This window comes from Eulemur rufifrons, chromosome 2 (genome assembly GCF_041146395.1).
Source record: "Eulemur rufifrons isolate Redbay chromosome 2, OSU_ERuf_1, whole genome shotgun sequence".
Classification (NCBI taxonomy): domain Eukaryota; kingdom Metazoa; phylum Chordata; class Mammalia; order Primates; family Lemuridae; genus Eulemur; species Eulemur rufifrons.
In genome coordinates, this window is record NC_090984.1 from 29,111,293 (window position 1) to 29,369,700 (window position 258,408).

Sequence of the window (258,408 nt, forward strand, 5' to 3'; positions counted from 1 at the left end):
CAGTCCCATGTCTGGTGGTCATCTGGTTGCTGGCTGGGCGAAAGGAATGGACTAGGCCACATGTCACGCATCACCCAGCAGACTAGCCTAGAGGCGTAGTATTAATAGTTACCGATTGCTGCGTAACAACGTACACAACTATTAATAAAAACAACACACACTTATTTTCTCATAATTTCTGCGGATCAGGAATTCACGTGCTGCTTGGCTGGGTACCGTGGCTCGGGGTCTCCCACAAGGCTGCAATGAAGGTATGAACCAGGCCTTCGGTCAGTCCTCCCGAGGCTCAGATGGGGGAGGATCTGTTTCCAAGGTCACTCACATGGTTTTCGGTCGCTTTCAGGTCCTCACTGGCTGTTGGCCTGAGATGTCATTTCCTTGCGATGGGGGCTTCTCCACAGGGCAGCTCACAACATGGTAGCCGGGTTCCCTCAGAGCAAGCCAGCAGGGAAACAAGACAGGGAGAACAAGATGGATGTCACAGTCTTTTGTAACCTAATATCCGAAGTGCCAACCCATCGCTTTTGCAGTATTTTATTTGTCAGAAGCAAGTCACTAGGCCCAGCCCACACTCAGTGGGAGAGGATCGTGCAGGGTGCTAACACCCGGAGCATTCTAGAGGCTGCCTGTCACACGGGGCCAGGTCCTATGCGGTGGCAGCATTCCAAGAACAGCAGGAGCGAGTGCACAAGTGTGCAAAGTCTCTTGAGGCCCAGGCTTGGAACTTGCATGCGTTTGGCCAAAGCAAGTCACAGGGTTAAGCCCAGATTCAAGAAACAGGGAAACAGACTCCATCTCTTGATAGGCAAAGCTGCCCAGTGACATTGCAGAGGGACGTGGATACTGGCAGGCATGGAGACTCATGTCTGTTTTTGCAAAGAACCACACAGGCTTTCCCACTGTTCCCCCAAAATGCCTTGTGCTTTCTAGCCAAAGGGCCTTTGGGGGCACAGTTTCCTCCTCCTGTGCCGTCCTGCCCCATCTCTGCCTGGTACCATCCTCCCAGTCTTCAAGGACCAACTCACACCCTATGATACTTACTTTCCTTTTGCTGCCGTAACAAATTGCCACAGACTTAGCAACACATGCTTATTATCTTACAGTTCCGGAAGTCTGACATTGAAAATGGGCTAAAATGAGAGCATTGGTAGGACTGCGTACCTGTCAGGAGGCTAGAGGTGAGAGGTGGCCTGCATTCCTTTGCTCATGGCCCCTTCCTCCAATTCAAAGTCACGAATGGCTGGCAGAGTCTTTCTCACCCACATCACTCTGACACGGACTGTCATGCCTCTCTCTTCCACTTGTAAAGACCCTTGTGATTACACGGGGCCCAGTCGGATGGCCCAGGATAATCTCCCCCATCTCAGAGTCAGCTGATTAGCAGCCTTAATTCTCCTTTGCCATGTAACTCAACATAGTCACAGGTTCCAGGGATTCAGACACAGACATCTTTGGGGAGTCATTATTCTGCCTACTATACTGTCCCACTCCCTCCCACCCTCTCCAAGCCCCCCAAGAATGATCTTGGCCTTAGCATTTATTGAGCACTTACTATGTGCCTGCCTTTGTGCCCAGAGCTTCTTCCCAGGAGGTCTCTTTGACCTCCAAATGATCTTGTCCATTCTTCACAACCTTATAGGAAAGGTTCTATTACTGTTGTTATTTTATAAACTCAAAGAAGTTAAGTCAGTCCCCAAAGTCACACAGTGAGTAAGTGCTGGGAATTGAAATTTGAACTCAAGTCTGCCCAGCTCTGAGGCCAGAGTCCCAACCACTTGCTCATGCTGCCTCCTTTGGGGCCGCCCCAATCCCTTCGACTAGAAGTCACCCCTCCTCTGCGCTCCCATAACTGAATAACTCAGCCTCTCTTTTAGCGGACACGCTTCTGAAGTTTCCATGGCGGACAGGCCACTTCCCCAGTGCATGTGTCGGAGTAGTAATAGCAATTTTTTAATGGAGATCCTTCGCATACAAACATCTCTCACACCCACTGCTCAGGCAGGGGCTGTTTCTATTTTCCAGATGAGGAAACCAGATGAGGGCTTGACTCAGAGAGTTCAAACCCTGCCTTAGCGTTCGTTCATTAGTGTCCGTGTTTGGAGTAGAACACAGGCCTAATTCCAAAGCCAGCTCTTCCCCTGTGATAGCCCACCCACTGCAGCTGTAAATGCCCACGGCCTTTGTACACGAGGTAGAGATATAACCTACCATTACCTTACTTTAAGATGATAGGGTAGCACGGTGGTTGAATTGGGGATTCTGGAGCCATACTGCTGGGGTTCAAATCCCAGCCCTCCCGTTTTCTGTTTGTGTGACTTTAGGCAAGTTTCTTAACCTACGTCTGACTCAATTTCCTCATCTCTAAAGTGGATATAATGATAGCATCGACCTCTTTAGGGCTGTTGTGAAGATTAAATGAGTTACTATTCCCAAAGTGCTTTTGACAGCCATGGCCACACGGTGAGTATTCTGTCAGTGATGGCTATGAAAGTGAGTTGGCCTGGTCAGCTGAGGGTCCCTCGGGGTCCCTGCTCTGTCCCAGTCTTGCTGGGAATCTCCCTGCTGTGCAACTTTATTACCCCAGACTACCTAACAGGAAGGTTATCTGGAAGACTCACAAAGATAAATGCTGAGAAAATACTTTGTAAACTGTAGAGCGATGTCCCCACGTTGGCTAGGAATGACCTCTGTAAGGTGCTTGACAATCGGGCTGGGAAACCAGAATCCTCCCGAGGACCCAGGGCGCCTCCTGAGTGCTGCCCCTGGGAACAGAGGGCCCAGCTGTCAGGCTTCCTCCTCCCCACCCAGCTCCACCGCCCCTCCCCCCGCCATCCTGGGGTGGCCGAGGCTTCAGGAATGTGATGGTATCTCAGCAAACAGTCTGTTCCCAGAGGAGACAGGGCCGCTCCTGGGAGGCCCGGCTCTCCCCAGACTCGGCCACAGTAAACACAAGGGTCTGTCCTCTTTATCAGCTCCGCTCAGCAGCGGCGGAGACAGTCTGCCCGCTGGGGAGTCGCTGCACAGCGATAAGCCACTGGGCCCCTTGTTGGCTGCCCTCCTGGGGCTGCAGCCCAGCTGCCTGGGAATAGGAATCGTGGGGCTGCCTGGCTTGGGGCCTGTACAACCTCCAGGGGCTGGGGGACAGGGTGGGAGGCTGGCTTCCTGTGCTCTGACGATGTCAGCCACTATGCTGAAGGCAGCAGAGGCCCAGAGTTGTGCCAAGGGGCTGGAGACAGTCTGCAAAGCCCCTTATTGCTCCAAGACTCGCAGATCTGTTCATTACATTGCTTTGCAAGATACGTTTATCATCACCACATCATCATGTTTATATATTGATGATGCTTTTCAAGCTTTCAATATTTTCAAGCCCACACTTTATTAGATGGATTAATTCATGTAAAGCCCTTTCCACCGGGCCTGGCAAGGGCTCAGTGGAGCTTAGCTTGCAGTACGAGCAGTGTAGTAGTGTCCTTGTCATTATTCTAGTGGTGCAGGCAACCTCCAGTTCCTTATAAATAATATTATAATGGCTAACTTTTATGTGGGAGGGGCATGCCCATTATGTCTACAGTTTCTCAGCTCCCTGGAGGTGGGGAGTACTGGAGTGAGCAGTGTCTCTATTTGACAGAGGAAGAAACTGGAGGGCCCAGAGAAGTGAAGTGCTTTGCCCAAGGCTGCACAGCCAGGACCTGTAAGAGCTGGGACTAGCCCCAAGTCCTCCAACTCAACGTCTAGTGATTTTTTTTCCATTCTGGGCACTGCCCACCTATGGCCAACCAGCGAGGAGCCTGGAGTGGGTCACTGGGTCCTCTCTGGGGTCAGGGAGAGGGCAGATCAAGATCTTCAGTGCTGGGAATTAGCTGACAGCTCCTCCACAGCTGGAAGGCAGCAGTGAATGGAAATCCAAAATAACCAGCCACTTCTGTGAACCCAGAGGATGAGCACTTGGCCAGGAGCCCCGCAGCTCTGGATTGCAGTCCCGACTCTGTGGCTTTCAGGCTGGTGCCCTGAGGCTGAACACTAACTCTCTGTGGGCTGGTCCCAGGATCCTTGTTTCCTTACCTGTAAAGTGAGCTATGTCCTCTGCCTCGGCTCCCTCTAACAGCTGCTGGTGAATTCAGTGAAACAGCACACGATAAAACTCGCTGTGTGCGGCTCCTGAGTAGAACCATCCTTATTCCTGATCAACTGACTTTCAAGACCCTGGTCCCCACGGAGGGCCCAGCTCAGCCACCTTCTCTCCCAGGAAGCCTTCTCTGGTCTTCCAGCTGGGCACAACCACAGCCTCTTTAGAGCTGTCACACCTCTCCTGGGACATCCTCTCCCTTGCTTGGGGTCAAAATTCAGGACTGATGCCTGGTGGCATCCCGAGATCCCAGAATAGAGCCAGCACAACTATGTGCTTAATAAAGGGAATGAGTGAGGGAGTGAATGAATGAATCACCAATGTGAAATGACCTCTCCGTCCACCCTCTCTGTCTACAAGAAGGCTTAGAGAGCATGTCTCCTCCTCCGCTTTGGGCAGCTGGCACTGGCAAAGACCCCCGAGTGGCAATTCTTCCTGAGTACTTCTTCTTCCTTTGCCACATCCTACTCTTGGCTCTAGACTGTCATGTAGACCCTGGCACCCCTGGATTCTACGCTGACTCCTTGGCCTGGCCTTTGAAGCCCTTCCCAGCTGGGCTGCTTCTCTGGCCCCTGGTCCCGAGAGCACCTCTGGTCCCGCGCCTTGCTCTCTGTGCTCCAACGCCCGGAGAAACACCTCTGCTCTCACCACGTCTACAGTCCAGCCACCATGGCAGGGACTGTCTTTGTCTCCTCCCTTCCAAATGCCCCCCAACCCAGGTGCTTTCTCCTGGCCAAGTGACCTCCATCTGGCCTTTGGTTCTCACAGTGGATCCACCATCGCCTCCCCCAACCTCCAAATACGACCGAGGACACTAGCACTTCAGCAGTGGCCCTGAGTCTCCCCTCCCCCATGCCAACAGGCTCTGGAGTTCAGGAGGGCAGAGAGAGGGGATGGGAACCGAGCGAGAATGTGGGGCATTTAGAATGGCCCCCCAAATGTCTCAGGTTTCTCGGGCCACAGCTTCCTCCCTGTGCCTGCCGGACTGTTCCTGCCTCCACCACCCACATCCCCATCAGATCCCATATCTGATGTCCCTTCGGTCCACTGCTGTCACCACGGGCCTCCGGAACAGAGCAATATGTCCAGCCTTTCTGCCGTCCGTCCTGAACACTCACCTCATCACCACCATAGCCACGAACACCTCCCGAGCGCCTAATGTGTCACAGGTACCGTTCTAGGCACTGGGGACACAGCCATGAACAAAGCAGACATGGCCCCTTCCCTCAGGGAGCTTCCATTCTAATGTAGGAAGTGAGGAACACAGACACTAAACCAAAGTAAATGCATAAAACATGTAGCATTTTAAGTCAGTTTGAGTATAAGTAACTTTACTGTCATTGAAAGTAAAGACTTTCGCTAAAAATAAATCAGGGCTGGGTTTGGGGGGTGTGGGATGAAGTTGCTATTTAAGTCAAGTGGTCACGCAGGCCTCACTGAGAAGGTGCTATTTGCCCAAAGAGCTGGAGGAGGCAGGAGGGTAGGCCTTGAGGACCCTGGGGGAACGGCATTTCAAGCAAAGGGAACAGCCAGTGCAAAGGCCCCTGTTTGGATTCATGTTCCCTCCCCTGCTCACCCACATTTTCATCCCCTTCATTTGGCCCTTGAGAATTCGAGAGTGTTAAAGGAAGCCACTTAGCCACCTGTCCTGCTCCACCAGGAGCTCCTATAAATGGTCAACTTCGTAGTCACCCCACCCCGCTATGTCTAGACACACACAGACACAAGCACACACCCAGACTCACACACTCATGTCCAGACACACACAGACCCACGATGGCCACCAGTGAAGGCCTCAGCTGTCGTCTAGTGAGGTGGACTGCAGGAAGAGTAAATATTAATTTAGTGCACCCAGCCCCATCTAGTTTACAAAGGTCTCTCTTGTGCCTACTCTTTGAGCCTGGACGGTTATTAAAGTGAATCTCAGAGAGACCACGGCGAGCAGGCTGGTAATTGGTATGTGCAATACGGGAACCCAGCTCTTCTGATTGCTACCCAATATATGTGTTTATTTTTAACATAGCACAAATTTCAAAATGTCCTTAGAGGCGATTGTCTGTCCCTACCCCACCCCCAGCACCCAGCTCCTCCCCAGCGTCCGAGTGCACTTCCCAGTTTATTTTCCATTTTACTTAAATGGAGACTTAGGCTCTCCTCTCTCTTCAAAGCGAATCTGCTCCGCAAACACATCTGATGGAATGAGAAAGGGCAGGAGCCTCCGGTCTGGAAGCACATCCTCTTTGCTCCTGGTACCCAGGCTGCCTGGGGCCAGGCTTGGCATCCATTTGGTTTCTCCAAAACCACAAGCCTTTTGGATCCATGACATGGTCGCTGCATGTCCCATATAGAAGTCCCTGGGGAAGACCCACTGTTCATGAGGACCCCACTGTCCTCAGAGAGCAGAGACAGGGAGCAAGGCAGAAGGAGAAAGGGGAGGGAGCAGGAAGCGGCTTGGAGGGAAACTGGGCACCATAGAGGAAATCACACTTTGCTGCAGTTTCTTTACAATGAGGACCCCATTTAGTGACTTCCCTATTCTTCCTCAGCAGCTTCACAGTTGACAGACTGTGAGTTCCCCATGAAAAGAATGGGGTGTGAGTCACCAGATGACCACCCCTGCCACACCCCGGCACCGTGCCCCGGACTCACTCGGCTGCGATTGTGTCATGTTGGGCGTGCTTTCTCCTCCCCGGGAGCAGATGAAGAGTCCATGTGGGCCTGCTGCCAGGGGCTTACAGTCAGGGGAGGACACACACACACAATTAAGTCCCAGTGGGACAGTTCTCAGGGAGCCTGGGAGGCCCAAAGGATGGGTGCTTCTCCTGGAGTGAATGAAGGAGAGAGAAGAAGGGATACACAGGACCCCCGGCAGAGGGGCCAACGTATGCAAAGAGCAGGGGATGTTTAAGAAATGTTAAGGGGAACTTTGGTCTTGGGTGGCAGAGACCAAACAGAAGGGTCAGATATGAAGGGCCTGGATGTCAAGGAATATGTTTGGACTTTACCAAGGCGGAGATTTTCGAGCAGGGTTGTGGCAGGATCTGACGCGTGTTCTATCTGGATCTCTTGCAGCCTGTGAGCAGTGAGGAGGATGGGTTGGAGGCAGGAGATTCTGACGAAAGTCGAAGAGAGAATGCAGTTATAATGCTCTATTTCTTAAACTGGGTGAGGGAGACACAGTTTTTTTTTTTCTGGTTTTTTTTTTTCTGGTTTTTTTTTCAACCTCAGCATTATAAGGAGACACAGTTTTTATGTTCTTTTTTGTCTGAAATACATCATAATGAAAAAAATTTTTAATAAAGAAGATGAGGTCAGTGAATCAAACCTCTAAGAGAGCAAAGATAACAATAATAGCTAATAATGAAGCTTATTTTGCACTTAATAGTAGCAGGAGTTTACAAATATACATTCATTTAATCCTGTCAACAGAAAAGAAGCCAAACTCTGTAAAATAATTTTAAAGAGATTTATTCTGAGCCAAATTTGAGGACCATGACCCGGAGCCACGCCCAAGAGGCCTTGAGCAAGTGGATTTGCTGTGGTTGGGTTACAGTTTGGTTTTATACATTTCAGGGAGACAGAGGTTACAGGTAAAGTCATAAATCCATACGTGGAAGGTATACATTGTTTTGGCCCAAAAAGGTGGGCCATCTGGAAGCAGGGTCTTACTGGTTATAGGTGGCCTTAAAGGTTCTTTGGGGCCGGGCGCGGTGGCTCACGCCTGTAATCCTAGCACTCTGGGAGGCCGAGGTGGGCGGATCGTTTGAGCTCAGGAGTTCGAGACCAGCCTGAGCAAGAGCGAGACCCCATCTCTACTAAAAATAGAAAGAAATTATATGGACAGCTAAAAATATAGAAAAAATTAGCCGGGCATGGTGGTGCATGCCTGTAGTCCCAGCTACTCGGGAGGCTGAGACAGGAGGATCGCTTGAGCTCAGGAGTTTGAGGTTGCTGTGAGCTAGGCTGACGCCACGGCACTCACTCTAGCCTGGGCAACAGAGTGAGACTCTGTCTCAAAAAAAAAAAAAAAAAAAAAAAAAAAAAAAAAAGGTTCTTTGACTTGTAATTGGTTAAAGACATGAAGCTTTTGTCTAAAGGCTTGGAATGTTAAGATGAGTCTGTACATCAGACATCAGAGACAAGCCACTGGACATAGATTTGTTGTGTAAATTGAGGACCTGCAGGTTTGCCTTGCACAACCTTAGGTACAAAGGAGAGCCACAAGAAGGGAGGGGCCATGATGAGGCATGTCTATCTCCCTCCTCCTGGCAGGCAATTTAGTTTTAGGGTATCCCCTTGGCCAGGAGGGGTGTCCATTCAGTCAGCCGGTGCCAGGAAGCCTTAAGATTTTATTTCAGTTCGCAATTCTCATAACAACCCTATGAGGTTGGTGGTTTACTCCCAAAGTACAGGTGAGGATGATGAAGCACAGGAAAGTTGAGTACTGTATTTTGCCCAAGGTCACCCAGGGACCCAGCCCCCTACCCCTGTGGCACTGAGGGCGTGGCCATACTGGGCAGAGCTGGGTGGGGCTAGGGGCGGGGCCTTGCAGGCCAGAAAGCGGTGACCTCCTGCGGTGTCTGCTTGCCCTCCGCCTGGCTGCCTGTCCCATGCTCTGGGAGACCTAGCTACTTGGAGCCTGCTTTCCAACCAAAAACGCACTGCTCTCACAAGGACCTGGGCTGGATGGACCCCAGAGGAGGTGCCCAAGGAGTCTTCCTGCGAGGAAGGCCGGATGCCATGGCAACCCACACCCAAGCGACCCCTACTGTGACCATCGCCTTTGGAGCTTCAGTTCCCTGTCTGTGAAACATGGGAGTTGGGAGTCTTTCCACTGCTCGCGCCTCAGAGGCTTCCGGAAATGAGCCATACCTCTGTCCACCCTATCCCTGCTCTTGCCCTCTAATGAAGTTTCCAGTGGTTTTTAAATTACACAGACCAGCGGCAGCAGCATCCCCTGAGAACTCGACAGAAATGAAAATTCTCAGGCCCCCCTGCCCAGACCCACTGAATTAGGGGGTCTGGAAATGGGGTCCAGCAATCTGGTTTAACCAGGCCTGCAGGCGATTCCAATACACACTCCAACTTGAGAAGCATTGTTCCCATCTATAATGCCCCTGATTCTGGCCTAAAGCACAACTCCTGTCTTTCTTGTGCTCAGATACCATCAATGGCTCCCTGCTGCCATGGAATCAAGCCCAAGTCCTTCGCCTGACACCCAAGGTCTTTCACAACCAGACTCCCCTTTACACTCCACCCCCCTGAAGAACAATTAGCCCTGTGACTCATTTAGACAACTAAACAATTGTCTTCCCCAAAACACATCCTACCTGTGTTTCCAGACCCTTGCTAGTGCTGTTCCCTTTACCTGGAATGTCCTTCCTTCTAATTCCCTTTTGACCAAAACTTCAAGTTGCTGTCTTCCAGGAACTCTTCCCAGAATGCTCCAACCCACGAGGAAGCCTCCCTCCCGGGAGTCCTGAGTTTTTGCACTGCAGCCGAGGGACAAGCGCTGACTGGCGTTTGGTTTTGTTGGGGGCTGACTTGTGCGCCTCCCTCCCCAAATTCATGTGCCGAAGCCCCGACCCCAGTGCCTCACAATGTGACTGCATTTGGAGATAGGGCCTTGAAAGAGGTGACTCCTAAGCTAAAATGAGGCCATTAGGGTGGGCCCTCAGCCAACATGACTAGGGTCCTTACGAAAGAGGCAATTTGGACACAGGAAGTGCCCACAGAGGGAGGACTGTGCGAGGAGACAGCGTGAGGGTGGCCGTCTGTAAGCCACGGAGAGGGCCTCAGAAGAAACTCCCCCTGCTGGCACCTGGATCATGGACTTCCAGCCTCCATCACTGTGAGAAAACGACCTTCTGTAGTTTGAGCCCCCACTCTGTGGGATTTCGTAATGGCAGCCCTGGCGGACAAACACAGGTTTCCTAGGAGTTCCCTGTATTTTTCCTGAGGTCTCTGCCTCCCCTTTCTAAATCCCACTGCTCCTCAGGCCATCGAGGCAGGCTCTGCCGTTGCTCCCTAGCAAGACCTGAACGACCTCCATTTGTCCGATGGGGACCCCCAGCTCTCCCAGGGCAGGAACGAACGGACACAGCAAAGGCAAACAGACAGTGTCTGCTTCCTCCGTGTCCCAGCCTCACAGATGGTTTCTCTCTGGGGAACAGCGCTAAGCATTACAAAGGCTCAGACAAGGACGTCTTCTAGTTAGTGGACTGACCCCTCATGCCCTGTGTCTTCCCCCTTCCCCTAACTCAAGTCACATTTGTGACACAAGCAGTGACTGGCTTAGGAAGCTATAAGCCATGGTGCACAGAGGCTGGGAAACCTGGACTCTAGTCTTGGCCTCTAATCTGCTGTGTGTGCCTGGCTTAGCCATGTCCCTCTCTGGGCCCCAGGCTCCCCTGTGAAGGGAAGGGCCTGGATGAACAGATCCCAAGCAATCCTAGGGGAAGATGAGAGGCTCTGACTGACCAGAGCAGATGGTGAGGCAGGCCAGTTAGGTTGGAAGAGAGAGGAGAAGCTGCAAACCAGTGCTGGGGCACTGGGGAGCCATGGCAGGCTTCTGAGCAGAGGAGGGGCTGACAGACTTGAGTCTCAGAGATGACTGGCATGGAGGGGTAGCAGGAAGCTGCCTCAGCCTGTCTAGGCCCCTGCTTTCCTAACTTCATCCCTTGCCACACTCCCCTTGTTTAGTGCTGACCTCCTTCATCTTCTGGAACATGCCAAGCCCATTCCCACCTCAGGGCCTTGGCCTTTGCTACTCCCTCCCCTAAAAACATGGACTTAGAAGAGGCAAACGCTTCCATCCATTATTAACGTACCAGGCACCGTCTAAGCACTTCACATACATTAACTCATTTAATCGTCTCCACGACCCTGCGGGTAGACACCATCATTATCCCAACTGTGCAGATGAGCAAACTGAGGCAGAGAGAAGACAGGCCTTTGAAAGACCTCACAGTAGTGGCAGAGCTGGGATTTGAGACGCTAGGATTCCACTCTTACCCCATTTGAGTGGCTTACCCTTCACTCCTCCCCCTGGGATAAAATGCTCGCCCTGCACGCTCCCGCCACCCCTTACCCTCTGTAGTTTTCATCATAGCATCTGTGTCCACCTGACATTTGGCATCTCTTTGTTGGCCTCTGGTGTCTGAGTTGGCCTTCAAATTGTGAGCAGGACTTTGTGCTTCCAGCAGTATCTGGCGCAGAGTAGGGACTCAACCAAGGTTTGTTGAATGACTGACTAAAGGAACAGGAATGTGGGCATGAGATGGAGAGGCTGGCTGCATAGCCAGACACGGGGGCAGGGTGTGGGGCCGGAACCTGGGAGGCGGCTCAGGTCATCTCAGCCTTGAGAGGTTTTGACAGGACCAAATATTGCCTCCTTCTGCCAGGGCAAGGGGAGCCAGGCAGTCAGCCAGCCATGGGATGCTAGGACCCACTCAGAACCCTCCCTGCTCCTCCCCTCCCACATCCAGGCAGCCACCAAGGCTATGGCGACTCTCTCCTACATAGTCTTGGGTCTGTCCCGCTCTCCAGCCCAAATCCCCAGACCCAGGTCCCATCCTCCAACCCCAGGTCACAGCCTCAGCCTTCTCACTGGCCTTCTTGCCTCCGGTCTGGGCACCCACTCCATTCCACTGCCCACTCTGCATCCAGAGGGGACCTTCAGAGGGTCCCGTTACCTCCACGATAAACTCCATGCTCCTCAGTTGGCCCACTAGTGACTTTATGAGCTGGCTCCAGCCCTTCTCCTAACTCTTCCCCCGCAGACGTGCAAGGTACCACTCTGCCGGCAGGCCAGGTGGTCTCTCACCTGCTGACCTATGCCCAGGAGCATGTTCTGCCAGGGACACACTACACCCCACCTGTCTGGCAGAAACGTGCTCACCTCCCAAGACTCAGCTCTACATCCTTTCCTGAATCCCCAACTCAAGAGACAGGATCCCTCCCTCCTGCTTCGTGCCCCTGTCCCGCCCCGCACTTGTGTACCCACACCAGCGTGTGTCCTCCCAGATTGCCCACCGCTTACAGACAGCAACTTTGTCTCATTATCTCAATGCACATAATGCCAGTCACAGCTCACATGTGTAACCATCTGTTGTCAGGCCCTAGTCTAAGCATTGCACAGGTGTGAGCTCATTTAACCTAACAACTTTGTGGTGTGTGTACCACTATCTCCATTGTACAGCCAAGGAAACTGAGGCACAGAGAGGTTAAGTAACTTGTCCACAGTCACACACCTAGTAGAGGGCAAATCCAGGATTTGGATTCAGGCCTCGAGACTCCAAACCCAGTGCTCTTTCCCCCATGCAGAGCCGGCAGGCCTGCTCCCCGCTGAGGCCCTGGGTGAGGCTGAGGCCCAGGACAAACTCTGACCTCCTCATGGGCTGGCCGGCATGTCTTTCTGATCACACACGGGCCTGCAGGGCTCAGGGCCAGCGTCAGCGGACCTGGAGCCCACCAACTGGATGAGAGTCCATGAAACCCCTGGACCTGCTGGGGTTTCCAACACAGGGAGAGAGCTGACAGGGCAGGAGTTGCTGAGATATATTAGTTTTCTATCACCATTGTACCAAATTGCCGCCAACTTTAATGGCTTAAAATAGCACACATTTATTATCTTACAGTTCTGTAGGTCAGGAGTCTAACATGCCTCTCTAAAATCGAGGTGTCAGTAGGGTTGCATACCTTCTGGGCACTCTGTGGGAGAATCCATTTCCTTATCTTTCCTAGCTGCCAGAGACCACCTGCATCCCTTGGCTCATGGCCCCTTCCTCCCCGCCAGGTGGCATCACTCAGACCCCGCTGCCTGTATCACGCCTCTTTCTCTGGCTCTTCCACGGCCTCCCTCGTCCATTTCAAAAGATCCTTATGATTACACTGGGCCCACCCAGATAATTCAAAGTAATTTTCCCATCTTAAGGTCAACTGATTAGCAACCTTAATTCCATCTGCAACCTTAATTCCCTATTTCCACGTAACCTAGCAAATCCACAGGTTCCAGGGATTAGGATGTGGGCAGCTTGCGGGGTGTGTGGAAATTCTGAGCACCACACAGGTGTTTTCCAGACTGTTCCTCAGACTTCCCCATCCCTCCATGTCTGTGAAGTCACTGGGCAGCCTCAGACGTGCACAGTGGGACAGCCTGGGCCTCAGTTTCCCCAAAGTCTCCAGCGTTGGAGCAGGTGGGGGGAACATGCCTCTCTCAGAGGAGCCCTCTCAGCCCTCCAGGAGGAAAACCCCCGGGGGCCGGCCAAGGACTTGCAGCGGACCACTCGGCAAGAAGAAAGTGACCCCTCAAAGCATTTTCACCTGTCACCTGGACCCCACTCGTCCTGAGCAGGAGCCATGAAGATTCTCATCTCCATTTTAAAACGCAGGAAAGTGAGTTTTGGACAGGTGAGGCTGCTTGCCCAGCCTCTCACGCGTGGCCCACGCACACGTGCTCTAGTCATGGGCTCCCTCTCCTGCCACAGCGTCTCACGGTGAGGTATTCACACCACCCAGATGGCCAGGGGTCTGGGAGTCACAGGCGCACGACCCATCTTCCTCAGTGTAACTGTGCTTTGAGCATAAGTTACCTAAAGTAGCCCTTCTTTATTAAAATAGCACAAATAGTATGGAGTAAAATGCAAATGAATTTTTCAGGAAAAAGCCTGAGACCTAAGAGGAACTGGGGCGGGGGGGGGGCGCTGCAGGGGTCATGGCGGGCAACTCTCAGGGGCACGTTGCTGCCCCCCAGTCTTGAGGGGCTTTGCATTTCTTGAAATGATCACATGGTTGTTCATTTTTAATCTATTAATACAGTGAATTGCATTGGTGGATTGATTGATTATTGATTTTTTTTTTTTTTTTTTTGAGATAGAGTCTCACTCTGTTGCCCAGGCTAGAGTGCTGTGGTGTCAGCCTAGCTCACAGCAACCTCAAACTCCTGGGCTAAAGCAATCCTCCTGCCTCAGCCTCCCAAGTAGCTGGGACTACAGGCATGTGCCACCATGCCTGGCTAATTTTTTCTATATATATATTTTTTTAGTTGTCCAGCTAATTTCTTTCTATTTTTTTTTTTTTTTTTTCCCTAGTAGAGACGGGGCCTTGCTCTTGCTCAGGCTGGTCTCGAACTCCTGAGCTCAAACGATCCGCCCACCTCAGTCTTAATTGATTTTTTTATTACACCAACCTTGCATTCCTGGGATAAACACCACTTGATATAATGTATTATCCTTTTTCATACATTGCTGGATTCAATTTGCTAGAATTTTGTTATTAAGTTTCACATCTATGTTCATGAGAGATGCATATTGGTCTTTTGTTTGCTTTTTTGTAATGTCTTTGCCTGGTTTTGATATGAGAGTAATGCTGGCTTAATAGAATGGGTTAGGAAGTATTCCCTCCTCTTCAATTTTCTAGAAGATTTTGTATATAATTGATATACTTTCTTCCTTAAACATCTGGTATAATTCTTCAGTGAAGTTGTTTGAGCCTACATGTCTTCAGTAGATACTGGGTTATTCAAGTTATCTGTTTCTTTTTGAGTGAGTTTTGGAAGTTTGTGTCTTTCAAGGAATGTGTCCATTCCATCTAAGTTGTCAAATGGATTAGCACATAACAGTCCCTTATTATTTTAATACATGTAAAGTCTGTGGTGATGTCTCTCATTCCCAGTGTTATCTCTCAGCTTTTTATTTTATTGAGTTTTGCTCTGATCTTTATTATTTTCCTTTTTCTACTTACTATGTGTTGCATTTATTCTCCTCTTCTAATTCCTTAAGACAGACTCTGAGGCAATAGAATGGGGGCCTTTTTCTTTTTAATATAGGTATTTTAGTGCTGTAATTTTCTTCTAAGTACTGCTCTAGCTATTAATACAGTCCACAAATTTGGATATGTTGTGTTTTCTTTTACATTCATTTCAAAGTACTTTCTAATTTACCTCTGATTTCTTCTCTGACCCATGGTTTACTTAGCAGTATATTACTAGGCAGGCATGGTGTCTCATGCCTGTAATCCCAGCACTTTGGGAGGTCAAGGCAGGAGGATTGCTTGAGGTTAGGAGTGCAAGACCAGCCTGGACAATATAGTGAGACCCCTGTCTCTGCAAAACTTTTAAAAACAATTAGCCAGGCATGGTGATACATACCTGTAGTTCTAGCTGCTTTGGAGGCTAAGGTGAGAGGATCACTTGAACCCAGGAATTCAAGGCTGCAGTGAGCTATGATCATGCCACTGCACTCCTGCACTCCAGCCTAGGTGACAGAATGAGACCCTGTCTCAGACTGAAAAAAAAAAGTATGTTATTTAGTTTCCAAATATTTGGGAATTTTCCACAGATCTTTCTGTTGTTGATTAGTAATTACTTCCATTGTGACCAGAGAACATACTTGGCATGACTTGAATTATTTTAAATTTGGTGAGACTTGTTTAATGTCCTGAAGTGTGGTCTGTTTCGATAAATGTCCTGTATACACTTCAAAAGAATGTGTATTCTGCTGTTAATGAATATAGTGTTCTAGAAACGTCAATTAGGTCAAGTTATTAGGTCCACTTGTTCTATGAATTATGGAGAAAGGATTATTGAACCTTCCCATAACTGTGGATTTGTATGTTTCTTCTTGCAAGACTATTACTTTTTGCTTCATGTATTTTGAAGTGTGGTTATTAAGTGCATAAACATTTAAGATTGTTAGGTCACCTTGATGAATTGACTTCTTTATCATTATAAAATAACCTTTATCCCTGGTAATATGTTTTGCTCTGATATCTACTTTTTCTAATATTAACATAGCCACTTCAGCTTTCTTGATTAGTGTTAATATATTTTTTTACTATCCTTTCACTTTTAACCTATTTTTTCTTTATGTTTAAAGTAAATTTCTTGTAGGCAGCATACAATTGAGTCTTACTGTTTTATCCAATCTGAAAATCTCTGGTTTTTAATTGGGGTGTTCACATTTAATCACATTTAATGTGATTATTGACATGGTTAGGTTTAAATCTGTCATTCTGTCATTTTGCTATCTGCTTTCTATTTGTCCCATTTGTTATCTAGTCCATTTTTCCTCATTTTCTTCCTTTTGTTTTTAACCAAATAGTTCTTTTTTTATGATTCTATCTCCTTTGCTGGCTTATTAGCTATAACTCTTTTTTGTCTTGTTTTAGTTGTTTCTTTAGTATACCTCTTCAAGCTGTCACAGTCTACCTTCAATTACTAGAATACCACTTCACATAGAGTATAAAACTCTTATGATAGTGTTCTTACATTTGTCCCCTCCCAGCCTTTATACTATTGTCAGACAGTTTACTTTAAATTGGGTATAAACTCAACAACACTTTATTATTATTTTCTGCCTAATAATTATTTTAGAGATATTAAGCAATAATAAAAATAGTCTTACTATGTACCCATGTAGTTACCATTTCTAAATTTTTTTAATCCTGTGAGTAAATCTAGGTTTCTACCAGGTACCATATTCCTTTTGCTTGAAGGACTTCCTTTAACAATTTTTGTAGGCCAGATATGCTAGTGATGAATTTTTTATATATTAGAAAATGTCTTTACTTCACCATTGTCTTTGAAAGATGTTTTCACTGGATAGAGATCTCTAGTATTTTTCTTTTGATACTTTAAAGAAGTTGTTCCATTGTCTTCTATCTTGCATTGTTTATGATGAGAAATCTGTGGTTATCCTTAGCTTTGTTTCTCTTTATGGAATGTGTCTCTATCCCTCCCACCCCCACCACACTGCTTCTAAATTTTTCTCTTAATCACTGGTTTCAAGGAATTTGATTCTGATGTGCTTTGGTATAGTTTCATATTTCTTTTGCTAGAATTTGTTGAACTTCTTAGATCTGTAGATTTATAGTTTTCATCAAATTTGGAAAACTTTCAGTTATTATTTCTTTAAATCTTTAATTGGTCTCACCTTTTTTCTCCTTTCCTTCAAGGATTTCAATTTCACATACATTTGACTTCATGAAGTTGTCCTACAATTCATCAATTCTCTTCATTTTTCTTCTTTTCTCTTGTGTTTCCTTTTGGATAGTTTCCTTTACTATGTTTTCAGTTCACTGTTCTCTTCTTCTGTAATGTCAAATCTGTCATTAATCCTATCCAGTATATGAGGTCTGTCCAGAAAGTATCCAGCCGTGTAATATGAAAAATAGAGACATTTATTGAAAAAGATACAAGATATGAGAAACATTGTACATAGGACAATGACGCCTCAGTCCCCTTCAAAGTAGGCACCTTGGGACCTGACACAGTTCTCCCAGTGTCTCTTACGCAACTGTACATGATCAACATTCTCAGGTGTTCTGCTTGTTGCAGGCCTTCCAGAACATGGATCACTTTCAACAGATTCTCGACCATCTTTGAAGCGTTTGTGCCGCACTTTCATTTGCACTGCTCTCATTGCATCATCCCGGAAAGCCTTCTGAATCATCCGAATAGTTTCTGTAGAGGAATGTTCAAGCTTAACGCAGAATTTGATGCAGATTCGTTGCTCTACTCGCTCAGTCATTTTGAATATGATGACCACACAGTTCACATGCTCATTCAACAGCATCTAGCACCCCCTGACTAGTACAGTGACATCGTCATTGTTCACACATGCACATTCCAGTCCACTCTATTTGGCTGCCAGGTTACATCCATGTCCCACAAACTGTCCTCATTTTATTAACAATGGCTGGAATGGCTGGATACTTTCTGGACAGACCTTGTGTTTTTCATCTCAGATATTGTGGTTCTCATCTCTAGAAGTTTGATTGGATCTTTTTAATGTTTTATATGTCTCCATTTAACATGTTCAATCCTTCCTTTAACATCTTGAACATATGGGATCTAGTCACAGCAGCTGTTTTTAATGCCTGTTCTTCATTATGCATTAATGACCTCTTTTCATTGTGTGTTTTTTTCCCTTCTTCTTTGAATTTCAGGTAAGTTTTATTAAATGCTAGGTATTGTGAATCTATCTTGTTGGGTAAAATCCTTTTGTATTCCTAAAATTGGTTTTAAGATTAATTCTGGGATGTGGTTAAGTCATTCGGAAAGAGTTTCATCCTTTTAGGTCTTGATTTTAAGCTTTGTTATGCAGGACAAGAGTAGCATTTAGTGTACTACTACTACATTTAGTAGTAGTCTCTCCCTACCACTGAGATGAGACCTTTCATAGTACTCTAACTGATGTCCCATGAGTTATGATGTTTTACTTTCTGGCTGTTGGGAACAAACTATTCTTAGCCCTGTGAGAGCTCCAGGCGCTGTTCCCTCTAAATTTTTGGGGTCCTTTTCTGACCTCAGGTAGTTTTCTCATACATATGTGCTAAAAATTACTCAACTGAATACTGGAGGGGACTCTGACTTTCTCTCCCTGTGTAGTTCTCTCCTCTCCAGTACCCTACCCTGTGAATTCTAGTTACATTAGCTTCCTTAGACTCCCGGCTCTATCTCCTCAACTCAAGGCAACTGCTAGGCTCTGCCTGGGCTCACTGTCCCTTTACTGTGGCCTGGAAATACTCTCCAGGTAGTAAGCTGGGGCAATCATAGCTCATTTCATTTGTGTTCTGTCATTCAGGGATCACTGTCATCCACTGCCTGATATCCAATGTTTTGGAATCTTTGTTTCTTATATTTTTTTTTGTTTTAGATAGCAGGGTAAATCCAGGTCCTGTTGCCTGAAAGTGTCAATAATCAGAAATTTAAATTTAAAACAATAACAGTACTATTGACAATAGCATTAAAAATGTTAAATACAGATAAATCTGACAAAAGATGTGTAAGATCTGTACAGTGAAATCTACAAAACTTTGTTAAGGGGGAAATTAAAGCACACATAAAGAAATCAAAATAAATAAATAAATGGAGAGATATGCCATCTTCACGTATCAGAAGACTCAATGGCTGGGCGTGGTGTTTCATGCCTGTAATCCTAGCACCCTGGGAGGCCAAGGCAGGAGGATGGCTTGAGGTCAGGAGTTCAAGACCAGCCTGAGCAAGAGCAAGACCCTGTCTCTACTAAAAATAGAAAAAATTAGCCGGGTGTGGTGGTACACACCTGTAGTCCCAGCTACTCAGGAGGCTGAGGCAGGAAGATCGCTTGAGCCCAGGAGACGGAGGTTGCTGTGAGCTAGGCTGACGCCATGGCACTCTAGCCAGGGAACAGAGCAAGACTCTGTCTCAACAAAAATTAAAAAAAAAAGAAGAAGAAGACTCAGTATTGCTGAGATGTTAATTCTGTCCAAATTGCAATCCCAATCAAAATCCCAAGAGGCATTTTTCATTGAAATTGATAGGCTGAATCTAAAATTCATATGGAAATGCAAAGGATCTAAAATAGACAAACAATTTTGACTTATTATAAAGCTACTATATCAAAACAGTGTGGCATTGCTCTCAAGATGGACAAATAGATCAATGAAGCAGAATAGAGGGTCTAGAAATACATATACACATAAATGGTCAATTGACTTTTGGCAAAGTTTCCATGATAATTCAGTGGGGGAAAGGATAGTCTTTTCAACAAACTGTGCTACTGGATAATTGGATATCCATATGCAAAAAAGAAAAAGAAAAAGAACCTAAAAAATGAAATGCTTTAAACCATATATAAAATGTAACTCAAAAATACATCATAGACTAAATATAAAACCTAATATTATAAAATTTAAAAGAGGAGCAGATCTTTGTGACCTCAGATTAGGCAAAGATTTCACAGATACACACCAAAAGCACAATTAATACAAAAACCACTAAGTTGGGTTTCACCAACATAGGATCTTCTGCTCTTTGAAAGACACAGTTAAAAGAATAAAAAGATAAGCCACAGCGTAGGAGAAAATGCTGGCAGATCAGATATTTGATAAAGAACTGGTACCCAGAACATATAAAGAACTTTCACGTTATACCTCCAAGTGTGTGCAGTTTACTGTATGCCAACCACACCTCGACAGAGCTGTTTTTTTAAAATGAAAGAAAGAAACACAGAGATGAGTCTGATCTGGACTCTGCCTCCAGTACCCTCGTGGAGAGGGGAGGAGGGCCCGATAAGAAAATGAACACGGTTAGAAAAAGGGCAAAATATTTGATCAGATACTTCACCAAAGAAGATATACAAGGGGCAAATAAGCAAGTGCAAAGATGCCCAATATCATTAGTCATTAGGAAAATGTAAATTAAAACCACAATAAGGTATCACTTCACCCCTATTAGAATGTCTTAAAACAAAAGGACTAATCATACCAAGGGTTGACGAGGATGTGGAGCAGGTGGGATTCTATTACACTACTCGTTAGAATGAAAGTGGTACACCCATACTGGAAAACAGTCTAGTGGTTTCTTTAAAAAGTTAAACTACATCTACTATATATAATCCAGCCTCCCATTCCTAAGTATTTACTCAGGAGAAATAAGAGCTTACGTTCCTATAAAGACTTGTACACAAACGGTGATAGTAGCTTTATGTATAACAGTAAAACCTGAAATGTTACAAATGCCCATCAGTATGTGAGTGGATAAACACACTGTGGGATATCTACACAATGGAATTCTACTGAGCAGCAAAAAGGAAGGAATTATCCGTACATGCCCAACAGGGATGAATCTCAAAATAATGATGGTGAGTGAAAGAAGCTTCACATTACATACATTATATACAAGTGTACATGTTGTAAAAATGATATAAAATTCTTGCAAATGCAAACATAGTGATGTAAAGCAGATCACTGGTCACGTGGGGACTGGGTCGGGGCGGGGGTGAGTTGGCAGAGAGGGAGGAAGGGATTACAAAGTGACACGAGGAAACTGTTGGCAGTGATGGGCATGCTCATTTTCTTGATTTTGGTGATGGTTTCATGTGTGTAAACATATGTCAAAACGTATCACATTCTACACCGTAAGTATGTGCGGTTTACTGTCCATCAACCACACCTCCTTAGAGCAGTTTTTTAAAAGTGAAAGAAACACAGAGATAAGTCCGACCTGGACTGTGCTTCCAGCACCCCCCGGGGGAGGGGAGGAGGACAGTGCATTGTAACCTAATCAAGGCCTGAGGCTGGCGAGGTGAAGCTGGGGGGGGCAGAGTTTAGACACAGAGCGAGAGGGAGAGCGGGATAGAGCCGAAGGCACGGAGCGCCTGAGTTTCTGAAGTCACCCTCCCACGTGAAAGGCTGGCTCCACCTTATCTCTAATGGCCTTCTCTCTCCAACATTCTTTCATCCCAAGGAGTTTCCAGCCAAAAAGAACTTCCTGAAATTGGGCAGGGCAGCGTAAGGAGGCAAGAACAATAGCGGAGCCCTGACTATGGGGCCAGTCTCTCTGCACACAGTATTGTATTTAACCCTCCCGTCCACCCAGCCTGAGCTAGTTATCATGGTCCAATTTGACTAATAAAGAAACCAAGGCTCAGAAAAGTGAAATAATTCATCCAAGGTCACATGGATAATAATAGCTGATGGAGCTATTATCACATATTTCTGCCATACACAACAGCACACCGCGGCAAGTGCTTGTACGGGGCCAGTGCCAGCAGGCTGCTTTTTCTTTTCTTTTTTTTTTGGAAACGAAGTCTCCCTACGTTGCCCAGACTGGTCTCGAACTCCTGGGCTCAGGCCTGTGCCACCACACCCAGCTGCTGTTTAAAGCCTCTCTTGCACCCTGAGCACTCTTGTTTTGGAGATCCCACCCCACTCCATATCAGGCATACTAAATCCACAGATCCACAGTGAATATGATTTTTACTGTGATTACTAGTTTTATTTACAGTTTTCTTATTATATTTGGGAGCCAAGACATGTTCTTTTTCCCAGTTTCAAACTTTTTCTTAAGCTCTAAGTTCTAATGGCAAAATGGCCCCCAATTTGTTGGGGGTCTTTTGGGGAGTAGGATGGGGGCCTTGGCTTTGTGAGCAAGGATGTGAAGACCCAGTAAGAGGCCCTGGGCTTAAATCCAGGCTAGCCTGGTTTTGGGGGGAGCGGAGGTCTTGGTTCACATGCTCTGGAGTCAGATTGGCCTGGTGTAGGTCCTGGCTCCACTGCAGGACATTCCCGTGTGGCCTTGGCCATGTCATCTCCCACCTCTGAGCCTCAGTTTGTTCTTTGGTGAAGTCAGAATCCCATTGCCTACCTGAGAGGGTCACTGACTATAATGTGTTTAAGGTCCTTTGCTACAGGGAGACGTGAAGATTCAGGAACCAATGTCCGAGCAGGTGCCGGAAATCCTGTCCTGTGGGCCATGTCGGCGCCCCTCTGCACTCTGGCTGTTTTCCTTCAAAGTCATCTTACCTTATCAAGTCACAAGTCCCTGAGTCACCCCCAATCCCACAGCCAGCTCCCCGGCTGTCCCTGCCACGCTTCCTGTGGCCTCCTCCGCCCACCCCATATTGTTCCCGCCCCACCGCATTCAGGGACGTTTTGTCTCCCTGGGCCTGGCGACTGTGAGCCGCTGGGAACAGGAACTGCATAGAGGCCCTTGGTCATTCCCAGGAAGTTCACATGGAATGGAAGGGGACGTGTCATGCAGCAGGCCTGTCCGCCCAGCCTGGACTCCAGCTCCCAGCCACCGCCCCCCACCCCCATGCCAGAGGGTGATAACGAGATCAGAGCTGGCGACACCAGCTCCCAGTTTCCACGCTGTTACAGTCACAGTGTTCACCTGCCATTCTAGCAGGGTCCTGGATGCCACTGTTGTGCCTTTATGGTTTCTGCATGTGGGGAGGTCCAGGGGCCTGGGGAGGAGTCAGGCAGTCAGGGGACTGGAGGGGGCGTGGGGCACTGGCATCACATAGTCACAACAGGTATCTAAGTGCACCAGTGATTTTACCACTGCTATGGCCAGGCCCATGCATGCCAGCTGAAGGTCCCCCTCTGCTACTCAGGTGCCACCCCTTCCAGGAAGCCCTCCCTGACCCCACCAGTATTAGGAGCCCTTCCAAGTATTCATACTTACCCCTGTCACAGCACTTGTCACACCATGATCCCCAATGCCTATTCAACTTATCTGTCCCTTGAGATCTTCCTGGGAGAGGGGCTCAGGCTGTCTTTTCCATCTCTACCTCCACAGAAGAGGCTGCACCTGTTTGTTAAATGAATAAAAGACATACAGGTTAAAATCCCTGTCTCCCCTCTCATAGCTAGGTGTTCTTTGGTATGTCCTTGTGCCTCAGTTTTCTCCTCTGACACATGGGAATAAGAATGGTTGCCTAATACATCAGTTGGAAATTTTTGGGTAAAGTGTCTTCCCCTCCCTTTCCACTAACCCTTCGATGAAGCTAGACCCACCACCTGCCACAGGCCCATTCAGAGGGGTAGTTTGGCTTTCTGGCTGGGGGGAAGGTCTCCTGAGAGGACCTTAAATTAACTACCTCACCTGAACTTGGCAGACGCCCAGCCCTCCCTGCTCTGCTCAGTGCAAGGCCTATTCCCCGCTGGCAACTCCCAGGTCTTCAATTGTGCCATTAATGTCTGTGCCACACTTCAGAGACTCACCGTCATCACAATGGGAACAACCATATTTGCGGTGGGCGTTGGGAGCCACACACCTGATCTCAATTAATCCCCACGTCCTCCCTGTAACACAGAGAGCAGGAACCTCCCACTTTGCAGATGAGAAGGCGGCTCCCAGAGTCCCGCAGATGAACTATGCGTAAACCGCTATGGGGTGCTGAGGGATCCTGCCCACGTGCGTGCGTTGCCACCCGAAGGAAAGCCCAAAGTACACGGAATGACTCCTTCGTGGTGGGATTTCGGCAGCCGCCAGGGGTGAGGAAGAGGAAATTGAGGGATGGCCAGGGGGCCTTCCCCCGGCTTTGGAAACCTGATGCCACAGGCGATCATTGGCCCCTACCTATACCTGGAAAAGCAAACATGCATGACCTGCCCCAGGAGCATGGCGGGGCCAGGGTCTGCACTGGGCTGGCTCCCCACCCCTTTGCGTCTATAAGTTCAGGCAGGAGAGACACTGGGAGGAAAATCTACTAATAAGGAAATAAATTAGTTGGTGTGTGTATCACAAAATGCTTCAATAAGATCTTCCCTTTGAGAGTTTTCTCCTCCTCTTTAATGTTTTTTCCCCAAAGAGACCTGGCTAGGGCCTGAACACGTTTCCAGCGTCCTGCAGGCTCCCTGTCAGAAAGAGGTGACACTGCAGCGTCTGAAACTAATTACCAGGAGAAATATGCTCCTCCGCAGCCCTACTGGCTTCCCGGGCTCCTATAGGGTCCCCTTCTCTGCCCTGGCCCAGCCACACCCACAAGCAAGGTCAAGGAGGAGGGGTCGTGCCCACCCTGGGTCCTGAATCAACCTGAATGAACCCCGTTTCATTGCCCTCCAGCGCGCGCGCGCGCACACACACACACACACACACTCACCGCAAATCACCTGCATTGACTCACACACATACACTCATGCATATGCACACACAAAATTACACACAATAATATACTCTTAGCCCAAACTGCACACAGGCTCACCTATCACACTCACGCTCACCCCCAGCATTCTCATATAGATATTCACTACCACCCTTCCCCATGCACATATATAGTCACACTCAATCACACGTACACCCTCAATCACACACACCTACATATACAGTCCCTCACACATAATACACACACATATCCTCATACACGCAATTATACCCAAACGCTCACCATTCCCCAGATATAATCAGACACCTCTAATCACGCACAGTCACTCACAGAATCACACACACGCCCCAACCCCCTCAAGGGCACATACAATCACACATGTTCATACGAGCACGCACTTCTACTTGAGGTGAGAATCCAAGAATGTCTGAGCTAGGATGGATCTTGAAAGTCTTCTATTCCAACCCCCTTCATGTTACCAGTGGGGAAACTGAGGCCCAGAGAGACAGTGTGAACTGCACAAATGGCATCTCTCTACCCTTACCCATCTAGCTACAGGCATCTTGGGACGGGAAATATTGACCAGGGGGCCTAGGGCTGAGAGAAGGCGAGAGAGAGGAGCTCATCTGGAGCCCGGCCCCAAAAGAACTTCAGCCAAAACCTTCTAATGAGGAAATGTAAAAATAATAATCAGGAGGGAATCAGCAGACCCCATAATTCCCCCACCCCCTGACCAGCCAAGAGACCGGCAGGGTCTAGTGGAAAGACCATGTGGCCTTAGTAGGGGACAGCCCTGGCTTCCTGAAATTTGGCCCTGCCATTCACTTGCTGGGTGACCTAGGGCAAAGTACTTAACCCCTCTGAGCCTTGGTTTTCTCAACCATAAAATGGGAGTAACAACTGAGCTCACAGGCTTGTGGGCAGGGATAACAGGTTAATGTTTCCAGAGTATCCAGCACTGTGCCTGGCAGGTGGTAGGTTCTCAACCAATCCCACTTCCTTTTCCCTTCAGCCCCTTGGTCAGGCCACAGTTTTGCTGTGTGACTTGGGTGAGTCCTTTCCCTCTCTGGGCTCTAGCCTCGCCATCTAAAGGAATCTCTAAGGCTAACCAGCAACCAGCTTCTCTGCTGAGAGCCAGTGAGCAGAGTGGGCCTATGTGTAACCAGGGTGATGGCCTGGAACTTGCCCCGGAGACCCCAGGACTCTAGGTTGGAGGGGACAGGGCTGTGGCCCCTTAGAGAGAAGGGTTTGAGGGGCACTCAGCCTTTGTCCCTGGCTGACAGTGAGGCTGGTGAGGCTGGTATTTGAAATATTCTTCTGAATGGCAGAGAGAGGCTGGGAGGTCTGAGGGCAAGCTGGGAGGAGGGATGTGGTTGCCTAGGAAACCATGTGTTTTCACTTTTCTGAGAGAGGGGGCGCCTGCAGAGGAAGGGCCTGGGGTGTGCAAGCAAGCGGAGGGGAATGGGGGAATGTGTGCCCTTGGGGGGCGAGCCCAGGGGGAAGGGAGGAAGCCAGTGGAGAAGGGGCTCAGTGAGAGGCTTGAGGGAAAAGTTTATAGGCCCCAGATGCCTGAGGGCAAAAGGCAGACCCAGAGCTGCCAAGAAGCTTGCCAAAAACACAGATTCCCAGGCCCCACGCGGCACCCACTAAGTGGGAGGGCAGGAGGCTGCACAGTGCGGAGGGAAGTCTGTGTTACTAACCAGCTCCTGGCCTGGGGGCACTGGGAGGATGACAGGGTGTCACGTTAGAAAGAAGGATAGTGGGACCGCAGTGTCTTCACCCATAAAGATAGAGAGAATGAACCCGAAGGCCTCCCCTCAGCGCCCTTTCCTGGGGCCTGGGGCAGGGAGGCAGCAGCCTGGGCTTTCCTAACGGGACCATCCCGGCGGTCCAGATTCTGGTCCTCCCAGTTACTACATGGTCTTGGCCCAGTCATTTCCCTGAGCCACGGTTTGCTCGACTGTAAAACGAGCAGAACGTCTATTGTTTATCATTTCATATATGTGGTAAAGTCAGTCATGGAATACGAAATGTGTTCCACTGTCCTTGCCTTGGGTATAAGAGTCTCCTCAACCCCGCCTCAGCTTACCCTTTCGTCCCCCCTCCCCCACACCCCCCCCTCCTGGAGTCTTTCCTCTGCTCTGCTCCCACCTTCCTCCTCTTTATTCTTCCTTCGGCCACTCCAGCCCAGCTCCTGGGTGTGCCCTGGCCTCCCTCCTCCCCCAGGGCTCCACAGGGCCTGCTCCAGCCCTGCCATCTTAGCTCAGCATCCCCCCAGCTGGTACACCTCAACCAGGCACAGGTGCCGGGTTTGTTGAGTGGCTGTGTGAAATCTGGGCCCGGGCCCACCTTCAGGTACTGGCCCTGCGGGGCTGACCTCCCTTAGACCTCAGATGACAGGTTATACCACCTCCTCCCATCCCGGAGCAAAAGCCGGCCAGTGTGGCTGAGAACAGAGAGACACTGCCAGGAGTGGGGGCCCAGCTGTCTCCATCCCCAGCCCCTGAGGTCGTTTTGGCTGTGTCAGGGCCTGGGCCCCCACAGGCCTTGCTGGAAGTTGGCACACTCTGGGGATCAGCTGGCCCCAAATACTCTTCCATAAAATGGGGATGGGGCATTCTCCCCAAAAGGCCCTCCAGTTATTCCCACATCCAGGGCCAGGGAGTGTTAGGGACCCCCTGCCCCGTGGGGCACCTTCCTGGGCCCCTTCACCTGCAGCCAGTCACCAGGGCTCCCACCGGCTCCCCAGGCCCAAGGGGCTGGGGGCAGGCTCAGTCCCTGCTCTGCGGGACCCCACCACCCCGGCTTTGCCCTCCTGAAGTCCCGAGGGACCAGCCCGCCAGCGCGGAGCCGCAGCCGGAGCCCAGAGGCCGCCAGCCCGGGAGGGAGGCCGGCGGCGGAGACAGCGCAGAGGAGACAGGCCCGATAAGGCGGCGGCTCCGCGGGCGGCCCCTCCCTGCCTGGCTGGATCACAAAAACCAAACTCAAACATCCGGAGGCGGCGCGGGAGGCTGGGGGCGACCCTGCTGTGCCCCACTCAGACATGCCAGGACACGGGGATCCCCTCCTCCGTCTCACCCGGGGAGGGAGATGCTGGGGAAGCTGTGAACAGGGGCGGGCAGGGGTCCCTGGAACTTGGGAAGGCAGAGGCCTGAGGCCGACAGGTCTTCAGCCGCGGGAGAGCCCACCCCAGAGCTCGTGGGTCGTGTTGGGGGTCAGGAGGAGGCGCCCCCTGCCCTGGGGGAGTCACCATCCAGACACAGTGGATGGGACCCAACCCTTAGCCCAGCAGGGGCTGCACTTTAAGACTTCCGAGGTGGGTGCAGGGCCTGTTACCAGCATTTACTGACCACATACTCTGCGCCCAGTGGTTATTAGGTAGGAAGCCTGAGAGAGACTGGCTGGGTGGCCAAGTCCCTGCCCCCCCCCCCCAAGTATCACACTGTCCTTTTCCAAGAGTGTGATACGCACACTTCTGACTCAAACACCTCACTAGACAACACTTGCCCTATACACTTCCTTTAGTCCTTTTGTATCCCTGTTCTCATTCCTTAACACTCATCCGTTCAAGTTTACCAGGCACCTCCTCCGAGCCAGCACCCTGCCTGATTTATGAGGACACAGCAGCACTGGCCCCTGCCCCTCACAGCACTCCACATTCTAACGAGAAAGACAGATAAGGAGCACAATTGAAAGCTCATTTAGGGCTGTGAGGAGTGTTTTGTGTTGGGGTGCAGGGTATATAAAACAAGAGAACCTGAACTACTTGGGGGTGGGGAGGGGGTGTTCCGGGAAGCTCCCTTTGGAAGGCACTGTTTGCTCAGAGATCCAGGCTGGGTAGACCTGGGCGAAGGGGCGAGGCTGTGGGCCATGGGGGTCTCCTGGGTGGAGGTGCTGAAGCCAGAGGAGACCCCCACAGGTCCAAGAAGCTGGAAGCAGCCCCCTTGTTGAGAGCAGGAGCCCAAGACATGGAAGGGGAGGGGACAGAGGCCAGAGGCGTGGGCCACCCTGGTCCACATGAAGGCTGTTGGTGAGGGGGCAGAGAGGGCCAGATGTGGGGAGCGTGTGGCCTTGTTGTGTTTTTCAGAGCCCTCCGGCCACTGTGTGGTAAACATACTGGAGGGCTGAGCACAGAAGCAAGGAGACCAGAGGGGAAACTGTCTGGTGCCCACCAAGGACATGCCAGGGCCTTGGCCTTGGTTGGTCCATCTGGCTTCTGCTTCATCCCTCCACTGACCTGCCCTTGACAGGTTCGTTTGTGGCCAAACCCACCCTATGTGTTGTTGGGCCCTTGTCCGTGGTGTCCTGGGGCCCGTGGTCCCTGGTTCCCCTGCTGAAGAGGGTCCTGCCCTTCCACCCTGCCCCTGACACAGGAACACCCTGCTTCATGCTCCCACCTCCCACCGTCTCAGGACAGCCTTACCCTTGCTCAGAGAGTCAACTGCCACCTGGACACAACTGACTCGCAAACATCAAACGCCTTTGTCCAGCTGCACGCTGGACAGCCCACCTGGCTTTCCTTGGCCTCCCTGAAAGCAACCTGCCCCAAAAGGGCATGTTGAGATTCCCCTGCCCCCTCCCAGGCAGGATCTCAGGGATATCCCTGACCCTTTCCACTCACTGCCTCCCACGCCCCCACCCCACCAGTCCCCCTCCTGTCTCAAGCGCGTGAGCTCCTCTCCCCTACACAGCCACCGCTTTTCTAAAGCACAGATCTGTCTCCGGCTCTCCTCTCTGTGCTGGTTCTCTGGTTCCCCGTCAGCCTTAGAACCAAGTCCCACTTTCCAGTTTCTTCTGCCTGGTCATCTGCAGGCTCCGCTCAGAGACCACCTCCTCCGGGAAGCCTCCCCTGACTCCTGGCCCCACTTACTCCTGTATTTCTCCACCTTGGTCTTGGTGGCAGATGAGGGAGCCAGGATTTTGCCCTTCTTATAGGGTCAGGGTCACCGTGGGGAAGAGGTCCAGCCTAATAGACCCGGTTCCAGGGAGTCACAGCCGCAGAAACATGGGATGTCAGGAACAGAAAGGGAGTAGCCCAGCCCCAGGAGGGAACGGCAGGATGATTGCAGGGGAGCCTGTTTGCAGATGGAGACAGAACCCTCATGCCAACTGGACCAGCCCACAAGGAAGTGCTATGGGAGGCCTCAGGAAACATCCCTCTTTGCCCATCTTCTATCCCAGAAGTCCCCCCTCAGACCTCCACTCATTTCTTTTTTTTTTTTCTTTTGTTTTGTTTTGTTTTGTTTTGTAGAGACAGAGTCTCATGATGTTGTTGGTCTTGAACTCCTGGCCTCAAGCAATCCTCCCATCTTGGCCTCCCAAAGTGCTGGGATTCCAGGTGTGAGCCCCCGCGCCCGGCCTCCACTCCTTTCTGATAAACTACAAACTCTGCAAGAAGAAATGTACACACTGAGCAGCAGCTTCTTGCTAAAGCCACCTTAAAGGTCAGCCCTCAAGATGTAGCCTCCAAACCTGATAAAGCAGCGAGCAGTCCAGGGTGTAGCGAAGGAGGGTATGTACATGTCCACACTCTATCTGCACAAAACAGGACCGGGATGAACTCTGTGTTCACACACGTTGGAGGGGTCGCCTAGAGCGCTGTTCCCCAGAGCAGATGGCCTGTCTTGCTCTGCCAGTCGCTGGGCACGGGGAAAAGTGACTTGAACTTCTACCATCATAAAGGCATGGGATAACCCAAGGTGCCTTTATCTCTGCTTTGGCTGAGGTTGACAAAACACCCTGCAAACAGGACCATGAAGGCAGGGCAGGTCCTCAGAGCTCACCTGGTACAACCCCTCATTGACAGACGGAGAAATGGAAGCCCAGAGCGGCCGTGGCTTGCTCAGGGTTAGAGCAGGCAGCAGGCCAATCGCAGGACTCCGGATTCCCGGCCAGTGTCTACCTGTTGCCCCAGCACCCCGGCACGGAAACATTCTGCAGTAAGCGGGGTCTGAGTTTTCAAAAGGTGCCGGTGACTCTGCAGTCAGTTAAGTTGTGGGGAGGGAGGGCTGAGGGGTCTCTCTTTAATCATTTTTAAAGGGGGCTGCTGCTTAAACAATGACATAGCTTGGGGAAGGGCATAAAGAGATGTCTAAAAATACTTAGTGCTACATACATTTGCCGCTATTTAAAATCACTACAACACACACATACACACAAACTCACACCCAACTGATGTCTTCATTTAGTGGATTTTATTATACGAGTATTCTACAGTCATTGGAGAAAAATTAGAAAATGCAGACATTTTGATTAAAAATCATAGGATGTAATTAACCCACAAGTCCACCTCTGGCAACAAAGAGGTGGTGTCGGCAAGCAGGCAGGAGTGCAGGCACGAGCATCAGCCTGGAACTGAGTTCCCTGTGGGTGTCCTGCTTAGTGGCTGTGTGACCTTCAACACATCGCTTAACTTCTCTGAGCCACAGTTTCCTCACTTATAAAATGGACACTATTCTAGAAGTGGAGCATTAGCCTCGTGTCTGACATGCAACAACCACAGGACAAAAAAAGCTGTTATGGTGACACTTACTTGGTATGTGGCCTTCCAGACACCACCCCTCATTTTTCATGATAAACGTAGAGAAAAACAATTCACAGAATTGGACCGAAGTAACCTTTGAGTTCCCGCCCACTTAGCTCTGTGATGGCAGCACATTGATGATGGGTTCGGGGACAGGGGCCTCCATCCCCCCAGACCCCAGTTTCCCTGTCTGTATTCTAGGCCCAGGCTAGAACAGTTGCTTTCGGGAGTCATTTCTTTCTGCTGACCAGGCCTGGTGACCTCCAGCCCTGGCTGGACCATCTCTGTGCCCTGGCCCCTGGAGATGTGTCAGAGGCCAGGAGACTGGCCCAGATGGCTGGTGACCCAGGCAGCCGGAATCTTCAGACCATTGCGGGCCCTCCCTGTCCCACTTCCCCACGGGCCCCATGAGCTTCCCCAGACTGAGGCGGTATTGTGCACGGCGGCAGGCCAGCCAAGCCAAATAAACGGGTGCATGCACTTCACCCCGCCTTCCCAGCTGAGCTACATCAAATACCAGCTCCGGGCCAACAGGCAGTTGGGGGGCCTCCCAAGCCACTGGCCTTTAGAGTCATCCAGGCATGGACTCCACTGGCTCACTCGCTCGTTCATTCATTCCACGAATTCCCAGAGCATTCTCTAACTGTCAGACGTTGTGCTAGTGCTGGGGATTCAGTGCGGAGCAAAACAGCCCCTGCGTGCAGGCCGCTCCTGGGCTGCCCGGGACATAATTCCTGGGGTACTGTCACGATACAAGCACTGGGAGGTGAGACTCCAGAATAAGGCATGAGCTCTTCTAGTTTGCGAGATCAGGGAAGCTTTCCCAGCAGCAGTGGCTTTCGAAGCAGGCCTTGAAAGCGGGGCGGAGGGCAGACAGAAACCCCAGACAGGGCATCCCCGGCCGAGGGTACAGCAGGAGAGAAAGCAGGGAGGTACAATGAGTGATGAGTGGCCTGATCATTGAAGGCGCGGGGTGAGCCCTGGAAAAGCCAAAGAGATCAACTTGTCTAATCCCCTCGTGTTACAGAAGGGGAGACTGAGGCCTGGGCATTGCTCTTGCAGGAGGAAGGACCCGAAAGCTTTGCCACAGGTGATGCAAGTCATCAGGCTTATCCTGTCCAAAGCCTTGAGGTTCTGGGGAGACTGAAGACAGGGGTCCCAGGCAAAGCCTATTTCTTCCCAAGGGGCCTGAAAGAAGTTGTGTGTTTGTTTTTTATAGTCCCCCTTTATTTGGTGAGTTAATTATCTTTACTAATAGAATAAGCACCCAGGAACTCTTAGTTAGCACAGAAGGCAGGAAAGAAATATGCTGGAGCTTCAGCAAGAGAGCATTAGAGTAGATGTGAGGAAGAACTTCCTGAGAGTGGGCCAGGCAGGCACGGGGACTAAGGCTAGAGAAGCTCTCTCGCTCTGAGCTCCCTCACCTGTCCACAGCCGTGCCCCGCATGAGCTGTGTGTCTCCCGTGAGAAGAGCCGTAAGATCTGGGGGCTCTTCTGAGGCCCACAGTGGTCCCGGTTTGGGGCATGGACGCCTTTGGAAGTCTAATGAAGACTGTCAACCTTGTCCCAGGAAAACTCTCCACCGGACTAGATTTCCCCCGCAGTTTCAGAAGTTCCAGGCCCGCCCCCCCACCAGGCCTGTCTGTGCACCCCAGTGGTGGGGGGGTGGGCTCAGAAGCCCAAAAGGCCTGAGTTCCAGTGCGAGCCCCACTACTCACTGGCTGTGTGACCTTGAGCCACGGGACCACTCTGGGCCTCAATTTCCCCACAGTGAAAAGGAGGGAAAGACCATCTTCCCCCGAGGAAATAGAATAATGCATGGAAAGCACCCGGCGCAGGGCTGGGCACAGAAGGGCAGGGCCATCAGAGCTGGTGGGAGACACAAAGCGGAAAGACAGAAACCTCTGCAAAGAATTCCCTCAAAGTGGAAGACTGGGGCTTCTGTTTGCAACCTTGCTACATGGAACACACATTACTTGTATATAAAAAGGATATTACGGGGAGAAATAGGATCAAAGAGGAATTATGAACAAGGCTGCCCTGTGAAGCCACACTCTAGTTATGGTGGTCCCCTGCCCAGCCCCCTTCCCAGGGCTCCAGTCCCACTCACAGCACACAGGCATACTTTTGTATCTTTGCCCAGGTTGTTTCCCCTACCTGGCACTTCCTTTTGCCTCTTTCTACCTAAGAACTCCTACCCATCCATCAAAGCCCACCTCATATGTCCCCTTTTCTCTGATGAGATTGCCACCCTATCTAGCTTTGGTCCCACCTCTAGTACAGGCTTATCACATTGCCCAGTCATTTTTCCTGGCTATTCATCGAGAGCTGGGACCAGGGACATCATTGCCCAGCTTGCACCCTGCCTTAAGGGGTAGCTTTGTGACCTTGGGCAAAGGTCAAACGAATGAATGGACAGATGAGTGAGCTTTTCCAAGGCCAAAACTGGAGTGATCCCTCCACCCATTCTCGGGATTTTGGAGACCATAGGCATAACCTGATTCCTGACCTTCCTTACAGCCAGAGTGGGGTAGGACCTGCCAGAGAGGAAAGGAAAGAGGTGGGCAGAGGGGTGAACTGACGGAGCTCTAACCCTAGAGCAGTGATGTTTCTTAATCTGTTCTTCATGTCACTGCTGTCCCCCAAGGAGCCTTTATAGACAGTTTTCCTAATCACTCTTCACTACAAAATTCTAATAACACAAACATACTGCATATCTGTTGATGTGCGGTAGGTATAGTCATAATTTCAGATTTCTCCCTGCCCCCACCCAGAAACTATTTTTGTCCCCTAGGAGCAAGGTCGCTCCCACTGAGAATGCCTGCTCAAGGCTGGGTATCATCTGCATTGTGTCCTCGATCCAAATAGCCCGTGCAGTAGCCACCATCATCCTCCATGTACAGATTTGTAAACTGAGGAACAGTTTGCCCAACTAGTGAGTGACAGGGCAGGATGTGCAGCTGGAACTTCCAGACCACAGGGCCCTCCACGAGCCCGTTGTGCTGGGGGAGACGAGAGGAAGCTGTGTGCTGGTTGGGAAAGGGCCCTGGGCCGGAGTCAGGCTCCTCCAGGCACTTCCTGTCCCTGGGCCTCAGTTTCCTCCCTCCTAAAGTAAGGAGGGACCCCCTCAGGCTTCCAGCCTACGAAAGGGAGGCTTTGAGGTCCCGGGACACCGCGTGCACCCGCCCTCGTGCTAGGAGCCGCCCGGCTTCCTGGGCCCTGGCTGCCAGGCTGGGGCTGCCGGAGTCAGATAGAGGGAGGGGATGGTTGAGCCGCCAGCCCGGAGACTGAGACAGGGACGTCTGCTCCCGGCTGGCGGCCTCCCAGGGGTGCTCGGCTGGGAGCCTGGCTGGCCCCAGCTTTCCCCAGGGCCTGATAAACCAGAAAAAAGAAAGCACTCTGTGAAGGGAAGGAAGCACCCGCAGACAAAGGAGGGAAGGGCACGCTGATTCCATCGGCTCCAGGCCCTCAGCCACCCTGGCGGGCTGGGCAGGGCGTGCAGACGGGCAGCCTGGGGAGCTGGCGGCAGGATGCTGGGAGCCCAGCTCCTGGTGATCAATGTGCCCGCCTGTCCTCGTGCCCAGGCTAGCTGGGCTGGGGACTGGGGCCAGGCCAGCAGGGACAGGCCCCAGCACACTGGCCAGACCATCTCAATGGAGCCTTCTCACAACGTACCCCCGGGTGTACAGGTGATGTCTCAGGTGCTCTGAGGGCACCAAGGTTCCACATTCGGTCAGCAGCAAAGCCAGGCCGGGACCTGGGTCTCTGGCTCCAAACTCCAGGCTGTCTCCCATCCCACACCTCACCGAAGTCTGCCAGAACCCGAGAAGGCAGGGAACCGGTCAGGACATGGAAATAGAGCAGACCCAGTTCACGATGTACCGGGCGTTCTCTGTGTCATCAGAACCAATCTTTGCAAGGGCCCTGTGAGGTCAGCCTTACAGATGTGGAAACTAACGCTTAGAGAAGTTAAGTAACACTCCCAGGAAACTGGGATTGGAGTTCATGCTCCTGACAGCTGGGCCTCTCTGCAAGGCCCTCCAGGGCAGCCAGCTCTCACCTTGTCTGGGGGGCTTCAGGGCCCTGGGGTGGGGACAGGAAGCCTCTGAGGCCCCTGCCCCTGAGCTATGGGGCCTTCCCTGAGGGCTCAAAGGGGAAGGATTGAGAGATAAGGAAGAACAGCTAGACTTTTTTCTAAAATTAGGAATCAGGAAAGATATTCTAAAAGCTGCAAATGAAAGGAGAAAGGAGTAGAGCGGTGCTTGCTTTTGGCATTTCCTTGGGGACCCAGCAGAAGGAGTGAGGCCTGAGTGGATTAGGGGGTCTTCAGGGGGGCTTCCATGCCCAGCCCTGCCACTTACGTCCAACTGTCCCATCCACAGGACGAGACAATGAACCCCCACCTCCCCACTGCTGGGCAGAGCAGAGGGCATGGGGCAAAGGCTGTGCGCAGGCCCTGCCCAGCCGGGCTCAGCCTGGGGTTCCAGGCGTGCCGCTGCAACCCGCACACTGACCACCATCCCAGGGGACCCTCCTCAAAGACTCTGGCCTCTCCCAGATGCCCCCCACAGCCAGAAGTGGGAGCCTGGGATGTGAAACAGGGGAAGGATAAAAGCCAACCTAAGGGACAGTTACCAAGCCAGTCACCACCATGGGCTCCCGGGTCCCCTCCTGCTGGGGACCCACCAAGGAATGTGTCAGATGCTGCTCAGATTGGTCCCCTGCAGGTTGGAAGGGAAACAGTGCCCTCCGGTTCCCATCACCTGGGGCAGGAAGCAAGCACTAAGCTGGGCGGCAGGGCAGGGTGCTGTCAGTGTGCGCCTGCGCGGAGCCAGCCGCCCCAGCCAGGCTCGGGTAAGAGGTGAGCCCAGGGGATGTGAGGTGGGGCTCCAGGTGCTGACACCATGTCCCACGGGTACAACCCCTTTCCCAGCCAATGGTCCCTGGGCCAGGGGCACCCAAGGGTGGGTCAAGCTGGACGCCTGCTTTCTGGGAGCTCCAGCCAGAGGGAGCCCACACATACATTCTCCCACCGGGAGCCAATGCTAAGAGGCCCCGCCTTCGCTGGGCACCTCCTATGCGCCAGGCGCCATGCTGTATTTCATCTTGCCAGCCTTTGCCACCCTGCAAGACAGATATTACTGTTTCCATCTGAAGCAGGAGCACGCTGAGCCTCAGAGAGGTTAAGGAACTTCTCAGTCTTACTCCAAGCCCGAGGCCTTCCCAGTGTTCCTGTGAGGGCGGGAGTCCTGGAAGGCCACCCAGAACAGCCTGGGAGGCCAGAGAAGGCACCAGGGGGAGGCGGGGCTGGGTCTACACCACTAAGGCTGAGAGCACTTCACCCCTGCCTGTGCTCTGGCCCCTGTGTTTCCTCACAATCACCCCCACCTGGGATCCCCAAGGGCATCTCATGAAGACCTGAACTCAACTCCACAGCCACCCTCCTGTGACAAAACTGAGGCCCAGAGAGGGATGTGATATGCCCGAGCTCACACAGCACAGAGTGGACAGCCAAGATGGGAGCCCCGGTCTCCTGACTCCTGGGTCAGTGCTCTCTCGCCTGCGGGCAGCGTTCGCGAGGTATTTTAGGGCCCTGTCTCCACAACTGAGAATGGAGCCCAGCAGGGTGACTCACATCTGGACTTGTTTCTTGTTCTGTGGCTGGATCTCCTGCCTGGAGTGTGCTGGGCTCAAAGCAGCTGCAGAGGACCTGGAGACCCTCGGCTGGGGATGGGACTGGAGGAGGAGCCGTGGGGTGAACAGGGGGGCGCAGGACAGGGCTCGTGGACTCTGGCTGTCACAGCCAGAGAAAAAGCGGCAGGATCCCCGCCCCCCTGCTCCCCTGCCTCCCAAGGGCCCCCAGCAGGGCATTAGGCAGAGAGGACCCCCTACTCATTCGGGAACTGGAGTACTCAAAACGGGGCTGGTGCTGAGCCTGGGTGACCTAAAGTGCCAGAGATAGGGGCTGGGGGAGAATCCAAAACACAAAACAAACACACAACCGCCCCCAAAGGAAAAGTCCAGAGTCTGAATTTTAAACAGGAAGAACCAGGCGTCAGGCTCGGAGGAAGATAACAGGGCCCGGCTGAGCAAAGAAACAACAGAAAAAGAGCTGAGGAAAGCTGGGGGGGCAGAGGGGGGCATTCCTGCCTTGGAGCCGGGGCCCTTCCTGGCTCTCCCTCACCCCAGGGTGCAGGGTGCCGGAGTCCCCACTGCCGCAGTGACAGGGGCACAGGCCCACCGGGGCAGTGTGGGAGGCCTTCCTGGAGGGGCATCCGGGTAGGCAGGAAAGAGCATGGGTTTGGGGTCAGGCAGACCAGGGCTGGAGTCTGCCGAGCCTCTGTTTTCCCCTCTGGAAAAACGTGGCTGAGAACAGGTACGTGAGGTGGCGGGGAGGAGACGGAGGGAGATGGCCCACACGCTGCCTACTCGGCCCTGGTTTTATCATCCCAGAGACCCCAGGGGCCACAGGCCCAATGCTGGAGGACTCGCTCCCCTTTTGGAGCACCAGGGACACACGAGTCCTTGTCCTCAACAGACCCTGGCAACCTGGTGAATCAAAAACAGTCCTTATTGGACCAGACGAACCACCTCTGATCCACCTCATTAGTTTGCCCGGGCTGCCACAACAAAGTACCAGAGACTGGGGGACTGGGGGGCTTAAACAACAGAAAGTTGTACCGCACAGTTCCGGAGGCTGAAAGTCCAAGATCACGGTGTCAGCAGAGTTGGTGGCTTCTGAGGCCTCTCTCCTTGGCTTGTAGATGGCCGTCTTCTGCCTATGTTTTCACACGGTCTTCCCTCTGCAGAGTCCTCTCTCCGTATCGGGGGGAACTGGTTCCAGGACTCCCCTTGAATTCCAAAATCCCTGGATGTTCTAGTCAAGTCCCATACAGAAAATGTCACAGTATTTGCATATCAGCTATGCACATCCACCTGTATACTTTAAGTCATCTCTAGATTATTTTTATAATAATATGTAATACAATGTAAATGCCGTATAAGTAGTTGTTAGGCTGTATTGTTTAGGGAATAATGACAAAAAAATTCCATACATGTTCAGTACAGGTGCAACTATCCACTTATTTTTTCAAATATTTTCAGTCCACAGTTGGTTGAATCCGTGGACGTGGAGCCCACAGATATGGAGGGCCGACCGTCCATATCTTTGTGCAAATTCCTTTTCTCATAAGGACACTAGTAGGATTGGATTAAGGGCCACCCCAATGACCTCATTTTACCTTAAGCACCTCTTTAAAGGCCCTATTTCCAAATACAGTCACATTTGGAGGTACTGGGGGTTAGGACTTCAACGCAAGGATTTTGGAGGGACACAATTCAGCCCATGACACCTGCCAAGTCCCTATCTGCACCCTCCCTTTCCAGGCTGCACCCCTAATCTGCTTGAGCACCGAAGGAGCTCCACCATCCTGAAGTCCAGCCCTGTTCCCAAGAGAGGGGAAGTAACTTATCCCAGCAAAGAACAACAGCCATGAAGTCCAGAGTCTGATTAGCACGTCCAGGGAAAAGACAACCCAAGGAGGACAATCTCGAGTCCCTCAGCTGCAAATACCCAAAAGGTGATGTCCTCATGGCCTACCGTGTTCTGCCAGCTCGGCAAACTTCCGGATTGAAGACGTTGGGAATGGAAGGGAGGGGACATAAATTGGCCCACACATTTTCTGGAGGGCCAGAAAGAAAACTGCAACAACTACCATTTATGAGCTCCTAAAGTGCTGTGCAAAGTACCTTACGTGCATTAAACTGTGAAGCCTGAGATATATGTGATAATTCTTATAACCATTTAGAGGAAGAGGAAACTGAAACATAGAGAAGTTAAGTGACTTGCCTATTGTCACACATCTGACAATGAGCATGTGTGACAGCACCAGGATTTGAACGCAGGCAGTCTGGCTCCAGGGACTGTGTCCTCAGTGGCAACGCTTTCCTGCAGGGTGAGGTGTCATGGAACAAGCCCTAGGTTAGTCACCTGGCCTGACACTTCTGCCACTTGCTATGGGACCTTGAGCACAAGTCCTCCTGTCTCTGGGCCTCAGTGTTCCCACATGTCATATGACCGGTAAGATCAGATGACCCTTCAGTCTGAGGCAAGCCACCCCCTTCCCTCTTCCTTGTCTCTTCCAAGCCTTCCCCAGGTCCAGAAGAGCAGTCTTTGGCCTCACTGCCATGGAACAAAGTCCCCTCTCAGGGACACAGGGCCTGGAGGACTGAGCAGGGAACGAGATCACATTGCCTCTGTGTGTCCTCTGCCACTGGTTTGCCCATACCGGGTGGCCCTGGCTGGAAGGCAGCAGAGGAGGACAGCCCTGCCCAGCTTGGCAGGAGGCCCTGGGAGCAGCAGAGAAGGGCCTGGGTGCAACCAGGTCTGTGCCTGCCTGTGGGGAGCTGGCCCCTCTCTTCCTCCCAGGGACCCCCTTGAGTCCCACCCCGGCCTAAGTTGTCAGGGACGGGGAGGCCTCCTGAGCCTCACCCCCCAGGGCAGAGGCTGGAGATAGGAACCTTGTCATGGTGTTACCGGTGTCTGTGTCACTTAAACAGCTTGGATCTACAGTGGCTGGCACACCAAACCACACAATGCCCATCCACAGAATGCTCTCCAGCCATGAAAAATCAATGCTGTAGACAAATGTTTGTTGACAAAGCTAAATGTTATTGAAATACTGGTAAGTGAAAACTTCATAAAACAATAGATAAAATATTATTCTGTAGTCTTCAATACACATATACATATAGAGATTTTGATATACATGCATAGAAAAAGCCTGCAAGGAATGCCATCAAAATGTTCCCAGCAGCCCCTGGGCATTGGACTATTAATTTATTAATTTTATTTCTTTCTTTCTCTGTTTTTTTTTTTTTTTTTTTAGGGATAGGGTCTTGCTATGTTGCCCAGGCTGAACTCAAACTCCCAGGCTCAAGGGATCCTGCTGCATCAGCCTCCATACCCAGTAGCTGGGACTACAGGCACATACCACTGTGCCTAACTCTTTCTTTGCATTTCCTTCCATTTATAGTAAAGTCTATTTTGGGGACAATAAAAAGAAATTCATTATGTACGAAAATATGGAAAATAATGTTGAAAACACACATAGGGTATGGCTGTGCCTGCTATCTGAGCTTGCTTCATGAACCTCACACATGCCTTCGCTTCATAATTTTCAAAGAAAAGTCACATCCATTAAATCTATCCTCAGCGGAGGAGTAAGGCCAGGGATGGCTATTAACACATTATACAGATGAGGAAACTGAGGCCCAGAGAAGGGCTGTGACTTGTTCCAAAGTCATCTGGCAAGTGAGAGGCAGAGTGGGCTTCACCTCCTGCCTCTAGATCCTTCCAGTCTGGAGGCGCCCTCAGGGGGTTGGAGTATTATCAGGACCAGAGCTTTGGAAGTCAGAGGGCTGTGAGCAGACGGCATTGGCGTGGACTCTTCTGGCCCCAAATGAGTCGATGTCTTGCTCTGAAGCTCTCTGCCTCAGTTTCACCAACCGTAGGATGGGAGAACAAGCCTGTCCTTCTCCTTCCCCAATCCTCACGAATTGAAGGAACCCCCTTCTGGAAAAATGGTTTGGGGCTGAGCCACATCCTGTCTGTCCTACGCCTGAGGCCCGGCCCCCAGAGCCAGCTTCCCATCCCTCCCCCACCCCATCTTCATGGTGCCCCCAGCGCTTTGCACAGCAGCTCTGCTCCTTCACGGGTGCTCAGCAAGTGCACTGAGTGGGAAGGCCGGGAGCGGAGTGGGCACAGCACTGGCCCAGGCACCGGGAGCCCTGGGCTCTACCCTCTGTCCTGGCTCACTGTGTATCCCAGAGCAGACAGTCCTCCTCTTGGCCTCAGCTTCCTCCTCTGTATAACAAGAGAGGGAAAGACGTGGTTCCCTGGTCCTTCCAGAACAAGCATTAACTGAGCACAGAGCTATGCTAAAAGATTCAAGCTACGTCCCGGCAGCGCTGCGGCTCTCAGAGCCCGCAGGGGGGACACAGATAGGATGCTCACTGCCCAGGGTCTGGAACAGATGGCTTAGTTTGCACTTGGAGGCACAGCAGAGCCACTTAACAGTGGGCGATAACACGTCACTTCCCTGGGCCTTGGGTTTCCTCTACGTAAAATGGGAGGTCAATTGAGATGGCCCTGAAAGGCCAGTTTTTAAAAAACAACCGCCACAAGAACAACAGTTTCTCTGGCTCCGCTTCTGCGCTGGGGGACGGAAGGCCAGAGGTGGCCAAGAATAACAGTGGGCTTACAAGGGCCAGGCCTTTACAGGCTAGACCCTGCGTCCCCAAATATCCGACATGACTGCGCCTCCCCAAACCTTGATAAAAGGTGGGTGCTGTTGGTGAGCAAGATCCGGACAGGGAGATGTCCAGGGAGGGAGGGGCAGGGCCATCTGGGAGCCCCAAGCACCCAGCCCCAGACGAGTTTGGGCCCTGTGACCCTGGGGCTGCCCTGCTGCTTCCACGGCCTGAGCAATATGGCCATAGAATAACAATAGTTACAGTAATAACAACACCATTTAATGAACCACTCGCTTTGTGCCAGGAAGGGTAAGTGCTTTATTTGAATTAATTCATTTAAACTTCAGGCAACCCTATGAAGGAGGTTCTCTTATTATGCCCTGCATTTGCAAATGAGGGAACTGAGGCATGGGGAGATGAAGACACATGAATGACCCCAGCCAGGCAGCTAGCAAGTGGCAGAGCTGGGAGTGGAACCCAGGCAGCCTGGCACCCGTGTTCTCTGACTTAAACCACAGGGCCATGCTGGCTCCCTGAGGAATGGTCTAGGACGTAGGAGAGACCCTCAGGCCCCGTCCCAGTTGGCAAGCTTTCTCGTTGCTCCTTCTCTCTTCTCTCCCTGCACACACGTGGCACTTCCCAGAGCCTGACTGGGACACACCTTAGGTGTACGGGACCAGCATCCCAGGGTCCACCCCACCCCCGGGTGCCGCCAATGTCTGCGTTAGCGCTCTGCAGGGTTAGGCGAGCTGGGCTGAACCAGAGCTGAGTTGGGCGAGTGCTGAGACACACCGTGCACACGCCCTCTGCACAGCCTCTCGGTGGGAGGGTTCGTAGTTTCCTCATTATACTTTTTTACACTTTTTAAAAATAATCACATGCATCATTTTTACCAAAATAATAAAGTTGTTCTAGAAAGCATCTGAGGGTCCAAGCCAGGTTGGAACCTAGGTCTGTGGGGCTCCAAACCCTGAATCCTTTGCCCTTTTCTGTTGCCTCTCACGGAAACGGCTGCCGCCCTGGGAGGCGGTGGGGTAGGCCTCTGGGAGCAGCGCCAGCTTCCGACACCCCCACATCAAGGACCCCTCACCCTCCACGCTGCCCTCGCTTGGACGATGTGGCAGCTCAGACACTAGCAAAGTGAGAGTCGGCCTGAGCAGAGTAGCCTGAGGCACTCTGAGCACAGTTAGGCCATCGGCCATTTCTGATGCCTTAAATCCCACTATTAACCCCCCACTATTAAGTAATAAATGATGATCATAAATAATCGGTGAAGGGCCTATCAGTGGCTTTTAAAATCTCTGTATACTGGCTGGCCGTGGTGGCTCACACATGTAATCCCAGCATTCTGGGAGGCCGAGGCGGGAGGATGGCTTGAGGGCAGGAGTTCTAGGCCATCCTGAGCAAGAGTGAGACCCCATCTCTACTAGAAATGGAAAAATTAGCCGGGCAGGGTGATGCATGCCTGTAGTCCCAGCTACTCGGGAGGCTGAGGCAGGAGGATTGCTTGAGCCCAGGAGTTTGAGGTTGCTGTGAGCTGTGATGATACCACTGCACTCTAGCTGGGGCGATAGAGTGAGACTCTGTCTTAAAAAAAAAAAAAAAAAATCTCTGTATACTAATGTTTTGACAATGATCACGTATTGTTTTATAGTAAGAACAATAATTTTTTAAAATTATAAAATTCACAAAAATCCAAGCTTTGACTTTTACCCCAGGGCATAAGGGTTTTCTTTCCTTACACTTCCAGGGCAAGGCTCCATGCTGAGCGCCTTACACACACTATCTAGAATCGTCATAATATCCTTGCAAGAAAGGGACCATTGCGCCCATTTTGGAGCAGTGGATGCTGAGGCTCCAATTGGCTAAGAAGCTAAGTGACCTGCCCAAAGTCACCCAGCCAGGAAGTCCCCAGCCTGGATTCAACCTCAGGCTTGCCTCACTCCCAAGTCAGAGCATGCTGCCCTCCCTGAGGCCGCTCCCTGCGCCCTGCCCCTCCCCTCTGCGGCACATCACCGCCTGACTGCTCTGGGAGAAGGCCCTGTGGCCCCCGAGCCCCGCCACACACCCTGCTGTCCCTTCAAATCTGCCTGTCAGCATCCGGGAGTCTGTCCCCGGCCACCATGGGAGGAACTGGTTAATGTTCCCTCCACTCAGGTCCTATAAAACGCTGGGGTCCAGCCGGCCACATCCACACTGTAATTAGAAGCACATTTCCGTGGCTCGGTGGTGCCCGTGCCAGACTGAGGGCCAGCATCACGCTCCCCTGCGCCTGCCAGGAATATCCACCATGTAATTTCTGCCCTGTTGGCAGAAGGCTTTCTTTGTCCTTCCCAAACCACATAAAACCCCCTCCAGGGGACAGGGCCCAAGCCCCAGAGTTCAGGGCCAGCCTCCAAGACCTCCAAGTGGAAGGGATGGGCCCATGGGCAGGAGGCAGGGTGCAGAGTCCCGGGCTGGGCTCAGAACTTAGAATGGAGCAGATGGGAGCAGAGTTGGGACCCAAACAATCCTTTCCTGGAAGCCAGGGAGGGGATGAGAGGCTACAAACTCTCCAGGGTGCCAGGTGGGTGGCCCAGCTCCCCTGACTCCCAGGACGGCGCCCCCCAACCCCAGTCCTCAAACAGGTCCCTCAGCAAACAGAAGCTCCCTGGCTGTAGCAAGCCTGTTCTTCATGCAAAATTGTGTGCTGAGTGCTGTCGGGAGTTGGGGTTGCCTCACATTTGGGGAAAAAACTCTTCCATCAGCCCAACCCCACCCTTCCTCGCTGGTTCTCCAACAGGCCTGTGAAGCGGGCAGGGCAGATAGGGTGACCCTGTCCTGCAGAACAGGAAGTGGAGGCCCAGAGGGGTGCTGAGGCTCCCCAGGCTCCCACAGCGGGGCAGGGGCAGCAGAGTCCGAACTTGAAGCCTGATGAGTTGGACTCCAAGTCCAGTGCTCTTTCTGCTGTGCCCCAGCTGCCTGGACGGACCTGGAGGTTGAGACTTATCCCCCTGGGAAGAGGGAGCACCAAGAAGGGGCCAAGGGGAGGGGCTCTGGGCCCAGGCTTGGTCTGCCCCTGCCAACTCTTGCTTACCTTGGGCAAGTACTTCATGTTTCAAAGCCTCAGGCTCCTTATCTGTAAAATAAGGACAATAGGGTTATTCTGTGGTTTTTAGAATTGTGCCTCGCACACAGTAAGTGCTTAATATGTCAGTTATCATCACCAGTAAGCTGCAGGAGGGAGAGAAGTCCTCCTGTGTAGCAGCCAGGAAGGCTCCCCAGAGGAGGCGAGATGTTTGATGGATGAAGAGGAATCAGGGCAGGCAGGGGGCTACATACCATGATTACAGGGGAAGAGTAGTGCACTGGGAGTCAGCAGGTTTGAGCCCTTGTCCCAGCCATGCCACCACATTGCTGTGTCCCTCCTTCCCCCCAAATAGAGCAAGGAGGCCAGTTCAGACCTGTGCTCAACCTGGCAGCTGAGTATCTTGACTCTCAGCCTGAGCAAAGGTTTGGGGCTGGGCTAAGCCTGGCAGCTCCAGGGTGGGCGGAGGCAGGGTGGGGAGATACTCGGGGGACAGGGAGAGGACAGGCCAAAGGAGACATTTTGCTAGAATTAAACTTTCCCATCCCAGCGTAGAGAGTGTTTGTTATCGGAACAGAATTTCAGGTTGAGTCTTTGGGCTGTAAGGAAACTCCAACAAAATGTTCATGATGGCTTTGTCCCAGCCAGAGGAATGGCAGTGGCTTTTATTTTTCTCCTTGGCTTATCTCAATATGCTGACATTCTGACAATGACCCGACTATATATTGCTATATAGTAAAATAATAATAATAAGTTTTCAAAATTAGAAAATTAACAGCACTGGCTTCGATTCTTGCCCCGAGCATAACAGTTTTCTTTCCTTATAAACAGCCTCACTATGACATGCTTCTGTGTCCTGGGCAACCTGCTAACCCACCCACTTCCTAGGGGCTGTGTCACTTCATCCTCACAACTCCCCTCTGAGGTGTCCAGGCCTCCCTGGACGTTGGTAGGGCCCAGGGCCCACCTGCCATATGTCTGAATAGTAAAAAGTTGTCAGTGAAACCAACACACCGTTAAATGCGCCATCCTCCTGCATTGACACACGCAGCAAATGCACCTTCAGAATGACTGGGAGGAAATGTTCAAATTTAGGTTTCTGGAATCCTTCAGAGTTCCTCCCCAGGACGTTGATGGGGCAAAGCCAGCCCCAAGCCTCCCCTTCCCCCTTCTTCTACCTCCAGCTCTACCCACACCTCCTGCGAATAGATGGCCCTAGGCCACCCAGGGCCACAGGGAGGGAATTCAGGGGTCCCCGGGACTGGAGTGTGCTTGGGAGCCAAGAGGTGCAGGCTCTGGGTGGCACAGCCCCCCAGCCCCATGGGGTGCTCGCTCCGTGAGAGGGGCTGTCCGGAGGAAGCCCGCACCAGGTCCAAGGCGCCACGGTAGCGGACTCAATCATTATCTCCACTCTACAGAAGGGGAAACTGAGATTCAGAGAGGCTAAGTTGGTTGTTGAAGGCCTGGTGGCCAGGAGAGGGTGGGCCGGATTCGAAGTTGGAGCCGGCTGGCCCTGGGCCTGGGATTCCCTGCCCATAAGGGGATGGCAGGCCCCCAGGCAGCTGTGACTGGGCAGAGCAGGGCTGTCATCCCCGATCTACAGAAAAGCATCCCAAGTGACAGGGATGGAGGCTCAGACAGAAGCTCTGCTCCAGGCTGAAAAGGACATAAGCCCAGAAAAACTAACTTCATACAGGGCAGAGGAAGACAAGAGCTGTGCTCAACAGGGCGACCCCAGGAGGCTGCACTTCAGATGCACCTGGGGGAGGAGGAGGCTTTGCACCTGGGGAGAGAGGTGGGGAGAAACTTCAGGCAGAATTTACAGCACAAACAACGGCTCAGAGGTGAGAATAGTTGTTTTCGGTTTGTGGGTGTTGTTGTTGGGGCAGCCTGGGCGGTGGGACAGAGAGTGGGGACAGCCAAGGCTGGGAGGATAGGTGGGAGCAGCAGGGCGGCCAGGAGTGTAGACTCCCTGCTGAGGGGTATAAGCCAGGGAGGGACACCTGGGGATATTTGGGAACATCTTCAGAAAGATGAGGGCACTGCAGGGACAGGCTGTCTCAGGTGACCTCCCCCTGAGAGGGAGAACTCCCATGCTGGACACCCCCTGGGAAACCCGCTGGGCTGGAGTCTGCCCAGGCCACCCCAGGACTGGGTCTCTGCCACCAGAGTGGAATATCCCCAGACCCAGACCATGCAGGGAGCTCCCTGCCCTCAGCAGCTGGCTCTGTCCCTGCTCTTATCCACCCACTCCGCAGACACTTACTGAGCTCCCCGCCATTTCCCAAGAAGAAAGGCCCAGCCCTGTCCTTGAGGAATACCCAGTCCCAAGGAGACAGAAAGGCATAAATCAGAGCCCCGTCCACACTGCCTTGCCATTCCGCCCACATGTGTGCACCCAGAGCTGTGCAGGGGGTGCCTGGTCCTGGGGAAGGAGCCTGGAGCGGGTGGCAGGGAGGAATTCCTAGGCAGGAAAGAACGAGGGCAAAGGCATGGGGACATGAAGGACCTCGAGGTTGGACAGCATCAGTGAGATTTCTCCTGGGGCTAGAGCGGGGGATGCAGGAGCAAAGCCCACAAAGTAGACGACAACTCCAAGGCAGGTTAAGGAGCTTAGACAGTCCCCCTAGGCAGTGGGAAGTGCTTAAAGGGGTCATATTTGCATTCTGGAGCCGGACTTAGGGCGTTCTGGGGAGGAGAAGTGAGAGTGTGAATGTGAGTGGGGGGTGCCAGACTGGGGGCAGGGAGGCCTGCGGGGACAGGGGTGGGGTCCTGATAAGAGGAGAGAGGCCTGAGCCCCTCAGGGGATGGGGAGCTGGCCCAGGCTGGGGTGACACTTGGGAGGCTACGGTACCAGGATGTGGCGACAGACTGTCCCTGGGGAGTGAGGGACCAGCAGGATACACAGATTTCTAGCCTGGGCCAGGCAGATCGTGCCCCCCAAGAGCTGGGTCAGGTCTAGGGAAGTGGGGTGAGTCTCGTGTCAGAGAAGCTGAGTGGGGTGCCTGCGGGAGCCCTTATAGTGGCGGGGTTCAGCCCAGTCCCCACCTCCGCGTTGACTCCATCTGCCCCCATCCCCCGGCCTCCATCATCTCTGTCCAAACCCTCCCTCGGCTATCGGGAGCTTTGAGACTCCTGCCCCTGCGCCTCCCCGTGCCCCTCCAGCTCGGAGCTGCGGCCTGGCCCAGCCAGCACAGTCTGGTCTTCCTGGGCAAGAAGCCAGGGGGCGGCTGCAAGAGGCCAGGCCTGCTGTTTTGGGGGACCAAACCCACTGGGGGTTGACAGGCCTCATGTGACAAAGTCAGTGGTGGGGGCAAACTCCCACCCCCAGCTGGGACCCCTGGGATCCAGAGAAGAGAGTCAAACACAGGAGAAGCCCCCATCCCTCCTCTCCCCACACCCAGACGCAGAGCCCCCGGCCCATCCTCACAACCACCCCAAAGAGGGAGCAGGGCCAGAATGTCTGACCCCATTGCTCAGAGGAGCACACTGAGGCCCAGAGAGGCCAGATGATGCTTGCCCAATTGCATCCCCCCTCTGGCCTCAGTTTCCCCACCTCTCAATGAGGAGGTGCTGTGGGGACCTGCAAAAGGATGGGAAGAGGGCACAGAGCCTGCTCTGCTGCTCCAGGGGCCCAGGGCAAACCTTCACCAGGCTGGGCCTCAGTTTGCCCATCTGTAAAATGAGCATGGTGGTATCTGCCTCCCGGGTCCCTGAGGACTGAATGAAGGTGTGTACATCACACAGCCCAGACCCAACAGGTCTGTTTCCAGAGGGGAAGCACATAATTCACGTACGAAATAACAGACTGATTATTCTACAGGAGAATGCGTTCTTAGATCAGTAGTAGTATTTTAAACAACACCAAAAATTAATTCTTTACAAGCCACAGTGAGTCCGTGGCAGCTCCTGGGCCCCAGGCCCTCCTTCTACACACCCACAAGAAACCCCCACCCCAGGCTGACCCCTGGGAAAACGTCCCCACTGGTTCCCCACCCAGGGCCAGTGCTGTCCCTGGCAAAAGACTGGGGGCCACTTTCCCAGCAGCCGGAGCCCAGCTCAGCCGGGCGGGGGGTGGGACGCAGTGGCGACAGCTGATAAGCCAGCCTGTTTAGTTCTGTCTGCCGCAGGCAGGCTGGGGGCAGCCGGAGCTCTGCCCAGGCGGCAGACAGTGCGGCTGTGGCCTCTTCCTCTTCCTACGCCAGCTGGTGCCCCTGGGGCTGGAGCAGCCTCTGCCAGTGGCCCTCCAGCCACCGTCTCCAGGCCCCTTGCTGGGACCAGCGGGGTGTGGAGGTGAGCACAGGCACACAAGGTGTGGGGTTTCCATCCCTCACCTCCAGCACCCGCCCAGCACTGCTCCCGGGAGACAGCCACTGTTGTGAGAGGGATGTGGGGACATATAAGCATATAAATATACACGCACACATATGTCCCTGTCACACTGCCCTTCTCGTCCTCCTCTCAGGACTTGTGTGGGGTGTCACTGGGTGCTCATGCCCAGGTCTCTGGGTGCACCTTGGCCCACGTGTGCCTCTTTCCCACCAGCCCCTTCCTCCCCTGCCTGGGACACTCTCCTCCACTCCTCTTCCTCCACCGCGCTTGCCCTCTTTGCTCAACTCCTTTTTTATCTTTCAGGACTCAGCACAAATGCCTCTTGCTCTGGAAGCCCACCCTCGCCCAGGCTTTAGTCCTCCCCCGGTTGATGCTTCCATGACACCCCAAACCTCTTCACCATGCCCTCTGGGGATGGCCTGTTTAATTATCTGCACCCCACCAGATGCAGGGTGACCAACTTGTCCCCGTTTGCTATGGACTTTCCCACTTTGGACACTGGTAAGCCCATGTCCCAAGAAAGCTATCAGGCCAGGTAAACCAGGACAGTTGGTCCCCGTACTGGACACTGAGATCCAAGAGGGCAGGGAAGGGTCTGCCCTATCCATCCCAGTCTCCCCAGCACCTAGCAGAGCCTGCTACTTCATAAGGCTTTGCTGAACCATTGCAATCGCAGTCCTGCCTATGTAGCAATTACTCGCCAGGCACTGTCCTGACCACCCAAAAAACGTAGTCAACTCACTTGACCTTCACAACAACCCAATGAAGCAAACAAAGGCTCCAGGAAGTTAAGACACTTGCCCAAGGTCACACAGCTAGCAAGGGTTGCAGACTGGATTCCAGGGTCTTCACCCAGGGCCCTCTGGGTGCACAGCTGTCCTGGGTCCCCCGTGCTGCCTGCACGGGCTCCCACAGAGAGTGTGCTGGGCAGGAAGAAGCCTTGAGGCTCCCATGGCCCTCTGGGCTGGCCAGGGCCTGAGGAGACACCCAGCCTTAGCCCTGAGCAGGTGGAGTGGGGTCCCCCTGGGAACAGCACCTCCACCCCTGATGCCCTGATGCCTCAGTGCTTTGCTGCAAAGTTGGGAATACTCTCTGCTGTCAACAGAGGAGGCAGGCTCTGAAAGGGAAATTAGGGGGGCAATAATCATAGTCTTCATTTTACAGGCACAGCCTAGAAAGGATTAATGACCTGGCTCCTCGAAGATCTCGAGCTGTGGGTGGCTGTGCCTTCACCAAAGGACCCCCTTCCGCTTAAAAAAAAATTTTTTTTAAAAAGGCTCCGCTGCGCACACACAGTCTCCTCTCCACCTTGGAGTCCTGGGGCATCAGTCCTGACTCAGCCCCGTCTCCCTCTAGCTGTGTGTCCTTAGACAGGTTACTCAACCTCTCTGAGCCTCATTTTCCTCATCTGTAACGTGGAAATAATAATAGTATCTACCTCATAGACTTGGTGGTGGATTAAATGAATATATGTATATAGAGAGAGTGCTTAGAACAGTTCTGACACAGAGCAAGTGCTAATTATTAGCTGATGTTATTTTCATTTTTATGCCGTTCCACCTTTCTAGGATGCCCTTCCTCAAAACATGGTGAAATCCAACACTCCTCGAGGCTTTCCTGCCCCTCAGACCCACACAGGATTGTCACGCTCCTCGGTGTGTATCTGAGATCAGGGGACACTTGGCACCTTAGAAGCTGTAGCCTCATCTATCATGTGTAGCAGAAGAACCCGATCAGGCCTTAACCTAATCAGTTACAATAAAATGGCTCTGTCACTAACAATCCTAATGACTGACTGTGGTGACATGCCCGAGGGCTTCTGTGGGTGGTGAACAGGAGCACAGGCTTGCTTTATTAGCAAACCATGTGACCCGGTCTCACGGTGCTGCTAGGTAGATACGTGTAGATAATCCGAGTGGGGCACTTCCCCAGGACCACGAAGGCCTGTCGTGCACATGGGCTGTGGCTACTGCTCCAGAGAAGGACCTGGACAGACTCCTTCCCCTTCCACCTTAGGAACCGGGGAGCTGTGTATCCTCGGGCAGGTACCAGCCCGCTAAGCATCAGTTGCCTCCTGGCTCCCTCGGCGTTTAGAGCGAGTACCTAGCACGGAGCCTGGACGACCCTCGCTGCTGCAGACATGTCACTTCCCTGCCTCCCTTCCCCGAGGAGAGGGACAAGGGCCAGCAGGACAGAGCCTTTGTGTGGCTCCTAAGTTGCATTAGGCGGGTCGCCCAATTCAGCTGGACTGGAAGGAGGAAAGGAAGGAAAGAGGGGAAGAAACAAGGAAGGAAGAGGGGGAGCAGAGAGAGGGAGACATTGGCAGAGGGCCCGGTGGGCAGACGGAGTCACCCGCTCAGGCTATGCCAACTGGAGCTTCCAAGGTGGGAATCCCATCTCCGTCCCTGGGTCTGCTCACCCTGTCTCTCAGAGACACCATCTCAGAATTCCCTTAACCGAAATCCACCTCCTTAAAATACTAGGGAGGGGTCCCACCGTCCTAAGCCAGTTTCTGTTCTCGTCCACATTCCCTTGTAATCACAATACACAAACAGCACCTTAGACTTCAAGGAAAAACACTTCATTGTTTTGTCATTACAAAAGTAAAAATGCTCATTGTAAAAAATCCAAACAATAGAGACATGCATTAATAAAACTTAAAATCTGATTCAGCACACCCCACTGCTATAAGTGACCTCCAAGTGTCGGCCACGTCCTCTCCCAGCCCTTCTACATAGGTACAAACACAGGCTGTTGTTTTTCACAAAGACTGAAACACAGGTACACGTTGCCTGCCAACTTCTCTTCATTTGCTGTGTGTGATCAAGTTTATTTAATTGCATTTTTTTCTCCAAACTATTAAAACCGCCATAACGCATGCTGCTGCCATAAATGTCACAGAATGGTGGGGACCAAGAAAAGGCCACCCCTGTCTCCTCCCACCACCAGGAGATCCATGGAACCGTCTCCTCCCACCACCAGGAGATCCATGGAACCGTCTAGAACAGGCTGAAAGGAAACTTTCCTCAGGCAGGGAAGGAAGGATGTATAGCCCTCAGATGCAGAATTTTTACAAATTAAATAGAAAAAGTCAAACAATAAAAAAATGGGCAAAACCACCTGCTGCTTTCTTTCAATATATGCACCAAGCTTTCTTTAGGCCCATAGAAACCTAACCAACATACAGTCATGCATTGCTTAATGGCAGGGATACCTATTTGCACAGAGACGTGTCACTGTGCAAATATCATGGAGTGCACTTGCAGGAACCTACATGGTGTAGCCTATTGCTCCCGGGCTACAGACCTGCACAGCGTGTTACGTGTTGCCGTACTGAATACTGTAGGCCAGTGTAACACAATGGTAAGTATTTGTGTGTCTAAACATAGGAAAGGTACAGTAAAAATATGGTATAAAAGATAAAAAATGATACACCTGTATAGGGCACTTGCCATGAATGGAGCTTGCAGGACTACAAGTTGTTCTGGGTGAGTCAGTGAGTGGTGAGTGAATGTGAAGCCCTAGGACATTATTATACACTACTGTAGGTTTGATAAACACTATACACTTAGGCCATACTAAATTTATTAAAATTTTTTTTCAATAATAAATTAACCTTAGCTTCTGTATTACTGTAACTTTTTTATTAATACTTTATAAACTTTTAAATTTTTTAACATTTTGACTCTTGTAATAACACTTAGCTAAAAACCCAAACACATTGTACAGCTGTACAAAAATATTTTCTTTCTTTACATCTCTATTTTCTATAAGCTTGTTCTTTTTTTTTTTTTTTCCTTTGGAAATTTTGTTAAAAACTAAGACACACACACTCATTAGTCTAGGCCTACACAGGGTCAGGAACACCAGTATCTCTGTCTGCCACCTCCACATCTTGTCCCACTGGAAACTCTTCAGGGGCGGTAATACACATGGAGCTGTCATCTATAACAAGGCCTTCTGCAATACCTCCTGAAGGGCCTGCCCGAGGCTGTGTTACAGTTAACTTTTTTTAAGTAGAAGTACATTCTAAATATAGTATAGTCAATACATAAACCAGTAACATAGTCATTTATTATCAAGCATTATGTACTGTACAGAATTGTTATGTGATATACTTTTATATGACTGCCAAAACAGATTTGTATCTGCAGGTTTTTTTAAGGTTCATATCAGCATCACCACAAACATGTGAATAATGCATTGTGCTATGACATTACAATGGCTATGATATCACCAGGTGATAAGACTTATTCAGCTCCATTATGATCTTAAGGGACCACTGTTACACATGCAGTTTGTCATTGGCCAATGCACATGATTGTATTTACACTGGTGAAGGCTCAAAGGCTTGCTCTTCCATCTTGTGCACACACACACTTTTTTTAAGCACAAATTGTGATCATACTTTACACACTACTGCACAGCTGCCTTTTTTTTTAACCTACAACCCCACAAGTCACTGCACATAAATTCAATGAGCTCATTCTTAGTAGTCCCACCGTATTCCCCAGCATGGATGCAACCGAATTTATCCACCCATACTCTTAAAGGCAGACACTGAGATTGTCACTATGGACAACATTGCAGCAAAAAAAAAAAAATCTTTTTGTGGCTAGAATGTATGAATAGAGTCCTGAAAGTGAGATTAGTGGGGCAAAGGGCACGCTCATTTCTGTTTGCATAGTTAGAGCTTGCAGGAAAATGGCATTTTCCTTCTGTTTTTTATTCAAATTTCCCCAAGAACTGTGGAGCTTGAGTGCCTTTCTCATGTTTACATTTCTATTTGCATTTCCTCTTCTGTGAAGTGATTTTGCCCATTTTTCTATTGTTTGACTTTTGCCATTTATTTTGTAGGGACTCTGCATATGAAGGATACGAATGCTTAATCTGTCATATACATATTTCTTCTCATCTCCTATTGTCTCTGCACTTGTTCATGGAGCTTCTTAACATGTAGGGAGGCATTAAACATTGTGTATGGTCTGAGCTGTCCATCTTTTCCTATACGGTTCTGGGTTCCTGGCTTGTTTGAGGAGATCCTTCCTACCCCCAAGATTATACAATCATACAAGAATCCTACTAAAATATTCATCTTACACTGTCTTACACTGTCTTACACTTTTATTATCTAATTTTTCACATTTAGGTCATTTGTCCAGATGGAAGCAACTTGCTTTGTCGCTTATCACATACACCCTTCCTCATTAGCGTGTAGGGATTATCTCACTCTTTTCCAATGCCGCATCGCACGCCACTGAAATTTGGAGTATTTTTGGATAATGAAGTTGTTTGTAGCTTTAAACACTATTTAATAACAATAGCTACCTATCATTGAGTCTCTCTTACCTACCAGGCACAGACCTAAACACGTTGTGCATATTAGCGCATTTAACCCTCACAGCAATCCCCGAGTGTATGTTCTATCATGTCTTTTTGTAAGTGAGGAAATACGTCTTGTCGAGATCACACAGCTAGGAAGCAAGTGGTGAGTGAAGCTAGGATTTTGATCCAACACAGAGGACTCAAAACTCCCAAGCTTTTAACCACCACATACACTCCCTCCGGTATTCACAAAGGTGACTTGGAATGTCCCATTCTTTCATTTCCATAAGTATGGAGACCGGGCAAATAAATATTTCTCAGGCTCCTTCTCCCCCAGACCCTGTACTAGCTGCCTTCCCTGGCTGTCTCCTGGAATTCCTACCAAAGCCCCATGGGTGCTGGGGCCGGCCACTTTCCAGATAGGGGAACAGAAACTCATTGAGGTTAAGCCCCTCACCCGGGGTTTGTAGGTGACCGTGGTGGGTTCAAACCCAGTTCATGTGGCTCATGTATTCCAGTTTTTCGCTTAGAAAGATATGGTCGCTAGCTTTACAAATAACACATTGATGAACCCATAATCTTTTTTTCTCTTGCTGCTGCTGAACTATTTCCTGGGGATACATTCCCGGAGTGAGATTACTGAGTCAAAGGGTATGAATACTTCCACGGTTCCCTCCATATAGCCAAACCGTTATTACAAAGGGCTGCGCCCTGTGCTTTGCCACCAGCAGATGGGGAGTTTCAGGTCCTACAGATTCGAATGTTCAAGGTGGGGAAACCGAAGTACAAGGAGTGGCACAGTTAACAAGCCCCCAGCAGAAACGTTTTAGAGGGACCTAGTGAATAAGCACCCAGTTCCCCCTGACACACAGTGGGGTAGGGGTTGGTGCTTTTGTTTTTTGTTTTGCAGAACTTTGCTTCTCTTGCGAAGTTCTTTAAAATGTGTCTAGAATGGGATTAAGTATAGTTACGCTTGTCTTTTAAGGAAAGGACGGATGGGGGGGACCCTTTTCTGATGCGGCGCCCCTTGGGGAGAGGGCCCCGGCCGCTTGGCAGGCAGGGGGCCTTCCGGGCGGGGGCAGCCCGGAGGGTCGGGCCGGGGTGAGGGCTCGGCCCCCCGCTGGCCCGCGGGGGCTGCCGATAAGGCGGGAGCGGTCCGTCGCCACCGCGGCCCCGGCCTGGCGGGAAGGCGGGAAGGGGCCCGGCCGGGCGGGTGCAGATAACGCCCGGCGCTCGGCGGCCGAGACTCCTTGACGCCGCGGCCGCGGGAGATAGAGGCTCCCGGCCGGGTGCGGCTCCCGGGCGCTCGCAGCTGGCAGACCCGGGGACGGCGGGGCGGGGCCGGGCCCGCGGGGGGCCGTGCCGGCCCCCACCTTGGCCGCCAGTAGGCCCCCAGCCGGGGTGCCGGCCTGGGCCCAGGGCTGCTGCAGTGACCTCAGACAACAGCCTTCGCCTGGACCTCAGTCCCCTCCTCTGTGAGGCGAGGGCGCTGAGGACTCCTCAGTAACCCCCCAACACTTGTGGGGACACGGCACCGGGAATTTGACTCTCGGGTAGCTCTAGGGGTGGCGACGGCGAGGCCGCCCCTTTCCCCAGGTCGGGGTCGGAGCCCAGGGAGGGGGAAGGACATGCCCGGGCCACCTGGCCGCTGAGCATCTGCAGGGCCACACTCCACTCCTCTCCCCGCTGCCCCACAAAGAGGGGCTCTTCCCCTTCGGAGGCTGACAAGGAGTCTCTAAGAGTGGCATTTGCATTCTGCCTTTTCAAATTCCTCAAATTCCCCACATGAAACTCAGTTGGCGGCCAGACAGCGCGGGGAGGGGGGCTGGGGAGAGGCAGGCCCGCGGAGGCCTCGCAGGGGCAGCCCGCAGCACAAACCGGCGGCGCCCCCGCGCACAAACAGCTCCGGTGGGGCCTCCCTTTAGTCACCCCAGTGTCTGCAGCAGCCAGCCCAGCCGGCGACTCCTCCACCTGGCGTTCCTGGTCCTGTGCTGAGTCCCCAGTACCTGCCCGGCCCCTGCACCCCGACCCTGCAGCAGCTCGCCCGCCTCCATGCCTCACCCGCACTCTCTGCCCCTTGACAGTCCTAAGGATTTGCTCTTTCTCCCCAGGGGTGCCTTCCCCACCCACCTCAATGAGGACCTGACTCTTCATGGCTTCTTCCTAGAGGATTTCCAGGGAATTTTTTATTTTATTAAGTTCCCTTATGAACCATGCCCCAAGTAAGATTTGTCTCCTCTATATACAGCCACCCCTGGCTGTGTGCCTACTGTGTGCCGGGCCCTTCCGTATGCTGTGAAACCCTGCCAACCCCAGGAGATAGGCGCCATCACCCTCCCTGTACAGATGAGAAGAACTGAGCTCAGAGAGGTTTAGTAACTTGCTCGGGGTCACAAAGCCAGCAATCGGGTAGGCCTGGCTCCAGATTTAGGCAGAAAGTGAGTAAAAACAACTGACTAGGACGCCTGGGTTCTTCTAGGCACTCTGGCACTAGGGTGACTGCTCTTGGACAAGCCCCTCCATTTTTCTGGGTGGTGTCCACTGTGAGAGAAATGGGGATGATGACAGTGTCTCCTTCCCCAGGCAGTTGTGGGCTCCGCAGAGAGAGGGATGTGAGGCTGGGCCCAGAGGCCAGCCCCTCCTCCCGGGGGAAGTTCTGGGTTACAGGGATGCCCCTTCTCCCCCAGGTTCTAAGCACTGACTCGTGGACACTGAGTTATCTGTGCCCCCCACCACCCAGGCCTCCCCTAGAAATGACAGCAAGACCACAAGCCTCTCCTTTCCTTCTGTTGCGCGGGCGACACCATCAGTCTCTGGGGCCCTCGGCTTCCCCCCTCTGTGCACGGTCCCCATGTCCCCCAACCCTCTGCCCTGCTCCAGCCCACCCCCTGCTCTCAGGGCCCGGCTCCTTCTCTTCCCCCCGCTCCAACCTGCTCTAGGAAAAGCCACTCACTTCCAACTGAGTATGAATGAATTCAAGTTACCAGCATGGTCTTCTCAAAATATGCATGTCATCAATCTGGGGTTCTGGACAGTTACTAATTTGGGGTTATAGGCCCCTCCTTCTCCCCAGGAAAGAAGGCTGGTCATGCCCGGTGTATCTGGAATTCAAGATTTTTATATTTTTATTGGTTTTTTTCCCCACTGCCCCCCACATCCTGGCTGGGGGAGAGGGTTTATATGATCCCACTAATTAACAGAGAACAGAAGCCTTTTTATTTCATAAATAAAAGCATAGATACACTGTATGAATAGAAATGCAGCGTGTTCCCTGGAGAGTGTTTAAACTTTTAAAAATATTCCCCCCAGGGTCTGGGCAGGTAAGCCCTAAGGGCTTTTCCGTGGGAGAGCTTGTGTGAGGGGGACGGGGCTGCCTCTCAGGAGGAGGGCGGTTCCTCGGGCTCTGCGCTGGGCCTTCTTGCAGCACAGCAGTGCAGCTCACAGTGGCCACTCTGTGCCCAGTCCAGCCCCAGCTGCACCAGCCATTCCCCACATGGGCTTCCTTGCTGGGCGTCTGGGCAGAGGTGAGAAAAGTGTTATTGACAGCTGCCCCCGGGGTTAGTAGATCTGGGTTCTGGCTCGGGTCAGGTGGGACAGGGAGAGAGACCTTGGGCAAGTCACTGGCCCCATCTGAACCTCACCTTCCTCCGTCTGCAGAACCTAAGGTGCAGGTGGAATGAGCACTGAGGTCTCCCGCTCTGGGTCCTGTGCTGCTCCTCGGAGGCTGTTCTGGGAGCAGACGGCACTCGGGGTTTACTGTGCTAGGCAGACTTCAGCCTGCAGGCTTAATGCCTCAGATCACATTTGGATGTGGGCAGCTTTTCGTCCTCACACCACCAGACACCCTTCCCTTCATACCAGTTTCACAGATGGGGAAACTGAGGCTCAGTGTTTGACCTGCCACCCAGATGCCATGAAGAAAGCCAGGCATAAATGACTCGCGCCTTTCTACAACTGTGGAAACTAAGGTCCTGGGAAATCTGGTGACTCTGTCATTGTCCCAGGCAGAGGCAGAGCAAGAATCTCACCCAGGACCTTGCTCAACCAGGGTAACCACAAGCGCACAATGTGGGCCATGCAACCATGGCAGGTTGCTGCCTCTCCTGGGCTCAGATTCCCTGGCTGTGACCTGAGGGATGGCGGTGTGGACACGCTCACAGGACAGCTGTGGCTCTGAACAGACGTGGGACCAAGACCTGCGACTGTCTCCTGAGAGCGCAGCAGCCCGCGTGGGGCCATCTGGTGGCCAGGCCCCATCACTGCAGGAGCTTCACGGGCCTGGAGGCCCAGGGCCTTCTGGTCAGATTTCCTGGAGTTTCCAGAAACAATCTGTAAGAGTTTTGAGCCGAGATCCTGAGGCAGCGGAAGAATTCAGAGGAAGCTGGTTTGGCTGCTGGAGCAGCTTCCACTCCAGCCCTGACTCAGGAAGGGCTCCTTCCCACCTGGCCTCTGGGGGACCTCAAGTGCTGGGCTGCAATAGAAGCATCTTGCATCCCACCCCAGAGATCCCTATGCCCAGGCCATGACGGGGAGAGTGAGGCCCTAGGAAGGCCAGCCCAGCCGTTGAGTGAAATCACACAACAAACAGGGAAGAGGACAGGCCCTAGGATTAATTCGGTGCTTACTGTATGCTTTAAAGCCTAGCGTCCCAGCCTGCCTGCTGTGTGACCTTGTGCAAATTGCCCACCATCTCTGAGCCTCAATGTCTTTATTAGGGGGACCATCGTGAGGATCAAATGACATAATGTGTGCAAGTTGCTTTGCACAGGATAACGAGCTGTGCTTGTCATTACGATGACAGCAGAGGCTCTGCGCTGTTATCCCTCCTCATCCTCACCACGCTGAGGGGCTCGTGTAGCACCGTTTCACAGACAGGACACGCATGGGACTTAGAGCTTGGGCAGCTCGCCCTGGAACACGCTTAGTACGTGGTCAGCCAGGAATTCACACACTGGCTGTTTCAGGACACGCACAGGGAGGGGCACAGAGGTTTGCTCTGGAAGCCCACTTTCAGATCGCTCAGAACATTTAAATGAGAGAGAGAAAATGAAGCGTAACGGCACAAGATGTAAACAACTGATGATTCTGGCTACACGATAGACACGATTTCTTTGTTCTATTATTTGCAACTTTTCTATCAATTTGAAATTATATCAAAAAATGTTTTACAGCCCAGCTGTTTCAAAATTTTACCTAGTTTCCTCTACCACACTGCTGGGGAGGGGATAAAAACCCAGGCCTCGCACAGTTCTTTGCTCCAGACTGGTGGCCCAGGTCCTGAGTCCTCTGGCAAGAGCCCTGGACAAGCAGAGGTGCCCCTGCCCTGCAGCCAGCATCACCCAGGTCCCCGTGGCTGCTCAGGGCCCCGCCTCAGCCTCCCTCTTTCCCAGTCCCCACGACAACCCTGCTCAGGTCCCAGCCAGGCTGTGGCGCGAGGCTGAGGTGGGGTTTATTTATAAGTTCCCGCTGATTATGAATCACTGGAGGAACTGCTCACAAACTGGAGACAAAAGTCTGGGGCCGCCTGGCTGGGAGGAAACACTCTTTAGATTCGACTTTCCCCTTGGCACAGGCCTCCCCACGCCTGGCCTGGCCCGGCTCTGCCAGCCCTTTCTGTTCTCAGAGGCAGAAGCGCACTTGCCGCCAAGTTCTGTCGGCCTGTCCGCCTTGCTGTGTAAACGGGACCCGGGACTGGCGGCCCGGCCCCACACTGGAAATGAGCCTGCCTTCCGCAGCCCGGCCACTTCCTCTTCACATCCGGAGACTCCTCCGAGTTCGAATGAGGGCTGGGTGGGCAGGAGGGGAGGAGAAGCTGGAGCCTTTCCCTGCTGTGGTCTTCGTCAGCCTTGATGGAGGATAAATCGACAAATGGAAGGAGCAGAGGACTCCTAAGCAGCCATCAAAACCCAGTATAAATGACCCTTCCTCTGAGAAACCACCCGACTTCTCTGGGTCTGCCCACTATTATAGTTTGTAATTTTCTTACATTTAATCAAGATGTAATGAGCACCTGCTGTGTACCAGACTCCACACAAGGTGCCTGTGAGGCAGGGCGGCATAGAGATATCTCATTAATACATTATCATTAATTCTTTTTATTCAACTGTGAGCCTCTTAAGGACAAAGTTATTGTCTGATTCAGGATTTGCCTGATGATACAAAGTGCCTACTATGGTGCTGCACATAATAGAAGCTCAAAAAGTTTCTATTGCATCAACCTGGGTTAAACTTGGGCAGACAAACTAGGAAGAGCCCAGATCTTAGCCCCACTTCCCTTTCTGAGCCTCAGTTCCCAACCTGCCTTGTCATTCTTAGGCCTAAGGGTCATATCCCCCTGTTGGAACAAAGTGGTTGCCCTCTACGAATACCTGAAGCAGGGTTTCCATCTGGGTAACTAATAATATAGGTGATATGATTTTAGAACGTACTAGATCCCCTCCCCGCAACCTTACCCTGAAACGGCTTCCCCACTGCTCTAAGAAGTCACCAGCATTGGGACACCCTTTTAGGTTGAGCACTGCCTTCTCTACAGGGTGATCCATCTGACCATGAATCTCGTCTCTGGTGGGTGGCACCTCCCGATATATGAAGGGAGTTCATTCTGGGAGGTTGGCATTATCACCCCATTTTACAGATGAGAAAACTGTGGCTTAGAGAAGTGACTCACTTGATCAGGGCCACACAGCTGGTACAAGGGAGAGTCCAGTTTTGAGTTCAGCTCTCTGCAGCTCAAGCTCAGGATTTTCACACATAGTCAAATTGCCTCACCTTATCTGATGCCGTCTTCAAGCAGGAGGAAGAGAAGGAAAGCAATACACTCCCCAAAGGAAGAGTAGAGTGGAAGTCAAGCCCAAAGCTTGCGGGGCCAGCCACTCCAAGCTGTGCCCACTGCAATCTTCCCATCACTCCATTTATTAATATCTCCATTTAACAGAGGGCAAAAATGAGGCTTAGAGAGATTGCAATGGGCTCAAGGTCACCAAGCTAGCAATCTCGGCTAAGACCCTCAGCAGGCCCCCAGATCTATCTGGGAGCCTAGGGTTTGGGGTCCCTAGGTTTGGTGCAGGAGGCTCATGGAGAAGCCAGCCTGATGCCAGGGATGCCTGGGCAGAATGGTAGATGCCTCAACGTTATCAACCCAGAAAAGGCCTCGGCCTGGCGGAGCCAGGACGCCCGTGTGGACATACACACACACACACACACACACACACACCAGCATTACAATGGAGCTGCCCTTGGAGAATAAATGCATTGGTTTCAACAGAGTATCTTCAGAGAATTTTAAAAATTCCAATCCCCAGTGGAGAACCACTCCCTGGATAAATAATTACCTCTCATGCAGAAATGAGCAGAGCCCACAGGTCTGGAAGACTCTGGCCCCAACATCTGGGGGAAATGTGCGGCTGCTTTCAGGGGTGGCCGTGGAGGCCTTCAGGTGCCTGTCTATACAGGGGGTGTCGCCATGCTGACCACTGAAGGCTGGGAAGGGGAGACGTGTGGGAATTGCAGCTGGAAGGGCAAAGTTGCTGCAGGAGTCTCTGATAACAGAGGGCACCAAAGAGGGGCAAACATCTGAAGGGCTTTTTATTCCAGTGACTTCTATTTCACCTGCATCAAGACTTTTGCAAAAGTTCTGCACAGCTATAAAAAGCAAGGCGGTCTCCTCTTCTCTGACAGGAAGCCTCCCTCGAGGAGTTGGGGTTACCAGCAGAAGCTTAAATCCCACCCACTTACTAGCTTGGGGGCCTCAGGCAAGTCTGTCCAAGGGTCAGTTTCCTCATCTGCTGGTCAGCAAAAGGGGGATAATGTTAGCAATTGACAAAGCTGTTTGGGGGATGAAATGAGTCAAGACATGAGCTATCCTCATAAAGCAAAGTGTAAGCAAAGAGACTGTCATTATGGCGGCCTGCACTGGCCTGGTCATTTCACACGGGGTGGTCCTCCTCGTCCCCAAGATTCCAAAGTATCTGAGAGAAGAGAGCAAAGGCAAGAGGAGTGCTACTCAGCCGTAAAAAGAAATGAATGAATGTCTTTGCAGCAGTTTGGATGGAAGTGGAGACCATTATCCTAAGTGAAGTATCACAAGGATGCCATGCCTTGTTCTCCATCCTCGCTGTCCTCTCCCCTCACTCCTCCCATCTGCCCCTGCTCGCGGTGCCTGCCAAGTGGCGTGCACTCTGTCCATTCTTGCTGATGACCTAAAGTGATTGGGTCTGGGGACAGGGGAGTGGACAGAGTGACTTCCCCAGGTCCTGTCTGGCCAGAGAATTATGGGAGAAGAAAGCCACTGAAGGAGGCCTCCTGAAGGCTTCCTAAAGGCTTCCTGAAGCCTTGCGCATCTGCTGGTGGCCTGGACTTTTTGCATCCATTGTCCCACTTAACCTTCATAGCAACCCTTTAAACTAGACACCATGAGCCCCATTTTACAGATAAGAAAAATGAGGCTCAGAGGAGCTAGGTGACTTGCCCCAAACCTGCAGGCTAGTGAGTGCTTTCCAACCAAGGATTCAGACCGAGGTCAGGGGCTCGGTGTTGCTGGTTTTGGTATCCAAGGGCTTGGTGTCCGGGAAAGACTGGGACCTAAATCCTGGCCCAGACTCTTAGGAACCACGTGACCCGGAGCCAGCTCACTCACCTGAGACTCAGTGTCCATTTCTGCAAACGAGGATGACGCACCTTTAATCAGGGAGGAACTAAGGAGACACCAGACGCAGACCCTCAGTGCAGCACTTGGCAGGAGTGGCCTGAATCCACGCTCCTGGGCCGTCCCCAGCCCGGAGGTCCCCTCCCTCTGGGGATTCTGCATCAGTGGTGACCTTAGTGCCCCAACTAAAACAGCAGGCAAGGAGATTTGCACCCGCTCCCTGTGCAGGGGGCTGGCTGGAAAGCACAGCCACTAGCCGCTGAGCCCCAAAGTTCCTGAGTGCTGGTGGCTGGCATGGTGCCTGCACAAAGTGGGTGCTTGGTAAACACTGCTGAATGAGTGGATGTTGTTTGGATGCCGAAAGATCGGCACTGCTGCCGTTTGTCATTCCAGGGGACAATGGGATGGCCTATTTGGAATGGGGGGCTGTCCCAGAATGTCTGAGGGGTGAGGTCACTGGGCTTGTGTGCACTGCCTACAGGAAGCACGCTAGCTCAAGAACGCCTGATGCCAGCCAGCAGATATTTCCTGGCTGGCAACAGTTCCCTACCTCCTCCTTTTCCTCCTCCTCCTCCCCCCAGGCCCTACCCCTGGGCTGGCTTCTCGCCTTGCCTCAGGTCTCACCCTGGGATTGGAACACCTATGGGTTGGCCTGGGGATCCTCGTCTCCCAAGGACCCAGGACCACTGTGTCCACAGCAGAGTCAGGGGAGACGAAGCTGCTGTCCTCTCCAAAGTCCACCTCGTCCCTTAGGGGTCCCTGGAACCCCACTGGGAAGGGCTTCCCAATTTGACCCCTGGGGTCAGATCAACCCCACCTGGAAAGGGATGCAGTATCATTCCTCATAGGACCACACGCTGCCACTTCAAGAGCTGCCACACTACCTCGATGACCCTTGGGTCACCCCATGAGACGTGGGGACCATGGACAAATGATGCACACCTGCTCCAGAAGCAACGCACTCCCAGCAGCCCCCAGGAATAGACAGAGGGTGAAACTGAGGCCAGAGAGGTTAAGCAGTTTCCCAGGATTGCACAGAAGTCTGGACTGGGGCTCCTGCTCCAGCCACAGCCTTCAGTCTACTCTCCCCTGAGTCTCCGCAAAATGAGCAGAAAGGGCTGCCGAGCCCTCTGCCCTTGCAGCCTTCTGACTGGAAGCACATCTCCATCCCCCACACACCCACCCTGCATCCCTGCTGTGGACCCCCGAGCCCCTCAACCCTTCTCTCCTGTGCTTTTCCTGGCTCAGTGACAGAGATTTGGGTTTTAGCTTTGGAGTATTAATAATCCCTCATTTGCATATATCAGTGCAGCATTAAAAATCACTTTCACGCACAGTATTTTAATTCCCTACACCCCTTTTACAGATGAGGAAACTGAGGTCCAGGGGACTGCGTGACTTGCCCCTGTAGCTGACCAGTGGCAGAGCTGGGATTTGAACCCATGTCTGTGCAGGACCACGTCTGACTCATTTTCCCCGCCCCCTCAGCATGGGCACAGGGCCAGCACAGATCAGACACTCGGTAACCTGTGTGGGCGTGAGTTGGCCCTCTGAGGTCTGATGTGTCATTTAAATGGGGGTCTTCTGGAGACAAAGCCCTCCCCAGGGAAGGGGTTAGACCTTCAGACCCACAGCAGGACCAAGTCAGGAAGGACTTCTGCCTTCCCGTGCACCCTGCTGGCCACCAGAGGTGGGGACCTTCATTTTCCCAACTATAAAATGGGAATAACAGTCACACCATGTCTTAGGAATGGTGTGGCCTGGGGCCCGAGTAGAGCCGAGTTGCTCTCCCTCCACCGGCCCAAGGAAGCAGGGACCTGCCAGGCTCTGGGATTTAAGAGTAGAGCTGGCCCTGGGCCCCCGAGAGCCACCCGCCCGCCTAGCTTCAGCACACCTTGGGGACTGTCGCTCACATCAAAGGCGAGCCACTCACCCTGCCCCGCCAACCCAAACCTGGCTGCCTTGAGGGGCCGCAGCCAAGAAAAAGGCTGGGCCTGCCAGGGGTACGTGCCCTCCAGGGCTCAGTGGTGGCGGGGTAATGCCCACAGTGGCCAGCAGAGTCAAGCGGGACTCTGTTCCCTGAAGCCAGGGCTCCCAACGGCCTGAACTCAGGCCGACCGACAGAGCCATGGCTCTGGGCTTGGCCACCACGCCTCACGCTCTCAACCTCATTTCATCCTTACGACAACTCTGCCAAGGTGGTTCAACCACCTTGATGGAACAGACAAGCAAACCGAGGTGCAGGGAGATGAAATGACTCATCCAAGCTCTCACAACTAGCGAGGGGCAGAGCAGGGCTGTCGAACCCCACCAAGCACAACACACGACCCAGGCGCCAAGTTCTGGCCATAACCTACCTATGTCATGCTAAGCCCCCAACCGGGCTGCATCGGGTCGGTCTGAGCACCCGCTCTGTGCCAGGTCGGCCACTTTGCTAGAATGTTACGTCGATAGCCCAGAGGAGGAGGCAGCATTGGCTCCATCACCTAGACGGGGAAACTGAATCTCACCCAGGGACCCCCCCCAAACAGCCACAGGCCCAGGCACTCCTTGGTAGCTGAGAGGGACCTCTTTACCCCCTTCTCCTTCCATGTTAGAAAGAAAACAAAAGCGCTATCTTCTTTTTTTTTTTTTTTTTTTTTTTGAGACAGAGTCTCGCTCTGTTGCCCGGGCTAGAGTGCCGTGGCATCAGCCTAGCTCACAACAACCTCAAACTCCTGGGCTCAAGCAATCCTCCTGCCTCAGCCTCCCGAGTAGCTGGGACTACAGGCATGCGCCACCATGCCCGGCTAATTTTTTTCTATATATGTTTTTAGTTGGCCAGATAATTTCTTTTTTTTTTTTATTTTTAGTAGAGATGGGGTCTCGCTCTTGCTCAGGCTGGTCTCGAACTCCTGACCTCGAGCGATCCACCCGCCTCGGCCTCCCAGAGGGCTAGGATTACAGGCGTGAGCCACTGCGCCCGGCCTAAGCGCTATCTTCTTGACCCCCAAATGTCACCCGTGGTGCAGCCTGGACTTCGAAGGCAGCTGCATCAGAGCCACCAGCTATTGGGGTCTGAGATGGAATAAGCTGGTCCTGTCCCTTTTCCTTGGCAAGGTCATAAGGACACAGCTCAGTGAATGATCAAAAGGTGAGTGTAGCAGTGTAACCTCCACAGCCGGCTTCTGAGAATGAGTGTGTCCCCTGAGCAGCACAGAAGCGCTCGGGAAGGCCAGACTGGGCCGCTCGGCCGGGGAAGGATGTCCCCGAGCATCGTGGTCCTGCCACAGGTGGGCACCTGAGTGAGTCTTGTTGACAAGACTGACACATGGGAGTCACCGGGGATCTTGTTAAATGGCTGCTGTCAGTTTAGGAGGTCCGAGGTGGGGGCTGAGGGCCTGCACTTGTACAGCATTTCTGGTGACGCTGACGTGGCAAGCCTGCCTTCTCACAGGGAGGTCCCGACACGCAGCAGCCTCACCTGGAGCCTGCTGGACGTGCAGACTCCCAGCCTCCACCCCAGACACGTCAGCACCAGGGCCGGCGGGGAACATTAAAAACGACCCAGGCCCCATCCCCAGAGCTTCTAATTTAATTGTCCCAGAGCGGGGCTCAGGCAGCGGCATCTTGAGGGCTCCCCAGGGCACCTCTGCGGCACGGAGAAGGTTGGGAAGCTCAGCTGTGGCATCACAAGTCCCCAGTGCTGGCAAAGGCCTGACGCTTTGCCTTGTTTTATGTCCTCCTCTTACAGAGCAGAAGTAGGCCTGAGCATGGCACCCACCTGCCTGAGGTCACACCAGGTACGAATAGACCTATCACATGTTAAAACAGGAAGTGACTTTGGAGATAGTTCACTTGATTCAGTCTCATTTTGCATTTAGAGAAACTGAAGTCGAGGGAAGAGAGGGCAGCTGTCAGGGGCACTGGGTCTGGGACCTCCCTCCAGCGCACGCTGCTGTCTCCGGGCTGCATCTCTCCCTCCAGGTAGCAGATTCCAGAACTGAGGAAGGACAGGCCCTCTGCATCTCTCAGCTGCAAAGGCAGAAACCTCTCTCCCCTGAATCTCAACGTGTGGATTAGGGACCTTCACAGGCACTATAATTATAGTCCAGGAAGGGAATATGGGCAACTTACCACGTAGATTTTAGAAATAAAAAAATAAACAGCAAAGACAAATATTTCCAAATATAGGGGAAAGATTCATTTGATGTCCTTCAAGTGTAAAGTACTTTTGTAATCAATAATACACAACTCCAGAGTAGGCAACGAAGATCAGAAAACGTGCAGAGGTCCGTAAATACCAGAGGCGTTCGACTTCACTTACATGTGAAGAAATGCAAATTCAGACGCTGGGGTGCAAACCTCACTTACCAGATAATAAAGATTGAAAAGGTGGCCTGCTCAGGGTGTGGGGAAATAAGCAATTGCAGAGTTCGTGAACATGTAAGGGCACAGAATTCAGGGCCAGAGGCCAAAGGAACGGCAGTGGTGGTAGGTTTGGTATTTAATGGCTTGTGATGTCGCGGGGCTGGCTGACAGCCCCACTGGGCCAACTCCCTACCTCCCCAGGGCCCAGGGCTGGGAAGGGCAGTGTGGACCCAGGTCCACGGGGTGGGGCAGGGCCTCAGCTAGAGACGGAACATCTCTTCCTCAGAGCTTCAACCAGCGGTCCTGCTCAGGCCCAGACCGGGACAGGGAACATGGGAAGTCACGGCATCCGCCCGGCTTGCAGACCGAGGTACGTGTTCCTCCTCCGCAGGTGAAGGCCCGCGGTAGGAAGGGCTGCGGATAGGAGGGGGGACCCTTCCTTCCGAGGGTGGCCGCAGAACATTGCCCCAGTCCTCGGCCTCCAGGGTCTGTGTCTGGGTCCCACCTGCCATGCTCCCATGCCACGAGGCCCCTCTGGGTCCCTTTCAGACCTCCTGGGCTTCCCATGCCCGTCCCCCCTCCCCCATCAAATCCTGCTCTGGACAGCGTGGGGCATGCTTCCCAAGGACGCACCGGGCGTCAGAGCTGCCTGAACAGCTCCCGGGCCAATCCCTCATCTTATAGCTGAGAAAACAGGCCCAGAGAGGAGAAGGGACTTGCCCAAGGTCACCCGGCAAGTTGATGGCAGAATCAAAACTGGGCCTTTGCGTGAGAGGATGTCACAGCCCCTCCCCTCCCACTCCCAATCCTCTCCTGGGCGTGCCTGTGGGCCCCTTCCCCAAGGCCGCATTTGTTATTCAACAAATATGTATTGAGCACCTACTATGTGCGAGGCTCTGTTCTAGGCCCTGAGGAGACTGCAGTGAGCAAAACAGACACAACCCCTACCCTCCTGGAACCAGCAGCCTGGCTCGATTGCACCACAAACCTATCGCGTTGTAGGGGGAGGCAAGTGCTGTCCTGCCACAGCTGGGAAGGCGTGGTCAGTGTCTCTGCCCTGCAGGACAGAGGGTCCTGTCCCTGGAGAGGCCATTAGCCAGCAACGGCCACCAGGGGCTCACAGTGCCCAGCTCTGTATGAGAATCACCTCCTCTGAGCCACCCTGCACAGCAGGTCCCTGTACCCCCACTGGACATGCAAGAAAACAAGGCCCCGGGTCGGGTGGGGGAGACACCAGGAAGTAAGCAGCAGGGCGGGGCTGTCTCCTGTCCTCGGACAGGGGTCCTGGACACCATGCAGGCAGAACAGGGCGGTGCGGCAAGGGGAACAGGGTGCATTTTCTGAGAGGCTCCCACTTTTGGAGAGGAGAATGGGGGTCTCTGTCAGCTCAGAGAGGTCTGAGTTGCCCATCCTGCCTGGGGATGCCAAAGTGCCTGGCCAGCCACGGTGCAGGAGGTAGCCCCCCTGTCCTGGGGTCGTGGTACCCAGAGAAGGGTTCCAGGCTTTTTTGTGATAATAAAAACCATGGGCCCTCTCTCTAGAAATGTTCTATTTGTCCCCCTCGCACCATGTGCATACAAATTCCCCAAAACCCATCCTCGCACCACTCTGGGCAGGAGTAGAGCTTCTGGGAGACCCTCTCCTAACGGGGAAGGAGTCGTACTGTGGAGCTGAAAGTTCAGCACACCAACCCCACCCCGGCCCCTCCTGAGACCACAACTGAGGCGTCTGCAGGCTGTGTCCTGGCTACGCCGCTGCCCAGCTGACGGCGTCAGTTCCCCCCAGGGGCAGCTCACCCAAGTGTCCCGGGAAACACTAGATCAGCCCCACCCTGGAGTTTAACTCGATGCCAACAGTTGGATGAGAAAAGTTATTTAAAACACTGCTTGTAAGTTACAACTGTCCCAGATGGGTGTTACTCGGGGCAAACTCTGCCCCAAGTTTTAGGATAAAGCCTGGAGCGAGGAGGAGCAGGAAGGGCTGAAGCTGGTCTCACTGCGGAGGCTCGTCCTCCACAAACCAAGTCCCCGGTCTGCCCGACAGTCTGCCCCAAGCACAGAATACAGAGACAGAGGGCCCTCAACCCTGGCCTCCCGTCCCAGGCCAGCCAGACTCGGTTGACTAATGGTGTCAGAGCAGTACGTGAAAAAGACGGCCACCTGGACCCTCAGAGACCGTCAGAACACGGCCACCACCCACCAGCAGAGCAGCCAGGGTCCAGGGTGGGTGCTCTGCCCACACTGGGTCTGTCCCCAGGAGTCCTGAGGAACTCCCCATCTCCCGCACTGTCCCCTCCGTCCCCTGGGCGGCAGGGAAGGGAGGCAATGGAAATCATCCATGATAAATCAGACGTTCTGGAAGCTGCCGAGCCCGAGGGCACCGAGGGGAGCCGCACCGAGAACCCTGGAGGACGGCAGGGCCTGGAGGGCAGCTGGGGGCGTGTCTACACAGACCGGGCTGTGAGCACCACGGAAGTGTGTGGGTCCCAGCAAGGCCCTCGGAGGTGGCACTAGAGTCAGCACAGAGCCCCCAGGTCTGATTGAGACCACCCCTTGGGGCGAAGGGGAAGAACTCCAGACTGCTCGAGGCTGAGTTTGCACCACTTCTGCCTCCCGCCGCCCCTCCTCGAAGATGAAGACGGCTTGAAGCCGCCAGTGAGTGGAATGATAGAAAAATAAAGTTCTGTTTCGCGCTCGCCTGAGTCACTGGCCTGAGACTTACCGCTGCTACGTTGCCCGACTCATGCCCGGAAATCCTCCCTCCTTGTCCCCACCTTGTTCTGCTGAACAAGGTCCTGGAGGGAGGGGAGAGAAGCGAGGCAAGGATGAGCCGGCACCTCGCCATCGCAGGGCTGGAGTGCCGGCCCTGCCCCTCACCCGCCCCCAGCCTCTGCCACGCTCATGAAGCCTCTGAACCTTGTTGTTCCCATCTGCAAAATAGGGACAACAAGCCCCAGCTGAGAGAGTCGCGGCTGAGCTAGCTCAAAAATAGCCACCGGAGTTCGCTGGGTCAGTGTTCGTGTCCCCCTCCACCAGGCGCCTCAGTTTGCCCGTCTGTACCACGAGAGGCTGCACTGGCTGGTCACCCAGGCGACCTTCTGGCCACATGGTCAGTTGGCCAGGCTGGCCCTCTCTTCCCAACACAGGGTCCTAGCGTGAAACAGCGACTTCTGCCAGGAGCACAAGTCTGGCTTCCAAGAGGGAGGGCCCAGCTCGGCCCTGATTAAATCCTGCTGAAAGCTCTGGCCGGCCCAGGCCGGGCCCAGCACCCACCGCACACCTGCCAGGAATGAATGACCCTTTATGCCAGGCCCATCCTGGAGACCCCAGCCGTCAACTCTGTGCCCCAGACAGCCCCCTGCGCCACCCTCAGTCTGGGAGTCCCCGTCACACACCCACACACATTTTGTGAGTGACTCTGCCGGGAAGGGGCTAGTATTTGAAGCCACGGACAGGTGAGCCGGGCTGCCTGCCCCATCACATCGTGCAGGTGGCTGAGGGGCCGCCCGCAGGTGAGGTCAGGCCTCCAGGTGGATGCAATCCAGCCTCTGCAGCCCCGGCCCCAGGACTTCCCCCCGCAGCCATGCAGAGCCTGGGCGTTCCAGGGAGAAACAGGCCCTTTCCCGTGAGGTCCTGTCTCATTCGTCCTGGGGCAAGGAGAGGGAGGGGGCGCAGGAGAGAGAAGGATGGAAGGAGGTGCTGAAAGAAGACAGGACACGAAGGTCCCCCTTCTAGAAACCCTTCCTGCTTCCCACAGCAGGAAGGGGCTGCCCCCAATAGGGACTCCACAGGCTCCAGAGCCGTGGCTCACCTGTTCCAAGCTGACACTGCCAGGAGCCACCCCCTGCCCTCAGCGTGTGCGTGCATACACGTGCCGGGTGAGGCCACCTGGTCCCTCCTGGGGACCCATGCTGAAGCCTCTCATTTTTGACCCTTACATGCAAAGCACTGCCCATTCTCCACTTCCTGGACAAGACCTGGTTTTTTCCCTGTATGCCCAGGACTCGGAGGTATTCTAACAGGTGTAACCCCCCTGGCAAAGGCACCCCTCACCTCTTCCCTGAGAAATCAAAGCAGAAAGAAAAGAAAACCCACAAGCTGAATATCCAGCTGGGCCTTCTACTACACCTGCCTTGTAGCTAATTACACCGTTTTTAGGGTGAAGGGTCGGGGGTTAGGGTAGGTGAGACCTGAATTGTCCAACGCAGGGGCCACCTGCTGCGTGTGGCTGCAGAGAACCAGACCTGGCCAGTCTGAACAGGCATGTGCTGCAGTGTGACTCTCACACCAGATCTCAAAGACTTAGTAGAAAAAAAATGTAAAATGTCTCATTAATGATTTTTATATCGATTCTATGGTAAAATGATAGCATTTTGTGGGGATTACACAAAGAATATTATTAATAGGTTACGCAAAGCACATTATTAAAATTAATTCTACCTGTTTTACTTAAATGTGGCTACTAAAACAAAATTACTCGTGTGGTTCACAGTACATTTCTATTGGACAGGGTTGGGTTAGAGTTTTCCTTCCCCATCAGCTCGCTGAGGGCAGCAAGGGGCCGCGGGGTGGGAACAGCTGGAGCCAGCCAGGCAGGCCGGGGTGTCCAGGGCATGGGGAGCCACTGAATCTGGAGGTGGTTCTCACACGGCAGACACGTGTGCTCAGATACACTGCCATGCCCTCGCCCGCCTCACCGGAGAGAGGAGGAGGTGATGTCAGAAAGGCGAGGATTTCTCAGGTGGGAAGGGGGGACAGGAATTCCAGGTGGAGAAGCAAACTGAGCAAGGGTCAGAGGCAGCAGGTGGGCACGTTGGGGGACAGGAGTGGGAGGCAGTGAAGGGAAACAGAGAGGTTGAGAGAGTAGAGAAAGAGAAGAAGGTTGGGGCTAGGCACCGTGGCTCATGCCTGTAATCCTAGCACTCTGGGAAGCCAAGGCGGGAAGATCGCTCAAGGTCAGCAGTTCGAGACCAGCCTGAGCAAGAGCGAGACCTCGTCTCTACAAAAAATAGAAAAAATTAGCCAGACATGGTGGCACACGCCTGTAGTCCCAGTTACTCAGGAGCCTGAGGCAGGAGGAGCACTTGAGGCCAGGAGTTGGAAGCTGTAGTGAGCTATGATGATGCCACCACACTCTAGCCTGGGCGACAGAGCAAGACTCTGTCTCAAAAACAGCAACGACAAGAAAAGAAGGTTGGGAAGAGAAGATCAGCCAACACTACAGAGCAGAGAGGAGGTAAGAGTAGTTACCTGGCAAGGATGTAGTCAGTACAACTCTCATTTGAGCCGCCCACACTCAGGCTTTCAAGGAAGATCTCCCAACCCCCTTCCTCCCACAGGACGAAAGGGACCAGGTACACCTCTCCCACAGGGGCCCCGGCCAGGTCCACACCCCTCTCCCTGAGCCCAGCGCCAGCCCCACCTGAGCTGGCTGTGCAGGGACTGACCCCGAGGCAGGCTTGGAACGGGTAGAGAAGACGGGAAGAGGGGCAGCCTTGAGGGCCAACATGTGCCCTCCACTTCCTGCCCTGAGGCCACCCGAGTTCCTGCCCCAACTTGGGAGGTTCGGGCCATTGAGAAGGCCTGTTTCTCATTTAGAAGGAGCCAGATCTTCAAAGAGCTTGGACTTATCAGGGAATGGAGCCCAGGCACCCACCTTCTCCTCCTTTAATCTGGAGACAGGCGTGTGGATGGTGAGGGCAGGTGTTAGCATCCCAGCCACTGGCCTCCTGAGGCAAAAACCCAGACTGATAAAGGTGTTGGTGCCAGAGGTGCCTTTTCTGGTCATCAGAGGATTTGCAGGGGTCAGGGCCATCAACACACTATGGCTCAGGGGCCACACTGCCTGTTTTTGTACAGCCTGTGAGCTAAGAACAGTTTTACATGTTTTAATGGGAGGAAAAAAATAAAAAGATGGGCCGGGCGCGGTGGCTCACGCCTGTAATCCTAGCACTCTCGGAGGCCGAGGCGGGTGGATTGCTTGAGGTCAGAAGTTCGAGACCAGCCTGAGCAAGAGCGAGACCCCGTCTCTACTAAACATAGAAAGAAATTATCTGGACAACTAAAATATATATAGAAAAAATTAGCCGGGCATGGTGGTGCATGCCTGTAGTCCCAGCTACTCGGGAGGCTGAGGCAGGAGGATTGCTTAAGCCCAGGAGTTTGAGGTTGCTGTGAGCTAGGCTGACGCCACGGTACTCACTCTAGCCTGGGCAACAGAGTGAGACTCTGTCTCAAAAAATAAATAAATAAAATAAAAAGATGAGTAACATTTCATGACATGTGAAAATGACATCAAATTCAAATTTCAGCGTCCCCACATGAAGTTTTATTGGAACAACAGGCAGGCTCACTCGTTTACAGATTGTCCGTGGCTGCTTTCAAAATGCAACAGCACAGTTGAGTTATTATGACAGAGGCCATGTAGCCCACAGAGCCTAAACCAGTTACTATCTGGCCCTTTGTAGGAAACATTTGCCAATCTACAAGTTGCTGATTGTGAGGACCTACCTTAAATGTGGGTCCTGGGTTCTGATCAGACAGCCCCGGGTTGGAATCCAGCCCACCATCTCCCACCTGTGTAACTGCAGAGATAATCACAGGTTGTTGAGAGGCTGAAGTGAGATAATGCACATATGTGCTTAACAAATATTGGCAAGTGTGGTTATTACAATGACTGTTCCTGTGAAGTAGAGGAGTCTGAAGACCCTCAAATCCCCATCACCAGCCCACCCGATGAGCTCCAGCAGCTGTGCCACACTTGGCCTGGCCACGGCTGGCCCCACGCTCTGCACCCCTAGCTCTGCTTCTCCCCCTGAGTCCCCATCTTGGCTGGTGATGTCAGGGAATCGTGGTGACAATCGTCAAGTGCCCCTCACCCTCATCCCAAACACCAGCAAGTCCGGGGCAGGCAGGCAGGGCTGAGTGGCCGGTAGGAGGAGGGAAAGAATGACGTGGGGGATGTGTGTGTGGCATTGTCCTTCCGCCAGGCAACGCTGATCAGACATCCTCCCGAGGCTGGTGGTATCACCTGTTACAGAAGAGGAAATGAAGGCTCAGAGAAGTCAGCTCACTTGCCCAAAGTCACACAGCTACAAGATGGCAGGGCTAGGATGTACAGAATACATTCACATAATTTGAGATTCCAAATGCACAGTGAAAAGTCTGCCTCCCAGGCCTGTCTTCCAGCCACCCATCCTCCATCCCAAGAGCAACTAGGCTGTGTGTCCTTCCAAAGATATTCTATCATATATGAGCAAATATGAAAAAAATACATACATATATGTTTAGATAGATAAATAGATATCATTCCTTCCCTGCTATTTTCCCTTCACCCAAATGGTAGTAAACTATGCATAGTGATCTGTACCTTGCTTCTTCCATATATCCTGGAAATATTTTCATATTAACACATACAGAGTAACTTCATTCTTTTTCATTTAGCATTTCATTGCACAAATACAGTTGACCCTTGAACAATGTGGGGGTCAGGGGCGCCAATCCCCTGCACAGTCAAAAATCCGTGTATAACTTTTGATTCTCCCAAAACTTAAATACTGATAAACTCCTATTGACCAAACACCTTACCAATAACAAAACAATTAACACATATTTTATATTTGTATTTTAAATACTGTATTCTTACAACCAAGTAAGCTAGAGAAAAGAAAATGTCCCTAAGAAAATCCTTAGGAAGAGACGTTCCATCAATGGTACTGTATTGATACTGCACGCTTATGTCGTGGTTGACAAGATGAATCGTCTGTCTGGAATGGCGGGCAACCACGGCTGCAGAACTCAACCTCTGGTACAAATCAAGCAATTCGACTTTTCTTGTAATGTCATGACTTTTCTCTGCTTTGGGGGAGCACTTCCAGCATCACTAGTGGCACTTCATGTGGGTCCCGTGGTGTTATTTGAGGTTTACAGTATCGCACTAAATATGATGAAAAATATGCAAGAACGGAGAGAGACCATTTTCACTGTGATGTGCAATTTACTGGAGAGGTGCTGGAGCGGATGCTGATACTCAGACACTCGGACACAAACTCACTGCAGTAGCAGCAAGAGGTCGCTACAGAGTATCACAGTAGTACAGTATTACTACAGTTAGTTTTATACAGTTATGAGTTAATACTGCATGTTTATGTGTGTTTAAATTTCTCTCCACTGCATGGCACCACGTACAGTCTGTATGTGCATACGTTTTGATAACTTTTAACTTTATAATAGATTTGCATATATTTTGTGGTGGTAAATGATAAAGTAGACTAGTATCTACATGTATTTTATGTATTCATGATATAACGTTTTCTTAATTTTTTTTGATATTTCTAGGCTATGTGGTTTATCTTCAAGTTTTTTCAAATTGTCACAAATCACCAACAAATTTTTCAATATATTTATTGAAGTAATTCACATATAAGTGGGCCCACACAGATAAAATCTGGGTTGTTTAAGGGTCGACTGTATACCCTATTTACCCAATCCTATACTGACGGACATTTGGGTTGCTTCCAATCTTTTGTATTTACAAAAATCATGCTGCAATGAGTAGTCTTGTGTATTTGTCGCTTCACATGAGTGAGTATATCTGTAGGATAAATGCCTGGAAGTGAAATTGTTAAGTTTAGAGGTATGTGTGTTTGTAGTTTTGATAGATAATGCCAAATAATCTACCATGGAGGTTGACCAAATTTACAATTCCACCAGCAATGCATGAGAACAGAGCCAGGATTTGAATTCAAGTTCATCTGGTTTCAAAGTCAGGGCTCCTTCCACTGCACCGTGACAATCATTGCCAATACTAGAAAGTTTTTCCTGGTAACTTAGGCCACGTCCAAGCCCAAGTCTTGGGCTCTTCTGCTTACCTCCTCTACCAGTGCTGCGCCCTACTGAATGGCCCCATGCCTAACACTGAACTCTGCCTCCCCTGAATCCTGTCCACCTGGAGTCAGTTTTAACTGGTTTCCAAACATCTAGCTCTCCCCTTGTTTCCTGGGGGTTACCCTTCCTCCTCCAATGCCCTGGAGAGGACAGAGATGGTGCCACATGTCTTCAGTGGGACCAAAGCATGGTGCCTGCCATGTGGGAAATACTTCATAAATGTCTGCTAAATAAGTGTGCCGAATTCTCATGCCAGACACATAGATGTTGTCTCTGACTGTGCCTTCTCCTTCACCCTCAATATTCAACGAATACCAAATCCTGCGGATCCAACCTCCTCAATATCTCCAGACTCTTTCCACTGTTCTCCCGGCCGCCGCCTCGTAGTCTAGGCCATGGTAATTTCTTACCTAGAATATTTCAGTGGCCTTTTGCATGGTCTTCCTGCCTCCATGCTCACCCCTTCCAACCCACTTACCACATCCACTCCCTTTTGCTTTGTGGACAAACCTGCTAACTGTTTTCCAATACCCATTCTCTCCTTCTTCCCTTAATAATAGAACCCCTGCGTTTCGGCTGGGCCATGGCCACTAGCTAAAGATTACCTTTCCCAGCCTGCCTTGCAGCTAGGTGACACCATGTGACTAAGCTCTGGCTTCAGGGGCAGGAGCACCTGGGACAGCCACAACTTGCAGATTGTGCCCTTAAGGGAGAGGAGCTCACTTCCACTCCCCCTTCTGCCCTTCCAGGAGCCGGGACATGACGAATGGTCACCTTGGAGCTCAGGATGGAAGCTGGGCGTTGACAACAGCATAGCAATAAAGTAGAAGAGCCTCAGGAGGGCTCTGGGCAAAGGGCAGGGCACCTGACCGGAAAGCTCCAAACAGGACCCCTGGCTGCAAGCACAGCGCCATTGCCTCGGTACCTGAAACCCAGCCAGCCCTCAAGCCATTCTTGAGTGAGAGCACCAGGGATACAACAGGAAGCAAGACCAAGAGTGCCTTTTAATTTAAAAGTTTCTTGGGAGTTGACTTGGAGCTCAGCCATTGAAATGTCAATCTCTTAGGTTCCAGCTTCACACGCTCGTGCGCACACGCACACACAAGCACACGTGTGCACACTCACACTTGGCAACGCCGTGCTAGGAAGGAATGCAGCCTTTTCCCTTCCGTCCGTCATCACCGGGCTTTCAGGCGGCCCGAAATCCTCCCTCCTGATATCTGCGGCCTCCTGCTCTCGGCAGGCAGTCAGCAAGAACCCGCATGTACTCAGCCTTGCTCAGCTCTCCACTGTCTGGGCCGAAGGAACAGCAGCAGAGACGGTCCGCAGAGAGGTGACGTGCACACGTGTAGTATGCATGTGCGCATATCCCCTTTAAGCTGCAACCACCGCACCCACCATGTATGGACTAGGAGCCTGGTTGGACTTCACAGGACCCATGAACAGGCAGAAGCCGCAGCCCCTGCTCTCAGGAGAGAAAGAAGCCGACGTTAGTGGCATTGGTGACATCGTGTCATTCACAGTTCAGATCTGTGTATGACCCATCAAGTTTCATGGGCTGTGGTCCCATCTGCCAAGGCCACCAGTCCGTTCCCCTGCCAAGCTTCCCTAAGTATGTCTGGAGGTGCCCAAAGGGCATCTCTCACGAACTCACAGGAAAGAACAGCTAATAAACATGAGTTTATGCTATTTCTTTTAAAATGTTTCTTCCTGCATGGCTCCCTTGGCTGGAATCAAGAAGTCCCCTCTCCCCATGACAGCCCAAGGCCCCCTGCGGCGCCCAGGAGACCCTCCCCTCTGAGACCCAAGCTTTGTCCTCGGCCATGTTTGGGGCCTGACTCTTTCCAGAGCCTTCTCTGACCCGGGGGCAGATGGCCTCCGGGGGCTCCCTCCCCAGCTCCCTGTGCTCCAGGACAGCTGTGTCGCGGGGGAGCCTGCCCACACTAGCACCCCCAGGACAGTGAGCATGACCACCCCCACTGGGCTCAGAGCGACTAGGTGTCCCACCCTTGGTCACACGGCCAAGCAGTGCAAAAGCCGGGACCCAAGCCCACCCCGTGCCCTCCGTCATCAGCCAGCATCTCTGCTCACTCTGCAGACATCTGTGGGGTGGCGGCGGGCGCGCTGTCACGACTGGGGGAACAGAGAGGGTCTGCAAGTTGAGGGGCAGCAGGCAGTGGAATGGGCCCAGGACTGAGGACGTGAGAGAGGGGTCCTGAGCAGGGGAGGCAGGCGTGGACAAAGGAGTCATTCCCGTCGGGGTAGCCGGAAGAGGTCCCATGGGGTGGGACACAAAGTGCTGCAAGAGAGCGGCAGGCCAGACTGCGGTTACCCAGAGGGATCCTGCCCTGTGGCGAGCAATCCGGGAAGGCTGCCTGGAGGAAGTGGACCATAGCTGGCAGTCAATAGATATTTGTCCTGATTGCTTTCCATGTCCCAGAAGGCATTTGAAGATCAATACCCTGAATCCCTGAATGGAGCTGATGGTGGAAACGCTGGTGCTGCCATTACTTTTTGTGCCTGAGCAGCCACGTCCTCCCGGCGACACGGAGGTGTCTGCTCCTGGGTGTGGGAGAAGGCACGGGAGGCTGTGTGCCCCAGGCAGCTGGGCGCAGGCACGGAGACTAGGGAAACAGGGCGTCAGCATAGGGGCCTTAAATGTTAATCTAAAGCCCGTGACTCTGACCGCCCAAGCACAAGCAGTATGCCCATGTCTGCTGGGCCCCTTCCCGCACACGTCGTCTTTGCTGTTACATTTGGGGCTGTCTCCCCGGGGCCTAGAGCTATGCCTGGCACAAAATAACTGCTTGACACATGTTTGCTGAGTATGTGAATTCATAAATTTAATCTTCATAATATCCTTGTGTGATGTGATTATCCCCACTTTGCAAAAGAGGTTAGAAGCAAGAGGCCAATTCCTCTGACAGTGACGGGCAGAACCCAGCATGGGTCCTGGACCTAGGTGACCCGGCCCCAGCCAGGGCACCAGCCCGCTCAGAGAGCTCAGGGCAGCCGGGGAGGGACAGAGCCAGGACCACCAACGCCCAAGGGCTAGCGACAGACAGGACAAATCAGGACTCAAGTCCAGGTCTTTGGAGTCCCGATCCACTCTTGTCCTACCCCTTTGTCACTCAGTAACTGTTTCCTGAGTTCTCCGCCCCCTTGGGGAAAGGGGCTACCCAGATAGGCTGACCTCCTCGTCCTGGAGAGTGTCCATACTTCTGCTGCAGCCACCTTGGCGAAGGTTCCTAAGCCCCTGCCATGGCCACATCCTGTAATTCACTTGTCCATCCATCCCTTCCTTCCTTGGTCAAGAAGTATGTGTTGAATGCCTACATGGGTCAGGCACTCGTCTAGTTGCTGGGTACGGTGGTGAACAAAACACAAGATTCCTGCTCTCGTGGAGTTTGCATTCCAGTGACCAGAGACGGAGAACAAGTGAATCCACATGAATTTTAGGTACTGAGAACCAGGGATGTCAGAGAGACTCGAAGCACCAGAAGGACTCAATGTGCAGTTGATGGCTTCAAAGGTGGAGGGGCCACAAGATCCAGAGTGGCTGCTAGCGGCCGAGAGCACCCCCTGGCTCACTGCCAGCCAGGGAACAGGGACCTCAGTCCAAAGCCCGCAAGGAACTGAATTCTGCCAACAACGTAAAGGAGCCTGGAAGCAGGTGCTGCCCCAGAGCCCCCGGATAAGAGCCCGACCCAGCCAACACCTTGATTTCAGCCCTCTGGGACCCTAAGACAAGAGCCCGGTCATTCCCACCTGTGCTTCTGATACAGAATTGTGAGCGACTCAGTGGATGTCGTTTTAAGCTGCTAAATCCGTGATAATTTGTTATGCAGCAACAGCAAATGAATACAACCTTTGTGCGTAATGCAGAGCACGCAAGAATCACATCATGGCACATTGGTGGCTCACCTGCCACAAGCCACACCCCCTGTCTATTGTGGGCAGGTCCCACCCACAAGGCACCTCATGGTGGCCTCAGCACTTCCTGGTTTCCACCTGCTCCCAGAAGCCTGCTGGGGACTGGGGGCATTTCCTGCCAGGAGGCAGCGAGCAAAGAAGGTGGGCAGCAGCCGAGACAAGTGAGGCTGCTTGTCTGCCACTATGCTCTCTTCCTTGGCGCGGAGTTGTCACTGGGATGCGGCTACCTAACTAAGGACTTCATTTCCCCGCCCCCTTGCATCTGGGCATGGCCACATGGCTGGTTCTCACAAAGGGACTGTGAGCAGAAGTGACACGTGTCCCCTCCTGGTCAAGGCAGTTAAGAAGCGAGTGTTCTCCTATCTTTCCCCATCCTTCCATAGGATGCGCAGGACACTGTGGCCTTAGAGGCTCACAGAGCCACAGCTGGAAGGAGCCTGGGTCCCTGAGTCACCATGGAGAAGAGAGCCCCTTGCCAACCAGCGACACCTGCACTGGACTGTTGGGAGTGAAGATTAGACTGTTGTTGGGTTAAGTCACTGAAATGGCTGTGTGTGTTGGGGGCTCCGTCGTTCATCAGCCAGTCTCACCCTGATGTACCAGCCCTTGCTCTTCTGGCCCCTCCCTCAGGCAGACCACTGAGAACAGGTTGGAGTCCCCAGGCTTGGTGTGTCCCCAGGCCAACCCTGGACAAAGGTAAGCTGCCTCCTCCCCTGCAGGACCCCTGCAGCCATCCACAGCTGCCCAATGGACACCCTCAACATGCTTGGCTCTGGGCTGGGGGCCATCTCTGGCCCTTCCCTTTGTCCCGCCCCCACATTCAATCATCACCTGGCCCAGGGCCTTCCACTCCTGTGTCTCTCACATCCGCATCCCTGTGGCCACTGCTCTGGGCAGGACTCATAGTGTCTCACCCAGAAGTCAACAATGGCCTCAAACTTTTTGGACCGGTATTTTTTTTTTTACAGATAGGGTCTTGGTCTGTCCCCCAGGCTGGAGTGCAGTGGTGTGATCATAGCTCACTGCAACCTTGAACTCCTGGGGTCAAATGATCCTACTGAGTAGCTAGGGCTACAGGCACATGCCACCACACCTGGCTAATTAAAAACAATTTTTTTTGTAGAATTAGGGTCTCACTATGTTGCCAAGGCTAGTCTTGAACTCCTAGCCTCAATCAATCCTCCCATTCAAACTCTTAATACAGCATAGATTTATACAGAGACCTTTCAGAAAATGCCTGTGCAGTCGCATCTCTCCCCGCTCTACAGCCTTCAATGGCTCCCCATTGTCCTCTAAATAAAGCCGATTTTCTCTTCTAACCCAGCCTCCTCTTCCATCACAGCCCCTCACACTCCAGGACTTTGCCATTCCCCTGCCCATGTGCAATGTGTGAATCAAGTGCCTACCACAAAGGCACATCCTTACAACGATGATGACAGTGACCAGCTAAAATGACCTCCTCCTCCTCCAATCTCAGACTGTTAAGTCCTACCATGTCCTTCAAGACAGCCCAAATCCCAGCCTCTCCCGGGGACCCTCCCGAATGCCCCCAGCAGGAATGAGCCACCTCTCCCTGGGCTCCTTTTCCAAAATTTGGGTCACATGATTCACCAACACGGTCCAATGCCATGTGTGGGGTGGGGTGGGCAGGGCGACGCTCCTGCAACAAAGAATTGTCCCAAGTCCCAAATGGGTATAAAACCTACTTATATATCTCCAAGTCTAGAACCCAACTCTGTTTTACATATAAACACGAAGTATTTTGCTATGAGGTTTTAAAAACATACATTGAATTTTCCAGAAATGCAACTAGTGTATAAATGGAGTTTACATGTATGGATTTTGTTTAGTCTGGCATTTTAAGAAATATTCCTCTTTCAGAAAATCTTATCAGGTGTTTGACTCACCAGAACAACACCTTGTAGCCACCCGCATCTCACTTGTCACATTCTAGGTGCTTCCATTTGTAGCTAAAAGCTGGGAGTAATTAATCACTACAAAGTCTTCCTAATGCAGTGATGCTCAAACATTTATAGACTGAAATACATTTCATTTTATTATCCATTACTTTCTATTTCTTTTTATGTTACAATTATGAAAGCATATTTATTTTTAATTGTGCCTGTGTATTGGTTATAACATCTGTGAATTTCATTTCAGGGTGGGAAGGGGCACCTACAATATTCCATATAAGAGAAGAGGGCAGAGGGCAGGGGGTTTCCTTGAAGGTGAGTGGGTCCAGACCCTCGGTGGCTGCTCTGGCTGGAGCCCAGCTTACCCTCTGAGGTCAGTGGTCAGCCTCCTAGACATAGGCTGCCCTCTCTTGCTTCCTTGTGGAGAAGAAGGTTCTAGTATGAATGACATTGTTCCAATGAGGAAACTGAAGTCACAAGACATGGTTGGGCCTGGCCCCCCACCTGCCTGAGCCTGAGCTGATGGAAGGACCAGGCTCCAGTGTGATACCCCCCGCCCAGGCCCAGCCGGGGCCTCCTCACTGCCCCACCAAGGGCCCTCAGGCATGGCAACCATTCCTTCTGTGTTCTCCAGCCTGGCCAGGCCAAGCTTCACACAGTCCATTGTGCTGTCCCCACGAATATCCTAGGACTTGTCATCACGCATGTTCTGAGCCTTCCTGACCGTCCCCTCCACCCCACCGTCTCTCCCCAGTGCTGGCAGCATGTTCTGCCTAACGGGCTCTATCAGGATTATCATATCCCGTGAGCTCCATGAGGCTGGAGATCTGGCTTCACTCGCACTGTGGCCCTCAGCATAGTGTTGCAAGAGTGTTTAAAGAATGAGGGATGTAGGCCGGGCGCGGTGGCTCACGCCTGTAATCCTAGCACTCTGGGAGGCCGAGGTGGGTGGATCGCTCAAGGTCAGGAGTTGGAGACCAGCCTGAGCAAGAGCGAGACCCCCGTCTCTACTAAAAATAGAAAGAAATTATCTGGCTAACTAAAATATATATAGAAAAAATTAGCCGGGCATGGTGGCGCATGCCTGTAGTCCCAGCTACCCGGGAGGCTGAGGCAGTAGGATTGCTTAAACCCAGCAGTTTGAGGTTGCTGTGAGCGAGGCTGATGCCACGGCACTCTAGCCCGGGCAACAAACCGAGACTCTGTCTCAACAAAAAAAAAAAAAAAAAAAAGAATGAGGGATGGGACCTGCCTCATAAAGTGACAATAGGACTGACTTCTACAACTGTCCTCTGGTGCCTGAATATCATCAAGAAGCCCAGTAGCTGCTAACGCCACCTTCCGAGAACCTAGAACCGTCAGCTGTTGACTGTGAACATGGTCTAAGTGGAAACAATTGCTTTGGTAAACAACCATCCATCAGTAAGTGCTTCCACAGCAACCCAGTATTTTTAGTGGAGAGTGCTGGGTGAATACACCTTTGTGGACAGCCTCAGGCTGTGTTGATTCAGTGCTTCTCTTATTGCAGGCATTCAAAACTCCTTAAAGTTCAATGGAATGGATATTTACATACCTCAGGGTCCCGCTGAATTCAGAAGTCTTAGAGTTAAAAGAAAAATTACATCTATATAGTGTATTAGTTTCCTATTGCTGTTGTAGCAGATTATTACCAACTCAGTGGCTTCAAACAATACAGATGTATTATTTTACTGTTCTAGATAGCAGAAGGCACATAGGGGTGTCACTGGGCTAAAACCAATGTGTCAGCAGGGCTGTGTCCCTCTCCTTGCCTTTTCCAGCTTCTAGGGGCTGCCACGTTCCTCGGTCCAGGGCCGCTTCCGTCCAGCAACCAATCACTCCAACCTCTGCTTCTCTCGTCACTCTCTGACCCTCCTGTCTCCCACTTTCCCCTGTGAGGACCCTGTGATCACAGTGGGCCCACCTGGATAACCCAGGTTAACCTCCCCCAGTTTAAGATTCGTAATCGCATCCGCAAAGCTCCTTTTGTCTTGTAAGGCAACACATTCACAGGTTCTGAGGATAAGGATGAGAACGTTTGGCAGGGGCATTATTCTTCTTATTATTGAGAGTCAAAATGCAAAATCCAGCCAGGTTCTCAGCCTGGGAGGCAGCCGCACCAGAGCTGGGAAGTGTGTGTCTAAAGCTTTGCTCCAAAGACGTGGGCTGCTTGACTGTGACATTCAAATTTCTGTGTTAACAGGGCGTTAAGAGGTGATCCGTATTTATTTGGTACTCTGTAATACTTGTATAAGACAATGTGGTCTTTTAGAGTGATAACCTTATAACTAATAACTGAAAGAAAATTGAATAATTTAAGCTGAGGGTTTTAAAGTGAAATCTTACCAAGGTTATGTACAATCTTATTAATAAAAATATCTAAGAGAATTTTAAATTCACCTTATTTTCATTTTTATTATTAAAACTTTTATTATTTAGATTTTTTTAATAAGTTTAACTTATTAGTTTTGTAAAGATTATTCAGTACTCAGGAAGGAAGATTTTGTTGGTTAAGTGAGAAATTGGAGTACTGAAACAAGAAGTCTAAGTTTTTTGGTTTTTTTTGTTTTTTTGAGATAGAGTCTTGTTTTGTTGAGTGAGTGCCATGGCGTCAGCCTAGCTCACAGCAATCTCAAACTCCTGGGCTTCAGCGATCCTACTGCCTCAGCCTCCCGGGTAGCTGGGACTACAGGCATGCACCACCATGCTCGGCTAATTTTTTCTATATATATTTTAGTTGGCCAGATAATTTCTTTCTATTTTTAGTAGAGACGGGGTCTCGCTCTTGCTCAGGCTGGTCTCCAACTCCTGACCTTGAGTGATCCACCCACCTCGGCCTCCCAGAGTGCTAGGATTACAGGCGTGAGCCACCGCACCCAGCAAGAAGTCTAAGTTTTGCTGGATGTGGTAGCTCACACCTGTAATCCTGGCACTTTGGGAGGCTGAGGCGGGAGGATCGCTTGAGGCCAGGATTCAAGACCAACCTGGGCAACATAGCAAGACCTTGTCTCCACAAAAATTTTTTTAAAAATTAGCTGGGCCTGGTGGCACACCTCTGTAGTCCTAGCTACTTGGAAGGCTGAGCCGGGAGGATCCCTTGAGCCCAGGAGTTCAAGGCTGAAGTGAGCTATAATCTTGCCACTACATTCCAGCCTGGGTGACAGAGTGACACCTGTCTCTTAAAAATAGTAATAATCAAAAAAAAAAGAAATCTGACTTTTAAATAAAGTTTAAAATATTTTACAATGTTTGATTAGCTAAGTTTATAAACTGGATCAAATGTTATTCAAAGACCTCTCAAAGGGGATTGTTAAAATTTGCTGTACCTAAATAGAATAATAAGATTTGCAAGCTGAGTTTAAAAGTCTAGAATGGAACCTTTAGTTTTATTTCCCCTGGTAGCTTCAGCTTGGAGGGGAAGGGTGTTGCCTTGGCGTATCCACAGCAGCCTGAGGAAGGGCCACAGTGACATCCCAAAGAACTGCATAGACCTGGGACAAATATCATCAGGATTGCTGCTGGGTAGACACCTCTTGCTGTGTTTTTCGTTGTTCACATTGGTATTTGTCTTGGTGTGTTTTATGCTGCCACAACAGAATACCTGAGACTGGGTAATTTATAATGAACAGAAATCTATGTCTCACAGCTGTGGGTGCTGGGAAGTCCAAGACTGGGGGGCCGGCCTCTGGGGAGGGCCTTCTTGCTGCATCGTCCCATGGTGGAAGGGCAAGAGAGCACGCACGGAAGAGAGACAGAACGAGGAGGAGCTGAATTCACTTTTATAACAAACCCACTCCCAAGATAACCACATTATCCATTCATAAGGGGCAGAGTCTTCATGGCCTGATAATCCCCTCTTAAAGGTCCTACCTCACAACACTGCTGTATCGGGGATTAACTTTCTCATCCATGAACTTTGGGGGGGCGCATTCAAACCGCAGCAGTTTTGTTGTTTTGAACTTTTTCTTTTTTCTTTTTGTATTATGAGAAAAAGCAGGCCGGGTGTGGTAGCTCACACCTCTAATCCCAGCACTCTGGGAGGCTGAGGGTGGGGGGGGATTGCTTGAGCTCAGGAGTTCGAGACCAGCCTGAGCAAGAGCGAGACCCCAACTCTACTAAAAATAGAAAAAATTAGCCGAGCATGGTAGCGCACACCTGTAGTCCCAGCTACTCTGGAGGCTGAGGCAGGAGGATGGCCTGAGCCCAGGAGTTTGAGGTTGCTGTGAGCCATTGCACCCTAGCCAGGATGACAGGGCGAGACTCTGTCTTTAAAAACAAAGCCAATAAGTATTTATATTTTGTTATATATCAACATTTTCAGTTTAAAAGAAAAAGAGGTACAATTATAGGATCAAAAAATTAAGTAGAAACACTGTAATATTAAAACTAAATTTGAGAGGACCTCTACTCTTAGTAAAGTAGGTTTAGATTATTCAGACCAATCTTCCTACTGAAAGCAACTTGCCACGATATTTTAAATAACCTTTTTTTTTTTTTTTTTCTGAGATAGGGTCTCACTTTGTTGCCCAGGCTGGAGTGCAGCAGTGTCATCATAGCTCACTCAACCTCAAACTCCTGGGCTCAGGGGATCCTCCTGCCTCAGCCTCCTGAGTAGCTGGGACTACAGGCAGGCACTACCACACCGAGCTAATTCTTTTAGTTTTTGTAGAGATGGGTTCGCACTATGTTGCCCACACTGGTCTCAAACAGGCGTGAGCCACCATGCCCAGCTTAAAATAAACTTTAAGGCATCAAGGAGCTAATAAGATATGATGAAATGGCCTGTTCAGCGAGCCCAACATTGGGAGCCACTTTTGCCTTGGTAGAATTTGCCAACCCCAAGAAGCTGAGCAAAGCCTCTCAGAGCCTTGAGAGGAACAGAACTTAGCAGGGAGAATGGGGAAACTACCCCACACTTGGGCAGCTTGCACTCCAAGAGTAAGAGCAAAGCAGAAGCAAACCGGCCCTCACAAGGACTACACCCTGGCTGTGAATGATCTAGGCCAGAAATCCAAGCCTTGAACAGGGATCAGGTGATCTTGGCTTGCATGCCTGGCCGGAGCTAACTAAAGCCCTAATTGAAGGAAGATGACATCTTTTAGGCCTCAAGTAATTTCTAAAGGTAACGTCTCAAACAAATTTCCATCCTACCATCAACATAAGCAAGCACACAAGGTGACAGGACAACACAAGCAAGGGCCAGCTGAGACCACAGATACCAAGAACAGACCCACGGGAACTCCAGACATGGAATTTTCAGATTACGCTGTAAAACAAATGTGCTTGTTATTTCTCGTAAGTGGATTCAAGCGGTATGTGCTCTCGTGCTTACTCAAGGGAGAGGGGCTGGGAGGGAGTGCTGGCCTCTGCACATCGCCTGCCCCTCTCCGCCACTCACAGGTCCCCCCTCACCCCCGCACCTGCCTGTCTTTATGCGTCTGTTCCCGCAGCTCCCTCAGCCCACGGGGCGCTCCTCCCTGCAGCCAGAGCCCGTCTCTTTCTCCCGCTCTGTCGTCGTCCCTGGGAACCCTTTCAGCCCTCTGCCTTCCGTTCTGAGTCACAGGGCTTCGTTTCCCTGCCCGGGACCGAGAGCTCGGTGGGGCTGAGCCTGGACCGCCGCCTGCTGTTCTCGCCTTGAACTTCCTCTGCTCGCGCCGAGCGCGGGGAGGACGGCCACGCGGGGGCGCCACGCGGGCCCGGCGCCCCGCCGCTGGGTCGGACCCGGGTTCTAAGGGCCGAGGGAGCCCAGGGTGTCCCGCTCTGCCCAAGGCCTCCCACGGGCGAACCTATTCCTCTCGGGTTCACACGTTTCCGTGTGCCCGAACGCACCCAGCAAGCACCCCTTGCTCCTCAGCAGCTGTGGAAAGCGGCATCGTTAGCCCCCTGGGCAGGGGACAGACAGGCTCAGGGAGACGACGGAGCAGCCCCGCGGTTCTCAAGCCCGGCTGCACTTTGGAATCACAGGGGGAACTTTTAAAAATTACAGCTGAATTGCTGTGGGTGGGGCTCAGGTGTCAGTAGGATTTACAGCTCCCAGGTGATGCCGATGTACAACCAGGATGGCGAACCCTAGACAAGCCCCAGGCCCTGAGCCAGCAGGGCCAACTCCAGGATGCCACATCTTAAGGCAGGGCTCTCTCTCTCTCTCATCCCAAGAAGAATCGAGGGGAGGTTCCTGGACCACTGGCTGTCTGGGGTCCCGCGCTGGAAGAGAAAGACCCACAAGACAGTCTTGACCTCTGTGGAGCCAACCTCTTCCCTCCTGTCCTTCCCTGACTCCAGAACTTGGGCCCAGACAGCCAAAGCCCAGGGGGACAACCCGTGACTCAGATGCTTCCTGTTTTCTTGGCCACAGTGGCAGGGGGATGGAAATGGCCCAGGCTGGGGTTCGTGGCCCAAGAGAGGGCCTGGATCTGGGTTCGTGGCCCAAGAGAGGAGGAGGCGGAGGCTGGGGCTGCGAGGCCAGCCTGCCCTGAGGGATAGGGGAGCAAGTTGGGTAAAGCCCCACCGGGCAGTGGAGCCGGGGGTGCTTTGTTGGGGTGGCCAGGTCCACAAAGGGAGGCAGGTTTGGGGACCAGCTTGTCTTGACATGTAAGGGATTTTCTGAGTCCTCGGGGGTGGAAAAAGAGCCCTGAGGTTCTGCTTTGTTTCCAGCGAAGCAGACAAGCTGGGCAGCTGTGTGGGTCAAAGGCAAGAACTCTACACAAGGAATAAAAAGATCTGGGTCGTTTTGTGCCCGCCTGCCGGGAATTACTGTGTGACCCTGAGGGAGCCCCTGGCATCTCCCAGACACCGATGATCAGAGAGCCTAAGAAAGGTGCCGGCCAAGGGCGTGCAGAAATGGGCACCCAGACACTCCTGGAAGCCCAGTTTGGTCAAGTCCCTTTCCTTGAAGGACAGCAATTTGGGGATGTTCATGAAAAGTCATACATGTTAGAGTCTTGGTCTCAATCGTCTCCCTGCTGGGCTCACCCTTAGAAAATAATACTAAATTCAGAAAAGGCTTGTGGGACAGGAAGATGTTCACTAAAGTGAATTTTGTATTAATGGGAAGCTAAACACAGCCCCAGTGCTCAGCCATAGGAAAATGTAGGCCACAGAATGTGTATTAGCTACCTGTTGCTGAGTTTAACAAATTACCCTCAAACTTAGTGACATTTTTAAATAACAAGCATTTCTTACCTCACAGTTTCTGGGCGTGCCTTTGCTGGGTGCCTCTGGCTCAGGGTCTCTCACATGGCTGCGATCCAGGTGTGGGCTGGGGCTGCAGTCCTCTCAACACTTGACTGGGAGAGGATCCACTTCCAAGTTCATTCACAAGGCTGTTGGCAGGTCTCAGGTCCTTGTTGGCTCTGGGCTGGAGACATCCCTTCCTCAACATGTGGGCCATTCCACAGGGCAGCTCAGGACACAGCAGCCGGCTTCCCCCAGGGCGAGAGAGCAAGAGAGAGCAAGCAATGTGGAAGGCACACAAGCCTTGGCAACCTAATCTTGGAAGTGACAACCCTTCATTTTTGCTGTATTCTGTTCCTTGGAAGTGAGTCGCTAGGTCTAGCCCACATTCCAAGGGACGGGATTACACAGGGCATGAACGCCAGCAGGTGGGGGCCATTTTATGGCACATGGGAATATGATCTTAAGTTAAATTAAGACAACAAGATGCAAAGCTGCAAACACAGAATGATCATATCAAAGAATAAAATAGGGGGAAAGACAGAAAGAAATCTGTTCAAAACACCTCTACACATCTAAAAAGCAAATGGGGCCGGGCGCGGTGGCTCACGCCTGTAATCCTAGCACTCTGGGAGGCCGAGGCGGGTGGATCGCTCAAGGTCAGGAGTTCGAGACCAGCCTGAGCAAGAGCAAGACTCTGTCTCTACTAAAAATAGAAAGAAATTATCTGGCCAACTAAAATATATATAGAAAAAAATTAGCCGGGCATGGTGGTGCATGCCTGTAGTCCTAGCTACTTGGGAGGCAGAAGGATCACTTGAGCCCAGGAGTTTTAGGTTGCTGTGAGCTAGGCTGACGCCACGGCACTCACTCTAGCCCGGGCAACAAAGGGAGACTCTTTATCAAAAAAAAAAAAAGCAAATGGGGTCTGGATGATAAAGCACCTTTGTAAATTAGGTCTCTTGCTTTTCCTTACATGTATTATTTATGCATCCTTTTTTCCCCAATTATTTATTCTTCAGATATTTTCTAAAAGTGACCCCAGCAGGGAGATGATTGAGGCCAAGATCCTAACATGTATGATTTTTCATAAACATCCCCAGTTAGGTAACTAACCTTCCGGGGGCTGGGTAGGAGTCCAGCCCTTGCCTTCTGCCTTGGAACCGATCTGAGCAGTGAGAGGCTGTATCTTCTCACCCTGGGGCAGCCTAAGAGCATGTGTTGGGGGCAAATCCTAACCACCTCCGATCTTATTGCACAGGTGGGTTTATTGGAGCCCGAGTAGTGGCTCCAGTATTAGTTGGATCCTCAGGATCAGTAGTGACGCTGAGGGCGGCATTGTCTGGGAGGATTTGGTGTGAGTGACCCAGAAAAGGGAAAGCGGCTGGCTGGGTGGAAGAGCACCTGAAAGTTGGAGTCCCGGACGTTGGGCCTGCCAGTTACGTGCGTGGGTGCCTCACTCAGGCCTCGGTTTCCCCATTCATAGACTTGGGCAAGGAAAAGTAATATCCCCCTTCCTTATTCAATGGAGTTAAATGGGATTCATTGTGCACAGAAAGACACTCTTTAAACTGTAAAGCTCTGCACTGGTGATGTTTTTTCCCAGGGATTAACCACAGCAGATTTACCTCTATTTTGCCACTGAGCTCCCAGCAGGAATTGAGCCCTCCCCCAGTCAGCGGGCATCAGGCCTTGCCGCTGTCGCACGCGGAGCCACAGTTGCACCCTCATCCCTAACCAGCTATGCCGGGTAAATGTCAAAGTGGAGTATGCTTCAGTTCAAAGGGACAAGGTTACTTCCAATGAAGGAGAATTTGGAAACGTCCATCAAAATCGCAGTTCCACTTATATACATGTGTGTACAGGAATATAGGGGTGCAGGTGCATAGGGGATATTCAGCAAAGCATTGGCAAGGAAAAAAGTCTACCTGCAGGGGGCTGGTTAGATCCATTATGGAACCATCTGCACAATGGAACGCCATGAAGCTGGGAAAAAGAAAGAGGCAGTGCAGGATGCACAAATCCAGAAAGATCTCCAACATATGAGATTTCTGAACAGCAGGTTGCCACACAATATTACCATATCTGCCTCAACTAATGTAGAAAGTCAGACAAAACTACCTATATGTATGTGCACCCAGTCTGATACAGAGGAGATTCAGGAAGAGACACAGCCAGTTACCAGCAGTGGCCACATGGGGGACAGGCCAAGGAGAACGGGCTCACCCTTTTTCCTGCATCTATTTCAGGAATGAACCGTTGCCATTTCTTTGTGATGTGCATATATTCATGTATTTTCTGTATAATCTTTAAAACAAAATTATTTTTTAATACAGTTTTACTATTACTTTACCTTGAAGAATGGATTCTAGTCCCGACTGCCTGTGACCCTCACCCTTTCTGGGCCTCAGTTTCCCCATTTGGCGCAGAGACTGCACCAGCTTTCTTCTCCGACGTGGGCTGTAGTTTCCTCAGGCCTCGCCTTCCGCTCCTGCCCCAAACACAAGCACACAGGTCGCTCTGTTACAAGGTCTCACTGCTAACTGCCCCAGACAACCAGCTTCGAAGGCAAAATAACAAACACGAGGAAGCTATACAAGCCTTAGGATTATTCACTGTCCTTAACATTTTAGATCCCTGGTTATTCAGAAAGCTGTGACAGCCACTGGAGCCCCATGGGCACTTATCCCTTAGGATGGAGTCATCAACATCGTTCCCCGAGACCCTCTCTGAAGAAGGACCCAGGCTCCCTCCTTCCCAGAGGAGGCCAGCCCCCCAGGCCTGCCCCCCTGCCCAGGGACGGCCCTTTGTGCTTGTTCTCAAAGCTTCTGTGCCAGGATAAATAGGAAAACCATTTGTTCATTCCTTAAACAAATAACATTGCCCTGGGCAAAGCCATGGGATTCTAAGGTGAATAAAAACAGACTCTTAAACAGCTTTCTAAATAAAAGTGAAATGAGGTCTGTGATGGATGCTCTGGAAAACTCTGCCAGTGGATGTCCTGAGGGGAGAAGAGTGAGGGGCTCTCCCCATCCTCCACCCCACTGCCACCCCTGGTACCCATCAGGACCTAGAAACTGGAGGCTTGGCTGGGCTCCCCACAAGTGGAGATAGGGGGAGAAAGTGGGAGGCACGACCTGAGAACCTCTAGTAGATGAGCTCTGACCAGAGAGCCCTGGTGGGAAGTGCTGGCCAGGCCGGTTCCAGACCCATCACCATCGTTATCATCGCTTGTTCACAGGCGCCAGCCTTCAGCCCTCCAAGGCCAAGGCCAAGGCCGCTAGCCAAGCCTCCATCCCCTCCCCTCTCCTCCCCTCCTCTCCCCTCCACCCTGCAGGGGTCCTGGACAGCAAGGCCACTGCCGAGTGGGATCTTTGGGTTTGGAATTGCTGTATCACTGCCAATGCCAGTGTCTGGACCGACCAAGACAGAAACTCTCCATGTGTGCATATGTGTGTGTGTATGTGTGCGTGTGTACACATGCATACTATGCACACAGGTCCATACTCTGAGCAGAGAGTGTCAATTCATTCCAGATTTACTGGAACAGACTCAATTTCACATAGTTGGACACCACAAACCATGGAAATGGCCTGAAAATTCCAATATGATGATTTCTTTCTGCAGCACTCCTTCAGTCTTGTTCCAGAAAAAGGATCTGAGAACCAGCTTGTGGAGTTGTATGTACACTTCAGTAGGATTTTAAAATAACAAACAAGGAAACCAGGGAGAAGGTGAGTAAGATGACACACAGAAATGCGCAACTCGGGTCCCATGCGCGCTGGAGGCGGCCACGGCGCAGCTCAGAGTCTCCAAGTGTCCAGAGCTAGGAGGGAAACAGGACGACATGGATAGCTGTTCTCGAGACCTTCGGGAGTTTTCCCCAAAAGTCCTCAGAGAGGAGATGTGGCATGATGCAAGGTTAGAAGGGAACAGATTCATGTTCCATATCTTAACAGTGGTTTGGTTACACAGCTGACTGCATTTGTCAAAACTCACACAATTGGCCGGGCATGGTGGCCCACGCCTGTAATCCCAGCACTGTGGGAGGCCGAGGCGGGAGGATTGCTTGAGGGCAGGAGTTTGAGGCTTCAGTGAGCTATGATCATGCTGCTGCATTCTAGCCTGGGTGAAAGAGTAAGCCCTGTCTCAAAAACAAAAGAAAACAACACAAAAAAACTTACAGCATAGCACACTTACAGTGCATATCACTGTAAGCAAATGTTACATCAAAAAGAACAGAACCATAAGCAAATATAGCTAATGATACGCCTACTGAAGGGTTTGGGGTGAAGTGACCTGACGTGGGATGTGCGTGGCAGTGATAAAGCAAGTATAGTAACATGTGCAATCACAGTGGTGGGCATAGGGTGTGGCTGCACAGTTCTGTCAACTTTTCTGTATGTTTAAACTTTTTTTTTTGGCAGGGAGAGATCTTGCTCTGTCAATCTGGGCTGGAGTACAATGGAGTCATCATAGCTCACAGCGACCTCAAACTCCTGGGCTCAAGCGATCCTCCTGCCTCAGCTTCCCGAGTAGCCGGGACTACAGGCATGCGCCACAACACCCAGCTAATCTTTCTACTTTTTGTAGAGACGAGGTCTCCGCTCTTGCTCAGTCTGGTCTGGAACTCCTGACCTCAAGCAATCCTCCTGCCTCAGCCTCCCAAGGTGCTAGGATTATAGGCTTGGGCCACAGCACCCAGCCCGTTTGAACATTTTTATAATAAACAGGTAGGTCTCTGTGAAATGAAGTGGGCTCTGGGAGTTACCCTCCACACCCGGAAGATTCAAGGCCGTGAGTTTTGATCACAGAGCCAGAGCTAGCAGCAGCCCTCATGGTCCGAGAACCCTGCTCCTTCCCCCCGGCAGCTCCTGGGGCTCAGGGGTGCAGAGCGCTGGCTTCAGCAGGGCAGAAGCAGGGCGGCCTGGGTACCTGTGGGGCATGGCATCCTGGGGTTTGGCGGCTCCCAGACAAGGCTCTGGGTCAGACCATCAGACCCCAGCTCTGGAGGGCACAGGCCATGTCCCATTTCACTCTGGCCAGGGCCTCCCATAGCACTTGGTGGGGACTTGGGAAATGTTTGTTGAGGAAAGGATGGGGACAGACAGGTAGGAAATCTGGCGGGGAAACATTGCTATAGATCATGCCCCCGTCTACTCTCTGCGTTTGTGCTAAGGGACCCAGCCCTCGCATCCACTCCAAGAAGCATTCCTGCCCCCATGAATGTGCCTGGGAACCTCAAAATTTGGGGGCAGGGACCTTAGTCCCTTCACCACAGGCATGTCCAGTGGAAGCCCAAGGGAGCCGGCCCCGTGCCGCAGCTGGACCCTCCAAGAAGCCGGAGGGAAGCAGCCTCCTGCCAGCGTCCAGGTACCCACCCCTGCCTCCCAGGAGCTGGAGGGGGGTGAACACGGACAGCCTAACCTAGCCTGGGGGTGGGCCCAGGAAGCCTTCCTGGAGGAGGTGCTGCCCATCAAAGCCCAGCAAAGAGCGCAGTGAGAGGGCTGAGGCGAGAGCTCTGGGTTGGGCAGAGGCGGGGTGGCTGCAGGAGGGAGGCCTGTGCCAGGAGGGCACTGCAGGGGCAGCGGCAGGGGCCGAGGCTCCAGGAGGGTGTGTTCTAGTGGCGGTGCTGCTTGGAGGAATGAGTGAGGGAGGGAATGAATGAGGGGCCCAAAGACTGGCTGAGGTGGAGAAAACCAACTTCTCCTTCTACAGTGAATGTTCTCTCGCAGCAGGAAAGGGAGACACAGACAGATGCCAACACATGCTGGTCCCTGTGCCACCCCCAGGACTCAGTAGTCACAGGACTGTGCTGAAGAAGGCACACCAGCCCAGAAGGGGCCAGGAGGACTGGGTGTCCCCCGTCCTCAGCCGCCACTAGAGCCTGGGCCGGCGCCAAGCTCCCGGCTGCTGACTCAGGGCCGGCCGGCCAGCTCAGCATTCCTGCCTGGCCCCGCTGAATGCAGCTATTGAAACTCTTTGGAGGGGGGGACAGGCCACAGACCACACCCCCAACCAGAGCCTTCGGGTGCACCGTGGGCTCTGCTCTCAGGGGACAGTGCAGGCCCTGGGGTCAGTCAGAGGGAGCTCTGGCTGCCAGCTACTGCTCTGGGGGTGTCTGGGACCAAGGACAGTCCTGGGTAAGCTGGCTGGCATCAAAGAGGGGATCCCAGTGGGAGAGAATCTTCCTAACACTCAGGACTGAAGGTCCTGGCATGGGTGACCCCAGCTGGGGGAGGGGGCTGACCCTCTGCTTATGTCACCTTGTGTAGGTTGGGGTGCTGCAGGGGCTCTAGGGGCTGTCCCACCTCCCCCATCAGACTGGCGCTTTCCCACTAGATAGGGGCTCGAGATGTATGGGCTCGGTCTCCTCCATCAGACAGGGAGCTGGGCGGGGAGAGGGGCAGTTTGGAGCCTTGGCCATCAGACCCGGAGCTCCCCAAGCCCAGCCTTTGTCTCCTCCTCAGTTTAACACGAGAATGGTGTCCGGCACCCAGCCTCGGCCTCTGCTGGTGGGTCCAGATAAAGCACCCCACCCTCCCATCCTCCCCCACTCCTGGCCTTTGCCCCCCCAGCTGGGATCTGGCCCCCAGCCTGGCTGCGTGGGCCTGCATGAGTCAGCTGTGCTTTTTGCAGGTATGGGGGAGGGCCGGGTACCATGAAGCCAGTGCAGGTTGTCACCCTTTGGTGGATGCTACTGCTGGTGTCCAGGCTGGGGGCCACCAGGAAGGGGTCCCCAGAAGAGGCCTCCTTCTACTATGGAACCTTCCCACGTGGTACGTCCACTCCTGTGTTGGTCCACCCTCCATCCGTCTGTCTGTCTGTCTACTTTGGCTGACTTGCCAAGGAGTTTGGTTTTAGCTTCCTGACTAGTAGGACGGGAAACATAACTCCATGCGGTTATAAAATAAAAGAAGTTCCTAACAGACTTTTTTAAAGTTATTAAAAATTATACAGATAAAAATGCTAATTAGAGCTAAAATTGTGCAAAAAAAGTTTTTAATATATTGTATCTTCCCCCACCCTGGCTCACAGGCTCCCACTCCTAGGAGACAAGGCCCAAGTGACAGGAGGTGGGTGGTGCGGAGGGGCCGGCCCTGAGGCCTGGGAGGCACAGCCCGGGGTCTGGCCAGGCGGAGCCGGGTCCCAGCGTGGGTCTCTACCGTAGGCTTCTCCTGGGGCGTGGGCAGCTCCGCCTACCAGACGGAGGGCGCCTGGGACCAGGATGGGAAAGGGCCCAGCATCTGGGACGCCTTCACGCACAGCGGGAAAGGGAAGGTGCTTGGGGATGAGACAGCGGATGTGGCCTGTGACGGCTACTACAAGGTCCAGGTGAGTGGGGGGCGTGTGTACCTAGCTGAGAGGCGGGGAGGGATGTATTGGCGGATCCCAGGTGACAATGTCAACCCAGTGCTCTGCCAAACACCCCCTACCCCGATGCAAAGGTGGTGGGGTCATGGTGGCTGGGGGTTGGGGGTTGGGGTGGTGCCAGAATGTGGGGGCACGACGTAGGAGGAAAGGAAACAGGGCCTCACCTGAGCCAGGGCCTTCGTCCAAGGGATGGGCAGCAGAAGACTGATGCCAGGGCCTCTGTAGGCCACAGTGGCCTCAACCCCTGGGCCCTGTGTGGCAATTGTGCCCCTGTGGAGAACCCACTTTCCTCTGTGGATGGCTTCTTGGGGGATTCATCCCCCAAGTTTATTAGGAACACCCTCAAAGTGTCCCCCCTGACATTTTAGTTGACTCTTGGCGTATCTCCCGCATGAAGTGGAAGCAGGTAGTATCACCTCTATTGTGTAGATGAGGAAACAGGACCCTCCTCACTCGCTAAGAGCTGCAGACAAAGCGAGCCTTGGCCCTGGGGCATGATGGACCCCTGCCGCCCCCCTTCCCCCACCCAGGGCCCCAGGTGACCTGGCCTTGCCTCCCCTCCCTTGTCTGCACAGGAGGACATCGTTCTGCTGAGGGAGCTGCACGTCAACCACTACCGGTTCTCCCTGTCTTGGCCACGGCTCCTGCCCACAGGCGTCCGAGGTGAGCTAGGGCGGCCCCTCCTGCGCCCAAGTGCAGCCCCTTTTGGCCACGTTGGCTTTGCAGGGACACCACAGAGTCCTGGGGAGGGAGACCAGCCCATGAACATGGTTGCTGATGGCAGCAGCTCCCACAGGTTCTGCAGGAAACCGGGCTCCCGGGTGTCTGTCCCACTCTCGGAGACTCAGAACGCTGGTGGGCTGAGGGTGCCGTGAGGCCTGCAAAAAGCCACAGGGCAGGAACGCTGCACTCCAGAAGGCCAAGGCCAAGGCCCTTCCTCGTAGAGTCCTCTTTTATTTCTCCTACAGCGGAGCGGGTGAACAAGAAGGGAATCAAGTTCTACAATGCTATTATCGATGCCCTTCTGAGGAGCAACATCACCCCCATCGTGACCTTGCACCACTGGGATCTGCCACAGGTGAGGGCCCAAGGGCAGCTCAGCTAGGCAGGAAGGGGCTGATTTGAGGAGCTGGGGTTGCCAAGGCGGAGGCGAGACTAGGGCTGGACTCTGGCTCAGGACTCTAAGATGCGAGTGAGTGCAGGAGAAATCTCTGACGCACAGTCTTCGTCCATTTGTGCTGCTGCGGCAGATACTGCAGACTAGGTAATTTACAAAGAACAGACATTGATAATATTTCTCACAGTTCTCGAGTCTGGGAAGTCCAAGACCAAGGCACTGGCAGGTTCGGTGTCCTCACATGGCAGAAGGCAGGACAGAAAGGGTGAAAACTCTATCAAGCTCTTTTATAAACCCCATTCATGAGGGCAGAGCCCTCATGACTCAGTTACCTGCCGAAGGGGCCACATCTCCCAAGACTGTTGCGTTGAGGATTAAGTTTCAACATGAATTTGAGGGGACAAAAACATTCAAACCACAGCACTCACCCATGGCAGAGAAGTCACGCTGGTTTAGCTGATGTTTCTAATACGTGCAAAGTGTGAATCCTGATGCAGGAGATGGAGACGTGGCTTCAGGGAGGTGTGGGGGGCGGGGGGGGCGGGGAGAAGGTGGGGGTCCCACTAGCACTTGGGAGGGTCTGGGCGGGCAGTGGGGAGAGGGTGTTCTGGCTGGAGGGAGCATGGCCAGGGGGCAGTAGGGGCTGAGCAAGTGGCTCAGTTGGAGTCTGGGGAGCAGGCGGGGTGGGAAGGCGAGGGGTCGCAGGTGTAGCTTGGGGCCGCACCTGGAAGGCTCCATTGCTGAGCTAAGATGACTGGGAACTGGGTTTCCTCTGTGGGAAGGGGAGCCACCCCGACGCCTCTAGCTGGGGCGGGGGGCAGAGCAGGCTTCAGGGAGATGAATTGGAAACCTCCTTCTGGCTTCTTCCTTGGATAATTGCTTTCACTAGCCTGCCCCTTTAGCATCCCTTCAAACCCACCAAGGACAGCACGGCAGGTAATCTGCACAGCGTGACAAATCTTGGGAAAATCCTGCCCTTGTGAGCAGACCTTTGGGTGGGGAGAGCCCACCACTGACAAAGGCAGACCCTGCCCCATGACAAGGCTGCTGGGAGGTGTGGACATCTGCACAGCTCTGAGTTCTCATTAGAGCTTCATGCCCAGTGTCAGATCTCATTGCTTCAGAACTATATTCAAGGTGCTTTTTCCATTATCAGACTCCTTTCCCCTGGCGAATTTTCTTAAATATTCAACCTGTCACCTTCCTTCCAAGCACCAGAGTCTCACACTTCCTCTGCTGCCTCCCTCTTGTTTGTATGAGGACTGTCACACAGCTGATCTCCACATTTAAATCACTGCCACTGTCTTCCCTGGGGCACTTGCCTCTCTGTTCACAGCTGCTCCAGGTCAAATATGGCGGGTGGCAGAACCTGAGCATGACCAGCTACTTCAGGGATTACGCCGACCTGTGCTTCGAGGCCTTTGGGGACCGGGTGAAGCACTGGATTACTTTCAGTGATCCTCGGGTACGCAGGGCCCCTCTCCGGGTGGGAAAGCCCACTTCCCACACCAAAGAGCTCCCTGCTGCTTCTTACGGGACCTGTGGTCCCCGCTTGCTGTCCCCGTAGGCAATGGCAGAAAAAGGCTATGAGACCGGCCACCACGCACCGGGCCTGAAGCTCCGTGGCACTGGCCTGTACAAGGCGGCACACCACATCATTAAGGTGAGCTGGGCCCTGTGGGTGCAGGGATGAGCTCCGGCGTCAGCTCAGCCTGCGCCAGGGGTGGGAGCCCGAGCTCAGCCCTCTGCCGCTCCACCTCCCAATCAGCACACCCCACAGCACCTTCCGTTCTCTGGGGACTTATGGAGGGCATGTCCTGTCATCCCGCACTCTGTTGGGCACTGGCTGAGATGTTATCATGGCTGCCAAGAGTTTACAGTCTAGCCAAGGGGATGGAGCACATACATGTGGAAATTTGTCACCTACAGATCCAAGCTGTCTTGCAAGGAATGGTGACAGGAGGAAGGGGGCGTGTGACATTGAGGGCTAAAATCTTCAATGAATGAGGGGAAGTAACTGGGGTTGATCAGAGACAGCAGTAAGAGGGGTTAGGAGAGGTCCTCTGACAGCATGGACTTCAAAGGACCTGGGGTTTTTGAAGGAGGAAGGAAAAACAGTTTAGAAGCAGCAATGAAGAACAGGGCAGACTCCACCCTGTTCCCGGGACTGAGGTGTGCGGAATGTGAGGGAAAGAATGGCTTCTGCCGGGGAAAGCTGCAGTGCACGGTCTTTAGGGCGTCGATCAGGAGTCAAGGACACATCCAGAGAAGATGTCGATGGCCACGGACCATGAGGACAAACTACAGGAAAGGTTCAAGGCGGTGGGACGGGAACTGGGTCACATGACAGGACATGTGTGAGGATACAGATGAAGATGGCAGGGGAACAGGGATGCGAGGCCGGGATTGGCCCCCAGGGACACTTAGCAGAAGGTGGACAATTTCTTCAAGACAAGGAGCCCCTGGGTCACACACCAGATCCTCAAACTCATGTCAGGAAGAGAGAACTTTCTTGTTCTTTCTATATTTAGCTTATGATTTCTTAAGCTGTGAGTATTTAAAGGGCAGAACTCTGCATATATCTTTAATAACGAACATGGAAGTCGTTTTTCAGCCCTTCTTTTCTATAAAAGGTAGCGAGCTAAAGAGATGTGATTCTGATGTTGTTTTGACATGTTCCGCTTCATTGGACAATCCCACGATTCCCTGTTTTTCTGGCTGGTCATTGCTGGCCAGCAAAGAGGGAGTGTAAGGAGACAGGGCTGATAAACATAGGTTGTCTGAGTCAACAACCAGACTCTCAAATTGTGCAGCCTTGAGATATTCAGTTCTTCTAAGTCCGTGCTTCTCAAACTGCAGCAAGCATCAGAATCATTTTATAAATGATCATTAACACAGATTGCTGGGCCCCACTCTCAGAGTGCCTGATTCAGTAGGTCTGGGAAAGGGCCCATGAATTTGCATTTCTATCAAGTTCCCAGTGGATGTTCTTGTTCTGGAGACCACACGTTGAGAACCACGGTCCTAGATTACCTCCCATCTCTCTTAGATGCTGAATTAGCCTTTGAAATAGCCTCTTAGACAGGCACTGGTAGAATATGAAGAGAAGGCAGTTTGGCATACTTTAGATTCCATTTCTCAAGACTTTCGGATGCATAGTATTTTCCTAACATACCGAGCACCTATAGGAAAGTACCACCCAGGTGCTACAGAGGACAAACAGGAACCAAACAAGAAACTTCAGCAAAAAAATCTTAGAAACAACAAATAACAACACAAAGTTGTTTATGCCAGACTTAGACCAAATTTCATCTACAGTTCAAAGAAAATAAGTGCCCCCAGAGGTCCAAGGGCTATGGATTGGGATAATCAAGGCTGGATTTATGAAAATGCTAGGTCTTAAGCTGGATCTCTAGAGTTAGGAAGGAGAGAAAGGCCACCCCAGACTGAAAGGGAGAAAATGAACAATTAATTTCTAATCCTTTTTCAGGCCCACGCCCAAGCCTGGCATTCTTATAACAGGACATGGCGTAGCAAGCAACAAGGTGAGCTGTAACCCAGTGTATGGACTGAGAACAGACAAGTGCCCAGAGAAGCAAAGTCACACACATACCTTTTCTTTCTTTCCTTGTAAGGTCTGGTGGGGATTTCACTGAACTGCGATTGGGGGGAGCCTGTGGACATGAGTAACCCCAAGGACGTAGAGGCTGCTGAGCGATACCTACAGTTCTGCCTGGGCTGGTTTGCCAACCCCATTTATGCTGGTGACTACCCCCAAGTGATGAAAGACCAGATTGGTGAGCCAAGTCACATTTTTAAACTCCAGATACCACAGCAGTGGTTGTTGGGCCCAAGTGAAATGAGCAAAAGTTCACTAGACTTGGGTGAGGCAAAGAATTGAAAACTGGTTATTTGAATTGGCAGGGAGGGACCCCAAAAAATCCCTAGACCTAGAAATTGAGAACTTTCAGACCCAGGAAAAAAATTGGCAGCTCTTTGGGCTGCTGTCTCATGTCCTGCTGTCCTGTGTCTCCTCCTGCTCCACTCCACTTCCCCTGCAAAGGGGCAGAGGAGTCAGATACTATCACAGGCCAGGGGCAGTTCTAGTGTCAGTTCTTTCTATTGTTGGATGAATACTTTCCAAGCTCTGGTTTCCAGAGTGTCGGAGAAAGAATAAATATAAGTAAAGCTCACAGGGCTATATCAGCTTGGATGTTTTTAACTGCCACATAACAAAAACTTCTACCTAAAATGGCTGAAAAAGTAGGGAATTTATCATCTCATCTGAGTCCAGAAGAGGGTGACCCAGGGCAAGTTAATCCAGCCATCAGGGATCTCTGAGGACCAGGCTCTTGCCATCTTTCCATTCTGGCCCCGTTAGCCCATCAGGCACTCCCCATAGCCACAAAGTGATTGCAGCATCTCCAGGCATCACATCTTTACACATCAACACTCAAAAAAGACAGAAAAAGGGAACTGCTCTGTCATATCTGTTTACATTTTGCCAATCAATTTTTTCCCCAATTTTTTTATCCTGGAAAAATACACATTACAATAAAATTTACTATCTTAACCATTTTTAAGCATACAGTTCAGTGGTATTAAAACATTCATAATGTGCAACCATCACCACTCTCCATCTCCAGCACTCTTTTCATCTTGTAAAACTAGTAACTTTATACCTGTTAAACAATAACTCTCCCATTCTTCTCTTCCCCAGCCCCTGGCGGCCACCATTCTGCTTTCTGTCTCTTATGATTCTGACTACGCTAAGTACCTCATATAAGTGGAATCATACGGTATTTTTCTTTGTGTGACTGGCTTATTTAACTTAGCATAATGTCCTCAAGGTTCATCCCTTTTGTAACATGTCAGAATTTCCTTCCTTTTTAAGGCTAACATTCCATTGTATGCATATACTGTATTTTGCTTACCCATTCATCCATCCATGGACACTTGGGTTGCTTCCATGTTTTAGCTTTTATGAATAATGCTATGAACATGGGTATACAAATATCTTGAAGCTCACCTTTCAACTCTTTTGGGTACATAAGCAGGAGTGGAACTGTGGGACCATAAAATAAATGCTATTTTTAATTTTTTGAGTAACCACCATCCTGTTTTCAACAATGGCTGTACCACTTTACCTTGCCAGCAATAGTGCATAGCGTTCCAATTACTCCACATCCTCGCCAACACTTATGTTTTTTTATATTAATAGTAGCTAACCTAATGGATGTGAGGTAGTATCTCCATTGTAGTTTTGATTTGCATTTCCCTAATGACTAATGACGCTGACCAACTTTTCATGTGCTTATTAGCCACTTGTATGTCTTCTTTGGAAATAATGTTAATTCAAGTTCTTGACCCATTTTTGAATCAAGTTGTTTTTGTTGTTGAGTTTTAGGATATATATATATTATGGATATTAATCTTTTATCAGATATATGACTTGCAAATATTTTATCCTATTCTTTGGGTTGCCTTTTTACTGTTGATAGTCTTTTGATGCACAAATTTTTAAAATTTCCATGAAGTCCAATGTATCTATATTTTCTTTTGTTGCCTGTGCCTTTGGTGCCAGAGCTAAGAAATAATTGCCAAATCCAATGTCATGAAGCTTTTGCCCTGTTTTCTTCTAAGTTTTATAGTTTTAGGTTTTATATTTAGGCCTCTGACCCATTTTGCGTTAATTTTCTTATATGGTGTTGGTTAAGAGTCCAACTTCATTCTTTTGCATTTGGATATCCAGTTCCTAGCATCATTTGCTGAAGACTGTCCTTTCCCCACTGAATGGTCTTGGTACCCTTGTCAAAAGTCATTTGACCATATACCCAAGGGTTTATTTCTGGGCTGTCCACATCGTATTCTACTGGTCTTTATGCCAGTACCATACTGTTTTGATTACTGTAGCTTTGTGGTAAGTTTTAAAATCAGGAAGTGTGACTCCTCCAGCTTTGTTCTTTTTCAATATTGTTTTGGCTTTTCAGGGTCCCTTGAGATTCCGTATGAATTTTTAGATGAGTTTTTCTATTTCTGCAAGAAACATCAGTGGGATTTCGACAGGGATCACATTCAATCTGTAAATCACTTTGGCTAGTATTAACATCTTAATGATATTAGGAACATGTGATATGTTTCCATTTATTTGTTTTTTTTCCATTTCTTTCAGCAATGTTTTATAGTTTTTACTGTACAAGTCTTTTACCTCCTTGCTCAATTTCTAAGTATTTTATTCTTTTTGATGCTATTGCAAGTGAAATTATTTTCTTAATTTCCTTTTCAGATTGTTCATTGTTAGTGTAGAGAATGCAACTGATTTTTCTGTGTTCCCTCTGTATCCTGTTCAATTGCAGAATTCATTTATTAGCTCTAATAGGATTTTTGTGGAATCTTTAGAGTTTTCTACATATAAGATCATATAATCTGTGAACGGATATAATTTTACTTCTTCCTTTCCAATTTGGATGCCTTTTATTTCTTTTTCTTGCCTAAATACTCTGGTTAGAACACCCATTACTACATTAAATGGAAATAGTAAAAGCAGGCATCCTTGCCTTGTTGCTCTTACCCGATTTTAAGAACAAGGAAAATCTTCCCAAGAAACAGCTTTTATCCCCAGCTGACTTCCTTCCCTTCATGCTTCAAGGGACAGAACTGTCACATATTCAGCTGATGCCCTAGGACCACCATGACTAGGGCCCCAGATGCTGGGAAGGGGCCAGGACTCCTATAACGACGTGGTCCCTTGGAAGGTGGTGAGGAAGAAGGCAAGGAAGATAGGCATGGGCCTACTGGGTAGGCCACCAGCAGTGTCTGGTCATGGGAATCTAAACATACATTATCTCTGATAAGAAAGAGGCAAGGATAACGTTGAACTAGATTACAATTTCACACAACAAGGCTATTTTAGATGTTTGACTAAGAATACTCAACATTTCAAAAATTTCCCTTTCTAAAGCACCATTTATCAGACTTATCTAGACTAGGAAGCATCAAGTTCTAATTCCAACTCTGCCACCAACTAGTGAGTGACCGGTGCTTTACCTCTTTGGGTCTCAATCTTATCATCTGAAAATGAAGGCATTAAACAAAATCTTTAAAAATCTTTTGGCAATAACCAGTTCTGTGACATGTCTACACACATATAGTCAAAATCTTGAGAATAATTTCCTCAAGATACACAAGGAAAAAGCCACCATGAAGGGACACTGCCCACTTCCCTGCAGACACACATTATCATTCACACAGTGCATTTGCTCTCTTGGGATCCTCAGAGGCCACTGCAGGTGCCTCCACAGGATTGCGCTGAAAAGCCAGATTTGTCAGAGAGCAGTTCTTGGGCTTAAGGTCAATAATCCCAGCCCCTACCAACTCCAATTTTGTGACGCTACAAGTGGGAAAGGGGCTGAACTTTTCCTTTGTACCATGTGGAAAGAAGAATCCTCTAAGCAGTTTAGATTTACTTAGGTAGTGAAAGCATTCTGCCTGAAATTGTGTTGTCAACTTACTTCTAGGCCTCTTGGAAGAACTCTTTTACTCACAATAAATATACCAACAAAAGTTATCTCTAGACCCGTGCTGCCCAATAGAACTTTCCACAATGACAGAAATGTCCTATATCTGCATTATCTAATACAATAGCTTCTAGCCACCTGTGTCTATTTAATTAAAATATTCTAAAATTTTTTTGCATAGATTATACAAGGATATGTTTCAAATTTTTTAAAGTACAAAGTGAAAAGTTAACCCTCCCACCCCTCCCCTGTTCCCATCCTCCCCAGAAGGAAGTATACTTCGCATGTGAGCAAAAACATTGCTGTTTGGTCAGTATGTGTACTTATTAATGTAAGCAACACTCAATCTTTTTTTGACATAAACATATATCTTGCCAATCTTTCCGTGTTAGTATATACAATGCTGCTTCATTTGTTCTAATGGCTTCACAGTGTTGTACTGATGAATATTTCATTATTTATTTAACCAGTTCCTGCTGACAGACATGTAGGTTGTTTCCAATCTTTTGCTACTCTAGTCTAGTCTAGTCAGTCTACAATAAAGATCCTTGTACACACATTCTTTTACATTCATGAGTTAACTGTAGGGTAAACAGATTTGGAATTGGTCGGTGAAAGGAAATACATTTTTAAATTTTTGAAAGATAGGACAAAATTGCCCAACCCAGAGGTGGTGTCAGCTGATACTACCAATAACGGATGAACGTGTCCATGTCCCTTCCATACCATTAGTGTCCTTCCAGTTCCCTTCCCAGAGGCAGCTAAAATTACCAATTTTTCTTTTCTTTTTTTTTTTTTTTTTTTTTGAGACAGAGTCTCGCTCTGTTGCCCGGGCTGGAGTGCTGTGGCGTCAAGCTCACAGCAACCTCAAACTCCTGGACTCAAGCAATCCTGCCACAGTCTCCCAAGTAGCTGGGACTACAGGCATGTGACACCATGCTCAGCTAATTTTTTTCTATATATATTTTTAGCTGTCCAGATCATTTCTTTCTATTTTTTTTTTTAGTAGAGACGGGGTCCTGCTCTTTCTCAGGCTGGTCTCAAACTCCTGACCTTGAGCAATCCTCCCTCCTCGGCCTCCCAGAGTGCTAGGATTATAGGCGTGAGTCACTGTGCCTGGCCTAAAATTACCAATTTTTTATGTAAGGAATAATATGAGTCCAACTCTACTTTTTCCCAGATGGCTACTCAGTTGTGTATACACCACTTATCGAATAATCTGTGAAAATATTACTTTTAAGCAACATAAACTTTTAAATTTTTTGGATAGTATTTACATTTCAAAATTCCAGATTGAAAGGCTAAGGTTATATTTTCCATGCAGATGAATCCTAAAGTCCAGCTTTTATGTCAACATGTCAGTATCATCAGGACACATAACAAAGTGGTTGTGGCAAAATAATACTTTGTTAAATTCTGCTTTTCTCTCTCAATAGGAAGAAAGAGTAAAGAGCAAGGCCTGGATATGTCGAGGTTACCAGTGTTCTCACTCCAGGAGAAGAGCTACATTAAAGGCACATCTGATTTCTTGGGATTAGGTCATTTTACTACTCGATACATCACAGAAAGGAACTACCCCTCCCGCCAGGGGCCCAGCTACCAGAATGATCGTGACTTAATAGAACTGGTTGACCCAAACTGGCCAGATCTGGGGTCTAAATGGCTATATTCTGTGCCGTGGGGATTTAGGAGGCTCCTCAACTTTGCTAAGGTGATTATCACATTAAACTATTTAACGGACATTTAGACCTGAATTCATGGTCTCACAGCTGAAGCTCAGGTGTCTACATTTGAAAGTTAACAAAACAGAATAAACCTAGTTACTCATATTTCAGAGGCTATCCAGACATAGGCCTTACAGACTAGTGCCTACTATGAATAACCATTTTTATGTATATAACTTTAGCTAAAAGTCTTATCCCAAATTTATTTTGCTACCCTTCTCACCTAAAATGGAAAATGTGGGAAAGAACAAGACCTGAAGTACACTTCCCCTTCAACAATGCTAATTTACTGAGATATTCTTTCATATGAACTTGCCTCCTGCCTACATTCATCTCTACACAAACATGTTATCTGACATCTACCATAGAAATGCTAAAATACACTCGATTAGAATGTGGCAGTCTTAAATATGTATTCCTACATGAGCTCCTGACTCAGAAACCTACCTATAAGTCAGAATTTTTAAGATATTCTTTACTGTGACTTACTTTCAGACTCAATATGGCAGTCCTCCTATATATGTGACAGAAAATGGAGCATCTCAAAAATTACACTGTACTCAATTATGTGACGAATGGAGAATTCAATACCTTAAAGGATACATAAATGAAATGCTAAAAGGTGAGATACAAACCAAGACTGTCTTCACTTATTTTTGTATTTAACTAAAAATCTGATAACACACATGATCAACTAAAACTTGCTTCTAAATCTTATAAATGAAAACATTTTAATATTATCTTCACAATATTATTTTTCTAAATTAATGAAATGTATTAAAAATGGAATAATTGTCTTTGCAGCTATAAAAGACGGTGCTAATGTAAAAGGATATACTTCCTGGTCTCTGTTGGATAAGTTTGAATGGGAGAAAGGATACTCAGAAAGATATGGATTCTACTATGTTGAATTTAATGACAGAAATAAGCCTCGCTATCCAAAGGCTTCAGTTCAATATTACAAGAAGATTATCGCTGCCAATGGGTTTCCCAATCCAAGAGAGGTAGGCCTAATTATTGTGTTATTTGTTCTGAATTTTAGAAGAGCTAGGCAGCAGGAACACACAAAGAGCTTGGCAAGCATCTTTCCTCCACGAAGGAAGACAGAGGTGTGCAGTATGGCCCCTTTGTCTCTTCCCCACTTCTCGCCACCCCTTTGCTCATTTGCTTAGAATGGAGCAAGCATGCCTTAAACTTCAACCTAACACCTAGAACATTAAGGGCATGACTGGGGATTAGGCAGGAGTCCCCTTTGCTTTAGATTATGATAGGGCAAAATCAATAGAGACTCTAGTTAAATGTTATTCTAAATGTGCCTTAATGCAAACAAATACTACCTACTCTTCAATATATATAAAAGCAGTTAAGTAAATTGAATGCATAATAAGCATATCATTTTCATTTATTTTCCCATCAAACAACAAAGTCATACAAACATACTGGCTTCAAAAAATGAGATTAAAATAATCAAACTTAATAATCCTTTAGAACCTACCAAACACTTTCAATAACCTAAAAATTTTTCTGTAAGCCCTCTATATGTTGCTGCACCTCTTGGAAGGGAATATAATTTACAGTGTAATTTTAAAAAATAAATCTCACTTGTTTACCAAAATTATTTTAAGCTGAGCGCAGTAGGACTATAAATGGAAGTAGTAACGGATAGCTATGAGGAATTTGCTACTTTTACATTATTAGAAAAGCACTAGGTTGTACGCTCCTCAAGAATAAAGGCTGTGTTCTTCGACTCCTTGACTATAATCCACATAGATGTGCAATAAGTATTAACTAATTTAAACTAGTGGAAGATTTTTTTTTTAATATTTATTTTTACCACACATTTATTCCAAAAATGATTTGAAAAGAGCAAAAAATTAATCCAATACAACATTACTTAACAAGTGGGTTTTCACTAGGTGGAAAGTTGGTACCTCAAAGCCTTGGAAACTTGCTCTATCAACAACCAGATGCTTGCTCTAGGTGAGTATATTTTAATTCTTTTGACAATTAAACTACATAATTATACATATAATGATGTTACCAAAATCTCAAAATGTGGATCTACCTGAAGTCAATCTTCCAAAACCACTTATAATTAAAAATGAGGCCAGGCTCAGTAGCTCATGCCTATAATCTCAGCACTTTGGGAGGTCAAGGCAGGAGGATCACTTCCTGGCCAGGAATTTGAGACCCTGGTCTACAGAAAAAAAAAAAAAAAAAAAATTAGCCAGGCATGGTGCCGGGTGCCTGTAGTCCTAGCTATGTGGGAGGCTGAGGCAAGAGGATTTCTTGAGCTCAGGAGTTTGAGGCTGCAGGGCTGCAGTGATGATGCCACTGCACTATAATGATGCCACTGCACTCTAGCCTAAGCAACAAAGCGAGACTCTGTCTCAAAAAAAAAAAAAAGATTTTTTTTTCTTTACTTTGAAGCACTGTCAAATTTTTATTTTATAAGCATTTTAAATATAAAAAATCCACCATGAAAGAAATATTTTATCTACTTTAGTTTTACCTTTTCTGAATCCTACTGTAAATTTATATACCTATTGTTTTTGTTATAGTGGGCTCGGGGAAGGAGGGGAAAAGTCAACTATTACACCAAATGGAAGGAAGAAAAGCCAAAGTACACTCCAGATCTTATATCTACTCATTCAGCAAGTAATTATCAAGCACTCACTGTTTCCTAGGGAGTGTTTTAAGCCCTGGAGATATAGCAATGAATAAAAGAAAGTTCCTACCCTCATAAAAGGCATCATTTCTTACACAATGGGATCTAAAAGGATCAGAGACATAGAATAATCAAAATGCAACATGCATCAAGAAACACCAACACATATCATTTGTTTTTTTGAATTTTTTCTTTATATCTCCATAAGAGCAATCAGAGAAATAAAATTCATGTTTTAACAAACTCATCTTTGATGTGGTATCAGAGGGGGAAAGTGCAAGACCAAATCCTACCAATCCAGCTATTTTTACAGGCCAATATATCAACATGAAGCAACCCCCACTCCGAAATCTAAATATTAGTAACTAGGCAATATTAAGGATATATATTCTATTAAACTAAAATAAACTGAATGTACAGATGTGATAGAGAATTTACTGATGAGCCTATGAACTCTATGAGAGCATGTCCTGTGCCTTATTTAATTCAGAACCAGAGTGCGCAGCACACAGCCTAAAAGTGGGTATTGCATAAATGGCCACTACTATATTAATGCACATGAAATATGCTTATCATCTAATTCTTAAAGATTATTAACTATGCAAGAATTACCATAAAAAAGTTCAATATAGAAATTCCTATACCTCCTAAGATAGATAATAACATCTTTAAAAGGCTGGAAATGTTTCCCAATGATTTTTCCTTCACAAATACCCCCAATAAAAATTGTAAGAACCATGGAATATGGCTACATATTCTAAGATTAACTGATGGTAAGTATATGTATTGAGAGACATTTAGACTATTACAGTACCTGTGGAAAGACCAAATTTAGAAATTCTTTCTTTAGCCCATATTTTCTGAAATATTTTACAAAGCTCTCACATAATTTTTAAATAACATTGAATTCACCAGGTTCTATTTTATGGCAAATGAGAATAATTAGAAAATTAGATGCCATTTTTCAAGTTATTCCAATACAGTTAAAAATTTTAGGATGAAGCTATATTTGCTAAAATGATCATATTCTCATTTGTGGTGGTTGTTCTCTTTACCACTGCAGAGCCGTTGCTAAGTCACATGCAGATGGTTACGGAGATTGTGGTACCTACGGTCTGCACACTCTGTGTACTTATTGCTGCTGTTCTCCTAACGCTCCTCCTGCGGAGGCAGAGCTGAGACAGGATCATCAATTTTGGAGCTTCATCTTTCATAGAGAATCTTCAGGATCTTCCTCTCTTTTCTGCTTTGAAGGTTTACATATATTTCTGTTTTCAGGCTCTACAATAATTAACTTTTTTCTTTCTCTCATTCTTTTTGGCTAGTGCTGGGATTTAAGAATCAGAAAATAAAAATAAGCATAAATGAAATAAAAATCACTTGTAATCCCACCCCTCCCAAATGTTAAGATTTTGCTGTATATTATGAATGTATTTTCATTTTACAAAAATGGGATCATAGTATACAAACTGTTTTGTGACTTGATATTTTTTCGTTTTTAAATCTGTCCAGAAATATTACTGTATAAATGATTGCCATCTCAGCACTGTCCTATACATGATGGACAGACTCAATCTATAGATAACCATCCTTTCAGGTTGTAAATACTATTAGCCAACAAGGGAAAAGCACTAGAAGGGTGCCAAGTGAATGAGCACATACACTTTTCTGAGTAAACTTCTTACACTAAATTCAACTTACTTTACTCAATGAAATACCTCAAAGAAATATTTGAAGTATTAAATATATATTTAATTTATTTATTCTCGAGGTAACTAGATATTTTGTTTTTTTAAACAAAGGTCTATTTTATTTGTAACTATGTTAAAATGCTAAAATTAACTAATTTCCATTTATTTAGGGACAAAACATGGCTTAAGAAAGAATGATATCAGGCATTTTACTCATTATCTGATTTTAATATTGTTTCTTAAACCCCAAAACAGTAACATAGTGAAAATGTTATTCCTTTAATTCTTTTGGTTAATATGATCTCAAATCAAAACATTTTAAAAAGAGTATTTGCTTCTGGAGTTTAGTCCTACATCATTGGGCTGGGGTAAAATTGTTTTTAACAAAACTTGACTTTCTATGTCAAATCGATATGTCTGTTCAGTGTTTTTCTCTTCCATCAATGTTTTTGAAATCAAACTTACTTTCTACCATATATATAGATTTAAGTGCAAAAACCTTACCATTCAATTTTTTTTCATTTCTCTGGTTTTAGGATTAAATTGACCTATTAAGTTGACTACAAAAGGTAGAAAGAAAATTAAAGACTTGCACTGCTCAATAACATCTGGTAAGCCTTTTATGTGATTACTGATAAATAATCCCTATTCCTAATGTATTAAAAATCAGTATTTATGTTGTAGAAAGAACTAAAACATAAAGTAATTGCTACAAAGTATTTGAAGAGAATAAAAAGTAAACATGCATACCTTACAGAGGACCCCATCAGCATACTTCACTTGAAATGCACCTGGCTGCATGTAACCATGTTAGTAAAGAACATCCTTTCTTCCAGGCTACTGTTTAGTGTTAATTCGGAAAAATCTGTAACCAGAGAGTGAGATCAAAATTGCTTAACACGCTGCTGACTTTTCTACCATGTATAATGCTGAATTTTTCAATAGCGCAGCAATTGAGAGATAATCTGAATGGCATGTATCTTCTACTTTAAGAGAATTCGTTAGAAAAAAAAATCAGAACAACTGCTTTAAATATTAAACCCTTGTAATGCATTTAAAACATGATTAATCAAACTAAAATATGAAGCATATTTTTAAAAAGTTATATATTTTAATTTGGGAACTTTATTTTTTGTGCCACATCAACTAGAGTTAAACAACTTTCTTCCACTTTTAACATAAATTTCAGAAAAAATTTTGTATTTAAGATTTGCAGTCTTAGGGCTAGACATATATCTATTTTTCTCTCCCAAAAATGTTTTATTTAAAAAATAAATGATCCAGGCCAGGCGCAGTGGCTTATACCTGTAATCCTAGCACTTTGGGAAGCCAAGACAGGAGGATCACTTGAGCTCAGGAGTTCAAGACCAGCAAGAGCAAGACCCTGTCTCTACTAAAAATAGAAAAATGATCCCAGTGTGGTGGCACACACCTGTAGTCCCTGCTACTCAGGAGGCTGAGGCAGGAGGATCACTTGAGCCCAGGTGTTTGCAGTTGCAGTGAGCTATGATGATGCCACTGCACTCCAGCCTGGGTGACAGAGCAAGAATCTGTCTCAAAAAACAGTAAAAATAAAAAATAAAATAAAATAAATGATCCAATCAACATTTTAGATAGGATTGTGTCCACTTCCTTGTGGGTCAACATTTTGATTTCATATTTTCACCATTATCAACAATCATTTACTGAGCACCCACTGAGTGAGAAGCACTCTGTTGGACACTGTTTTCCTCCCCTATTAACTTCAAATCATTATTCTCTCTTCCCATAGTGACTAAAAGTACACCTTTCTCTCTGAAGTCTCCCTGGTTTTGATGCCAACTGTTTTACTCAAGAGCACCATACCAATTACATATCTTGAAAAGCTAGTATTTGACCTAAGTGCTCAATCTAGTGAAATAAAAAGTCTAACTTTTTAAAAACATACGGTTTTTGGCAAAAATTGAACATTTTGGGGCCTTGTTTGAATAGCCTATGACTTTTACAAATGAGATGCCCCTTCAAGAGTGGGTTTTGCTTTGGGCCAAAAGTCACTGAATAATTTCTAAATAAAAACATCAAGAATATATGATGGGTAGAAGGGGTTATAAAATTCAAGCCAAAATGGAGTTTGAGTGCATTTCCAAGTACATAAATACATGATTTCATAAGAATTCCTTATTTTCATAAAAGGAGTCATTGGACCAATGCATTAGCAAATTGTTTTAACTCCAACATTTAAAATAACTTTCACCTTTTTTTGATGCAACCTGTATTAAAAAGACTTTAAAAGATATGTTTGGTACACTTTGCTTATTCAGCATCATTGGAAAGAGGTGCTTCATCTTGCATGAATTTCCTCCTAAGAGGTTTAATCTTTACATAATAAAATTTACTTTAAAATGGCATTTTTCAAAAATGTATCACATATTCATGTCCTTAAAACTTTGTTTTTAATCATAAAATACATGTTTTCTTCTTTCAAAAAAGGAAACAACAGGTGTAGATAGAATGTTTAGTTTAGGTTGGTGGTTCTCAGCCACGGTAGGCACAATGGAATCACCTGGAAAACATTATAAATTACTGATGTCCGGGCTCTACTCCCAGAGATTCTGATTTGCTTGGTCTGGGCAATAGAAATTTAAAGGCGCCCTAGATGATTCTAACGTTCAGCTAAAGCTGGGAACAACCATCCCGCCATCACCATTCCACATCTCAGGGATCAAGTTTGGTTGTATCCTTCCAGGCCTTTTTCTAGGCCCCAGTCTACATGTTTTTGCAACAGTAAACAATACTGCAATTAATAACCTTGTTCATAGGTCTGTTTGCACATGTCTGGTTATATGTATGTATGTAATAAATTCCTACTGATGAAACCTATAGGCCAAAGAATGTATTCTCTTATCATTTTGACGGATCTCACCCTTCACAGAAGCTATATAGCACCTCACATTCAAACCGGCAATGTGTGAGGTTGATTGTTTCTCATACTCTAGCCAGCACTGACAGCAAGCTTTTTAATCTTTCCTAATCTGACAGGCACAAAATGGTATCTATATTTGCATTTCTCTTATTATAGGTGGAGACTGAGCACCTTTTATTTTTAAGATGACATTTGAATTTCTTTTTTGGTAAACTGTTTATATTAGTTGCCCATTTTTTTTTTTTTGAGACAGAGTGTCACTTTGTTGCCCTGGCTAGAGTGAGTGCCATGGCGTCAGCCTAGCTCACAGCAACCTCAAACTCCTGGGCTTAAGCGATCCTACTGCCTCAGCCTCCCGAGTAGCTGGGACTACAGGCATGTGTCACCATGCCCGGTTAATTTTTTTCTATATATATTTTTAGTTGGCCAGATAATTTCTTTCTATTTTTAGTAGAGACGGGGTCTCGCTCTTGCTCAGGCTGGTCTCGAACTCCTGTCCTCGAGTGATCCACCCGCCTCGGCCTCCCAGAGTGCTAGGATTATAGGTGTGAGCCACTGCGCCTGGCCAAGTTGCCCATTTTTTAAATTGAGTTACTAATATTTTTCTTACTGATGTGAAAATTCTTTATATACTAGGGAATATAACCCCTTTTCTGAACATGGGCTACAAATTTCTTTTCCTAGTTTTTCATTTGTCTGTTGTTTTGCTTCTGATATTTTTGCCATGCAGAAATTTTTCTATAGTTGATTTTCGATCTCTTTTAAGCTTCCAAGTTTTATATCACACTTAGAAAAAACACAGCACAATTTTTTTTTTTTTTTTTTTTTTTTGAGACAGAGTCTCACTCTGGTGCCCAGGCTAGAGTGCCGTGGCATCAGCCTAGCTCACAGCAACCTCAAACTCCTGGGCTCAAGCGATCCTTCTGCCTCAGCCTCCCGAGTAGCTGGGACTACAGGCATGTGCCACCATGCTCGGTTAATTTTTTTCTATATATATTTTAGCTGTGCATATAATTTCTTTCTATTTTTAGTAGAGACGGGGTCTTGCTCTTGCTCAGGCTGGTCTCGAACTCCTGAGCTCAAACAATCCGCCCGCCTTGGCCTCCCAGAGTGCTAGGATTACAGGCGTGAGCCACTGCGCCTGGCCGCAGCACAATTTTAACTGATGGTTCTCAGGAAAATTTTTTCAGTCTTTTTTAGGACTTTTGCAGTTTGGCTATATGAAGAACACAGCTTCTAATTGAAAGATGTTTCCATTATGCCTGAATCAAAATATATTTGGGTAGGGGGAAGAATAAACATTTTCTGGAAATATATTTGCAAGGTATCAACCAGTAAAATAGAACTATTTGTATTCACAGCAGTGGTTGATTATAGGCCTTTGAAATCTTAGATTCTGTCTGAAAACTATCAGATTTATTTTCAAATAATCCTTACATATTTGAATGCGGTCATTTAAGACCTATATGAATAAGCAACAACAGCACCACACAACCCGTATGCATGAAGATAAGAGTTTTACAGGTGCTTATTGAAGGAGAAAGACTTGGTGGGCTAGCTAATTACATGAAGGGCTAAAAGACATTTTTTGACTATGAAGGACCACTTTTGATAGAGTACTATTAATAGAAATCTCAACCCTTATCCCAGCCACAGAGAAGACACTATGGCAGAAATATCATCACCACCATTTTAAACAGTGCACAAAAGTGTGAAGTATGAACTGGCATTGCCACCTTATAACCTCTTTTTACTCCTATGACCCTATTGCTTGACCTCTTTTAATAGAAGTTCCTCTATCCAAGATAATGAAAAAAAAAGCCTCTTTCATAATTATTATACAATAGATTTTTCTGGGCATTATAATTGCACAAAAATCATAATTTTTTAATAATTTGTTTTACACCTAGAGTTCAGGAAAATTATTTAAAACTTGGCACAAGAGCCATAATAATGACCTCTGCCAGTAAGATTTAGTTCATTTTCTACTGGAATAATTTATCTGAATAGATTATAAACTATCTTTACCAGGTTTGTGAAAATTCAGATGGTCTACAGGTGAGCTGTCACTCAGCTGCCAAACTGTCTTAACCTTCTTTTGACCACTATTTATTTCCACTCTCCATTTCTGTGGCTTCTCACTAAGGAAAGAAAAATCAACAAAAGAAAAATTTTCAAAAACAGCTATGTCATTCCTTCCTTAAGCACTGAGGAAGAAGAGAGAAACAGGTCACAATTCCCACCCTCAAGAAGTACAGTCAAGAGAGGGAAGAAACAAGAATATAAATAACAATTCAATGAAAAAAAAAATGCTACAACTGAGAAATACTGGATGTGCTAAGGGCCAAGAGAAGACAGGAACCTAACTCAAGACTGGGGATTGCAGAGTTGGAAAAGAATCCTCAGAGACTGTGGCATTTGAGCTGAGTATGAAATATTTAATAACAAGTAGGAGTTAGTTAAGCAGACAAGGTCCAGGATGAAGGAACATCCTGGTGTATGGGAACCAAGGGGTAAGTGTGTGGAATTTCTGAGGAAATGCAGTAACACAGTGGTGTGTCCCTAACAAAGGGAAAGTGGGAAGGCATGGTGACAGGTGGGCCACAAAGGTGCAGGCCAGGCACAGAAGGCCTCACAGACCGTGCTAAGGCACTGGAGCACTGTCCTAATGGTAACAGGGAGCCATTTAAACATGAGGAAGTCATGGTGGGAGTTGAATTTTAGGAAAATCACTTTGGCAGTGACATAGAGAAGGAAGATAATGGAGGCAGAAAGAGCGGTTAGGAAAAAGGGTTTTACCATAGTCCAGGGATGAAATAATGCAGATGTGAAATAAAGTACTGACAACATGAAGATGTAGAGGCAGGGACAGATTCAAAAGCTACCAAGATCAGGACTTAGTAATCATTTAAAGGAAGGAGTGAGGGACAATGCATTGGAGGATAAGTTCTTCATTTTTCTTTTGCGAATTAGGTGGAGATTAATGATGGTCACTTCAGAGATGAAATATGGGAGGAGGAAAAAGTGTTAAGAGGTGTTCAGGCTGGCCATGGTGGCTCATGCCTGTAATCCTAGCACTCTAGGAGGCTGAGGCAGGAGGATTACTTGAGGTCAGGAGTTTGATACCAGCCTGAGCAAGAGTGAGACCCTGTCTCTACAAAAAATAGGAAAATTAGCCAGGCGTGGTGGTGTGCACCTGTAGTCCCAGCTACAAGGGAGGCTGAGGCAGGAGGATCAATGGAGTCCAGGAGTTTGAGGTTGCAGTGAGCTATGATGACTCTAGCCACTGCACTCTAGCTGTGGCAACAGAGCAAAGCCCTATCTAAAAAGAAAAAAAGAGGTGTTCAGCTTTAGAATTTGAACTACTACTTTAATAAGTTGGGAATTCACATCTAATAGGCATTTAGAAACATGGGTCTGAAGCTCAGGAGAAGCGTTGGGGTGGGGAACCTGCAGCCTCGGGGCCACATGTAGCCTTTTGGATTATTAAGTGCAGCCTTTTGACTGAATCCCAATGTTACAGAACAAATCCCTTTAATAAAGGCATTTGGATAAAGTTTGGATTTGGTGGAGGGGCCACACTCAGGGATCTGGAAGGCCACATGTGGCGTTGAGGCTGTAGGTTCTCCACCCTGTATAGGAAGTAAGAAGAAAAGAGGGCAGAGGGTGGAGTTCTGGTGCAAAATCACATGTAGAAAGCAGTCAAAGGAAGAACTTGAAAGGAGAACTAATGTCAGTCTTGGAGGTGGGCCAGAGAGATAGAATTAAAATTAAGACAGAATGCTATGTCACAGAAACTAAGGAGATAGGTTGAAGAAAGCAACAATGCTAAATGCCAGACAACCTGATAAATGAAAAGTAGTCCCTAATTACACAAGGGACTAAACATTCTTTTATTGGAAAATGTCCACTGGAATTGGCAACCTTTGCCACAGCAGTTTCAGGGGGAGTGATGAGAGTTTAGCCAAGAAGGAGCTAAACAGAGGGAGGACATAAGTAGAGTGGCAGTAGTATGAGAGAAATTTCCAGTATATTTTATGCTGAGGGAAGAGTCAGGGGAGATCATCACTGGAGGTAACCTCAGTGTCCATATGGATGACCAATCTACCATCTTAACCTCATGCTTCCCTACCTCCCCCAATCCCAAACCCTTTGCTCACTCCCACAGTCATATCCTAGACCTTGTTGTCACTATCCCGGTCACTTTTCTCCTAATCTCTCATTTCCTTTCCTGCTATACTTTCTACACTTTGAAGGAATCAGAAATTGAGAGAAAAACAAGTCTGTGAGAATGAAGAGGGAGGACTCTATCAGACTATGGTCAGAAATCAGGATGTAGATGATTAAGGTTTCAGAGGTGACGCAGCTCTGGTTCATGAGATCCCCATGGAACATGGACACCAAAATTGCCTAGAATCATGGCTGGACTAAAGGTATAATTTAATTATTAAATTGCTTACCTTTGATATAAGTTTTTTATAGCAGTTGGTCTGACTGGTAGCTGAAAAATGTGTTGTTCATCAAGAGGATTTTGTTTATAATATTTTATGCAGATTCTAAAAAAAAAAATTGAACCTCTTTTGGAAAAAAAGCCATTTGAGATAAAGGCCTTCTGGTAGTCTAAAGCTAAGGGAAAACATTTTATTGAGTACCACTAACTAAAACATCCACAATACTTTCAAAGCCACAAAGTTAAACAAACAAAACAACCCCTCCCAAACAAAACTTAGGTTATGTCTTTTTCTTTGAAAGGAAATCTCATTCACTTTAAAAAAATTAATAGACATATTTCTTATAAATATAAAATATCTTTGAGCCCAAATAAAGGCTCAAATGGGAACAAAGAGAAAAACAAAGAGGCAGAAGAGAGACAAAGGCAGAGCCTCCATGGTTTTCAGAGTCTGTGCAATTAAAGAGTTAATTCATTTATATGATCTTTAAAAAGAAAAACCTTTGAGAGTCTATAAACAATAACCATTTCAAACTTTCCCCTTTACAACTGAGGCAAATTCTAATTTGGGAAAATATAATGGTATATATTTCCTTCCATAGGGAAAGGAAACCCTGTCCTTTCACTAACCAGGTCACTTATTTCCAGTCTGAGGCTCCAAATACACATGAGACACCAGCGGCCGATGTATAAGGATTGCTCCAAACTATCCTTTAGTCAAACTAACCAGAATCTCTAATTATACAGCAATCTCTAAAATTATATCAATGCTATGGACAGAGGTCTGGAAGTATTATTTGAGTCCATTCAGTTATCATATAGATGGCTGGCAATGATTACTTTGACCCAAATTTATAGGGATGTAAAGGAGAGAAAGAACTAATATTTATTAAGCACCTATTGTCAGATACTTTATACACATTATATCATTTAATCCTTACAACATGTAAGGTTATTAGAGCCTTTTTATAGATGAGAAAACAAGCTTCAGTGAAGGAAATTTCCTAAGGAAGTGATGAAGTAAGAGAGCCACAGTCAAATCTGATTCCTTTTGAATCCAAAACCTTTTCTTCCTGTGACACTGACTTGGACCCATGCTACCATAAAGACAGGGTGAATAGGTTCTATCCTAACTAGTAATAAAAACTGTGCATATTTTGGCTGTAACTATTTCAAAAGAGAATACATTTCTATGTAAGTAAACAATGAGAAGTACTTACTGTGTTAAAGAAAAGAGGAGTTCATGTTGAGATTTAATGAAAGGCATGCAACTGACTATTATTTCTAGAATATGGTACAGTTTTTGAACACGATAAACCTGTTCTTGTATATCTACTGATGGAGAAATGAAGTATTCCTGGAATGAAAAAGTACAGGCAAAACAGAGATTTCACTAGTGTAATCTTTGGAAAGAATATAAGTATGCCCGCTACACCTAAGTTTGGAAGTTTGATAATAAAGATTTAAAAAAAAGGGATGAGAGGTAACCATCTTTTGACACTATTCTTTCAAAGTAAATTACAGTCATGAGCCACATAACGACGTTTCAGTCAACAACAGACCACATATATTACAGTGGTCTCATAAGATCACAATGGAGCTGAAAAATTCCTATTGCCTAGTGACTTCATAGCTATAATGAAGTCCTGCACATTATTCATGTGCTTGTTGTGATGCCAGTGTAATCAAACCTACTCTTCAAGAAGAGCCTCAGGCAGGTCCTTCAGGAGGTGTTCCAGAAGAAGGCACTGTGATCATAGGAGATGACAGTTCCATCTGTGTTATTGTCCCTGAAGACTTTCCAGTGGGACAAGATACAGAGGTGGATGACAATAATACTGATGGCCCTGACCTTGAGTAGGCCTAGGCTAATGTGTGTGTTTATGTCTTAGTTTTTAGCAAAAAAAGTTTCAAAAGTAAAAAATAAAAATTCCAAAAATAGAAAAAGCTTATGGAATAAGGATATAAGAAAAGAAAATATTTTTAGACTGCTGTACAATGTGTTTGTGTTTTAAGTGTTATTATGAAAGAGACAAAAAATTTAAGAAGTTTAAAAAGTAAAAAAGTTATAGTAAGCTAAGGTTAGTTTACTAGTGAAGAAAAAAATTTTTTAATGCATTTAGTGTAACCTAAGTCTACAGTGTTTATAGAGTCTGTAGTAGCGTACAGTAACATCCTAGGCCTTCACATTCACTCATCCCTCACTCACTGACTCACCAGAGCAACTTCCAGTCCCGCAAGCTCCATTCATGTTAAGTGCCCTATACAAGTGTACCATTTTTTTATCTTTTATACTGTATTTTTGCTGTACCTTTTCCAGGTTTCCAGACACACAAATACTTACCATTATATTATAATGGCCTACAGTATTCAGTACAGTAACATGCTGTACAGGTCTGGTATACCATATAGCCTAGGTATCTAGTAGGCTATACCATTTAGGTTTGTATAAATACACTCTATGATGTTTGTTTTGAACAACAAGGAAATTGCCTAATGACACATTTCTCATAATGTATCCCTATCATTACATGACACATGACTATAGCTACAGATACGGTTGTCCTTCAGTATTCATGGAGGATTGGTTCCAGGACCCCCCTTGGACACCGAAACCCAAGAATGGTCAAGTCCCTGATACAAAATGGCATAGTATTTACATATAAGCACATCCTCCTATATACTGTAATTCATCTCTAGATTACTTACAATACCTAATACAATGTAAATGCCACGTAAATAGTTGTTACTCCGTATTGCTTAGGGAATAATGACAAGAAAAAAAGTCCATATATATTTAGTACAGATGCAACCATCCATTTTTTTTATTAATATTTTCTATCCATGGTTGGTTGAATCCATGGATGTGGAACCCACAGATATGGAGGGCCAACTGTATATGTATATATATTTTTTGCTAGAGTATGTTTCCACCACAAATATATATCCTTAATAAAATGTTTAAAATTTGAACAATAAAAATTAAACCTCACAAGAATCTAGTTGAGTCTTATTCTGCAAAATAGACAGAGTTTTTCTATTATGTATTTTTATAAGAGACAAATGACAAACAAGTTGATACTATAAATTCATTTTTTAAAAGATCTTCCAATGAATGTCAAGTGTCAGTACAGGTGCTGTTCAATCTCCCAAAGTTTTTGAATCAATAGACTAGGAACATGCAACAAAGCTGATAATGATAACCTTGAAACCCAGAAGTATCTTTTGAACCAATGTAATAAAGAACATCATAAATTCTTTGGAAAATAATCCTTCAAGTGTAATATAAATGGGTTAAGAGAATATAAAACAAACATTCCTTTATAGAGTCTATCAAAGAAAGGCATTCCCTGATGATTCTAAATAAATGAAATTTGTGATAGTACATTGGCTTGAGTAGGATATCAATATCATAAATTTGTAGAGAATGAGAAATGACATTGAATGGACTACTTTTTTGTCTGTCTTACTAGGCAGCAATAAATAAGGGCATTGACTGTCTTCTTTATCTGTTTCCCAGGACTTAGGACAGAGGCTGGCATATTATAGGCACTTGTTAATAACTGTATGCAGAATAACCAAATAAAAGAAAAACCAACTTTAGAATAAAAAAGTAAACTCACCAAATGATTCAAAGATGCAAGTTCCTGACCTATTAAGAAAAGACAATTATATGCAAATAGGCTTTAGGTATTGTCTATTACATGTTAAGGAATCTTTTCATAGTTCACATATGAAAGTGATGGTCAAGCTAAATAGTTCCTCACAAAAAGTCAAATTTTCTGGCTTATTGCACCATAAATATATACAAACATTTATTCTAACAATGATCACAGCTTGCCCCTAATAAAAACAACCAAGTTTAGGTATTAAAACAGCATGTACGAAAAGGGTTTTTATTTACTACACTAACCTCATAGAATCTCAAATGTTTGAACTAAAAATAAATAAATAAAAATTATAGCTACATTTATTCTAATATCTTTACTGAGGGGGAAACTAAGGCCCAGAGAAGGGAAATGTTTGTCTCACAATGAACCAGGTACAAAGCCAGGACTATAAATGACTCAGAGCAAATAGAAAGATAATATCTGCGATTACATTTGACTGATAATTGTGATATGCTTTTTAAATTTTTGATCTAGGAAAGGGACTTACCTATGAAAAAACTGATATAATCTTTCTTTAGTTTGTCCAAACCAATTTCCAAAAGCATTTGAACTGGAATAGTTCCACTGAGAGAAACTGTGTCCATAGTTCCATGATAAGACTGAAGAATGAGCTTACTGAGTAAACTGTTACTCCCACTATGAAGCTAAAAATCAAGAAAATTTTATAAAACCATAAATAAAAATATAAATAAATCCAATAAGCAAAAGAGAAACAAATTGTTAGCTATAAGCTAAAAATTGTAAGCGTACATTCTTAGTCCTGACATTATAAATGATTTGAACAAAGACTTCCCAGTTACAAATATGTCAGTTTCTAAAATGCCATTCCCACCTCATTTGTTTAACTCCAAAGCAACTAAGACAGGTTTAAACTTATCACTCCTATACAATTCCACCAAAGAGAAATCAGAGTTGGTCCTTTGAAGCTTTACAACTAGTAATTCTTCTCCTCCTGGCTGATTTAGCTTGCTATTGGGCATCTTTTCCAAAATTGATCATCTTCATCTACACCAAAAATCTGTTGTTGCAGGAAAACAAATTCTCTCTCCCTCAATGGCCCATGCATGTATCGTAAGGAACTCCTCATTGGCTATACTATCCATACTAACTTGATAATTTGCAAATTAAACAGAGCTGTGAACTTATAGATTTAATATGTGTTCCAAATGTTAACTAATTCATTTTAAATATAATAAAATATTTGTCATTTTCCCACTATTTCCTATTTCATCAAATCTTTGCATTATCTTTTATATATACAGGCAAATACTCATTCACAGCAACAGTTAACAAATACATATATAGTTTCCCTTCATTTGCATTCATAGTACATGGTAGAGTTACACTTGTAAACATCTCATAAACAGAGAAACTCTCAAAAATTCAATGGCCAAAACGAAAATGCCTAGAATTACTACTGCCAAGTTAGGCAGAGCTTGCCTGCCTTTGCTCTGGAGTGTACTTTTGTTCACATCTATGAAAGTTTCTAACTTTTATAGTCATGAATGGCAGCCACATTATTTGAAATCATTCCCATTAAATGAGAAATCTTTTTGTTTCCAACTTTTTACTCAGCTCTTTCTTGATTATAAAAATAGCACAAATTTATTATGTAAAATTCACAAAGTACTGAAATGTATATTGCAGTTGAAAAAAGTCATTTGTAATCCTTCCACTGCTATTAAGATATTAGCATATTTGTTTCTAGATTTTTTTTCCTCCAAAATTCACATTTTGATACAACTGTGTTTACTCCTTTCTTTTTACTGAACATTATAAGCATTTCTTCCACATCATTTGTCAGCATCCTTTTTTAGCAACTATTACATGTGCCATTATGTGGCTAGATCATTATCTACTTAGCCAATCTATTAACAAGGGAAATTTAGGTCATTTATAATTTTTTGCTACTATAAATGATGTTGTAATGACTATTCTGATACATAAAGTCTTGATGTATATTTCTGTGTATGAGCTTAGGGTGGATCCTAACAAAAGAATTATTGGTTCAAAGGCCATGATACACTTTGAAGATCTCAATACATTATCCAAATTGCTTTTTAGAGAGTGTCCCAATTTATATTCTCATCAGTAGTACATGCGAATACTCATTCAGAGCAATAGTTAACAATGACAATATTAGTAGCATATACATACTGAGCATTTAACTATGAGCTAGGCACTATATGCTTTACATGGATTAAATTAATCCTGAAACAACACTATGAAGTAGGTGCTATTCCTACTTCTATTTGAGGACACTGGGGCACAGAAAAGTAAAGGAACCTGCCCAAGTTTACACAGCTAGAAAGTAGAAGAGCAGGAATTAAAACAAGCAGTTTGCTCCAGAGCCTGTGTCTTTAGCATGCTATGCTTCTGAGAAAATGTTCTCACACACACTACTAAACCTACCCAGGGCTGTATATCACCACGTTGTAGACTCTGGATGATCAAAGTGAAACACTTCACCAAGTCTTGATATGAAATCACACCTTGGAAAACAAGTCAGTCTAACATTATTTTCAGGGTATTTCTGCAGATCAAATATGCCATTAATCTTAAGGATACACGAATGAAGCAGAAGACAAGAATCTGTACTTTGTGGGTGGGGGAAAGGAAAAGAAATTAAAGAGGCAAAAAAAAGATTTAACGCATTTCTGAAGAAAGAAATCAAACTCAGATTGCCAAAAAATAACATACTTGGTAAAATACTAAAGAATATCTTTTCTTTTTCTAATAATTATAATTTCACTAAGGTATGTGTATTCATTCATGCAAATATAGCACAAAAACTACCTAAGTCTTATAGTTAAAGACATGGATTTGGTTTGGTGTCTGGGGGGGAAAAAAAAGGCAGGAGAAAAGAATAGAGTCTACAAATTGCTTTGTCTTAGTATAATTCTTAAGCAGAATGGGCCAATACATTATTAGAAATGGATTGGGTAAAATAGTAACCAGACTAGCGATATACACTGTATTATTTCCAAAAGACTTAAAAACAAACCTAAGAAATAGCAGGAAAAATTTTAATCATGATGGACACCTACTACTGCTCATTTTGCACCATAGTTGCTCAGCAAAATCGAGATCACTCCGTACTTTGAAAAGACGCTTGACGGAACGATCAACTGCAGCAGCATCATGCTTCACTGTCTGAAAAGAAGCAAGCGTCTGAGAATAGTCGTTTTTTTTTTGTTTTTTTTTTTTAGTGAAGTAACTTAAGCTGTCAAATGCTGTTCTGAGAAATTATGGCTTAATCAACACATACAAAAAGATGTGTATGCATTTTCTACAACTTCATTCACAAAGGAGGAGATATAAATCAATAGATAATGAAAAACTGGACCTTTAAAATTATTTTAAAATTTTAATGCCTAAGAGCAAGCATTCGGTTTTCCTTCCATGTAAAAAATTATTAAATTACCTTTGTCTCCATTTTCCTCTTCATCAAATGAAAACATATTTAGCTTAATTTAATAATACCATCTTATGGCATGGTAACATACCATCTTATAGTTATTAATATACTACAGTAATACCATCTTACAGTACATTAACATATTCATTTCTACTTCTTTGCAATTGAGCATCTAATAATACACATGTATTAGTTCCCTTTAAAAATATGTATCAATTCTTAAGGAAAACAATAACCAGTGCTGACATTAAAGACCAACAAAAACTACACATAAAATGCTGCCTTGACTATACTGGATCCATTTGAAAGATATCAGTGCAACTGAATTTTAAAAGCTATTTCAGTGTAGTTTTCTAAACTGATAATAATCTCTTACCTCTGTGTCTTTTTTTGTAGAATCACCAAATCCATCCAGCTTATTTAAGTCTAGAAAGTGGCAAAAGTTTATTAACTCTTGATTTTATTTTTCTGCTTTCTAAATTATTCCCATCCTAATCCTATTTTCAAATGGCAAATGGGATAACAGAAGTATAACTGGGCATTTTACCAAGTTATTGAACTCTCCAGTGGAGGTAATAATAGATACCCATCAGGTAGGGATGTGGGAATGAACTGAGGTAACAGAAAAGTCCCTGGCACACAATGCTGGGCACATATCAGGTACTCAAAAGGTTCCTGTTTCATCTCTCTCTTCTTACAATCACAAATATGGTTGTGTTATATAAATTTTATATTAAATCTTATTAACTTTTAGAATTATTTAGATCTTTACCATTACCAATTTAGAAAAGCTGTACTTCTGACCATAACAGATCTCATAGCTTTATGTTTGTTTATATATATATATATACACACACACACACAGCCCAACTAAAAAGAATATCAAGCCTAAAGAAATAACTTATATTTAAATACAGCAAGTATAAATTCTCAGTTAAGAAAAACAAACAATACACCATTCAGAAATTCCTGCACAAGTTCAACAGCAGATTTTGCTTCCAGAGGCTCGAGCCATTCAGTTACACCAGTCCTCAAACCATCAGCCAAAACCTATGGGAGATTTAAAAAACCCAAAAACTTGTTAGCAGAAAACATAGTTTAGTCAATAAGGATATATTTAATAATAATAATTGCAGTAACATTTCTTGAATGTTTATCACATGCTAAGTAATGTTGTAGTGATTGAGAATTGTACTAATACATAAGTAAAATTAAACTATCCAAATTGTCAGAGTATTTAATGAACATACAACATCTGGGACAAATTTTGAAGAACACAAAATGAAGTAAAAATGATACTAGCAACATTTTTATGAAAACATGAGATTTAATTAAAGTTGGAAATTCCAGAAGGATACTCACAAGGAGAAATTTCAGTTCTCTGTGGAGATGATTCAAAGGACCTCTGGGATCTCCTGATTCCACTTTAATATTCTAAAAAGTTCCCAAAGTCTGTCAGTTTTCCCTGGTGATCACATCTTCTTTGCATAAGGGTCATAGTTACTTGAATTTCAAACCATCCACACATTAAAAAATATATTGCATAAAGCACAAATGAATTGAAAAATTAGGTCAACACCTTATTCTTATTTAGAACATCTTAATTAGAGATACCACAGATCTTGCCATCCTGATACAGTAACCTAAATTCAGACCACCATACCTTCTCTCTATACCACAATTGTAACCTACATGGAACTGCCTTCCTTATATGCTCTCTTGCCCTTTCCCATGGAATTTCTAAGAGGACAAGGTAGGAGAAATTTAAATAAATATATCTGAAGATTCAATGATAGCATATCACACACCAAAAATGAAGTCCCTCAATAAATCTGTTTATTAGACTCCTAACTAAACCCACAATGTGCTGTCCTAGCCAAAGGTTAAAGTTTTATAAACCTAAGGCTGTACAAAAAAGAAAGTAACAAGTAAATTCCAATGTATGAAAATTCCTATTACAGGAAAAGAAAAGCATAAAGAATATAACTATCTGGAATCCTACCACTCTGAGAGAACCACTCTTAACACTATCCAGGCTTTAAAAAACAGTTGAGATCCCAGTATATATATAATTTTGTACTTTTCTCCCTTTTTTGCTTAAAAAGCATTTCCTATTATTAAAAACATTTTCATACATGATTTTTAAAGACTATAATTTTTCATCATGGAAATCTATTTGAACTATTTCCTGTTGAACATTCAGATTCGTTTTTTTAAATATGGAACGTTTCACATATTTGCATGTCATCCTTGCACAGGGGCCATGCTAATCTTCTCTGTACTGCTCCAATTTTAGAATATGTGCTGCTGAATTGAGCACTGGTTTTTAATAGTTTGGAAACATGGCTATATCACTGCATTAAATATCTTGTGCATGAATTTTTGTTAGCAATTCTAATTTCTTTTTTTTTCATCTCCTAATTAATAATTTATTCCATCACTTATTCTCTGCTTTCAATTGTCTAACAGAAATCCAAGAATGTTAAATATAGGCAATAAATATTTTCTCAAAAGATGCTTTTCCCCCACATATATTTGGCTTTACTTCGTTGGAATTCATCTTCAAAGAGTAAATTTCATCTTGACTCTAGTTCTAATCTTCCTAGTGGAGCTTTTTTTTTTTTTTTTTTTTTTATTTCATCTTATTGTTGTGGGGGATACAGAATTGCAGGTTACATACGTTGCCCATGTACCGCCTTTCCCCCCAAGTCAGAGCTCCAGGCGTGTCTGTTCCCCAGGTAGTGCACGTTGCACCCATCATGTAGGTATATATCCCTCCCTTCCCCCCCCCCACCCCCCGCTTCCCGAGTCAGCACCTTCAAGTGTTACCACTCCCCAAACGGTGCGAAATGCACTCATTGTGTAGGCATACCCCCATCCCCTCCCCCACCCCAGCAATTCTAATTTCTTAAGGCAGATTTCTAGAAATGTAAAAATAGAGTGAAAGGGCTCAATATTATAATGATTCATGTGTTACCAATATGTGCACCCTTTTAAGAATAGCAGAGACAAAGTTAATAAAAATAAAAATTAAAAAAAAATCATAGCAGAGACAAAGGCCAAGTGCAGTGGCTCACGCCTGTAGTCCCAGCTACTCAGGAGGCTGAGGTAGGAGTTGTTCCAGGCTGCAGTGAGCTGTGATTATGTCACTGCACTCCAGGCTGGGTGACAAAGTACAACTCTGCCTCAAAAAAAAAAATAAATAAATAAATAAAATAAAATAGCAGAGACAATAGTCATTTTGATAATTCTACTTCAGTAGCCACTCAAGAAACTCACTAGAAAATTCTTAAGTCACATAATTATAGGGCTGAGGGCAATTAATTGATAGATCAGATCACCTGATAGAATCTCCACTGGCTGCCCTGGCAAGACTTCAGGGGAAGGCCAGCCTTTCAGAGTTGTCAGCCACACACCCAATGACTGCTGAGGCTAGAAGCATGCAGCACGAGCAACAAACAGGTAAACGAACATTTAGGGGCCTCATGAACCCAATGAGAAAATAGGTTCCACTCCTACCAGAGTTGCAGTTGAAGAGAGTGGAGGGATTTGAAGAATCTCATCCACAGGACTCCAGGAAACATCCAAAGTGATCATAGTTTGTGATGTGGCGACTGTATCATCCAAGGCAGTGGACTTAAAGAGCTCATATTGGGCAAAGCCCCTGGATGTTACCTGAAAAGAGAGCATCCCACAGACCATTAGCTCTGCTTCTGCACAGCCAAAGGCCATTATTAAAACTACTTTGATCCTTTTCCCAAAGGAGGAGGAAAAAGCACCACCCTCCATACTTTTATCCCAAAGGGAATAATAATGCTTTTTTCTTCTTCTTTTTATGAGATGGGGTCTCACTCTATTGCCCAGGCTGGAATAGAGTGGCCTGATCATAGCTCACAGCAACCTCAAACACCTGGGCTCAAGCAATACTCCTGCCTCAGCCTCTGAGTAGGTGGGACTACAGGTACATGCCATCACATCCAGCTAACTTTTTTTTTTAAGAGATGGGGGTCTCACTACTATTGCCCAGGTTGGTCTCAAACTCCTGGCCCCAAGTGATCCTCCTGCCTTGGCCTTCCAAAGTGCTGGAATTACGGGCATGAGTCACCATACTGGCCCATACAATTCTTTTAGACCACAAAGATTAGCTAAAAGGGAAGGTTTATATTTTAATTTTGGCCATTAGCTGATATGAAAATAAATACAAACATTTTCATACTACAGAAAAATATCTAGTCATATTAGAAGTGAAAAAACCTTTATACTAGGAAGGTATGTTAAGAACAGTTTGAAGAAAATAATACGAATAGAAGCAAAACACTTACAGTAGACAAGTGATGTCTTCTCTTGTGTGAATTTTTTAGATTTTCAAGATTTACAGAATAATTTTTATCAGCTATAGGACATAAAAGAAAAAAATGTAAAGGTACAACTCAAAATTACATTGTTAGAGCTAGAAAATTACAATCCCTCAAATTCTCAGGGTACCACAACTCAACACTAATAATTGTTGAAATTAAATTTTAAATCACAGATGAGCAAAAAGTTTATTAAAAAATGAATGTGGAACAAAAGTCAATACCATTACCAAAAATATAATTAAATATCTACTATGAGACTGGAATTATATTGTCATTATATTCAGTGTTTTATCCTCCAATGGAAATTTCCAAAAAAATACACACATACAATGAAACCCAAACAAAACAAGTGTAAACTTCTGTCCAGACTTTTGGAGATCTGTTTCTGGTATTTCTGGAACACCTCCTACACACGCTGCAAGTTGTACACTAGTGTAGATTCATGGTGATTGATGCAAGTTCTACACCGTGAACTTCCATCTTAGTAACAATTTTCAGTAAAAACTATGAAACAGTAACTACACAAATAAACACGCATGCATAAAAGTAAAGAATGAGAACTCACCTTTACAACTGACCACGTATAAGATAATTCCTGTAATGCTGTCATTTGTTGTGATAAGTTCAGCTCCTAGCCAACAGGTATTTTCAGGATCTAAACTATCACATCGTACCCAAAGGGGAGGAAGGGCAGTAACTGGCAGATTAATCTTCAGATGGGTCATATTAGGATTGTGTGCCATGGTGTAAAGTCCAATTAACTGCCTTTAAAACAAGAGTAAGAAAAATCAATTATAGGTAGTGATTGTCAATCAATCAAGGATTTTCTTTTAAAAAGATGTGAAAGGTGGCTGGGCGTGGTGGCTCATGCCTGTAATCCTAGCACTCTGGGAGGCCGAGGCGGGTGGATCGCTCAAGATCAGGAGTTCGAGACCAGGCTGAGCAAGAGCGAGACCCCGTCTCTACTAAAAATAGAAAGACATTATATGGACAACTAAAAATCTATATAGAAAAAATTAGCCGGGCATAGTGGCGCAGGCCTGTAGTCCCAGCTACTCGGGAGGCTGAGGCAGGAGGATCGCTTAAGCTGAGGAGTCTGAGGTTGCTGTGAGCTAAGCTGACGCCACGGCACTCACTCTAGCCTGGGCAACAAAGTGAGACTCTGTCTCAACAAAAAAAAAAAAAAAAAAAAAAAAAAAAGATGTGAAAGGTCTCCCAGAAACAACAATCTCAAAATTAAGTGGCAAGATGCATACATACATAGACTTCATTCACAGAAGTGGGGAAAGGGCACACCAGGCAGATCAAGATGCATGTACCACAAAGTGACAGACAGTGTGACAGGACTGGAACTACTATGAGCAGGGGGCTCAACATGGCCAGGGCGGGGTGTTCAGCAGGAGTGGAAGTAGAGTGTGAAATTAACCTAAAGAAGTAAGTAGGAGCCTAAATGACATGAGAAACCAAGAAAGAGGGAGGGTGGCAGGGGAGCGGAGTGTGGGATAAAAACTTACCTACCGGGTACAGTTAACACTATTCTAGTGACAGGCACACCTAGGGCCTTGACTTAAGCATTATATAAGGTATCCATGTAACAAAAACATTTGTACCCCCTTAACTAATATTTTGAAATAAAAAAAGGAAAAGAAATAAGTAGGAGCCAATAAGCACACAAAAAGATCTCAAAGTCATTAGTCACAGGAACACATAAGGAAATTTGAATATGGGCTCTGAATTAGATAATGGTATTACATAATAACACTGTTAAATTTCCAGATTTTGATCATTGTTCTGTGGTTATATAAGAGCATGTACTTGTTCTCAGGAAATACATAATGAAGTATTTAGGGGTAAAGGAGTACAATGTCTTCAATATACAGTCAATACTTCATTTTAAAAAACTGTACATTTTGTGTGTGTGTGTGTGTGTGTGTGTGTTATATGTATGTTTCATATATATAGATACATACATACACACACACATACTATATCTTTTTATAACAATATATAGTTAAAAACATTGTTTATAACATATTATACGGTGTCCCAAAAGTTACCATACATAGATAGGGAAAATGGGAAATTGTAGCTAAATGTACTTTTATCAATAAAATATTAATTACAATTTTTTTTTTTTTTTTTGAGACAGAGTCTCACTCTGTTGCCCAGGCTAGAGTGAGTGCCGTGGCGTCAGCCTAGCTCACAGCAACCTCAAACTCCTAGGCTCAAGCGATCCTCCTGTCTCAGCCTCCCGAGTAGCTGGGACTACAGGCATGCACCACCATGCCCGGCTAATTTTTTCTATATATATATATTTTTTTTAGCTGTCCATATAATTTCTTTCTATTTTTAGTAGAGATGGGGTCTCGCTCTTGCTCAGGCTGGTCTCGAACTCCTGAGCTCAAACGATCCGCCCACCTCGGCCTCCCAGAGAGCTAGGATTACAGGCGTGAGCCACCGCGCCCGGCCTAATTACAAAATTTTACAAAATTTTCCCTTTGTATGAAGACTACAAACGAAATTGTTATAACAATGTATGTTGTGTACATATACATACTCATACATAACAATATACATATATTGTTTTGTGTATATATATCTACATCTATATCAAGAGAGAGAGAGAGAGAGAGGAGGAGGAAGAGGAGAAGAAGAAAGAGAAGCAAATGTAGCAAAATCTAAACAATTGGTGAATCTGGGTGAAAGATATACAGAAGTTCCCGTACTGTTCTTTTAACTTTTCTATAAATTTGAAACTATATCAAAATTAAAAGTTACCCAAAAATGTGGCTTTAATTTTTATTTTTCAAAGAGATGAAAACTGAATTTATTACCAACAGATGTTTAAGAAAGGAATTTCTTTCTTTATTTTATTTATTTATTTATTTATTTATTTTGAGATAGAGTCTCACTCTGTTTCCCAGGCTAGAGTGCTGTGGTGTTAGCCCAGCTCAGAGCAACCTTGCATTCCCGGACTCAAGCAATCCTTCTGCCTCAGCCTCCTGAGTAGCTGGTACTACAGGCATGCACCACCATGCCCGGCTAATTTTTTCTATATATATTTTTATTTGTCCAGCTAATTTCTTTCTGTTTTTAGTAGAGATGAGGTCTCACTCTTGCTCAGGCTGATCTTGAAGTCCTAAGCTTGAGCAATCCTCCCACCTCGGCTTCCCAGAGTGCTAGGATTACAGGCGTGAGCCACTATGCCTGGCCTAAGAAAGGAATTTCTAAGGGATTTTACTTCCAAAAGGAAGTAGAACAATCCCAGAAGGAAGGTCTGAAATGTAAAAAGAAATGGAAAGCAAAGACATGACAAGCACATGGATCAATCCATACAAACACTGGCTGGAGAAAACAACAGAAATAAACAAAGTTTAAGTCAAGAAGGAGAAACGAAAACAGGCCAAATATGACTTAAAATGATGAAGCCATGCAGTGGGAGCTGCTCTGGAATAACGGGACAAATATCCACAGGGTCTGCTTTGAAAGGCAGTCCTCAGTTGGGCATATATTCTCTCATTTGGATGAGAGAACTTCACAGTCATCCCTTAAGTACTGATGGAATCTTTGGGATCAACATTTTTTTAAGTAAACTAAATTTTGCTTAAAAAAAAAAATCAAGGAGCCATGAAGGAAAAGACTCATTAAATTTTTAAAACTTATACAGAGCAAAACAAACAAAAACCAGCATGAAGGAAAGTCATTTTGTGAACATTATTATAGTAGTTATCATTCTCTATTTATATTACTATATCCCCCAGAACTCCTTGAATACAAGGACTTTTTGGTTTGGGCGGCAGGAGGCGGCTGGGCAGATTGAACTGCATATGGCTACACCGTGGGATGGCAGAAAGTGAAGCTGAAGAATTAGAGAGAAGTATCAGAGTTTCTAACGGGGGCATTACCGGCATCTTAGGTGGGATAATTCCTCATTGTGCAGGAGAGTCCCATTTGTTTACCATCCATGGCCCAGGCCCACTATATGCTAGTAGCTCCCCTCAGTCACTGTCAAATTATTCCTGGATATTTCCAGTGCCCACTGGGTATGGTGCCAGCCCTGGTGGAAGACTACTGGAGCTAGACAATGAAGGCTCCTATATGCCACTCATAAAGAATTTGGATTTTATCATGAAGGCAATGAAGAACTACTGAAAGATTTTTAAGCAGGGAAGCAACGTGATCAGGCTTTCATTTTATAAAGATCAATCTGGCAGGAGTGAGGAAGAAAGATTGGAGGAGAACCAGATTAGACACAAAGGAAAACAATTAAGAAGCAAAAATGGTAACTTGATATAGAGGGATGGAGAAAGGGAAGATAACTGCAGTATTCTTGGTCATGTTTGGGATACCTATGGGATAATCAAGTAGAGCTATCCTTAGAGAGTTTGTTATACATATCTGGGGGTGATGGGGAGGTGGGAAGGAAGAGAGATATCTAGATTAGATGCATATTTTCCCCAATGTTTATAAGAATGCCTCAGTTTAAATCCCACCCTTTACCCCTACACTGAGAAAAAACTTACCTTGCTCTCCCAACTGGTAAAGCAAGTGGTCCAATATTTTCACCAGTAGAGAAATCAGAAATAGCAGTTTCTTCAGATTGAAGTTCTTCAACATGACTTGTTTCTTCCTTTTCTAAAGTCTTTAAAAATGTTCTTAATTATTTAACCAGTTAAAAGAGCACTTAAGATAGTCAACTCTTTACTATGCTAGGGAATAACTACAAGCAGAACATAATGTACTCATTTCTATACCCTTGGGCACAAATGATCAAGTTTTGACAAGAACCAATTTGGTACTAACAAATCTTGCCATCAGAAGTATTTCCACTATCTTATAAAAAGATATTGATCTTAGTTGCTACTAGTAACAGAAGTATCTGATGCCATTAGAAAACGAAGTGCTCCAACATGTAAAAAATGACTAGCTAAAGGCAAAATACCAAGGGAAACCCACGAGAGACTCATAGATTTTGTTGGATTTTTCACTCCCAAAACCATAAGACTTGTTTCTGGAGTATAACTTTAGGTCCCTTACTCCTTGTCGCTATTCTGCTTAAGGCTATCGGCTCTCATTTGTGTTACAGGACTCTAATATCACATGTCTAATGTGTTTATAAAACAGTTAAACAGCTCAGCCTTGCCAATAATAACGATCATTATAAGAGCTAACATTTCTTGAGCATTGCTATGTACTAGGCACTGTTCTAGGTTCTCTTTTATTCTTAAAAAAAAAAAAAAAAAAACTCTAACATAGATACTATTATTATCCCTGTTTAATAATAGGAAAACTGAGTAGCAAAAGGATAAATAACTTGCCTAGACTCACACAGTTGCTAAGTGGCAAAGCCAACATTTGAATCTGGGTAGTCTGACTTCAAGTTCCAAGTTCTTATCCACTAAGCTCTTCTGACAGTAAATACTCTGCTGATTTAATATGTATCATACCTAGATGTTCCCTCAACTTTGAATTTCTTTTGCCCAATTCCAAATCCCATTCTTTTCCAATCTTGGCTTTCCAAATAGTTCCTACAACTATAGGATACCCCCAAAATGTCATTTTTTCCTCTCTGTTCTACTTTTCAACATTCATCTACCAAAAACACATGCTTTAAACTCTACTGGTCTTTACAGAAATAAAGGCCATTTTAACTGTTCCCCATTAAAAAATGCCAGGGCCTCAGTGAACTCCAGGTAATGCCTCACAACTCCAAGCTGCATTCTCACTAGCATCCTACTCAAATTTCCATAAATTCCCTCTGCTCATCTTGACATTTTACTATTAACAGATAACTCATCTTCATCTGACCATCTTAATTTTTCCAGCTTTCACTCTACAAACATTTCCCCTTCTCCCCATAGTAAAAATCTAAATTCAACCACATAATTCACCTATAACTTCCCAAGTATCTTTCTACCATAGATAAACAGTAATAATACCCTTTCATTAAAATAAAAACCAAATAAAGTAGCTCCCCTCTCCAGAAAGGAATTCTTGTGTGTATATGTGCATTTAACATAAAGAAGAGTTACTTGTTCATCCATCAAAATGTCTACAGGCAGCATGAGCATTCTAAAGCAAACAAAAGTATTCATTCCTTCTGAAGGAATGCCAACTTTCCCATATCAAAGTCTGTTCTACTTTAGGAAACAATGTAACCAATGGAATGGTATTGGTTCTAAAGCAAATGAATAATGTGATGGCATTATCAGCACTCAATAAACTCGGTAAAAATCACTCTACAGTAATTGCTCTGTCAAAATAGTTACCATCTGTTGAAGGTTTAAGGTGGTAATTGTATTAATAAAATGAAACCAAAAAAATAAGAAGTTGCCTTTGTTATATTTAACAGACAAAAATTAAAATAGAATTTCATTAGTTATAGCTATTTATGCTGTCCTGTTTAATACAGTAGCCACTAGCCACATATGACTACTGAGCACTTGAAATGTGACCAGTTCAAACTGAGATGCAAGTATAAAATACACACAAGATTTCAAAGATGTAGTATGGAAAAAAGAATTTTAAATATCTCACTAATGATTTTTATATGAATTAGATGTTAAAACAATAATATTAGACATATTAGGTTAAATTAAAAACATCATTAAACTTAATTTCAGACCTAGCAATCCCATTCCTATTTACTGTAAAGAAAACTTATGTTTACACAAAAACCTGTACAAGAATGTTTATAGTAGTGCTATTCATAACTGCTAAAGACTGAAAACAACCCAAATGTCCTTCAAAGGGTGAATGGGTATATAAACTGTGGTACATCCACACCATGGACTACTACTCAGCAATAAAAAGAAATGAACTATTCATACATGCAACAACTTGAATGAATCTTAAGGGCATTACACTAAGTGAAAGTCAGATTCAAAAGGTTATACACTATATGATTCCATTCATGACATTCTTGAAAAGAGAAAGCTACAGTGAGGAAGAAGAGATCAGTGGTTGCCAGGATGATAGTTCACTTGTTGTTCACTTGTTTTTCTTAATGAGGCTACTAGAAAATTTTGAATTATGATATGTGGTTCACATTATATTCCAACTGGACAGCACTATACTTCTAAAAGAATTAGAATCCACTTTCACTAATGCTTATTAGAAAGTGCATATGTGTGTGAGATTATTCCCAAGGAACCAATTATTTTTCTTTTTTTAAAGAGACAGAGACCTGCTCTATTGCCCAGGCTGGAATGTAATAGCGCAATCATGGCCCACTGCAGCCTTGAACTCCTAGGCTCATGTGATTATCCCACCATCAATTTCCCAAGTAGCTGGGACTACAGGTGTATGCCACTACACCAGACTAATTTTTTTTTGTTTTTTGTAGATGTTGCCCAGGCTGATCTCAAACTTCTGGCCTCAAGCAATCTTCCTGCCTTGGCCTCCCAAAGTGCTGGATTACAGGCACAAGGCACCACACTTGGTCATTTTTAAAAATTTGTAATTAATTAATTTATTTTTAGAGACAGAGTCTTATTCCATAGCCCAGGATAGAGTGCAGTGGTGTCATCATAGCTCACTGCAGCCTCAAACTCCTGGGCTCAAGCGATCCTCCTGCCTCAGCCTCCCGAGTAGCTGGGATTACACGCATGTGCCACTATACACAGCTCAAATTTGGTTATTGAGAATTAAACAACCACAAAACCCAAGCACTACTTACCACTTTTTCCACAATGAATACTACATCATTTTCATTTAGAATATTTTTCAAAGGGTTTGGTTGACCTTTCCTGATCAACTGCACCTGGATATCAGCCTGTTAAAAACAGATGTCAAGCAATGTTATATACATACATATATATAGGTATTGTAATATTTAAACACATAAAGATCAGTTCTATACAAGTGACCAGAAATATATTTTTAAGAAACAGATTCTTGGGCCGGGCACAGTGGCTCACACCTGTAATCCTAGCACTCTGCGAGGCTGAGGTAGGAGAATTGCTTGAGCTCAGGAGTTTAAGACCAGCCTGAGCAAAATCAAGACCCAGTCTCTAACAAAAATAGAAAAAATCAGCCGATTGTGGTCGTACACACCTGCAGTCCCAACTACTCGGGAGGCTGAGGCAGGGGGATAGCTTGAGCCCAGGAGTTTGAGGTTGCAGTGTACCATGACGATGCCACTGCAATCTACCCATGGTGACAGAGTAAGACCCTATCTCAAAAAAAAAAAAAAAAAAGAAAGAAAGAAAAAGGAAGAAACAGGTTCTTGTTATGTTGCCCAGGCTGGATGGAGTACAGTAGCTATTCAAAGGCACCATCATAGTGCACCACAGCCTCAAACTCTGTGCTCAACCAATCCTCTTACCTCGGCCTCCCAAGTGATGGGACTACAGGTACGCACCACTGTGCCTGGCTTATATTTTTAAATATTTCATTTATTCTTTGCCCATGTTATTTCTCATGTTTAGAAAACCTAGCTCTTGCGGGGAGGAAGGGATGGGTGAAATCATACCTAATGAGCACACTTATAACTTTGACTCAAGTAGTACAAAAGCAATCCATGTAACCAAAACATTTGTATATCCACATTCTGAAATTAAAAAAAAAAGAAAAAAAGAAAAGCTAGCTCTTATATCTATAACTACCCATGCTTCAAGGCACACCTGAAGTGCACCCTGCCTTATAAAGCCTTCTTTTGCTTATGATTACCCTGACATCCTCTTCCTCTAATCACATTGTATCTACTATTATGTACCATAAAATCAGAACTTTACTAAATATTATTTCTTCTGATTGTACTATGAAATTTTAGAACTTTAATGTCAGTTTATAGAAACTGTATATATTTTCATTCCAATTGGAATACATGTTTGTTGTAGAAAAGTTTGAAAATAGCTAAAAGAAGTTTTAAAAAAGTCACCTGTTACTCTATTGCCTGAGATAATCAATACCATTATTAGCCTGGCTGGTGTATATTCTGCCAGATCTTTTTCCAAGCATATAAATAGATATATTTAAATAGAAATGTATCTATTCAGATATCTAGATGGGATTTTGCTTAATAAAAACAGGACATTCTAATAGTTTTATATCATGAACCTCTTTCCATGTCATTATATTTCTTTGGTTATGTAGAACCATGGCTCTATCATCACATAACTAATTCCATACTGTATGATATTCTGGTAGTTTCCAGTTATTTTCTATAATAAACAATTGATAGTGAACATCCTTGAATTATTTTCTTAAGATGAATACCTAAAACCACATTGATAGTGTCAAATTGCCTTTCAAATGTCATACCTACATATTTACATTTCTATGACCTAAGTCAACATGTTAAGTATTTTCACTGTTTATTTTTACAATCTCATAGCAAAACACAGTATCTTATTGTTTTAATTGTCATTTATTTGATCACTAATGAAGATAAACAGTTTCTAATATGCTTATTACAAATATTTCTCATTATTTGAATCTGTTTGATTTCTTAGTTTGGATAATGAAACATTTAGATACTAAGTTCAGGGAGCCAAAGACACTGCTATTCTAATCTACCAGGTTCTTGAGTTTTAGGTACTGTTATGGGTTGAATTGTGTCCTCCAAAATAGTATCTTGACCTTCTAACCTCCAGTTCCTATGAATGTGACCTTATTGGGAAATAAGGTCTTTGCAAATGTAATTAAGTCAAGGACTGATTTGGATTATGACAAGCCCTAAATCCAACAACTGGTATACTTCCAGAGAAAGAGATTTAGAGACATAGACACGTGGGGAAAATGCCATGCGTCTATGGAGGCAGAGACGTGTCTACAAGCCAAGCAAAACCAAAGACTGCCGGAAACCACCAAAAATAAGGAAGAGGCAAGAAAACATCCTTTCTTAGAGGCTTCAGAGCCCTGTTCATACCTTTATTTCAGACTTCTAGTCTCCACAACTATGAGAGAATAAATTTCTGATATTTTAAACTGCCTAATTTATGGTACTTTGCTACTGCAGCCCTAGGAAACTAATATAGATATCAAGCAGCAAGAATTCAGATAGGGAAGAATTAATAAATTTACTTGGATATATTTGATTCTTGAGTTTGGTTCATGAGAATTCAGATAGTGAGGCATAACTATATTTGCATTTTTCTTTTTTCATTACCCGCTCATGTCCTTTGCATATCATGTTTGCCTGTCTTGTTGATTTTTAAGATCTTTTTATATATTATATAGAAATAGATACAGATATTAACCTTATCATTCATGACTATTTCTCCCACCTTATTTGTCTTTTAATACATAATTCATTTTAGTTTGCTAATTATTTTATGGCTATAGGCTTTATCTCCCCAACTACAGGGAGCTTACTTATGGAATACTTAGCACATATTAGATGCTTAATAAACATAAGAATGTTTATAACAGCTTCATTCATAATCATCAAAAACTGGAAACGACCCAAATGCCCTTCAAATGGTGAAAGGATAACCAAACTGTGTTATATCCATTCAGTGAAATCCTACTCAGAAATAAAAAGGAATGAACTACTGATACACAAAACAATTGTGTGAATGAACTACTGATACACACACAATTTGAGATGAATCTCAAACACATTATATTAACACTAACTGAAAGAAGCCAGAAGCAAAAGGCTGTGTGATTTTATTTATATGACATTCTGGAAAGGGCAAAACTATAGAGACAAAACAGATTAGTGGTTGCCAGGGGCTAAGAGAGGGGAAAGGGTCTACTATAAAGGGATACAAGAAAATTTTTGGAGATGATTCGTCAAAACTCATAGAACTATACCTACCCTAAAAGCGGGAAATTTACTGTAAGTAAATTAACTTCAATAAACCTGACTTTTAAAAACCCACAATTTTAGTATTATTGAGTTGTGTTTAAAAACCAAACTGTACATACCTCATAGATAAATGGGTCTTTATAGAGTCCTTTCTTTTCTTCATTAAATTCCCTGAAATGCAGAACCACATGTAAAAAATAGAACTACAGTATCTCTTCTGTTATTTAAACTTAAGAGTTTGCCATCACTTTATCTCTGCAGGACACCTGTGAGAAAAGCAAAAAGCAACTATGGCAACCCTAAGACAGTGGGGGAGAGGGGAAAAAAGCAGAAAAAGTATTAGGTAAAAAGAGAAAAAAGAAACTTGTGATACAGATTAATAAACCGCTGCCCACAATTGGGTACAATTGCTTCTCACAGGCAGCAGGAAGATAGGTTGCCTACCTCTACTCTTGTGTCTTTTCAAACACCTCACCAATTAATATTAAAAGGTAATTTACCACATGAATTTTGGAAAATGAAAATGATTGGATTCTGACCTGCAGCTGAATCAGTGGGTAACCACAGAGAAGTTACTTAAGGGTCCCAGGCCTTAGATTTCTATGGCTAAAATGGAAGCATGTATCCTCCATTTTTATGAGCTATTACTAAAAATTAGTAAATTTGATTAGTGAATATTTCCTTTTAAAAATGTAAGCACAAAATTCTAGGGTATCATTTAATAATTATTGTTTGATTCAAAAAAAGTTTTTATGAGACCCTGTCTCTACAAAAAATAGAAAAATTAGCCAGGCATGGTGGTACATGCCTGTAGTCCCAGCTACCTGGCCAGCTGAGGCAAAAGGATCGCTTGAGCCCAGGAGTTTGAGGTTGCAGTGAGCTGAGATGACACCACCGCACTCTAGCCCAGGTGGGTGACACAGCAAGACCCTGTCTCAAAAAAAAAAAAAAAAAAAAAGGTTCTAAAATAGTGATCCTAAAGCATGTAAACCATGAACCATTAACATACCAAGATGTACGTCAGCCTGATTTACACTCTGAAAGAGTCATTGAAGGAATTCAATGGAATTGTTTCAGGATACCATTTATATCTATTTGATCTAATTCTATATGGCTTACTGAAATAGAAATGGGAGAGCTAGGCCTGTGACTGATTCACTTTTGCCATATCATGTAAGATTGTGATTTTTTTCTTAAAGATGTTTGCCTTTTATGTATAACTCAGAGATGCTATTTAATCAGTCATTCAAAAATCATTTCTCAAGCATGTGTAACATGGGCCAGGCACTCTTGCTAGATGCTGGGATATCAAACAAAAGCCTTGTCTCTGGTTCATAGTCTTGATAAGGGTAAAACAAGTAAACCAACAGTTACAGGGTGATGAGAGCTCAGACAGAGGTACACACAGGAGGCTTCAGCAGAGATTTAGCTATAGGGCTTGAACTTTATCCTGAAAGCCAAGAGGAACTCACTAAAAGACTTTAAATGGAGCCAGGCATGGTGGCACACGCCTATAGTCCCAGCTACTCAGGAGGCAGAAGAGGGAGGATCACTTGAGCCCCGGAGTTCATGGCCAGCCTGGGCAACACTGTGAGACTCCATCTCTTAAAAAAAAAAAAAAAAAAGATTTTAAATGGGAACGATCTGACAGTAATGTGGAGGGTAATAACTTGAAGTTCAGGAAAATAGCTGTAAATAATTTGTAGCACTTCGGAGAAGTGATAATGGCCTGAATTAAAAATAGTAGAAATGGAGGAAGAATTAGAGAACTGACTAGATGTGGTGGGGGTGGGGGACAGTGGAAAGGAGAAATAAGTGGGAATCTTGTGTTTAGAACTCATAACTGAGAGATAGAATTTAGGGGTAGAATGTCAGTTTAGGGAGAAAGATTGATTCAGTTTTGCTAAGTATTGACTTTGAGGTCCTATGCAAAAATTTCTAGTAGGCAGCTGGATACACAGGTACTATGAGAGATGTAAGAGAAGTAAAAGGCAGAAACTTTTGATGCTTACAAGTGAAGAGAAAGGCTAACACCCATGAAATCATTGGGAAGTATAAAGGGTCTAAATAAAGTTGTATCAATAGGGGACTGGTTAAATAAACATAAAACAGCAACAGAATGAAATATTATATAGCAGTTAAAAATAATCAGATACATCTATAGGCTTTCACATGGAAAGATACCCCAGACTTTTTTTTTTCCCCTTAAAAATCTAGTGCTCTTTCTATAATGTTCAAAAAATTTACAAGCATTACTACTTTTGACAGCAGGGAAAAGGAAACAATAAAGATAATTTTAAAATTATAGCATTTAGGAAATAATGGGTTAGATTATATCAGTAGTTCTCAAAGTGTGACTGCCCGGCCAGCAGCATCTATTTCACCTAGAATTTGTCACAAAGGCAAATCCTTTGGCCCCACCCCAGACCTACTAAATCAGTAACCCGGGAGGTGAGGCTCAGCAATCTGTGTTTTGACAACCCCTCCAGGTGATTCTCACGCACGCTCAAATTTGAGAACCACAGATTCAATTTTTACATAGGATGTAAAACTTGATGGAATCCCCTTGGTAGTAGACTTGACCATAAGAATAAACCCAACACACCATTCCAACATAATTACAAGTGTAGCTCATATGGTCACTATCATGCCTAGACTATAACGATATCTCGATTTTGAGAGCTTTTTAAACAGGTAAAGGACGACAATATCTAGTTTTCCACATCCTGAGAGGTGCTTCTACTTATGACAAGTGTGTGCACCGGCAGAATGAATTAAGCGCCTCTTGGAACACTTGCCACCTCCCACTTATAGTGAGACTACACAAGGCCAACTCCACACGGGGACAGAGAACCGGCCTCTCCCCAACTCCCGGACCCCAGGAAAGTGGGCAAAGCACTAATCCCCAACTGTGGCAACAGGCTTGTGGCGGGATCCAGAGAATAGCGCCGTCCTCGGACCCCAGCCAAGAGTAGAGACTGACACTCACTGCAGGAGAAGCGAGTAAAACTCCTCAGCCGCTCGGTTCACTCGCTCCCACATGCCGCCCCAATCCGAGTGAGGGTCTGGAACGGCCAAACTGAACCGCGCGCCTGGACGCCGACGTCAGGGGTCACAACCCCGTCCCGCCGGGACTACTTTTACCCTCAACAAGTCCCTTTTGTTCGCAAATTTAAACTTTTGTTTTAGACCACCCAGAGATATTTACTGTCCCAATAGTCTTCCAATCCCGCCAGAAAAAAATGAAAACAAATGTAGTAATTGTTGAAGAAAGACACTTTGTCTCGCGAGAGTTGGCCACTCCCCCTTACGGATTATTCCGCGAAAAGGAGTCCCTCTTTTCTAAGAACTATTATTAGCTTAGGGAGACAATAGGTATCCAAATTTGAAAGATATAAACAAATAATACACCATTTTTAAAATTTTTTTGCTATGGCATTGAGATATTTGTGTCTCTGTGTTGGTTTTGAGGTTGGCAGGGTGGGGTGGGACTAGTTGAAGGTTACATACAGAGCGGGAGTGGTGAGCACTTCCTTTTCCTGTAGGAGCCGCCGGGTTGAGAGGAGCGTGGCCTTCTCCTCTCCCCGCCATGGTGAGTGGAAGTCTGCTCTGCTGTGCTTTCGTTTGATTCGGGGGCCAGTAGGGAAGGATTGGGGCTTTGGGGCAAATAACCTGTAGTTGTTAAATCAAGGAGGCGGAGATGAGGACCAAAGCCGTCTTTTTCTGGTGGGGAGCCGAGTTGTGCGGCTATATGGCAGCCATCTTAGACGCAACGTGGGCGTCTGGGCACACGGGGCGCCGGGAAGCAACACGGGAAAACAGTGGGTCGTTCACAGGCGCAGGGGAGTTTATAGGATTCTAGCTTTCTTTGGATCTCAGAAGATTTGTGTTCTGCTGAAAACTTGGAAATCCTGGGGACCTAAGACCAAATTGGGGAAAGGAGAGTCAATTTCGGCCCTTGCATCTTCATGTGCTGTTTAGTAGGGTATATCTCCATCTTTTAAGAGAGGAATTTTGTTAAGAGAAAAGACAAACACTTGTATTTCTACTTTTTTCTGAATGCTTCTTTGTGTCCGGCTTAAAAATCATCTCTATCTGGTTCTTTTCGCAAAAAGTGTTCTTTTCGGTGTCATCTAAATCTTCAGCCAACTCACAGTATGAATGATGATACACGTACTGCTTTTCCACAAGTTAATGTCTGTACATGTGCTATGTTGTGTGCTGGGGAGGTTCAATGAACAAAATAGACAAAAGTAACCTTAACCATATTTGGATCACAGTGAAGTTGGAATAAATGAATATCAATATTCTATGGTAATAGCTGCTGTGGGTAATCAAAAATTGGAATGGTTTGGCCTTAAACAGGAAGCTTAGAAAGTGGCCTGAAAGAGGAATTGTGGGAAGAGGAGCTTTGAGGTGAAAATTTGCTACCTCTGAGGCAGGAGGGGGATGGGCCTGAGTGGAGGGACAAGGAAGATGAGATCAGAGAGGTAGAGCAGATTGTGTAGACCATCCTCAGGACTTTGGCTTTAGTTCCAGGTGGGAAGTCTTTTAGAGAGGATTAATCAAAAACCATAGTGTTTTTACTAGTGAGCTTTGGGAGAGGTGTTTAGAAGATGGTGAGGAGGAAAGGGGTGCAAGTTTGGATGCAAAGAGCCTTGGTAGGCAACATTTGCTGACCTTTGGGGTGAACGTTTAGACAGTGGCATTAAATAGCAGTTTTCAAACCCTTGCGGTTTTGATTGAATATTGTGCTTTGTAAGGATGACTTTGAAAGTTTTGTGATAAACGATTCATTGAAAGTTGTGTGGCAGAACCTGAGATGCTAAGTGCCCTTTGAGTGTAAGATGTTTTGGCTTTAAGTGAGTAGTCTGCCCCCACCATAGTAGTCGCTTAAAACTGAGCATTTAATGGTATTGTCCACAGATGAGAAGAGCTTGCCTCTAACTCTAAATATCCTTTTTTGCCAAGGCTTGTGCTCGTCCACTGATATCGGTGTACTCCGAAAAGGGGGAGTCATCTGGCAAAAATGTCACTTTGCCTGCTGTCTTCAAAGCCCCCATTCGACCAGATATTGTGAACTTCGTTCACACCAACTTGCGCAAAAACAACAGACAGCCCTATGCTGTCAGTGAATTAGCAGGTATGGATTTATTATATCTTCCTACGGGTTGATATTTTAGGGGCTGCTTTACAGTAGTGATGAAATTCCACTTCATTGGTCCGTGTTTCTGAACCACATGATTTTCTTGGATGTTCTGATGCTGTTTGCTACTGTGGGTAATAATCATGGTTTGATATGATGAGATAGCTAAAATTCTTATTTCTTTCCAATTTTAGGTCATCAGACCAGTGCTGAGTCTTGGGGTACTGGCAGAGCTGTGGCTAGAATTCCCAGAGTTCGAGGTGGTGGGACTCACCGTTCTGGCCAGGGTGCTTTTGGAAATGTATCCTTTGTTTCACTGAGACTGGTCAGCCCATGAAAATTTAGCAGATTGGGCTTGGTTTATCCACATTAATATAGCTTAAAAATATTTGTGTCCGTAATGCTAATCGTGTCCCACTTAACAGATTTGGAATCTGGATGGTATTCATTTTCCTATGATGAATTTATTCTTGTGGGGGGAGGTCTGTTCTGATGGGGAAGCTTTGCTTGCAGTGATGTCGTAATTTGCGTCTTACTCTGTTCTCAGCGACAGTTGCCTGCTGTCAGTAAGCTGGTACAGAAGGTTGACGAAAATTTTTACTGAGCAAGACATAATCTTTTAATTGCTCGAATTTGAGAAATGTGATTCTTAACTGAGAAAATAGATGTGTCGGGGGGGCCGCATGTTTGCACCAACCAAGACCTGGCGTCGCTGGCACCGTAGAGTGAACACAACCCAAAAGCGGTATGCCATCTGCTCTGCCCTGGCTGCTTCGGCCTTACCAGCACTGGTCATGTCTAAAGGTTTGTAATGTTCTGTATCGTGAGTGATGCAAAATATCCTTTTTCACCGGAAACTTTGTTTATTGCTAAGTTCTGTTTGTCCAGAGTGTCTTATTAAATTTCCCATTACTAAGTAATTCTTCAAAGAGTGGTGTAGTATATAATTAATAAGAAAACTTTCTCCTTAAAAAACTAATCAGGTTTTCTACTACATTTTTATTTAACTGTCAAAATGATGAGATTCCACTTCATTGGTCCGTGTTTCTGAAACACATGATATTTGTGGAAATTCTGATTTGGCAAATTGTATACCATTTTGCTTTTGTGAGTTAAAAGGGTTTCAGGGTAACCAGGTAACTATTGAATTGGTTTTATTAGGTCATCGTATTGAGGAAGTTCCTGAACTTCCTTTGGTGGTCGAAGATAAAGTTGAAGGCTACAAGAAGACCAAAGAGGCTGTTTTACTTCTTAAGAAACTTAAGGCCTGGAATGATATCAAAAAGGTAGGTTTGATATGAGCACATTTACAGTTTGGTAATCCTTGATCCATACAAATTTCTTGTCATTTTGAATTTCAAAATTGGCGTACAAAAGACAGGATACCTAAGACTTTGGAGCCCAGATCATGTGGGTTTGAATCCTGACTGTCTTTATGGCTCCGTGTAACCCTGGGCAAGTTATTTGTGCCCCCAATTTCATCATCTGTGAAGTGGGATTTTTAAACTATGAAGATCTGTTGCAGAAATCATACCTTAATCAGAATACTAAAACTGTTGAATTTATAGGTCTATGCCTCTCAGCGAATGAGGGCTGGCAAGGGCAAAATGAGAAACCGTCGTCGCATCCAGCGCAGGGGACCCTGCATCATCTACAATGAGGACAATGGTATCATCAAGGCTTTCAGGAACATCCCTGGTAATTATACTGCTTACATGTTTGATTGGCTATCCTTTGCAAGCTTAGTCAGCTTTTATGATGAGATTCCACTTCATGGTCCGTGTTTCTGAAACAGATGATTTTGTGGAAGTTCTGATTCATGGCTGAATAAGTTACACCACAGATGATTGAAACAAAAGTCAGTTAATAAGACAGAGCTCACGTACTTCATGTAGCAGATAATTTGTTGAAATATAGGCTCCCTGATTCTCCTTTCCTTTCAAAAGGAATTACTCTGCTTAATGTAAGCAAGCTGAACATTTTGAAACTTGCTCCTGGTGGCCATGTGGGACGTTTCTGCATTTGGACTGAAAGTGCTTTCCGGAAGTTAGATGAATTATATGGCACTTGGCGTAAAGCTGCTTCCCTCAAGAGTAACTACAAGTGAGTGTTTTTTCATATACTGAAAATAGATGTTCCTACTGTGGATATTTGCATTCAGAGTTGGTGTGCATGTTTTCTAAATAATGGATTTATTTCATTCCTGTTTCCCCTTATGTGTAGATGAAATATGATTTGGTAAAATACTGTACCACATTGGGTACGTGTTTATGTGAAATGATAGTGTAGTGGAAATCATGATTGAATTCTGGAATACTTTAAAGCTTCTGTTGAGGTACATATTCATTAATTAAATATATGAGGAATAGGAATTTAGGCAACCGTTGTCAATCTTTTTCTTTCAGTCTTCCCATGCACAAGATGATCAACACAGACCTTAGCAGAATCTTGAAAAGCCCAGAGATCCAAAGAGCTCTTCGAGCACCACGGTAACGTTGATACTTTTTAAGTGTAACTCTTGCCCCAACCATAATACTATTAGTTATTTCATGTCAAAAATGTATATGTGTAAAAATGTTGGTAAAGTGTCTACCTTTTTATGTGTAGCAAGAAGATTCATCGCAGAGTCCTGAAGAAGAATCCACTGAAAAACCTGAGAATCATGTTGAAGCTAAACCCATATGCAAAGACCATGCGCCGGAATACCATTCTTCGCCAGGCCAGGAATGTAAGTGATAATTGATTTTTTACCAATATTTTAAGTTCTTAGATTTGATTATTGATTCCTAACGATTTTGCCTAATTTGTTGCAGCACAAACTTCGGGTGAATAAGGCAGCTGCAGCATTACGGGCCAAATCAGATGAGAAGGGGGTTGCAGGCAAGAAGCCTGTAGTGAAGAAAGGAAAAAAGCCTGTTGGTGTTAAGAAGCAGAAAAAGCCTTTGGTGGGAAAAAAGGCTGCCTCTACCAAGAAACCGGTAGCTGAAAAGAAACCAGTAGCTGAAAAGAAACCGGCAGCTGAAAAGAAACCAGCAGAAAAGAAACCTACCACAGAAGAAAAGAAGCCTACTGCATAAACTCTTAAATTTGTTTATTCCATAAAGGTCAAATCATTTTGGACAGCTTATTTTGAATAAAGACCTGATCAAAGAGGCAGTGAGAAACATGGTTTGGGTGTATTGTGAATCTTGTTAGAATTTTTAATACTTATGTTCTCCATAATTCCAGCGTTTAATTTGTACCATTTTATAGTCTGGTATAAAATGGAGCCTTGGATTTACACTAAATCCACGCAGTAGAATGGAAGAGGGAATTTTTTTTTTAATCCTGATAAGATCCATTTTGTAAATTAACATGTTTTGAAAAACATACATACAGGCTGTTAAGATTTAGTCTCCAAAATGGAAAATGGATTAAGGTTTGACACTGCACAATTGTGGAATACAAGTTGGGGGATACCACATTCAAAATGGCCCTGAAAAGTCTTTAATGAGCTATGACAATACAGTTAGAGGAAACGCTTGCCACCCTCTCAGCAAGCATTTTTTGAAACCATGTGCATGTTTTAGTTTTATTTACAGGTACCCAAAACTGCTTTAAAGTGGGTTCAAACCCTACCCCCACCACACCAAGCTTGTAAACTGATCTGTCTCACCGCCCTAGAATTAACCTCCCCTGCTCTGTCTTCTGTCAGGGACTTGTTTTGTGTCTCGATTTTTACAGTAGCTTCCCATTGGGGACCTCACTAAAGTTTGCAGCCAAGGTGATCTATGATCCTCCATCTAAGGGCACCATTTCCTGCTGTAATTTTTTTTAACACTACTTTATCTTCATGCTCTTTAGTTTTAGTTAATTAGTTTGCACTACCTTACCCCTTGAAAGCCCACTGGGGATTCTAGCCTGCACAACCCCCTGTAGCACAGGCGGATTTCTGCACCTCAGCTTTGTACTAGATGCTGGTGGTTTTGGTCTCTGCCTTCAAATATACCTGCAGGTGTTGCGTATTTAAAAGGTAGCCACTTGAAACAGCACATCAGGTGTGGAATATGGTGAGTACTGCTCACCTGAGTCATTTGACCACTTTTACTGTGCCGAAGTGAGTTAGTTACAGGGCTAACTTGTCCAATCCCAAGACATCTCCAGGTTTACGGTTGCAACGTCCTGTGCGTTGGGAATCCTGATCATTACGAGTCAAGATGTTTAGTCACTTGCCAAGGCTAGGAACACTCCCGGAGCTGCGAGGCTACAGCAGGCACCGGAAGGAAGCGCACTCGCCGCTCTTCCCCAACATGGCTGCCGGCCCCGCCCCCACGGCTCGGTTTCCGGGGGTGGCGTCGGGGGCGATGGCGTCATCACTGAGCGCCCGGCAGACGGCCGCGCGGAGGTGAGGGCGGCAGCGTGACTAGGGACGATGCTGAGCCGGCTTCAGGAGCTGCGCAAGGAGGAGGAAACTTTACTGCGGCTGAAAGCGGCCCTGCACGACCAGCTCAACCGCCTCAAGGTGACTCCGTGTCCCCCACCCGTCCTTCCATTCCTCCCGCGCCATCTCTTCCGAGTCCGGGCCTCTACGGCACCTACCTGCTACTGCCAGTTCTCTTCCTCATCTGGCGCTGTTCTGGTTTACAAACTCCTGTGCCTGAAGCACCTGAGGAGTTTGCTTTGCCAATTAGGCGCCACCCGTCTTAGAATCTTGATCTTGCAAGTCTAGGCAGAGGCGCAGGAATCTGGCAAGTACGGTCGCATTCCTTCCCGCTCTCCTGGTAAATGCTGATGGCCCATAGACCGCACACTGAGAAGTGCCACTTCCCAATGGCTCTGCTAGACCCTCCCTGCCCACCGGCCTCTTCCTCCTGAGCCCCCTCTTCAGCTACTGTTTACTAGTTTGTATTGGCGCTTGAATTGGCTATAGTATTGCAAAACTAGAAAAGTCTCTCACATCCTCCTGCTGCGCGACGGAAGACACTCAAGCCCTGGGAATACAGACTTGTCCCAAAGCCTAGGAGTTCTCAGTAGCTCTTCTGTTACTGACTCCAGGACCTTGAGGAGTAGTGATTTAGGCCCACCTGTGCTCAATTTGGCCTCAGCGAGATGATCGTGGTCTTTAAGTCCATATGAGATAAGGATTACGAAATTCCTTTGTAAATTAACATCGTACAGCTGTGATATATAAAAATAATAAGCATTTTCCATCAGGTCAGTTATAATGGCCCACACTTATTTATGTTCCAATATTGCCACAGTACCCCTACAAATACCTACTGAGTGTGTGTCAATGACCACCTCCAAAGCCCAGATTTCCTTATGCTTCAGGAAACACCTCCATTTTCTTTTCTTGCTGCCTTCCCGTTCTCAATACTGAATAGATAAACTCAGGCCTAGAGAATGCAGCCCTCTGTGGAGTCAGAAGATGACACCTGGTTTTTTAAATGGCACACTTGTGTTTTCTCCCCGAGCTAAGTCTGGAGGTCTGGGGGAGTGAAAGCCATGGCTTGGCCAGAACACCTGTACAGCCCAGGGGAAAGGGGCTGGAATCTTTCTTTGTTCATCTCCTTAAAAGGCAGAGAAAGCTTAAGAGCCCAGTTTCCCCTTCCCTCTAGAGCAGCAGAGAGATACTGTTTTCACTCCTCGTGATGCCAGCCTTTTACAGCATGCCCAGCAGTTGACCCACATCAGTAGCCCAGTGAAATAGTAAGGACAGCAGCCTCAACTCTTCTTTTCCAGGTTGAAGAACTGGCCCTGCAATCAATGATTATTTCAAGAAGAGGGGATGAGAAGCTGTCTTCTCAACCTGCACCTGAACAGTCACAAGATGTAAGCTTAAAAAAGTGCAGACCTAGGGAGAGAATGCTCTGCTTTGGTGTGTAGGTGGTCAAAAATTGTTATAAATCACATTACTTAGCCAAAAGGACTCGGGGAGGTGAATTTTCTAGTTTAATAAGCCAGCTACTCTACATTACTCTTTTAGGCAGGGAACAATCTACCTCTCTATCAGCTGGTTATATTTTGATTAATTTACTAATATATTGCCTCCACCCTTCTAGTCATCCATTATCTCTAGTTTCTCAGATGAATCCAGGGACAGTGTGGAGATTGGTGTGGGGATATGTCAAAATTCTTGCTGCTTTGTGAATAAGTAACCTTGAGACTGGAAAGAGAGTGGCTTAAACTACAAAACATGGCGCTAAACATGAGTTCCAATCTTCATCATACCTATCTCTTACCAAATGCCTTCAAGTCAATAAAAACATGTTTCTAAATACACTATATTTGAGCAGTTTTCCCAGATACTGTGTGTTAAGGCATTTAAAACCATTACAGCCCAGTGCAGTGGCTCACGCTTGTATTACCAGCTACTTGGGAGGATTGTTGAGGCCAGAAGTTCAAGACCAGTCTAGGCAACATAGCGAGACCCTGTTTTTAAAAAGATAAATTAGCCAGGCATAGTGGCACACATCTGTAGTCCCGCTTAAGCCTGAGTCCAAAACTGGCCTGGGTGATTTAGTGAGACACCATCTCAAAAAACCAACAAACAAAAAACACCCCACCATTACAAAGCAGTACCTCTAAGTTGGCACAGTTCTTACGTCAGAGCTTTCTACAAGAATGTTTATAAATCAGGTAATGATTCTAGTAAATCTGGCACATTTATTCTTCCCCCATTTTGGTGGGGAGGGGCAGAATTTGAGGAAACAGGAAAGTGGCCCTACCCCTTAGTCATAAACATTGGGGATGGATATGCAATTGAGATTTGATTTTAAAACAGTTTTAAGGATTTGCTGTTTTGAGGCTGGTATCCTTCCTTCTAATCTTTAACGTCCTTGGCCAATGCAGATGCTGGTGCATGTAGACAATGAAGCATCAATCAACCAAACTGCACTGGAGTTGAGCACAAGGAGCTGTGTGACAGAAGAGGAGGAGGAGGAGGAGGAGGAGGAATCAGATTCCTAAAAGGGGAAAACACCAGGGTTAGTTACACAAATTAAATTTGTAAGTCTCAGGCTCACTCTTTCTCTTCAAAGAAATCATTTGCCATGGGCTCTATGGCCTGCTTCAAAGGAAGCAAGAACTATAGGAGAATGTATAGTTGTAAAAATGGTTCCATCAATAACAAGCTTCAGAATGTTGTGACATAGAAAATCAAAGATGCAATGTCTTAGCATTGAGCAGCATGGGAGGTGCTTTGTAATCTGGTCAGATTCAGTAATTGTATTGAAAACAAAATTTCCTCTGAAATATTGAGAAAGTCTGGCATTTGCAAAAAGGGCAGAGTTTAAATACAAGCCAGTCTTTCTAGTCAACAATGCCTCATTTACAAAAACCAGTTAAAGGCTGTTTGCATGCCACTGAACCCTTGTGAGCAGAATTAGGCCACAGTCTAAGAGATAAGGATGACAAGGGGAAAGAGGGAGGGCCACTTAAGAGCATAAGCTGTTGCCACCTCTCAGAGGCATTGCAACATCCTGCACATTATAGACTGCTTTCTTGTGGCTGTTATTACATCTCACTTGAGACATCACTGGTAAAATGTACTTACAAATAAATTACAGATAAATAGCTGTCGTGGAGCTTGCTGGTTTCCAGATACCAACAGAGAAAAGCAGCAGTTCCTCTTCTGAGGCAGACATACAGCAGGATGGTTTAAAACCCATTTCTGGCCCTTAGGAAATGTGCCATGCTTGGGGCTTGGTATTTGAAATTGAGATTCATTTCTGCATACTGTCCCTTTTCCGCTGAATATTCAGTTAAATAAGTATTTTCTCTGCACAGGCAATAGAAAAACCAAACACAAAGAACCTCCTCAGACAGAACTTATGTAACTGTTCCAGAAGAAAACAGATACATTTTTTGTTAATCAACATTTCATTAGAGTTATTTTGAGCTACTCTCACAGGAAGTTTAAATGAGTACGTTCCTTAGAACACACAATGTGAAGACAGTTTTGGAACAAAAAGCATCAAGGTATACATTTTGGGGGTCTAAGTTAAAATATAAGCATGGGTTTTAAGAGCTAGAAAAGTTGGCTGTGAATTCTAGCTCTACCACTAACTGGTTACTTGCCCTTTCCACTCTGCAACTCTTTCCCATCTGTGAAATGAGAATATTCACATCTGCTCTAGCAGTTTCACAGGTTATAAGGTGCTAATGAGAGATTAAAAAGTCCAACCGGTATTGGTATCTCAGTAAGAGAGGAAGTTTGAGGAAGGAATTTGGCATTGGGAGCTCAAACACTGCAAGACTGATACAGGGAATATCATTCTTGAAAACAAAACCATTCTTCATAAAAAATAACTGGAAAGAATTCTTTTGACTCTAAAAATACAGTACCTTTGAATGTGAACAGAGAATTTAAAACACCTCTCAAAAAAATACCAAGCACAAAAGTGGTGAGATTCAGGTTTTAGACATCAGGTCATACTATTACTTTTTTCTAAGGATACAGTTTCCTCATTTTAATGAGACATTCTCAATAGTGGTGGCATCCTGTTAGTAGAAGACATGGGGGATGAGTCTTAAGACTCAGCTTATATGTTGAAAACATACAAGTTCACCTGCTGATTTAGAACAGCTGTTGGCCTCACTGCAAGAGAAAAAAAAGATTGACTAGGTTAGGCAGCAGCATATGTAAAACTGACCGGTTTTCTGAATCCTAGCTATATCCCAAGCTCTGATAGCTCCAGAATGGAACTATTATTTACTCAGGAGATTATTTATACCCAAGTTGTTTTTTATCTAAAAATGAACTCAGCCTTTTATTTTTAAATCCATACATTGGCTTTGGTTTTTCTACAACCTGCCCTTTCAAAGAAGAAAATGAGGAGAGAGAGGTACTGACCAGGCAGCCTCACATGTACCTAAAGTTCCAAGAGTCATTTTTCAAAGAAGGAAAGGGCACCAAAGGGGACATGGTTTTGTTTTCTGTGACTTCACTGCCCCTCTCAGGTATGACAAAGCCAACACCAGGCACATTTCCTACTCTGCAGGAAGGTGTGGTTAAGTGTAAGTAGTGAAAGAAGGGAAACCATTGCTCAGTGTAGCAAAGGAGATTGACTGTCTCGTCTCTGGCAGAGGCTCCACCACCAGGCAGGCACAGCTGGCCACCAGCAAGGCCCTTCTGTGAGCACGGTGGCCTGGAACTGCAGGCAAGCCCTCAGCTCAGCCCTTGTTATGGAAAATGAGAAATGTTCTGTGATTTTTCTCCGATGGGTTCCCAACTCCCACCTGCTGCTTTTCCCCATGTATAAGGAGAAGGAAGGAATAGACAGGATCTGTTCACAGGTCCACAGGAAGGTGGTTGGAAGAGTCACAGATAAAGGTGTTGGGTGAGAAGAGTTGGATCAAGTCCAAAGACTGAAATTACAGGAAGCCCCATTAGTCCCAAGCACCAGCCTCCTGCCGGCCTGTCTTTACTTTTCCCCCTACAATAATGCTTGGCCAAACCATGTGCTTTCTTGTGTACTAGAGAAATTGAAAAGCCTACCACAAAAGTAAAAACACCTTTCATCATTTTTTAACTTCATAGTATATTTATTAGAATAAGAGATTAGATTTGTTAAACATCTGGATTAAAATGGTTAAAAGGATTTTCATACAATTTTTAGGCACTATACACATTGTTTACAATAGCATTGGTACTGGATATGGGGAAAGATAAATCTGACACATTTTAATGCCTTGATCGATTTGTGACATTCAAAACTCCACCATTTTAGAAACACTAATCAAAACTTAAAGAGACATATACCACTAAATATCCCACAAAGTGTATTTAAAAATAAATATAGAAATATAACCAGAAGTCTACAAATCATCACAGTAGACAGACTGGTAAAGCCCCGGCTATCATGGCAGTGAAGGGCTCTGGCTAGATTTTGATGGAAACTGCTGAATTCTACATCAAAAGCAAAAAATAATAAAATAACATGATGTACACTTTCTGATGCTCATTTTCATAGCAGCAAAGCATGCTTCACATGCACTGCCTATGGAGGATCTCACAAGGCTCCCTCCTACTCAAACAGAGAGAAAGTACGCCTGGCAAGAGTGAAGTACCACCAATGTCAAAGAATCCCAAAAATACAGGTGGCCAGTCAGTCATGGAGTGGGAACAGCAGTGCAATTGTAAGAATGACTACCCACAGTCACCAAAATTTCACTGTAATTCAGCCTGGCACATGTTTTGATCATCAAGATACACATAAATAGCCCCAAGCACAAAGCCAATCCACTTAGGGGAATAACAATAGTAATAAGAATAAAGACAGTAATATTAAAAATGACACAAGTAGAATTTTGGCACATGCTGTGTTTTTCATCCTTTGTCATAGGTGAAATGCACGTCTGAATGGGAGACAGGCATGGGAAAGAGGCCTGAAAGCAACATGGCACACCACTGGGCAGGGGACTCGTTCTTTGCTGCTTCCCAAATGCTTAGACACCAGCCGCGTGAGTTGGTGTGCTGGGCTGGTTAAGGCCAATGGTCGAGCAGAGCCAACCTGCGAAATCTACTTCCTCAGCATCCGATCTCTTGATAAAAGCATGAACCTGCATGCAAGGAAACAGGGAGAGGAGGTGGTGTTAAAAAATCCAACAAGAAGGAAAATCCAAGAGTCATGGGTCAAGAGCTTGTGCTGCACTTGAAAGGAGCTCCGGGCACCTGCCATTGAGCATCAGTGGGGCCAGGAAAGCAGGGACAGCTGCAAGCCCAAAGACCTGCTGCACCAGTTAACACCGGCTGTGAAGCCTTGGGCAAGTCACTCACTTCTCTGAGCCTGCCTTTGTGTACAAATGGAGATGGTAACCCGGCCTTCAATGCCTCACAGGCTTGTTAGAAGGGACAAAGGAAACAGTGGACTTCAGTGCATGTTACACTGCACAGGCTAAGGCATGTAAGTCCAGATACTTACAGTATTACTTTCCCACTCCTCCAGCCACCCAACTAGAGGAGGCTGGTGGAGAGTGACTGGGGAGGGTGCCAAGTGGAAGGTGAGCCCGCCGGTATTAGTAAAAGGCCCCTCCCCATGAAGGGATAGGCTGGCTCGCTCTTTCCCTCAACTCCCTCAGGCTCTTCCTCCCAAGCACACACACTCAGGCTGCAGGGTCATCCCAGCTTTCCCTTTAAACTGACTGGAGGACAGAGGAGTCTAATGTTTGGTATTCTGCAGCCCCAGGCTCCACTGGACCCCGGTGGGCAGGGCAGGGCATGGGCTCAGGGCGTACTGGACAGATGACTGACAGGAGAACAAATGAATATGGCACTGTAAGAATAAATGGACTTACCATGAGTTGCTTCAAATCTGCTCTCTCCGCGGGGTTTTTTATTAAGCTTAAAGGAAGAAAGATAATGTAAGAGCTATTACCTGGCACTGGTTCTAACTCAAATTACTTATGTTTACATGCCTGTCCTCTCTACACGCTATAGGCTCTGAGGAGGACTGCCTGAGCCTTATTCATCTTCCTGTTCTGAGCACAATGGCATGCCCACGGTAAGCTAATAAATATCTTGCCAATTTAAACTAAGGTTAAAAATTAATACGCCAGTCCCCGTAGAGCAAGTGCTGAAAGCAGTAGCTATTTTATCCACTGCTGTAGTCAGACACATAAGTCTTGGCACTCTTCGAGAAGGGCTTATGGTGGCAGCCGTGGGGTAATCAGATGGGAGGGGACCTGTGCCCAGCAGAGGCAAAGCTGGTGCTTTCAGAGATGGGGTGGGGAGCCTGACAAAGACTTACCATTTATTCACAAAATCTTGAAATTCCAGACTGAATACTCCACTGGGCAGTTTTGGAGGAGGCTGCAAACACATGTCAAGACATGAGAAATCCCTGGCTCTGTACTCCACCCATCTCCTCTCCCCGTCCCACCCCCACCACTGGGCAGTGCTACCCTTATCCAGATAAAGAAAGGCAGTGGTGGGGGCCAACAGCTGGCTGCTGGGTCACCGTGTTGGAACCACTGTCTCCCACAGTTAGAGTTGGGAAGTCAAGTGTAGAGTTCTACCGCTCACTTCTCCGTTCCTCTCTGAGCCTCATTCACTCTTCTATGAGATGAGGAGGTTGGGCCTGATGATCTCTGCCACCCTTTCAAGCTCTGATACTCTACAGTGTCTTGAGTGAGGCGTGGAAATGTAACCAGCAATACTAGCAGCAACAGCTAGGGGGATTCGGAAACCACCAGGCATAGCTCAGGCTCAGGCCTGACAGCACCTGCAGAAGCCAGCCAGCAAAAAAAAACAAAAAAAAAAAAAACCTTTCCCTGAGCCCTGGAGAGGCAGAGAAAGGTTAATAAAACACTAACTGGCAGAGGGCTGGGTCTAGAAGAATGTTACCTGTACACTCCCAGAATGAGGCTGTTTTCAGGCATGAGACTGAGAACACTGGCAGCAGCTCTCGCTTTCCCATGGTGATCATGCAGCACTACACAGAACAAGGCCCTGGAGCACAAGGCTCGTGGTGTTCCACACAGTTCCAGAAAATGTGAGCCCACTTATGTGACCTGTGCCGCAAGCTGTATGTAGCCTCCTTGGGAGAAGCTGACCCCAGACGCTATCCAAGATGCCACTGCTCTGATGTATATCCCAAAATCAACAGGGGATTCCAGATTAAAAATGAAGCACTAACACCCCATACCAAAAAGCCCAGCCTAGCCTTCTTCTCTGAAGGCTGCCTTGTCAGCCTGATCGGAGGGGTCAAGGACTAGATCCCAGCTCTTAGGAACCGTGGCCCAGAGCGAGCCCTGCCCTGCAGACTGTCCCTGCTGCTGGGGGGATGAAAGAAAAGTTCAGGGGAGAGAGAAAGCCAACAGCTTGGCCTCCAGAGGTGGTGTCCATCCCTTCTGAGCAGGAGGGAGCCAGGCAAGCGAGGGGCCGTGTGCTAGCAGAGACGGGTGGATCACCTACTCTGGCCCTGCCCTGTCCTCTGAGCAACTTTGGTGCTTGTCTACAGCTTCCCACTCTCCAAACCCAAATTTGTTGAATGTATGTCAGTCTCTTCCTTCCTTGATCCTTTTTTCATTTAAATATACTGGGGTATACTGGTATTTATATTTCACAAATAATAATTAAAGCCAACCAAAAAGAAGCAAAAAAAATTTTTAATTACCTATAATTTGATCACTTGGAAATAACCACTATTATTTTATTACTTTCCAGACTATATGCACATACATGCATAGATTTTTTTAAAAGAATTGATCAGAGTATACATACTATTTTGTAATCTGTTTTCAAACAATTACAGTGAATACGTTCCATATCTATTTCTAAACTCGTTTTTATGTTCATAGCTTTTTAATGGCACTTATAAGCAAAAACCCTATATTGCAGCTATATATGCATCTGCCTTGCCTCCCCTACACAGTCGAACAGTCTTTGAGACTAGGGACTTTCGTTTTTCCATCGTTGGATCTCTGCCCCACTCCTACTGCCACCCCACATCGCTTAGCACATTGTAAGTGCAAGAGAAAGTTGGTGAATGAAGGCACAAGAATGTAGATCGGCAAGCTGGAGGCTCCTGGGTCTTGGAAAGGAAGGGTAACTCAGAGCTGCCTCAAGATGTCCTCTGGGGAAGGGACTCCTGCAGTTTTTCTAAACCAGCCACTCAATTCCAAAAGCACGATGCACACACCAGAACGCAAGCATGCTGGAGTCCAAACTGTAGAAACAACTCAGGTTTCCCAGTCAACCCAGCCATGGGTGTTTTGTCAAAAGGAGCAAATAAATTCCAAGGTCAAGGAAACTAGGCAGTACTTACCTCATTGACTATGTAATCCAACAACTCAAAAATCGCCATGGGAGGTCGGCTGTCCATTCCATATGCTACAAATTTTATAAAAAGAAAAAAGAAAACATTTCTCAGAAACAGACAGATTATGTGCCAATACGAGGCAGGGGATTGGGCATGGACCCCGGGGACCAGAACATGGTCACAGAACAGCCACACATAATGCCTGAACACGGAAGGGACCCACAAAGTCCACAGAGTCAGCTGGCCAGGGAAAGAGTCTGGGCTCTGCCACGATCCTAGGTTTGTGGCCTTGGGCAAATCAGCTGACCACTGAGCCAAAGTTTTGAGTTTTGTAAGGCATAGATAGATAATAATTACGGCTGCCCTTCCTTATATTGAGAAAGCAGCAAATGAGATGACTAAATAACTAAAGGATTTAGCTTTAATTCTCTCTGAACTTGAGTTTCCTCCTTTCATATCCCAGAGTCACAGGCCAGCCCCTGCAGCAAGGGACTGCATCATCCATCCCTGGCCCCGCTGCTTTTCTCTCATAATGGGCCCTCGCCCATGTGGACCTCATGGAGGTAAAGACCAGGTCTCCCCAACCAGACAGGGGCTTCCAGGCAGGAACTACATCAAAAGATGACAGCTAGGTCAGAATATTCCCTGAGTACCAGGCTCACTTCGCAGTATTCACATTCAGAGAGGCAGGCGGAACTGCACAGCGTTACCACCTTAGGAGTCAGACTCGGCTACTTGCAAGCACACGTGGCCTTCGCAAGCTGAGTGCTCTGCACCTCAGTTTCCTCATCTCTAAATCGGAGACGATAATAGTGTTCACAGATGGAATGCTACTACAATTAGATAATGCCAGGTAAATCCACGGAGACAAAGTAAATTAGTGGTTGTCAGGGGACAGGGCTGGGGGAAGTTGAGAGGTAGGGATGGTATTTCTTTCTGGGGTGATGAAAATATTTCAGAATGAGATAGTGGTGATGGTTGCACAACATGGAGAAATATACTAAAAACCACTGAACTATATACTTTAAAATGTGAATTTTGTGTTATGTGGACTTTATCTCAATTAAAAAAAAATCTAACAAAAAATGTCACGACTTATAAAGCAAATTAGATAATGTATATAAAGTGCTAAGTGCCGTACCTAGAACATAATAGGTACTCAACAAATGGTAGGAAGTTGTTGGTAGTAACAATAATTTCCTGTATCCATCTGGAGACCCCTGCTGCTTCCCTGCCCCATCCTGGCATCCAGGGACAGACAATCAGTCTTGGTAGGATGTATAGAGAATCAGCCCTCCAGAAAACCCCTGATAGTAAGGGACCCCCCCCCCCATAGTCCAAGTTGGGGACACACCAAGCCACTGACCGCTGAGGGGCCTCCCAGGGGTTCTTGGCCTGGGTGGGGTCTCAGCTGCATCTCCCTCCACGTGGCATCCAAACATCAGCTCCAGCTCCTTGGCATCTGGAGGAGGGATGGGATACCTCCCAACCGCCATCTCCACCAGGGAGAGCCCCATGCTCCAGATGTCCGACTGCACAGAGTAATGAGTCCCTTGGAGTCTTTCTGGCTGCAAGAGAGACACAGACACAGTTATAACCACTTGAGCTACCAGGACTCCTCGGTTTGCTAATACACTTTCTCTTCTGTCTCTTGTCGAGAGCTCACATCATGTCTCAAGAGCTCCATTAACCTGTTAGATCTGGCCTCTCATCTGCCCCAAAACCTGCCCTGAACTGACAGCATCCAATCAGGTGGGCCCTGGCTGCCACTTCAGCCTGTGGTTCCAGCTTTGCCGAGCCTGGCCACTGTCTTGCACGTGCAGGGCAGCCCAGGGACAGCCTAGCATGAGAGGTTCATCTTATCACCTGAGTCTGAAACATGAAGCTTGTGAAATGTGGGTCATGAATGAGGTGGTACAGTGGGTACAAAGTGGGTCAGGAGACCTGGGGTTCATGTCCCAAGTCTGGGATGTATAAGCTATGGGATCCTGAGTTTTAGCCTCCTCATCTATGAAATGGGATGCTGGTGATGGCAATAACACTAAGAATGACATAACTCTACCCACTAGGGTTCCTGAAAAAAGTCAGTCGAATGAAAATGTATGTTAGGTGTTGCCAAATGCTCTACCAATATGAGCTGATATTGGTGGGAAGTCAAAAAGAAATAAGTATAATATATAGTGCTATACCAAAACACTATTTTTACTGAGCATTATTTGAACAGCACATGTATTTCAAGAACCCTACAAAAAAAAAAAATCTGTTCCAACCATAGTGTATTTATTTAGAGATTAAATCAACTTCTCCCACAGGATTTTTCACTAACTCCAACACTGGACTGTTCTGGAACTGACCATATAACCACAAAACCCCAAACCATTAAACCCTTGATCAGTAAGTCCCAGGGCCTGATAACTGATTTTGAACTTGAGAGTTGGCAGTCAAGTGGCCCAGGGTGCCAGCTGCTCAGTTATTAGACATTTGGGGAAGAAGCAATGAGAAGGTGACAGGGAAAGAGTAGAAGAGCGTTCCACCATGGGTAACTGGAGGGCGGGGGGTGGGGATGTGAGTCAGCGCCAGGCGAGTGATGCTGACAGTGGCTGGAGTCACCGTGGGGTTGGGGGCAAGAAGAAACAAGGATGTGGACATAAACCTTCACACAGGGATCCAGGGACAGCTGCCAAATCCTCGCGAAGAGGCAAGTGAGGACATGCGACACAAAGGCCATCTGCCTGACTAGGAGGCGGCTGGCTTTCAATCCTGGCTCAGCAAGGCTAAGTAGGCAGGTCACTTAACCTCCCTGAATCTAGATTTCCTCAACTCTAAAATGGGAACAATAATCTTTATTTCACAGGACAACCACATAGATCAAATGAGATCTTTCAAGGATGTGAAAGTGCTTTTACAGACAACACATAAAACATGCTGTACATGTTAAGATCTCCTGAGCCTCTGCCCCTGTCCCAGCACCATCCGGGCCTGCCTTCCCGCCACCTCCATAAAGACACTACCCACTCAAACGCTCTCTGCTCTGCCCCACGTCAGCACTCACCCAGACTCACATTCCCAATCATTCTTAGGACATGCTATCCGCGCACCCACCCATTCAGTCAACCATGCACCCCCTTGCCAAACATTCCCTGAACACCTACCACATGCCAGGCCCCATGCCAGACCCCGGGGACAAGAGTGACACCTACAGCCCAGTCCTTGTCCCCAAGAAGCTCATCATATGGAGGAAGGAGGAGAATATGCTGATGCTGCCATGGAGTGGGGACAGGCACACACAGCACTCTAGCAGCAGTGGAAGCCAGTAGAGTTGGGGCAGGAGGGAAGACCCCCCCCCCCAGGACAGGGTGTTGGCTGAAGCACAGCAGAGACCCCAGCCGGGGAACGGGATAAGCTGCAGTGAGAGGCAGGGGTAGGTGACTGGGAGACGTAGGGAGGCAGGAGAAAAGAGGCTGGAGAATTCTGAGCAAACTCTCAGGGACTGGGGGCTACAAGATGGTGAAAGGATGAGGAGCCGAAAAGGGAGGTTCAAGTCAATGCTCAGGCTCCTACCTTGGGAAAGCAGGGAGACAGGCATGCTATTTACTGCTAATGGAAAGGGAGAAGGTGGGAGAGGTTGGGGTAAGGTCATGTCTGAGCATGTGGGGTCTGAGGGTCTGAAGACAATCAGGGGGAGATGTCTAGAGGGTAGCTAGGGCTCACAATCTCTTGAGCCGTGCTCTGGAGCTGAGATCTGCAATCTCTTGTAGTGAGTCAAGGCCCCGATATCCCAATTATGCCCCAAGGCCCAGCCTAGACCAGTCCCCGTTAGCCTTCCACCTCCTCGGGAGGACCGCTATCCCTCATCCCTCGTTTCTTGGCCCCACCTACCACCCAGCACAAGACTCTGGCTCCACAGGGAAGGCACCCATGGGGCTCCTATCCCTGGCCAGAAAGGAAGCTCAAGAGATGGAACCTGCTGTTCATACCGACATGTAGGACCTTGTGCCCACGAAGGAGTTGGCCATGGAGTCGATGAGCTGCCCGCTGACCCCAAAGTCACAGAGCTTGATCTCCCCACGGGAGTTGACTAGGATGTTGGAGGGCTTGACATCTGCAGGAAAGAGAGAATAGAGAAGTAGGGAATTGGCACCGGTAGACTGGGGAGGGGAAGGGTCAGCACTCCAGATGGACAGACCAGCCCTGGCCACGAGCCCCAGGATGACACCCCCACCCCCATCAGGGGCAGCCCTCGGCCTAAAAACTGGACACCAAGGCCCCTTAACCCTTATTTAGGGTCCAAGAAAGGACATTCAGGAGATGAAACCCCCAGCTGATGTAGAAGCAGGACAGAAAGCCAGGAGATTTCCACCTTTGAGAATGCAGACTTGGCCAGATGACCCATGGGAAGGGGTCAGTTATCAAGAATACTCAAGATTTCAAAGTTTGTTTCTTCAACCACCCCTACTGGCAAGACACAGTATCTATGGCTGGATCATAAAGGAGACAGAAAAATCCAAAAAATAAGCTTGTCGAGGCTATAAATCAAAGGCTAAAAGGGGATGGGGTAGGAGCAGGAATTCCTACTGGTGACCTCTCTGTACCAAGCACAGAGCATGTAGCTTTATGAATATGTGTGGCCAGGTTGGGAGATGACTGGTCATTCTCTCCCACTGAAGTCACTCACCTAACAGCCCACACAGCTACCTCTACCCCGTTAATCAAGGGGAGCCCCTCGCTACCATGGGCCCTCAGGAGGCCTGACAGCTGCTCCTCAGAGTCATCCCCCTTCCCTGCACTCACATTACAACCCCACCTGGTCTGCTGTCACCAACACTAGTACACGGGCCCTTCCTTTGCAGAGAGACATGAACTTCCAAAAGGTCTTTCTTTTACCACCTCTTCTGATTCACACAACTGCCCTGTGAAGTGCACAGACCAGGGCCAATTACCTCATTTACAGGTGGGAAGACTGAGGTTGGGATTGGTGGAGGTCCCTGGACCAGGGTTTTGTGGGCAGACATTAGCAAACAATGAGAGACACACTTCGAGGGCTGGCCACATCCAGTGGCAAAATCCTAAACCATGACAGGCAATCTTTAATAGATGTAATATAGACACTATATAGAAAATCGGAGAAAAAACCCAAGCTATCCATAATTTCGGAGCCAAATGAAAAAGCATTTCATCATTTTTCTCCCTCAGTACTCTTCCATATGAATGCATTCATTCATTCTTCTTCTTCTTCTTTTTTTTTTTTTTAAGAGACAGGGTCTCACTCTGTTGCCCATGCTGGCCTGGAACACCTGGGTTCAAGTGATCCTCTTGCCTCAACCTCCCAAGTACCATGCCTGCCTATTTATTCCTAAACAGATTCTCAGAGGTCTATTTAAGTATCTTTCCAAGGGTAAATTTAAAACAAAACAAAAAAACCTCATACTCTCATATCCCAGTGAGTCCCTCCACCTGGCCCCTCATCAGCTCCAGCCAGCTCCAGCCTCTCTCAACTCGCCATCGCCTCCAAGAGCAGGGACCTTGGCTGTCCGCCCCACCACTCTAAGCCTTGCGTGAGAACAACACCTGGTACAGTAGACACTCCAAAAACCCTTGTAGAAGTAATGAATGGCTCTAAACTCACCACATACATACGCATGCTACCATGTACACGCAGAGCCACTGGTACGGCCTCAGACCCAGCCCTCATCATGTCACCCCCCACCCTGGTGTACAGACCCAGGCCAGGCTCTTCAGTAAGGAGCACAGGATTCAAACCTTTCCAAACCCCTCTGTAACCTCGTCTCCTACATACAGACTTTCAGAACAGAGGTGCCAGAGTAGCCTTAGAGGGCATTTGGTTCCAACTCTTCATGAAGGACATGAAAAGTCTAAGGCCCAAGGGGTCCAATAACTTGTTCAAGGTCACATAGCAAAAGCTAGGTAAAGCTGGAAGCCGAACACAGGCCCTTGGACCCCGAGAACTGCCCTCCTTCCTCCACCTGCCCTGCTGCCAGGCCCCTCAATAGTTTCGTCATCTACTGTCCACTGAGCACCTACTATGTGTGGGCACGTGCAGCCACCAGGCAGACAGCAGTCAACAAACAAAGCAGTCCCCATTGTCATAAGGTTTAAATGATAGAGGAGGAGACAATAAACAAACTGAACAAATGTGTAACGTTAGGTGGTCTTGAGTGGCACCAAGAAAATAAAAATATAAAACCACGTGAGGACACAGCACAGGAGTGCAGAGCTGCTGCCGTGACAGGGTGACAAGGGCCAGCCCTGTGAGGAGAAGATGCTGAGCAACGACCTGGACAAAGAGGGAGCCGGGCAGCCTCCTGGGAACTATGCAGAGATTCCAAACTCGAGAAGTGAGGGGCTGACTCTGTTCTTTCCCCAGCCTAGTGTTGGGACAGGCCACTCGACAAACACTTTCTGAGTCCAGCAGCTGCTTGCAGAGGCACTCGTCCTCATCCCACCGTGCCCACAGCCCCTCAGAGGGCAGACGCCTGGCCCCCAGAGGTCAGGTGTTCAGGATGTGGAAAAGAGTGCTGAGAACACGATGAGCCTGGGACAGTGCCTGCTGGGCCCGGGGGCAGCACAGAGGGGCCCTCTTCCCCACCTGCCCCAGTGCCCTCGCCCTGTGCTGGACCATGGCCTGAGCTCCCGCACCCGCCCCAAACGCTCCCCATGCCTGTTTAGGCATTACCTACCAGGCTTTGTTTTAGAGCAAAAGAGCAGCACTGGCTAATGAGACAGGAGACCCATGTTCAATCCTGGCCCTGCCACCTGCTCTGTGAACGAGTCTTCACTTCACTTCTCTGGGCCGTGGTTTGCCCATCACAAGATACAGCCCAGGATCGATGTAACGAGCTGTGGCAGGTAAACAGCACACCATGCGACAGGAATATGAGGAACAACCATCTCACAGGTTGCCCTCCAAGAGGAGCAGTTCATAGATCTCTTCCCAGCAGAGTGCAGCCCCCTCCGCCCGAGCCAGGGGCTCCTTCCTCCGCTGGCTCAAACACTTCTCTCCAGGCTGCAGCTGCTGCTCAGGCCTGGCTGTGCTGTCTCTAGCCGTCCTTGTATCTGATTTCTATTCACATGGCAAGCAAGCCTCCATTTTCAAACTTACATAACACTGTTTTCCTCCATCCCTGGCTGTCAGCTCTGGCTTCCCCCACCCACCCCAGGGAACACCACTGCCTGGGAGGCTGCAGAGATGGAAGGGGATGGGGAGGAGGAGAGGGGAAACCCTGAGGGGCTTTTCACTGCTAGGACCATGTCAGTCCTTGGAGCCAGATGCACCACTCACATCCCCTCCTGGTGACCCAGAGGGCCCTCACAAGGAGAAGCCACTTGGAGACCTGGGCACACCACATCACTAAACTCCAGAGCATGCTTCTGGAGCTACCAGGCTGGGACATGCTCCCCCCTTCCCCGCCCCCACCCCCACCACCAAAGCCCCAGCCAAGCCCAGCTCTTCTCTGGGGATGGAAAAAAGGTATATGAGGCCAGAGAGAGTACATTTCCTGATCGCTGTTGGCACCCTGCACTTGCTCTTCCCATAATAGCCAGCCCCTCCCCACACAGTTTCTGTCCCCAGGATCCTCCTCCACTCTGTCTGCACAGAAACCAGTGGGACAGCCTCTGCACACAGCCTGCCATGGCTCCCATGTGCCTTAGAGCAGTCCCAAGCCCCTCTGCCTGGCTTTCCAAACCCTCCACTGTTTCTTCCTCACCTCTCCAACATCATACCACAACACATCTCCACATCCACCTCCTCCTGGGTCAGGTGGCCTGCCTCTCTAACTGCCTGTGTCACCTCTCATGCTGGTCCCTGTATCTAAAATGTCCTTCTTTCTACCCACCCTCTCCCCTCTACTTCTAGGTGCCTAGTTCTTCTGCGTCCCCTTCCCAACTTGTGATACTGCCTTGCCCCTGGGGTCCTGAGAGGTTTTAGCTGGGCTTCCTCCCACATTCTCCTAGCATTGCCCTCAAATGTTCAACCCACAGTCCCTTTCTACTTCCCAAGACCCCCTGCAGGCCTTGGGTTCTCCTTCTGATCCTTCAATATCAAGAGGGTGATGCTGTGAAGAGCCCCGGCAGCTGGCGGGGCAGGCTGCAATCTGGAGGAAGCATCAACCACCCACTAGATTCCCAGGCTCACAAGCTTCCCTGGGAACTGTTAGGTCCAGAGCCGAGAGGGAGACACACGAAGCCTCGGCTGTAGCAAAATGCTGTTTATTGGAGCATCTGCGTGCAGACTGGTGGAGGCCGAAAAGATTGCCCACCCTAGGAAGGGGAGAGCGGTAGGTTTTATAGGAGGTTTGGATGGAAGTTTGGGGAGGGTGAATTTTTTTTCTGAATGTTAACCGGTCTGGTTCTGCAACCGTCTGTGGTTAGAGTTAGATTTTACAACCTCCGGACTCTCCAAACTCCTGCGGCTATTGTTTCACAGGCCTTATGATCACTATCTAAGTTATCCATTAACCGCCTTGCATCCTATACATACTTTCTGGGTTCCCACCCTGAGCAACCTAACAGGAACCCCAGAGGATGCTGAGACTTGATACCCCAATCCTGCTCCGCTACTGTAACAATGAGCATGGGCAACCCCTTCTTCCTCAACAATGAACAAGAAGGTTTTATGAAAAACTAACTAGAAGGAAGTATTTTCTTCTCTGATATTTTCTGCCCCAGAAATAACCACTGTTCAAAGCCTCAATTTTTCTCTCAAGAGCACACATCTTGAAGTTTACTAAGCATTTTTACTCTAAAACAAGATGTGTGGATAAAATAATCTACACACACTTATAGAGTGCCTGCACCATGCTATGCTACGAGTAAAAAGGAAACAGTCCCTGTCCCTGTACTCAAGGATGTCACCACCAGGGGAGACAGAATCCAAATATCAGGAACACGTGTGATGTTGAGGGCAAAGATGGAGCCGTGGTCAGGGCCCTATGAACTTAACATATTCTAAATTCTTTCAACACGTGGGGTCAGCACCCCGTCTGATGCCTGGCTGACTAGCTGACAAGGCCCAGGCAAGCAGATGAGACAAGGTGAAAATCGGCCTCCTATGTGTTCCCACTGTGTCCCAGTACCTGCATCTTGTTTGTTTAGGCTAGTATTAAAAGAAACCATATTCCCTAAGGCAAGAAGGCAGGGCATGGAGGAAGAGAAAGGCAGAGGACAGGGGTGGGACACAGAAGAGAAGAGGTGGAAGGAAGGAGTGAGGGCCCACAGAGAAGCAAGCACAGTGACACCTGGAAGCCAGACTCTGGCTCATCTTTGGCAAAGGCTGAATCCAAAAGTGGATAAGCAAGAGTTAAAGGTTTTAAGGGAGGCCGGTGGGTGCGATGGCTCACGCCTGTAATCCTAGCACTCTGGGAGGCCCAGGGTGGATCCTTTGAGCTCAGGAGTTAGAGACCAGCCTGAGCAAGAGCAAGACCCCGTCTCTACTAAAAAATAGAAAGAAATTAGCTGGACAACTAAAAATATATAGAAAAAAAATTAGCTGGGCATGGTGGCACATGCCTGTAGTCCCAGCTACTGGGGAGGCTGAGGCAGGAGGATCGCTTGAGCCCAGGAGTTTGAGGTTGCTGTAAGCTAGGCTGACGCCACGGCACTCTAGCCAGGGCGACAGAGCGAGACTCTGCCTCAAAAAAAAAAAAAAAAAGGTTTTAAGGGAAAAAAAGGCAAATGAGATTTTTTAAAATGGTGACTTTAGGCTTCAAACTACTTCTTCCTAGCATCCCTAGCAGAGCCTTAACAACCCTACTCTAAAAATAAAGAAACAGAAGAGAAAGGGAGCTGACCTGGATAATTCAAATCACAGCCTCCACAGAGCCACGTCCTGCTACCCATGGCCTCAGGGAGCTAATTAAGCAGCAAAAATAATTAAAATTCAGAGCAAACCCCAACCCTTCAATTAGCCATCACCTGTAACCTCTTTTCCCCATCCAAACTTCCCTCCCCAAGAGCACTGAAAGAAAGGTGGGTGGGAGGAGCCCAGACGACATAGGAAGAATCCCCAACAGCTCTGGTTTATGGAGCACATGCTACGCCAGGCCTTTAAAATACATCTTCTTTAATTCTCATAGTAAGAGTGTGACTATGAACCCCTGCATACACAGGAGAAAAACAGAGGCCCAGAGTGGAGGCATCACCTGTCAAGGTTGTACGGTGAGCTGATGGTCAGGGCGAGGGTTGCAACTTGCTCCTGAGGGAGTGCTCTCTCCAGAGACTAGAGCATCGGGTCCAGATGACAGAGCTAAGAGCTAAGGGCAAACCGTAAGGAGTTACACTCCCAAAGTTTCGGAAGAGCAATTATTAAGCTGTGGCTGGGGAAAGAGTCACTCACATGACAGAAGTAACGAGCTTTATTTCTGGGAATAGGCTCTGACTTGGGGCAGGCTGAAATCCTTGAGATGGGTTATGAGAGAATTCTCTGCTCCTGTTTAGCGAATGAGCATGATGCTTCTTTCTCGGCTCCAGCCCATTATCCTCCTTGACAAGTCTAAATGCAAGAAACGTGCTAACAGCAGGAACTAGAGGTTGTTTCTCACCTCCTTCTGATTAACAACTGAATTCAAACAGGGAGGCTCCCGAGCATGCCTGCCAGGTCCTAACAAGCAACTATTTTTATCTCCCTCCACTTTCAAGATTTTTACAACCAAGCCCAGCAACTGCATTTTACATTTCTTTTTTCCCCTTCTTTTCCAAGCTTCATCAGTTTTGAAATGCTTTCAATTCTCTACCCTCACGCACCCCTCTCTACCAATTCACTGTTCATCCCCTGACCCAAAAGACACACAAACCCTGACAATTAAACATGAGATGATGTTGCAGGAGTTTAGGATTTGGTTTTCATTAGCATGGGTCATTCCAAAAAAATGACCTAAATTTTTAAAACAGTATGTAACAAAAGCCAGAGCAAAGGCTGATGTGGGGGCAGGGAGACAGCTATGGATCCTAGATTCCCTGGATCTCTCATTTCTAATGACCCCATAATAATAATATTTGGCAGAACAGTTCCATTTACACTTATGGAAATTAAAACTCAAGGATGAAGCCTCTTGCAAAGTACCCTTTCCATTAAAAGAAACCGGCATTAGGAGCAGAGATGCTCCATCACAGAGCCAATCAACCACCTAGGGCAGGAAAACAATGCTGGCTAATTTGGATACTTATCATATGCTATTCAAAGGAAATTAGCTAAAAAACCTGTTTTGACTTGCTGAAGGCTAATTTTGCTCAGCAGGTGGTAGGGCGGAAGACACTGGCCAAAGAGATAGTCCAGTGTTCTGTTCATTTTTAAATGGTGATTGGGAGAGAATTTCTAGTAAGGTCACTGCATTTATGGTGACCTTGGCTTCTCCAAAGTCATTACCATTTGTGCCTGGGTCACAGCTCAGCATGATTCACCAGAAAAGCCTGGAAAAGAGGTCAGGAGGCCACTCACTGGTCATTCTTAGCTTGGGATAGCTGGCAAAGGAAAGCTCTTAGAATGTGTTTAACAATTTAAAGATACATGTCAGGCAAATATAAGGGCATTCCTTGTTTAGTCTACCTACTGAGAACTGTCTCATCACACACACTTCTTTGGGGGAACCCTCCTCCCTCACTCCAGCAACAGCCTCAGGTAAAGAATGATAATCAGAGAACCCTGTCCCAGGCTGGGCCACTCCAGCTCCTGGCCATGGTGACCCCAGCAGGTCTGGGCACCTGACCTATATCAGTCTAATCAGAGTCCTTCCTCAGAACTTTCCAACCACCGCTGGGAAAAGCTCTTCCCTTTCTGATAGTGACACTAAAGCCAGAAGCCGTGGTTCTGGTCTCGTAGAGACAGCTGGCCGGAGCGAATAAAGCCAAGACGAAAGAGAAACAAATGCGAGGGAGACAGCTAAGAGCATCTTTTATAGTAAATTTTAATCGAAGTATAAGAGCTAATGGCATTTGAATCCCTGGATATCCCTCAGGCCAGCTGCATTCCTATCCTTCCCGAGGTTTGGATAGCTGAGCAAAAAAAAAAAAAAAAAAATCACCTTTATTGTATGAACTAATTCAAGTTCACTAACAACCAAGAATCCCAACACCCAGTGATTTTATCATCAATTGGCATCATAAATTACATTATTAAATAAGCCGTGTGGTATAGAAACAGCACCACCAACCTTGGAGATAGGCAGCTCTGGATTTGAATCCTAGCTCTACCATCACTAGCTGTGTGACGACAGCCAAGTTACAAAACCTCTCTGAGCCTTTCCTTGACTGTCAGGTGGGAACAGTAATTCCCAGTGCCTGGCAGGTACTAAGTGCTCAATATATGGGAGGCGTTCAATATGAGAAGCACAGAATTTGGAGTTCAATGGCTCTTGCAGCTTGGACGGAAAATAAAAGCTAACATTTGACAAAAAATACAACTGATATAAGGACTCAGATTCCTTCTCAGCATGGCTCCTACACAACATGATCCCCCTCGGTGCCAGGAGGACTACACTGTTCCCCAAATATTTCCTGCATGTTTGTCCCAATCACTTGCTCTTGCTAGTCTCCAGTCCACACGTCTTCTCTGTTCATACATGTCCTTCTAGTCTTTCTGATTCAGGGAAGGGGAGGCAGGGAGAGGAGGGGTGCCTAACTCAATTAACTTAGTTACCTCTTTTCACTTACAGGAAGGGGCCCACCAACTATGTGTACTATGTAAGTTTTGCTGGGTTACTCAGCAACTTGGGCCAAGAGGGTCAGGTTGAGTCTGGGCTGTGTCTGGGATGGACTTAATACATGCTTGTTACTGAGCGGAGACATCTAACTCCCACCCCGGGACACAGAAGCAAAGAATGCAGAACTGCAGACCATGCAGGACAAGGAGAAAGGCAGCCTGGGATCCCAGTGGCCTTCTGGTCCCTGTCCTGTCCCTTCCTGAGCAACGGCTACATCTAGCACTCGGGTTCCCTAAGGGCCTCCTGGATCCTTATAAGGAAGTCCTCTGTTCTGTTTACACTATTGGTTTTGGTTACTTGTAACCAAGAATCCTCACTGAGACAAAGCCCAGCTCCTCTGGGAAGCCCCTCCCGACCACTGTCTGCCTACAAGACTCCCTTTCTCCTTGGAACCTGGAGATCTCATCATGTATGTCACGTTAGTTCATATGCCACCTTCTTTTAGTTAAATTTTTATTCTGGAAAAAAATCCAAATATTCACAAAAGTAGAGCCAATAACCAGTACCCATCGCCCAGCTTCAGCAACTCTCCGTCATTTGTGGCCAATCTTATTTCATCTTATGAAATTGTTGCCAATCTTATTTCATAACCCCCAGCTTTTTATTTGCAGGGTAGGAAGGAGCTGAATATCTTAAGGCAAAGCCCAGACCTGGTGTGTCAATTCACCCATAAATCTTTTACACAGGCCTGCTTCTCCCACTTGGACTCAACACTCTATGAAGACAAAGACTATCTCTTCTAATACTTAGGTGCCCAGCACTGTATGTTCAATGGGCTTTTAAATACCATAACCTTGATGCTAGAATGTAACACTTGGTCAGACTTTCATCTCATCTCGAGGACAGTTTCCAGGAGATGGGTAAGAAGTAAGATTACCCCTATAAGAATGAAGAAGGTGAGCAGCAGCTCCTAGGGATTTGGGACTGCCACCACCACCTGATGATAGTACTGTGTACACTTCATAGAGCAGTAAGCCCTTACCTCCAATGATAAACTTTGAAATATTGTTTCCAAATGTAAAAAAAAAAAAAAATTCTACCATGTTTGCTTTCAATTAATTTGGTTCTATCAAACATTATGCTAGTTCCCACCCTCAAGCTGAGATGCACCACTAGACTCTATTATTGTTACTCCATGGTGTCAGGCATCATGAGCTGAGTTCCCTCTTGCTTTCGGTAGTGGTTAATGAAATCCACCCCTAGTTTGATCACCACATGATCAGACTTCCAAATCAAACCAGCTCTCCTAGGGCCAGGATCCTCAGGAAGTTACCTGTAACTAAGGAGAGTAGCAGCCGCAGCCCCGGGTTTCTATTAAAAATAAGGCTTTGTAGCTGGGTGCAGTGGCTAGAGTCTGTAATCCCAGCTACTCAGGAGGCTGAGGCGGGAGGATCGCTTGAGGCCAGGAGTTCAAGACCAGCCTGTGCAATGTAGCCAAACCTTGTCTCTTAAAAAAAAAAATAATGAGGCTTTGTGACTAGAGAAGGAGCAGGACACCGCTCTCCAGGGATCACCGGGTACACTCCTGGGCATAGCCTTGGGCCTCAGGCTCCCTTCCACAACAAAAACCCCAGGAAGGGCCTGGGGCAAGTCTTCCTGTTCCTTCCCTCCCCATCCTCCCACACCAGTACCTGCACTTTGCTGTTCAGAGACTGCCCAGAATAAACCCTGACCACCTCTCTCCCATCTGTCCCCTCATGTCCCTTCACTCTGCTACTATTCTGAAACCCATGTTCTCTGTCACTGGACCATGGCAACAGCCTTCTATTCATAATTGACCTCTCCCTCCTCTCCAGTTCCCCTTGGTCACAGCAGCCCAAGTCCTCTTCCTTAAAGGACAGCTCACCTCACTTCCCTGTGCACAAACATGCCACTGCTCCCTGTTGCCTATGATTAAAATCCAATTCCTGAACATGGCACTGAAGACCCTCCTTACCACTTGAACTATTCCTTACTTTCATTCCCACCCCTTACCAACACTTTGTTCTAGGCAACTTGATCCACTTGCTATTTCCTATTAGGATACAATCTGTGTTTACCTGTCTCCATGTCTCCCTCTACCTGGAATTCCTTTCCCTGACATTGCCACATGTGTAACTTCTACCTGTGCTTTAAAGCCTAGCTCAACCACCACCTCCTCCATGATGCTTCTCTAAAAGGATCCGAGAAAGCATTCTCCCTCCTCCAACATCCCATCTGCCTCTCTTGAGGAGCTAAGAGACAACTCATCTGGAGCTATAATCCTTCACTGTGGGTCTAGCAGATGAAATAATTGTAGACAAAATGAGACTTCCATTTCTAACCAGGAGACCAGCTAACTGAATTCTAGCTACTAATTAGCCACTCTGTTTCTGTCCATCTGGGAGGGCAGTCTAGATGGGTCAGAAGGAATCCCTTCTCTAAATTCACTGTCCCCTTGAAGCTGTTGCCCACACAGCTGTGGGATGAGAGTGGTGGGTGAAGGAAGAGAGAGGCAGCCAGGCCCACCTAGTGGATGCCATAGGCAGCCACTTATGGTTCGAGGCTCCTCTGCCACACAGACAGGGACTATGCTCCGGACAAGACCCTGTGTGTACTCTCAGGCTGGTGGAGGCAGGGGCCACCCTGACTTTCTGCTCAGGGGAGCCTGACAGGATGCCAGAAAAGCCTGGCAGGCAGGACAGTGCCTTGCAAGGGTCTCGGAATAAGCCACTCAGAAATTCATCCATGTGGGTTTGCTACAAACAGTTTATAAAACGACAAAATAAAAACAAACTTGAGCCACTCAGAGCTTGCCTACCAGTGCTAGCAAGTTGGAATGATGTGAGGCAAAGAATTTAGAGCTGACTGCCGCTGGGACGCTGTGAGATGCTTTGGAAATTCCCAGCTCCCACCAGGACTAGGATCTAAAAAAATTCTCATAAAGGCTGCACCGAAGCCTTAAATCTCATTCTGATCTGAAAGTCCCATTTTTATATAACTCTCCACCCTGGGCAATAAAGGAACACTTTTGGAGTAGTTCCAAGCAGGATGGCCCCAAGGTATAAGCTATTCTGGCTCTGAGGAGAGCCATCCACCCATGCTGAAATTACAATGGGCTGCATGTCCCCTCAGAAGTCTAGGCTGGCTTTCTCAGTACACCACAGGCACAGGTTGCTAATTCAATACTGGGTACATGAAGATCAGGCAGATTACACACAATCTCATCTGATAGGAGGGAAAGAAACCCAAGTTAAGGAGTAATTTAATACTGTTCTTAGCATTTATTGATCTTTATCAGCTAGCAACTCCAAGGCAGAAAATTTACAGGCTAAGTTGTATGAACTCCATATCGATCTAAATCATGTAATGCTTCTTCAGGGTCTTGACCGAAATAAGGCCTTGATAATTAGAGTAGACCAAGAAGAATGGCAGGTTGGCAATGCAAATCATTGCTCTAAACGGCAGGAAAGAGAGCTGCATCCTAGTGCCCTCTGCCCCTCCAACCCTTTAACTCACAGCAGAACTACCTACCTGGTTCAGCTTCGGATGAACTGGACCTATTACCCACCACAGTAAGTGAAAAGACTAAAGGGAAACTTTGGTGGCTAATTCGTCTCAGAGCCGCAGGGTCAGGAAAAAGTCCTCTCTCCTACCTATGTCAGCCATCATGTTTTCCTTGAGAACTTAAAGTTGACCCAGTTAAAGCTGATTTTTGTGCTTAAATTCTAAAGTTTCCTCTATTAAGGGATTCTTCTTCCCCTTAACTCAGTGGTCAGGAAGATTTTTCTGTAAAGGACCAGAGAGTTAATATTTTAGGCTTTGAGGGCCACACGGTAGTCTCTTTCACAAGTAACTATTAAAATTAGCCATTATAGCACAAAAGCAGCCATAGACAACACTTACAACAAGCATGGTCATCTTCCAATAAAATTTCATAAGTTTTATATAACTGTCATATGTCACAGTATTTTGAAAGCCATTCAGAGCTTGCAGACCATACAAAACTCGGCCGCGGGCCAGAGCTGGCCTGTGAGCCAGTTTACCACCTTTGCCTTCACTGCTTGGCTATTATCGTGATCCTGTTAGCGGGTTTCTGTCTTTCTGACCCAATGCTTAATAGAATTTTCAGTGGGAAAACCTTTTTTTAATTTTCTTGCTTTCAGCATCCATTCCTTCTCCCACTTTCTAGTAGCAAAGCCCCTCCTTTTCATCTGGGATATGCTCCTCCCCAACATCAAGTGTTTCTACTTGGATGTCAACCAAGAGGCTCCATCTGTCCTACCAGCGGTGAGTACACAGCCCAGGGTGGCCCACCAGACTGCACAGTGAGTGGGCCAGCTGTGGGCAGGCACTCCTGGCAGAGCCAATTTGCCAAGCAGTGGCTCGAGCACTGATCTGCATGCCAGGGAGAGCAGGCGGAGCTCTTTCTCTGGGATAGGGGGCACTGAGGACTAGATGTGTCTGGGGCTAGTGAGGACCATCCCCAGGGAAAACAATCCGACTGAAAAGGAAGCCCACACAAGAATGGGCAAAGCCAAGAGATGACCAGAGTCCTGAGGCAGTCATTTCAACCCCATACTCATCCCCTGCCTTCAGACCTCCTGGTGACCCAAGCTAATACTTTCCCTCTTTTGATTAAGTAATCTTGAGTTGGGTTTCTGACACACCAAAGAATTCTGACTAATAAATTATGTCATGTCAGATTATATTCGAAAGTTGGCAGGGTTGTGATTCATGCATAAAACAATGACAGTGTCTATGTTCCACCATATTCTAAAGTCATTTACAGATATGTCTCTCTCCCGTTAGACTCTAAGCTCCTGGAGGACACAGTTCATTTATGAGCCATTTTTATGCCTACGAGTGATTCATCCAGTACCTTGCACTTGGCAGGTATTCTATAAATATTTTACAAATATGAATTACTTATCTTTAAGGGAGGAAAAGACTGTGAGGAGAGGGGTGAACAAACAAGGAGGAGCAAATACATGTACCTACCCGTGACTATCCACCAGAATGTTACCCAGAGATTTCAGAGAAAACTTACACTCCCAAAGAAGTGACACATCTAATACCCACCACCTGATCAACAGCACATAAATCACATACACCAGGCTCAGCCACAGAGATTGATTCTCCCTTTGAACACCCAGAGGAAATAGAACACAATATTTTGTTCAACACCAGAACAAATCACAGTGGACCAGTTCAGCTGGCCAGAGCTTCAGCATTGGGAATATTAGCTATATGTATTCTGCCCAAGTAGTCCTGCTCCATGACAGCAAAGACAAATCACTTCAGGAGTGAGGGTGAGGATTTGCTTATCTCCAGGATCCCATTTGGTATGGACATGCTAGAAATGTAGGAAAGCTACCATGTGTACAACCAAGGCAATGTACCAAACAAACTACGACCAGGACACACTCACCCAATTGAAGAAAAATGACTGAAAAACTTTCAAGAGGCTACTACCTAGTTGGAAAAACAGTACCTAAATGATACCCGAAAACAGTTGGCCTTCCCCCAAACACCATGATTATTATGCTTCCTCTCACTTAAAAATTTGTAAGTGCAGGTATGCCTAGCTTTTTTTTTTTTTTTATGAGGCAAGGTCTTGCTCTGTAGTCCATGCTGGAGTGCAGTGACAGGATCATACATAGCTCACTGAAGCCTCAGACTCCTGGGCTCAAGCACTCCTCCTGCCTCAGCTTCCAGAGAAGCTGGGACCACAGGTATGTGCTACCATGTCCAGATAATTTTTCTTTTTTGTAAAGACAGGGGCTCACCATGTTGTTCAGGCTGGTCTCAAACTCCTGGGCTCATGCAATCCTCCTGCCTTGGCCTCTCAAAGTGATGGGATTACAGGTGTGAGCCACCATACCTGGCCCCTAACTTTGTATTAGTGATATATTCCTAAAAAGAAATGTTTAAATCAAATTGATATAATTTGCTCACCTTTTTGAAGATTCTGTAATAACTTATTTTGATGAATCCTTTGGTGAATGCTTTGAATAAACAAAGAATTGCCCCTAGAACAACTTGTGTTATAAGTTATTTTTGTACATTAGAGCAGGGCACACCTGGAAATCACTTTCAACCTAATAATTTAAAACCCTAAGTGTCACCTCTGCATGCCAACCTTCCTGCAACAAGCAGCAGGAAAGGATGGTGTCCCTTGATACCTGCATGACTGTTGTGGGAGGTGATTACCAAAGTCACACGTACGACTCTGGACTCGTGTGGGAGGTGACCGAGCCCACAGCCAACTCCACAGTAAGCTAAGAGGAGCCAAACTGGCCCAGCAGCACAACACTGTGGGAGTCGTGGACTAAGGCAGCTGCTTTTCTGCTTGAGTGACCCAGCCTCCCAACTAGAGTAGCCTTGGTTCCTGCCCTACCAAGGTTTGTTGATTCAGCTATTCAAAGGATTCTCTGAACTTTCCCAAGATCCTTCTAATGAATTTTAAGAAGCTTCAACCAAGTCAGGCTGATTTCTGTTGCTGGTAATCAAAAAACTCTACTAAGCCAGGTGCAGTGGCTCACGCCAGTAATCCTAGCACTCTGGGAGGCCGAGATGGAAGGATCGTTTGAGCTCAGGAGCTCGAGACCAGCCTGAGCAAGAGCAAGACCCCGTCTCTATTAAAAATAGAAAAATTAGCCAGGCATTGTGGTGCCTGTAGTCCCAGCTACTTGGGAGCCTGAGGCAGAAGGATCACTTGAGCCCAGGAGTGCAAGTGCTAACATTTACTAAGTGCCTACTGTGTGTCAAGCACTATTCTAAGTGCTTTGTATTCATTATCTAAATTAATCCTCCCAACCCTTTAGGTAGGTTGTTTTCTCCATTTTCCTGAGGTTTGGAGAAGTTAAATAACTCACCCAAGGCAACAGAGTAAGTGGCACCCTAAGCATTTGAACCTTAAACTGTTATCACTGTGACAGAGTGAACAAAATGGACCACGATGTTTTGTAGCTCCTCTCAACAAGAGATGGAGCCTTCACTCTACTTTTTGAATCTTGGTACGACCACATGACTTGCTTTAGCGTACAGGACATTAACAAACCTGACATAAGCAGAGGCGTAAAAGGTGCTTGAGTGTTGGGGTTTACCTTCTCTTGCTACTGGAAGCCCCAAGACCACCATGGGAAGAAGCCAGGGCATTAGTCTCACAGAGGATGGACAATCACAGGGGAAAAGAGGCCCTGCCACACCACAGGAAAAAAATTGTATAAAGTAATAACTGTTATTTTAAACTACTAAGTTTTGGGGTGGTTTGTTATACAGCAAAAGGTAATTGAAATAATTACTAAGCTATCTCCAGCAAATAAATATCAATAAGAATAAATAAAAATTTAAGGCCAAGAAAAAGCTTCTTTACTCTTCTGTTTTGCCTCAAGGATAGGATGAAAAGAAATAGAGTTTAAATTTCATCTGCAAAGAATATATTTAGACCAGAGGTAGAACTGGCAACGAGGAAGACTGAAGATAGGGAGCCCTGCTCTCTCTCATTTTCATCCCAGTTTGGGTTTCCAGGATGATCCACTCACTGTGCTGCCTGCTCAGGAATCAGGTTGTGCCAGAGTTCCCAGTCCACAGCCCAGGCCTTGCCGCGACTCCTTCCAGGGCTTCTGGAGAAGACTGTCAAACAGTTGAGCAGACGGGCCAGCCCATACAGGCACTGCTCACTGGGGCAGAAAGTCCTTCTAGTGACTTCCCCTTCTTAGCCGTGCAAGTAGTGAACCAAAGACATCTGTTCACAGACCCATCTGGCTCACAAAGCAGCTCTTCATGCCAAACAACTGGTGAAGCCAGAAAGAGCCCTGAGAAGAGGGGGCAGTACTAGGTGGAAGGGAAGAGGAACTGGTCATTCCAGGAACCTCCCTCTCTTTGGAACGGGAATCAAGTTAGAGCTCTTCATTGAAAAACACAGGGCATGGTCCATAGTAGGCACGTGGCAGAGAAAAACACAGGACTCAAATCACAGCGTTAAAAGAGCAGGAGACATGGGTCCCTGGCTCAGTTTCACTGTTCACTCCCTGTGCGCTCTGCCGCAAGTTAATCACATATTCATCCATGTACAAATCTTTAAAGATGTACTATTCTCTGCTATTGTGTTAAGGACTGAGGATATAAAGAAGAATTAGACATATTCCCAGATCTGAAGAAACTCACAGGTTAGTGAAAGAGAGCGACATAAAAACTTCCTACTTTACAGATGCAGAAACCAAAACACAACTCTCATCTCTCTGGGCTCAGTTTCCTTCCAAATTACATAAAGGAATAGGGAAGGCAATTAGCATTTGCTAGGGCCTTCTATGTGCAAAACACTTTGGCAGTTGCTTTCCCTAGTAATTTTGTTAACCTTCACAGGAACCTCTGAGTAGGCATGAGGACTCCATCCCAGATGATGGGGTGCCTTTACTCCACCAGATCCTTCTACAACACTGACCTCATGGGTCCCTCTGAGGGCCAAATTAGATTGCATATGTCCATCACAGCCTAGAACACAGCCCCAGGCTTAAGAAATGTTCAGTCCTCCTCTCTTTTCTGCTACTCCTATTTGCTAGAAACTAATATGCTAAAGTATTCAAATGTGGAACTCAAGGGTCTTAAAAAGCCACAGATTTGAGGGCCATAAACTTCTGGAAAATCATTCCCCCCTCAAACCATACCACCATCTCTTACTGATAGTTTCTTGTCAGTGGCAAGAGGACAAGATGGCAGCCAGTGCGATTAGAAAGCAGGTGGCCTTCTATAGTTAGCATTTTGAGTGTACAGTGTTTCGTGCATTTTGAAAAATGTATACATCTGCAAACTGACCACAATCAAGATTTAATATTTCTATTACTCAAGAAAATTCCGCTCACATCCCTTTAAAGTTAATCTACTCCCATTCCCAGACCCGTGGTAGCCACTCATCTTTTTTTTTTTTTTTTTTTTTTGAGACACAGTCTCCCTCTGTCGCCTGGGCCAGAGTGCCGTGGCGTCAGCCTAGCTCACAGTAACCTCAAATTCCTGGGCTCAAGCGATCCTCCTGCCTCAGCCTCCCTAGTAGCTGCGACTACAGGCACGTGCCACCACCCAGCTAATTTTTTCTATTTTTAGTAGAAATGGGGTCTTACTTTTGCTCAGGCTTGTCTCGAACTCCTGATCACAAGTGATCCTCCCGTCTCGGCCTCCCAGAGTGCTAGGATTATAAGTGGGAGCCACCATACCTGGCCATCACGCATCTACTTTTACTGTAGATTGTCTGTTCTAAAATTTCATTTAAAGGGAAATTTACAGTATGTTCTATATGTTTTGTATAGAGCTTCTTTCACTCAGTATGTTTTGAGATTCATCCAAGTTATATGTGTCAATAATTTGTTCACTTTTATTGCTGAGTGGTAGTCTATTGTTTGAACATATCAAAGTTTGGTTACCCACTCATCTGGTGATATTTTTATTGTTTCTAGTTTTGGCTTATTATAAAGCTGCTGTGAACCTTTTTTTTTTTTTTTTTTTTTTTTTTGAGACAGAGTCTCCCTCTGTCACCCTGGGTAGAGTACAGTGGTGTCATCATAGCTCACAGCAACCTCAAATTCCTGGGCTCAAGTGATCTTCCTGCCTTGGCCTCCCAAGTCACTGGGATTACAGGCGTAAGCCACTGCATCTGGCTTCATTAAATTTTTAAAAATATTTGGTGAGCATTTTTTCAGATATTTGTCCTGCCCCCTCCTTTCCTGGGATTCCAGTTACTTTTAGGTTAGATTGAAGTATAGTGTCCTACATGTCTACAAAATTGGCCCAGAGATCTCATACTTTCCTTTCCCTTTCCCAGAGAGTCCATGAAAGTTAGACTACTTGGATCTTGTCCCACAGGTCTCTGAGGTTCTGTTCTTTTATCTCTTTCTATTCTTTTCCTCTTGTGCTTCAGTTTTGTTTTTCTGCCAATTTTCTTTTATTGAAAGAAAAAAAATCTTAGGGCTCAATGGAGTCTCTTAGAAGCTGGGACCTTAAAAGATATAGGGAAAAACATATCATTTTGTTGATAGCATAACTGAAGTCCATAAGGACTCCACAGAGCTGGGACTGGAATTCCAAGATGGTTTTGTCTGTACAGTGAATCAGAGAATGAATACAAAATTCTCTTTGTTTTTTTCCTTGTGATTAGATTATTTATTTGCTTCTTATTTCAAAACATTAACAGTATACTTCAGTGTTGATAGCTTCTATTACAACATCTTCAAGTTAACTGATTTTTTTCTTGTGCAGGGACTAACCTTCACAAGCAAATAAAATTTTCACTTAAGATACTGAATTTTTTATCCACAGAAATTCCATGGTTCTTTATTTCTTCCATTTCTCTGCCTTTATACTACTCTTTTCCTTTAAATCCTTGAGCATATTTATAATATCTGTTTTAAAGTCATTTTCTGCTTATTCTATCTTCTCTTTCATTTCTGGATCTCTTCCTAGTGACCTGTTTTTCTTCCTGTATGGGTCACATTTTCCTGCCTATTTGCATATCTGGCAATTTTTTTATTAGATGCTGGACACTGTGAGTATGAGTGTCTGGATTATGTTGTCTTCCTTTGACTATTGAACTTTATTTTGGCATGCTGTTAAGTAACACATGGATCAGCTTGATCCTTCAGAGCCTTGTTTTTAGGTTTTATTTATTACATGGGTTTTGAAAACTTTTCTCTAGAGCTAGTTTAGGCCTGCTACTAAGGTGACCCTTCTGAGTCTCTATTGAGTTTCCCAGGTATTCAATTATGGCTCTCCATTCTGAATAGTTGGAACTTGAACTTCTCCCAGCACGGTGTAAACTCTTGGAATTGTTCAGCTTATAGCTCCTTGGTAGTTCTCTGCCCAGCCTGATGGTGCCCGGTTGTTCAGAGTCTGATAACTGCCGTTTCATATATTTTCTCTAGTTTTATAGTTGATTATGGTGAGAGGGCAAGATTGTCACCAGTAACTCCTATAAATACTTTTCCTTTCTAAACCTTAGTTCTCTTTCAATTTCTCCTGCTCTTGTCAGAATAATCTCTTGTCCTCAGCAATGCAGTTTTACGGCCCAAGTTGAAGTTAATAGATGCACAAAGCTGAGCCATATGCACAAGCTGTAAGCTAGCCATGCAAGTTCTAACATAAAAGTCTGCCTCAGATAGAAACCATTCAATATTTTGAGAAATTTTCCCTGGAATGGGAGGGAACATTTGTACAACATTCTTCCTCTTCATGCTTCACGTTTTATTTCTTTTCTTTCCCCAGAAGCACATTAGGGAGGAGCTGCCATTACTCTTCCTCTTTCCAGAAAGCCCACCTGCTAAGTCACTCTATTTCCAATGCAGTGTTTCTTAAAGTGTGGCTACGGAACACAGTGCCAAAACCAGTGCTTACTTAAAAACCAGTGCCTGACACATGCTACAACATGGATGATCCCTTGAAGACATTATGCTAAATGAAATAAACCAGTCATAAAAGGACATATCCCGTGGAATTCCATTCATATGAGGTACACAGAGTAATCAAATTCTGAGACAGAAAGCAGAATCGTGGTTTCCAGGGGTTGGGGGAGTGTGAAAGAGTTGTGAAATGGATACAGGGTTTCGGTTCTGCAAGATGCAAAAAGCTCTGAAGATGGATGGTGGTGGTGGCTGCTCAACAATATGAATGTACTTATTACCACTGAACTTTATGCTTAAATAAACTTTATTGGGGTATAATTTACATACCATAAAATGCAGCCACATTAGTGGACAGTCTGACTTTCAATAAATGTATATACCCATGTATCCAACACTATTATCAAGATACAACATTTCCATCACCCCAAAAGTTTCCCTCATGCCCCTTTGCAGTTAATCTCTCCTTAGACTCTCAGACAACCACTGATCTGCTTTCTGTCACTATGGATTTGTTGTTGCTTTATGATTCTACATAAATAGAAACAGTATGGACTGTTTTCTGCCTTGCTTCTTTTACTCAGGATAAGTTTAAGATTCATCAAACTTATGTGTATCAGTAGCCTACTTATTTTTATTGTTGAAAGTATTCTATCAAATGGATATACTACAATTTATCTCTTTGCTTGCTGAAGGACATTTCAGTTGTTTCTACTACAAACACAGCTGCTTTAAATATCTGTGTATAAGTCTGTATCAATATATGTTTCCATTTATCTTAGATAAATATCTAAGAGTAATATGATCGTATGGTAGGTGTATGTGTACCTTTATCAGATCTAAGAAACCAGAGTTTCTTTTATAGTTAAACGCATCTGCAGCTGGTTAGTCATAGCTTTGGGTCTATGCACAACCTAGTCCAGTGGACAGATACTGACACCAGGGCAACTAAGTTCTGGCTGAGGCTCTTAGCCTGGACTTGCTGGGTGACTATGTCTGTTACAGCCCCAGGTAACAAGTGTACCAAGACCAAAAGGAGGGTGGGACTTGCTGCCCATCAGCAAGTCCATCAAATTAAACAAAGACTTGTAATAAGAATTTAAAACATTATTAAACAGCTTCTACATGAAAACAAAACACAAAAAAAGAAGAAGCAACAGTCTTTGGATTTGAGCTAAAACTTAAAGCATTAACAACTAGCAAGTAATTTCTTACCTCTGTGCATAATCTTGTGCTTCTCCCTCAGATATGTCAGGCCTTTTATTACCTGCAGGGAAGGGAAAGTAAAAAGATAGGAAATGAGAATAGTGGTGTTCAGAAAAATAATCTATTTTTAAATGAGCTAGAAAATATTTCATGTAACATCGCAAATTTGCCTTCTTCCTTTATTTTTTATTCTTTCATTTCATTTTTTAACCTGCCTTACCAAGCAACCATCTTTTTACATGGTATATAGAATATCATTTTTAAGTAACACAATTTTAAACAACTTTTAAAAAAACACTATCCTTTACTGGGCGTGGTGGGTCACACCTGCAATCCTAGCACTCTGGGAGGCAGAGGCAGGAGGATTGCTTGAGCTCAAGAGTTTAAGACCAGCCTGAGCAAGAGCGAGACCCCCATCTCTACTAAAAATAGAAAAATTGGCTGGACGTCATAGTGCGCGCCTGTAGTCCCAGCTACTCTACTCGGGAGATTGAGACAGGAGGATCACTTGAGCCCAAGAGTTTGAGGTTGCAGCGAGCTGTGATGACGCCACTGCACTCTATCCAGGGCAACAGAGCGAGACTTTGTCTCCAAAAAAAAAAAAAAAAAAAAAACACCCCACTTTCTTTGAATTCATGTTTTTCTAAATCTCCATCTGAAAAAGCCTTCCGATACCACAAATGGGAATTTTCTTGGCTACTTTGTCCTAAGACACATATGTTAATATAAAGAGAATCCCTTTTCTCATTCTAATGAGAGAGAGAGAAAATACCGTATCTAGACTCCAGATAGGGAAGATTCTAGTGAGCAAACACTACTTTTTAAATACAGTTTCAAGGCATTGACTTCCTGCCTTCTTCCTTTGTCCATTTCCTACCAATCATTAACTTATCAATGAAGAACTTGGAAAAAAAACTTTATAATATACTCACAGCAATGCTAACTTTTCCTAAAATTTGTTCAGGAATTCTTCCAGCTTTCTTCAGGACTTGATCCAAGGAACCCCCATCCTAAGAACAAGAATACCAGACCATTTAGTGACAATGATTCTAACCATTCTTTCATGTGTTAAACTTCAGGAGCAAAGTGAATCTCACACAGAGCAAATCCTCCCAGAAGGTTAAGGGTAAGCACCCACTGGTTTGTTGCAGACATCAAATAGCATATGAATGCAAAAAATCGTGGGAGGTGTCAAATAACAAGTAACTCAAATCCTGTGAATATCATCAAACAAATTACTAATTCAGTGGTCACAAAAAAAGATTGATTTGTACTAAACTGACAATATAGTGTAGTGGTTTGGACTGCAGGCTCTTGGAACAAACTTTCTAAATTCAAATCCCACTTACTGTCTAGGGGACCTTGACCAAGTTACTCAATTTGTAATATAAGTATGATAATAATCATAAGGCTACTATAAAAATCATAAGGCTATTATAAAAATCATAGGGCTATTATAAGCATTAAACAAACTAACAAATAAAGCACTTAGAACACTGTATGGTGCATAGTAATAAATGCTAACTATTGTATCACTATCATAAGTCACAACTTGCATTTGCTATTATCCTAACAAATCACAATTAACAAAATCCAAAGAAAAATGTCACAGAAAGCAATAGCAACTCATTCCACAAAATCCTACAAAGTGCCATGGACTGTGTTTGCTTCTATGGGGGACAGATATATGAAAAAGACCTAGTGCCTGCCCTTAATAAATTTATTAATAAGGGGAAATATATTAGTACAACTCTCAAAATATAACAAAACCATAAATGTATAAGAAAAGTGATAGACATGCAGAAGAAGGGAGAAGTAATTCTGATTTTACTGAGAAGTTGGCATTTAAGCTAAATCTTACTCAAAGAATGAGTATGATATTTCTGTACCTGGAAAAGAGGAGGAGCAAGGGGAGAAAAGAACAGAGCTATTTCAAAAGATCAAAAGCAGGAAGCATTAAATTGCTGAGTACTCCAGGGATGATGCTGTTCATTTAATTATGAGTATATAAAGAGACTCAGTGATGGATCAGGCTGGAAATGGCCAGCTATGGCCAGAACCCCACCCAGGAACCAGGAAGTGACTTTATGGAGGCAGAAGTAAAAGCTGGGTGGGTTTTTTTTTTTTTTTTTTTTTTTGAGACAGAGTCTCATTCTGTTGCCCGGGCTAGAGTGCCGTGGCGTCAGCCTCACTCACAGCAACCTCAAACTCCTGGGCTCAAGTGATCCTACTGCCTCAGCCTCCCAAGTAGCTGGGACTACAGGCATGCGTCACCATGCCCGGCTAATTTTTTCTATATATATTTTTAGTTGTCCAGATAATTTCTTTCTATTTTTAGTAGAGACGGGGTCTCGCTCTTGCTCAGCCTGGTCTCGAACTCCTGAGCTCAAATGATCCGCCCGCCTTGGCCTCCCAGAGTGCTAGGATTACAGGCGTGAGCCACCACGCCCGGCCAAAAGTTGGGTGTTTTAAGATGAGAACCACCACAGCAGCTACAGGAGAAAGACAAGTTTCAGGAGGCAGACAGATGGGTGAGGAGATGATCAGAGGACGTGACATGAAAGGGGCCCTGGGCAGAGGCAGTGGAAAGATAGCATGGGAGGATACAAGTATGGCCTGAAGCCAGACTCTGTAGGACTCACATGCCAAGGGCTTCCCATTTGTGGATTCTATATTTTAACTCGAGATCTTAAAGAAATGCTTCATTCAGGGAACCCTGACATATCAAGGCAGAAATAGGTTCATGCCCCTATGGCTTTAGGTGTAGCCATTATCACCTACAACTTGAAATTTCCCTCAGAAACCAGGTATGTTAGCTCATTCCTGTAATCCCAGTGCTTTGGGAGGCCAAGGCGGGAGGATAGCTTGAGGCCAGGAGTTTGAGACCAGCCTGGGCAACATACAGTGAGACCCTGTATCTACAAAATACAAAAAAAAAAAAAAAAAAATTAGCCTGGCATAGTGATATACGCCTATAATCCCAGCTACTTGGGAGACTAAGATGGGAGGATATCTTGAGCCTAGGAGTTTGAAGCTACAGTGAGCTATGATCATGCCACTGCATTCCAGCCTGGGTGACAGAGCGAGACTCTGTCGCTAAAAAAAAAAATAATAAAACAAAATTACCCTCAGAGGTAGAGATAATTCCTGAAAACTCAAACTGATTTTCTAAAACATCCTGTCGACACCAACCAGTTACCATAGAGGAGTCTATCATTGTCAAATGACTCTGTATAAGGCACAGGGATACGTAAGGATGAGAGAGAAAAAAAAAACATAAGATACAGATAGAACACACTCTCTGCTTGGGGAGACAGAACATATTCATAACAAACAAGGCACCTAAATTCTCCTCTGAATTTAGGCCAGGAACAAATAGCTGAATGAAGGCAACAGACCATGCTACAGGTGCTCAGAGGAGGAAGTGATTCCTAGATAAAGCGGCTAAGGGAAAGGCTCAAAACAGGAGTGACAGGGCAGTGGAGGCTTGGAGGTGGGCAAAACCTGGATGAGCAGAAAGAAGTTAGTTCTCGCAGACAGCCTGCCTCCAAATCCGTCCTAGCCTCTATGATGTAGCCATCAAATGTGAAGTCATGGAACGATTACATGATAAGCAAAAGAAGAAAAGAACATAATCCCATTTTTATAAAAACAAAAAAAGGTATATACACACACAAAATCAAAAATGTTAACCTTCTGTATAGGCAGTCAGATGATCAGGGATTTTGATTGTATGACAGTTTCTTCTTTGTGCTTTTCTATTGTTTATAAATTTTCTACAATGAATGAATGTTTTACCTTTTCATTTACTGAATTCATTTATGAAAGTAGAGAGTTGAATCTATAAATCAATTAACAGTACTGAGCACCTATTGTTTGCAAAGACACTGTTACGTAGATACAAAACTGCTTTCTTTATAGAAGAGGTAAGAAAATAAATAAGATTTATTCAAGAATACGGATCTCCCAAGAAATATTACCTGAAACAATGCTAAGAACAGATTATACAATAACTTAAAAGGACAGTTTGGACTAATCAATTTCTGTTATAGTCAACCCTGGATCATTGTTGCTAATGGAAAAGAAAAATGGTACAAGTATGGATTCCCAAATGCAGGGCAGTTTCACTCAGCACATGAACATCCCCGATTATGTGTGACTTCTGATGATAATAAACCCCCTAGTACGACTACGCAATGGTGGGTGAGTCAATCAAGGAGCACAGTGGAGGATCCCTGAAATTCAACCTAAAATTTCAAATGTGCCATAGTAACCTCCACACAGGTAGAGGAGCATAGAATCATGAGTCGAAAACCAAACAGAACTCCCCTAGAAGCATACTTATTTTCCAAGAACCCTTACCCAGGCTGTGACCCAGGCTGAGGCTCCAGCAATCAAATCAATCCTATGATCCAGGCTACTTTTACAATGCCACAGGCCCCTTGTGGCCAAATCAGGACACCCAGGTAACCACACCCAAGCCAGCAGGCTCCTCTCCATTTCCTTTACCAATGGGAAGAGGGATTCTAGGAGAAAGTTCCCAGACTATTTCTATTTTGCCTCCAGTTGAATATTGTTTTAGCTCCTTTGTTTGAATAGCTCTGCCTAATCATCAGGGAGGACTACATACTTAAAACAAGATAACAAAGCCACTCTGTCAAAATCAGATTCAAATGAGGTAGAAAAGCTAACCCTATGGTTCTCAAGTTCCTTCCTCCATTTCAGCAATGGACAGCACTACCTCTCAACTGACCCAAACAGCAGCCTCGGACAGAGGGCAGCCCAGCTAACCGATTCAGTTCATGCTCTCCCTGGGAGTTGGGTGAGGTAAATATTTCTATTAAAAAAAAAAAAAACAAGAAATGTTGGCGCTCTTCCCTTTAACCTCCACTGAGCTATAAGCAGATTTACAGTGTGAACAATAGAATTATGAAACATAAGGGGCATGAGCCAGTCAGGATTAACAGGGTTGCCTGCAACTAACCCTACAACCTTCTAATTCTGCTTCACTGTTGCCAAGAAGTTGCCTTCACTGACAAAAGCTGCAGTAATTGTGCTTATTTTTAGAAGTCAATTATTAACTAAGTCAATGGTGCTTTTGTGAAGGTTTTCTATAGAAGAGACAAATGCTTTATGAAAATAGCAGCTCAAAAGCTTTTATTCCTGCATGAGAACCATCAACTCTGAGTCCCCAGTTCTCTGGTTGCTCAGCTACCACCTGAACAGGAATCTACTTCCGCAAGGACAAAAGCATTCCTGTTCTCATCAGGGAGCATCCATTTCCTCCTTGGGTCTCAAAATTCAGACTGAGCAGTGCATACACAGCTTATTTTTAGGAAAGGTCAGTCCCTGACTGAGTGCTTTAGAATATGGGGCTCAATGAATGCCAATGACATGAGTTTACTTTAAAACACATCCCAAAAAAGTGATTTGAGCAATGGATAGAATATGGACAATATATCGTAAAGCAAATATAGCAAAATGTTAGTTGTAGAATCTAGGTGGTGGGTTTATGGGCGTACACTTTAAATTATAATTTTCAACTTTCTGTACGCTTAAAAATTTTCATAACACAGTGTTGGGGAAAATGATAATGACGCAGAATACCATGCAAAGACTATGACACAGCAAGGACCAAAGAACCTCAGAAGTTGGGATGTGGCTGTGGAGCAGAGCTCTCTACATGACACCACCTTTGAAATGCTTAAGCTGAGGCAAAGCAGAAAGTCCAAGAGAAGCAGCAGCCAGCAGTTAGAGGTTTCCAGTCAGGGGCAGCCAGGGCAGGGGCTCTCCTGCAAGAGGACCTCAGGAAACAAGGAAGGGGTGACAGTGTCCAGGGCTGGACCAGAAAGCTACTCTGGCACTCATGGCTACTTGGACTTCAGGTACAACTGCTTCCTACACACAGTCCTGTCCAGACCCTCTGGCAGCTCTGAGGGTCACCCTCTGGGAATATGTACACTTATTGTGGACTCCAAGGCCTACCTCTCTCCCACTGAGCGCCATCCTGGCCACCCAAATTCAGCCATTTAACACAATACCATCTAATAGGTGTCAGACACTGTACTTGGCCCTCAAAAGAGTTTTCCTTCCCAGCCTCTGACTGCCAGTTTTCCAGGCTCAGGCTCCCCAGGGTAATTCCAGAAATGTCTTCTGCTTTGGGGACTTGTTTGGGAGCATCACACTACTCCCAGAGAGCCAAATCCCTTGGGGGACAGCAAGGGACACAAAGGATGTGATCAATGCCCACATCCTAAAATACAGGGTGAATAAAGAAGGATTCCAGAATGACATTCCTCAGCATCTCAAAAGAGGCCGAATGTGAGACAAATAAAAAGACTGTCCTATTCACATGGCAGGAGGACATTCAGGCTGACAAAAGAGGTTCCGACAGGGTCTGAATAAATGCATAGGCCACTGCCTATCAACGTTTGGGGCCCGATCCTAACCTCTAAAGTAAGCACTCTGGAGTTCAACCATGGTCACCCCACAAATGGCCTCCCAGTTCCCCAGTTAAAGAGAGAATTCTGGGTAGTACAGAACTTAGAGGTAACTCAGGAAAGAATTTCTGATGGTTCAGAAGAGAGGAGGCATGAGATGACATGTGCCTGGTGCTCAGCAGCTCTCATTTCCGCACTGACACCGCTTGCTTGAGAAGTTACTAGAACACAGCCATCCAGCCTCGAACAGCTCTCGGGGACTCCAAGGTCTCCAAACCCGCAGCAGCTCACATGGCATCTTGTGCATAATAATCACTAAAAATATGTGTGAAGCTGAACCCATGTTGATTAACTAATGTAAACCCTGACTGGCTACAGGTGCCAAAAACCATAGAAGCATAGGATATGACCACAGCAAAGGGCCCCTGGGAGGGGGGTCAATCAATCTATCTCACATGATAGGGCTGATGTGATTAATAATTTCAATAATGTGAAAAGGACTTGGCAAGAGGAGGAAGGTCTGAAAGCTAACTGCTATTATGCCTAGTCACGCTGTCACCCATCTTCTGTTACTTCAGTAAGATCTAAAAGGAAAAAAGGGTCCTTTGGCCTTTGCTGTCACTGGTTTATTACTGCCCCCATGTTCTTCCCCTTCTAGTTTTCCAGGACCTCCATTGCCATTTATACATCTGCATCCAAAACTCTTGGGCTAGAGCTGAAAATCAATCATCACCAATAAAAAGAAAACAAGAAACCCACGGGATAAGAAACAGCTCCCTGAGGGAAGCCAAGACCCAAGTGGAAAATAATCAGCACCCAGGCCAGGGGCTGGGACCAAGCCAGAACTGTTCACGCACATCCCACCAAGACTGCTTCACTCCCTTTGAGGCAAGAGGGAATGAGAGCTTTCTCAATAACCTTTAGACATGCAGAAGAAGTTTTTAAGATTTAGGTTCCACACGGCACCCACAAATGTCAGCAGATGCCTGTAACAGTATATGCAGCACTTCTTGATCATTAAAATGAAGAGACACTTGAAATAATGGGGGCACCAGCAAGAGAGAAATCTCCTGGGAGGGCTCTCTTGAAGTTCATTAAGACCAGGCACCAGGGCTCTCATTCTGGAAGTCAGGGCAGATCTAGAGTCAGGAAGAAGATGGAGGAGGAGCTGAGGGACACCATGCTGGACTGAAAGCCAACAAGTATGCAGATTCATGTCAGCCCAGTGAGAGCAAAGCAAAAGCTAACGTTTGCAGAACAAGTCCTCTATACCAAACAGTGTGTTAGAAGACTTACATCTATTATTTTTAATTAATCTTTATCACAAGGCAGGTATAATAATGGCCATTTTACAGATGAGGAAATTGAGTATCAAAAAGGAAGAAATCTGCCCCAAGGTCACCATGAGAAGGGGACAATCAGTAAATAAACAATTATTGAGCACCTGCTACATGCCAGCACTATTCTGGGCTTTGGAGACACAGTAGCAAACAAGACAAAGTCCCTACTTGGATTTTTTTGGAGAAAGGAGATGTGAATATACATCTGTCAGATTCCAAAACCCCTATGCCATGCTGCCTAGTGGGAATAAAAAAAAGAAAAAAAGCAACCATAAAGCCAGCCTCTTTGTTTTCAAGGATGGAAACAGAGCCCCAATTCCCTAATCACTATCCTGTGGATTCAACAAAGTATAGGCACTGGGGGTCAGATTGCCTTGGTTTAAATTCTACCAATACCACTAACTAGCCACATGACCTAGATTAGAGTAAGTTATTCAATTTCTCTATGCCTCAGTTTCCTCATTTGTGAAATGGGAATAATGTACCTACCCAAAAAGGTGGTTGTAAAAATGTAATAAAATATTGATTTGCTTAGGATAGTGCTTGATATAATATACACCCAATAAATATTAGTTTGTTATTAGTATTAACATTATTATTGTTAGTCACTGGAAAGAGAAGGAAGAGAAGGAAAGGACTCAAAGCATACAATGGGAAAAAGACTAGCAGCTCCCATGTATATCATTAGCCCATAAATGCCTTCTGCCCTCTCCTGTACAAGAGGGCATTACTTCTCTTCATACCCAAAGAAGCCTTTCAGGCTGCCCTTCATGTAGATTTTAAACTCTCTAGAAGAAGAACTGCCTCACTCATCTTCATAACCCCAGAACCTTGTACCTAGCACAAAGCACTATATAACAATAAATCGATTTAGAGTATATTAACCAGATTTTACCCACATCAAAATCTTAGGGTCATATGAAGCTTCTCAGCTGAAAAATATATATGTATTTTACATACATATATATATATATATATATATATCTCCTAAGGTCATCTGGATAGGAAAAAACTAAGCGATGTGCTCTAAGTACACCCACCAGGGATTCTTCCACCTCTCTTTAGAGAGAGGCAGGGACCTAGGAAGGAGGCCTGTCACCTTGTGAATATCCCAAGTTCTACAGTCAGGCTTCCCAGATGCCCAAGACGGTGATGTGGATCCAGGGAGCAGCAGAAAGGCAGCTGGTCTCCACCCAGACCAAAGATTAGGCCAGAGCCACCCAACTCCCAGGCCATTGCTCCAGAGGCCAACAGGTCACCACATACCATATGCTCCATGCAGATACTGATCTCGCCATCGCTGTAGAATGCACCGTAGAAGCCCACGATGTATGGAGAGTTGCACTCATGCAGAACCTGCAGCTCCCTTATGATCTGGTTCCGGATTGCGGGTTTGATCTCCAGGTGAATTAGCTGGGGAAAGAAAGGTGGGAGGGGAAGAAGGGTTTTATGGAAGGAAGAAAAGGAGGCAGGGAAGATAGATGGAATCTTTTTTTTTTTTTTCTTGTAGAAACAGGGTCTCATTATGTTGTGCAGGCTGATCTCGAACCCCTGGTCTCAACAGATCTCCCGCCTCGGCCTCCCAAAGTGCTAGGATTACAGGTGTGAGCCACAGTGCCCGGTCTAGTAGATAGAATCTTTCTTAAATGTTTAAGCTCTTGAAGGTAGGGAGCACTAGGCAAGTTTTCACAAACAAGTTTCTGGTGCTCACTTCGGCAGTACATATCCTAAAATTGGAATGATACAGAGATTAGCATGGCCCCTGTGCAAGGATGACACACAAATTCGTGAAGCGTTCCATATTTTTAAATAAAATTACAATATAGCAAACTGGAAAAACAAACAAACAAACAAACAAGTTTCTGCTCAACCAAAGTAGTGAGTGTCAGTGTACAAAGGCAAGTGTTAGCAATGGAGAGCTGCAACCAGGAAAAGGGCCAGCTGTGCTTCAGCTCAAGACCAGGGAACAGGGGGTTCACCCCTCCGAAGAGCAAAGCTAAATGGAGGCCTTAATGCAAAATGACCTTTGGAGCTGAGATACAAGGGGAAAGTTGATCTCGAAGCCTTGGTTCATACTCAAGGGTTGTGGGGACAGAAGGGTATGAGGAACTAAGGTATGCTGGCCTAAATTGCCCAAGAGATTCCTCCTTGAGCTCAGGAGCCTGATGTGGTTGAGATTTAGCCAAAGTCTCAGGTGCTACCCTATGTCCCTCTAACATTTTCCCTTGTTCAGCTGGGGAGACAAAGGAAAGCCACATTAAATAGTTACCTAATAAGGTTGAGCTTCTAAAAAATGCCACCAACGAGTGTCGGAGGACATGGGAGCAGTGGTTATCAGTGTGGGCTGCAGCAGCTAGTAAAAGCTTGACAAGGGGTGAGCCTTGAAGATGGGCACTGTTGGAAAATATAGAGCAGCACAAGCAAAAATACGGTGACAAGAGTGAACACAATGGGCAGAAAAACATGGAAGACTCCAATCTCTCTGGAGCAGGAGGCTGTGTTCAGAAAGAGGACCACGGGTACACAGGAAAGAGAAGTCCAACTCAAAGAATGCATGCCATGGTAGGGAGTCCAGATGTTATAATGCAGGAAGAGGAAGAGGAGCCACTGGCAGGGCCAGAACACAGGGAACCAACTTGAAATCGGTGTTCTGGGCATTGCTGGGGCAGGGTCAATGAAAACAGCTTCTCTTGCACTTGATAAATGACAAATAGACACCCTGGCATTCCTTCCACAGCACACAGGAAGTTAACGAGGGGTCACTTGCTGTTATGTTCTAGACTGGGGATAGGGATTAATACACTAACACAGTCATTAGTGTGTTTATCCATTATCTGACAGATAACATGAGTTCAAAATTTAAACAGCAAAAAAAGGTACTGGTGAAGTGAGCCTTCCTTCTACTCTCATGCCCAGGCCTTCCAGTTGCCAGAGAGATAACCTAGTTACCTGTTTATCAAGGCAGACTCACCTTTCTGGCCATGACCAGACCGGAAGGCTTGTGGGAGACCTTGAACACCACACCGCCATTGCCGGCCCCCAGCTCACTGATCTTCTCGAAGTCGTCATCCTTCAGTTCTCCCACCTTCTGCTTCTGGGTAAGAAACGCCTCAAGGCGCTTCCGCTGCTGTTCATCAAGCTCCAGCTCCTCCAGCTTCTTCTGCAAGGCCTCCAGGTTAGTCCTGTCCCGAAGAGGGAACACAAATCAGTACCATCACCAGAGAAGTCAACCCAGAGAATCACTCCCGTCGTGGCGAGCTCCAGCTCTGGGGCCAGACGGAGAACCTATGGAGGAGGCTAGAAGCGAGGGGCCCAGCCACGGTGGCTCTGCCCTGCTCTTCACTCCAGCCATCTCACACGATTTACCACTTGGCAGGCTTTGGTTTCCTCATTTGTATTATAAAAAGAGGGAATCAGATCTCTCAATATGCTGCAGGTCTACAAGAGGAACCAAAGAATCTACTAAAATCCAGAATGAGTCACCTTAATTTGCTTTAAAATCCCAGTTTAAAAAGTCCCACTAATGTTGGTTTTATTAAGTTTATACCATATGCAAAATAAAATTCCCTAAATCTACTAAACTGAAACCATACCAGCTGGCAACTGAATCACAACAGTAGAAATTCTCATTTCTAAAGTCATCAGGTCTAGGAACCAGGTTAATCAAAAAATCAGACCATGGACTCATAAAAATTATATATAGAAAAATTTTATTTTTGCATAATACACATAAATGTGTACTCATTCACCCATTTTTTAACGTAGGGCAAGGCCCTTTTAGTAATGGTCCACTGGTAAGAGTTCCACATCATCTTTCTTACACATTGTCTATGATTTCCCATTCCTGATTCTTTAAAGTGAAGTAAAAATGTAGACTCTTGCAGAGTAATCACAGTATAAAATTTTAGTTTTATGATTTCCCTCAATCTTAATGTTCATCTAATTTGACAGTAATGCATTTCAGTGACTTGGACTTACTGAGTCTTTCCACAGCTTTTAACTATTGTTCATAGGAAAAAAAAAAAAGAAAGAAAGAAAGAAACACTTCATTTGCAGTCATACTTCATCAGTTTATCTGATATTTAAATACATTACTTAACTACAATACCAGCTACAACTGTACAAATGGGTTTGGGAACAAGCTGCCTCTTGGGAAGCACATAATTCAGCCAGTGGGTGCCAAAGCGAGTGGGTATGGCAGAGAGCAGCCTGCTAGCTGTGGGCAGCACTCAGCATGCTTTACAGAGAGAACCAGTGGACTTCATAGGGAGAACTGAAGAGTGTTCATCACTCCTGTGAGTTAGCTAAGAGGAGGGTGGTAAAGGGAGCTTCCACTGTGTCTCACTGGATTTCATTCCCTAGTCAAACAGATGGCACAGGTGAGAAGACAAGCCTTCATTACACATCAGCATGTCAGTGCCCCTCCCTACATACACACCCCAGCTCTGAGCTTGAAGGGTAGAAAGAAGCATGATCCTCCACTCTTCCTTCACCCCTTCTATCCCAAACCTCCGGAAGGCAGGAGATGGAGACCTAATTCCCTCCCTGCCCCACCCCATATGGGGAGGCCCAATACTGCCTTACAAATAACACAGCACATGGGGCCAAAGAGGATGTGAGGCTGAGGTTACTGATTCTCCTCACTGGTAACTCGCACGCTCGTGCTATGGACTGAACTGTGTCTTCCCAAATTCATATGTTGAAGTTCTAAACTCCACTATGACTGTATTTTGAGATAAGGCTTGTCAGAGGTAATTAAGGTTCAATGAGATCATAAAGGTGGGGTTGTAAGAAGAGGAAGATCTCCCGCCCTCCACAACCTGTGCACACATCAAGCAAAGGCTGTGTAAGCAGGCAGTGAGAAAGCAGCCATGTGCAAGACAGGAAGAAGGCCCTCACCAGAAGCCAACCATGCTGGCACCCCGATCTCAGACTTGCAGCCTCCAGAACTGTGAGAAAATTAATTACCATGGTTTAAACTACCCAGTCTATGGTATTTTGTTATAGTGGCCCAAGCAGACTGAGGCAACGGGTCAATATTCTCATCCTGCTAAAAGGTGCAGCTAAGTCTCACAAGCTAAGCCCCCGGTCCCTCAGGTGTGGGGACCCGGAGCATGTGTGGCTGGAAGTACACAGTGCATGCCCTCTGGCGTCACTTCTCCCAGGTCTCTCCACAAAGGAGCCCAGTGATGACCACATTTAGAAATATGTCAAATGCAGACAGACCTCACAACTAAAACTTGGATGAGGTTACAGCTGCCCGGAGCACTCCACAGGCTGGCTGGAAACACAGGCTCGAAAAGCTGCTATAAAAAAAGTACACAGAGTGTGCCTCAGAGGGGGTGAGGGAAGGAGGGCTGGATGGAAGGGAAATCGCCCTCCTCGCAACACTGTGTACTCTTCTCAGTGCTTTACCTTTATTAAGACATTTAATCTACAACCCCACAGTTAGAGGAGCTGAGCAAACTCAAGTACAAACAGGTGAAGTTGTCCAAGGTCACGCAGCCAGTAAGTAGCACAGCCAGAATTCAAATCCAGGCAGAGAGAATAAACCTCTAACTGAACCATGATGCTGTATTATCTATTCATAAAGTTCAATCTCTTCAAGGGAGGCAACTTACAAACATGGGTAAGATGCTAGTATGAGGCATTTAACACACCAGGGCTCAATCAGACATGAAGATGGCATACCCTACGTGAAGAGCCCTTTGCCCCAGGTACAAACCTGTCTCCCCTGCACTCCTTTCTGATGATGGATCTATGGGGGCAGATTAACAGTGCCTTGTGATTAATAGGGAGCCACTGGAAATTCAATCCATTTGGCAAGAAAAAGAAATGCTGACTCTGCTCACTTGCCTGACTCTCTTTGAAATAAGGAGTTCTTGTACCTTCAGGAAGAAAAACTAAGTCTGGTCTTCATGCCACCTTTCTCCTTCCTCTACCACCTCCTAAGTTCTACTGTTTAACCACCTGCCCCACCAGCTAAGGAATTGGCTCCTGATCTGTGCGTTCAGAATGTGGAGCCGGGCAGAGGAACAACAAACACTGTAAGCCGTGGTGGCAAGACTTTCCCAATGGCAGGTGTGTAAGGGCGGGACCTGGGGGTGGAACAGCGTTGGCAAGTTAACAAGTCACTAGTATTCAGGAGTCCTGGATTCTTATCCCCAATTGGTCATCAACTATTGTGTGACCAGGGACAAGTCACTTAACCTTGCCACATCTCAAATTTCTCTTCTGTAAAATGGGAGTAACAACTTTCTGCTTACTTCACAAGCGGAGGGTCAAAATAGAAAACTAATGGCAAGAAGCACTGACATTTCTGACATATTTCTACACTAATGTAGAGGAATGGGAGGGGAAGTTGGGGGAAGAGGAGGAGCAGCCAAGGCAGCAACAGCAGGATCCAGAAATTACTGCCTTTAATTAGTCTTAAAATGTGCTAAAAGTTTTTTTAAAATCTTTTTCAGAGAATGAAAGATGAAACATTTTATCTGAAGGCGAAAGGCAGACCCTGGCACCAAAATGGTTTTCAGTACTTACTAAAGAGATACCAATCAATAATGCAACATTATTCAGTAAGGCTTCCTCTCACAAAGGAGGTGATGTTCAACAAAGCTCATTTCTGCTCTCCCACAGTAAAATGCTTCAAGCAAAGGGAATTAGAGGAGACCCTCACCCCTCAACGACATCACAAATCTCCAAAACTCAAGAGGGCAAGAATCTACCTCCTTGACAATCTTTGGTTTTAACTAAAATCAGCAAAACTGAGACTGGGGATTATTAAAAAAAACAAAACAAAACAAAACAACCTGGATCCGATGGTAGTGGGTTATCGAACTTATTAATATCAGTGTCGCCACTAAAGTTGGTCTATAACCCATGACTGCTAAATCTGAGTGGCCAAAAAGAAAAAACAAAACAAAACAAAACAAAAAAACCCTGGAGCTCCAGCACAATCTCTGACACAGCCCTCTCTCCAGGGACCAGCTGTGATCAGCTCTGACCCCCACCACATTCACCACAACATCAAGAAAACAGCACACTGTAACCTAAATTCTGCATCACGGCTGTCTAACAGTAAATACAAGTTCATTGAGATACAAGAAGATTATAAGTTTGAAATGGGAAAGCAGAGAAAAACAAGGGTTGTCATTTGCTTTCTGAAAACACCAGGGAGGCACAATGAAATGGGTGGGAAAGGATGGTCCTATGGGCAAGAACATTGCCTTCCCTCTCAACTCACCCATCTGCTGAGCCTAATTACACTGCCACAACTGGAACCTTTCATTTGTGGCTCAGTGGTTTAAATCAAGAAGCAGCATAAAATGTAGCCCAGGGAGGGACCTTGAAGCCCACCTGATCCAACCCCCATCTACAGTTGAGGAAACTGAGTCCCAAAGAGAGCAAGATCACACAGTTCATTGGCGGCAGGTCTCCCAATTCCTAGAACAGATCTCCTTTCAAGGCCCTGCACTGCCCCATCCAACCCTGATGGTCACTGAACTTAGAGGATGGCCTACGGGATGACTGAAGGGAGTAGGAGGGTGATGTCCAGACAAAGGAATGGGGTCTTCAAACTACAAGACACCAAACAGAAATGGCCCACAATTGCATGCCAAATGCCAGCCAGCTGTCACCAACCTGAGCTCGTCATCCATCCTCGATGGCAGGCCTTGCCTCTGGCCAGGAGGGTACACTGAGGGGCAAGCAGAGGATGACGACCAATCACCATGCTGGAAGGAGAAGAAGGGTTCCCACGCAGGTGTTTGTCCTCACCACAGAGCCCAGGGAGTACCCCCTGCCCTGTGGCATTTGGCAAGTAAGAATACCATGGGGGCAGGAAACAAGTCAGGAAGCAGGGAAGGAAGAGGGAAGGAGAAGCAGAGAGCTCCAAGCTAAGAGGGACCTGCACCCAGAGAAGGGTGGTGCCACCCCTTGATCCACACCCTCTACCACTCTCCATCTGTGAGATCTTGGGCAAGTTACCTTCCTTTCTGGTCTTCAGTTTCCACACCCATAAGAAAAGTATACGGGGAGGAAGAGAGGCGGGAGGGGAAAGTTCTCTGAAGTCCAAGTCTGTCAACGTGACAGTACACTGAGGAGGTGCAGAATAAGGCTGAGGATGTGTTCAAGTTGAGGGCTGAGGAGCTTCAGGGGGGGAGTGGGAGAACAAAGAGAAGAACTGGCATCAGGGGTCAAACCATGGATGGCTGGGGGTTGGGAGATGGGGGTACAAAGAGTAGTAAGAGAGGAAAGGAGAATGGGCCTGAAGGAGGAACGAAGAGGGTACCAAGGCACAGCTTATCAACTTCCGGATACCACCTGACGCAAGCCCATCTGTCAGGGAGCGCAGATGCATTGACTTGGGCCAGCGCCAGACAGCATGGTGGGGAAAGGGTTCTATACCCTTCCACACATCGATCCCACAAGAGGGGCTGTTCAACTAACTAGGCAACAAAATTCTAGGATTATGTATACCCACTCTGTGAAAGGAGCCAGGCACAAAAGAGTATATACTATGTCATTCCATCTATATAAAATTCAAAAAACTAATCTATGCAATTATAAATTAGGAAAGTGATCACCCTTCGGGGGGTAGTAACTAAAACAGGGCATATGATGGTTAATTTTATGTGTCAACTTGGCTGGGTCATGATGCCCAGATATTTGGTCATTGTTCTGGATATTTCTGTGAAAGTTTTTTTTTTTTTTTTTTGAGAGGGGTGATAACATTAACATTTAAATTGGTGGACTTTGATTAAAGTGGATTACCTGCCACAATGTGGGTGGGCCTTGTCCAAGCAGTTGAAGGCCATAATAGAACGAAGACTGACCTCCCAGAAAGAGGAATTCTAGCAGTAGACTGCCTCTCCTGCACCTAAGAGTTGAACTGCATGCAACTCTTCCTGGGCCTCCAGCCTGCTAGCCCGCCCTGCAGATTTTAGACTTATCAGGCCTCCACAATCACATGAGCCAATTCCCTAAAATAAACATCAATCTTTCTCTTTCTGTACACACACACGCCCCTACTGGTTCTGTTCCTCTGGAGAACCCTGATGAATATAGGGCCTGAGGGGATTTCCTGGGTGCTAACAATGCCCAGTTCTTGATCTGAGCGCTGGTTACATGGTGTGTTCAGTTTTGGAAAATTCATCAAGCTATGCATTTATGCTACATAAATGAACCTGAACCTGGGAATTAGGCTGTCTAGGTCTGAATCCCTGTTTGGCCATTTAATAGCCATGTCACCTTGGCCAGGTTACTTAAAAGCCTTAAGCCTCGAGTTTTTCATCAATAAAACAGGGCTAACAGTGGTAATCACACCATGGGGTTGTTAGACTAAAGGAGCTCATCCACATTTAGCAAAATACGTAGTTCACAGCGGGTGCTCAATAAACACTATCAGGCCGGGCGTGGTGGCTCACGCCTGTAATCCTAGCACTCTGGGAGGCCGAGGTGGGCGGATCGTTTGAGCTCAGGAGTTCGAGACCAGCCTGAGCAAGAGCGAGACCCCATCTCTACTAAGAATAGAAAGAAATTATATGGACAGCTAAAAATATATATAGAAAAAATTAGCCGGGCATGGTGGTGCATGCCTGTAGTCCCAGCTACTCGGGAGGCTGAGACAGGAGGATCACTTAAGCTCAGGAGTTTGAGGTTGCTGTGAGCTAGGCTGACGCCACGGCACTCACTCTAGCCTGGGCAACAGAGTGAGACTCTGTCTCAAAAAAAAAAAAAAAAAAACACTATCAAATTAAATGTTATTAACCAATAATTAGGTGACAACAGCATAACAACATTAAATATTTGTTTAGCATTTAGATGATTCTAACTTTTTAACATTTCACTCTCATTTCATCTCTAAAACCATCTTTTATATTTATCATCACATCTAGAGTTAAACTGCCCTTAGCTGTCTATATTCCTTTCACTACTTCACTAAGGGCCTTCCAGTGCCAGAACATATGAATTCTCAGAGAAGACCTGGGAAGATGAAACAATCAATTTATTCTCAAAGGAAAAACAAGGATAACTATCAATGGGGTCTATATGCAGACAAGAAATAATGACCAGGGCCTCAAACCATATAACATGGGAAGACAACCATTATGCTTACAGAGAACACAGCCTTGGTACTTAGGTGCAAAATTCTATCCTTGGAATGCTACAGGAAAAATATATTAGGATTAGAGAATTTTAGCACTGGACAAAACTTTAAAGACCACCTAGTTTAACTGCCCTATTTTCACTACAAGAAAAACTGATGGGAAGTTACCTGCTCAAGTTCACAGAGCAAGTGAGTATCAGAGTTGAACCCAGGTCTGATTCCCAATGCCTTCATACCTATTTCCCAAGCACAGGGAAGCCACGTGTATGTTTTTCTTTTTTTTGTAGTAGTTTCATGTCACAACATGAAAGACCAGCTCTGTGCTGGCCAGAAGCAGCTGATTTCCTGCATATGTCACTGGCCCTGGATGCTGCTTTCAGGAACAATAACTGTGAGACTTTTGTCACCTACACATCTGTCAGCAAGCAGAGAAGAGTAGGCGGCCAAGATGTGATCTGCACGAGCAGCCAGCATCCAGACAAAGGTAAAAAAAAAAAAAAAAAAAAAACACCTCTGCTAAATTCAGTGAAGCACATTAAGAACCTTGCAAGAGAATGACTGCCTTGAAGGATGGCTTCCCACAGCTGATTAAGAATCTAAGCCCAAAGCTGGGCTCAACACTAAAACAAAGCAAAGCTCTGTTACTGCTGAAGGAGGTACAGGAAACTTTCTCCTGCCGTAAATACAAGAGGGAGAGTTTGGCTGTCACGTAGAGAAAGGGAAAGCATCTTGGGAAAACCCCATACCCAAGGTCTATACTTACAGGGCCTGCTTAAAATTGAGACTAGACCAGGACAATAGAGAACCTCCCTACCTCTGCCTCAAGCCTAGCATCACTAAACAGCAATTGCAGCTTACCCCCAGGGGATGGGCAAGAGTGTGGAGAAAGACTGCCTCTGTGGCAAAGAAATAAGGAGGAGTTCAAAGCTGAGGGAACAGTGCAAATACCAAGAAAAAACTATGTACCCTCAGGCTCCACTCTAAGCACAAGATTAAAACACATTACTAGAGAAATGTGAAGCATGTGGTACACTGCAGTGAACAATATCAACAAGAAAACCCAAACTCAGCTCAACTCCTGGCTAACAACCTAACACACACTAACACCATGACAGAACAGGATGCCCATTTCTAAGCATAAAGATGATTTACCTCAGTCTCTGATCTCCTGCACAATGTCTAACATTCAATTAAAAATTACAAGACAGAGAAATCAAGAGGGGTGAAGGGAAAAATAACTTTATCAAGAGATAAGGCAATAAACAGAACCAGACTCAGAGATGACCTAGATGTTGGTACTATCAGACAGGGGCTTTAAAATAAGTATGATTAGTTTGTTAAAGGTGGACAATGTGCATGAACAAATGAGGAATTTCAGCAAAGATGAAAACTAAAAATAGAATCAAATGGAAGGGCTAGAAATTTTTAAAACATGGCATCAGAGGTCAGCAGGTTCATCAATAGACTGGACAGAGTTGAGGAAATAATCAGTGACCCTAAAGATAGGTCAATAGAAATTAATGAAACTGAAACACAAAAGAGAAAAAAAGAACAGTAAAAGAAGTCAGAACAGAGCATCCAAGAGTTATAGGATAATATCAAATGGTCTAACATATGTAACTGGAATCTTGAATAGGGGAGGGAAAAAGGTAGGGGAGAGAGGGGAGAAGAGAAAGCAGGGAGAGAAAGAGGGAGGGATAGAGGGAAGGGAAAGAGAACATAGGACAGAAGAAATATTTGAAAGATAAAGGCCAAGAAGTTTCCAAAATTAATGAAATTAATCAAAGACAACAAACCCAGATCAAAAAAGCCCAGAGCACCCTAAGCAAGATTTTAAAAAAGAAAAATTCCACATCTAGACACATCATAGCCAAATTGCTAAAAATCAGAGATAAAGAATAAACATTAAAAGCAGCCAGAGGCAGCATTATAGACAAGAAACAAACAAGAGAATTACATCTGAAACAGTGTGAGCCAGAAGATAATGGTGTGACATCTCTAAAGCATGAAAAGAAAAATATCATCAATCCAGAATTCTACGTTCAGCCAAAATCTCTCTCAAAAATGAAAACAAAACTAGGCTTAAATACCTGACATACTCAGGTTAGATGAGAGCTTTCACTCATTCCTGACTATCTTGATACTCAGAATTCTCACAGGGCAGGTAGCAGGCATGCAGAGAAGAACCCAAGCAAAGAGTAAAAGGACCAGGGTCTGCGGGCACTCTGACTGCCAATAAAAGCACCATGTGACTTTGGTAAAGCACTCTCACCTTACCTTAGTTTGACTATCTGTTTAAAAAAAAAAGGGGAGGGGGAAGAGATGAGCATCCACTCACCCCCTTGTGGTTACTGTAAAAGGATATTAACACAAAAGCTTGAACAATTGTAAAATACTCTAAAAGCATAAGATATATTCATAATTGTCTTACAGGTCGTTTAGTCTAAACCCCTGATTTTAGAGATGGAAAAACGGGGTCTCAGAGAGGAGAAGTGTCTTGCCCAAAGTCACACAGACTTATGGGTATCAGAAATTTTGACACTCAGTTAACACTCTTAGGTGAAAACAAATACAAAATTGTACTGCCCACGAAAGGAAAAAGTGAAGGCATGTGAACAGCAATGGAAGGAAACACGGATAAATGAGGTCAATTGCTATGACAGGGTATAGGTTTTTTAAATTCTTGCACATTCATGTTGTTCATGCAATAAATAATGTGGAGAAAATGCACAATGTAGTTACTTATTGCCCTTTTGGTCTCACCACCATCCCCAAAAAAGACTTTCTGGGCAAGGACTATCCCACAATTCCCCTAATTCTCATAAGAAGCCTATGACACAGATGGCTGTGTAGTTCAGGATATGCCAGAATAATCAGAGTGAGTTTTGTAGGGATATGAGAGTTGAATTGGTTTAGGATGATACAATTTTTTCTTTCTTTCTTTCTTTCTTTCTTTTTTTTTTTAAAGAGACAGAGTCTCACTCTGTCACCCAGGCTAGAGTGCAGTGGCGTGGCCATAGCTTACTGCAGCCTTGAACTCCTGGCCTCAAGGGATCTTTGCCTCAGCCTTCTGAGTAGCTAAGACTACAGGTACATGCCACCATGCCCAGATAATTTTTTTTTCTTTTTTAGAGTCTTTTAGAGTCTTCTTGTTGCCCAGGCTGGGATTACAGCCATGAGCCACTGTACCTGGCCATACATAAAATTTAGATAGCAAAAAAGGAGAAATGAGTAGGAGCTATTCTGTGGACAACAGCATAGAATTGGGATTAAGAATATTATAAGCAAACAGTGTTATGGAAACAAAACTTAAAAAAAAACAAGAAACTGAGAGTTAGAACAGGTGTTTATTTTTCATTTCCCTTTATATCAGGTAGTTTCCAAGCCAATGAACAAATTTTTAAAGTCAAGAAGACAGGTTTGATTAAAGGAACATTAACAGGAACATCCAAGGCTGATGTGTTTTGATTGGGGTGGGAAGGCAAGAGTAAGGACACTGGCCAGGTAAAGCACACTGGCAGAAGCAGTAAGGCTGCTGGTGGCCATAAAAGAGCTGGGATACTGCTGTGGGTGGAGAGGAGGGGACAGGAAGTATCGAAAGGAAGAAAGCACCAAGGACAAAAAGAAGTGAATAAAAATCACATATTCCTATCATTTTAAAACAGACAAAACCAAAAAACAACTTACCACTTGGAATCAAACAGGCTTCTGAAATCACATAAATTACCTTCCCACAACACATTTCTGCATATACTCACACTGAAAAAAACACACATACACACACACAGAGAAGTCTCTGGAGTAATAGGACCACCCACTCACACAGATTCTTCCCAAATATTGGACAACGTCCTGAATCAGAGGAGAGGTGTCGTATCGTTGCCTGAAAGAACAGCCTACAGTTCCTTCTGTCCCAGTGGACAAAACTTATTTCATATTAGCCACATATGAACTATTTCCTAAAGGATCAGTCTTCTGTAGAAGCACAGAAAGGAAAAGGGATGGAGTTAGGAGGGAGAAAAAGATCAGCAGATAAAAGACAAAAAGGAGTATCACCTTTACTCGATAGTGACAAAAGAAAGATGTGACAGTCTGAAAAAGAATAAAAATTTAGATGCAGTTGAAGAGATAAGCTTCTTAAATGCTGGGCATGGTATACCTATTAACTCACTTAATCCTCAAAACAACATTAAAAAAATAGGCATGCTGTTTCCACTTTACAGATATGGAAATAGAGGCCAGAGCTTCTAAGTAATTTATCCAGGGCTAAAGTTGGAACTCCAAATTTTGATCTTTTTCCACACCATGCTGAAGAGCTGATGTCCTTCAAACTAAACCCCCCATGAGCTCATCCCTAACACCAGGTATTTCCCCCATGAGTGTGATTCATTCCTTAAGGTGAAGAATTGTGTCCTGCTAAAATGTAAAGGTGCCTGGAAGGACAATAAATTAAATCCACCCAAAGAGGAGCTCCCTTCAGAGGAACATCCAAGGCTGATATGTTTTGATTGGGGTGGGAAGGCAAGAGTAAGGACACTGGCCAGGTAAAGCACACTGGCAGAAGCACTAAGACTGCTGGTGGCCATAAAAGAGCTGGGATGCCACTGTGGATGGAGAGGAGGGGTCAGAGAGTGTTGAAAGGAAGAAAGCACGAAGGGCAACCCAGGTGGAAAATCCAATAAATATGTGGTCACCATTAGAAAAACAAAGGGAGCCCTGGATCTGGTGGTGGCCACAAAATGGTACAGCTGGCTGTTTCTGAAAGGACAAGCTGGCTGAATGTGCTTTCGAAAGCTGATGTATTGGACATTACCCATTCCCTGTTCTTGAGAAGTTGATGTAGATAGTAGTAACTCCCTATATAATAATGGTCCACGCTGCTCTCTGAATCAGGGGTACAGGTTGTTCCTCAGGGAAGGAGAAGGTACAGGATCAATGTGACCCAATCTTAGACTTCATAACCCAGAACCAGGAGGACAGTCAAGGCCCCAATGCAAAAGGTCAACAGCCAGTGCCCAGAATCACACCTAAGGGCAGGAAGATGCAGAGGAAACACAGCACTCAAAATGTGTCTCCAATGCTGGTCTAAGCTGACAATTTTCAATTCCCCAGACTTGTTTCATCCTTACATAGAAGAACAACATGTTTGTTACAGCTGGACCCTCTCCCTGCCCAAAGTACATGCAGGAGGGGTCAGAAAATCTCATCTCCCCCAAGCACATGTCACCTCTAGAAAAAAAAAAAAAAAACCACCCCCAGATCACTCTCTAACAACACTCAGGGAATCGTGATCTCAGGATCAGGACTAGAAGTGCACACATGTGCTTCCTTAGGCACTCGACTTCTTAAACTATGGGTGGAAATCTACTAGTCAGGCCATCAAATTAATAGCAGTTGGCCTGGTAAAGTCAAATCCTACCTGGAAGAAGTAATATCATGGACCAGAGAGAAAGAAAATTAAAACCAAAACTGATTATGCTTGCCTGTCTTTTGAAAAAAGGTGGAGGGTGGGGAAATAAGTCTTTCTGCTATCAATCCCACCTCAGAGTAGACAGTAGTAGAGAACCAGAAAGCTTGCCCATAGTTTGGGACCTGCTCCCGAGCCTGGAGTTAGGCAGAAGCAGTCCTCAAAAGCATGTAGAGGTGGAGCTGGAAAGCTGAGCTGTGTTACAAAATAAAATGAGAGAAGCTTGTTTTGGGAGTGGCCGAGAAGCAGCAAGAGAGGAAGGAAAGGATGCACCAAGGCAGGGCAGCAAAGGTCATTTAACGCCAAAGATACCTAATAACGTTAGGTTTTAAATTGTCTGTATTGCTGTAATATAACACACCCACCACTCCAGCCCTGCAGTCCAATCTGCCATGCACACAAGTAGCTCGCTGCATATTTTGTTCTTACTGTTGTTTGGTGGAAACCAAGGAAAAGGGGCCAAATTGCAAGCTGGTTCAACACAGAGCAAAAAAAAGAGGAAAAGCACAGAAATGTGAGTCCCACAGCAGAACTGATCATGAGAATGTAAACCTCCAAGACTGCTCCAACCTAGAGGAAGGCATGGGACAGGGAACTCGAGTGGACATCTGGCTTATATCCATTTATGCCTACAGCTGTGAAAATGCGATGCAGATTTATTACGCAGCACTCACTCCGTGACAGGCACTATGTAAGCTAGAGACTAGGTAGGTACACATGAAGAAGACAAGACCCCTGCCCTCCCAAGGCAATCTCAGCGTGTGCATGTCTACGTAAGAGACAGGGAGATAGAAGATACATAGATAGATGATAGGTAGGTAGAGGAAGGTATGACAATGTAAACCAAGCACAGGAAAGAATGATAACAAGTACAGCAACAGACCGGACGCAGTGGCTCACGCCTGTAATCCTAACACTCTGGGAGGCCAAGACACGAGGATCACTTGAGGGCAGGAGCTCGAGACCAGCATGAGCAAAACCAAGACCCTGTCTCTATTAAAAATAGAAAGAAATTAGCCAGACAACTAAAAATAAAAAAAATTACCAGGTGGGGTGGCTCACACCTATAGTCCCAGCTACTCAAGAGGCTGAGGCAGGAAGATCGCTTAAGCCCAGGAGTTCGAAGCTGCAGTCAGCTATGATTGCTTAAGCCCAGGAGTTTGAGGTTGCTGTGAGCGAGGCTGATGCCACGGCACTCTAGCCAGGGCAACAGAGTGAGACTCTGTCCCAAAAAACAACAACAAAAAAACAAGTACAGCAACTACAGGGTAGGGTAGGTCAAAATGCTGAAAGTGACGTAGGCATAGGGGGTGCTACGAGAACATAGAGAAGGGACCCCCAATTCCATCTGAGATGAGGGAGGGAAAGTGAAGGTTAGAAAACATGACTAAGTCTAGTCCTGAAGAATATCAGTTTTTGCAGCAGATGGGAAGGGAAAAGCAGTCCAGGCTTGGGTATCAGCCCATGTAAAACGGCACTGAAAGTTTCAAGCTGTTCCAAGTAGCCAAAGAGTAGGTTCATCCAGGAGAGCACCAAGATGAGCCTGTAGGTAAGCTGGGGCTAGACCAAGAAGGGCATGGCACACCACGCTAAAGAGTTAGGTTTGAAGAGGATTGGGGGGCTAGGGTATTCTAGACTTCTATAATTTTACTAGGCATAAAAAAGTAATGCATGCTCATTACAAAAAATCCAACTAGTCCAAAAATACATAGTCTAAGGTAAAATTGTATGTTTCACCTTCCCTCAGATAACTGTTAATGTTGTTGAATACATATCCTTCTAGATTTCTTCTAAGTACATTCCCAGTAAGTATATATAGTATGTTTTATTGTGCAAAAAATGGAATTATACACATTGTTTTGCAACAGCAAATTCTGAAGTAACAAAGTGACAACAGGTTCATATTTTGGAACCAACTTAGAGCTCAGAGGTGGGGTGACAAGGCAACTTAGAGCTTAGAGGTGGGGTGACAAGGCAGGGAAGTCACCTTAAAGACAAGGAAACCAAGAGAAGATGAGAGGTTGACCACCACAGCAGCCAGGCAAGACAGAGGAGAGTAGATGGGACCGAGACTGAAGTTAGAATGGGCAAGACTGGGTGACCACTTGGATATGGAGAGAGGGAAGCATTGAGGGTGATTCTAGGTTTCTGGCTGGGCAGCCAGGGAGATGTTATTTACTACATCACAAAGAAGAGGACTAGACAGCTTTGGGAGTAGGAGGCTGTGGTTTATAATAAAGAATTTGGCTGCCCTTTGTCCCCAGTTTCTGGGAGGCAGCCTCTAAATCCTTGGAATTTCTCCAGTAATAGGAGTGCCTTCATTATTCATAGTGGGCCCTGAGAGCTTATGCTAACAAGGTGACTCATGGTGGGCCCCTAGACAGTCTGCATAAAGAGCTGACACAGGATGAGGGCTGGCCATACCAGAAAGACCAACCATGTGATCAGAGGGTTGGGGCTTTGAGCCACGTAATACAGCCTAACCTGCAGGAAACAGAGGGAGCTAGAGATTGAGTTCAGTCACACTGCCTGTAATTCAATCAATCACGCCTATGTAATAGAACCCCAATAAAAACTCTGGACACTGACACTCAGGTGGGCTTCCCTGGTTAACAATACTCTGTGTAAACTGTTACATATCAATGTACTAGGAGAGTGATGTACCCGATTCCATGAGGACAGGATACCAGAAGCTTTGCATCTGGGACCCTCCCAGACCTCATCCTATGTGTCTCTTCTTTGGGCTGCTCCTGATTTGTTTCCTTTTTGCTATAATAAAATTGTAATCAGAACTACAGCAACTTTCTAACATTATGGGCTGGATGATTAAAAATTTTTTTAAACTAAAAAAAAAAAAAAAAAGGAACTATAGCCCTTTCCTGAGTTCTGTGAGTTGCTCTAGCAAATTATGGAACCTGTGAGGGTAGTGGGAACTGTCAAATTTGTAGCCAGTTCATCAGAAGTATGTGTGGCAAGGAACCCCCAAGTTTGCAGATGTCTAAAATGAGGGCAGTCTTATGAATGACTATGTCCTTAACCTGTGAAGTTTGGCCTAACTTCAGGAAGGAAGTATCAGAAGTCATTACAGGGTACAAAGGATTTTAAATCTATTATTTGAACAAGGTAAGTTGGAGATAACCTGCAGGCTGTACAGGCAGAGCTACTCAGCATGTGGTTGACCAAATAGGCCAGAAACCTGTAAGAGGCCCGAAGCAGGTTCCGCAGTCTAAGATGATGACCAGAGCCATGAATGCAGAGAGTCAAAAGGGCAAGTGTAAAGGATGAAAGAGGAGAGCCAAAAAACCCTAAGGCAGGCCAAGATCCTGCTTTGGGGCTACAGTCCTTCCCTCCTCAAGGCAGAGGCAGTCACTCATCCTTTGAGTTCCCACAGCCTATGCTCTACCACACACCAAGGTTAGAGCATTTGTCACACTGCCTTGCAATTGTGCGCTCATATCCTCAATTAGACTGGATACATCCCCTCAACTTGGGTCTAACCCAGTGTGAGGTATATGGTAAACACTAAAAAATGCCTACTCTACAGAAATGGATGAGAATTTGCAGTGAGAAATATTTTCAGGTTTGCTAAATTTTTCTCTTGTCACTTGAGTTCATAATTTGTTTTTGTATATCATCAATAGGTAGACACAGGGAGGTCAGAGAACTTTAAACATCAAGAAATTTTTCATTCTAGCTAGAGCAGGTTAATTGCCATACTAAGTCTCATCTACAATATTTTGTTCCATTTTAATGCTTGCTCCAGCCCCACTGAGGGAAATGCAGTGTCGAAGCACGAAGAAGGGAATAGTCAGGCTTATTCTCCTGATCAAGACGGTCCTAGACACCAGCCTAGAATGCCTCAGGACATTTAGGGTTCAGCAAGGAACAGCCTGACATCCTACCTTCTAAAAATTGCCATAAGAGACAGGCATGGTGGCAAGCACCTATAGTCCCTGCTATTAAAGAGGCTGAATTAGGTGGATGGCTTAAGGCCAGGAGTTCAAGGCTACAGTGCACTGTAATCATGCCTGTGAATGATCGCTGCACTCCAGCCTAGGCAACACAGTGAGACCCTGTCTCAAACAAAAACAAACAAAAATTGCCATTATTTGTTTTAATATTTAAACATATAAAATGCATGCAAGATACTAGTTTGACTAGGATGCAATTTAAGTATGCAGCTTTTGGGCCAAATCAGCCATAATGTGCTCATGCAAAGTAGACACTTGGGTAAGTGTAAAAATTATAGTTTGAAATCTTCAAAGAAATGGGGTTAAGAGCTGTGCAAACTCAGAAGATACTGACTTCTTTGAGTGGAAGAGCTGTGCAGAAACCTGAGGTCTAAAAACTGCTGAGCTTGGCTTTCCAGGTCCTGGAAGCCCCCTGGGGACTTTTCTTTTAGGTGCTTAACCCTTTCATTCCCTGATCAAATAACCAACTCAAAGAAGCCTTTGACAGTACAGTTGCCAGCCCATCGCTAAGGCAGAGGGGTTTCCACATCTCAAACCATACATTGTTCTGGAGCAGATTCCTAAACACAACTCTGATATACATTATTGCTATCTATGCAATAAATTTATAAATGAGAGTTGCTTTTCCAGTGACACCGAAGCTCACCAAATTCAGTTCACCTATTTCACTTCATATATGCATTATGCATTACTGGATTCCTTGAGGGCTATTTTTATTTGCAAATTGCACCCTCCGCCAATAATCTGCCTACAATGTATAAACTGTATGTACTCTTAACAAAAGGTACCAAAATTGTGGAGATAACCCTGGACTTGAAATCAGGAGGTCTGGAGCCCTCCATCAACTCTGCTGGTAACTGGTCATCTGACCTTGAACAAGATCTCTCTTTTGCATTAAATGGAAGTACACTCTTGTCCTCTATCACAAGAGACTGTTATGAGCACCTGGACAGAGAGTGGGTAGGAATGTACTCTGAAATGGATAAATAACACATTAAAGAGACACTTTACTCAAAAACATATCTTTTCTTCTAACTTTTTCTTGGTTAGAAAAGAGTATGGTTTTTGTATGACATGCCACATTCTCTGTGACTCTTCAAATGGCATTAAAGAATACACCAATGATCAAGATTAGAAAACAAAATCTACTGAAACAACACTGCTGCATATTAAAGTTTAGATATTAGCTGTGGAGAAAGGATAATTAAAAAAATCAGCATTATTAGCATTCTTAAGACCTTGGTCACTCTGGATCAAAATTCCGCAGGGTCTATCTGGCATTCAAAAAACAAGCATGTTCTTACAGCAGCAGATAAAAAGCTTTGTCCACTGAGCTCTTCCTCTTCACTTCTCCCCACCTACTTCCTTTTCTTCCAGAGGAGAAGGGTTCTCATTTACTCACTGGTTTGCCACATCCTGCCTCAGAAGCTACTTCCTGGGAGCTGCCTGGGCTATTCTGAGAGAAGCTTTAACACTTTCAGGCCCTCAGACCACCAGCATATTTATGACATCCAAACCCACCATCATCATTTACAGTCAAACCGAACTCTAGTTAACCAGGGTAATACTCCCAAGTTCCTTTGTGCCAGGCCCTATATTAAGCACTTTACCGACTACAACCTAAGTCGGAGTTACATCTCTTGGTCCCACCTCGGGGCTCCAACTAGTCCAGTCCTGCTTAATCAGTCAAAAAGGACAAAAAGAAACATGATTCAAGAATAGTTATCAAGAAACTCAACGTACATAACATAGTATTTGATATTGATGAAAATTCAATTGAACTAAACTTCTGTCCCACATGAGCTCCGTAAACTAACACTGGCTTTCATTCATTCCAATTTACTTACCACCTAGCACATGCCAGGCCTGGGCTAGAGATGGGGCATCAAGGCTGAACTCCTGATCTCCGGAAGCTCAGGTAGGTGGTGGTGAAACAGAACAAAAAAGTATGAAGATCGCCACACCCCGTCCCCAAGTGACCTGTCTCCTGAGGAGGTTGTGAACAGTACCACTAGAGCTTTTCTAGGGGAGACCACGGTCAAGATATTATCTGGCTTCAACCCTCAAGGAAAGATAAGCCCCCAAACACTGGCGATAAACAGGAGGGAGAAACCCCAAATGAAATGTACACAGTTGTGGGTAAAATTGTATTGATTGGATACTATGAATTAGGTATTGTGCTAAGGACCTTGTATTAAACCCTCAAAACAATCCTACAAGTTAGGTATTATTACCTCCATATTTACTAGTGAGAAAACTAGGATCAGAGAGGTTAAGTAACCAGTCCAATCCAACAACTATTTAAGGGTGGTGCCAGGATTCCAACCTCAGCTCTCCACCTCCAGGGGTCACTCCTATGACACAAAGCAAGAACACCCACTAAGAGTCAACATATAATTTATATCTGTGGGGACGAGGGCATAATTAGCATCTTTTTCCCCTTAATTAGAAAAGACTTGAGATCTTTGTAGCCAAGGAAGTTTTTTTTTAAACCAAGAAATCAATAAACAGTGACCACCTACTATATGTGAGAGAGTAGGTGGAGAGGAGAATTGTAATCTTCAGCTTGGTTACAACTGGGACACCTGCTAAATATATCACCCCAGCGCAGGAAAATTAGGCCCCTCTGGCTGGCCTGGCATGTGTGTCCCTCCCAAAAGTTCCCACTTAGACAAAGAGTACACCCACCCCAGACAAGAGAGGACTAGAGACCAGTAGATGGCAGACCAGTTGTTGAGCTCCCAAGGTCCCCCAAGTTCCTTAGCAGGAGAATGTAGAACACTGGAGCTTCTTTGACAACTGAGAAATTTTTTCAAGCTCCAGATTTAGACCTATTGTTACATTTTAATAAATTTCAGAGTCTGGACACCTGCCTGTGGGTAAGGCATCTGTCTGCCATATTTGAAACATCAAAATCTGATTTTTACAGCCAACGAGCAAAAAACAATTGTGTTATCATTCCAGATTAACTGTTGAGAAAACTTAATTTTTTCTCTCCCTCCAAATATGCTTATCATCCTCCCTTTTTCCTCTTTTTCCTGAAACTTAAATCCTATCAAAGGGTTAACACCTAGGCTACACATGACTGTACAGAAATCTATCAAGAATTTAATGGCCCTTACAAATATATGTCAAGAGAAAACGTAAGAGTTAATGGGAAGTTAATTCACCCTGTGCTGGGGCCTTTAACAATGAACAAACATTCACTTTTATTCACTTCAAACTGCACCAGGCGTGGTGACTCACACCTGTAATCCCAGCACTTTGGGAGGCCAAGGCAGGAAGATCACTTGACGCCAGGAGTTAAAGACCAGCAGGGGCAACACAGCAAGACCCTGCCCCCACAAAAAATGAAAGAAAAAATTAGCTGGCCATGGTGGTAGCACCTGTAGCCCCTAGCTACATCGGAGACTTAGGAAGGAGGACTGCTTGAGCCCAGGAGTTTGAGACTGTAGTGAGCCACTGAACTCCAACCTAGGGCAACAAAGTGGAACCCTGTCTCCAAAAAAAAACCACATTGTAAACTCTCCCAACTTGTAAGACAGAAGCTTGGAGTGGGCAGTGGGGCAGGACAGAAGACAGGGACCCCTCACTGGAAAGAAGGCAGTGGATCTCGATTCAGGTCTTCACCAGCCATATGACAACCCAGCAGGCTGCCGGTCTCTCTGGGCCTTGATTTCTTCTTATATACACACAGGAGGTTGAACTATCAAGATTTTTTTCATCTCTACCATTTTAAGGACAAGTGGCTATACACAGGGGAGAAGGAATTAAAGGGTTTGGTGGGGAAAAGGATGACTAATCCAATGCAATTCTATCCTGGGCCCAGAAATAGCCTGGCTTAGCACAGCATTCACCTTATCAGCCTTGATGTATTAGAAGGGGTGGGAAGACTGGTGGGCAGGAGTCACAGCCACCTACAGTGAAATTAAACTCTGTTCTCAAACGAGTTCTGCTGAAGTGTGATTTATCCAGAGAGTGCTAAACAACTTACCAGCAGCATGAAACCATGTTACCAAAATTGTGTTATTGCACAAACTTAACTTTTCCCCAAATGTGATTTGCAGAGAGGATGCAGAGCTGAGAATCCTGTGTCTGTGGCCATCTGTCCTATCCCAGTCCCCAGAGAGGCGTGGTGGGGGAGTGTGAAAAGCCACCAGGTGCCATATAAATTCAGCCACCGATGTCACATATCCATCAAGGAGACCAGCATTTGCTAGGGATAAGTATGCAGCTCAGCATGCAAAGAGGCTCGCTAATCTATAACATTCTCAGAGCCTTCCTCCATGCCAGGCACGGGGCTGAGGGAACACGACAGAATAGGGAAGATGTCACCACCAGTACATGCTTCCCAAATGTTTCTCCCTCAGGGCTAGGAAGAGACCATTGGTTGAAAACACAGTACAAAGGACTACAGGGCACTCTGAGCCTGTGTGACTTGCACAAGTCCTTTAACCAGAATCTGTTTTTTTTATTTATCAAGATAACATACATGCCTCATGAGGTTAAGTGAGGAAATAAATGGATATACAAACAAGAAGAGTATACAGAGCCTCCCAGAACAAATGCTATGATTATCACCACTGTGACACTCTGTGCCAAGATATTATAAACTGAAAATAATCAACCACTGATAAAAATCAAAGTCAGATTTTACAGGGATTTGCAGAGCCTTGCCCTTTGGAGAGGAGTATCTTCTGCCCTCTGTCTTTACTGCCACATCAAGGCTTATTTGGTCATTCAACAAAACTTTACCAAATCAGATGCCAAGGAATGTGCTGTGCACTGGAGATAAGGATGAATAAGACCCAGTCCCAGCCTTCCCCAGGTCCGGTCTGACTGGACAGAGTTACAGGAACATCTGGAGTGTGACGGCACATGTACAGAGTGCCCTGGAGGGTGAAGCAGATGACTGCTGCCTGGAGTGGGGTCGAGGAGAGGTCTCTGACGGATTCACAGAAGAGGTGACCTGCAAGTTGAGCTCTGACATAAGATCAGGATTTCAGCATACATACATTGGGGACAGCAAAGGGAGTCCCCAGTAGAAGACACGGTATGAGCAGAGGCCAGGGCCCACTCAGAAGATGTCTGGGTGAACCATGAGCTGATCCCAAACACGTGGCTTCTGCTACAGGAAGGGAGTGCCACCTTCCAGTTATGCCACCAAAGGCAAGTGACTACCCCTCCTGAATGGTACTCCTCCTGACCCCCCCATACATACATACACACACACACACACACACAGGCATGCACGCACGTGCGCAAATCCCAGGAAATCCTCATTAACTCTTTGAGAAGAAAGCTGAGCTTCCTGGGCGGTGCCTGTCAGGGCAGATGGTTGTTCTAGAGAAACTGGGAGGAGTCTATATTGGGATGTACTGTGCGGCAGTTGCTTCCTAGGCACCTTTTGCAGACTCCTGTTTCACTGAAAATAATTCTTTTGCTTCCTGCACATCCTAAAAAATTGCAAGTATGCCCGGTGTTCTCTCTATTCTAAGTCTGTGAGGATAAAAAACAGCTGAGGAGCTTCACCACTGGCAGTTCTTTGGAAGGTGAGAATTTTCTCTCCTTCTCACCTGATATAGAGTAAGGCACTCTGGGCTGGGGATCTAATCCTGGCCATTACCACTAGTCCTGTTAATCATAAAAAGCAGTTTACACACACAGTGTCTATGAATCCTTTCTGCTGGGTGAGTGTCATGACCAATTTACAGATATGGAAACAGACTCAAGGATGTGAAAGAACTTACACAAGATCACACAGACAGAAAGAGCCAGGGTCAAGATTCTAACTCAAGTCTGCGGGCTCCAAAGCCTTGACACTGTGCCACACAGCCTTTGGGCTACATTACTTAAAAGTCACAATGTTCAAAACAGAACCTACTGTGTGCCATGGCCAACTTTTCTTAACACTTCTTTGTAGTCCTGGATTCTCTCTCCAACAAAAGACAGGATTACAACAGAAGATCGCCAAGATTCCTTTCAACAATAAAGTGTAATCTTCTTAATATCTACTTAGAGCTTGAAAGTGTGCTGAATGGTGACCCACAGGATCATGTGGAACTCATAGATAAACGCGGAGAGGTAGGAGGCCACTACCATCACCCCCAGGTTTGCAGAGAAAAACCTAAGGCACAGAGCGGTCATGTGGCGAGTTAACAGCTGTACCAGGAAAGAAGCTCTTTTACCCTGCACAAGGCACTGTAGCCTGAAAATTCTGAAGCCTGGACACTTTCAGACCCCTCTGGAAGAAGGAATAGTCTCTGGATTCAAATGTAACACTTGGGCAGGTAGAAACTCTCATTCAAAATCTGATTGGGAGGCCAGGTGCGGTGGCTCATGCCTATAATCCTAGCACTCTGGGAGGCCAAGGTGGGAGGATTGCTTGAGCTCAGGAGTTCGAGACAGCCTGAGCAACAGCGAGACCCTGTCTCTACTAAAAATAGAAAAATTAACCAGGCATCGTGGTACATGCCTGTAGTCCTAGCTACTCAGGAGGCTGAGGCAGGAGGATTGCTTGTAAAAACTGATTGGGAAACTGGACTTCTCACTGCACTGAGGGCACCCAAACAAGCACAACTCTGAGAGGTGAACAGCCATCTCCTCAGACCATCCTGCAGGTAGGCCTGTGACTCCAAAACTCTCAGGAGCCTATTCTCAACTTTCTAGAAATTAGACCCCATGCTATAAAACAATACCGGGAGTGCTCTGGATGCTCTGCTCCCACCACGTGATGTCAGGCAGTTACAAAGACCAGCTGTCAGAGCTTCCAGAGACCCCTTCCAGCTCTTCCCACCACCTTTAAAGTCCTTTCCACCCCTGCCCTTGCAGTCTCAGGGAAGACAGGCACTTTCCTGGACACCCTGCCATCGTTCCAACTTCTCCATTTTTAATCTCTCAGCATACTCATGCACATGACTTTCACATTTCTTTAAGAAGAAACCAAAATGTTAATTTCTCAGTTTCTGAAAGACAACTTTCTAAACCTTAAGTCTGTTAGTTTATGCTGAAATCAAACATCACATTTATGCTTCCTAAAATATTACCCTAGTACAATGCCTTCTTTTTTCTACCACATGCCCATCCCTCAAACACACACCCATACACTTTGGACTGTCATTTAGACATTGGTGTGTAGTATTTAAATATCTTTAATGTCATCTACTAAAAGGACATTTGCACACGATTCTTCACTTTACTTCAGAGGTATGATTCAAACTGAGGCTTTTACTGAATTTCAAGACTAAATAGGTAGCTACGTGGATGGCAAATACAATTCAGACAAGAATTTCAAATGCATTGAACTTGTCCATAACATCTGTATCTTTTTCAATTTTCAGCAAAAGTCCTTGTAGTCCATCTTGCAACTCAATGCCTGATATTAGGTATGTACTGAATATCAGTTCAAGGAACAATAATACATCTCAACACACAAGTTAGAAATCTATTGTTGTAATTTTGGTCATAATCTAAATCTATTTGACCCCATCACAAATGCCATTTGAATCAACAGCAAATAACAGGCAGCTGCTTGCATTCAAAGTATACATACCTCTGTCATCTGAACTGTTTTGAAGCTGGTCTTACTTGGAGACAAATGGTTAGCAGCTGCAAGTTCAATTACAAAGTGCTTGGTAGGAAGGCAGAGGCAATCCAAGTGCTATTTCATACATTAAGTGTGGAATTCCTTTCCAACAAACGTCTTTCCTTTCATTTCCGTGGGGAAAACTAATCCGGACATGCCCTTTGAACTTGGGAAAACACAGGGCTGTTCTTTGAGAGAAAGAATCTAGTTTAAAGGCCAGGAGAAGCTGAGAAGGAGAGTCCCGCCATTTTGCACATTTCCATTCTGCTAATTTTTTAAGGGAGAGTGTGGGGCATGGGAAAACCCACCAGGCAACCAGTCCAAAGGCTTGGATTAATTAGCTATATGATGTAGAACAAGTTACCTTCTTTATTTGTCCCTCATTTTCTCCTTTGCAAAATAAAAGGAAAAAAAATAATTAAAAGGCAAGACTGACTGACCTCTAGACCAGCACTAATAGAACTTTCTGCAGTGATGGAAATGTCTAACCTGTGCTGTCCAATATAGCAGCCACTAGCTATATGTGGCCATCGAGCCCTTGAAATTTGGCTAGTCCAACTTAGGAACTTTACTTAATTAATTTAGATAGCCACATGTGGCTACAGTTTTGGGAAGTGCAGCTCTACAAAAACCTTTAGCATTTTAGTCTTAGGAGGACTGTGTGAAAAAAGCATGGGTATTGAAGTAGGACAGACCTGGGTTCTAAACTTAGCTCCACCACTTACTAGCTGTGCAACCTTGTAAAATTACTTAACTTCTCTGAACATCATTTTATTTGTACAATAGAATACTATGGCTTTTCTTACAGAATTTTAGTGCAAATTGAAGACAGTAAACGTAAAGAGACAAGATAGGCCTTCAGTAAATGATAGCTGTTTTTCCAGTTACAATGTCCTTTAGCAATAAAAGTTTCACGTCTTCTGATGTCATCCTACTATTCCTTCCTGCATTAGGATCCATTCTTACACTACAGATTAACAGCTGTAGTCCTACAAATGCAGCCTTGTCTATCAAAAAAGAAGCTTGCTCAGGAATTGTTCCAGGTCCTCTGCCGGGGGCAAGCCTCCAGTAACCCAAGTCCTCTGTGCCTCCGGAACCACTGATTTCCGCTTACCCTATGTCCGCTCCACCTCTCACCATCATTCAGGAATTTACAAACTCTTCTCTGTGACTGCATACAGAGCTAAATCTTTATTCAATGCAACCAAACACCTGTTGGTGGTTTCTGGTACTTTCCTCACTAACTCTCCCTTTGACTTTCCCTAATATGTTATAGCTTCTTTTTTATTTGGAAATGCTTTAGGACTATCTTTTTTTTTTTTAATTATTCAGAGATTTAGAACACTCAGAAATAGAAACGCAGCAAGCTACATTTATGGCTAACCCAGCATGAGTTTAGTTACTAAAATAAAACAAGGCAAAGAGACTATGTTTTAGAAGGAATGTTCCAGTAAAATAATAAAAGTGTTGCACTCTCTAGCTAAACTAATGTGTTAAGGGCCGCCCGGGAGCACTGGCTCCCACCTGTAATCCCAACATTTTGTGCGGTGAGGCATGGAGAGGGGCGGGGACTGCTTGAGGCCAGGAGTTTAAGGCCAGCCAGGGCAACATAGCAAGACCCCATCTCTACAAAAAAATTTTTTTAAAACTAGCCAGGCATGGTGGTGTGTGCCTGTAGTCCCAGCTACTTGGGAGGCTGATGTGGGGGGATCAGCTGAGCCCAGGTCGATCAAGGCTGCAGTGAGCTATTACTGGGCCACTGCACTCCAGCCTGGGCTACAGAGTGAGACCCTGTCTCTTATTAAAAAAAAAAAAAAAGCCTAGACCAAATGTTCCACTGGTTTTTCCTTTAGTGAAATGGAACCCTTCCTTGGTTCCAATAACCAAGTTTTATCAGCAAGTGCCTAAGAAGCAGGATAAATTTTCTATTTTTAATAATTATTGAAATGTTAAAAGGCTTTCTTCTTCCTGTTTCCCCACCATTCTACAGGCTCCAAGATAGAGAGGAGTTGAAATACAGGCTGGCATTTTGGTGGGATTTCAATCTGGATTTGAATAAGCCATTACAACAAAAGGTCTGTAGTTACCTTGGAATTCTTGTTAACTTCTGAGGCCTCCTCAGATAAGGACATTCTTGAAGGACTCTTTACTGAAGGGCGGTATGAAAGCAAAGAGGGCAAATAATTTTGACTCTGGACTCTCAAATGTGTTGAGGGTCTGCCCTGTTTTAAAACTAACCTGGATATGCAATTTATAACTCAATAAAGAAGGAAACATATTATAATTAACCTGATCCAGACAAACCTGTTAGGATAATGGTTGGCTCATCAGTCATGTCTTCTCCCTACAACTCCCCAAATTTCAAGAATTAGCCTGAATCTGGAACCCATGTGGATGATTCACTCAACTCAATTGTTCCACTTGGCCCGAAAAGTAAATGCACTTAAGTGCATTCAAGATTATGAACCCTTCTTGGTAACAGTTAAGCTCAAAATAGGTCAATTCCAGAAAGGTATTCATTTCAAGGGGACTTTCGTCTGTGGTTATTTTGAAAACCACTGTTTTTAAAACTGACATTATGAAGCTTAAAAATAGGCCCTGCTACCAAGGATTAAGGACTAAAATACCCTTTCCTTCTCCCATTTCCTTATTCTCTTTTCCCTCAACCACCTAGGAGAGTGATGATATAAAGGTGTATGCCTTTTCCAGAGCTTCAGGTTATTACTTGAATTTTTTTTTTTAGATATTGGGTAAAGTTGCCAAAATTCAGTGTTGAGTAAACCTGGAAAATTTTCAAACACGTGTCCCAAATGAAAGCATACTGTAACATATACACCATAAGAAAATAAGTCAGGATAAGAGCTCAACCAGCTCCTTCCACTCCAGGAGTGTGAACGCTGGCAAGTTCCTTCTTTCTGGATCTGGTTTCCTCATCTCTCAGATGAAGGATCTGTACGGTCTCATCCAACCCTAATAGGCTCTGCTTCTATATACCCAGACAGTTGGTTCCTACTTCATGGCTCCCTGGAAAGAACAGTCCCTGTCCCAGAAAGACCTCATTATACTTTAATAGTGTTCCCCTGTGACACAAGGACTGCTACTGAAAGCAATGAGAGACAATTATAAAATATCTAACCTGCTAAAAGAAAAATATTGTTTTGCAGATGATATTAGTAAACCTAGAAAAGAATATATACTCAATAGAAAATTACTAGAATTTAACAAATAAGTGAATTTAACAAAGCAGCAGGATATAAACAATTCATACAAATCAAACCATAGTCAAGATGGAAAATACAAACTAAAAAAATCTTCAATCACAATACCATCAAAATATTAAGCATTTGAAATATTAGCTTAGGACACAAGATAATTATTGAGAAGAAACTAAAATACCATAAGAGGAGAAAAAGAGGAAGACACTAATATAAAGATGTTCCATAAAAATTCTTAGTTTTCTTTAACCCTACCAAATTAAAAAACGTATATATGACTATAAAAACTACATAAGAGTGGGTTAAAAAGAAATTTTAGCAATGATCAAAATACTGCCAAGACCAAGTAAAGATAAACCTGAAAATACAACAGATGGATAAATAAATCATATTTAACAAACTCCAGTAAGATAATAGAACTCATTGTGGAGAAAAATTAACTTAAACCTATACCTCACACCAAATACATCAATTCATTCCAGATGGGACAAATAATTAACTACATAAGGGAGAGAAAACGCTAGAAGAAAATGAAGCCACATACTCCTGCTAGTTGTGGAGAGATGATGTCTAAATACTAATGAAAAACAGCCTAACCCATACAAAAGACAGGCTTTTGAAGATGTAAAAATATTTGTTCTTACTACAACATTAAACCCAATGGAACTGAGATAGTAACCACATAACTTACAAAACTTTTTAAAATACAAAGCATATAAAAACTATTTAGAAATATCTATTTAAAAATGGACAGAAGGGAAGAAAACTGCATGTGACTTTTCAAAATGTTCAGCCTTGTACCACGGAACCGTCCCAACCTACCTCTCCGGCTTCATCTTCTGAGAGCTGCACCGATGCACCCACCAGTCACACTAAACTACTTGCTGGCCCTGCCACACATCCCAAGCTTTCCCACTTGTGTGAGGGTGCTCATCCTGTGCTCTCTTCCTGCCACGCCCCCCATTCCCGTGGAAATCCTAGCCATCCTTCAAGAGCCAGTTCAAATGTCATCCCCTCCGTGAAGCCTCTCCTAATCTCCCCTCCTGGCTGTGCATGCTTCCCTCCTCTGAACGAGCTCCAACAGTGCCTTCTTTGTACCTCTTCTTTGGGGCACTTTTCTGAGTCTGCTTCTTCTTGCCCTCCTGCAATCTCCCCTCCTATCCCATGTCAGATTTTAAGATTTCCGGAGGCAGAGATAATCTCACTCATCTTTGAGTTCATCCACTTGCAACTCCCAGCATAGGGCCTTACATTCAGTAAGCATTCAATAAATAATAGTTTAAACAAAATTAATGGAATAATCTCATTTCAAAAATACAGCTAACAATTAAATGAAAGTAAACTGACCTTTAAAGGAGCCCTTATACTGCCTACTAAACTATCAAAAAATACTAAAGTTTGGGGGGAAAAAAGTTGTGAGGATTGAGGAACTAGTTGAAATATACATTGTAAATGGGTTCAATCTTTTCCTGGAACATATTCTATTAACATGTAAGACAGCAGTAGCATGGTCCATTGCCTTTGATTTGGTGGATGAATTCATCTAAAAGCAAAACAAGAAATTTGTTCAAAAATATTTACAAGAGTATCATTAAACTAAAAAATCTGGGCAGCAAAATAATCAACAAAGTGTCATTTGCTAAGCCAGACCCTATCAAACTCTACTCATCAGCCAATAAAAATGAGGTGTACAAATTAGGGGGAAAAAACAACTCTACTCAACCACTGAATCTCAACTACCAAAAAAATGTATATAATGGAAGAAACAAAAGTGAAACTGGAGAATTTAATGTCTGTAGGTTGTTTCTTTGGAAAGTATTTATATATTAAAAATTTTTAAAGAGTTGTCCTTGCCAGGTGCTGTGGCTCATGCCTGTAATCCTAGCACTCTGGGAGGCCGAGGCAGGTGGATCGCTCAAGGTCAGGAGTTCGAGACCAGCCTGAGCAAGAATGAGACCCCCCCCCCCCCCCCGTTTCTACTAAAAATAGAAAGAAATTATCTGGCCAACTAAAAATACATAGAAAAAATTAGCCGGGCATGGTGGCACATGGCTGTAGTCTCAGCTACTCGGGAGGCTGAGGCAGAAGCATTGCTTAAACCCAGGAGTTTGAGGTTGCTGTGAGCTAGGCTGACGCCACAGCACTCACTCTAACCTGGGCAACAAAGCGAAATTCTGTCTCAAAAAAAAAAAAAAGAGTTGTCCTTAAGCAGGCAACTGTTCAAAGAAAGGGGATTGGGGGGGAGTAGAGGTCACTCTATCCTGTCTACTTTTTCTTCAACCCCTCCTAACCTCTTCTTAACCTGACTCCCTTGCTGACATCAGAGCAGAATGCCCCTGAGAGTTTTCACAGAGAAATCAGGCAGGATAAGCATTTTTAGCAGTTGGCCCTTCATCAGGATTCAGAGAACACCTGCTATTTCAAAACAAAACGCCATTCTCCTTGGGAGGAGTTAACTTAGCAAACAGGTATGTGAGCCTCTAAACAGCTCTCTTGGGCTTTTGAGCAACAAAACAAAGGTGCAGGACATGAAGTAAAAACACAATCAAGTGGCAGTAAGAGACTAGGATGATTTTCTTTGGCAGTTTATGGAAGGGAACAACAGAAACAAAACTGGGTCCTAAGCTTTCTTCGCAGGCTCCCTCATCTTCTTCCCAGCCTGTATTCTCTGGGTTTGTTTTCTCTGTGTCTGACAGATTCACCCTACTTGACCCACACTTCATGCGGATATGGTGGATATATCTACCGTCCACAGAGAGAAAAGCTAGCAGAAAGTTTGTTTGTTTAAACACTTGTTTTTCTCAAATCTACCAATAATGATGTATTGTGTCAGCAGTACTGTAGACCCAGGGGTCTAAACAGGTATGTTCCCTAATAATCAAGTTAAGGCAAAAGGTAGACTTAGTGAATAAAAAATTATACGGTAATGTAATAAAATACTAACTTGTGTGATTCATTTAATGTGATGTTTATTATACAATATAGACCAGAAGTACAAATGGATTTAGAGATGGAAGAGAACAAATATGAGCTGACCTTACAGGACATTAAGACTTGGGATGAATTTTATTCTTTGAGTATTTTCAAATTTATTATAAATTTTTTCAAACATACAGGAAAAAATGGAAAGAATAAAACAGTGAAACCTGTAAACCAACCAACTAAACAAAACAACTGTGAACATTTTGCCCTATTTGCTTTATCCATCATGGTTTTTCTTCCTAAACTATTTCAAGGTAAGTTTCACACATCATGCATCAATACAAATTCTCCTAATCATAACTGTACCATATTACATCTTAAAAATTAATATGCTATTCACATTTCCCCAACTGTCCTAAGAATGCATTTTATACCTGTTTTATTTTTTGATCCAGTACCCAACTGAGGTTCACGCAGTACATTTGACTGGAACGTCTCCTTAGTCTCTTATTCTACAACAGCACCACTCTCCCTTTTTCCCATGACATTGACTTTTTAAAGAGACTAAGTCAGTTGTCTTAGAGAATGTTCCATCCTACATTTGTGTGATTGCTTCCTCCTGGTGTTATTTAACTTGTTCCTCTGTCCCTGTATTTGCTACAAACAGGAAATTAGGTCTCAAGGCCTGATTAGACGCAGGATTGGGCTAGATTTTGAAGGACAGGAAGCATATGAAATGTCCAAATCAACACAATGTATCAACATTTAAAAAATCAAAAACTGGCATCATTAACAACACTTCCCAATCAGACACCATTCTGGTGATCATAAAGTACTTTCATGTATGTGCATTTTGGATGATGCTCCCTTACCCTACTTTCTTCACACATTTAATATTATCATCCTTACTCTACAAATGAGGAAAGCTAGGCTCAGTGAAGTGACATGACCAAGTGAAGTGAGCGACCAAGGTCAAACAATTAAGAAGTGCTATAACTAAGAAGTGATACAACTCTGAGCACGGCATGGAGTTGCTCAGAAAAGATGACCTACGTGGGAGATGAGCTTTATGCTGGATCTTGAAAGATGGGTATCATTCATTTATCCAGGTATGGGTTAGATGCTGGAGAAATTATCAGTGCACAAGATAATCATCGTTCCTGCCCTCACAGAAGCTAAAGGGTGGTGACAAAACAAAACAAAAATAAAATCATGCAGGAAAACGGAGGAGGGCGTTCCAAACAAAGGGAACAGTATGAGCAAGACCAAAGAAGCATTATCAGAATGCTGGGGGCAAGGTGAGGGGAGTAAAGGGATCAGTAAGTTGGACCACAGCAGCTGAACTGGGAAACAGAGAAAAAACAAGCTGGATTAACAAATCAAGCTGGATAGGGAAGGCAGGGCCAACAGCTACAGTAGTCCTCGCTCACCCATGGTTTTGCTTTCTGCGATTTCAGTTATCCTCACTAAGTACAATAAAATATTTTGAGACACCAATCACATTCACACAACTTTTATCACAGTATAGTGTTATAACTATCTTATTAGTGTTGTTAATCTTTTACTGTGCCTAATTTATAAACTGAACTTTATCATAGGTATGTATAAGAAAAAACAGAGAGAGAGAGAGAGAGAGAGAGAGAATATATATAGGGTTTGGTACTATTTAGTTTTATAGTTTTGGGCATCCAGTGGGGGTTTTGCAACATATCCCCCTCAGATAAGGGAAGACTACTGTATGCTACTACAGTATGCTCTTCCTTTCTTTCAAAGATGCATAAATAAATGAAAGTGGAATTTTGTTAAGTGTTTATGTTCAAACAAGAGCCCCACATATCTCCTTGCCAGGAGCTAAATTATCTTATGAACTTCTTTGCCATTTCTGTATCTGCTGCAACACACATAGACTACTACTCAACTACTCAATAGAAACTTCCAAGTTCAAAATTATAAAATTAGTTTGAAATCACTCCAAAGGCTCCTAGTTATCATGGTGCACATCTCAGAAAAGGTCATGAGAGATCCCCAAAAAGCACATTGGCCTGTGTCAACCTTTCTGGCCCCTTCCTCAAGGGCCGTTATCGCACTCAGGTGTATGTTCCTTACAAACCTGAAGAACTGCTGATGCTATGAACTATGATCTGAATGCAATAAGTCTGAGGGTTTCGAGGTTACATAGAAACAGTTCAAAATCCAAAATCCTGGACACCATCAAGGCCAAGCAATGAACTCTCCTAAGTTTATTCAGTACCTTATGGCCTTCAAAGCAAGTACTTTCTGTTTAATCTTCACAGTACTCCTTCAAGGTAGGATCTGTTCAATCATTTAATCAACAGGTATCTACTGAGTACCTACCATGTGTCAGACACTGTTCTACACACTGAGCAATGAGCAAAGCAAAGCCCCAACCACCATGAAGCTTATATTATAGTGTGTGGAAGGGAGCAAATATTTATATGCTATGCAACATCAATTAGTGATCAGTGCTACAAAGAAAATGAGGCAAAAACAGGGATAGAGAAATGACAAGGGAACTCTATAGTAGAGTGATCAAGGCAGGCCTCTGTGAGATGACACGTGAACAGAGGTCTGAAGTAAGGAAGCAACCCATGTGGGTACTTGGAGGAAGAGCCTCGCAGGTAGAGGGAGTGGCAAATGCAAAGGCTCTAAGATGGAAATGTGCCCAACCTACTGCACAACAGCAAAGAGAACGGTGTGGCTGGAGATCACGAGTGAAGGGGACAAGGGAAGAAAACAAAGGACCTCATCAGGCAGGGCCTTCTATGCCATCATGGTAAAGATTTTGTAAACCATTATCATCCCATTTCACAGATAAGGAAACTAAGAGTCAGAAAGTACAAAAGATTTGTCTAAGGTCGAGAAAAAGTGAGGTCTTGGGAGGTACCCTGCCTCACTACTGGGATTTCTACTCAGGGCCCAGGCTTCTCACGGAGATTCAAGCCAGAGGAGATTTTAAGCCAGGCGTGGTAGCACGCACCCCTGTAGTCCCAGTAACTAGGGAGACTGAAGCAGGAAGATCACCTGAGCCTAGTTCAAGACCAGTCTGGGCAATACAGCAAGACCCCGTCTCTTTAAAAAAAAAAAAAAAAAAAAGTGTTTTAAAGAAAGAGATTAAGAATGTGCCCCATTTTGGAAGGAAAGGCAAGGAACCCTAAGACCCAGCAATCCCACTTCTGAGTACACTCCACAGGGAACTCTCACAAGGCTCCAAAGATGACATGGCCAGTCATGGTCATGACTGTTTGAGGCAGCAAGGGGTTGGAAACAACAAAGATATCTAATTCTAGGGAAATAAATAAGTAAAATATAGTACACGCAAATGATTGACTGCTCTGCAACCAAGAGAAATAATGAATTAGATATACATACTGTATTGCATCATGAATAGAGCTCAAAAACATTGTATTTGCTTAAAAAAACATTGATACAAAATTTAGGGATATCATTCCTCTGTTCAAATACTCCTGGTTCTCTCCTCCAATAAGGTCCCTGTTCCCTGCAAAGGTCAGCATGACCACATGATTTATTTTGGCCAATGAAATGGCAGCAAAAGTGATATATATCACTTCTGGGCAAAAACTTTAAAAGCCTAAATGTGGTTCACAAGATTCCCTTCCCATATAAGCATATATTAGAGACAGTGCCTCTATCAGCCTGGATCCCTGAAGGACTCCAATCTACAGAATCTCCCACTGACCTGAAAATGTGGTAAACTACTGAGATTTTGTGGTTGTTACCTCAACATAACCTAGTTTATCCCGTCTGATACAGATTTATAGCACAATAGCATTTAGTCCCCTAAACACAAAAACACACAATACTATCTACTTCCCAAGGGTACACATGGAACCAAATAAACAGGTAGCATTATAAAGTCACATATTAAATACCTCTGAGTGGGTGCCAGTGAAATAAAAGGAAATGGGGTGAAGGGAATGGGAGAAAAGGGGAAAATAAAAGACATAAAAAGATTTATTGAACACATTGTGCAAATACTCAAAATTTCATTCACTCATTGATTCATTCAACAAACATTCATGCACCTATTATGTGCCAGGTTTTATAACATTTTAGGTACTACTTACACAGCAATGAATCCAAAAAGAAAGCAGCCCTCTGCTTAAAGTTAATCATGTACAAGAGAGACAGATATTTAAAACACCCCAGTAAAAAATTACAATGATTAAGTCTCATTGAAAGTTCAGGTGACACAAGAAAGAGGGACCTACTTTAGATTAGGTGGTCTGTAAGCATCTCTGAGGAAATGACATTTATGCAGATAGGTAAAGATTGCTTCCTATCTAGCCAGGGGAGGAGGAGGTTAATTCATTGCAGCAAAGGGCCAGGAATGAGTACGAGGACCATCCCAAGGTGGAGGAAGTGAAAGAGGACCAGTGTGTCAGAAGAAAGGAGAGGCAGGAAATGTGGTTAAAGAGACTGGGGGTGGGGCTGGGGGGAGACAGCAGGCAGATAATTCAGAGTCTCACAGCCCAATATAAGGTGTTTGGATTTTATTTTAACTGCAATGGAACCCCAGAAAAACATTTTAAACAGGGGAGTATTATCTTATTTTCAATTTATTTCATTCTAACACTTATGACCCTAGCAATATGCTCACATTTTTGCAAAATTTGCAAAAGAGATATTTTTACATAACTTCTCTTTGAGGACCCCCAGAACTTGTATAAACTTCAGGTCCCATAATACCCAACTCCATCTCTGAATGGGGTAAGTGCTATGTCAGAGGTAAACCCAAGATGCCAGGGGAAAACCAACCTTCCCAATTTGGTACCAAGAGTTCTTTACCATTAATGGATTATTTTTTTCTTTAGTTACATTGTCTGATAATATTTAAAACTGTGCCCTACTTAACACAGAAATCATGAAAGCAACAGATCTTTCTGCTGGCAGCCCAAGATGAGAGAAGCTTTGCTTGAGAAACACTCAGAGGTGAAAGATGAAGATGTGTAAGGCTCTCCCTCACATTAGCACTAGGAAATGTAGGGGAACAGTCCTTGTTTGGTTCAGGCAGCCTACACAAAGATACCTCCTATTGTAACACAGCAATGAGTCATGGAGGTAGATGCATAAGGCACAAAAAACTAAGCTAGGAAGAGTTGTTTGTCCAGAAGCAAAGGCACCTTCACACACACATCTACCGCCACAAATGGAAATTATCTTCCAGTTTCCTGCAGTCTTCTCAACGCTTACCCATGAACAAAGGCACCAGCAGCCAACATTTTTGGAAGGTTTACTATGTACTAGCTCATCCAATCTTCACAACTACTCTAAGTAGTTTCTATTATTGGCCCCATTTTCGCAGATGAAACAAACTAAACCTACGCCTTAGACAAAAATTTGTCCCAGGTCATAAAACCACGAGTAACAGAGCCAGGCTTCCAACTTAGCCTGACTCCAGAGCCCAACCTCTTAACCACTGTTTAGAATCTCCCAATCCCACCCAAATTTTTCTGTCACCAACTCTGGGGTAGTTTCTTATTTTCTTTTAATGAAATTCCTCCCCTGTGAGAGAATACAGCTGTGGTGTCACAATAAACAACAGAATGATAACAGGTACTTCCACTCAGTATCCACTTCCAAATTAAATAGGAAAAGGATCATCAGGCCACAACATTCAGCCAGAATCCATTACGGTCAAAACTTGTCCTGAAAACAGTAAGGATTGCTGCTGAGGAATCCCCTGCCCTGGGACACTTTCAGTCTGTTTTAAAGGGGTAAAATGTGATACAATGAAACTGAACAAATGTTTGCAATGCAATCCACTGACTTGTAAAAGTCAGTATCATGCAAAACAAACACTACAATATTGAGGGGGGGCCTAAAGAAGGAAGTCTGTGGGAGCAGGTGTGAGGAAACTGCCTGAGCTCATACCTCAAGTCCACCACCAGCCTTGTGATCATTACAGGGATGGACAGAATCACCGCCAACAAGTCCCAGGGATAGTAAAATCAAAGGAGAGGAAGAGAGGTTACAGAAATTACCAAAGGGCAGAAGGTCCTGGCCTACTCTACTCATTTCATCAGCTAGCTTCCTAAAGTCTGCAGTGTGCAGGTAAAAGATTAAGAACCTAATCTTTTCTGGTTATTTCTCCAGCTAGCCAAGTGTCTCTTTCTCACACAGTCTTGTGCCTTACCTAGAACCCCAAAAAGCTGTGAGAGCTCAGAAACCCCCAGGAAATAGCCTCATGGTTATTTAATGGAAGTGCTGGTTTGTGAGCAACACAAAAGCTGCAGATATGGAGCACCTCCCATGTGGTTTCCCTGGTGTTTCTGTCTCAGGTCAGCTTAGGGCTCCTGGTCAAGTAAGGAAAGCCAGGGAGTCACTGGTGAGGAGACGGTCTGTTGAATGAATGAATGAATGAATGAAAAAGAAAAGCCCCCTCTTTTGAACAAGACAGTTCCCAGGAAAGCCATGGACCAGAAGCCCCCAAACTCAGCAAGGGAAAAGCCACGGGGAAGTCTGTACACGCCCCCGCTGGCCAGGCAGCTGGCCTGCAACAAGGCACTCCAGCCCCACAGGTGTCAGGCACGAAGGTAGGTGACGGTGCTGCTCTCCAGTTCCGAGTCCACACTGCCTATGCTGAGCCGGTCTCAAAGGCGCAGATGCGATCTTAGTTCTTTCCAAGACATCTGCCTCCTCTCCCCGTTAAAGGCCATAATCCCAGAGGATCACATTTAGAAAACAGCTGGGACGAGGGAGGAGGAATGTGCCAGCTTTTATTTTCTTGGGAGAAGACGACTGGACAGAGATGACTGAAAAGGGTCGGGAAAGGGGAGGGGGAATCGAGACTCGCTGGGTCCACTAACTGGTCTGAGTCAGGAGCACAATCAGTGCTTAGTCACTGATACCTCGGCGGCCGGGAATTCCTCGCCCCCTGCCAGCCCGAGACGTACGTGACCAACCGGAGCGGAGCCCGGCGCGCGCTCCTGCGCCCAAGCGGGGGCCTCCCAAGCCCGGCCCCGGCGCTCGCCGCCCACCTCATACTTACTCCGCAGAGCTGGTCCCGTTAACCGCGGAGCCGTCGGGGGCCGGGTTCAACTGGATGGGCGTCGGCTTCTTCTTGGGCATTTTGGACCCGGGGAAGGCGCTTACAACTCTGGGGGGAGGGTGGCCCCTCTCGCTTCCTCCCTCTGCGCTGCCCCGCGCCCGCTGCGCGGGGCCAAGTCGGGGCCGCGGGCCCGGGGGCTGGCTACGGGGGGCGCGTCCCGCGCGGTCCTGTCAGCGTCGAGGGGCCGGCGGCGGTCTCCCGGGACCCCCGCCCCACTCGCCCGAGGTTCGCCGTGCAGGGAGCCAAAAGGATTGCCCTGCCGGCGCGGAGCGGGCTGTACTTGCGGCTTGGCAGCCCGGGATTCCCTCCCGTCTTCCTCAGTCAACCAGTCCCTCGGGCTCGAGCGGCCCTGCCGCGCACACGCCAGAGCCCTGCTCCAGCTCCAGCCCGAGAAAGTGCAGCCGCCGTTGCCGCGCTCCCAGCAGCTCCGCGCAGCCGTCCCCAAGAGGGACTGGAAGGCGGGGGAGGGGCGGGGAAGGGGAAGCCTAGCCCCCGCCCGGCTGCGGCGCTTTCCACACACCCACTCGGCTCCGCCCCTGTGGCCTGGCCAACAACCAATGGGAGCAAATCTCGGCGGCAGATGACGCGGAAATACGTCATCGGGGGCGCGGTCCGGGCGCGGGCTCCACGGCGCCCTCTGCTGTCCCGAGGCACCCAGGTGACCCACTGGGAAAGGAGGGCCTGGTTCCTGCCGCGGTCTGCGCGGTGAGCTCCTAAGAGCCGGGTGCTGCCTGGCCTCCTCCTCTGCGGTAACGGGCCACCCCCCAACTGTCCTTCCCCCCGGGGGCCGAGTCACTTTAACGGAGATAAAATAACAAAATAAATAAGGAAAAGTACCTCTTCTTGTGTCCAGAGACGAGACAGCGTGGGGTAATAGGAAACTTATTGAGAGACTCGTGCGCCTAACAAACTGGGGCACATACATGTATATATTTTATATATACATAATGGTAATACTACTGACCAGGGTGCAGGGAGATGGGTACTCAGTACTGATGAGATTGCAAATTGGTGCAATCTTTTTTGCGAGCAGATGGATAATACTTTTTCAAAGCCTTAAAAACCCTCTTTCATGCAATAATTCCAGTTCTATGAAACTTAGTGAAGAAATAAAATGTGAATGAAGAGTTTAATAAAAGAGGCACAGTTCCTATTCAGAAATGCACAGTCTTCCTCTTCCCCTTCTCCTCAGTGTAATAAAATATGCAGACCGAAAAGACGTTAGGTATACAGAACAAAGTAAGTATCTGCACCTGGTGGTCCTGAGCCAGGTGTCAGTGACCTAGCAGGTAAGGAGGCTACAGAAATCTGAGAAGATGAAGAGGGCCTGAGCACCTGGGAGGCAGCCCTACACGGGATCTTCTAACCCAAGAGCCCAAGAGCCCAAGAGGGAAAAACAAGTCATCCAAATGGGGGAGGCCCTGCAGCTTAGATGAGAGATTGGTTACATACAGGATGATTGATCAAATCGCTAAATATATTAAGTATGATAAAGCCAGGTTTGTCACTGTGGGAGAATGAAGTTACAAATAAGGGCAGGGAGAAAATCCTGTGCTGTTGTATTGAAACTAGAGGTATCAGTGTGAACTGTTTGTTTTTTTAAATAAATTGTATTGTGTATAGCCAAGAGTGGTGGTGCACCCCTGTAGTCCCAGCTACTTTTATTTTTATTTTTCATCTTGCATTTTTAAAGGGGACCAGCTACTTTGATACTCTGACGTGGGAAGATCACTTGAGCCCAGGAGTTCGAGGCTGTGGTAAGTTATGATCACGCCACTACACTCCAGCCTAGATGACAGAGTGAGACCCTGTCTCTAAAAAAAAAAAAAAAAAAAAAAGTGTGCATTTTCAATGTTTATAACATGTTATGGGATACATATAGATAGTAAAAATGGTTACTATAGTGAAGCAAATTAATGTACCTGTCATCTCACGTAGTTACTTGTATGTGTGTATGAAAAGAGCAGCTAAAATCTACTTATTTAACTAAAATCCCAAGTACAACTTTGCTAACTATAGTCCTCAGGTTGTAATGTTGTACATTAGATCTTTAGACTTATTCATCCTACATATCTGCTACTTTGTATCCTTTGACCTACATCTATTTCCTTTCCCCTCCCCCCATGGTTTTTAATATATAGCTGCGGTCCCCAACCAAGGGGTCCACAGACCAGTACCAGTCTTCAGCCTGTTAGCGACCAGGCAGCAGAGCTCTGCCACCATACCACCTTCATACAAACACACACACACACACACATCTGTGGAAAAATTGTCTTCCATGAAATTTAGGAATGGGGGGGCGCACAGCAGGAGGTGAGCACAGGTGAGTCATCTGTACTTACAGTTGCTCCCCTCCCCATCTCTTGCATCACCTCTTGAGTTCTGCACCCCCCCACCCCCCAACCCCCATCTATGGAAAAATTGTCTTCCACGAAACTGGTCCCTGGTGCCAAAAATGTTGGAGATCACTGATATATAGGAATAGATGTAAATGTGTGCATATTGTGTGTGTAGAAGTGATTTTTGTCTTTATTCATATTAAACGCACATAGCTTTTAGTATCAGTGTAAAATAATAAACATTAAAAATTTAGTTGAGGCTGGACACAATGGCTCATGTCTGTAGTCCTGGCACTTTGGGAGGCCGAGGTGAAATGATTGCTTGAGCCCAGAAGTTTGATGTTGCAGTGAGCTATGATCATGCCACTGCACTCTATCCCAGGCAAAGAAGTGAGACCCTGTCTCAAAAAAAAGGAAAAATTTAATTGAAACTTTTCAAAACAATGTATTAGCAAGGTAGGCTTATCTGAATTCTGGTATAGTTTTATATTTACTAGTGCAAATAAAAACTAATTGGATTTTGAGCAATTAACTGAAATTTTCAAGGACTCACTTTCACCCTGTTAAAAATGTGAAGTTCTTTTCAGTACTGAAATACTCTATGAATGCTGCTGAGAGTCAGCCTCCATTAAGTAGTGTTCCTAAACCCTCACCATGGTCTGAGAAGGAGTCCAGTTGAAGAATTATCCTAGTGGTTAAAGTTTGTAGAATAGTTCAAGGAAGGAGAGTTTGTTTTCCTCATTTCATTTTCAGATAGGCAGTGATTCATCAGTTCTATCCACTTTTCCTGAGTGCCTAACATAGGTGCTGACCATACAGACAAGAATAAGACTCGGATATATATGTATGAACTAATGACCACAACGTAATAAACACTGTAACATAAGCAGTAGGTTGAACCATTTGAGGTTGCTGTGTTTGTAGGTCAAAAATGTGTGAATATTGGCAAAAAATGTTCATCCCATTTGTACACAGTGTAGTTAGATCACAAATGTGAGGATCCACGAAATACAAGTGCTACCAATGACGAAAATACATCGTGAATTGAGGAGTACAGTTAAATCTCTATACCTGAGGTCCAAAATCAAACAGAACAAAAGAAAACAAACAAAAAAGAGCATGCACTTGAGAGAGAAAGACCTGGAATTAATTCCAGTTCTGCCTTGGGCTGATTACTTAACCTCTCTAGGCCATAGTTAATTTAACTATAAAATGGGAATTATACTACCTACTGCACAAAATTGTTATGTTAAATGAAATCCGGAAAGAATAGTGCCTAACACATAGAAGCTAAATAAATGGTGATGGTGATGGGTTTTCATCATGTAAACGTAATCTGCTGGAAGGAGAATAATTTATAGAGGCTTTCTGGAAAACAACTAGCTTTTCAAAAATACACATTTTGACTCAATAATCCCATTTCCACAACTCTCTTATAAGGGAATTATAGAAGCTATATAAAACAGTGATCAACACGGTATTATTTAAATAGCTAAAATCTGGCCAGGTGCAGTGGGTCACACCTGTAATCCTAGCACTCAGGGAGGCTGAGGCAGGAGGATTGCTTGAGGTCCAGAGTTCAAGACCAGCCTGAGCAAGAGTGAGAACTTGTCTCTACTAAAAATAGAAAAATTAGCCAGGTGTGGTGGCACTTGCCTGTAATCCCAGCTACTCCGGAGACTGAGGCAAGAGAATAGCTTGAGCCCAGGAGTTTGAGGTTGCTATAAGCTAGGCTGATGCCACAGCACTCTATAGCCCAAGTGACAGAGAGAGACTCAGTTTCAAAAAAGAAATAAATAAATTAATAGCTAAAATCTGAAACCACCTAAATATTCAGCAGAAAGGAAATGATTACATCAAATATGGCATACCCATATGATGGAATGTTGGTCAAGAAAACCAGGGCAAGGTATCTCAGGCCTATAATCCTAGCACTTTGGGAGGCCAAGGCTGGAGGATCGCTTGAGCCCAGGAGTTTGAGGTTGCTGTGAGCTAGGCCAACACCATGTCACTGTAGCTCGGGTGACAAAGAGAAACTCTGTCACAAAAAAAGGAAAAGAAAAAGACGACTTTCATCTCCAGAAATTTCAACCAGTAGGAATTAACATTTTTTAACAACCCTTCGAGAATGTGAAACCTAGGATCTCTATTTTCTCATCAGGAAAGAGAAAAATAACTTGCTAAATGTCAACCTCTGTTTATGTTAATGCCCAAAAGCAAATGAAAATACAGTAAGCTAGCATTAGCCACCTCTATTTCTGGTACAAAGCAATAGAACATATATTAATAGATACCTGGGAAATGGCCAGGACTCTCAATTTCATAGAATATTTAGTATAGGATGTAGGGACAACTAGCTGACCATTTGGAAAAGAAATTCCAAGTGCATCAAAGATAAAATAAGTACTAGAGAAGATCATGGGGACATGGCTTTTAAAATTTGGACTGGAAAAAGCCATTTTAAGCAAGACATAAAGGCAAAGATTGGTAAGACTGACTTCACAAACATTTAAAATTTCTCCACAGGGGAAGAAAAATCCCTTGTACAAAGATAAAAGTGCACAAATGACAACCTGAGAAAGTAAATGTTTGCAATCTCTACAATATAACAAAAATCTAATTTTTTTCATATAAAAAGAGCAATTACAAATCAAAAGAAAAAGACCATCCACCCAATACAAAAATAGGCAGAGTATATTAATATAGGCAGTTCACAGAAAAAAATATAAATGGCTTTTAAATATTTGAAAAAAATGCTCACCCTCACTTATTAGAGAAATGCAAATTAAAATGAGATATTACCTTTCACTTATCAATGTTATTGAGGGTATGGAGGAAAAGTTATTCTCATACACTATTGCTGAGAATATAATTGCTACAATCTTTATAGGATGTCTTGGCAGTAATTTTTTTTTAAGTCCCATTATTGACCCAGAAATTGCTTAATTTTTCCTTAGAAATCATTGGACTTGTGTGCAAAAAATTTTAATGCACATGCACTGTAGCATTATTTAAAATAGAAAAAATCTGGAATCAATTTGACTATCAAAAGGAGAGTAAATTATGAGCCAGATGCTGTGGCTCATGCCTATATTTGCAGTGACTCAAGAGGCTGTGGCTGGAGAGTCGCTTTAGCCAAGGAGCTTAAGGCTGCAGCAAGCTATCATGGTGCCACTGCACTCCAACCTAAAAGTAAATTATAAAATAAATAAATAAATAAAAGTAAATTATGGCATGAAATTAACTAAATTATGACACATTTATACAAAGAAATACTATACAGTACAGTCATTCAAAAGAATGAAGTAGACCTATTATGCTGGTATAGAAAGATCTCCAAAATGTTGTAATGTGAAAGAAAAAAAAGGAGCAAAAACATTGTGTAGTAACTATTTGTTAGAGGAAAAAAAAGGATCTATTTGTATATACGCTTATATATGATAGAAAATTTCTGGAAGGAAAAAAGAGAAACAGTTAACTGTGGTTGCTTCTGGGGAGGAGTTCTGAGAAATCTGGAGATAGAGTAGGTTTCCACTTCATTTTGTAACCTTTGGTACTATTTGAATTTTTATTTATATGTATAACTTTTTCAATTAAAATTTTTAAAAAATATTAACATGGGTATGTTAAATAGTCCAGACACTGGTAAACAGTCTGGCAGTTTCTCAAATGGTTAAATATAGAGTTAGCATATGACCCAGCCATTCTACTCCTAGCTATATACTAACAAGAAATGAAAACATGTATCCATATAAAAACTTTATGCAAGGCTAGGCGCAGTGGCTTATGCCTGTAATCCTAGCACTCTGGTAGGCCGAGGTGGGAGGATTGCTTGAGTTTAGGAGTTCGAGACCAGCCTGAGCAAGAGCGAGATCCCATCTCTACTAAGAATAGAAAAATTAGCCAGGTGTGGTGGCATGCACCTGTAGCCCAGGAGTGTGAGCTTGCTGTGAGCTAGGGTGACACCACAACACTCTACTCAGGGCAACAGAGTGAGACTCTATCTCAAAAAAAAAAACAAAAACAAAACTTTATGCAAATGTTTATAGTAGCATTATTTATAATAGCCAAAAGGTAGAAACAACCCAAATATCCATAACTTGTGAATGGATAAACAAAATGTCATATCCTCACAACGGAATATTATTTAGCCATAGAAAGGAATGAAGTACTGATCCATGCTACACCATGGATAAACCTTGACAACATTACGCTGAGTGAAAGAAGCCAGTCAGAAAAGATCACATATTGTGTGATTCCATTTATATGAAATGTCCAGAAGAGGCAAATCTATAGAGACAGAAAGTAGATAGTGGTTGCTCAGGGCTTGGGGGAGAAGGGCTACAGCAGGAGATCAAGGGATACTAGGCTGATAGCTAAAGGGTTTCTTTATAAGGTGATGATAATGTCCTAAAATTGACTGTGGTAATGGTTGCACATATCTAATATGAATACACTAAAAACCATTGAATTTTACATTTTAAATGGGTGAACTGTATGGTTTGTGAATTTTCTCTCACAAAAGCTGTTATTAACACAACAACAATATCAACAAGAAAATTGAGGAGATAACTAGAATTCAGAACTGGAAAACTAGCCAATACAGTCTGAAGGAGAGCAAAGATGGAGGAATTGCACTACCAGATATCAAAATCCATATGAAGATAAGTATTTAACATAGCATGGCACTGGCTCAAGGACAGACAGAGAGACCAGTGGAGTAGAATAGAGAGTCTGCACACAAACCCATATGTATGTGATCACCTGATTTATGATAAAGATGACAATACAGTGCATTGGCGGAAAGGATGCTCTTTCAAATAAATGGTGCCTAGTCAACTGAATATCCATACGGGGAAAAAAAAGGTCTTGACTCCTATATCACACCATATATAACAAATCAACTCTAGATGGATTATAGAACTAAGTAAAACTTTTAGAAGAAAATATTGGAGAATATCTTCATGACATTAGACTAAGTGGGCACAGATTTCTTAAACAAGACCTAAAAAACATAAATCTTAGAGAAAAGGATGATAAATTGGACTACATTAAAGTTAATAACTTCTGACCTTCAAAAAAGGTGAAAAGAGAGAAGATATTTGTAATGCATATATCCAAAAAAGTACTCATATCCAGAATATATGAAGAGCCCACAAATTTCTATTGGACAATCCAATAGAAAAAAAGGGCAAAAGAACAGAATTTCACAAGAGAAGATCTCCAAATGGTCAGTAAATACATAAAAAGATGCTGAATTTCTTTAGTTATCAGGGAAATGCATATTAAAACCATAGTGTGGGCTGGGCGCAGTGGCTCACGCCTGTAATCCTAGCACTCTGGGAGGCCAAGGCGGGAGGATCGCTCAAGGTCAGGATTTGAGACCAGCCTGAGCAAGAGTGAGACCCCGTCTCTACTAAAAATAAAAACAAATTAGCTGGACAACTAAAAATATATAGAAAAAATTAGCCGGGTGTGGTGGTGCATGCCTGTAGTCCCAGCTACTTGGGAGGCTGAGGCAGAAGGATCGCTTGAGCCCAGGAGTTTGAGGTTGCTGTGAGCTAGGCTGATGCCACAGCACTCACTCTAGCCTGGGCAACAGAGTGAGACTCTGGTCTCAAAAAAATAAAATAAAATAAATAAAACCATAGTGTGAGTACTTAAGTCCACTGAATTATACACTTAAAAATAGTCCAAAGCTGGTGCAGTGACACACACCTGTGGTCCCAGCTACTCAGAAGACTGAGGTAGGAGAATCCCTTGAGCCCAGAAGATGGAGAACAGCCTGAGCAACATAGCAAGACCCTACCTCTAAAAAAAAAAAAAAAAAACAAACAAACACAGTAAAAATCATCTAAATGGTAAATTTTTTGTTATGTATATTTTACCACAATAAAAAAAAAACATACACAAGGTGATTCTACTTCACTATTCTGGCTAAACTGAAAAAGACAAATAATATCAATTGTTGATAAGGGTGTGGAACAATTAGGACTCTTGAACACTAAAGGTGGGAATATAAATTTGTGCAACCGGTTTGGAAAGCTGTTTGGCAGTATTTACTAAGGCTGAATTTACATCTTCCCTATGACTCAGCAAGTCTAGTCCTAAGAATATTTCTACAGAAATGAATATACTGTCATGTGTCATGTAATAATGGAAATATGTTCTGAGAAATTCGTCATTAGGCAATTTCATCATTGTGCAAACATGGAGTATACTTACACAAACCTAGATGGTATAGAAATCTGTATGGCATATTACTGTACTGAGTACTGCAGGCAATTGTAACACAATGGTAAGAATTTGTGTATGTAAACATATGTAAACATAGAAAAGGTATAGTAAAAATATGGTATTATAATCTTTAATCTTATGGGACCACCGTCATCTATGTGGTCTATTATTGACCAAACATCAAAACGTCATTATGTGATGCATGACAATACATGTTCACCAAAAAATATGTACAAGAATATTCATAGCAGCACTATTTGTAATGGTTATTGGGGAAACAGCCCAAGTGTCCATTGAGAGTAAATGGATAAATTGTGCTAAATTCATACAATGGAATTATCTGTTGCATTGCAAAAATAGACAACTACTTGCAACAGTACAAATGACTCTCACAAACATCCTGTTGAATAGAAGAAAGTAATAGACACAAGAAAGTAATAACTACTTTTTTCTTTTATATAAAGTTCAAAAACTGGCAAAAGTAATCTATGGTGGTAGAATTTGGGCTAGATTATCCCTGAGGAGGGGAGTAAGAGGAAGGTGGGATGAAGGTGGCTTTCAGGGTGCTGGTAATATCTGCTTTTGTGATCTGGGTGCTGATTTGTGTACTTTTCTGTCTGTATGTTATCCTTCAATAAAGCAATTACTAGAGAAAAGAAAAAGAAATTCATGGAAAAACTTTTTTCCCCAGAAAATAGAGCAGACTGACCCAAATATATTTTTATTTGCCCTGTCTTGCTTTTTAGGTTCAAAGAATAATACAGGCCTTTCTCACATTAAAACATTTATGTTTTCTGAGAATTTTGTGGTTTCTGTTTAAAATTTTTGTGTTTTTTAAATTATATAACTAATACTAGTTTATTATGGGGAGAACAAGGAAAGTGTTAAAAAGGTACTAAAAATCATTCTTGATACACTAGTCAACGATAATCTCTGTTTATATGATGGAGTCTTAAATTCATCTTCAGCCATCCTCACATGCAGTTGATATTATAGGATCAGTGACTTTATTATATTAACAATATAATGTTATATGCCTTTTAGAGGCAAGTCTGTATTTTCTTCCCTCTAAATGAAGATCTTTTATTCTCTTAATATAAAAGTTCAGTTAGGAAATTCAAAATAAAAATAAATTCTGATTACTGCAAACAGAAGTTATTATATAGGAAGAAATTCCACCTTACATTTTTTTTCTCATTTTAATACCACATTTTCCTATAATAATCATGAGAGAACTCTGGCTCCTTATCAAATGCTTTTACTATCATTAACTCTCTTTGCCTATAATTCATTCTGTTAAATGATGGAGTTAATTTTTAAATTTTTGAAATAAATAGCTAAGAAATACAATCCAATTGTGTGGGTTTTAAGCCCCAGTGAGTTTGGCAGCTGTTCCTATTGAGTAACTGAGTGAAGAGACACAGTGTGAAGGGTGACAACGCTATCATCCCCTCCCCCCACAGAGGAGGACATCCGCTTCCTCAGTTCTTGATGTCAGACATTCCGATTGCAATGAAACCACTGGGTTATTTTGGGAGCCACTTTTAATGGTCCCTTGCCCTTCATTTAAAGGAAAAGATGCCTCAACAAAGTGGAGGATGATGCAATTTCAATTGCTCTCTAAGGATATGGCTTAAACCAGACAGGATGTCAGATCTAGCACCTTTTTTTGGATGGAAGTCAGGTTAGGGAATTTGCCCTGGGTTAGCAAATGTGGTACTGTGGTATTTTGCTTTTGACCCTTGGATAGCACAGTGAAAGAAGATACACTTGGGACGTACCAGCTTCCTAGAGGGCAGCTGTGGAGAAGGAAGTCTTGACTTCCTTTAGAATCACGGTCCAGGATCCCGGATATTCTTATTCTCAAATCTGGTCTGAGATTAAACAAATCTCAAATCTCTTTCCCAGGACATTCATTCAAATACTTGTCATCATTGGTCTTTTTTTTTTTTTTTTTTCCCTTCTCACTTTCTACTACTCAGTGGAAAACCCCTGCATCATCCTTTTCTTGCCAAGTGCTTTGCAAAGGTTACAAGCAGGAAATTAAAAATGAGTGTGATCATTTGAGCTACAGTGATCTGGGGCTTGTGACAATAAGAGCAGGTGGAACCTACACAGGCAGAACCATCATAAAGTCTATCAGTCTTTTTATAATTCACTCTTGTTCTGAGACAGGTCAGCTTATTGAGAGCTGAGAATTTGCATGAAAAGAATTTTCTTCTCCAACAATAAACTATGCATGACACATAGTCCCGAGTTTGTGCATATTTTAAGATATTGTAAACTATCATTATTGGTACATTAATGTGTTTTGTAGGGTTTTTGTTTGTCTGTGTGTTTGTTTGTTTAGAGACAAAGTCTCTCTCTGTCACCCAGGCTGGAGTGCAGTAGCATGATCATAGCCCACTGTAAACCTCAAGCTCCTGGGCTCAAGTGATCCTTCCACCTCAGCCTCCCAAGTAGCTGGGACTACAGGCACATACCACCTGTTTTGTAGTTGTATGTACTTTGGGGAGCAAGGAGTCTCTTCTCTGCAGTGTGCTTTAATTGTCCAGCCTCATAAAATACAAAGTATTGTTATTATAACATTGTGTGTCGTGATTACTACTGAACCACACACTATCCTTGCTTTTCTCTATGCTTGCTCTGGATAGATAGACCTTTGTAACTGGGTGCTAGACTGGCAGCTGATATGAGGCTTTTACACTTTAGAGAGTGGGAGATAAGTTCACTTTAGAATTTTAGAGCTGGATTGTAGAGGTCATGGAGTCGAAGTGCCCCACTCTATAAATGGGAAAACTCAACCTTAGAGGGGTTCATTGGTGTCCCCTGAGGTCACACAGCTAATTCAGGGTAGAAAAGGGACATCATCTGATTCCCAGGTTAATGATTTTTTTAAAAGTCTCTGTTATCTTGCCAAACAGTAGATAGGTAAAATTAGTTTCATTGATAGTTATCAGGTTTGTTTGGCTGTGACATTTTCAAATATTTCTAATTATAAAGACACTAAAGATCTTGGTAATGCCATAAATAATAAAGGGATTATTTTTTCCTTTATCTACCATTCCTTTCTCCAATTTTTATGCTTGGTTTCAATATCAAGTGACATTAAACCATACTTTGCATAAGTCTGATAGATTTGGATATATCATAATCCACACTTCTTTTGAGTTCTGTGAATTGAGAGTCAAACTTAGAAACTGACAAATCTACATACCATTCAAACTTAGTTTATAAACTATTTTAAAAAAAAATTTCATGTCTATGATGTTTATAGCTCAAGTTTAGAAATTTATTTTAGGGAAATAATCAGAGAAGTACAAAGATTTATGTACAACAGAGTTGTTTGGTTCAGCATTTACTCATAATAAAAAATATAGACACAAATTAATGCGGGTTTTTTTTCTTGGAAGAAACTATAAGAATTTCTTAACAGTGATGACCTTCAGAAAGAAAGACTCGCTGAGTCGCTCATGAAAGGGAAGAACATCTTTCAGTTTTCATTTTGTACCTTTTGTATTGCTTGATTTTTCTGTCCACATAGATGAACTGCTTTATTTGCTTCAAAAACATCAACAGATATTTTCTAGGTGAGAAGATTATGGACAATTTTTGGTCTTCTTTGGATGTCTCTGCATTAAAAATGTAATAAATTATATTATCTTAATAATTAAGGTCCAAAAATAGGGGATTTTGTAATATATTTACGTGATGAGATTCAATGCATCAGTTAAAAATATAACTTTTTAAAAATAGTAATGGCATGGAAATGTGCCCAGAAAATAGTACGTTAAAAAAGCATTTATAAAAACTATGTACATATGAGCAACCATTTTATTATTAAAATACAGTATAAACCTGTATGACAGAGAGAGAGAGAGAGAAATTGAGAGAGAGAGAAGACAAAGGAGATATCTCAAAATGTGAACAGTACTTATTTCTAGGAGGTAAAAGTATTAATAAGGCTATTTTATTTATTTTGTGCTTTTCAGTATTTTCCAGATTTTGCTGGTGAACATTTATTGGTCAGTAATGCCTCAAACTCAGTTCCTTTTTTTGTATTTTTTGTTGTTGTTGTTGTTGTTGTTGTTGTTGTTGTTTGAGACAGAGTCTTACTCTTCTGTCACCTGAGCTAGACTGCTGTGGGGTCAGCCTAGCTCACAGCAACCTCAAACTCCCAGGCTCAAGTGATCCTCCTGCCTCAGCCTCCCCAGTAGCTGGGACTATGGGCAGAGGCCACAACACCTGGCTAATTTTTTTCTATTTTTAGTAGAGATGGAGGTCTTGCTCTTGCTCAGGCAGGTCTTGAACTCCTGACGCCAAGGGATTCTCCCACCTCAGCCTCCCAGAGTGCTAAGATTACAGGCGTGATGCACCACACCCAGCCTCAGTTCTTTTTTTGTCTGTACTCTCTGCTCAGGTGACCTCAGTGTTAAATACCATCTATATGTTGATGGCCTCCCAATTTTATTACTGCTGGCCTGAACTTCCCCCTCTGAGTTTCAGACATACATAGTCTGAAACTGACAAATCTAACCACCTCCCTGGAATTTCTATTAATGGACATTTCAAATTCAAAACATCTACACTAGAGCATTTGATTCTGATTTCTCACCCACTGCAACCGTCCCAGTCCTCTCTTTTCAACACTACTCACACACAACGTATCACAAAACTCTGAGCAGGCCAGGTGTGGTGGCTCATGCCTGTAATCCTAGCACAATGGGGAGGCCACAGCAGGAGGATCTCTTGAGCTCAGGAGTTGGCGACCAGTCTGGACAACATAGCAAGTGAGACCTATTTCTACAAAATAAATAAATAAATAAATAAATAAATAAATAAAAAGATTAGCCCAGTGTGGTGGTGTGCACCTGTAGTCCCAGCTACTCAGGAGGCTGAAGTGGGAGGATCACTTAAGCCCAGGAGTTTGAGGTTACAGTGAGCTATGATCTTGCCCCTGCACTCTAGCCTGGGTGATGGAGCAAGACCCTGCCTCTAAAACAACAAAACAAAACAAAACCAGAAGAAGCATTTTTCATCTTGAAGAGTTAAGACTGCTGGAGAGAACAATAATTGTAAAATAAAACTATCAGCTAATTAACATGGCCCTTTTTATTCCTCCCCTAACAATTATGGTAATTTTTAACATTGTTTTTTGTTTTGTTTTTGTCTGCTTAGAGTTTTTTTGAAAAACAAAAAAATTAAAAATGAGAAGAAAAATGTAATTACGGCCGGGCGCGGTGGCTCACGCCTGTAATCCTAGCACTCTGGGAGGCCGAGGTGGGCGGATCGTTTGAGCTCAGGAGTTCGAGACCAGCCTGAGCAAGAGCGAGACCCCATCTCTACTAAAAAAAAATAGAAAGAAATGATATGGACAGCTAAAAATATATATATAGAAAAAATTAGCCGGGCATGGTGGTGCATGTCTGTAGTCCCAGCTACTCGGGAGGCTGAGACAGGAGGATCGCTTGAGCCCAGGAGTTTGAGGTTGCTGTGAGCTAGGCTGACGCCACAGCACTCATTCTAGCCTGGGCAACAGAGTGAGACTCTGTCTCAAAAAAATAAAAAAATAAAATAAATAAATAAAAAAAAAAAAAAGAAAAATGTAATTACTCATTCAATTCCTGTAAGATAATAGGCCCTTAATTCAGTGTTGGACACCCTCAATAAAAACTCAATAAATATAATCAAATTAATTTAAATACTATTGAAGGAATTTCTCCTTTATTTTAAAAAACATCTTTTTATACTGTGAATTTTTTTCATAGCTTTGTTGAGGCATAATCACATGATAGATGGCACACATTTAAAGTATAAATTTTGAACAGTTTTTTTTCTTTAATGACCATTTGCACCTTGCATAGTTTTGACATCTGTGAAGAAACCATCACCATAATCAAGATAATTAACACATCCATCATCTCCCAACGGTGTCCTCAAGTGCTCCTTAGAATCCCTCTGTCATGTGCCTCTTCCCCCACCATAGTTTGCATTTTCTAGAATTTTGTATAAATGGAGTTATATAGTATATACTCTTTTTTATCTGGCTTCTTTCACTCAGCATAATTACTTTGAGATCCACACATGTTGTTGTCTATATCCATAGTTCATTGATTGCTGAATAGTATTCCATTTTATTGATATACCACAATTTATCTGTTCACCTTTTGATGGACATTTGGGACTTTTATTCAGGGTTTTGTTTTTTGTCTATTACAAATAAACTTGCTATAGACACCCATGTAAAAGTCCGATACTGGTATGTTTTCATTTGTCTCAGATAGATACCTAAGAGTGAAAGGGCTGGGTCATACAGTAGGTGTATGTTTAACTTCTCGAGAAAATTGAAGCTGTTTTCCAAAGTGCTTAAACTATTTTACATTACCATCAGCAGTGTAGGAGAGTTCCAGTTGTTCTACATCCATGTCAATATTGGGTATGATGAGTCTTTTTAAATTTTAGCCATTCCAGCTGATGCACAGTTGTGTCTCCTTGTGTTTAATTTGCATTCCTTACTGACTAATGATACTCAGCATCTTTGTATGTGCTTATTTGGCATCCATGTATCTTCTTTGGTGAAGTCCTTGTTTAAATTTTTCCCCATTTTGAATTGGGTTGTTCTTAGAGTTGTCAGAATTCTTATATTCTCTAGATACAAGTTGTCAGGTATATGAATTGTAACTATTAATATTTTCTCCCTGCCTGTGGTTTGCCTCTTCATTTTCTCTGAAAAGCAAAAGTTTTTAATTTTGATGAAGTCCAACTTATTGATCTTTTTATTTTGTAATTCGTGTTTTTTGGTGTTCTAAGAAACTTTTGCCATTGGAATGCAATCAGAGAAATTTTCTTCTGTATTTTCAATAATATCTCTTAAACTTAGAACCTTGAAAATACGTTCCTTGCATATGAAAATGCTTAAGGAACAGCTCCCCAGCTCCCTCACCTGGCGACAATGTTCCCGTGAAAGATTTGCACATAAAGCATTTCAAAATTAAGAAAGTAAAAAAATAAGCTAAACTGAGTCCACTTTGCTCAAGGCTTCTTGAGCATGGCTCCAGGTAAAAAAATTTTTTAAAAATGAAAATATTTTTAATAAATAAAAAAGTTACATAAAAAATAAACCAAACTGTTTTATTTTTTCAAAGATTTTTCAGAATTGAAAAATGCCTTACTATTGGGAACACAGAAGAAATAATTAGAAAATGTGAGGTATGAAAATCAAATAGTGCTGATCTCATTCTGTTCGATGGCTGAGGGCTTGCTTCCCCTCTACTCCACCTCTAGAATACTTTATCACCCTTCCTTTCCATCTTTTTTTTTTTTTAATAAAGAGACAAGGTCTCAGGCCGGGCGCGGTGGCTCACGCCTGTAATCCTAACACTCTGGGAGGCCGAGGCGGGTGGATTGTTTGAGCTCAGGAGTTCGAGACCAGCCTGAGCAAGAGCGAGACCCCCGTTTCTACTAAAAATAGAAAGAAATTATATGGACAGCTAAAAATATATATAGAAAAATTAGCCGGGCATGGTGGCACATGCCTGTTGTCCCAGCTACTCGGGAGGCTGAGGCAGGAGGATTGCTTGAGCCCAGGAGTTTGAGGTTGCTGTGAGCTAGGCTGATGCCACGGCACTCTAGCCCGGGCGACAGAGTGAGACTCCGTCTCAAAAAAAAAAGACCAGGTCTCGCTCTGTTGCTCAGGATGGAGTACAGTGGCATGGTCATAGCTCATTGCAACCCCAAACTCCTGGGCTCAAGCAGTCCTCCTGCTTCAGCCTCCTAAGTAGCTAGGACTAAAGACAGGGTCTCACTATGTTGCCCTGCCTGGTCTTAAACTCCTGGCCTCAAGCAATCCTCGCACATTGGCCTCACCATGCTGAGCCATTTCCATCAAATTCTATTTGGATGGCAGTGAAGAACATTTTGCTACTTTAATATATGGCACTGAAGCCTTCTTAGGGAGAGAAGTATTCTTGTTGGGAAAAATGCTGTATTTTAATAAGTACTTGAAGTTGGTGAATATCCACATACACTGCCTCCTACTCCTATCCTGAGGGTGTCAGTTGGGTCCAAGCTTAACAAGATTGGGAAAAATGGTCTGCATAACAGAGGAGAAAGAAAGGAGAGAGAAAAGGGAATAAGGTGACATGGAGATGAAGGCTTTGCCGAGTACAATGTGATCCTCTCCCCAGGATCATCACAAAGAGTTTATGTCTACTGACTGAGTGAGTTTTATTGTGGAAACTGGAGAAAGGGCCTAGGTTAAAATGGTTCAGAACAGAAATAACAAGTGAGATTCAGGAACTCAGAGACCCAGATGACCATGAGAACTTTAGTCTTACTGTGAACTTACAGAAATCCACAGGCAGTACAAGTGATCAGGGTTTGAGTCAACTGTACTTAACCTTTGAGGAAAAGGGAGACTCCACTGGATATCCTGGGACTTAGGATAGCTATATGTAAATATTTTAAGGGGGGGTATTTAAAAAAATCCGTGATGAGACCTCTCTGTTCAAGACAGCTATCCTAGTCTTATTTCTTCATTCTTCACAATACGACCATGAGTCAATTGGATTAGCCTCATTATGGAAGCTTCATCATTTCTTTATACTTTTGTTATTTCCTTTATCTTAGCGGAACTTCCCACCCATCTATCCAAATCCTACCTAATTCCAAGACTCAGCTCAAGTTTCAGATCTTTACAGAAGTCTTCTTGACTACTCTAGCTCTCATTCATCTTTCTTTTCTCTTTGGTCTGGTCCTTACCTAGGTGAGAGTATGATCAAAACTTAGGGCTTTAGTGCTACTCTTAGTTACCATCATTTTGGGTTTCCGGTCTCACATCATTCATAGGTTACAGTTTCCTTGTGATCACGTTTCTTTGAGTTTTTGTCTTCCCAGTCAAAGCAAGATCATTTTGTTCTATGGATGGCTGCATGCAAACATTTAAAGCTCTGATTCCGGGCAGGGGGGAAGGTGGGGGCAAGGGCAATATACGTAACCTAAACTTTTGTACCCTCATAATATGCTGAAATAAAAAAAAAAAATCTTTTGAGAGAATATAGCACACCAGGGAGATTACTATCATGACTAGTAAGAGGATAAATACTGAGAGTTTAAAGTGTGCTCCTTATCCAGAGTCCCCATGAACCAAACCAACCAAAATTAAAGAGATTAAAGAATGAGCCAGATGAAGAGTTTTAAGCAAGCAGCCCATCTGTTAATCCCCTGCAACTGAGTTTCTATAACAGCTGATGTATTTATCCATGTGCAACAAGAAACATCAGCAACTAACTACACAGATTCTTCTCTATTCGACCAGGAGGTAATCTAGAGCAATTTTATCATCTAGTTCAACCTTAGCAAGAGAATTTAAAGAAGTCTATTGTGCAATCACAGCCTTTGCAGTAGCATCTGCTATAGAGCTTATTATGAGGGATTAATTTCTAATCATTGCCTCATTTATATTTACTCCAAGGCTCGGAAAAGGGGACCTAATAAATAAGGCCCATCCAGAAGGGTGAGGGCCTCCTGGCAATGTTCTCTTTCACCTATACTGTAGGCTAATGTGAGTAGACCAATGTTCTGTTTCTGACTGATTATGGAGCAACAAAAGTACCATTAAAATTCCTAGCCCCTTGGCCAGTGTAGCTCACACCTGTAATCTCAGCACTTTGGGAGATGGAAACAGGAGAAATCCTTGAGACCAGGAGTTCCAGACCAGCCTGGGCAACATAGTGAGACCCCATATCTACAAGTTTTTTTAGTTTTTTTTTTTAAATTAGCCAGGTGTGGTGACACACATCTCTTGTTCCAGCTATTCAGGAGGCTGAGATGGGAGGATTACCTGAGCCCAGGAATTTGAAGTTACAGTGAGCTATGATTGTGCCACTGCAATCCAGCCTGGACAACAGAGCAAGACTCTGTCTCAAAAAAAAAAAAAAAAAAAAAAAAAAAAATTCCAGGCCAGGCACAGTGACTCATGCCTATAATGCCAGCACTTTGGGAGGCCGAGGCAGGAGAATCGCCAGAGGCCAGGAGTTCAAGACCAGCCTGAGCAACAAAGCAAGACCATCTCTACAAAAAATAGAAAAATATAAAAATTAGCTGGGTGTGGTGGTATGCACCTATAGTCTTGGGAGGCTGAGATAGGAGGATTGCTTGAGCCTAGGAATTGGATGTTGCAGTGAGCTATCATGATGCCACTGCACTCTAGCCCAGGCAACAGAGCGACACCCAGTCTCAAAAAAAAAAAAAAAAAAAAAAAAAAAAAAAAAAAATTCCTAGCCCACATTCCTTCATCTTCCATCTATCAAGGCACAAGTTTGCCAATGTATACAGTTGGCTACAATTTCCTCCACAAATAGAAGTATACCCCATGGGTGCACACAAGGCCCCCTTTCCACCTCTATTATTCATGGCTATATTATGTGGAATGGTGAAATTAGCAGTTTCTAGCTAAGGATCTGAGGTGGAGTTATTATAGGTTAAAAGTGCTATAATATCCCGGCACGTAAGTCAGTTGCAAGAAACTCCATTTGGGCTTTATGTACAAACTTGTCTTGTGATATATTCTTTGGTCTTGATTCTTGTATCTTATTACTGGGTTAAATTCAAACAGGTAGTGAGCACAAGTGGGTCTAGAAATCTTACCCTAGTACAATTTGAACAATATTTATGTTAGGGATGTTGCTAAAGTTACCCACTGGATGAACTAAACATCCCTGGGGTCATGTAAAGATCTGGGTTTGCATGACAGATCCGACACTCTATCTAGTTACTGACAGAAGCTACTTATTATACAATTATAATTATAACATTATCCTGCCAACCGGCATAGTAATGAAAAATTAAGAGAAGTGGGAATTCGATGATGGCAGAGAAGTCTTGATCTGTGATCCTGGTAAATGGGTCCATGTCTAGGACATCATCTACTTCTGGGGAGAAATTTCCCTGGTTAGCTTTACCTTAAGGTCTCCAACAAGTATACAGTTCCAAGAGTCTGGAGAGGCCCCTTTGAGTTGTGAGACATGAATACAAGATTCAAGGTTCTGAAGCCTTGCTGCAATGTGGGTAGCAAGGGCAGTCTTTCTCTGATGATGTTTCCAGAAGACCCAGTCTCTGGGTTCTAAATTGTGAAGGGTTTGATTGTCCTCAGTTGGTAGATCATGAAAAGCTCCCTTTACCTGGTGAAAATACACTTAGGCATAATGCATTAAAACCTTTCAGCATTTAGTCATATCAGAGTTTAGGACAGCGGGAGATACATGAGGTTCTATTATTAGAAGCATAGGCCTATTTCATAAGGGGTCAACTTACGTTTTCCTCTGGAAATGGATCTGATTGTCATCAATCTGCAATAACTTTGACCAAAGCAAAGTTGATTCAGTTAGCTTTGCCTAATGTTATTGTATCTATAATACCTTATTTAACTGTTTTACAACTTGTCCAATAAAATAAGTACCTCTATTACTAGAGATTTCTCCAGGTATGCCCTATGGGGAAATCACATTTTCTAATAACTTTTTGGCCATTGTTATAGCATTGGCCTTCCTGTATGGAAAAGTTTTTATACACCCAGAAAACATGCACTGAAAATGGCAATTCAATGATAGCCCTCTATAAACGGTCAAATGGCCCATCAGGTAGCAGAAGTATACCTGAAGTTTTGATTGTCTTCCAACAATTATGAGTTTGACAAAGCAAACATTAGTCAGAAACCATTTTTAGCAATTTTAGAAAGTGACTACACCAATTTTTTTCCAAATTTAGAATTTGGATCACTTTATAATCTCTCTTCCATGATGAGTCACGGAGTATAGAGCTTTTACTAATAGAAGCTTTAAGCACTCGGGAAGGACCAGGCAGCCATCCAGGCTCTCTATGAGTCCACACTTAATGTTGGATTTATACCCTCTTAAATATCAATTTTGTTTATCCAATTCAGGTACAGAGCACTGTTTATTAAATGGGTTGTTATAGGTAATTTGACTTAGATCATGAAGTTCATTCAAATTGCATATCTTAACAATTTTAGTACTGGCTGATGTACCATGAGAATCTGCCAAAGTATTTCCTTGGTATTTAATTAATTCTTATCCTGCTTGGGTTAGTAGTTTTATAAACCAGTAGTTTCTTCATTAGTGTTCTGGGAATTCTTACCCAGACCAATGGTATGATCTTAAGGTTATCAGAAACCTGTCCTTAAAGAAACAACACTTTAGCATTATAATTGCTTCTAAAGAGCTTTCAGAAAAAGTATGAGAATTAAGCAATTAACAGTGGACAACGAGATGTTAAATGACCATAGTGAAAGATGCAATGGACAAGGAAATTTGGTTATTTCTGTGGCCTACAATAATGTAACATAGTAAACACAATTGTGACTGATAACATATACCAAGACATATCAGAATTTTAGGAGTCTCATGAAACTTTAGAATACATGTTAACATATTCATACAAATATAACTGAAGAAAAGGTTAAACATGATTTTTTACTTGACAATGCTTTCCATATAATTTGACATATCAAATAACCCTATTTATTATCTCTCTTTTGGATGCTTCAGGGGCCCTCTGGGACATCTAAAAGTTAATTTTTGGACCCAAAGACTTAATCTTGATTTTGAAATTTGATTTTGGGAAATCTGTCAAATATGTCAAAGGTTTAAAACACTAGGATCACAAGTCACTGTAAAATGATAGTCATTTATTCAGCCAAAATGATAAAAGATTTCAAAAAGCAAGCATCTTTACTCTTTGATAAAGAGGAGACTCAGTTTTCCAAATAATTAAAAGACCTAATAAAGACAGCATGAAGCACACAAAGTCTATTTCTTTTTCTCTCCCCTTTCTTTCTTTTCCTTCCTTTTCTTTTCCTTTCTTTCCCTTTTTTTTGCAGTTTATTCAAAAGGATAATCTTTTACTATCTCATTAATGCTAAATGAAAATCTTATTTAAAAGAGAAAACCAAATTTTAGTTTTGTATTAGCGTACTTTTGATACTAAGGCTTAATTTTAAAAAGCTTTATGTAACTGCCCTTTATAAAATTAATAAAAGGCCATAAGGAGGGAACAGTAGTAGGGGCCTGAACTCTATAAAGGTATAGGCATAGTTTAAAAAAATATATATGTATGTGTATATAACATATATATATCATATATATATATACACACCAGCCATTGTTCCCTAGCTTGCTTTCCTATAATTGCTTCCTACTCAGGAGTCATAAAGATTCTTAGCTTTCTTCATTGCTCCTATAGATAACATCACCCTTGTAAAACCTAAGGCTAGCCTTTGAGATATCTTCCAGACTGTGCATTCTGGTGGACCAACTGACCCAACCAGACTAGTGGTCCAAGGAACCAACTCAACTGGTCTCACAGCCTGGGAACTGATTCAGCACAAGAAGACAATTTCTGCTTCCTGATCCTATGAGTTCATCCCCAGCCAATCAGCAGACCAAATTTCCTAGGCTCTTTGCCTACCAAACTATCTTTAAAAACCTTTCTCCCAAATTCTTAGGGAGATGGATTTGAGAACTTCCTCTTATCTCCTTGCATGGTGCCTGCAATATTAAGCCCTTTCTCCACTGTAACAATTGCTGTCTCAGTGCACTGGCTTCTTCTTGAGCAGCAGGCAATGAACCTGGTTGAGCTGTAACACTTTTAATAAATCTTAGTTTTTTGGTTTTTTTTTAATTTTCTTTTTTTTTGACTATAATTAAAGTGAAAATAAATCTTAGTTTTAACTTTAGTTAACCGTAGTTTAACCACACAAAATTTTCTGTTATTCTTTTTTCTTTTGTTTGATCTTTCTATGTCCATTTAGTTTTATGTACATCATTTTTATTCCTTCATTTTGAAATAACCTTAACCTCTAACATAGACAAAAATTACTTTTCTTTTAACAAAAACCACATTTTGATGTCTTCTTTTTTTTTTTTTACTTCATGTTTTGTTTTTTTTTTTCTTTTGAGACAGAGTCTCACTTTGTTGCCCAGGCTAGAGTGAGTGCCGTGGCGTCAGCCTAGCTCACAGCAACCTCAAACTCCTGGGCTCAAGCGATCCTCCTGCCTCAGCCTCCCGAGTAGCTGGGACTACAGGCATGCGCCACTATGCCTGGCTAATTTTTCTATATATATATTTTTAGTTGTCCATATAATTTCTTTCTATTTTTAGTAGAGACGGGGTCTCGCTCTTGCTCAGGCTGGTCTCGAACTCCTGACCTTGAGCAATCCACCCGCCTCGGCCTCCCAGAGTGCTAGGATTACAGGCGTGAGCCACCGCGCCCGGCCTGATGTCTTCTTTATACTCTTTCTTGCCAAAAACATATCTTGCTTTTTTGTACACTTTGCATACAAAATTGTTTCCTTTATTTTTAGTAGTTTTAATTACATATATTGATTATAATTTTAACATTTAGTAAGCTTAATTTCCAGTGAACAGCCTAAGTAAGCACTTTTGAACTGTTTTTTATTAGTTTTTGTAGATATGATGCAGGGGGTGCCCCAATGAAGGGAGGAAGGCTCCCTGAACTCACCAAATGGGTTCTCGAATTCAAGAGCAAGACAACTAGCGACAGAAAATTTATTGAGAGAGACAACAGATCCCACTCCACAGACAGAGTAGGGTCCTTTCCCAAGCAGGAGGAGGACACTTTATGGGGCAATAGTAACATCTTTAAATGTTCAAAAACCTCATTTGGGAACAACCATACATAACCAGCATTGTCTTGTGGTCAGGGCATAAGGGTTAATTATAAACTGCTGTCACATAAAGGTAAGTGCGAACAATTTGTAAGTCATCTGGCTTAGTAATTTATCCATCCTTAGGTGGTCCCAGGCCAGTGACTTCCTTGTTCAGGGCAGTTAGGGTCTGGTATCAGTGAAAATGGCTGCACTTAGTCTCTCTCAACCTTCCTTTTCTGCCTTAGCCCTACATTAGATAAAAACTATTTCATGTTTTTAGAAAGATGCTTTCTTAATATTTTATGTTTATTAACAGATCCAAACATATTTAGCTTCTCTATAACATATAAAAACAAGACGTTGGCCAAGAAGGCCAAGGTGGGAGGATCATTTGAGCTCAGGAGTTCGAGACCAGCCTGAGCAAGAGCGAGACCCCATCTCTACTAAAAATAGAAAGAAATTAGCTGGACAACTAAAAATGTATAGAAAAAAATTAGCCGGGCATGGTGGTGCATGCCTGTAGTCCCAGCTACTCAGGAGGCTGAGGCAGAAGGATTGCTTGAGCCCAGGAGTTTGAGCTTGCTGCCATGGCACTGTAGCCTGGGCAACAGAGACTCCATCTAAAAAAAAAAAAAAAAAAAAAAAAACCCAAAAAACAAGATGTTGAAATATATAAACTTAAGCTTATGCTTAATAATTAATGTTTCAGTATTTTAATTTACTCAGAAATGACTCAGACATTTAATGTGTATATTACTTAATTTAACATGACTTTAAGATTTTAAATAGCTGAAACATTTTTGAAACTATGATAAGTTCATTTATAAACTTTTATGCCATTTACACTCACCTAATTTACTCATTCTTAACAGTTATGCTTGGATTGCTCATTAAACAAAGCTAGCCATTGAAGGAGTTCAGGAAATATCACCCTAAAATATGTCACTTTGGTATATTACTGCTACCAATAGGTAAGCCTAGTAAGACTTTCTGAATTCCTTTTATCTAAAGACAGATTTTCCAAAGAAACTCATTTGTCATAAATCCTCTCCCCAGGGAATTCTGGCAACCCTGGAAGATTAACTAATACCACAGGAGAGGAGACTCCATCACACTCAGGCAGACCTTGTCACAAACCATCACCTCTTTCTGTCAGGGCCCATTCATCTTTCCCAAACAACATTCACTACTTCAGGCCTAAATACCATCATTTGTCCAAACCAAGGAAGGAAGGTGTGGGTAAAGGCCCAGTTAAGACAAGATGGCCAAGGCCAGACTCGGTGGCTCATGCTTGTAATTCTAGCACTCTGGGACGCCGAGGCAGGAGGATCCCTTGAGCTCAGGAGTTTGAGACCAGCCTGAGCAAGAGCGAGACCCCCATTTCTATTAAAAATAGAAAAAAATTAGCTAGGTGTGGTGGCACATGCCTGTAGTCCCAGCTACTCAGGAGGCTGAGGCAGGAGGCTTGCTTGAGCCCAGGAGTTTGAGGTTGCTGTGAACTAGGCTGATGCCATGGCACTCTACCCCGGGTGACAGAGTGAGACTCTGTCTCAAAAAAAACAAAAAAACAAAAAAACCCTACTTTCTTTGTTCATCCATAAGAAGCAACTCCTCCTCATCCGTTCAAGTTTTATCATGACATTGCAGCAATTCAGTCCCATCTTTGGGGCCCACTTCTAATTCTAGTTCTCTTGCTCTTTCCACCACATCAGCAATTACTTCGTTCACTGAAGTCTTGAACCCCTCAAAGTTATCCATGAGGGCTGGAATCAATGTCTTCCAAACTCCTGTTAATGTTGGTATTTTGACCTCTTCCCATGAGTCACAAATGTTTTTAATGACATCTAGAATGGTGAATCCTTTCTAGAAGGTTTTCAATTGATTTTGCTTAGATTTATCAGAGGAGTCACTATCTATGGCAGCTTATGGCCTTATTAAATGTCTTTCTTAAATAATAAGACTTGAAAGTTGAAATTACTCCTTGATCCATGGGATGCAGAACTAATGTTGTGTTGGCAGGCATGAAAACAACATTTGTCTTCTTGTACATCTCCATCAGAGCTCTAGGGTGACTAGGTACATGGCCAACAAGCAGTAATATTTTGAAAGGAATCTTTTTTTCTGAGCAGTAGGTCTCAACAGTGGGCTTAAAATATTCAGTAAATCATGCTATAAACAGATGTGCTGTCATCCAGGCTTTGTTGTTCCACTTATAGAGCACAGGCAAAATAGATTTAGCATAATTCTTAAGTGCCTTAGGATTTTCAGAATAATAAATGAGCATT

At 45.3% G+C, this 258,408-nt stretch overlaps 5 protein-coding genes, 1 long non-coding RNA gene and 6 other non-coding genes across 15 annotated transcripts; 9 read left to right on the top strand and 3 right to left on the bottom strand.

Annotated features, from left to right (window-relative positions):
- The first annotated feature begins 94,919 nt into the window (after positions 1–94,919).
- LCTL (lactase like) lies at positions 94,920–110,885 on the top strand. 3 transcript variants are annotated; one of them, XM_069458596.1, is made up of 13 exons: positions 95,580–95,697; positions 96,090–96,253; positions 96,868–96,955; positions 97,261–97,370; positions 98,746–98,874; positions 98,977–99,072; positions 100,900–100,954; positions 101,045–101,206; positions 106,363–106,637; positions 107,146–107,272; positions 107,455–107,654; positions 108,567–108,630; positions 110,382–110,501. In XM_069458596.1, the coding sequence occupies exons 1-13, from the start codon at positions 95,580–95,582 to the stop codon at positions 110,495–110,497; spliced, it is 1,704 nt and encodes a 567-aa protein (XP_069314697.1). In that variant the 3' UTR covers positions 110,498–110,501. The 3 variants fall into 3 exon arrangements, with proteins under 3 accessions (XP_069314706.1, XP_069314707.1, XP_069314697.1); XM_069458605.1 differs by lacking the exons at positions 95,580–95,697; positions 107,455–107,654; positions 108,567–108,630 and adding an exon at positions 94,920–95,061 and having other exon boundaries at positions 110,382–110,885; XM_069458606.1 differs by lacking the exons at positions 95,580–95,697; positions 96,090–96,253; positions 96,868–96,955; ... (2 more) ...; positions 107,455–107,654; positions 108,567–108,630 and adding an exon at positions 94,920–95,061 and having other exon boundaries at positions 110,382–110,885.
- Positions 110,591–143,645, bottom strand: ZWILCH (zwilch kinetochore protein). Its single transcript, XM_069458582.1, has 19 exons — positions 143,554–143,645; positions 140,684–140,735; positions 137,487–137,582; positions 134,332–134,450; positions 130,374–130,573; positions 129,773–129,843; positions 128,970–129,125; positions 126,813–126,884; positions 126,407–126,500; positions 125,827–125,876; positions 125,080–125,203; positions 124,445–124,524; positions 122,520–122,676; positions 121,985–122,013; positions 119,582–119,718; positions 118,372–118,467; positions 115,940–116,052; positions 111,760–111,874; positions 110,591–110,645 (listed from the first exon to the last, which is right to left on the bottom strand). Exons 1-18 carry the CDS (start codon positions 143,604–143,606, stop codon positions 111,786–111,788), a joined length of 1,788 nt encoding a protein of 595 aa, XP_069314683.1. The 5' UTR covers positions 143,607–143,645; the 3' UTR covers positions 110,591–110,645; positions 111,760–111,785.
- Positions 127,664–127,770, bottom strand: LOC138381016 (U6 spliceosomal RNA). Its single transcript, XR_011232971.1, has one exon. It is a non-coding gene; the product is annotated as a U6 spliceosomal RNA (small nuclear RNA).
- Positions 143,646–144,089: 444 nt separating the features above from the next.
- On the top strand, positions 144,090–148,866 carry RPL4 (ribosomal protein L4). The gene is made up of 10 exons (XM_069458607.1): positions 144,090–144,156; positions 145,536–145,707; positions 145,905–146,011; positions 146,376–146,514; positions 146,872–146,996; positions 147,279–147,408; positions 147,657–147,813; positions 148,116–148,199; positions 148,318–148,438; positions 148,524–148,866. The coding sequence occupies exons 1-10, from the start codon at positions 144,154–144,156 to the stop codon at positions 148,785–148,787; spliced, it is 1,302 nt and encodes a 433-aa protein (XP_069314708.1). The 5' UTR covers positions 144,090–144,153; the 3' UTR covers positions 148,788–148,866.
- Positions 145,759–145,830, top strand: LOC138381134 (small nucleolar RNA SNORD18). Its single transcript, XR_011233065.1, has one exon. It is a non-coding gene; the product is annotated as a small nucleolar RNA SNORD18 (small nucleolar RNA).
- On the top strand, positions 146,219–146,317 carry LOC138381138 (small nucleolar RNA SNORD16). The gene has a single exon (XR_011233067.1). It is a non-coding gene; the product is annotated as a small nucleolar RNA SNORD16 (small nucleolar RNA).
- Positions 146,721–146,792, top strand: LOC138381132 (small nucleolar RNA SNORD18). Its single transcript, XR_011233063.1, has one exon. It is a non-coding gene; the product is annotated as a small nucleolar RNA SNORD18 (small nucleolar RNA).
- Positions 147,461–147,530, top strand: LOC138381133 (small nucleolar RNA SNORD18). Its single transcript, XR_011233064.1, has one exon. It is a non-coding gene; the product is annotated as a small nucleolar RNA SNORD18 (small nucleolar RNA).
- A 1,228-nt stretch (positions 148,867–150,094) lies between the features above and the next one.
- Positions 150,095–156,099, top strand: SNAPC5 (small nuclear RNA activating complex polypeptide 5). The gene is made up of 4 exons (XM_069482588.1): positions 150,095–150,211; positions 151,432–151,521; positions 152,542–152,675; positions 156,036–156,099. Exons 1-3 carry the CDS (start codon positions 150,122–150,124, stop codon positions 152,656–152,658), a joined length of 297 nt encoding a protein of 98 aa, XP_069338689.1. The 5' UTR covers positions 150,095–150,121; the 3' UTR covers positions 152,659–152,675; positions 156,036–156,099.
- MAP2K1 (mitogen-activated protein kinase kinase 1) lies at positions 155,206–233,322 on the bottom strand. 2 transcript variants are annotated; one of them, XM_069482564.1, is made up of 11 exons: positions 232,801–233,322; positions 195,474–195,684; positions 193,769–193,915; positions 185,655–185,732; positions 184,732–184,783; positions 163,430–163,554; positions 160,819–161,020; positions 159,459–159,523; positions 157,440–157,501; positions 156,988–157,033; positions 155,206–156,252 (listed from the first exon to the last, which is right to left on the bottom strand). In XM_069482564.1, exons 1-11 carry the CDS (start codon positions 232,878–232,880, stop codon positions 156,139–156,141), a joined length of 1,182 nt encoding a protein of 393 aa, XP_069338665.1. In that variant the 5' UTR covers positions 232,881–233,322; the 3' UTR covers positions 155,206–156,138. The 2 variants fall into 2 exon arrangements, with proteins under 2 accessions (XP_069338665.1, XP_069338675.1); XM_069482574.1 differs by lacking the exons at positions 185,655–185,732; positions 232,801–233,322 and adding an exon at positions 223,671–223,737.
- LOC138392158 (uncharacterized) lies at positions 156,246–157,509 on the top strand. The gene is made up of 3 exons (XR_011234899.1): positions 156,246–156,596; positions 157,130–157,193; positions 157,469–157,509. It is a non-coding gene; the product is annotated as an uncharacterized lncRNA (long non-coding RNA).
- On the top strand, positions 194,206–194,309 carry LOC138381023 (U6 spliceosomal RNA). The gene has a single exon (XR_011232978.1). It is a non-coding gene; the product is annotated as a U6 spliceosomal RNA (small nuclear RNA).
- Positions 233,323–258,408: the final 25,086 nt, after the last annotated feature.

Bases quoted from the DNA above. Each gene is read 5' to 3' on its own strand.
- LCTL (XM_069458596.1), top strand. From the start codon at position 95,580: ATGAAGCCAGTGCAGGTTGTCACCCTTTGGTGGATGCTACTGCTGGTG. The intron at 98,875-98,976 runs GTACGCAGGGCC...CTGTCCCCGTAG, and splicing joins TTACTTTCAGTGATCCTCGG to GCAATGGCAGAAAAAGGCTA. The intron at 107,273-107,454 runs GTGAGATACAAA...TTGTCTTTGCAG, and splicing joins CATAAATGAAATGCTAAAAG to CTATAAAAGACGGTGCTAAT.
- ZWILCH (XM_069458582.1), bottom strand. From the start codon at position 143,606: ATGTGGGAGCGAGTGAACCGAGCGGCTGAGGAGTTTTACTCGCTTCTC. The intron at 137,583-140,683 runs GTATGTACAGTT...TGTTTTTAACAG, and splicing joins AAGACCCATTTATCTATGAG to GCTGATATCCAGGTGCAGTT. The intron at 129,844-130,373 runs GTGAGTTCTCAT...TATGTCCTATAG, and splicing joins ATACGTGGTCAGTTGTAAAG to CTGATAAAAATTATTCTGTA.
- RPL4 (XM_069458607.1), top strand. The intron at 146,012-146,375 runs GTATCCTTTGTT...CTGAGAAAATAG, and splicing joins GCCAGGGTGCTTTTGGAAAT to ATGTGTCGGGGGGGCCGCAT. The intron at 146,997-147,278 runs GTAGGTTTGATA...TTGAATTTATAG, and splicing joins CCTGGAATGATATCAAAAAG to GTCTATGCCTCTCAGCGAAT.
- SNAPC5 (XM_069482588.1), top strand. From the start codon at position 150,122: ATGCTGAGCCGGCTTCAGGAGCTGCGCAAGGAGGAGGAAACTTTACTG. The intron at 150,212-151,431 runs GTGACTCCGTGT...CTTCTTTTCCAG, and splicing joins ACCAGCTCAACCGCCTCAAG to GTTGAAGAACTGGCCCTGCA. The intron at 151,522-152,541 runs GTAAGCTTAAAA...TGGCCAATGCAG, and splicing joins CACCTGAACAGTCACAAGAT to ATGCTGGTGCATGTAGACAA.
- MAP2K1 (XM_069482564.1), bottom strand. From the start codon at position 232,880: ATGCCCAAGAAGAAGCCGACGCCCATCCAGTTGAACCCGGCCCCCGAC. The intron at 184,784-185,654 runs GTGAGTATATTA...CCTTCCCTGCAG, and splicing joins TAGGAAAAGTTAGCATTGCT to GTAATAAAAGGCCTGACATA. The intron at 156,253-156,987 runs GTAAGTCCATTT...CCTTGCATGCAG, and splicing joins CAGATTTGAAGCAACTCATG to GTTCATGCTTTTATCAAGAG.